This window comes from Phacochoerus africanus, chromosome 6, assembly GCF_016906955.1.
Source record: "Phacochoerus africanus isolate WHEZ1 chromosome 6, ROS_Pafr_v1, whole genome shotgun sequence".
NCBI classification, from domain to species: Eukaryota; Metazoa; Chordata; class Mammalia; order Artiodactyla; family Suidae; genus Phacochoerus; species Phacochoerus africanus.
In genome coordinates, this window is record NC_062549.1 from 35,827,937 (window position 1) to 36,116,294 (window position 288,358).

Here is a 288,358-nt window from a genome sequence, read left to right on the forward strand (position 1 = left end):
TTTACATATTATATCTGATATTATTATCTCCATTTTGTAGGTAAAGAAACAGGATCAGAAGGTGAGAGTGGTTGCACGTATATTTATAACCTAATCTCTATTCACTACGCCATGCTGCCTCTCAGAGTTGTGATACCATCAAATTAATATGTAAACCAAGTTAATTCATTTTCAACAATGTAACCAATTGCTGGCTTCCATATCTTTCTTGTCAGATGTGGTTCAACTTTTGCTGGAATATTTCCAATGATGGGAAGCATCATCTCTTTGAGTGAGCACATTTCACTGCCAAACAGCTTGATGCCTACAGAATTCTCCTTTATTGAGTGAAATGTGCTTTAATGGTTGATGTAGAGGAATTGCCCTGATTTGGTAAGTATTTCAACTCCTTTCTCAAGGTTTGACTTGTACTTTTGGGTTCACATCATAGTTCTCAGAGTGCTTGGTGGACTCTGGCCTCGAACCTACTATTGGTCTTCAATCTCCTGCACTGCAACAAAAAGCAAAATGGAAGTTTCCATTACCCTCCATCCCTCTCTAGCGCCACTACCCTACTGGATTGTTGCACTTACTGCCGTTCCTACGAGAGGCATGCCGTGAGACCATCTGTTGCAAGACAGGGAGGCTTTTCAAAGTTAGAGGAAGGCATGATTACCTTTGAGAAGGGTGAGAAAAAGTACTAGGAGGAATTATTCACTAAAATGCTGACATGCTGGCTTGAAAAACTTAAGTCCCTCACTTTCGATTAGCAATATGATCATCAACATACCATGTTCACTTTAATTCACTGTTTTTTTTTTTTTTTTGGTTATTCTGTTATATACCCTTCTTTAAACAACTTAATACTATACATGGAAATCCAAATATAGACACAAAATTAATTAGAGAAGTTGTTCTCTCTTTTTTTTAATGAGGAATGATTTTGTTTTCCTAAAGACCTAATACTCTTTGAAACTGGGAGAACCACCTCAGAATTCACTTAAAGGTAAGTTCCCTCAAAATATTTATTCAGTGGGTTTGTTCATTTATCTTTGTACGGCCACATCCATGGCATATGGAGGTTCCCAGGCTAGGGGTTGAATTGGAGCTGTTCCCACCAGCCTACACCACAGCCACAGCAACATGGGATCTGAGCCACATCTGAGACCTACACCATAGCTTGTGGCAAGACCAGATCTTTAACCCACCAAGGCCAGCTATTGAACCCACATCCTCATGGATACTAGTCGGGTTCTTAACCCATTGAGCCACAACAGGAACTCCTACTCAGTATTTTTTTAAACATATACCTAATAAGACAAAAAAATTAAAATATTGAAAAGACAATATATAAATGGCAAGTAAGCACATGAAAAAATGCTCAGTATCATTAGTCATGAGGTTTTAAAACCACAATGAGATAGTACTACACACCCACAAGAGTGGCTATAATCAAAGAGGCTGACAGTACTAAGTGATTCCAAGGATGCAGAACAACTGGGACTTTCACACATTGTTTATGGGAATACAAAACAGTACAACCACTTTAGAAAGCAATTTGGTAGCTTCTCATAAAATTAAACATACACCTACCATCTGATGCCTCAGCCCCACTCCTAGATATTTGTTACCCAAGAGAAATGAAGGCAGATGTCCACATAAAACCTGGCATGTCAGTGTTCACAGACGCTTTCTTCATAACAGCTCAAAGGAAAAAAAAATGTCCAACAACTGGTGAATAGATAAAGAGACTGTGATATATCCATGTAATGGAATACTATTCAGTAATAAGGAAGAATGAACTAAATAGACCCCCACAAATTTGCCCATCTGATTTTTGGCAAAGTTGCAAAAGCAATTCAGTAGAGGAAGAATACCTTTCAAAAAAAGAAAAAATGATGCCAGAGCAATTGGACATTTATAGGCAAAAAAGAAAAATGAACCTCAAACCAGGGTCATAGATTCCATGACAAGTATAAAAATAGACAACAGGAGTTCCCATCGTGGCGCAATGGTTAACGAATCCGACTAGGAACCATGAGGTTGCAGGTTCGATCCCTGCCTTTGCGCAGTGGGTTAAGGACCTGGCGTTGCCTTGAGCTGTGGTGTAGGTCGCAGATGTCGCTTGGATCTGGCGTTGCTGTGGCTCTGGTGTAGGCCGGCAGCTACAGCTCCGATTTGAATCGACCCCTAGCCTGGGAACCTTCATATGCCGCAGGAGCGGCCCTACGAAAAAAAAAAAAAAAAAAAAGACAACAATTTTAGGACTCTTTATACCACCATTGGTTAAGATTAGATTTAACTGCAAATGACAGACATTCCAAATTAGCAGGGGCTTAATCTCATTAACAACAACTACATGGCAGGTTAGGGCTAGGATGGCCATTGCCGGAAGCTGTGAGAACCCCAGGCTCTTTTTGTTTGGCTGCTCCACTCTCCTTGGTATTCCTCCTCCACCCAGGTTGGCTGTCCCAGCCCTCACTAGGTCCACATTCTGGCCAACAGGAAGGGGAAGGGACAAAGCAGTGAGCACCCTTTCCCTTTCTGAACACTTCCCAGATATCTCACATCAAACATCTGCTTATATCTCTTGGCCATCACTTACTTACAAGCTTGCCTAGCCATGTGGGTGGTAAGAAATATGGTCTTTTTTCCAGGAAGCATTGTTCCCAGCTAAATAGCAGAGATTCTAAGAGGAAAGGAGGAAGGTATATTGGAGAAAACTTGTGATCATTACACAGGCCACATTTACATTTGTTTTTTCAGCAGCTCTCAATCCTCTATCTTATTAAAAATCTCAATCCTCCATCTTATTAAAAAGTCTGGACAAAAATTATAACTTTTTTGGAGTTCCTGTTGTGGCTCAGCAAGTTAAGAACCCAACTAGTATCCATGAGGATTTGGGTTCAATCCCTGACCCCCTCAGCGGGTTAAGGATCCCGTGTTGCCATGAGCTGTGGCTATGAGGCTATGGTTCCAACGCAACCACTAGCCTGAGAACCTCCGTATGCCACAGGTGCAACCCTAAAAAGACAAAAAAAAAAAGAATTTTCTATAAAAATATAAAACACCCAACATTCTTTAATTTATCATTAATTCTATAAATATAAATACTTTATTTTTCAAGAAACTGTGGTACATGCTAAATCATTAAGATAAAGACATACTCTTAGAGTTTCCGTCGTGGCATAATGATTAATGAATCTGACTAGGAACCATGAGGTTGCAGGTTCGATCCCTGCCCTTGCTCAGTGGGTTAAGGATCTGGCGTCGTCGTGTGCTGTGGTGTGGGTCGCAGACGCGGCTCAGATCTGGCGTTGCTGTGGCTGTGGTGTAGGCCGGTAGGTATGACGCCTAGCCTGGGAACCTCCATGTGCCATGGGAGCGGCTCAAGAAAAGGCCAAAAGACATACTCTTAAGGGAAAAAAATCTCTCATTATTAGTAGCAATAAGACAAACAAAAAACTTTATTATTGATCTGTAGTTTTTAAACTATGCCTAAGTTCCTGTCATGGCTCAGCAGTAATGAACCCAGATAGTATCCATTAGGACTTGGGTTTGATCCTTGGCCTCACTCGGTGGGTTAAGGACCCGGAGTTGCCGTGTAGGTCGCAGACTCGGCTTGTGTCCCGAGTTGCTGTGGCTGTGGTGTAGCAGCTGTAGCGCCAATTCAACCCTTGGCCTAGGAACCTGCATATGCCACAGGTGCAGCCCTAAAAAGACAAGAAAAAAAAAATCAGTGAATTTCATTCATTCGTGTTATTATTCATATGCAGCATTAAGAGTAATCTCTAAAAAGCTATTCTCTTCTTTAAAAAAAATCTATTTATTTATTTATTCTTCTTCGATTCAACCAGTCTTGACCAATTACCTACAAAGAGGTGGCTAATATATTTGTCTTTCCCACCAAAATGTGCCTCTAGTGTGGTCCAGAAGTATCTCTTTGTTTCCATCTTTCCATTCTGGGCTCCCCTCATTGCATCTGGTATTTAAGTAGCTACTCAGTAACATCTGTTCAAGGATGAAAGAAAGAATAAGTGCACTCTTTCTGGAACTCAGATCCATCGATGGTGTTCTGAGTTCCTCAAGACAAGGAGAGCAATCCATGATGACGTTGCGTGGTTCACTGACGTTCCAGAATCCCCTTGTTGTGCTATTTACCTGCCCTTCTAGAAAGGCCCCTGAGATGTTTCAGTGAAGAACAGTAGGATACCATACAGAGGGCCTGTCTTAGAGCATGCTCTCCATCCTCTGTCTCTGTGCAGCGACTTTGGTGCTTTCTCTGCATTTATATTCCCCTCTATTCCCAGTCAAGTACAACACCCACTTCTCCCTGACCTCTGACTCTCAACTTACTCTAATAAAACAATCAAGGCTTCTTTGTCAGTAGCTCAAGGTTAATTGTTCTTTCTGAAGCTTGACCTTCCTACTGTTTCTAATCCCTACCCTCTCAGATCTACAGACGCTGCCTGGCAGATATATTTTGACTTATTTATGCCACTTGCATGCATAAGCTATTGCTAGCTGCACTGCTGTGATAGGAAAGTCACAAAAGGAAGGTGACCTCATCTGACAAATTGCTTAGATCTTTTGGCCAGTGGTGGTTGCCAGAAACAGTTCAACATATATATCCCTTCCTTCTGCTGGTCACTTACCTATAAAATATTCCTGCAGTAGTTACTTAAATCATTTTTTAATTGACCAAGTCTGAAGCTTGCTGACTACATTAGCCTGACTGAAACATCAATGTTTAACTAATAGTGAGGCATTAACTGTACGAAAGTTAATGTCAAAAACGCGCATCTGACTTACCCAAAATAACCATATCATAGTCCTATAAAGTGGGTTTGGTTTATATTTCCTATTAAGATGTGGAAATATTGAAATATTTCAGGGATTCCTGAGGATTTGATGGCTAAGAAAGTGTGTGAACTCCTCCTGAAAATAATTTCAAGTCGAGAGCAATTGCCTTAGAGCAAGGACCAGGATAACTAGAATACAGAAATTCTGCTCTTAAGTCCAGGAAAAATTTTGTATCAGGTCCTGGGAAAACTGCCAGAAATTCACACTGCCCTTGATTCCTTTTCCAGATTCCTCTTTTGCTAAAGGGGGGATTTTTTTTTTTTTAAGTCCTCTGATATATATGAATTCTTATTGTATTTTCAACCCTTAATGAATTCCAAATGTTCCCCTTGCTTATTCTTGCATACTCGCCAGGGGCCGAAATACAGACCAGGAAGGGAGAGAGTTTTCTTCTGACCTTTTCACTCCATAATTACTTTTGAATTGTAAATGATGCACTTTTGAAACTGTGAGCTCCCAGCTGCTTTTACCTGCCTCAAACCCATTGTCAAGTGGTAGTCAAGCTCCAAGGGATAATCAGACTTTTACTCATCTTGCTTTGCACATATGAATACCTCTCATATGAAATGATTCCTGAATTCAGACATTTCTGGTGAGTATTATAAACCAGCACTTTCATTCTGTGCCACTAATCTCAATGGTGACTTCCAAAAGCTATTTAATGTTTAACACAAAATTAGTCTTTTCCTTTGCTTACAAAATATAAAAATACAATACATTAAAAGTATAATTGGGAGTTCCTGTCATGGCTCAGTGGTACGAACCTGACTAGGATCCATGAAGACTCGGGTTCTATCCCCGGCCTCACTCAGTGGGTTACAGATCTGGTGTTGCTGTGGCTGTGGTGTAAGCCAGCAGCTGTAGCTCCGATTCATCCCCTATCCTGGGAACTTCCATATGCTGTAGGTGTGGCCCCAAAAAGACCAAATATAAATATCAAGAGGATGAGAAGACAAGCCACAGACTGGGAGAAAATATTTTCAAAAGACTGAAAAAGGACAGTTATCCAGAAATATACCAAGTACCCTTAAAGCTCAACAATGAGAAAATAACTGGATTAAAAAATGGGCCGAAGACCTTAACAGCCATCTCACCAAAGAAGATATACAGATAGCAAATAAGCACATGAAAAGATGCTCCATATCATTTGTCATTGGGGAAAAGTAAAATTAAAATAACAAGATACAGTGTTCCCAAAGTGGCGCAATGGAATCAGCTGGGACACAGGTTGGATCCCCAGTCCAGCACAGTGGGTTAAGGAGACAGAGTTGCCACAGCTTCAGCTTAGGTGGTAACTGTGGCTTGGATCTGATCCCTGGCCCAGGAACTCCATATGCCATGGGGAGGCCAAAAAAGAAAAACATAACAAAACAATGAGATAACACTACCCACCTATTAAAATGGTCAAAATCCAGAACACTGACATCATCAAATGTTGACAAGGATATAGAGCAACAGGAACCATCATTCACTGCTGGTGGGAATGAAAATGGTATAGTCACTATGGAAGACATTTTGGTGGTTTACTACAAAACTAAACAGCACCTGACCATGCAATCTGACAATGGCACTCCTTGGTGTTGGAATTGAACCTTGACAATGGAGCTGAACCTATGTCCACACAAAAACCTGCACATGCATGTTTATAGCAGATTTATTCACAATTCCTAAAATTGGGAAGCAGCCAAGATGTCCTTTGGTAGGTGAATGGATGTAACACAGTTTTGTGGTACATGCACACAGTGGAATCTATTCAGTGCAAAAAAAAAAAAAAAGAAAAGAAAAGAAAAAAGAAAAGGAAAATCCCTGGAGAAAAGCTAAGAAAAGGCATGGAGGAATTGTAAATGCATATTACTAAGTGAAAGAGGCCAGTGTGAAAAAGTGCTACTGTATGACTCCAACCATATGACATTCTGTAAAAGGAAAAACTGTGGAGACAGTAAAAAGAGCAGTAGTTGCTACAGGTTGGGGGAGAAATGAATAGGTGGAACAAAGTTTTTAGGGCAGTGAAACTACCTGTGTGACACTATAATGATGGATATATGCCATCATACATTTGTCCAGACACACAGAAGGTACAACACCCAGAGTGAACCCAAAGATAAACTTGGAACTTTCATTTATAATGATTTGTAAATGTATTTTGATAAAACATACCACTCAATTTTAACAAATAAATTTTATCAGCTTTAACAAACGTTCCACAGGTAGGAGATGTTGAAAATAAGGGAAGATATGTATTAAGTGGGAGCTGAGGGTATGTGGAAGTCTCTGTACCTTTGTTTCAATTTTGCTATGACCCTAAAATAAATTAAAATATATATAATTGACTGGAGGCTTAAAGGTTAAGATGTAAAAATGGTGCCAAGCTATGATTCTTGTTACAATCTTTCCCATTTAAATATCATGAAAAGTTTTTGAAAAATAAGAGTCAACCATTTGTAAGAAGAATTTCCACTGACTACAGTTCAGAGGAGGTTAAACCAAGAAACTTTATCATGAATACTTTGTCCTCTGAGAAAGAAGAGCAAAATAGGTAGGAAGATGTTAAACCTCCATGCTTTATTCAGTCAGAATCTCCGGATCCTAGGAGAAAGTACAATAGAAGGGCCGGGGAGGCAGGGGTGGCTGGTTCCAGAAAGTGATGGATAGACCCGGAGACCAAGGAGCTGCAGATAAACAGCGCAGGGAAGCTCGCTGACAACCCACAGTATTCGAGTTTGTAGTTTTTCCATTTATCACAGCTGATTAAAGCAGAACCCCAGATAGCCTCTGGTTCTTGAGAGCATAAATTCTCCTCCTTGCGGACAGCTGGACAATGGGTCAGGGGAAGATCCTGTCATGGCAGCTGCTCAACAGGTGATAAATGTAAATGTCTGCTGGATTCCAGTGTTTGGGTAAGGGAGCACGCTCCCGTGCCCTTCTACAACTTTAGAGCTGTCTGTTTTCAGGAGGATGGTAGAAGAAGCAAAGGAAATTTCCTCTGCCAGTTGGTCAACTCTAAGACTGGAAGGAATTTCCCTCACTGACAAGTAATAGGGAAGCAATCACCACCACAACATAAGATCGCCCAAAAATTCTACAGTAAAAGGAAACAGTATAACCTGAAGACTCCAAAGAAGAGCATATAACTGAAGATGACTTACTGTAGGAAAAGAAAACGTGAGAAAATGTCTCTTCATGTACTTAACAGGATGCAAGGAGATATGATGTCTATCAGTGCCCCTTAAGTTAAAAATGTAAAGAAACTAAAAATTTCACTGTGGAATTAAAAATGCCATTGGAGACCAAAAAGAAAAAGCAAAATTGACCCTACTGATGATCAAATCAGTAATGAATAGGATGAAAAGGATTTTTTTTCCGGGAACCTTCCTCACTTCTCCATGGACAGTGCTCATAGCTCAGATTTCTTGAAAAACAATCTGCTTACCTTTTTGAGCCCTTACTTCACTGTGCTTCACTGGAACTGCATTTGGTGTTTTTCTCTGTCCCTAGACTGTGAGCGCCTCGCCTTCGGGGAGGTTCCATGATCTATGCATTTTATCCCCTCAAAGCAGCACAATCTACAACCAGTGGGCCCTCGTTAAGTGACTGATGAAGGTATGAAATGAAAGTTCACAGTTGAATTGGCTTTCTTATTGGTTTACTTTTTTTTTTAATTATCATGCAAAAAACCCAGTTTGTGAGCCAAGTATCACAGAACACAGGGCCAGCGTCTGGAATGTGGGGATAGAGTTAAAAAGAATGGACTGAAAAACAAATTAAAAAAAATAAGGCTAAAGTAGTAGACAAAGAAATGAGGATGGCCTCAAATAAGTAAAGTAGGAGTTCCTGTTGTGGCTCAGGGATAACAAACCCAACTAGGATTCATGAGGATGAAGGTTTGATCACTGGCTTCGCTCAGTGGGTTAAGGATTTGGCATTGATGTGAGCTGTGGTGTAGGTTACAGACATGGCTTGGATCTGACGTTGCTGTGGCTGTGGTGTAGGCCAGCAGCTACAGCTCTGATTCTTCCCCTAGTGTGGAAACCTCCATAAGCTGCAGGTGTGGCCCTAAAGAGCAAAAAAAGAAAAAGTAAGGTAATAAGACTATTAGATTAAGAATTAAGTGAGGAACTTCCCTAAGGTCATTTTAGAAGTCAACAGCTTAGCTCAGAATACATAAAATACCTTTATTATAAGATCAGTTTCCCTTTTCTTACTCTTTGACTTCCTTTGTCTTCCCCACCACTGCCCCACTTTCTTTCCCATTTTCTTCTTAAAAAAAAAAATCTTTACCATGCTTTGGACTTGCCAATGACATCTATAGACATTACTGTGCTAGCTGTATATGCCAGATAAAACCTCTCAGTGGCTTAAAAAAGAGAAGCTATCCCTCGATAAAGTCCAAAATGATCAGGCCCAACTTTCCCAGGCTTTCAGGGATTCAGGCTCCTTTCATTTTACGGTCTCCCCTCCTCTAAAGTCTTGGAATCCTCTCCATTTAAGTGGCAAATAGAAGTCCATTAAGGGACAGGATAGAGGTTCCATCAGAGGTTTTTATGGACCAAGGCCACAAGTGGAGCACATCCCTTCGGTCTTATGAGTTAGTTCTCCTTCACGTGGCCACACCTAGTTGCAAAGGAGACTGGGCAATGCAGTCCATCTGAGGCTCAGAGAGAAAAATGGGTTTAGTAAATAATTAGCCTGCCTCTGCCACAAACTCTTGGTTATTCCAACAGTAGTTAATTGTGATGTAGAGCACTATGTGTACCTCTCTCCCCTCTCTCTCTCTTATCCTTGGAATAATCTGATGGAATTAGATATTAGTATGTCTAATTTAGTAGCCTAAGTTCACATAGCTCTGAATGACAAACCATGATGTGTATCCCATTCTGACTCCAAAGCCCACTGCACTATGCTGCATTTCTCCACTTAAAGCATAACATCGAAGTGAGATTATAATCTGACTGAATTGTGATTAAGCTTAACGGATCACAGAACTGCCCCATCGTCACGAGTCCATCCTTTGAGATGCTTTTCCAATTAGAATGTTTGACCTACACTAATTCATCTGAATGCTTTCCCATTTTAACATATCACATAGATCTGAAGAGATCAGTGCAGTCCCTTGTATAGGAAGGAGGCAAGAATCACTATCCCAAAGCTTATGTCTCATTTATGCTAACAGACTAACAAATCTGCATTTCCAGAGTGAACATCTTTATACCTCACACTTGGCAAAGATGTTTTAAAAATATGGTTTCATTTTATCTTCACAAATCTTTGAATGGTAGAAATATTAGATACATCCATTTACAAATGAAAAATAATAGTTAATTAACTATTAGCAAGGAATGCTGCTTAAGCACAATATATATAAAATATATAATACTGTGTATAATAAGTATAATACATTCTATAATACATATAATATATAGATCATGTACATTTATATTATAGATATATGTATATCTTACATACTTTAAGATTATAATTAATTATATAATGGCTTAGATACCTTCTATTATATATTTATATCTTCATTTAATCCTTAACACCATTTAATGAATTGAATATTTTTATTACCTATAATTTATTGATGTGGATATCATGGCAAAGAAAGTTAAGCAACTTGACTGAGGCAGCAGAGTTGAGCAGTGATGAAAATAAAACAGGTCAGACTACTAGTGGAAGTCTCTAGTAATTGTCCCAAAGTTCAAGTTCATAGGTTCTATTTATTCTTTGTTTTCAATTATCCTTGCCATATATTTACTACTTCTGTTCCTCAAAATACCTATCACTTGGGCTTTCATGACATTCCCTATTCTTGCTTCTCTGAAACCTCATCACACTTTATGACCATGTTGATCTGAGTAAGACCTGATAGTGCCTGTTGTTTCACCAGAAAAGTCTTGCTATTTTAAAAAAGGACACAGAAGCGGCTCGGATCCTGTGTTGCTGTGGTCTAGGCTGGCAGCTACAGCTCTGATTTGACCCCTAGCCTGGGAAACTTCATGTGCCGTGGGTGCAGCCCTAAGAAGCAAAAAAAAAATTTTAATTAAAAAGAAAGCAAAAACCTAATTTAGCTCTTTCCTAAGGTAAATCTACAACTTATTTATGCATAGACATCCCTAAACTCCCTCTAAAACAAAGGGCATATATTCTATCTAGACATATATTTGAGATTTTAAAGACATCGATTTCCTATTAAAAACCTTTTTTTTTCAAAAATGAGCCTGTATTTTACTTTTTTATTTTTATATAATGATTTTTATTTTTTTATTATAGCTGGTTTACAGTGTTCTGTCATTTTTCTACTGTACAGCATGGTGACCCAGTTACACATACATGTATAGATTCTTTTTTCTCACATTATCATGCTCCATCATAAGTGACTAGATACAGTTTCCAGTGCTACACAGCAGGACCTCATTGCTTATCCATTCCAAAGACAATAATCTGCATCTGTTAACCCCAAGTTTCCAACCTCCATCCCACTCCCTCCCCCTCCCTCTTGGCAACCACAAAACCTATTCTCCAAGTCCGTGATTTTCTTTTCTCTGGAAAGGTTCATTTGTGCCGTATACTAGATTCCAGATATGTGATATCATATGGTATTTGTCTTTCTCTTTCTGACTTACTTCACTTAGTATGAGTCTCTAGTTCCATCCAGGTTGCTGCAAATGGCATTTCTTTATGGCTGAGTAGTATTCCATTGTGTATATATACCACATCTTCCTAATCCAATCATCTGTTGATGGACATTTAGGTTGTTTCCATGTCTTGGCTATTGTGAATAGTGCCACAATGAACATGTGGGTGCATGTGTCTAAAAAAAGACTTTTTTAAACTTAATATCAGCTGTCAAATTTCTGGTGCCTAGCACAAAACTGGAGACAAAATTTTTTTTTGAAAGTGAGCTTCTGAAATATTAGTCATTTTAAGTGAGTCACTCCCTAGAACTTGCTTGAGAGTCAAAGAAAGGTGACTTTAATATCCCAGAAATAAAAACCTGATCAATTTGTTCATCTATTCAGCCTACTATGAATCTGTTCTGATGGGGAAAATAAAAACACTGAAATTGAACTGGTCACTAGAAAACTCTCTTCCTGATTTACACTTTACTATCTAAATGCCAGCTGGAGCTTCAGGCAAAAGTGTAGAATGGTCTTGTGGCACAGACATTGTATCCACCATGTAAAATAGACCTTGGAAGAGTGACTGCTACTGACAAATTCAATCTTCTGAGGAAACTGAGGCTGAACTCTTGGGCAGCTCTTTAGTCGGCTGTGCCTAATGCAGGGCCCTATAGTAGGTGCTCAATAAAGAGAGGTTGGACAAATCAATGAGGTCCTGATGGAGTTCACACAAGGGCAGTAGGAAGAGTTCTGTGTTCTCTATCTGTAAACTCCAGGTAACTTTCGCAACTGGTTTTGCAGGTCATCTAGGCACTAATCTTTTCTAAGCTCTAACACGTTTAAAGGAAGAAGGATCAGAGACATTTCTGTCTGTGAAACTGACTTCTGACTGTGAAACCATCTCCTTGAACTTCCTCAACTCGACTGGGTGGAGACCCTACCATTTTAGGTTGGCACGTTAATGCAGCACCTGCAATTTCCGCCCTTCTCTTTCTACTCTTCCTGGCTCCCGGTTTCTGCTCCTCGCCCTGCCTGCGGGCCCATTGCCACCGCCAGCTGGGCCAGTCGGGAGCTCTGGGAATCACCGCATCCCTCACACCTTGCTTCAGAAGCAAATAGGTAATGATTATTGTATTTTAAACCACCGCACCCTGAGGTCTTCAAGTGAAAGCGTTATTTGGACAGAAAAATCTAACTTATGAGAAACCAGGCAATATGGTCAAACCTCTTTGCTTCCCTTCCTGTTAAGACCTCCGTGGGTACCTCAAAGCCTTCATCTAAGGAAGCTGTCTTTTCCCCTCGAGGGGTGTAAGCTTTCTGAAAGCCTCCTTTCCAGGCCTCACCTCCCGCCGGCTCCGCCCGCCCCACCTCACCCCCAACTCCGCGCCCACCCATTGTCCCCTCGCAGCTGTCACTGCGCGCCGATCCCCAGCTCCGGATTGGAAAACCATCCCGTCGCTCAGCCCACACTCTGGGGCCGGACGCCTCACTCTCTTCCGAGCCTTAAAAGGCCTCCAGCCGTTTTCTCTAAGCCATCAGGTAAAGTCGCGGCGGCGGAAGGGAGGAAGGGAGGGGCCGCGCGCCCCGGTCTGCCCCGCCCAAGGGAGGGGGAGCGGCGGGCTGAAAGGGGTGCGCCACACCACTCCTCCCCGACCCCCTGACCGCACCCTCCCACCCCCCAAGTTCAGATCATAATGCCCGCGCAGCAGAGCTGCACTCGTAACCCAGCCCCCAGATGGCCCTGGGGGCAGTTATCATCGCGAAGCTCGGAGGGCTGGGCGGGCCGGGCGCCTTGGGGTGGGGGGGTAGGGGGAAATGTGAAAGGTCCCGGATGTTGCTGAACCGGAGCCCCTTCTAGAGGGAGTAACTGGCGCAGGCGCAGCAGGGCCGCACGAAAACCCAAGGTGGGGGTGGGGAGAAATTGCCTTCTGGCTAGTTCAGAGGAGTGAGCCGGAGGGGGTTGCGGGGGATCTGAGGGGAAGGAAAGGTGGGAGGGGGTAGCGGTGGCCAGGAGGGGAGGAAAAAAAAAAAACAAAAAAACCTTCCTGCCTAGGCGCACTCGGGACAAGAGTAAAGAAGTTGGAAACCTAGCAGCCTGGGGGGAAGTGCTGGAGCGGAGAGGACGCGCGCTCCTCAGCTCGCCCTCTGGCGCGGGCGGGCAGGTCGCGCGCGCTGGGGAGCGGCGGTTGCTCCGGGCCCCCAGAGCTGTGGGCACCAATCAACGGTTGCCATAGCAGCGTTTGACGTCATCGTGCGTGTGGTGCCCCTGCTGCCGGGGCTGGTGATTGGAGGAAACCCCGTGTCTGCGGAGCGGCTGTAGCCTGTGAGCAGCGAGATCTAGGGACAGAGTCTCAGCCTCGCCGCTGCCGCCCAGAGACTGCTGAGCCCCGGTCCGTCCGCCGCCACCCACTCCGGACACAGGTAAGGGATCCGGCTGCCGCCGCCTCGCCCCGCTCCTTCCTGTCCCAGGCCAGCCTTGGGAAAGCGCGGGGGACGTACCGCTCCACATCCCCTCGACCCGTTCGCCCGGCGGGAGCGGCGCTGGGGCTGAGGCGGAGTCTCTTCAGGCGGAGACGGGCGGCGGCTTCTCTTCCGCTGGATTCGGGCGGGCGGCTCGCGGCTGCCTCGGGCTACTTGCTTCCGGATCGATGCCTCGGCCCGGACGAACGCCCGACCGGTCCTGTCCCCGGGGGTGGGAAGAACGCCCACACGCCGGATCCCCGGGGACCCGCCCGGCCGCGGGCTCCCGGGAGTGGCCGAGGCAGCGCCGGCCGCGATCGGTCCCCCCTCGCGCCCCCGAAGCTCCCTCCTCCGCGCCGCCCCGCTGCCCGCTTCCGCCCCAGAGAATGACTCGGCGGCTGCGGGCATCGCTGTGGCGCAGGTGAGGCCGCCCCCTCCCCGCCGCCCTCCCCCCTCTCCCCTCCCCCTGCCTCTCCCGCCAGCTCCTCGGCGCAGCCTCCGCGCCCCGCGCTGCGGCGGCGGCACCCAGCCCTCCCCCACCCGAGTCGGGGCGCGGCGGGAGGGCGGCCCAGGCACCGATCCTCGGAGGCCCGGAAGCGCCCGCCAGGTAGACTCTGGCGAGTGGTGTCCCGGGTGGGGCTCGCCTACGACCTAGAGCCGAATTTCCTGGGTTCCGCTGGGGGAGAACCTGAATGTTCCTGGCGGGGTGGGGGATGGGGATGGCTTTCTCTCGCTGGGCGGAGAAGGGGCTCGGAGCCCAGGTAGGGGTAGGGATGAGGATGGGGCAGACGGTGGGCCGCGCGTCTAGCTCGCCTTCCGCGGGGGCTAGAACACCCCTGCTTGCGTGTGTAGCCGCGGACCCCACTCTGCAGGGCGGGTGAGCCGAAGCGTAACAGCCGGCGGTGGCCCGGCTCGCCTGGGTGTGGCTCGCCCCCTCCCCCACCTGCTGCAGCTGTCGGGTCCCCTGCAGATTAAATGAGCCCCCGCGGTGTCCGGTGGCGGGCGGACGGACGCCGGTGGGAGAGTGGGGTGTGTCCGCGGCCGGCCCGTCGTGGTTCCGCTTCTGCGGGCGGTGCTGGCGTCCGTGCCCCCGGCGCGGGCGGGTAGCTCCCCCTCCCCGGCTCGGGCGGGGGCGCGCGGCTCCTCCCTCCGGCTCTGGTGGGGGAATTAACACTCGGCAGTAGGTTGGGCTCCTTGACACAGATCCGCCATGACAAAGAGGGAGACTCGGGGACTGAGCGGAGGCACCAGCTTGGGCGGAGCCAAGGAGGGGGTTGCGGATGGCGCGGACAGAAGGGTTTGCACCTTAAAGTCACAGTCGGCCGGATTTTGTTTCACTCATCTCGACGGCTTACGTCCGTTAAGGGTTAAATGGGTGCGGCGAGTCATTGGAGCACTGGTTATTCTATGAGAAACCTAATCCACTTCCCCTTGTACCCGAGGGGGTGAGGAGAGAAACCTTTGTACTGGTTTTAGATAGTTTTCATTAGAAGGAGCATTAGCCTGAGAGCATTTTTTAGGTCCTAGGGGACGCATTAGTAATTTCGAGAAGGGAGGGGGTTGGAGGGTTATGCGATCACAATTTTGGTTTTCACACTGAAGCAGTATATACTTCCCATTCAAGCTAGCTAAGTACTTGTTTAAATACGTGGGGACCTGTTCGGATTTGTGGGGTGTTTCCCCCCCCCCCCCAAGTATTGTGGCATTTCCCTGGGAAGGTAAAAGGAGTCAATTCTCGTAGTGAGTGACAGTAGCTCTTCTGTTCCACACTCAGGCTGTACATTTTTCTTTAAAATTGTGTACCCTCTGGGATCACTGTATGGTTTAGTGTCTTTTGCTGTTTTACAACTCTTCAAAAGGATATCTTAAGGAAGACTATAACGGGGGAGCTTTAAAATGAGAGAAAGAATTAGGGAGGGAAGCGTGAGTAGTAATGTATTCAATTGAATTCTGACTGCTAGAAACAGTGCAGTAATTCAGCATTTAAACTGAACAAGGACATCAAAAACACGGGTCATACTGGAAGCACTTACTATGCATAATTTAGAGCTCACAGATAGTAAGAATTGAAGTTCCGGGACTCATGGAGATATGTATATATATATATATATATATATATATATATATATATCCTTTTTTTTTTTAAGACTGTGCATATGAGAAGGTACAGGTAAATGAACACTTAGGGCCACTTTGGTCTTGATCCTTGGTGGTGGGTTAATATTGAGAATATCTTAAACAAGAAATTTGGTCATTTCTCCTAGAAAATTGGCATGCTGTGATCAGGTGACAAATTTGCAAAGATCAGTGGACTTGTGGTAGGGGTGGTAAGTTTAAATGCTCCTGATAAGAGTAGCTATTAAACTAAAAGGACATGAATTAAATTAAACTGACATGAATCGTGATTCTGCACAAGTATGACAGAAAGTAATGTTTTTGTAAGTGGTGTCTTCACTAAAGATAAGCTGCTTGATTTTGGATTACTTAGTGATAATGGAAACTGAGTGGAAATTTTGACCAATTAAGATAAAGGTTGGTTTTCAAGGCTCTTGGTCAAATGTGCTTTGACCTTATGTGAAATTAGGATCTTCTGAACAAAGATGAGGCAAAGCTGCTTTAGTTTTGCTAAAGCAAAACTGTTGTTAATGGCTATAAATGACCATCTGCATGCTGAGTATATCAATTTTTTTTCTCATTCTGAACATCCTTTTGTGAGATTGCATTAAATTCCTCATGTGAAGAATCTTCCATAGGTAATTAGGTTTGGGGTGTTAACACAGCTTATTTACAAGAGGATTAAAGTTGAGTCTGATTGTTTTAATGGAAAGGAAAAAATATCTAAATGCTACTTTTTCTCTCCTGCAGAACATCCAGTCATGGATAAAAATGAGCTGGTGCAGAAGGCCAAACTGGCCGAGCAGGCTGAGCGATATGATGACATGGCAGCCTGTATGAAGTCTGTAACTGAGCAAGGAGCTGAATTATCCAATGAGGAGAGGAATCTTCTCTCAGTTGCTTATAAAAATGTTGTAGGAGCCCGTAGGTCATCTTGGAGGGTCGTCTCAAGTATTGAGCAAAAGACGGAAGGTGCTGAGAAAAAACAGCAGATGGCTCGAGAATACCGAGAGAAAATTGAGACCGAGCTAAGAGATATCTGCAATGATGTACTGGTGAGAATCCAACCATTCAGTCTAGCATCTATAGTGAATATCAGTTATGTTACTGTCAACTTTTTCTTTGTTTGGTTTTTCTTTTCCTTTTAAAAAAGGGGTGTTCTAGATTTCCAGGTCTTCCAGAATATCTTTACTAAAAGATGTTAGAACAGTAGTGGTTAAGTTGGTATAAAATAAATGCAATGATGATTATCAATCATTTCACATAGACTGCCAGTGTATTTTTTTTCTAATGGAGAAGATAATAGTATTTCTTTTTCAGTTATGGTTAGAGTATTTGTGGTAGTTCTATGGCTGATTTTCTTAAAAGTAAAAAATACACTGCAGGAATTTTATATGTCTTGTTTTATGTAAGATGTAATGGGAGACATTGTAGCCTTCCCTGGGCTAGCCACTATAATGTTAATGTAGTGAGTCAGCCATGGTGAAAACTGGCTTAGCAGTTGCTTTTCTTCCTGCTTTTAAGTGTTGAAAGTCATCTTTGAACATTGACAACCACAATAAAAGATTATCTCAAGCTTTATTTTCCAGGTTCACTCAAGAAGTATTTTAAGTATTCAGTCCCTACTGTGTTGAATGGCTGCTTTTTTAAATACCTTAGAAAAATTGAACATTACATTTTGGCTGTTTTAACATTTTCTTAAAAATGGTAACTTTCTATTTCAGAAGAGTTTCAATCTGAGGATAAACTGGTAGAAGATCGACCATTTAGCATATAACATCCTATATATGCTAATACTTTCCCTTTTCAATGAACCAGGAGTTTTTGCACTTAAAGTGGGTTTTACTAAATGATTACCCTTATATTGTAGGACTTTAGGTTATACATTGGGTCTCAGTATGGCAGCACTCTGGTATACAGTATCCCAATTTCTCTGAAAATCCAGCTGCACTACTTATTATTTGATCGTTGTTCATGGAAGAACTGCTGTAATGAGCAGTACAGGATTATTTCTGCTGTTGTGGGTTTAGGGTTTGGTACAGTTGTAGTGGTATTCTTTTACATTAATGGAATAGCTTCAGTTCCTAAATTGAATATTTTTCTCAAATGTTAATTTTCTTTAGGCTCTCTTTTAAAGGACAGTTATCTTAACATGGCCTCACAGTCTTCATGTGGTATCTTTTGTGTGTAGTTTGGTTTTGGTTTTGATAACTAACTTGAAATCTTTACACTGATAGCTATCATTTATTTCTAACATGAAAAGGGAGTTGCATGCTTTTATTGAGGCTAAATGACATGTTGGCCTTATGGTTTGCTTAAGAATGTAATAAGAATGTTTAAAATTTGAGAATACCATGTTTTTCTGTAATTAAAAAAAAAGTGTTGGACTTTCCCCATCTTACTCTGTTTACTGGTTAATACCTGTGTACATGCTAATCAGTTTTGTTCATGCTACTGTTTTTCCCCCAGTTATTACACCTGATAGATTAAATAATTTTTACTTTGATTTCAAAGAGTTTGTTACAATTTCCCTAAGATAAATGTCAGCTTTAAGAATAAAAGAAGGTGTGGTAACAGTTACCCTCTACTAACAAGCTTATTTGTAATTCCAGGTAGGTATTTGCATGTTTTCCACACAAAAAGTATAAAAACTCCCATTGCTTTGAGGATTTTCCTAGGAAAAGACTGTAGCTGTTTTAACTTCCCTTTGGTTTCCTTATCAAGAGGGGAAAAAAAAAATACTGCATAGGATCAATGGGTGAAAAGAACTGGATTAATCTCTAAATAGTTTCTCCCTGTCGATCATGATTATTAAGGTGTTTTAATAGTGGTCCCTGGCATTGTTTTTCAGAATACCACTGGCTTCTCACAAAGTCTACATTAAATTTCCAAGTATAGATAAGTGGAAGTTTAATTCCTTTACTATGCAGAAGGCTAAGAGAATTCTAAACAAGCTTTTCCATCCAGCCTTGGTTTTCAAAAGTAAAGCTGTTAGGGATCTTCACATGGTTCATTATCTCCTAACATATAGTAGATACTCAAGGATTTGTTAAGTAAATGAGGGAAAAGGCTCCTTTTGGAAAAGAAGATAAAAGAAGTAGGTTAGCAGCACTGCTAATTTTCCAAGGCCTTTTCTGTTTCAACTTGAGAAAATTTGATATTTACAGATACTGTGATTCTTTACAAGTAGGCTTCTTTTTCCTGTCTTTTTTCAAACAGGTCATGTAGACTGGAAACATCGTGCTTAAAAATCTCCTTTCCCCTTTTTAGTAAAATGGAAGAAATAAAATATAACAAATGATATTTCTCCTAGAGAAAAAATTCTTTGAACTGACTACTTGATAATTAGTGTGCTTAATCATATCTCAATATCTTATTACATGATAAAAATATTTTTTATTACTTTTTTGATTTTGAGGAAAATAAGCAGGTAATCCCCTTTTAGAGTTAATGGTATTGGCTGGTGGCATCAGTGATAAATCTGACTTCATTGTTCTGTTGAGTACCTGTATATTATATTGGCTAAAAAAAATATTCTCTGTGTTAATGATGGGAGCTAACCTTGACAGTTCAAAGTTTTTCTGAAGTGCTCTTTAGTCCATTATTAGGTTACTGCCATTGTGGTTATGTGCATTTAGCAAGTGTTTAATTTATAACATTTACTAAGCAGAGAAAGAGCAGGGACCATGCTACTATTTTATAAAGAGTCATAGAGCATTATTGTGGAAATGGTTACTGATAAATTCTTCACAAAAGGACTTGCCTTTATGCAGAATAATTTGCATTTCTTCTTTTCCTTGCCTTGTTAATTTGAGATTGCAGTACATGAACTAATGCAGTCTGCCTTTTCTACTGCTTAGATGAGATTTCTCTTGTTAGTGAGAGAGGGACTCAACACTAGTAGTGCCTAACACCTTCTGCCTAAACCATGATAAGCCAAAAATTGGGTACTTTTGTCTTGAATGTGAAAAAATGGAAAACAAAATGAGGAAATGCATACTAGATTGAACCTAATTTGAACTCAGAGAAGAATGTAGTGGTGGAAAAAGAGCTCCGGGTTTTGAGTCAGACCAACTTTTTACCATTGAGTAGCCAAGTGGCCTAAAGAAAAACCACTCATTCCTGAGAAAACTGAGCTCAGTTAAAAGCTCAGTATTGTTGTGGAGAATGAAAATCAGGTAAAGCTCTTAGCTCCCATTTATCTCAGCTTTGGGCTTCTGTTTGAGGCACTGACTACAGTACAAACCTGCCCGTAATGATATAGAGGGCTCTTAACTAAAGAGTCCAAGGATGGGATTTAATGATCCAAGAAGCCTTAAAAATTATATATTTTTCTGGGGCCAAGGGTCCATACTGGCCAGCAGATTTTCAAAGGTTTCATTTAAAAATTTGAGAACCACTGTATAAGATTAAGAATGGCTTCTTGTCCTTACTAATTAGGACGCAAATCAGTAAAATCATGAGACTGCCATTTATAGCAGTTGACAGCAGTAGTTCCATGATTCAGTTAACTTGACTGAGTCCCACTTGATTATGCTTCTCTACCTTTTTGGGGGGGCTTGTCTACATTTTTAAGGTGTGGTTGCTGGGCACTGCCAGCTCAGAGAACTGCCGTTAAGCAGGAGCATGCTAGGAAACTAGGCAGCTTTGGGGTCCTTCCTACCCTTAATATATTAATATGTGTCTTGGCTTTTAAAAACTACTGTATATGGAATTTTAACTTGAAAATCACTAGGTAGTTCATTTATTGGAATAAGGGCTTCTCGAAAGAATTTTGCAGTGTTATGTTCAAGTACATAATTACATGTTTATGAAGTCCAAAGACCTTATGTGATATGGTAGATAGTAACTGCATTCCAGGAAGAAGTATATTGAACAGTCTTTTTGGTAATAAAATTTAGTAGTCTTTTTAGAAGAGCTTTCATGATAACCCTTTGTATTGCACATGGTGAGGGTATTTTGTACGGTTGTGAAGTCTGAGGTATATGAAGTAGAATGAAAGAAAGTAAAGGAACAAAGAATGGAAAGGCAGGTGTTTGATGCTTAATAGGAAAGGAAAGAATAACCAAAACTTGATCAAGAGCAACAGGTTAGGAGTTCCCTGATAGCCTAGCAGATTAAGAATCTGGCATTGTCACTGCTGTGTCTTGGGAATTTACACATGCAGGCGGGACTGCGCAGGGCCCGAGGGGTGGGAGGGTCAAAAAGAGCAGCAGGTTACCTACCTTGTTTTCAGCATAGCAATATTTAAGTGAGAATTGAGTCCTTCATGCCTATTCTAGGAAGAGATACTATAACTTGGAGATGTTAGTGATTAGATGAGCTATGAAGATAGTTAATAGTGAACTAAGAAGAAAATGTCACAGGATTTGAAATTGGCATTAACGTGAAAAACCAAAGTAAAATCTCAACGTGTAGGAGGAACATGTGCACTTATGAAATAATGAGCCAATTCTGATCCACTCAGGGAAGAGGAAGAGATTGTATTCAGCCCTAGCAGAGGCATTTGAATTAGAAAGGTGGGGGCAGGAGAAGATAAGCTACCTTAGGTTGTAATAGCTTACCAAAGGTAATTTTGCTTTTCATTTTCTCTTTTAAAAACACCCAACTTTATTAGTGAAGAAATCTTATTGGTAATACCTCAGTAGTGGTACAGTAGAAGATCCTAGTAAGTAAATGGAAAAGTAGTTCAAGTGTCTATTCATCCATTTTTTAAACATTAATCTTCTCTTCAAATGGTCGTGTATGTTCATTTGCCCGTTGCTGGTGCCCATTGCTAAGACCTTTTCTTTGTGCATATATCTACAGTTTGGAAATAATTTGCTAACCACCTCTGAAGTAAATGCATCCTTTGTAAAATGTGGTTAGAGTGTGTATAGTAGAGTGAGAATTTAAAAGCTTGAAGAGCATTCAGTTCAGAATTCTAGAAATGTGCAGTTTTTCTAATCTTTCAGTTTAATGATCCAAGTGATGGGTTTGTGTATGCGTGACTCTCCTTTTTTTTAATTGGCTGTGCATGTGGCACGTGGAACTTCCTATGCCGGGGATTGAACTCATGTCACATTAGTGACTGAGCACAGCAGCATCAACGCAGGATCCTTAACTTTGAGCCACCAGAAAACTTCTGTGACTCTCCTTTGAAAACTAGTCATTCTAAAGCATTCAACTTAATTTTCATAGGAGCACTTCTTTTCATACTTGTATTTCACAACACAAGTAACATTTTAATTATAGGCAGCATATTGGCATAGTTTTGAGAACAAATAATGGGATTCTTAATAAGGATAATTACTAATAGAAGCTGAAGGGGATTCCAGAGAATAGCCTTATTTAGCCTCAAGTCATGGTCTTCATTGATGTTTACCTAGGCATGAAAGGCCTAGCATCAAGCCAGTCTATCAGTTAAGTGGTATTTGGTTAATCCAGCAAATTAAGTAATGGTTCTGTAAGAGTTGTTGCATTCTAGATCATTCTATCAACGTTATGTGGGAACATTGCCTCATGTAAAAGCCTTTTCCAATAATTTTGTAAGAGACAAGACTAGAAGAGAGAGGGGTCATGAAGGGTCTACTACATGATAAAGTAAGGAATGAGGGACTTTAATGGCCATAGAAAAATTTCAAGCAAAGGAATATTTTGCCTCTTACAAGGTAGGTTGATAGACTTGCAAAAGTAGTTCTTTGTAAGAAAATAAGAGCTTTCGATTTGACCTTTTTTTTTGAATATTTTATTTCTGATAATCTGGTCCTGTTCTTTGGACTAATAACAAAATAGATTCTCAGTGCCCTCCATCATAGTGTGTTTATACATAAACCTTGGGGTTTTTTTGGAATAGGGCTTCAACCCATGAAAGGCTTTGGTTTGTTTGTTTGTTTGTTTTCCCCCATGTTTATAATACCTATTTTCATACCTGATGAGTAGTTCTACCCCATAAAGGGAGCCCAGTACAGGAAATAGTTTATATTGAATTAGATGTTATTGGACCATTTAGATTAGTTTGACCACAAGTTTTTTATTCCAAAATAGGTAATGACAAATGCATTTATATTGAAGTGTGTGTGTGTATGAGAAATTTTTTAAAAGTCAAAATTATGGGTGTTCTGATGTCACCTAAGTTAAAAACAATGTAGTCTGTTGAAATTCTAATAGGCCTTTGAATTTTTTCTCTAGAATCCTGAAGTATCCCTATTGTGATTTCATCCTGGTTCTCATACCTCTTGATGTATTATGGTTTTACATTGGGAATAAACACTGCTCTTTAGGGGATTTAGAATTGCTAGCAGTTTCAGTATGCTCCAAGCAAGAGTTCATCTTCCTTTTGAAACTTCCTGTCCTTTCTGACTACCTAGTTTCTAGCACAGTTTCTAGACTTGATCAAAATGACATCTTGGACTCAACTTTGACTTTATTTTCTGATTGCAAGTTGTTACTGCTGTGTTGCCTAGATTGTTGGTTTTCAATCCTTTACATTTATGGTGATACCCATTTGTAGGATACACTCCCATGGGTAGTACCCAGGATTATTTGCCGTTTCCATTGTACTAGTAGTAGTTCTGTCCCTTACTCTCTCGTTAAGAAGCATAATGGTAGGAAGGTGACCTAAATTTCATATGCAGAAGCTAAATTATAAACTTTTTCCTGCTGCTGGTGATGATTCACTTGGACTTGCTATCTTTACTGTTCTTTTTCCAGCTTAACTTTTTATAAAACAGTGCTTTCCTTCTGTCCATTTGCTTAATTTTTGCCAAAACACCTTATACAAAGCCTCTGGCCTCTAGTTTGGTCTTCTCACTGTCCCTGACACAGCCATTGCTAATTCCCATCTTTTTGGCCTGAGGGTTTTCTGCTTTATTACTCTGATTTATAACTTACTTTAATCTTGAGGTCCAAGTTGTCTTTGAACTTTAGAGGATTAGCTCTGTTCTTTCATTCCCCTTAAAAAAAAAAATGGTGTTTGTGGTATTTAATTTGTAAAGTACCTGAAGGAATACGATATGCTTAATATTTAGGTGGTGCAAATTTGGATTTGACTTGGGAGAAATGGCATGCTTAGACTCCACATTCTTATCAGTTCCCATTGTACTAATAAGTACATTTCTTTGCAGAGGTCCTTCTTCATTTGTTCTCTAGTGAATAAGTCCCTGTAATGATGAAAAATTTGTATCTGCAAAAAATGCTGTGCAGTAGCAGTTGTCGTTTGTCATTGATACAGCTTTGCATTTGCTGGTAAGGTATAAAGTGACATAAGAAGTAATGGTAGTATAAAATACTCTTAGAACTTGGCAGACTTCACTAATTGTTTTCTGTTGCCATTCCTTTGCAAAAGTGTGGATCTTGGGGGCAAAAATGCATGGAGGATTATAGCTGACTTATTACCAGTATGGTCCTGTTGTATGGCACTATTTATATTGGAATAGATTACTAAAAGGTTTCAGCATGTAAAACTTTTTTTGAGTTTCTTTTGACAGAATTTGGGGGGGGGGGGCATCTTTTTAAGGCAGCACTCGAAGCATCTGGAAGTTCCCAGGCTAGGGGTCGAATTGCAGCTGTAGCTGCTAGCCTACACCACAGTCACAATGCCGGATCTGAACCATGGCCACCCCAGATCCTTAACTGACTTAGCTAGGCCAGAGTTCGAATCAGCATCCTCATGGATACTTGATAAAGAACATATTATCTTGCTTGAAAGATAAAGAACATCTTTTAAGCAAGTTTTGGGATCCAGTTACCCATGAGCCACCACAGGAATTCCCTGACAGAATTTATTGTGACCTTTCTTCCCTTCTCCAAATAAAAATACGTTTACAACAGTATTAGCCATAGGTTGGATGGCAAAGTAAGAACGTTGACAGTCAGTGAGATGTTAATCTGTAGAGATAAGTAGACTTTGTCCAGTGGGTTGACCTGTATACATGTTCATTGTTTTAAAATCTAGGAAAGATACTATTTAAATTTTTAAGTAGTACCCAATTTTGTTATATTGGAATTTCATTCATTTGAATTGCCTGGTGAGTTGGACATCATTAGAGAAGTTAGAAATGTTTTCTTTAATGGAGATTAAAGACCATCTTTCAAGCAAGTTTTGGGATCTAGGAGTTTTTTAAAATTAGCAATATTATCAAGGAACCCAGTGGTAAGTTGAATGTTTCTCATGAGTGATTAAATACAAATACTTTCCTGAGACCTACTTCTGTTGATGCAAGAGTCATGAATTATCAGGTCATAATTATTTTTGCTTCTTAAAACATACTGGAGTTCTCGTTGTGCTGCAGTGGTTAACGAATGCGACTAGAAACCATGAGGTTGCGGGTTCGACCCCTGGCCTTGCTCAGTGGGTTAAGGATCTGGCGTTGCCGTGAGCTATGGCGTAGGTTGCAGACGCAGCTCGGATCCCGTGTTGCTCTGGCTCTGGCGTAGGCCGGTGGCTACAGTGATTCGACTCCTAGCCTGGGAACCTCCATATCCCGCGGGAGCGGCCCTAGAAAAGACAAAAAGACAAACAAATAAACAAAAAAACCCAACATATATTAAACACCATTGCCCAGAGTTTCAAAGGAATACTTGGATCACATGTAATCCAAGGCCACTTGATGAAGATCCTACTCAAAACACATTACCTTTAAAATGTGATTCTGGGAAATTGACAGTTAAGGACAGTGTTTTACGTAGGCAGACTTAGATCTTGTTATACTTAGAACAAGCAGGTTCTCAATTCAGTAATTGGATGAGTATTTTACTACTCTGTTTAGAAGGTGTTTGGAAATAAGACATATCCACGCTCTTTGTTAACAGTAATGACTTTTCCAGTCTTTTGCTTCTCCTTTGGTAGTTTCCATCTAATAGAATTATCAGCAGACTGTTAATTTAATTGAATTTATAGAAATAAGACTTGAAGAACAACCTTAAGTAATTATAAAAGTAAACTAAAATGTGTGCCGGCTTACTTTAAAGGGGTGAAATAACCTGGTGCAGACTATGTAGACTTTGGGGGTTTGAATTTTTTATTCATTCTATGACTTTGGGCAAGTTACTACATCTCTATGACTCTCATTTCCACGTCTTCAAAACGAGAATGATAATAGTAACATCTGCCTCTAGGATGTTTATTGTATAGAGTTAATACATCCTCATGGTGATTTTAAATAGCAAATATACTGCTTATCTTCTTTTATGCTTCTGTATTATCACATGTGGCTTGGTTTATTTTAGATTAAGAGAAGTTTAATAAACTGCTTTAACTTTAATATTTATTGATTACCTGATATATTATACTATAAAGAGAGACATAATAAATATAAAAGGCTTCTCTGCTCTTAAAAAAAAAACTTCAACAACCTAGAAAGTACTGTGTGTCTGTCAAATCAAGAAGAGCTGGTTTTCTACCTTCTTTTTAAAAAGAGGCTGATATGAGTTCCTCTCGTGTCTCAATGGTTAAAGAACCCGACTAGCATCCATGAGAATGCGGGTTCAATCCCTGGCCTTGCTCAGTGGGTTAAGGATCTGGCATTGCTATGAGCTGTGGTTAGGTCACAGACGTGGCTTGGATCCTGGCGCAGATGACGGGGATACAGCTCCAGTTGGACCCTTAGCCTGGGAACCTCCTATGCCCAGGGTGCAGCCCTAAAAAGACAAAAAAAAAAAAAAAAGGACTGATAGGAGTTCCTTTCTGTGGCTCATTGGCTTAAGGATCTGGCATTGTCACGGTGTGGCTTGGCTTACTGTTGTGGCGTAGGTTCAATTCCTGGCCTGGGAACTTCCACCTTACGTACTGCAGGCATGGCCAAATAAATAATGTATCAGATAAAATCTGCCTGCGAGGGTATTATACATAATGTACAGTGTGCATGTGCAAGTTTAAAAAACACCTAAAACCAAAAAAAGTTTCATGATGGAAATACTGAGAAATGGGGCCTTCCTTGGTTGTGAGAAGCTTGTCTAGGTCAACACTGATGCCATCTCTGAAAGGGGGCTCTGGGGGAGGAAAGACGAAAAGTCCCCAAGAGTGTCAGACAGTTTTAGCAATTGTCAATCAATGCTCAATAAGTTCTTTTTAGTACTTTTCACCATTTTGCTTTTAATCTTTAGGAGGTACCTTGTGAATGGGGTGATTCAAAATTATTTTCAGAATTGTTATTCTCCTAGGGACGATCTAACTAGCATTAAAGATCCAGAGGCAAGCAATTTTCTGAACCTGATTTAACTTAGTTTTTTAGTCTTACTTATTGTTAGTCCTTTCTCTCAGTTGATTTTTCAAAAAGAAAAAAAAATTTTTAGAACACTCCAGGCTTTTGATCAGCCTTGAGTTTTTGTGTGATTATTATCTTTTGTTTCATTTTTGGCAAAAATCAGGGAGCCACCTACTCTGGCTTTTAACAGAAATAAAAATGAAACTTTAGGTTGGTTTTAATACCGGGGATAATAATCTTTGCTTCATCAAATTCCTTGTTGATATTTTAAAAGTTAAAAGGTGCAGATTTGCCATCTATTTCTTAATAGAAAAATGCAGGAGTTCTCATCCTGGCACAGTGGGAACGAATCTAAGAACTATGAGATTGTGGGTTTGATCCCAGGCCTCGCTCGCCGTGTGGGTTAAGGATCTGCGTTGCCGTGAGCTGTGGTGTAGGCCGCAGATGTGTCTTTGATCTGATGTGGCTGTGGCGTAAGCTGACAGCTGTAGCTCCAATTGGACCCCTAGCCTGGCAGTGTCCACATGCTGCGGGCGTGGCCCTTAAAAAAAATAAGAAAGCAAATGCTTTTAGTTAAAATCTTCTGATTCCCTCCTTGAAATTAAGCTCTGTCCTTTCATATCTATTTGACTTTGTCGTTCATAGAACACTAAAATTTTACTCTCTTATGTCAACATTGCATAAAAAGGTGAGTGCACAGAAAGTCTAAAAATCTGCAGATACTTAACAAATTAGTTCTTGAAGCTACCTAACCATTAGCATTTTTGGTGGAGAGCTTTTCTAATTGGTTGGTTGGAAGAAACTGGAAAAGTTGCAGTTGAAAGAAAGGAGATCATTCCAGCCACAAGAGGGAGTAAGAGACTGATTTCCAAACTGGTGGGTCTCTGTTGGAAAGAAAATAGCTGTTTTCTTTTTAGAATTCTGAGAGCTCTAGGAATAAGTCAAGTCTCAGTGACTCTACAGAATCAAGTGAAAGTTTTGGGAGATCCTCTCATCTCAGGGGAATTGTGCAAGACCAGAAATTTGAACTTCTGCTTTGTGCTGTAGAATTTGAATTACATTTCATATTGAGAATATTATTTAACATGACATTTTTGGGGCTTTTGAGCTTTTTAATTGAATAATGAATTAGGAGTTGAATTTTATGGGATCATTAGATTTTAGGCTTGCAGAAGCATCTATTCTAGCTTTTTCATGTTCACAGATCATGAAGCTGAAGCAAAATAAGACTTCGTCCAGTTGCTTGACCTGTATGCCTGTTTGTTTTAAAATCTAGGAAAGATCCTGTTGCATTTAATTTGCAAGGACTGCCCAAATTTTTGTTGCATTGGAGTTTCATTTATCCAAATTGTTTAATGAGTTGGACGTTAGAGGAGTTAGAAATGTTTCTTAGTGGAGATAAATGCCATTATCTCTTGTTAATTCATTAAAAGTGATGGCTTTAGTTTTAGACTATATTTTAGGGTTCTATACTTAATATAACAAGAATCGTACTTGAAGGCCTTGTGCTTCAGGTTTTTGGCACCTTTTCCTCTTAGCTATTGGCATTGTTTGTGCCTGATTGGTATGAAAACGTAACACCGACATCCAAACCTCTTTTCCTTTGCTCTGCTCATGGAAGAAGGCCATGGATGTACAGTCTGAAATAGGAATGGGTTATGGAGGCTTCATCTTTACCTTGCACATATCTGGTGAGCTCAAGTCAAAGGGGTACTATTACCCACCTATGTTTTCACATTGCAGTCCCTAGATGTCTCATTGGAGGTTGAGTCTTTTGTTTTGGTATTCTGGGACTATTTACTCTTTGCTTGATGACTTTTTAATGTATATTTATCTGAATGGAAATTAAATTTAACAATATGACCAATTGGTGGAATATTCTCTAAAACAAAGTGAGAATCTCCTGTCTACCCCCCCATATTTTTATTTATAAATCACTTGTCTTTGTACCATTTTTCTCCTAAGTACAGGTTTTACCAACCCAATAAAGAAATTTGAAAAAAGAATATGAGCACGAAGTGAAAATAAGGGTGAAGAGCAAAACTCACTAGTAATGACCACTTCATTAAAAAGGAGTTTTCTTTAAAACTTACTTTTATATAATAATTGTAATATTAAGTAACCAAAAGGGAAAATAGTCCTTTCTACATAGGGTAGTTAAACTGCCTTTCTAACCAATTACTTATTTTTTAACTTCTTATTTTGGAATAATTTCAAATTTAGTGGAAAAATAATATGAAGAATTTCCCATATATTCTGTACTTGATTCCCCTAATTTAACATGTGTAACTATAGTATAATTATCAAAATCATTAAGTTAATAAAATAATGGGTAACATAAACTAATAGCACTTATTCGCGTATTATACCACTATAATTGTCTCATGCTGGCTCAGAATTCAATCCAGGATCATAGCTTGCATTTCATTATCATGTCTTACTCTCCTTTAATCTAGATCAGTTTTTCAGTCCTTGCCTTTTACGTATGTGTATAATATATAAATATGTATATATATTTTTTTCTTTTGTTGTTGTTTTAGGGCTGCACCTGTGGCATATGGAGGTTCCCAGGCTAGGGGTTCAGTTGGAGCTGTAGCCGCTGGCCTATACCACAGCCTACCACAGCCGTAGAAACTTGGGATCTGAGCCGTGTCTGCTACCTACAGCACAGCTCACAGGCAGTGCTGGATCCTTAACCCATTGAGTGAGGCCAGGAATCGAACCCTCGTCCTCATGGATGCTAGTCTGGTTTGTTAACCGCTGAGCCACAACGGGAACTCCCAATGAATGTACTACTTTTTGAAAGGGGAAGATATTCTGGCTCTATAACTTGTAATTTTCCTTTGAAATATATTTTTATTGATTGGCTTCATGTATTCTAATTGGCAAACTAAATCACAGCACATAGCCCAATGGTTTATTTTGATTGCATAGTGGCAGGTGATTGTTCTTAGGGCTGAAATAAATATATAGAAACTTTATAATGGGTACTTGTTAATTTTTTAGAGTTTAATCTAGGGACCCATAGTCTATACATTGTCTCATTCCCATTTAAGAAAGAAAGGAAAGGACAAGTGGCCTTGAATTTGAAGAAAACCTAAGGAATTGTGGTGGGATTGGAAGTGTTCAGTGATTAGAGAAGCTTTCCTGGAATGAAATCTGTGGAAGAAAGGTTTTGAAATGAATGCTATAGTGAAACACAAGAAGCTTGAGTGCGGGGGTGGGTCATGACTTTCTTTTTGAAACTCCCATCACTGCTCTTGGTGGCAGAGTTAGTTCCAGACCTAGACCAAAATCTCGGTCTCCTGGCTTCCAAACAAAGGTACTCTGTCTTCCTGCTGTCCCTCCACCCTATCTCTGGTGAATTTTTTTGTTTTCGTCTCCCTTAGTTGCTACCTCTAGAGTCATTCCCGAGCAGCCTTGAGCTTACCCAAGGGTCCTGAAGGCATATCAGGGTGTACCCTTTGGCTGCTGTTACTGAATATGTATACTTATTTAGTACAGCACGCAAACACATGTCATTTTTATCATGTTTTGTCTTAACTGTTCGCAAGTTTGGTAAGATGATGAACTCTTGATAGTCTTTAGGATGCTAGGCTAAGACTTCCTCTAAGATTGTTCTGAGTTTTTCTCTGTTACATTTAGATGAAGCTGTTCAAATTAGTCTGTATTCTAATTCAGCCTGGGGATTTGATATTTGAGTGCCTAATATGTGCAGAACATGTGTCTTTAAGGAGCCTGTAAATTAAGAATACATATGTGAAAAGTCAAAGGTACAAAATAACATAGTTAAATTTTAAGTTATACTTAATCTGAATAACAAGTGTTATAGAGCATGGGATATAAAGTTAAAAAGTAAAAAGCTCTTCTGACCTCATCCTACAGAGGTAATCCCTAGCAGTCTTTTTTGCATACTCCCGGGAACTTGCCGTGCCCATGCAAAAAATTCTTTCCTTGAGAAATATACACAAATAGGATCATAGACAAACTATTCTGTAAGTTGACCCACACGCACACTTTGAGATATATATATATATATATATGTATGTATGTATGTATGTATATATCTTTTGCTTTATTCCATTTTGGCACATCTCATTCTTTTATCTGTGTAGTGCTATATGTATAACAGTTTATTTAGCTAGTCCATTGTTGATAGTGATAGAAATTAGGATATTTTCTTTTGTTTCTCCTTCAGTTGAAAGCTATTCAACAGACATGGGAGGTGCATAAAATGTAGGCTAAATTGAATATTTTTGAGAATTAGCTTTTAGCTTTAGGGAGAACATAACCTTATAGATAGGTATTTAGCACAGATTACTTTAAATCAGTCAACAGTTCTTAGATCTTTGGACCCCTGGACTCCTGCTAAGGGAAATCCATGAGATCACACCCATTTTCATAGCAATACCTAAGTCATGATTTGTTTTTTTCCACTCTGGACATTAGCATTGATGCAAAAGCAGTGGTGGCTAAAACCACTGGTTCCTTAACACTAATAAAGTCTGTGGCACCATACTGTACTAGTGATTGTTACATTCTTCACTACTATGTATAATGTTTTTTCTTTTTTTAGACTGACTTGACTTAATGTCTTTGAAGCTGTAAAATTATTTCATTAATAGTTCTTGTGTATGTTTTTTTCTAAGTTCTGTGAGGCACAGTAGGAAATATATCAGTTATTTCCAGGAAGAGCATCTGTGATTATTGCGAGCTGAACTAGTTGGGGCTAACCCCCGCCCCATGGAACACTCTCCTGAAGAATAGCAGACAGGGAAGCTGTGGTTATTCCTACTGGAGTATTTGGCAAACATCTGAAAATGGTCGAAATGAACTTGTCACTTTAGGGAGAGCAAATGGTATTTGTGACCAATGATAAAGTTCAAGCTTTGAAGCAAAAGGATAATTTTGGAAAACTTGTATCCCCTATGATGATAGCTTCCCCCCCTCCCCGAAGTTTTATGAGTATAAAGCAGACCAAAAAAATTTTAAACTATAAGTACGAAGCATTTGTTACTTGTTTTCTCTACAAAGTATACCTGTTTTGGAGTTTTCTGGTATCTCAGCAGGGTAAGGATCTGGTATTGTTACAGCTGTGGTGCAAGTTTGATCCATAGCCCAGGAACTTCCACATGCCATGGGTGCAGCCAAAAAAAGAGGTCCTTTTATGGCTCAGCAGGTTAAGAACCCAACTAGCATCCATGAAGATGTGGGTTTGATCCTTAACTCAGTGGGTTAAGGATGTGGCATTATCAGAAATTGTGGCATAAGTCTCTTGGATCTGGTGTGGCTGTGACATATAGGCCAGCAGCTGCACCTCCAATTCAGCCTCTAGCCTGGGAACTTCCATATGCTGCAAGTGCAGCTCTAAAAAAGAAAAAATGCCAAGAACAACAAAAAGAGACAAAGGAAAAAAGTATACCTGTTTAGAGAGAAAAAGTAAGTGCCTTGGTTGGGAGGAATATTTTAAGCATAAGAAAATTCCTTCACATGGAGAGTCCAGAATTAAGGTAGGTTTCTGGGAAGGTGGTAGGTTGATTGGTTGAGGTGTCATTTTGAAGTTAATATAGTAGAAGTTCTTTGGTAGTTTACTTGATGAGTTTAGATAGTGCTTGAATGAAAGAAAATTATTGGTTAGGGAACATGATTCAGATAATACTTTTTTATCCTCCAAGAGGATAACACTTGTTCTAAGTCTTTCAGTAGATTGACTCATTTAATCCTCAGAACAACGCTGTGTATTCTATGTAGTTTCTAACATCACTTTTTTTTTTTTTCCTCCCCTCGGTTTTTAGGGCCTCACCAACAGCCTGTGGAGGTTGCCAGGCTAGGGGTCAAATTGGAGCAGCTGCTGGCTACAGCCACAGCAATGCTGGATCCACACCACATTGTCTGCAATCTACATCAAAACTCATGGCAACACTGGATACTTAACCCACTGAGCAAGGTCAAGGATTGAACCCACTTCCTCATGGATACTAGTCTGTTTGTTAACCGCTGAGCCATGACAGGAACTCCCTGACATCTCTCTTTTACAGGTGAGAAACCTGAGGTCCAGAGAAATTTTAGAACTTTGTCAAGGTGACACAGCTCGTAAGCAGTGGACTGGGATTTGACCTTAGGTAGTAGGCACTGTTTCCAGTTTGTGTCCTTTACATGTCTGCTGTAAAAAGAATAAGTACTAACAAAATGTTTTTCCTTTATCTTTTATACTTTGATTTAATCCTGTGTTTTAAAATGGAGGATCTTTTGCACATTATTTCACCACTTTTATTAGATATACAGCTTTTTTATTCTGAACCCAAAGTATAGGTGCACTAAAGCAGATTTTTGGATGTCAATATCCCTATTTCTTTTACATCTAACTGAGCAGAACGCCTACTGTCAGGAGCTGTGATAGGTGCTTTCCTGGTCATACACTCATTTAGACCGTGTAACAGCCTTTAGAAGTAGATTTTCATCATAATCATTTATAAATATATTTTCATTTAAAAGTCATTTTATAAGATTAAATTTCATTTAATTCTTTTACAAATGAGAAAATTAAGCCTCTGAGAGAGTAGCTTGCCTCAGATCTCAGAATTAATGATGAGAGTAGAATTTAAGTTCTGCCTAATTTTAGCATATATATATATATCTGTTATACCAAGAAGTGCTTGGATGCTCAGAGATTAGGATCTTGCCACCAGCTCAGGCAGCAGTTTTGGTGTCTTAGGTGGTTTCTTGTTATTATAGATTTGATGTTTTAATCTTGGTCTTAATTTCAGGCTACAATCATACTAAAGAACAGTTAGAGAGAGGTGTCACTAAAACTAGAGATGGATTTTCAGTTATAAACCTTTCATTAGAAATATTTGACCACAGTTCTTATTTAAATGCCTATTAGTAAGGTCAGGTTGAGTCTGTCTCAAGAAGGGCAGTCAGAACTAGGTGACTTTTCAGTTTGTGCGGTTCCTTAATTTTAATATTTAATACAAAGCCAAAGTGTTGATGTTATGTAGACAATCTCTGGATCAAAGCATGTATTAGAAACTATTGTCCAGGTTCATATTAAGCCTGGGTAAATTGACAGGCTTGGAAAAATCATTACTTTACCCCATATATCTTAAGTATTTTTATAACCTAAGGGGTTAATTGTTGTACAATGATGCTATAAAGAAAGAAATATCTGTTATCTCTAGAATCTCAAGCTCCATATAATTTACCCATTGAGTAGATTAAGGTTCAGCACCCTCTCCAGAACTGTATCATGTATGCAGCTCTGTATTGTGAACCATTTACAGAAACATTTTAAATGCAGGCTTTCAGTCCCACCTAATGTTATTAGGATGACTGCTATATAAAGTTATACTATGCATTAACTCTTAATTCAGCAAATTAATTTTAGGTTTTTTTTTTTTTAATGGCCATGATTATCTTTAGAAGACAATGGCTATCACCAAAAACAATTTTTTTAAATTGCTTGAGGAAATACTGTGAATCTCTAAGTTCTGTTTCATGTTTCAGCAAGATTCGTATGTATTAACATTGTAGCGTCAGTTCAGTGCTTGAGTGTAAGATGCTAATAATTCTGTGTTTGACTTGAAAAGAATCCTTTTCCATTATGCATTACATTTAAATTGAAAGTATACTATGTTTTATGGAGAAAATTTATAATTAGTAAGTGTATCAGTAGTCAGCCTAACCTTTTTTTTTTTTCTTTTTTCTTTCCCTCCCTCCCTCCCTTCCTTCCTTTTTCTTTTTATGCTATATCTGAGGCACAGGGAAATGCCTGGGGCTAGGGGTTGAATTGAAGCTGCAGCTGTGGTTTATGCCACAGCCACAACAACACCGGGTCTCAGCTACATCTGCAACTTATGGTGTAGCTTGCAGCAACGCTGGATCCTTTTAACCCATTGGGTGAGGCCAGGGATCAAAGCTGCATCCTCACAGAGACAGTGTTGGGTCCTTTACCTGCTGAGCCACAGCAGGAACACCTAACCTTCATTTTATAAAAGAAGTTGTGACAGCTTATTTGTTTCTTTCCTTATATAATGCTGTGTCTCTCCTTTAAATTCAGATTCTCACAGTGTCCTAGAAGCTGTCATCACCTCCATTGTACTAGTATTGATGATGAATGAAATCTAGGAGCATGTATTGTACTTAGCAGAGTATTCTCTGAAGTTTTTGTAAATTTTGAAAATAGCTATTAGTTCCCTCCTTTCACTGTCTATTCTCCATTTTTTGTGTCACTGCTGTTTTCTAATAAGTGCTGCTTCCTTTTTTTCCCTTTGTTTTTATTTCCATCATGGCCTTCTCCCTACAGTTGCCTCTTTCCTCTGGCTTTTTGGAAAATTGAACTTTTTTTCTCTTCGGTCAATTTGATAAATTAACATACTTAATCACCTCTGTAGTGTTATAGTTAACGAACTCTGTATCTTCCATGTCCTAAAGTTGATTAAGACCACATCTGATTTATGAATTTCCCCCAGAAAATACCCAAATGATTTTCTCACTTCTCCTTAAAAATATCTGTAAGAAGAGAGGGACTCGCTATCTGATGAGGTGGCTTATTCTAAGTTTGGACCACTCATAAGTTTTCTCTTATTGAGCAGAAATCTACCTTTGCCTGAATTTAACTAGTCTTGTCTTTTGGAGCCATTCATGTCTTCATCTTTCAGTTTTCATGACTGTTTCAGTTTCCTCAACACTCTTGCTTACTTTTCCTGGATACTCTCCAGATTTCTCAAAGCCTGTCTTGATACATTTTTAAAGAAACAATTCACTCTTAGATTTGGTCTCATCAGCACAGTGTAGAACATTAACCTTAATTTTGACTTTTAATATCTTAGAATCGTATTCTCCTTTTTAGTAGGTGTATCACTCTCAAGGCAGAGAAAACATAGCATTAATGTTGTAGTACAGGTCTGATTGCCTAGTTGGAGTTGTACCATCACAACTTAGCTGTGGTTTTGAGCACATTACATGGATCAAATTAATCCATATAAAGTGCCTAATTTCAAGTGTCAAAAATATCATGTTTATTATTGATAATGTTTTGATTATTTTTCTCAATTGTCTATTGCTGCATAACCAATCAAAACTAAAACAGTGATTTATTCTTTTTTTGTGTCTCTGTGGCTTGCCTGGATTCTTTTGGGCAGTTTTTCACATGATGTTGGCTGTGGTCACTTACTATTATGTTCAGCTGGGGCTATTGTGACCATTCTCTCCAGCAGGATAGTTTGACTTTTTAAATGCTGACTTAGGATGCCGAGAGAGCAAAAGAAGAAGCTGCTGGTCCTCTTAAGACTTAGGCCTAGAATTGTGGAACAGCAGTCCTTTTCACCACACTCTGTTGGTTAAAGGTGGTGAACAAAGTTAGCCTGGACTCAGGAGAAAGGAAATAAATTCTACCTCTTGACCTGAGGAGTGGCATACATGGACAGGAATGGCAGGGAATTGGTGGAGGCTGCTATCCTTGGAAACAGTCTACTATAATCTTTCTCATAGTTAGCTCTTTGAACCAAATTTAATCTTTAATCCAGTCTTTCTTGCTTTTTTGTGTTTTAAATCATAATGATTCTTTATGTTATCAGAAGATTTTGTTTGTCATTTATCCCTTTCTCAACTTCTTTTATTTTTAATAGCTTTTATTGAGGTGTAATTGATGTAGAAAAAACTGCACATACATAATGAGGTACAGTGTGATGAGTTTGCCTTTTCAACTTCGTATAGTCATCATTTTACAAAAAATATTTGCCACTGTTGATAGGTGGTCCTTTTGGTCTATCATCTATCTTTAGGCCAGTAAGCAGCCTGACTACTGTTATCTCACCTTCCTGTTACCTATAGGTGCTGGTTAATAGCTTTAATGTAGTAGTAGTTTTTGTTGTTTTAATCACATTATGGCTAAATTCAGTATTTACTTGGGAGAAGAGGTGCTTATTTGCTAATTTAAAAATTCTCAGTGTGAGATAGCCCAATATAAAACTTTTTTTAGATCTACAGAGTTGAGTTGTTAAAAAAGATGAATTACAAATTCTCATAAATTTATTGACACCTTGCCTAAATAACTTCTAAGGTTCTTACATGTGTACTTTTACATCCTAAGTGATTCATCCTTAACCAGCTAACTGCACATTTGTCACCTTCATCTTTACATGTATACAGTAAAGTGGGTTAGATAAAAATCATTGGGGAGTTCCTGCTGTGACCCAGTGGGTTAAGAATCAGCTCAGATCTTTGAGGAGGTGTAGGTTTGATCCCTGGCCCTGAATAGCCCATTAAAGGATCTGGCATTGTCTCAGCTGCTGTGTAGGTCATGGCTGTGGATTAGATTCGGATCCCTGGCCTGGGAACTTGCATGTGCCGTGGGTATAGCCTATAAAAAAAAAAGTCATTGAGAAGTGAAGGATGTGATGAGGCAGTGTTATCCTTAGCATCAGTGTCTTGCTCACTGTTAAATTCTCCGTGATGAGCATAGGGACATTTAAGTATTGGAGAATAAGTTGATGTAAAAAATATGTTGAAGCAGTAAAATATGAAATAGAAAGGCCTAGGTGGAGAATTGATTTCATGGTTAGGCTTTTAGTTACTGTCACTTTCATTTGAAAATATTCTTCTATAGTTTTAAATATACATAAATGAGTCAGAGAGCAGTTCACAACTGAGTTGTATAGGGATGGAACCATCTTTAAATTTATGTATATATTTTCCTGCTATTTAATTTGAAATTATTTGTGAATTCTCGTTAATTAACCATACTTTCTTTAGGTAGATTTAATAGCCTAACCTTTATTTAGCCTAGTCAGTCAGTGGAATTTATCCTTCAAAATGTGGTGTGCCATAGTTAAACCTAGAATGACTCCAAAGCCATTTTGCTCTTCCATCTCTCATAGTCCCCGAATGAATAATGCATTGTGTATTAAGACACAAAACTTGAAAAGGCCTGGTCGTTTCTTAAGAAAAAAAAATCTTTTTACTGTCTTGGGGATAGTAAATGGAAATGCTTTCTGCTGTTGAGATAGATCCCCAAAGAGTAGCCTTAGTGTCTACCAAGTGTTTATGCCTCAAAGAGGATGATGGTGTTTAAAGGACAAAATGATGGGAAGTTTAAATTTTGCCAAGTCTTAGGTTGCAAGGCATTCCTTCTGTGGAGGCAGTGGTAGTCTTCCAGACCCAAAGGGTTCCTTTACTTCTATCTAATTAGGGTGATGTTTCACGCTAGAAGCTGATATTTTCTGCTGGAAGCTGCTTCAGAATTTAAATACATACATACATACATACCTACATACATTTTTGCAGCTGAGAGGTTTGGGTATGAAAGTGCGGGTGTGGTGTAGTAAGAATTTTGTTATCCTGACCAAAGTGCTCTTATTTCAGGCAAGTACTTTCAAATTCAGGTAATAATCACAGGAAACAGTATTTCAAGTTGACTTTGCGCACCTTCAGTCCTTTCTTTTAATGCATTACAGCCTGGTCCTACTGTCAACTTGAAATTACCCACTTCACCCCGGTATCTATAGTTGTAGAAAGCTGAGGGAAGATTGCTTAAAGCTTACTCATCCACCCACCATTTGAAAAAATAATGAGTAATTGTAACAAAAGTTAGAGTTACTATTTAAAAGTATTTTTCAGTTTGGCATATAAGTAGGTGCTATATAGACTAAACTACTGGGTAACCTCCAGAATAATAGAAACTAAGAATTAGATACCCCTTTTCCTTGTAAAAATTGAGACTTATTTGGGGCCAAGCCCAGCTGAAAATTAACTTTCACCTTGATTCCTAGAGTCTATTTAGTAGAGAAAAAAAGGATTATTTTAAAAAGAAAACCTTCACCTAATTCTACTGCTGAATATTATCTTTCTCCCCTCTTAAAAAATAAAAATCATGCCTTATTCCCTTCGTACAAAAATCAATTGTAGAATTACAATTCTTAGCATTTTAGGATTTAATTGATTTAGACTTAGAATTTTGAATAGAATAACTAATAATGTCTGGGGTAGTCTGTAAACATTTAAGTTATTAGCTGAAAATTACTTCAAGGTAGGTAACTAAAGGTTTTCTCTTTAGATCTGTAATTCTCATACTCTAACCAGTGTCCTAATTTAGTTAGAAAAAATAAAACTTCCTTTATAAACAGCTTTTTACCTGTTGTGAGATAGTACTTTAATTGTATTTTTACAAATGAAGTTACTTTTGTTCTGCCTCCTCTGTCCTGGACTCTGATAGTGTCTATTATGTTATTGGTTTCTGCTTCAGTCATATATTTCTCCACAGTCCCAAAAGGTTAATCTCTTATGTTCTTTCCATTCTAATAGCATGACTACCTTGAAAATGAAGTTTGCTACCCTGTTATATAATAATAAAATGTTATGAGCGCTCATGCTTTCATATTCATCGAAACATACAGTCTTTATCAGTATGTAAATTGATAGCGCTATGGGTGAGAGAGGGCAATTTTAAGTATTGCTGTCTAAAGCATTCTGCTTTTAAGCCACAAATTTATGAGTCTCTTGCATTCAAAAATTGTTATTATTGGCAATGACTGGGTATTAAAGTTTTAAAACTTCTGCTATAGTATGCTCTTAATAAATGCAGATTCTTTCAGTTTTTGTAAATATTTTAGTCTAAATTATGACTCTCTTTTCTTCTCAAGTCTCTTTTGGAAAAGTTCTTGATCCCCAATGCTTCACAAGCAGAGAGCAAAGTCTTCTATTTGAAAATGAAAGGAGACTACTACCGTTACTTGGCTGAGGTTGCTGCTGGTGATGATAAGAAAGGTATGCTGCCTTGACCTTTTTGCTGCAAGTTTATAAAATAACAGTTAAATGAAGAGAAGTAGTGGACTTTTTTTTTTTAAATAAAAAAGTCCTGGAGTTCCCATTGTGGCTCAGGGGTTAACGAATTCGACTAGGAACCATGAGGTTGTGGGTTTGATCCCTGGCCTTGCTCAGTGGGTTAAGGATCCGGCATTGCTGTGAGCTGTGGTGTAGATTGCAGATGCGACTCCGATCCTGCATTGCTGTGGCTCTGGCGTAGGCTGGCGGCTATAGCTTCGATTAGACCCCTAGCCTGGGAACCTCCATATGCCTCGGGAGCAGCCCTAGAAAAGGCAAAAAGACAAAAAAATGAAGTCCTGAGGCTATACAGTTAACCTTTGAGCAACATAAGTTTGAGCTACACAGGGACTTTTTTTCCCCATAAATACTATAGTACTACACAAATCAAGATTGGTTGAATCCTATATATGATGGGCCAACTTTTTTTTTTGTCTTTTTGCCTTTTCTTGGGCCGCTCCTGCGGCATATGGAGGTTCCCAGGCTAGGGGTCTAATCGGAGCTGTAGCCACCAGCCTACGCCAGAGCCACAGCAACGCAGGATCCGAGCTGCGTCTGTGACCTACACCACAGCTCACGGCAAGGCCAGATTGTTAACCCACTGAGCAAGGGCAGGGATCAAACCCCCAACCTCATGGTTCCTAGTTGGATTCGTTAACCACTGCGCCACGACAGGAACTCCCCAACTTTTAAATTATATTCAAGAGTTCCCGTCATGGCTCAGTGGTTAACAAACACAACTAGTATCCATGAGGGGGCAGGTTCAATCCCTGGCCTTGCTCGGTTGGGTTTAGGATCCGGAGTTGCTGTGACTGTGGTATAGGTCAGCAGCTAAGGCTCTGATTTGACCCCTAGCCTGGGAACCTCCATATGCCTCCGGTGTGGCCCTAAAAAAAGAGGACCCCCCCCCCCGAAAATATACTCAGATTCTCAACTGCATGTGGAGAGTCAGCACCCCTAAACTGCCTTGTTCAAGGGTCAACTGTGTATTTACTGCCTGATAATTGGTATTGTAAAATGTATGCTCACTGACAAGCCAATTTTATGTATAGGAATGTTTCCTCACAATTTGAAGAAGCAGTAGTTACAGTGTAACTGTAGGGGAGCACAAACTAATTATTAAAGATAATACTGAGATAATTACAGAGTTGTTGTCCTAACGTTGGTCATTGGCTAGTGCGTATTCCAGGAGAAGCTTATCTTTTTAAATTTATTTCAAAATTTATCATTGGACAATAAAGGTTTAGTTTGAGGAGTGAAGGTGCAGTGCAAACTTTTATCAATATGTTTTGGTGTGTTTTATCATCCAGGGATTGTGGATCAGTCACAGCAAGCATACCAAGAAGCTTTTGAAATCAGCAAAAAGGAAATGCAACCAACACATCCTATCAGATTGGGTCTGGCCCTTAACTTCTCTGTGTTCTATTATGAGATTCTGAACTCCCCAGAGAAAGCCTGCTCTCTTGCAAAGACAGTATGTATTTTTTACATGTTACATGGAAATTCAGTAATCACTAGTATTTGAACACTGAAATGTGTTTTATTTTAATCATAGGCATTTGATGAAGCCATTGCTGAACTTGATACATTAAGTGAAGAGTCATACAAAGACAGCACGCTAATAATGCAATTACTGAGAGACAACTTGACAGTAAGTACATAACAGTATCATTAATGGTTGATGTAGTTGAAGAGATTACAGGCAAACCTGTTTTACTGCACTTCACAGATGCTGTGATTTTTACAAATTGAAGGTGTGTGGCAAACCTGTGTTGAGCAAGTCTATGGGTGCCGTTTTCTCAAAAGCATTTGTTCACTTCTTGTCTCTCTAATTTTTTTTGGTAATTTATCAATAAAGTTACTTAATAAAGTATGTACCTTGTTTTTTTAAAGACAGGTGTAAGATCTACCTGTTGTTAAAACTGTGAAGAAAACCACCTTACAGAAACCAGTATTAGACTGAGGACTAAAAATGTGCCTTTTCATTAATTATATACCCATTATTAAAATTTTGGGGTTTGTTTGTTTGTTTGTTTTTCTCATTTTAGGGCTGCAGCCACGGCATGTGAAAGTTCCTGGGCTAGGGGTTGAATTGGAGCTGCTGCTGTGGGCCTACACCACAGCCACAGCAACTCGGGATACAAGCTGAATTGGAGCTATATCTGTGACCTACACCACAGCTTGCTTGCAGCAACACTGGATACTTAACCCACTGAGGGAAGCCAAGGCTCGAACCTGTGTCCCAGGGACACTGTGTTGGATTCTTAACCCACTGAACCACAATGGGAACTCCCAAAATTTTGTTTTTAAAATAATTTTTTAATTCAAGATTTTGAACTTTCAATCACATAGTTCATTTTATTTTTCATTTCAATATATTGATTCTGTTTTTTCCATGTAGTCACAGGAGAGTTTAGCTTTTAAGTGTCAAGTATCTGCCCTGTGCTGGGTAAAGAGCTAGGAACGATTATAGTCTAGTGCTACTGATTTTTGTTAGCTTGAGGGCCATTTCTCTTGGAGATTGTACATCATCGTTTTATGTATTTCACTTTTTTCCAGCTTTATTTTATCTAATCCATCACCAATTTTCTGAACCAGTTACACATTCTAGTGTTGAATGTTATCAGCAGTTTTTTGAATGGTATTGCGTACTTGTTTGTTATTAAACACTGAAATAATTTCTTAAAAGAATGAATCTTACATATATCAAATGGAAGACGCATTTTGTTAGCTAATTTTAATATTAATAATTTTTCATATTTTTCTGCTTTGAAATGATGTTGTAAAAGGTAGAACTTGAGACCTAGTCCCTTCTGAGTTGTTTTGACACCACTTTTTGAGAAAGCTTGATCTGAAATAGATATTTTCAGCTGAATTTTATCAGTATGGCATAGCATACAACAGCTGAGTAAGAAAACCAAGGTTCAGATTCTGATTCTGTCACCATTTACTATGTAATCTTCTCTGAGCTTTGGTTGTATTGTCTGTTATCATTATAGGTTGACTGGGTCATTTTATCTGTCAAGTAAAGAAATTTTGTTAAAACTGTCTACTATTTGAGTCTGGATCCAGTTGACCAGTATTAACACACAACCTTAGGAATAGAAAGATCTTTTGTCAGAATTTTCATGTTTATATGGTGAATTGAAAGATCCTTGAAAGCTCGAACTGGAAAGAGATGTTAGAAGATAATTTCATCTTGTGTACAAGACCCTCTGTTTAATAGACGCACAGACATCTGGAGGTTATTCAGCTAACTGTAGCCTTAAAAGAAGTCTCCTTTTCAGGCCAGAGATATATTTGGTTAAATAGCACTAATGGGTGATTTTGAGGGATAGAAAAACATTAATGAGTTTCCCCCCCTTCATTTTCCAGTGTATAAGCGATATAAAATTTAATGTCATCTTGAATCAGTTCTTTTATAATTACCTCTAAAAATCACTATAGAGTGGTAAGATCTGTTACCAAAAAAAAAAAAAAAAATTAGCATTTGAAACAGCTGAGATAATTTCAAAATTCAAACTTCAAAGTCATCTTTTTAACATGCTGAAAAACTGTAATAGTAATCTAAAAATTATAGACCCCATAGTCCTACAACTATGGTAAAATTCAGTTTTTACCTCTTAGAAGATTAGGCTCTGACCAACCAAAGCTAAAAATGTTGGAAAAGCGAAGTATTTTAGTTCAGACTTGATCCTGGCTCTTGAATTTCATAATGTGGGATTCTCTTTGGAGTAGGAGTCTGAAGGACTGCCAGGGGAAAGTAGTCAGCCTGAGCTCCTTGAACATGGGTTAAATTTTATGTTTCTGGTTTAGTTGCACTAAACTTAATACATCCATCTCTCATTGTGGCTTTTTGGGACAATATGATATTCTGATATCTATTGGTACTTAGTATTTTATTGTACTTCTATGATTTCTTCTACTTTAGGAATAACCACGAATTTTATATATCTGACTTTGTTATTTGATTTGAAGACAGCTCTGCTTGTATTTACTGTGCTTACAGAATGATTGGGAGGAAATAAATGTGTCATGTTGAGGTGTTTTATGTCTTGAAGCTGTTTTCAGTGCTGAGTTTTGTTTTGTTTTAAGAAAGCCTTTCAACAAAAACTGCTTACATTCTGGTACCTTGGCATATATGTTAAGGTTTTTTTCAAGCTGAAATACACTAAATTATCTTTCTTTTTCTTTCCTTTCTTTCTTTTTTTTTTTAAACTAGTTGTGGACATCGGATACCCAAGGAGATGAAGCTGAAGCAGGAGAAGGAGGGGAAAATTAACCGGCCTTCCAACTTTTGTCTGCCTCATTCTAAAATTTACACAGTAGACCATTTGTCATCCATGCTGTCCCACAAATAGTTTTTTGTTTACGATTTATGACAGGTTTATGTTACTTCTATTTGAATTTCTATATTTCCCATGTGGTTTTTATGTTTAATATTAGGGGAGTAGAGCCAGTTAACATTTAGGGAGTTATCTGTTTTCATCTTGAGGTGGCCAATATGGGGATGTGGAATTTTTATACAAGTTATAAATGTTTGGCATAGTACTTTTGGTACATTGTGGCTTCACAAGGGCCAGTGTTAAAATTGCTTCCATGTCTAAGCAAGGAAAACTGCCTACATATTGGTTTGTCCTGGTGGGGAATAAAAGGGATAATTGGTTCCAGTCACACATGTAGTCGTGGGTACTTTAAGGTTTGGAGCACTTACAAGGCGTAGTAGAAGTGGATATCCCGTGAATATTACATGTAAAATCATGTATTATCTGTGGGATACTCGGTCTCAATGTGCACACCTTTGACTACAGCTACGGAAGTGTTCCTTGTAGTGGTGACCCAATTTATTCTGGATAAGGGCAGAAACGGTTCACATTCCATTATTTGTAAAGTTACCTGCTGTTTGCTTTCATTATTTTTGCTACACTCATTTTATTTGTATTTAAATGTTGTAGGCAACCTAAGAACAAATGTACAAGTAAAGATGCAGTAAAAATGAATTGCTTGATATCCATTACTTTCATGTATATCAAGCACAGCAGTAAAACAAAAAATCCATGTATTTAACTTTTTTTAGGTTTTTTTTTTTTTTTGCTTTTGTGATTTTTTTTTTTTTTTTTGATACTTGCCTAACATGCATGTGCTGTAAAAATAGTTAACAGGGAAATAACTTGAGATGATGGCTAGCTTTGTTTAATGTCTTAAGAAATTTTCATGAACAATCCAAGCATAATTGTTAAGAACACGTGTATTAAGTTCATGTAAGTGGAATAAAAGTTTTACGAATGGACTTTTCAACTACTTTCTCTACAGCTTTTCATGTAAATTAGCCTTTGGTTCTGAAACTTCTCTAAAGGAAATTGTACATTTTTGGAAATTTATTCCTTATTCCCTCTTGGCAGCTAATGGGCTTTTACCAAGTTTGAATACAAAGTTTTATCATAACAACAAAATACTACTAATATAACTACTACTGTTCCCAACCATATCCCATACTCCCCTCTTCCCCTGGGGAAAGAAATTTTTTTTTTTTTTCCAGTGGCAGGGGGGATTGATTGAAAAAAAGTAATGTGTTCCATTTAAAATTTTGGTATATGGCATTTTCTAACTTAGGAAGCCACAATGTTCTTAGCCCATCATGACATTGGGTAGCATTAACTGTAAGTCTCGTGCTTCCAGATCACTTTTGTTGTTAAGAATTTCTTGACGCTCTTATAGCTTGCCTTCAGTTTTGATCCTTTACTCTTTCTATTTGTCAGGTGCACAGGATTACCCCTCTTCAGCCTTCTGTCTTGTCACCAACCATTTCTACTTGGTGGCCATGTACTTGGGGGAAAGGCCGCATGATCTTTCTGGCTCCACTCAGTGTCTGATGATGCCCTGCTTCCTTTGCTTGCATCCCACAAACTATTTCCCTCATCCTCTTCACTGCAGCAAATCTCTCCTTAGTTGATGAGATTGTGTTTATCTCCCTATAAACCCTGCCTACCCTGAATGGTCTGTCATTGTCTTTGCCTTTAAAATCTTCCTCTTCCTTTCTTTAAATAATGATGGGACTAAGTTATACCCAAAGCTCACCCTGCAGACCATTTCCTCAGTACCTTGCAGAAATCACCAAACAAAAAATACCATTTTAAAAGAGGTGTATTTTTTTTTTCTTTTAGAATGTAAGCTCCTCAAGAGCAGGGACAATGTTTTCTGTATGTTCTATTGTGCCTAGTACACTGTAAATGCTCAATAAATACTGATGATGGGAGGCAGTGAGTCTTGATGATAAGGGTGAGAAACTGAAATCCCAAATACGGTTTTGTTGCTTGTTTTATTATGACCTCAGTTTAAATTGGGAAATAACAGCCCTTTGGGACAGTTGTCCCAAATATTACATTCAAATAAAAGTGCAATGGAGGCCTTGGGGTCTTTCTTTCAAGGAGAAAAAGATCTATCATGCATTTGGGACAACATAATGCATCTTCACTCACGGCTCTTTTCTTTTGTTACTGATTTCTCCTGACCCCCAGGCCAAGGACACAAAATAATCATTTTACAGCTACAGAGAATTAAGCTAGGCTGAGGAGATGGGTCTTACTCAAATTATAAAAATAAAACTCTAAGGTTTGTCACATTTGCCTATTTATGTGCCTCAGTCACCGACTAAACTAGTTTGATTCTGAAATAAATTGTGATACTTCATTAATATTAGCTGTTAATGTTTCTATATAGTAGTGCCCAGTAGATAAAGATTTCAACCTGAGATTTTTTTTGCCTTGGGATTTGACTAATAAATTCTTTTATAACATTTCTTAAATTGCCCCAAAATTCAGGCTTCACGTCTGTTTTTGTCAGTGTAATAGTTCCAGGAATTGGGAGACTCCAACGATGTAATGCCTTTGGTGTGTGTGTAGTATTGGAGTTATTAAATGTATAAATCCACCTTAGAGTTGTGCCTTGATAGTGGAGTAGCAATGTGATCAGTTAAAAGGATTCATTTTGCTGCCACTCTGGCCTATGGTCCTGAATGTTCCAGTTAATAATTCTGTTCATTCTTCATGTTTATAAAGATCATCGAAATGGGGGTGAGAGGTAAAAGAATGGGATGTCACATTACAATAGTAAGTATAGGAGCTCAGTTCTTTTTCCTTGTCTTCCCTAAAAAGTCACCAAACCTGCTATAGCCCAAAGCATATTTTAAAACTAGTGAAGGCCACTTTGTAATCTGCAGTCTTAGATTATTTGTGGTCAGATCACAACTTGATTTAATAATTTGGAAACTTAAGAGAGGTTTAGAAATCTTCAGTTGACTGGATACTTATCTAAGAATTTGAGACTTCCCAGCAGTCGGAGCATCATTTAAATGGTTTATTTCTCCACTAAGAGAGAATGGCACTTGGATGCAAGTACATCATAGTCACTGTGTGGGAGTCTGCACTGTGTAAGGAACTGTAACTGGCACTGTATACTCAGAGGTAACACATTTCTTGTAGGGAAAATTCGAAAAAGTTGCTGTATGTATTTTGTCACATACCATACTCCGGAAGTTACAGTGGTGGAACTGAAATAACTATACAGTCTTAAAATGGAAGGTGATGGCTTAGACTGAGCACTTGGAAAATGAGCCAACTTGCATTTTTTCTAAATGTGAGGTTACATCTATAAGTACTTTTATCTTCTGTGTGACAAGGGTCTTGTTGGTCTGTTTTGTTTTTTTAGAAACATTACAACAGGCCTCCAAGAAAACTGATACTCTAGGATGACAAGATGGTATTCAAGAACCTATCTTGGAGTTCCCATTGTCACACAGTGGTAGTATCCATAGGGATGTGAGTTGATCCCTGGCCTGGTTCGGTGGGTTAAAGGATCTGCGTTGCCGTGAGCTTAGTGTGGGTCGCAGACACGGCTTGGAGCTGGCGTTGCTGTGGCGTGGTGTAGGCTGTCTGCCTCAGCTCTGATTTAAAAAAAAAAAAAAAAAAAGTCCTCAGAATTGGGCTCTGTTAATTAATGCTTTTGATTAAATGGGGGAACTTGTTAAAAATGCCTGTTCCCAGCACCCAGTCTTGGGCTTTTATTTCTTAGTTAAAGCCCAGGGATATGCAGAATAATTTAGTTCCCACACTGCTGATGTCTGTAAGAGGAGAGGGAATACATAATATTAGGGAAAACAAGGGTGAGCTCCCCCCAAAGCTATTTCTAAAACGACTGATTTGCAAAACAAAAATTTGTGGGTCTGCTCAGCTGATCATGTTTCCCAAACAGTTTAAACTACCTGTCACCGTAAGTTTTTCACATTAATGATCCTTGTTTAGTTTGGGAGCAAGTACCATTAGAACTTTTACTGTGTCAATCAGAGAAAGGAAATACATTATTTTATGGATTTTTAAAAGAAACACAAACCAAGACCACAAATTACCATCATTTGGTTTGTATAATTTGAAAATCTGACCATATCAGACGTTAGCGATGGTGTGGATGGAGATCACTTTTACATTGTTGATGGAAGTTTAAATTAGCACATCCCTTTGGAAAACAATTGGGCATTATCTCGTGATGTTATTTGAAGATTCACTTCCCTACTATATAATGTTCTATGTATGATAAAACTCTTTACTAAGGATGTAAATAGCAAGTACAAAATTTAGAATAGCAGTTAACTAGAGAGTCAAGGGGACAGGATAGGACTAGGAGTACAAGGTAAATAGCATTAGTGCTATTAAATGTAAGTTACTAGTGCTCCAGCTTGGGAGCAGGGTGCCGAGTTCACAAATACTCATTAGAAAGAGCCACTCAAGAACAAGGATGAGACAAAGATTGTTATTAACCTAGTTCTGGGCATTAGAAGTCACAGAAAGGAACTAAATGGACACGAAGTACAGTGGGCCAATAAATTCAAGTCTTGCTTGAATAGTAAAAAGCTTGGCACAGTTTTTAAAATATGAAAATAGAGACATTGTTGAAATTGCCAATAGAGACTTAAAACTTTCTACCCTATGCATTACACCCTAAAACTGTCCGACCATCTTTTCCGTTTAACTGCAGGAACAGGAAGCAAGAACCAGAGATGTAGTCAGAGGAACGGCTGAGTTGGGAGGGCTGTGTTAGGGAACTCGAACATGTGAAAGTGGAGGGTCTCTAAAACGAAGGAGCAGGAAACTCTTCAGGAACTTTTGGTAGCACATTCTGAGCCTATCCTTGTAGGGCATGAAGAATGTTATGTCATACCAGCCAAACCACTTGAGCAAATTCAGCCTGTCTTTCTTAACCTTTGGAGGAAACCCACTGCATTGAGTCCTAAATCACTGAGGTATCTCCTAGTACATTATGTATTGCCAAGTCTTAAATTTTTCAGCATTTTTTCTCATCTTTTGGATTCTTCAAGAGTTCTTAATTGGTTTCAGTAGGGAAAGTCTACTGACTTGATAAGAGTTTGAAGTACAGGATCTACTTGTTTATGATATGTAAACAGAACTAGGTCAAATAGAAATATGGGTTGTGGTCCTTTCTTTTTTCTCCCAGGATTTGCAAGAGTTGCCCAGAAAGTCATTTTTGGAGACCTTAGTCCACACTCGGGGGTCTTATAAGGGATCAAAGTTGAAGAGTCAAGACAATTCGAAGTGAGAGAATTTCTTTGGAGAACGATTTAAAGCGCTAGGCATTTCCCGGAGTTGCTGTCGTGGCTCAGTGGTTAACGAATCCGACTAGGAACCATGAGGTTGCGGTTCGATCCCTGGCCTGGCTCAGTGGGTTAAGGATCCGGCGTTGCCGTGAGCTGTGGTGTAGGTCGAAGACGTGGCTCAGATCCCACATTGCTGTGGCTGTGGTGTAGGCTGGCGGCTACAGCTCCGATTCGACCCCTAGCCTGGGAACCTCCATATGCCAAGGGAGCGGCCCAAGAAAACAGCAAAAATACAAATAAATAAGTAAAGTGCTAGGCATTTCCCTCCACCACCTCCATTTCCCTCTAGTGCAGTTATTCTCCCCTCTACCTGCTCAATAGAGAAGAGGAAGGGTGTACTCATAGACTCTAATGTGTGACAGAGTGAAGCTAGGCTTGTTGGAAATTCTCAAGTCAAGAGATAGTGTCTAGCTGGCTATACTAGTGGCAGAGTGAGGAGAATAACTGCACTAGAAATAGCCCGCTCTCTCGGGGTTTGTAGAGGCCAAAATGTGGACATGTTTTCCAGGAGGCCAGGATCAGGACCAGGAATTTGGCCTAAAAGTGTTGGCTGACTAGGATCCCTGAAGTAGAGTCTGAGGGACGTCTAGCAGGAGTTGGTGGAAAGAGGGGTAAGATCTAATTTGTGACTGGTTTCCAAAGAATCAATGCATGACTAAGACAGTTGAGCTCTAACATCTCATGGTCAGAGGAGAGCAAAGCTCAGTCTCCTTTCTCTCGGCTCAGTGAAAAATGACAAGAGTGAGTCTCCAAACAAAGAATTGAAGGATTAGCATACCAAGAGCTTGAGCAAAAGAGCCATCTAAAAGAAACTATTAAAAAAAAAAAGTGATGTGATTAAGAAGGTAAAAGAAAGAATAGAAACCAAAATGAAAAAATAAGACACTGAAAAAAAAAAAAGAATAGATAGTTATATAGTCTGCCAGGTAAGTAGAACTAAAACCCAGCTCAATAGACTTAGAAAACATTCCTATCTCCTATTTGATTGTTTTGTTTTCTTTTCTTTCAAGAAACCTTATTTACTTATGGTCTTTTTAGGGCCACAGCTGCTGCATATGGAGATTCCCAGGCTAGGAGTCAATCAGAGCTGTAGCCACTGGCCTACATGGCTCACAGCAAAACTGGATCCTTAACCCACTGAGCAAGGCCAGGGGTCGAACCTGTGTCCTCATGAATTATTAGTTAGATTCCTTTCAGCTGGGCCGCAACAGAAGCGCCTCTTTCAAGGAACTTTAAAGCAAAACACTAACAATGAGGAATTTTACTTTTCCCAGGAAATAAAATCTTTTCTGCCTAATGACACAAAACAGCAACTATTTTTTCCTAAGACTATTCCTTCCCTAAGACTATTCCTTCTCACATTTAACGCACTTGCCTCATGAGAAAGTGACGTGACACCTACAGGCCACAGTTTTCTATGTAGTTAGCAATCCCATGAATCACATTCCTTCTAAAGCATCATGAAGCTTACCTTGCAGGTCTGCGTTTTGGGTAATCTCTCACGTTTGTGCAGCACTTTGAAATTTAAAACCATTTTCATAAGCAGGAACTTCTCACAATCACCCTGTTAGGTTCATGGGGCTGATATCAAGTCTCCCCATTTTGGTATTCAAGAAACTACGGAGATAGTTAACTGGTGTGTCCCAAATCAGACACCTGGGTGTGCCAAGCAAGGCTGGACATGGATTCGAAGGGGGAAGAGCAGACCAGGCAAAGCGTGAAGAGAGTAGAAGGTGGAAGGCACATCTGGAGAAACCCTGGGTTTGGCGTGGAAGCAGAGGGCAAAGGGCACGGAAGGGCCATCTGGGAACAGACCCAAAAGTCATGGCGGCCATTGGATGTTCTGACAGGGAGGGTGACAAATATCCTCCAGCTTCAGAGAGGGAAGGGCCCAGTGTTCTGCGGCGTTAGGCGAGGAAGACAAAAGAATTTATTTCAGCACATTTTGTGCCATGGTTTTTCCCTACCAGGACTTGAGACGTGAGCTGATAAACACTAAGGAGGCTGAGGATGCCTGTGTGTCCAGGTTTATATGTATTGTCATAGAAAACTCCTAAGGTTAGATTATCCTTCAAGACACAAAGGAATTATCAATGCACCCCACACCGCGGGAAAAGGGGTGGGGTCGGTTGAAGCGGGGGGGGGGGGGGGGGGGGGGGGACTAGTTTGCGCCCTCTAGCATCTCAAGAATCATGCCACCAAGTGGTTCTCCACTTCTCTTGCATGTAAGCCACCATGGTGTGGCTTGATGTGATAAATGGAACTGGCCTGAATGGAAAAGCCCGGATGTGACAGAAGATATCTCTGCCTCTGCTTCTCCCCCACTCTTCTTTCTGTCACGAGAAGGGGAGGAGAGAAGGGGAGGAAGCCCTGCTTCATGAGGAAATGTCAGGAGAAAGGACTGTTGATTTCCACACTGGAGAAGGGGGGTGCTTCTACCATCACTAGTTTATTGACCAGTCCTATCTCAGGATTGGAAAAAAATGACCTAGTCCAATGACCATCTGATGTAAGAATCACTATTTATTTATTTATTCATTGATTTAGCCATTGATGAACGTTTGGTGGATTCACGGATGAATTCAGCCTCTATTGGGTAGCTGCTCTGGACCAGATAATGTGCTGGTCACTGGAGAAGCTGAAATAAAAAGCACAGGCCCCATGTCTGATCAGTATTCAAGGACAACTGTTGTTAAACAATGTAAGGTAATTTAAATAAGAGCGCACAGAGGATGGGCCCTAGGCTTCTACATGCGACATTTTTTTCCAGGTGGTCATTTGGCCTTTGCCTAGACCTTAAAGGACCTGTTACCTCCCTACCCTTGGAGGCTGTCCCCTGATTTGCAGGAAATTCCCATCTTCAGACAGTCCCTACACGCACAACTGGAAATTGACATCCCTGCAGCTTCTGTTCCATCAGTCCTGGTTCTGGGCAACAGGAAGCAAGGCGACTCCTTGTTATTTAGTCTTTGGAGCCTCGCAGGACATAACATCTGGTTGGGCTGGAGGGAGGCATACCCAGTTTGGCTTCCCCTCATTGATTTATTTCAAAAGAACATCTACAGACTAATCCCTGGTCTTCATCTAAGGCTCCAGAGACTTACCTACAGAAATCGAGATTTAGTTACAGCTCCTTAAGTGAGCAATCAGTGTGTAGTTTCCCTTTCTTCTTTGTTACACTCTGGCTCCTCATTTCCATCACAGTCTCTTGGGGATCCTCAGAAGGGAATTAACTTCCTTGCATCTTCCGTTGCTTAAGATTAGCTATAGAACTCCACGAAGCAAGAGAACCCACCCCACCCACCCAAAGGGAGCAGCTTCTTCAGGGCTGATCAAGCAGCTCCATGTCTATTACACAGTCTCTTGACAACATATACCATAGAGATGACGAGAACATGAAGGATACTCTCAGAAGTGCCAAAAAGCTTCCAAGAGCGGGCGGCTGCTTTCCCCAGAAGGTGCTACCCAAGCAGGACTTCAGAGAAGGAGGGCACGGCGATGACCAAAGGGGCCCCAGAGACCTTCAAGTTCAACCCCTTCATTTAACAGTTGAGGAAACTGGGAAACCCAGAAGAGAGATGCTTTTTTTCAAGGTCATGCAGCTGGTGTGTGGGAGGAAGAAAAGGTCCAAAGGTGAGATGAGCATTTCCTCCTGAGCCCTGGGATGTACTTTCAGGTACCCTCACCATGGCCTCTGGCTGTCTTTGTAGGGACAGCTGCCTTCCAGCTCACACATGGAGCCTGGCTGTCTTCAGCTGCCTCTATTGGTCATATGCCTTCATGTCTAAGGACAGAGTCAAAACCTGCACTGTCTAACGCAGAAGCCACTTACCACGTATGACTATAAAGAACTTGGTATGTATCTGGTCAAGGCTGAGACGTGCTAGATTTCCAAGGCTTAGCATAAAGAAAGAATGTAAAATATCTCACTGATAAGGTTTTTATCTTGATTATCGGTAGAAATGATAATATTGGGGCATACAGAATTAAAAAGCATTTATTTTAAAACAATTTTACTTTTTAATGTGACTACTAGGAAATTTAAAATAACGTATGTGGCTTGCATTCTATTTCTATTAGACAGGGCTGGTCTGAAAAATAAAAACCATGACTCCCAAACAAATGTAAAATGAATGTGAGTCAGGGATTTTTTTTTTTAAAACTCATGAATTAATGAGAGAAACCGTAAGATGTTATGACCAGTACAAAGAACATGTGAGAAGCCAAGATGTTAGGATTTAATGGTGAAATTTAACAACAAAACGTTAGGACAAAATTGCTGCGTTAGATATAAAGCCAGTTAATGTCCAAAAGGCCATCGCTTTTAAGGGTTATTTTTTCCACCCAACAAAATTATTTGCATCTCTACTGAACAAAATTCATAAATAAACAAGTAACTTCACTGAGTCTGGGAATTTTAATCAAGAGCAATCAATGATATATTCTAAGTGCATTCCACTGGACCAGTGGAATTTGAATACTTCCAAGAGAAGTATAATGCAAATCACATATGTAATTTAAAATTTTCAAGTAGCCACATTAAAAAACAGATGAAATTAATTCTAATAATATATTTTATTTAACCCAATATATACAAAATAGTATCACTTCAACAGGTAAGCAATATGAAATTGATTAATAAGCTATGTTACAATATTTTTCCATGCTGTGTCTATGAAGTCGGTGTAGATTTTCGGCTTGCAACACATCTTGGTTCTGACGGAAGCTTCCTTCTGGCCAATGGCAATTGCATTGGGCAGAGCGATTCCAGACACTCTTGTGTTGTCTTTCACCTGCTAAGGTATGAAAAGTTATCCACCTTATTATCTGCCTTGTCTCCAAGTGCTGGTCTTTTTTTCCTACAGTACCCAGAGCTTCATATGAAGGAGGAGGGCTCTGAGGATGTTTGCAATGGAAAAGTTCATGCCCTGGATCTGAGTGTGGGCTGTGGAGCCAGAGAGCTTGGGATCAAATCCTCTTGAGGTATGGTACCCATTGCATGTAGCACAGTGTCTGCACATAGGAGATGCTCCTTATGGACCTGTGGCCCCTCTGGTGAGGGGGACTCACTCAGATGTGTCATCTGTACACACAGAATGTCAGTGACTCACTCCAACCAGGGTTAAAGTATTGCTGGCTGAGAATCCGTTCTCAGAAACTTCCTATGTTCTGCTTGATCGCTCATCCAGAATTCTCTGCAGCCTCCAGTGGGGCTCAAACACTTAACTTCCTCCTTTTCCTGATCCCCAGAAAGACTGAGAAAGGGAAAAGCAGCTTCTAAACTCCCTCAGGCAGATCAAGTCCCCTAAAACCCAAGCAATAGCCAGAAGGGACATCTGTGCTGTCCACTCCACAGGCGGCCCAGAGGTGAAACTCAGCTGGGGCCCTGCCCACAGAGCCCACTCCTCTCTGGGTCTTAGAACTGTTCCTTTGGTAAAGGAGGAGGGGAGGTCACAGGCCACCAATAAGAGAGGGCCACACCCTTCGGTAAAAATGCAGATGCTCGTAATGCTTTTATAATCTAAATAAAGGCAAGCCTGATATGCAGCCATTTCTGCCATTCCAGCTCTTGACAGCCACTTCCTGTTCTGATTGGCTGGTGCTGAGGCCTCACCAGTTAAAATGTTGTTATGCAGGGAGTTCCCTGGCGGGCTAGTGATTAGGACTTGTGCTTTCATTGCTGAAACCTGGGTTCATTCCTGCTTCCAGACCCTCCGCCCCCCACCAAAAAAAATTGTTATTCAAGTAGTATTTTCAAATTACCTCTGGATGAAAATGTCCTTTACTGAAACCTCTCAAGATGCCCCTATTAAGCCAAGGTTTCACACAGGCTACTTCCTTGCCCTTTCCATCCCTCTTCTTATCTCTTCTCCATCAGATTCAACAGCATTAGCAAACAAGCCAGCCACTCTTCTGTTGCTTGCTTGCCTCCTGGAAGAGGGAGTTCCCAATACTATGCTTTCTGTCCCCCAAACATCTGACCATCAGTCTAGAGGGTTGTGTATCTGGGATTGAAGAAATGAGCTAGATGAATCAGACTGCTGTTTCTTCTAGAACTTGAACTAATTCTATACATTGTGATCAGGCAGTGATAAAAGAAACAAAAACTAAGCAGAACAAAAACCGTATTAGGAATTTATCTGGATTCTAGGCTTGGAGCCTATGGCAGCCATGTGGGGTCATTCACAAGCTGATGAACCAACAGAGAAACTCATCTACAGGGAAAAAGGCAGAGATGCACAAAGGGAAACAGAAATGAGAGCGTGAGACTGAGAGACAGGGAAGGAGGGAGGAAAGGAGGGGAGAGTGAGAGAGGAGAGGGAGAGGGGTCAAGGAGCATCTCTGTCTTCCTTACTCTTTCTGGTGTCCTGTTCCAGATCCATGATCCTGGGCTACACAGTTCATTTCCTGGCTTGGGCTCCAGGAGGTCTCTCAATCCCTAATTTGAAGATATTTCTATTCCTTGAAGTCTTCGAGACTCAGATTGAATCCCTCCTCATGCAAAGACTCCCCCTCCCAACTGTCACTACCCTGGCTGTCCCCTCTCTTGGTTCAAGACTCCTCCAAGCCAGGGGCTTGTTCTCTGTTTCTTTGGATTCTCAGCACCCAGCACAGAGCTCACTAAGTATCTGTTGCACCACATATGATTGTTGATGGAGAGAATGAATTATACCTAAGCATTTTCAATCTCCAGTAAAAATTCCTTTTCTTTGCATGGCTTTTAGAGTTTCTAAAGCATGCTCATCCCCAGGCTTCTAGCTTATGTATGACCTGATCAACCAAACTCTGTTTGTATTCTTCTATATGATAGAGTTAGAACTGGCTGCTTCAGGGGGAAGGAGGGCTTCTGGGCTGCCTCTCACGTAACAGAAGTGGGCAGTAGAGAAATTCAGGGGCTTGCCTGACATCACATAGTTGGTGACAGGACTGGGACTGCAAGTTGGTCTCCTGACCCCAAATCAGGGTATTTTCTGTCCTCACAATCTGAATCCTTGCATTGATCTCAGCTAGATGACATGGGTTGTCATGATCGCCCTAAATGCTAAGACAATCCTTAAAGAAGGCTTTTTAAGTCCCAGCTCTGAAAACCCTCACCTTGCTCCCGGGACTGACTGTGCAGTGATTCTAGGGCAAGGTTTTAAGGGACATTAGCTCTCTTGAAACTAGGGCGGCACTGCCCTCTCAAAGCAGCACTCCTCTCCTTGGTTGCTCTCCCCGGCTGTAAGCCCCCCATGAAACCTTAGTGGTCAGGTCTCTGAGCTCCATGGTGGCCCCACTCCTCTTCCCACAATTCCTCCTCAAATCACCCATCTCGTTGCCCAGGAAGTCTCAAGGATCCCCACCAACTCACCATTTCTTGGTACCACCGAGAGGGCTAAGGGAAACATGCAAACTTCCTCCTTCCCGGCTCCTATGAGCCTGTCCCCCTAAAGCATTACCACGTGGGCTGTCTAGTCCTCCAAATGTTACCCTTGATTCAATACGCTCCTGATAAGAGAACAATTCTCTACACAAGTTTAAGTGGAATCCCCGAATTCTAAATGCTCGCATTAGTGGATTCCCCCCCCCCCACATAGAAGATAGACTACTGGGAATATACCTATTAAACTGGGTACAGTCCGGTTACCGATATGATTGAAACCATTTTAGCATTTTGGAAATGCTATCAAGTTTGTCAAAGAAAACGGCTTATTCTCTTATTCTGCACAAAGTCCTCGGTGACAGGCCAGCATGTGTCATTTTTAACAAATGCAAAATATTCCTTGAAGCTCTCTCTGGGGGGCGGGGAAGCCCCCAGATTATGAGAAATACTTTTTTTATGCCCCTTCATTTTTTTTCCTGATGTGAAATTCACATAACATGATGTTAATTTATAGTGAACAATTGAGTGGCATTTACTACATTCACGATGTTGGACAAAGACCACTTCTATCTAGTTCCAAAGCATTTTCATCACCCCAAAAGGAAATAGCATATTCACTAAGCAGTTGCTTTCACTTCTTTCTCTCTCTAGCCCCTGGCAACCACCAATTTGCTTTTTGTCTCTATGGATTTCCCTCTTCTGGCTATTTCATACACATGGATTTTGGAATATGTGACTTTTTCTACCTGGCTTCTTTCACCAGGCATGGTGTTTTCAAGGTTCATCCATGCAGTAGTAGGTATCAGTACCTCACTTTTTTTTTTTTTGGCTATGCCCAGGGCGTACTAAAATTCCCAGGTCAGGGATCGCCTGTGCCAGAGCAGTGAGAACATCAGGTCCTTCACCTGCTAGGCCACCAGGGAACTCCCAGGAGTTCATTTTTCTAGCTGACTAATTTTCCATTTTATGTGTATACGGACAGTTTAAACCTCTCAGCCTGACCTCCCCTTCTGCCCTTTCCCATCTGGAGCTGTGCCATCCACCACTACTTAACTGCTTCTGGTTGACAGACTATTTCAGATCCCATCACAGCTCTGTGCCTTTGCATATACTGTTCCTTTGCCTGGAACTTCCTCCTCGTTTTTCTCCTCGGCAAACACCCATTTATCCTTCGAGTCTTAGCTCCTCTGTGAAGGCTTCCTAATGCCCCCACGTAGAACTAAGAACTCATCCCTGGAGGTTGACCCCTAGCCTGGGAACTTTCATACCCCACAGGTGTGGCCCTAAAAAGACAAAAGACTAAAAAACAAAAAACAAAAAAAACCCCTCCTCCCTGTGGATCCCCGCGGTGTCTACAGTGCTGCAGCTAGAGACTTCGCCTTCCTATCTTGGCATCTCCAGCACCCAGCCCTTAGCCAGCAATACGTGTTCCGCAAGGCAGCTGCACCCTCAACCCCAGCCCCTCTAGCCAGCCCCTGGACCAGGATCCAGATACACAGCAGGTCACGGGGCCCCAGGCCAAATGAGGCAATTCTGAAAGGCCCGCGGTATCTGGGAGCAGGTTAGAGTTCTCCAGTTCTCTTTTGCTGGGATCCCAGTTTTATATAGTCTTTTTCTATAAGGACAAAAGTCTCTGCAGAACTTTGTACATCATGCTTTGGTTCATTCCTTTCCCTTTGCCCTTGTTTCTCCTGTACTTATTTTATCTTCTTGTTTTCCTACCCCTCAGTGGACACAGGGACCATGGTGCAGGATGGGAGAAGGACAGAGGGAAGGGGCAGAAGGAGGAACAAAAATCATACATTTTGTTTGTTTGTTTTCTTGTATTCCCCCCTACGAACAAGTGCCCTGAAGCCATCAGGTGTTTTACTCAAGGGCTATAATCTTTCACGAGAATTTTCCTGATGCGGGGCAATGGTTGCATGTCACAGTTTCAGGTGGTTTAGCTATTGAGTCAGAATGAGTCGGTGTGTGTGCACGTGGAGAAGCCAGCAGGCACTGAGGAAAGAGTATCTGAGAAACTCCTAGAGGAAATCATAGGCCAAACACTCTCTGACATAAATGACAGCAACATCTTCTCAGATCCACCTATCAGAGTATTGACAATAAAAAGAAAAATAAACAAATGGGATCTAATCAAACTTCAAAGTTTCTGCACAGCAAAGGAAACCCTAAACAACACAAAAAGACAACCCACAGAATGGGAGAAAATATTTGCAAGTGAATCGACTGACAAGGGATTAATCTCCAAAATTTATAAACAACTTCTGCAGCTCTATACCAAAAAAACAAACAAGCCTATCAAAAAATGGGCTGAAGATCTAAACAGACAATTCTCCAAAGAAGACATACAGATGGCCAAGAAACACATGAAAAGATGTTCAGCATCACTCATTATTAGAGAAATGCAAATCAAAACCACGATGAGGTACCACCTTACACCAGCCAGAACGGCCATCATCCAAAAGTCTATAAACAATAAGTGCTGGAGAGGGTGTGGAGAAAAAGGAACCCTAGTACACTGTTGGTGGGATTGTAAATTGGTGCAACCACTGTGGAAAGCAGTATGGAGATTCCTCAGAAAACTAAACATAGAACTACCATTTGATCCAGCAATCCCACTCCTGGGCATCTATCCAGAGAAAACCACAACTCGCAAAGACACATGTACTCCAGTGTTCATTGCAGCACTCTTTACAATAGCCAAGACATGGAAACAACCTAAATGTCCATTGACAGAGGAGTGGATCCAGAAGATGTGGTACATATACACAATGGAATATTACTCAGCCATTAAAAAGAATGAAATACCAGCATTTTTTGCACCATGGATGGACCTAGAAACTATCATGCTAAGTGAAGTCAGCCATACAATGGGACACCAACATCAAATGCTTTCACTGATATGTGGAATCTGAAAAAAGGACAGACTGAACTTCTTTGCAGAATAGATGCTGACTCACAGACATTGAAAACTTATGGTCTCAAAAGGAGACAGTTTGGGGGGTGGGAAGATGTGCCTGGGCTGTGGGATGGAAATTCTGTGAAATCAGATTGTGATGATCATTGTACAACTATAAATGTAATAAATTCATTTGAGTAATTTAAAAAAATGGAAAAAAAAAGTATCTGAGAAACTTGCAGACAAAATTTATTCCGGGAGTTCCTGTCATGGTACAGCGGAAACGAATCTGACTAGGAACCACGAGGTTTTGGGTTTGATCCCTGGCCTCACTCAATGGGTTAAGGATCTGGTGTTGCCGTGAGCTGTGGTGTAGGTTGCAGACTCGGCTCGGATCTGGCGTTGCTGTGGCTGTGATGTAGGCTAGCAGCTGCCGCTCCGATTTGACCCCTAGCCTGGGAACCTCCATATGCTGCATGTGCAGCCCTAAAAAGCAAAAAAAAAAAAAAAAAAAAAAATTATTCCAGAAAAGCTGTTCAGCACTGATCTCCCTACCGGGGTCCCTGCTCCCTGCTAAGGGGAATACTCAGCCCTCCTACTGTTCTCATCTAGCTGGGGGCCTCGGTATGATTGTAAGGAATCCTATTCCTCGAGCTTGTCTCAGGCAGAGTGAGAAGATCAGAACTTCTGAAAAGCATTGTTTCTGTGACATCCCTTCATTCATTGATTCTTCTATTTATTCAACAAATATCAACTTATGGAGTTCTGCTGTGGCTCAGCCAGTTAAGAACCTGACATAATGTCCATGAGGTTGTGGGTTTGATCCTTCACCTTGCTCAGTGGGTTAAGTATCCAGTGTTGCCTGGAGCTGTGGTGTGGGTCGCAGACACAGCTCAGATCTGGCGTTTCTGTGGCTGTGGTGTGGGTGGGCGGCTATAGCTCCCATTTGACTGCTAGTCTGGGAACGACCCTAAAAAGACAAAACAACAACAACAAAAAACAAACAAAAAAACCCCAAACAAAACCAATATCAATTGAGAACCTTACACACCCAGGGCAGTATTCTGGGCTACAAACTTTCATAATGAATCACAGAGACTTACCCATGTGAAGAGGGCCCAGAGTCAGTGCAGAGAAAGGAAAGCCAGGTCTGTCATAAAGGCTCTGTTACAAGTTAAATTTTGTCCTTCAAAAAGGAGCTGAGGTCCTAAGCCTGTATGTGTACCTGTGAATGTGACCTTATTTGATAATAGAGACTTTTTTGGTTTTCTTTTCATTCTTTTTCTTTTTAGAGCCACACCTGCAGCATAGTTCCCAGGCTAGGGGTTCAATCGGAGCTGCAGCTCCAGGCCTCCACCACAGCCATGGTAACACCAGCTCCGAGCTACATCTGCAAACTATGCCACAGCTTTTGGCAACATTTGATCCTTAGCCTACTGAGCCAAACAGGAACTTGGAGATTTTTTTTTTCCTGCTTCTTTTTTCCCCAGCTTTACTGAAAGATACTTGACATATAACAGCGTCAGTGTAAGTCGTACAGCATGTCGATCTGATACACTTATGAATTGCAAACCGAGGAAATAGGATCTTTTCAATCCTTATTTGGACAGTTATTTGGAAACAGGCTCATCAAAGGGATAATCAAGATGTGGTCATTAGGGAGTTCCCGTCATGGCGCAGTGGTTAACGAATCCGACTAGGAACCATGAGGTTGCGGGTTCGGTCCCTGCCCTTGCTCAGTGGGTTAACGATCCGGCGTTGCCGTGACCTGTGGTGTAGGTTGCAGACGCGGATCGGATCCAGCATTGCTGTGGCTCTGGCGTAGGCCGGTGGCTACAGCTCTGATTCAACCCCTAGCCTGGGAACCTCCATATGCCGCGGGAGCGGCCCAAGAAATAGCAACAACAACAACAACAACAACAACAACAAAAAAGAGACAAAAAAAAAGATGAGGTCATTAGAGTGGGTTCTAATCCAGTACGACTGATGGCCCTACAGCAAGGAGAACTGCACACATGGAGACAGACCCCCCCCCCCCCGCCCCCGGCACTGAGGATGCCATGTGATGGTGAAGGCAGATGTTGTGATGGTGGGCCTATAAACCAAGAAACACCAAAGACTGCCAGCAAACCACCAGCAGCAAGGACGGGGAACGGGCCCCCAGCCTTCTGCAGAATCCTCAGAAGGAACCACCGTCCTGACACTTGGAGCCCCAACTGCTGGCCTCCAGGACTGAGACAATAGACCTCTGTGGTCTAAGCCGTGCAGACTATGGTACAATGTGTGAACCCTTGAATAACATGGGTTTGAACTGCGTGAGTCTACTTCTAGGTGGATTTGTTTCTTCGGTAAGTACAGTTGGTTGAATCCGTGGCTACAGAACGGCAGGTGCAGAGGCTGCTCTGGGATTTTGGTCTTGGACTCAATCGCCCTTGTACACTGAGGGTCAACTGTACTTGGTTATATCAGCTCCAGCAAACTAGTAGAGGCTTCGACTGGAGGTGGACAAGACTGAGCAGATCAGAAAGGGGATGGACAGGGAGTGCCCATCGTGGCTCAGTGGTTAATGAACCTGACAAGCATCCATGAAGATGCAGGTTCCACCCCCAGCTTAGTGAGTTAAGGATCCGGCATTGCTCTGAGCTGTGGTCTAGGTTGCAGCCATGGCTCGGGTCTGGCGTTGCTGTGGCTGTGGCGTAGGCCAGTGGCTACAGCTACGATTTGACCCCTAGCCTGGGAACCTCCATATGCCGTGGGGGCGGCCCTAAAAAGACAAAAAAAAAAAAAAAAAAAAGAAGAAGAAGAAGAAAAAAAAGAAGAAGGGATGGACGCTGCTTGGGAAATGCCCAGAGTCCTAGAGGAGCCAGCAGGGCTTCACACATTAAGAACATCACCAGGTCAGCCTGTGATTCTGGCCAAGGCCTCCTGCTGCTTCCAGACCTGGTCAGGGAGAATCATGGACCCTCTGAAATCCAGAATTTCTTCACTATCTCTGCACAGGGGCCTTGAGCATCTCTAAAGACCAGAGAGGGGCCTTCACTTTATGGGGGGCAGGATCCATTTAAACTGCTGTCAGCTTGTCTTGCAGCTGTCAGCTCGGGCCGGGGCATCATATATTTCCCATCAATAATTCAGCTGTTTCAGGAATAGAGGCTCCAGGGCTTCCCTGGGGAGCTAGCGAGCACCATTCATTATTCAGCTCCAGCCTGGCTTCCTTCCCTATTACTCTTTCTCCCTTCCTCCCTCTGCCCTTAGTTTTCATCTTCTATCCTTTCTCCAAGTCTATTCCCCATCAGCTGGCGTGGATGCCTTCCAGATCTGGTGGAGGTTCCCATATCTGTGTGCTGCTGTCTCATCCATGCAGGGACGCAAAAGTCTAAGAGCAAAGATGTAGCTCAGGAGTCTTCTAATTCCTCATCATGCTTTAAAAGGCCTTTTTTGTGTATAGGAACATTTATAAGTTTTTGTGGTTTATGGCTCTTTCCTCTCCACTCCCAAGATCCTTGTGAATTGTTCAAACAGGGCCTCTTGGCCAAGAATCTGGGGAGAAGGACCACAGTACCCCTGAGGACTCCTTTGCATGCACCCATGGCCTGGGAGCTTCTGGTTTTGTGAGCCAGCAGGGTGCCTGGCTGTGTAGTGGCCACTGGAGGATGTGAGCAGCCCCAGGCTGGCTGTTTCCCACCTGGCCCCTTGGGCAGGATATGACTTTTTTTTTTCTTTTTATGCACCCATAGTGTATGAGGTTCCCAGGCTAGGGGTCGAATCTGAGCTACAGCTGCCAGCTGGCCTACACCACAGCCACAGCCATGCCAGATCCCAGCCATGTCTGCGACCTACACCACAGCTCACAGCAATGCCGGATCCTTAACCCACTGAGCAAGGCCAGGGATCGAACCCACGTCCTCATGGATACTATTCAGGTTCGCTTCCACCAAGCCTCGATGTGAACTCCCCAGGATGAGCCTTTGTTTTGGGGGGTGGGGACCAGCACTGAAGGAACTGGCTTCACCAAAGATTTAATGAGACTCAGGGCTCATTTTACACTAGGGATTAGTGGCTGCGACAGCACCTGGGACAGCATCTGTGACAAGGCTATTGGCAGTGGCCATGGTGAGACAGCTTTCAGTGGCATCTCGGGCCAATGAAGTGGAAATGAATGGGATTTGGAGGAGTAACATGGGACACTCCATGGTCACTGCCTCCAACAGACAGTCTGATTTGAAGGCACATATGAGCTCCTAGAAGTAACTGGAGTAATTGAACAGAGACTGGGGACAAGGTCTAAGGGCTTCAGCCCAGTAGCTGGGCGCTCAGGGCCAGTGTATTTTGGTGGTTTTTGTTTTTGTTTTTGTTCTGTCTTTTGAGGGCTGCTCCCATGGCATCTGGAGGTTCCCAGGCCAGGGGTCTAATCAGAGCTGTTGCCACTGGCCTAGGCCAGAGTCACAGAAACGACAGATCCGAGCTGCATCTGTGACCTACACCACAGCTCACAGCAAACCAGGATCCTAACCCACTGAGCGAGGCCAGGGATCGAAACTGCAACTTCATGGTTCCTAGTCAGATTCGTTTCTGCTGTGCCACGACGGGAACTCCAGGGCCAGTGTATTTTGGAGACCGATGTTCATCTGCTCTTTGGAACTTGTAGCCTGTGGAAGCCTGAAACGTGTGACTTGGATCCTAAATACACAGTGACCAACAAAACAATTGACAGTCACTTTCAGATAATTATCATTCAGTGTTCTGGTGATCTGCAGCTAGGAAACAAAATGTCCCAATGTTTAATGGCTTAAAACAACCATTTTTGTTTTGCTCCTGATCTTGTAGCTCAGAAACTTGAGGAGAGGTCACTCAATAGTTTATGTCTGTTCTACCCAGCGTTGTTGGGGGCAGCTGGAGGCCCCTCTCTGGAGAGGGATTTTCACTCACATGTCTGGCCTGTCCAGTGCTCCTTGGTCTCTTTCTCCTCATGTAGCATCTCAGTCTCCAGGTCCCACGCAGGCGGCTTGACCTTCCTACAGAATGGTGGTCTCAGGCAGTGGCATTTCTTACAGTGGTGACTGGCTCCCCCAAGGCAGAATGTAGAGGATGTAGCCCAGGCCAATTAGGGGCTACGAGAACCGGCGCTGGGAGAGTTCCCTTGTAGTGCAGCGGGTTAAGGATCCAGCATGGTCACTGCTGTTGCTCAGGCTGCAGCTATGGCACTGCACTGGCCCCGAACTTCCACATGCCATGGGTGTGGCCAACAAATGAAAAATAATAAGAAATTAAAAAAAATAAAAGGAATGGCACCGGGTCTTTTCCAGCATGTTAATTTTTTTTTTTTTTTTTGGCCACACCTTGCCCTTGGCATGCGGAAGTTCCCAGGCTAGGGATCTCACCCAAACCACAGCAGTGACAATGCAGGATCCTTAACCCACTGAGCCGCCAGGGAACTCCTTCACTGTATGATATTGAGCAAAGAAAGCACGGAGTCCTTTCAGGCTAAAGGAGTGGAGAAATAGACCCCACCACTTGATGAAGGATGGCAAATTCTCATTGTGGAAGACCATGTGGAATGATACGGCCATCTTTGGAAATTCAACCTGCCACACTCAACGTTCTGTGCGAATGCGTAGTTAGAACTAACTGGTGAAAAATCAGAGTTGTCCCTATAATCTTACAAATGCTCAATACATAGGTCTCATGTCACCCAGCACATATTAATCCAACAGTCTTATTCACCTCAGATGCCTTGGAGCATGTCACCATCAGCGGTGGAAAGGATAGCCGTGATGTATTCCTTCATTGCCTTAGGGCTGTGAAAGAGAGTGTCAGAAACAAGACGTCCCCTAGACAAGGTCACTAAATAATAACTCGTGGAAAGCTTGCAATGCTTACTGAATTTACTAGTGTAGTAATTGCATTGAGTCTATGATAAGGTCAAGTTATACAAGATATATTTCCAAGTTCCTAAACAAATGAATTGACTTTAGAGGCAATATGGGGTAGGATTAGGAGCATGGGCTTTGGAGTCAGATGAAACTGCGTTCTCATCCCGGCTCTGCCACTGATTGACCATGCGACCTGAGGGGAAGAGTCTTAATCTTTCCCAGTCTCAAAGCACTTATAGTTTAAGATTGGGATCACATGTTACCATTAATCACTGCTGTGTAGCAACCTCCCCAAAATATTGACTTAGAAGAGCAATTTCTTTCTTCTTTCTTCTATGCACCTGAGGTATGCAGAAGTTCCCGGGCCAAGGATTGGAACCCATGCCACAGCAGTGATGATGCCGGATCCTTAACTTGATAGGCCACCAGGGAACTCCCAGCAATTGATTTCTTACAATTCTCTGGGTAAGGTATTCATGAAAGTCTCAGCTGGGTGGTTTCTCTGCATCATGAGGCATCAGCTGGAGTCACTCTCACGGCTGCCCTTAGCTTGCCATTTCACTCAGCGGGAAGATGCAAGAAGGCTTCACTCACACATGGGGTGCCTCAGTGTTCCTCCCAGGAGCCCCTCTCTACACACGGTCTCTCATTGTTCAGTAATCCAGCCCAAGCTTCTCTACAATGTGGATACTGGCTTCTTCTGAGTGAGAATAGAAGTTACCAGTCTTCTTAAAAATTAAAACTTAGAATTCCCTGGTGGCTCACCAGGTTAAGAATCCAGCATTGTCACTGCTGGGGCATGGGTTCGATCCCTGGCCCGGGAACTTCTACATGTCAAGGGCATAACCTCCCTCCCCCCAAAAAAGTTAGACCCAGAACCTGCAGAGTGTCCTTTCCATCTCAGTGTATTGGTCAAAGCAAGTCACATGGCAGTCCCAGGTTCCAGGGGAGGGGCAATGGCCTCCACTTCTTGATGGGCGGAGGGGTATGTGCCACAGGGAAGAGAGGACTGGGTGGCAGCTATCTTCGGAGACTGTCTACCACATCAGGGTCAAATGAGTGTGTAAAATGCATAGCACAGCATCTGGTATCCAAAGTATTTATTAATAAATAATTTTTAAGTGTGTGATAAAGATTTTGTCTCAAAATGTTTTACATCCACTTAAGAAAATTATCAGGGCGTTCCCATTATGGCTCGGCAGTAACAAACCCAACCAGTATCCATGAGGACATGGGTTCGATCCCTGGTCTCATGGTTGCTGTGAGCTGTGGTGTAGGTCACAGACTCATCTTGGATCCCATGTCGCTGTGGCTGTGGCATAGGCCAGCAGCTGCAGCTCTAATTCGACCCCTAGCCTGGGAACTTCCATATGTCACATATGCAGTCATAAGAAGAAAAAAAATAAAAATTAAAAAAAGACAGTCTATTCAATGTTTCTTTCCTCTTCCTTACATTTTCACCCCCTCCAACTGCAACCCCCAAAGCAAAACAATAACCCAATATAACACTCGTAGATACTCATAGAAAGCCCTTTCCTTGGAGTTCCTGTTGTAGCACAGCAGAAATGAACCTGGCTAGGAACCATGAGGTTGCGGGTTCGATCCCTGGCCTTGCTCAGTGGGTTAAGGATCTGGCATTGCCATGAGCTGTGGTGTAGGTCACAGCCGTGGCTCGGATCTGGCATGGTTGTGGCTGTGGCGTAGGCCAACAGCTGTAGCTCCGTTTAGACCCCTAGCCTGGCAACCTCCATATGCCATGGGTGAGGACCTAAAAAAGGACAAAAGACAGAAAAAAAAGAAAGAAAGAAAGCCCTTTCCTTTGTACTGGCTGTTACTTAGCTTCGATTTTCCTTAGGAAGGATGTCAGGTGGGATGAAAGGACATTAAGCAATTAGGACACTAAAGAGGTTATTTTGGTTTAAATTGGGCATTTTCCACTCAGTCTCCCCTTGGAGGGATTTTAACCATTCCCTATTTCCCAGGCCTGCATGACCTCGTGGGGAGAGAGCTGTGTACAACTTAAAAATATCCTCAGTGTTCTTGGGAAAGGTTGCTTAATAATTAGCCAACTACCTAAATTTCCCTTTAATCTCTGTAATTACCTTTCTGTAACTGGGAGAAGAGGGCTGGTAACCAAACAAGCCCAGCAGGTGTTAGAAGGAAGGTTAGAAGGAGAAGGGAAAATTGGCCAATGGGAGGGAGGCAGAGAGGCAGAGGCAATCAGGGGCTAAATGCAGCCCAGCCCTCGGGGGGCGGGGCCAGATGGAGGCCGGCAGGGAGCAGCGATGTTGAGAAGGAATTTTATCCTTCTACCAAAAAGTTCTCCAGAAAACCTTCCTGCCTTAGTAGTGGACCGTGCAGAAAATAATGGAGTCACTAATGGTTGACTCACCCTTAGAAAACCTACATCAGCCTGCAATTATCCTCTTATTTGTGAGCTCATTGGAATCATGGCTTCCACCTCCAGACAAGGCCTGGTCAGGTGTTGCTCCCCGTAGTGACCCCAGACGTCAGCACCGAACCCAGTTCAGAAAGCTCTTCAGTGTCCGGTAAGTCACCATGAGTCTAAAAATGTCGGTTATTGTCATTCTTGCTTATTTAAGGTAGAAAACGGTTTGGGATACATTTCTGATCTGAACGTGCATTGCTTTTGCTTTTTTTTTTTTTCAAAAATTTAGCCTTAGCTAACCAATATTCTCTGAAAGTCATGCTGTTTTATTTATTTATTTGTCTTTTCTAGGCCTGCACCCGCGGCATATGGAGGTTCCCAGGCCAGGGGTCCAATTCGAGCTGTAGCCGCCGGCCTTTGCCAGAGCCACAGCAACGCCAGATCCGAGCCTCGACTGTGCCCTACCCCACAGCTCACGGCAGTGCTGGATCCCCAACCCACTGAGCAGGGGCAGGGATCAAACCCACAACCTCTTGATTACTCGTCGGGTTCGTTAACCACTGAGCCACGACGGGAACTCCAGTCATGCTGTTTTAAATGCAGTGAAATTCCAATGCAAAAGTGCTGGCAGCTTGCAGCTTGTCCTCACTCTTCTTGCGTCTGTGATTAGCTCTTTTCTCTGGCCATTGGCCATGCCAACCAATGGCACCTGCAGACCCAACCCCAGACACAGAGGCAACAGCCTCCTATGGACTTCCTGCCAGCCTCCTGTGGTCTCTCCAAGGGCTCGGAGTCCCTGATTTCCCCGGTTCCCTGAAAGCTCTGACTTGTCCCACCATGATGGTGCTTTGGCCAAGCCCCCAGCGCCTCCTTTTGAACCCCCTTCCTCAGTTTCTCTCCCAATTGTGTAAGGTCTTATTCATATAGAAAACCTCTTATTTGGTACCCACAGTGATTCTGCTTCCCTCATTCAGTTCTGTTGTCATTATGTTAGCTGGTCTCCAGACCTGACCCCGAGGGAACCCCCCCAAAAGTCACAACTTTGTGAAGTCCCTCCCACAGTGAATCTGCCTGGCCCTGTGGCTCTCTAGAGTCAATGCAGACCACAGCAGAAGCAACAAATACCTCCTCCGGCCCTAAGACCCAAGAAGGCCTGGCGACTTCTGCTTTGGGACTTGTAGGAGTGCCCGCTCACCATGTAAGAAGTCCAGCTACCCTCCTGGGGAGACCAAGTGGAAAAGCCTGGAGAGGGAGAGACTCTGACACTGAATGAGAGAAAGGCCCCCATGTTTTAGTGGTCCTCTGAGCCCAGCCTTCCAGTCACCCTCCCCCCAAAAAGAGGATGAGAGAGGGAGCAGAAAGTGGTGCCATCTTGGATATTCTTGCCCCCACTAAGATGAGCAGGAGATCTTGAGTAAGAGCAAAAGAAAAACCAACCAGCTGAGCCCCATAATCCACAGAAGCAGGAGGAATAAGAAAATCATTGTTTTAAATCTTTTTCTATTTTACACAATTACAGACTTACAGAAGAAGATAGAAAAATAGTACCCCCCAAACCCATGTACATTTCACCCAAATAGCCCAAAGTTAACATTTCACCCCCCACCCTCCACCACTCTCAGCTGTTTGAAAGTAAGACATGATAACTCTTAGCCCCTACATAATTCAGTGTGTATCTCCCTAAAAATAAAAAAGGCTCTTATATAAACACGGTCTAATTATAACATTGGAAAATTACATTTTTATAATGCTATCATATAACCTAACAGACCTTGCTTAAATTTTGCCCATTGTGCAAAATGTCCTGTGTAGCAAGAAAATCCTGGATCGCATATTGCATTCACTTGTCAGGGCTCTCTCATCTCCTTTAACTCAGATCAGTTCCCCTGACTGTCTTTGCCATTTATGGCATTAACACCTCTGAAGAGTACTAGCCAGTTTGGTTTGTGGAATGTCCCTTCATTTGGGTTTCTGGTATTTCCTCATGATTGGATTCAGTTTATACATTTTTGGGGTAGAAATATGAGAGATTTTTTTTTTTTCAGTGAATCCTAGCAAGAGATACGCCATGTTGATTTGTCCCATTGCTGGCGAATTGCATTTGAACTTGGTTATGATGATGTCTGACAGTTTTCTTCATGTAAAGTTACTGTTTTTTTCTTTGTGATGAATGTGTGACTCTTTGAGACCGTGTAAATATCCTGTTTCTCATGACGCTTTGATCCACTAGCTTTAGTATCCGTCGATGATTCAATTGATGAATCAGTTATTACCACGATGATCGCCAAATGATGATTTTATACTTTCATCATTCCTTCTGCATTTATTTTATTCCAGTATAACAAAGAGCTCTTAAAAACAATGTGATAAAAAAATAAAATAAAAAGTGCTTCTTCAAAAAAAAAATGAAAGAGCTCTTCTCCTCCCCTTTTTATTTGTACCCATTTTACTGATTTATTTATATTTGGTTCTGTTGGTTATTACTGGTTACTTTCATGATTTATTCTGATGCTTAGATGGTCCAAGATTTGGCCTTTAGGGCCCTCTTCAACTGGCTCTACATCCTTTCATGTGTTCTATCATTCTTTGAGTATTTCTATATTTTTTTGGCACAAGGTGCTCCAGGGTCATCTTGCACTGTCCTGCCTCAGCCTTTGAAATCAACCATTTTCCTAAGGAGCGCTCATTCTTTTTAGTGGGGAAAGGTATTTAGAAACCAAGATCTGGCTGCTAGGCATGCTCACTGCTTCTGGAATGTCATTGCTTTTTGGCCTTCTTAGTGGAAAGAAGTAAGTATATATATATATATATATATATATATTCACCTGCACAAACACATATATATGAAAATTCACTTTATTTTATATCTATTTCTGTGTATTAAAAACCATTAGTTTAGGAGTTCCTGTCATAGTTCAGTGGTTAACAAATCCGACTAGGTACCATGAGGTTGTGGGTTTGATCCCTGGCCTTGCTCAGTGGGTTAAGGATCCGGCATTGCCGTGAGCTGTGGTGTAGGTCATGGATGCGGCTCAGATCCCGTGTTGCTGTGGCTGTGGTGTAGGCCGGCGGCTACAGTTCCGATTAAACCCCTAGCCTGGGAACCTCCATATGCTGTGAGTGCAGCCCTAGAAAATACAAAACAAACAAGCAAACAAACAAAAAAACCAAACCATTAGTTCAAACCATAAGTTCATACTGATACCTCCGATTCTAATCCAACACCTTAGGGCTTCATTCTAGCTGTCTCACTTTCTAAATTGATAATTTCCTTTCCCAACAGTGAAAAATCTGGGTCCTCTTACTCATGACATATTACCTTATCTTCTTAACCCAAGAATATAGAGAAAGTCATTTCAAAATTCTTAAACCACACCTGTGCAGAAAAAAAAGCAAAACAAAACTGCTAACCTGAGGTCAGTGTTTAGAGAGAATTTTTGCCTTTAGCTTCAGGGTATGTGGTTCAAATACTTTGATAAAAATTACTTGACATAGCTGTGGTTATTGCTTTAAGTCACTAAGTTTTGGAGTGGTTCGTTTTGTGAGGGATTGTAGAATGACTTTGCAAATTAGAATTTATTACAGGTCCAGTGTAAAGAAGTAATCAGGCAGAACCTAAATGACATCAAGGTGTGGAGGATGGAGTTTCATCGGACTCATGTGAAAATCTGAACCACGTAGTAATAGGCGTGCATTACCTTAGACAACTCTTGATGAGTCTGGGAAGAGTGGTACTGGCCTGGACTCGAATTACGTATCCGACAAGGGGTAGACAAGCTACCCCTCTCCTTTCTCCATCATTCCCATCTGATGGGAATCTCACTCCCCAGACACCCGCTGCTCCCCGGCTACTGGAATATCCTGCCATGGTTTCCCAGCTTTGCTTGGGAACTCCTCCCAGTCCTCCACTCATCTTCCCATGTTCTTACCTCTGAATGGCCTGTGAGTCCCTGAGAAAATAGCTGTCTAGTTCAACAAATTCACAATAGAGAGTGAGACTATTATCTAACTAGTGCTACTAGTTAGACTCAGGCCCTGGGAAAGAGTGGCAGATACTTTAGGACCAAAACTTTCTGATCCTGACCCCTGATTCCTGTCTTTTTTTTTTGCCATTTCTAGGGCCGCTCCCGTGGCATGTGGAGGTTCCCAGGCTAGGGGTCTAATCGGAGCTGTAGCCACCTGCCTATGCCAGAGCCACAGCAACCCCAGATCCGAGCCGCATCTGTGACCTACACCACAGCTCATGGCAACGCTGGATCCTTAACCCACTGAGCAAGGCCAGGGATCGAACCCGCCACCTCATGGTTCCTAGTCAGATGCGTTAACCTCTGAGCCATGACAGGAACTCCGCTGACCCATGTCTTCTTAATCTGTAGGCTAGAATTGTCTGGCTGGGGAGAGCTAGAGAAAATGTGCATAATGGATGCTGCCTTGTAAACTATTACAGATAATGTCTTTATCACTTGAATGGTTTGATGCATAAGTACATCTTTGAGTTTATGCACATACTTATTGTTACTGAAATGAGAGAGTTTATAAACAAACATTCCCGTAGATCCTGATTCAATGAAATCTTTACTCTCTACCACTTGAGTAATGCATGAAGCAATGTGTTAGCTGTAAGCACTGGTCAACAGAAACCATAACAAGACTGCTACTGGCTTTGCTGTGGTCCCCATAGGGTGGATGTCGGTGACTCTTCAAATTAGGGAGGTTGAAGAGAACTCCTTATTGATCTGCTGACTTGCTCTGGTGCATGGAACGCTTCATGTTATTGACCAACACAGGAAGGGCCCCAAAGGGGGGAAGGGTGGGCTTCAGAAACAGCCAGAAGGCTTGACTATATAAACATTATATAGTCATATGGACATTATATAGTTATATAGGTTATATAGGACATATATCCATTATATCATTATAGAGGACAGACTATATAACCATTTCTTAGAGTTTTCAGAAATTATTTAGGGACGGAGAAGCTTATAACAAGAATAGATTTTTCATCATCATCCAGATGAGGGCTTGGACTCCTTTTGAATTTTCAGAGCTGCAACCTTGGTCTGTACTCTAGGCTGGCAAGGCAGGACATAGCTCCTTATATAATGTGTGACAGGTGCGAAACGGTGCCTGCCCATCCGAGTTGGTCTCTGCAACTCATTTCCCAAGTGTCTCAAGGGCAGAGCAAGATAAGTGAGCATAATGAATTTCAATATTACAGAGTGATTTCCAGGGAGTTACATTACAAATTAATAAGCCGAGACTGATTGGGGAGGATGATTATCAAGGGCCTGGCTCATCTATCTTCTGCAGCAGAGCTTCTTAACCAGAAGTTCAAAGATACATTTCAGGGGTCCATGCTCGCCCAGACTGTAAGGGATTTTACTTATGTGTTTTTTTGTGAGGAGAGAGGTAGCTGCTGCTTTAGATTCTCAAGGGGCTCTTTGACCCCTCTCCAAGGTTAAGAATCTTGATCTATTGGGAGTTCCTGTCGTGGCGCAGTGGTTAACGAATCCAACTAGGAACCATGAGGTTTCAGGTTCCATCCCTGGCCTTACTCAGTGGGTTAAGGATCCGGTGTTGCCTTGAGCTGTGGTGTGGGTCACAGACATGGCTCAGATCTGACATGGCTGTGGCTGTGGTATAGGCTGGTGGCTACAGCTCTGATTCGACCCCTAGCCTGGGAACCTCCATATGCAGCAGGAGCAGCCCTAGAAAAGGAAAAAAGACAAAAAAAAAAAAAAAGAATCTTGATCTATTTGAACATTTCTGGGACTGGGTCTCCCAAGACAAACACTGTGGATGGCCTCCCCTGAAGGGGGCCCTCCCATTGTGTGTTCAGATTTTTGACATCCTTCCCGCCTCCAACCCAAGTCATGACCGGAAGCCAAGTACCACAAGGCTCAAAAGTGCCGTAAATACCTTGGCTCCCTTGGTAGAGTCCCTTTCCTCAAAAGAGGATTTTTTTTTTTTTGTCTTTTTGCCTTTTCTACGGCTGCACCTGCAGCATATGGAGGTTCCCAGGCTAGGGGTCGAGTTGGAGCTGTAGCCACCAGCCTACACCACAGCCACAGCAGTGCAGGATCTGAGCTGCATCTGTGACTTACACCACAGCTCACAGCAATATCAGATCCTTAACCCACTGAGCGAGGCCAGGGATTGAACTCACGTCCTCATGGATACTAGTTGCGTTCGTTAACTGCTGAGCCACGATGGAAACTCCAAAAGAGACTATTTGAATCCAAGCATGAGGGTGTGTGAGGAGCTAACTGCCCTGATTAATTTCAAAGAGGACATTAGTCCCAAATGAAATTCTTTTCAACATTCCTTACATTGGGTGGAGACAGGCTTGATAATCAATGCTCAGTTGAACAGTGAGATGTCCTCTGGAAGAACAATGAAAAATAAGAGTGTGAATTCCATAATATTTGTGACCCGCTGAGCCTATGAGCTCTGGGGAAAAACTTCCTAGGAGCAAATCTTGGCTTCACTGCATCCAGCAGTCACATCTCTGGGCCTCAGTTTTCTCCTCTGTAAAAGAGGGATGATAATGATAGCACCAGCTTTGTAGGGTTGTTTGTGAGGATTTAATGAGTTTCTATTTTGTAAAGCCCCAGAACAGTTCTCAGACTGTCAGAAAGAGCCAGTAAATGACTATTGCTCCTCTTCACAATCAATTGGATCGACTACACAGTCAAATTTATCAGGTAGTTCAGTCAGTGGATTGCCGGTATAGACTCAAATTTTGCACTGGTTTAGGATTCAATTACTGTGATACAGAAGAGTTTCTTTAAATGATAAGTAGGTTTGATTAGTTATTTCAGGAGGCATTTATGGCGGGGAGGGTGGGCTTGCTCCTTAGGGAAACTGAGCTTCAGTCCTGAGGCTGCAGATGCTGCATTTCTGCCTGCAAGCAAAGATCCAGACCACATGATGGATAAAAATAGCAATGATCCCAGAGTTCCCGTCGTGGTGCCGTGGTTAACAAATCCGACTAGGAACCATGAGGTTGCAGGTTCAATCCCTGGCCTTGCTCAGTGGGTTAAGGATCCCACGTTGCTGTGAACTGTGGTGTAGGTCGCAGATGCAGTTCAGATCCTGCGTTGCTGTGACTCTGGCATAGGCTGGCAGCTACAGCTCTGATTTGACCCCCAGCCTGGGAACCTCCATATACCGAGGGAGCGGCCTAATGACCACTTACTGAGGACTTTCTTTTTTTAATTTTTGGTCTTTTATTTACTTTTTTTTTTCCTTTTCTAGGGCTGCTTCCTGCGGCATTTAGAGGTTCCCAGGCTAGAGGTCTAGTCAGAGCTGTAGACCCTGAGGAACTCCCTGAGGACTTTCTATATTGTAAGAACACTACAGATATTATTACACTTACTTTTTAAAAAATTTTTAATTATTTATTTATTTTGTATTTTGTCTTTTCAGGGCTGCACCCGCAGCATATGGAGGTTCCCAGGCTAGGAGTCGAATCGGAGCTGTAGCCGCCAGCCTACACCACAGCCACAGCCATGTCAGATCTGAGCCATGTCTGTGACCTACACCACAGCTCACAGCAATGCCAGATCCTTAACCCACTGAGCAAGGCCAGGGATCAAACCCGCAACCTCATGGTTCCTAGTCAGATTCGTTTCTGCTGCACCAAGACAGGAACTCCTATTACACTTACTTGACACAATAATTCTAGAAGATCAGCCTGATATACCATTTCACACATGGGAAAATTGAGATTCAGAGAGGTCGAGTACTTTTTTCAAGATCACACAGCCGACCAGTGCACACATGGACTGACTCCAAAGCCCACAATCTGGCTTCTACACTTGCCTTGCTCCTGATTTTACTGTCACCACCCAATGAGATGAGAATAATTAATAAAAGGCCTCTCAATGCTCTGTTATTAACAGTGCCACTTGTTGGAAGGGGTGTGTCTGGGGAAAGGAACAGGGGATGGGATCCATTGATTTTTGTCATCTGATCACTTCTCAAATTCAGTCTGTTCTGAACTAGCCTAACTTGCCCAATCTCTGTGTTCCATGCACCTCTTTCCCAACTCCTCCTCCTTCTGTAGCCTCTGTCCTACTTACCAGCCCACTCGCTTCCCTGTCACATGGGCAGGACACCAAGGAACCTCTCGGCTCCTTTCCCCTCAGGCTCCACTTTCGGTCCCCAAGTCCTATTGTTTGAACCCTTAAAATGCTTCTCCATTCTCACCACCTATTCTTAATTTGAGTCTCCTCACTTTGCAGTCTGGTTATTTTCCCAAGTGGTCCCCCAGCCTTTAGTCTCTCCCCATTGTGGCCCTTTTCCCTCTTGTCTACAACCTTTCTAAAGACCAATGTGATTGTGTCACTCCTTTCTGTCCCTCCAGTTGCCCATCCACAGAATGAAGTCTAAACCCCTTACCATGCCTTATAGGGCCGAGGGTGAGAATTTCTGGGGTATCCACCCAGCCCATGAGTCACAGATCCCCCTTTCTTTGGGAATCGTTCCCACTCCATCCAGAGCTGGGTTTCCAGGTACCATATTTGCAAAGTGTGACCTCACCCCTCAGTGATAGTTGATTGAACCAGGGTGGTGCCATGACTGGAGCTGTACTGAGTAGAGTGCTCACACCAAGAATTGGAATTGGGGCCACAGAATTATTTTCTCCGTGTGTCTGAATCTGCGCCTTGTAAACTCTAGAGCTCTAAGGCAGGACAGGTGTTGTGTCACATAGACTGGATTGGCCAGAATTCCTGTCTGGATGGCTAGAGAAGGAAACATTCTTGTCTGCAGAGAGAAGTGGGATAAAAAATGAAGCATGAACAGGGCCTGGACTCAGCACAACCTTCTACTTCCAAGTTCTAGTCCTTCTTGGCAACCTGATGTATCCCAATCTTTGGGTTCTGAGGATTTCCTATTTACGGCAAATTCATCTTTTTAGCTCAAGTCAACTTATGTGGGTTTTTACATTCCCTCAAAGCCCCATCTAATTTGACCCCTGCACACATTTCCTACTAACTCTTGCACCTTCCTCTGTTCCTCCTGTGTGCTCATTCTTCCCCTTGGCCACAAAACCGCTCATTGCTCCCTTGCCATTTCCTACACTCTGATCACTCTGCGCCTTAGGTCATGCTGTTCCTTCTGCCTGGAATCCCCTTCCCCACCTTGTGGGTCTGGGAGATTCTAGCCCTTTAATGCATTGTTCATGTACAACTTCCCTTCTGAAACTTTTCTTTAGCCCTTCCTGTGTGGCCTCAGAGCTTTGTTCATCAGCCGATGTAGAACTTCGCCTCTGGACTCTGTTTGTTTCCATGTCTGTCTCCACCACCAGCCTGCAAGCTCCTCACTTCATTAATCCCACTGTCTGTAGCCCAATATGTAAAGCCTCTTGGATGTGTTGGCAAAGTGAAGGTTTGCAGCTTAAAATTCTCATCTAGTCATTTCAAGGATGCATATTCTATATACACATGGTTCATGGGGTTGGAGATGCCTTCAGAAGCAGCCCCGAGGTGAGATTGTCACAGAAGAGGAAAGAAAGAGGGTCTTGAGGAATCAAATCTGTACCCCCACTCATTCTGGACTTCCCCAAAGCATCTCAGAGGCTTGATCTTGGCTTCCTTTCTGGTTGGGAATTCAATGTAGCCTCAGAAGGTTAGGGTCCCGTGGCTGACCTCAGCCATCCCCCAGAACTTGGCAAAGATTGGTGTTTGACGTTGCTGTTTCCTTTCCCCCTTCCAGTACCCTCTTCTGGATACCTGATAGGCTCACACTGCCTCCTGCCTGCCCCTTCCTCCTTTTTCCTTCCCCTGCTGCTTTCCTCCCCACCCCTGGCATTCCCAATCCCCTGGACATACTACTCCAGCAGAGATCTCTTTCAGGCCCCAAATATTTGACATTTCACATTCAGAATTCATGAGCGTTTATTACATATTGTGCCAGGCACCATGTAATGAGCAACTAGAATGGGAGACTCTGGTGCCAGATTCCCTGGGCTTGAATCCTGGCTAGGAATTGGAACAATGATAAGAATAATAATGCTCTTTACTTCATGGGATTATTATAACATTTAATATATTTAGAACAGCATGAGGCACACAGGAGGTACTCGGTAAGTTATTAGTCATTGGTGAAGATAACATTTCTCCAACTTGAAAACACATGAGCATCCTAAGGAGGCTAATAATTCAGTGACCCTTCAAACCAATGTTATTAAATATCTGTTCAAATTTTATTTAGAGTAGTGGTTCTCTAACTTTGGCATGTATTAGAATCATCTGGAGGACTTTTAAAACAGACAGCCGCCTTCATTCCCAGTGTGTCCAACTCACTATGTCTTTGCTGCCTAAAGATTTGCATTATTTAAATTTTATTCATAAATTTTTAGTTATTTCATTGTGGTAAGAACATCTAACACGAGATCAGTTTATCATCATGTTGTTAGCGTGAAATCAGCCATGTTGGGAGTATTTACAATGCCGAAATTAGCAAATGATACAAACCCCAAGAGCCAAAGTGTTATGGGATTTTGATAGGGATTGCATCAGATCTTTAGACTGCTTTGGAGAGTTCTTTCATCAACGTTTTACAGTTTTTAGTGCACAAAACTTTTACCTCCTTAGTAAAATTTATTTTTTAAGTATTTTATTCTTTTTAGTGCTATTGTAATTGAGATTGTTTTCCTAATTCCCTTTTCAGATAGCTCACTGTTAGCGTATAGAAATGCAACTATTTTTATATGTTAATTTTGTATTCTGCAACTTTACTGAATTTGATTATTGATTCTGTGTGTGTGTGTGTTTAGTCTTTAGGGTTTCTACATGTAACATGTCATCTGCATAGACAATTTCCATTCCCATTTGGTTACATTTGATTTCTTTTTCTTGCCTAATTGCTCTGGCTATGACCTATAATACTATGTTGAATAGAAGTAGCAAGAGTGGCATCCTTACCTTATTCCTCATCTTAGAGCAAGTTTTCAGTTCTTCACCATTATTTCTGATGATGCACTATAGATGCAAAAATCCTCAATGAGGAATTGCCCTGGTGGCACTCTGGGCTAAGGATCTGGCATTGTCACTCCAGTGGTTCAGGTCACTACTGTGGTTTGGATTTGATCACTGGCTTGGGAACTTCTACATGCTGCAGGCGCAGCCAAAAATAAAAATAAAAAATAAAACACTGGCGTTCCCATTCTATCTCAGTGGTTAATGAACCCGACTAATATCCATGAGGACTCAGGTTCAATCTCTGGCCTCACTCAGTGGGTTAAGCTTTCAGTATTTCCATGGATTGTGGTATAGGTCACAGATGTAGCTCAGATCCCGTTTTGCTGTGGCTGTGGCGAAGACTGGCAGCTATGGCTCCCATTTGACCCCTAGACTGGGAACTTCCTTATGCTGTGGTCCTTTAAAAAAAAAAAAAGACATAAATAAATAAATAAAACAACCCCCAAATCCCCAAATCCTGAGTCTCACTCTGTGGAGATAAATGAAAGACTTTTCAGACCTTGCTCTAGCAGGAGAAACAACCACCATCATTTATGTTTGGTAGAGACTCAAAGGCAGTCAGAAGAGGTGGAAAAAAGTGAAGACTCCAAATGTGCTCTGATTGGGGTTGTTGGCATGCGGAAGCTGGAAGTGGGCTATCTAGCAGCAGGGCATCCTATGTGATTGGTTAAGGGTGCATATTTGACCTTCCTTACTGGTCCTAAGTTGGAAGCAGGGAGCAAAATCAGAGAAGCTGGCCCACAGTGATTAAGTGTTGAGTGTTTGGGTGCTTCAGAAGCTTGTAGTTTGATTTCCTGGGCTGGTTGCTGCAGAAGATGGGCCAGAGTCCTTTGTCACGTGTGGTCTGGCCATTGTCCATTTGTATGTTTATTCTCTCAGTGTGGACCAATTAAATCAGAACTGGTGGATCTAGGGGTCCGGGCTTAAATATATATATATATACTCTAAATGATTCCCATGAGAGCCGAGGTTAAGAAATGTGATTTTTTTCTTTCTTTTGGCCATTCCCTGGCATATGGAGTTCCCAGGCCAGGGATCAGACCCAAGCTGCCCTTGCAACCTATGCCAAAGCTGTGGCAATGCTGGATCCTTACCCCACTTTGCTGGGCCGCCTGTCAAACCTGCATCCCAGGGCTCCAGAGATGCCACCGATCCCATTGCGGCACAGTGGGAACACCCAGAACTATGATTTGGAAAGAGAGAGGCTGAGTACTCTGCAGGGGAAAGGTGGAGAATGTGGAGGTACAACAGAGTGGTCTTCCTCTCTCTCTTCTCCCTGGGCAATGAATCTCCTGGGTGAGGTGACCCACCCTCCAGCAAGCTGGTTAGTGATTGTCTTACACATTGAGCCACCTTTAGGGAATGGGTCCCTAACTCCAGTGCAGAAACATATCGAAAATAGGACAACTGGCAGGATTTGCCCTCTGTTTTAGCCTCGCTTATAGACTGGCTTCTACTGAAATTAGAATAAAAATCCAAACCCACCAGGACCTACAGACGCCCCTAGCAATTCTCTGGCTCATCTTCTGCCCCTGTTTCTAGTCTTCACACTTGCCCTTTCTCATCCCCAGCTCAGCCGGGTCCTTCTGCAGGGCCCGTGGTCCTTTCCATCAACCGTGCGCTTCCTCAGATCTTTCCGTGGTTTGCACATCATCATTCAGGATTCAGATGACTTTCACATTTCAGAGAAGCCTTCCCAATCCCTCTTGCTAGGACACTTCTCTCCTCTCCCAGTCCCTTTTTGCCCTGTTGATCTATTTTATTTTCTTCATAGAACTTACCTATCTTAAGTTAATCAGTTTACATGGTTATTGCCTCTTTCCCCCAATAGGTGAGAATATAACCTCCCTGAAGGCAGAGGGTTTTGTCTGTTAATAAGACACCGCTGTATTCTTAGTGCTTGAAACATAACAGGTGCTCAATAAACATTTCCTGACTGAATGAAGGGAATCAGGACTTGGCTCTCAACCCAACCCTCTGTCATTTACTAAGTGTGACTTTGTTTTGGTTTTAATTTTAATTCAAATTTTTTTTTTTTGGTCTTTTCAAGGCCGCACCCACAGCAGATGGAGGTTCCCAGGCTAGGGGTCAAATTGGAGCTACAACTGCCAGCCTATACTACAGCCACAGCAGTGCAGGATCCAAGCCATGTCTGCAACCTACACCACAGCTCATGGCAACACCAGATTCTTAACCCACTGAGCAAGGCCAGGGATCAAACCCGAAACCTCATGGTTCCTAGTCGGATTCGTTTCCACTGCACCACGGCAGGAACTCCTGTTTTTAATTTTTTTTTATTAAAATTAGTTGATTAACAATGTGCTGTCAATTTCTGCTGAACACTAAAGTGACCCAGTTATACACATACATGTATATACACTCTATCTTCTATCATATTCTATCACAAGTAATTGGATATAATTTCTTGTGCTACACGGCAGGATCTCATTGCTTATTCATTCTAAATATAAAAGTTTGGGAGTTTCCGCTGTGGCGCAGTGGTTAACGAATCCGACTAGGAACCATGAGGTTTTGGGTTCGATCCCTGGCCTTGCTCAGTGGGTTAAGGATCCGGCGTTGCTGTGAGCTGTGGTGTAGGTTGCAGACTCGGCTCGGATCTGGCATTGCTGTGGCTCTGGTGTAGGCCGGCGGCTACAGCTCCTATTAGACCCCTAGCCTGGGAACCTCCATATGCCGCAGGAGTGGCCCTAGAAAAGGCAAAAAGACAACTAACTAACTAAATAAATGGCTGAGTAATAGTCCATTGTGTATATCTACTACATTTTCTTAATCCATTCATCTGTTGATGAACATTTAGGTGTTTCCATGTCTTGGCTGTTGCGAATAGTGCTGCCATGAACATAGGGGTGCAGATGCAGCTTGGCTCTGGCATTTCTGTGGCTGTGGTGTAGGCTGGCAGCTACAGCTCCAATTTGACTCTTAGCCCAGGAACTTCTGTATACCGCAGGTGTAGCCCTAAAAAGAACAACAATCAAAAAAAGGGCCTTCACCCAACATAATGGCTCAAATGTCCAAGAGCAAGTCTAGTGAAAATGGGGATATTTTGGAAAGATTGGGACTTCCAGAGTCCTCAAATTCTGTCACTTAAGTAACTATCCTCTCTGGCAATACCTAGAGGCGGCCAATGGGCTACCTTCCAACAGAGTCTTTATCACCCATAACAAAGGTGCTGGAATTTCTTGGGGTCTTTGGGGTAAAATCTACATCAGCTGGATCAAGGGCAAAAGTTGTGACAGCCAAGGACGTTCTTCCCTCCCATCTCCTTTCATGAGGACCAGAAGGAAGCGTAGATAACCGACAACTTCCAGCTGTACACCTCTGTCCCCATCATGGCATTCATGCCAAGAGTGCACTGTCCAAGAGCTCCTCCCAGCTAATGACTGGGCTCAACAGAGATTCTGGAGCTGGGCATTCTCACCCAGTATGGGACTCTTCCAATGGGCAACTTTTGCTTGGGGACTCCTGCTTGTCTGCTAAGACTTTCTTGAGCTGCACTGCAGTCTGAGGTTATTCCAATCTGAGGCCCCTCCTTCCCACTCTCCTTGAACAAGTGTCAGACCTACAGGGTGGTTTGAAGCCTCTCCCTGTCTGCTCCCGATCCCTCCCCTTAGTTCTTTACAGGTATTTCTCTCAGTCCATCTCTGGGCCTAGCTGGTCCCACTCTAGGATCTGCTTCTCAGAAGACTTGAACTGACATAGAAGAGACAGCTCTTTATCTCTCCCTGTAGCCGTAACCTCCTAGGTTTCTCTAGGCCCTTGCAAGATATAAAATTTTAATAAGCAGCATCAATTAGGAGACACCCTGTCTCCTTGTCCTTTAATGGAGTCTGGAGCAAGCTCAGCTGATGGCGTAGATATTGTTTTCCCCATTCAGAGCTGACTGAGGTGGCCCAAGGGCCCCTGGTAGAGAAGAGTTGTAGAAATCAAAGAAATGCATACTTTGGGAAGCCCTCTCTTTTCTAGCATCCCCAGTGGACATTTGCATCATTGTTGTCAAATCCAGCTCATCCTCCAAGGAAAGAAGAGCTGGGAAGAGAGGGTTGGAAATGAAGACAAACTTGCCAAGTAAATCAGTGATAGGATGCAAGAGGAGGTCAGAGAGGAGGAAGCAGCAAGGCATTTAGGAAGATGTGCCTGGTGGACAAGATCCAGCAACAATTCCCACTCATCATCTGAAAGCATTCAGGAAGCCCCCAGTGCAGAAGGGTGGCCCAGAGTAACTGAGAGACAGGACCACAGGACTCTAGAGCAGGGGTCCAGAGAGAAGATCTTCCAGCCCCATGGATTTCCAACAAACCCCCCTGGAGTTACCTCTGACAGTTTCTGGATGTGGGGGTCCCTAATGATGTGAGTCTCATCTTCTCACTCTACAGTCAAAACACCTCCTGTGATGGTTCTCCCTCTCAGAAATAGATCTGGAAACCATAAGGTCATCTCACCCTTTCCTGTTATCTACAGAATAATGGAAGCCCAGAGAGGCTATATGATTGCCCAAGGTCACACAGCAGGTTAACAGCAAAGGTGACAGGCTTAGAACGCTGGACTCTTTTTTTTTTTGGTCTTTTCTAGCAACGTGGGATCCGAACCACATCTGCGGCCTACACCACAGCTCACGGTAATGCCAGATCGTTACCCCACTGATAGAGGCCAGGGATTGAACCCTCAACCTCATGGTTCCTAGTCAGATTCGTTAACCATTGAACCACGATGGGAATTCCAAGAACTCGGGACTCTTGACCTTGGTCCTTCCAGTTCCCTTTCTGCTTCGTGATGCTACCCCCTCAAGGAATTTACAATTTCTCTGTCAGATTGGACATAATCCAATCAAACTGAATTGGCAGACTAACCACATCGAGCGGATGTTCAGGCTGAGGTGAGCTGATGTGTCAATTTTGTGTTCATAGAAGATGAGCTCGAAGAGATTTCCTGGCTTTTCCCTCAAGGTGTCATGTATACATCTATTACTTGGACTTCCTCATGGACAGCTAAATCCATCATTTGACAAAATGTTCCACAACAGAGGCAACAAGGAGTGGTAGAAACAGGTTTGCGAGCTGGACAAGGCTTGGGTTTAGCCCTGACTTTTGCACCAGGACCTCAGGCAAATTTACACATGGCCTTTTGGCACCTCAATTCTTCATCTGTAAGGCGTGGAGAGCACCTACCTTACAGGTTGCTTTCAGGATTAGAAATGGTATAAGTCAGAGTTCCCATCATGGCTCAGTGGTTAACGAATCCGACTAGGAACTACGAGGTTCAGGGTTCGATCCCTGGCCTTGCTCAGTGGGTTAAGGATCCGGTGTTGCCATGAGCTGTGGTGTAGGTTGCAGACACGGCTCGGATCCCAAGTTGCTATGGCTCTGGTGTAGGCCGGTGGCTACAGCTCCGATTGGACCCCTAGCCTGGGAACCTCCATATGCCACAGGAGTGGTCCTAGAAAAGACAAAAACAAAAAACAAAAGAAAAGAAATGGTATAAGTGATGCAGTGAGCCATGCCCGGCACATAGTAGGTGCTCTGAACATGGTAGGGAGTATAACAGAAAGAATAGAATTCTTGCGCCTAAGGCCCTTGAGGAGTCACAATGCTGTGGGGAAAACGGTGCATGTGGCAGCGAGGAGACAACGAGCTGCTCCATGATCTCTGATGATGGTAAGGGATTCAGAGGCAGGAGAATTAATTCCCAAAGATGATTTAGAGGAGATGGGACTTGCCTTGAAACTTAAGAATTAGGGAGTGGAAGGTGCGTGAGAAGGGCATCATGATGTTAGCAGAGGGGCAGAGGAAGGAATGGGAATCAGGGCCCTGGACAGAGGCGCACTCTGGTACACGGATTGGATGGTCAACGGGAACCTGCTGTCCAGCACAGGGAACTCTACCCAATATTCTGTGATGCGCTACACGGGAAAAGAATCTGAAAAAGAACGGGTGTGTGTGTGTGTGTGTGTGTGTGTGTGTATAGTTAAATCACTTCGTTGTACAGCAGAAAAGATCGCAACATCGTAAATCAACTATACTTCAATAAAACTTAAGGGGAAAAAAAAAAAAAGAGTCTAAGCCATAGACTTCCTGGAAGTGGACTTAGAGAATAGCGGGTAAATCACCAGAGTGTTAGGAGAAGCTATAGAAACGTATGTCACCAGGTAGACTTTTACTCTTGCAAGAGGAAGGGACATTTTGTGACCCTTAAGACAGTTCTGGACATTTTTTTTTTCCTTTTTGCAGAATTGGACGTTCCCAGGCTAGGGATAGAATCAGAGCTGCAGCTACTGGCCTGCACCACAGCCACAGCAACACTGGATCCAAGCTGCATCTGCAAGCTCTGCCACAGCTTTTGGCAACGCTGCATTCTTAATCCACTGAGTGAGGCCACATCCTTAGACTGTGTTGGGATCTTAACCTGCTGAGGCACAATAGGAATTCCTGGTTAATTGTTCTGAATTCGAACTCTGGTTTAAGAGCTGAGGAAGATGTTAACCCTTGATTTTCTTGTTCTCATGTCTCTGGGTCCCTCCCCCAGTTTTTCAGAAGTGAGGAAACTGAGAACCATATGATCTAAGTGCCTTCCCCAAAGTCACCCGTCTGGGAGGTGGTGCCATTGGAATCGGAGCCCAAACCTTCTGACTCCTCCAAGTCCATGGCTCCTTCCAGTTTCACCTTCCTTTGGTCTCTCTGGGTGTCAAATGCCACGCTGGGCAGAGAGAGAAATACTTGGGGGAAAAGCAATAAACCTTGACTGCAGTTCAGATAAATTGCAAGTCCTACAACAGGATCCTTTGACCCTAAGTGCACATGGAAATCCTCCAGGGAGCTTCTTAAGAAAAAACGTTACTCCCCAGGCTCTGAAGCACCCCTTAGGGCAAAACCTCCGGGGCAGGGCCCTGGCATCCGTGTGCTTTAAGGCTCCCCAGGTGGTTCTGGGCGCCCAGGACCATGAATCATCGAGTTGGACTAACACACCTGGTCCAGCCTACGCTGGTGTTTCTCAGAAGAGCTCTTGAATGACACACCATCTGTGTGAGCCACAGGCCCTTCTGTGCTCCCCTCATCCGCAGGCACCTCCCTCACTCCCTCCCTCCCTCCCTCTCTTTCTCTGCCATATTGCCTCTCGATTTGGTCTTCATCCTTGAGCTGGTGACTAATTAATCCTCCCGGAACAATCAAAGAGGACCTAATCGTGGGTGAGCCATCTGGAGATGCTTTTTGGTTGACTTGGACTTTGGGGAGGCTGAGGGGAAGAAAGTGGGAACTGACTCATCCTTGAGATGAGACAAAAATTGCACTTATTCAAGGCAGGTTGTGGTACTTGGGGGCTGAAACTTTTCTTCCTGCTTCTCAGTCATTCCAGATGGTCCATCTTCCCTCTCCACACCCCCGTGTCCACACTGGCCGCCATATTTAGGGGGCGTGGCCTCTCTGGGCCACTCCCCTTCTAGTTCACAAAGTGTGTCTACAGAATGCTTTTTGGGGGCGGGAGAGCTAACTCAGTAGGATCCTCTTAATGTAGTTTTCTCTTCCAGAGATGGGGAGAGTGGTAGTCAGTTGATCAGAAATATTGACTGTACACTTGTTTTGTGTAAGACAGGGATGGTGTTTGAGCCCTGTCCAGATCCCCTTGCCTGGGTCAAGGCACTGACTGCTTGGCTGCCACGAGTGGTGACTGCAGATGGCTCTCAACTGTCACCCTTTCTGAAGAAGTGGACTAAGTCATTGGAGGCCTCCTCACCCAGGAAGGGGTGCCCCTCAGGATGGCTGTAGCCCATGACTGACCCAGAGCATAAGATCCCTTGCCTCAAATGGGGTGTGATTTATGCTCCTCAAAATCATGGCTAGCATCCACCTGCGTCACCTCCTTGCTGAGCATTTTTTCTTCTCTGTTGCCTGCTTGCCTTAATCCCTTACAAGTCATCCCTTAGGCCACTGCCTCCAAAAGTCACAGGCTCTGAGGTCCTTTCTCAGAATCCCTTCTAGGAAACTCAGCAGAGACAGAAAGTTCACTAGGTGACATGAGAACTGTGAAGATGTTTTGAGGGGGAGTTTGTTCATTTGTTTGACATATATATAAATTTTTTGGTTAAAATACAGTTGATTTACAGTGTTATGTCAATTTCTGTGGCATAGGGACCCAGTCATACATTTATATACATTATTTTTTTCATACTTCCTTCCATCATGTTCTATCCCAAAAGATTGGATATAGTTTCCTGTGCTGTACTACAGGATCTCATTGCTTATCCATTCTATTGTTTGTTTATTTATTTAGTCTTTTTCTGGACACACCTGTGGCATATGGAAGTACCCAGTCTAGGGGTTGAATCAGAGCTGCAGCTTCCAGCCTACACGACAACAATGCCAGATCCCAACCACACTGCAGCTCATGGTAACATCAGATCCTTAACCCACTGAGCAGGGCCAGGGATCAAACCTATGTCCTCATGGATACTAGCGGATTCTTAACCTGCTGAGCCATAGAAGGAACTCCTCTTTTTTTAATTTTTATTTTTTCACTAAAATTATTTTTTTGTATTCTAAATGTAATAGTTTGCATCTACTAACCCCAAACTCCCATTCATCCCACTCCCTCCTCTATCCCTTTCATGACCACAAGTCTGTTCTCTTTAAGTCTGTTTTTGTTTTGTAAATAGGTTCATTTGTGCCACATTTTAGATTCCACATATAAGTGATATCATATAATATTTGTCTTTCTCTTTCTGACTTACTTCATTTAGTATGAGAATCTCTAGTTGCATCCATGTGGTTGAAAATGGCATTATTTTGTTCTTTTTAATGGCTGAATAGAATTTCATTGATCTAGGTGTCATGTCTTCCTAATCCATTCATGTATCAATGGATATTTAGCTTGTTTCCATGTCTTGGCTCTTGTGAACTGTGCTGCAATGAACATAGGGGTGCATGTATATTTTTGAATGAAAGTTTTGTCTGGGTATGTGCCCAGGAGTGGGATTGTTAGATCATATGGTAGTTCTATATTCAGTTTTCTGAGGAACCTCCAATCTGTTTTCCATAGTGGTTGTACCAGTTTACACTCCCACCAACATTTGAGCCACCAGCACCTCGAGAACTCCAGAACTGGACACCAGTTTCTGCATATGCAAAGATGTTTAAGACCTGATTCTTATTTGTAAAATGCTTCTTGGTCCATTATAGAGGAACGCATTCACATGCAAAAAGTTAAAAGGAAAAGAAGTCAAAAACAATGAAAACACTTGGGGACATGTCACAAGACAATATTTAGATGAGTTTTAGCAGTAGAATGGCTTGAAGCGGGTGGCAGAGACCCATGAGAAGCATGTGGGAGGAGGAAGTAGGTTGAATAACACTGTGAAGGCAAGAAAAAACAAGGTGTAGGATGCACAGCTGTAGGGCTGGCTTCCCAAACCTCAGCGCTCAGCAGAATGACCAGCAGGGTTTGAGAAAGCATTGCTTACTGGCGCTGGCCAGTTTCTGATGCCACAGATGTGTGTTGGGGTGCAAGACTTTGCATTTCTCACAAACTCTCAAGGGATGCTGGTGCTGCTGGTCTGGACACACACTCTGAGAACCACTACCCTACTGGGATAAGGTTCAAGAAACTAAGACTTATTTCCTGGTTTGCATCCTTATACCATGGCCCTTCTGCCACCACTCAAGTAGCAGATTTCTGGGGAGAGAGTGTTGAACCTTAAAAATCAAGTTGTTGGAGTTCCCGTTATGGCTCAGTGGTTAGTGAACCCAACTAGCATCCATGAGGACATGGGTTCGATCCCTGGCCTTGCTCAGTGGGTTAAGGATCTGGTGTTGCTGTGAGCTGTGGTGTAGGTCATAGACCTGGCTTGGATCCTGTGTTGCTGTGGCCGTAATGTAGGCCAGTGGCTACAGCTCCGATTCGACCCCTGGCCTGGGAACCTCCACATGCCATGGGTGTGGTGCTAAAAGACAAAAAAAAAAAAATCAAATTGTCAGTATCTTGGCTTCTGACCTTTAAGGAGGCTTTCCTAAATCCCAGTCAGAGAAGAAATACCCTTGAAAGCTGTGACTTGTGAAGGCCAGGGCTAAGGCTCGAGAGAGAAAGGGTCTTAAGAGTTTTTTTTTTTTTTTGATCTTTTTTCTTTTTAGGGCCATGCCCATGGCATATGGAGGTTCCCAGGCTAGGGGTTGAATCTGACCGGTAGCTGCCAGCCGATGCCAGAGCCACAGCAACATGGGATCTGAGCCACATCTGCGACCCACACCATGGCAACACTGGATCCTTAACCCATTGAGCAAGGCCAAGGATTGAACCTGCAACCTCATGGTTCCTAGTCGGATTTGTCTCTGCTACACCATGACGGGAACCCCGGGTCTTAGGATTTTAAAAGCATGGCTGTAAACATCAAAAGCTAAAGTTGCCAAGACTTAGATCCTAGGGTACATACCATGAACTCTGGGTCAGCCACCAGGGCCTGCCACCTGTTTGGGTGAATAAACCTTTATTGGTTCACAGCTACACCTTTTCATCTTGAATAGGTGTGTTCCTGTTCTAATGGCAAAGTTGAGTAGTGACCACAGAGACAAAGTGTTCCACCAAACCAACAATATTTAATGCCAACAACTGCCATCATCCATAAAATAAGGAAAACAGGGGAAAGAAGGGGTTTGAGGTTGGGAGGGCAGTTCTCCCAACTCCGAGGAAGGAGATGAACATCTCACCAGTTGGTGGGAAAGTAAAAACTCATCCAGGTTGGGAGGAATTTCTCTCTGACCCCCACATGAGGATGCAAGCAAAGTTATGTTCATTTAGAGGGAAAAGCTCCATTTTCGCATTTCTGAATGGTCTATAAAATGCATGTCTGCGGGAGTTCCCATTGTGGCACAGTGGAAACAAATTGACTCGTATCCATGAGGATGCAGGTTCAATCCCTGGCCTCGTCCAATGGGTCTGGAATCCTGCATTGCCATGAGCGGTGGTGTAGGTTGAAGATGAGGCTCAGATCCCATGTGGCTGTGGCTGTGGTGTAGGCCTGAGGCTACAGATCTGATTTGACTACTAGCCTAGGAACTTCCATATGCCACAGGTATGGCCCTAAAAAAAAAAAAAGGTGCCTATATAGGGGTAATTTAGCAGGATGAGGATGCGTAGAGAGGAACAAAATGATAGGGAGGTACGTGTGGGTGGAACTTTGGAGCATTCCTCTGTGTGGAGGTTGGGGACCGAGTCTGGGTCCCGTGGTGTCCAGCCCTACAGCAGAGTGGGGCCGCTGGCTGTGAAGAGCCGTGGATCCACTGATTCCATACCTCATGCCTGTTGAACTGCTTTCAGACACTTCACCTCGTCAGAGTCTCATGTCGCCTCTGAGGGGCCACCTCCTGTCCCATCTTAGAGCGGAGGCATCAGCAGGTCTGAAGTCTCAGGGACTCGTCTTAGGATCAACTCCCAGTTTCTAAGACCCTCTTCAGGGCTCTCCCGCTGCTGCCCAAGGATGGTGACTGCCAGGCCCTCCTCCTGTCCTGGGTACCCGGGTGTGAGAGCAAAGAGCACGCACAGGAGGCTGTGGAGGCTGGTTCTGTTTGTAATAAAGGGAATACATTCATTCCCTCATTTCCTCATTCATTTTCTAGTTCCAGAGGAGATATTCCTCCTGACCTCTGAGTGGAAATGCATTTTGATTTTCTCTCTCTCTCTCTTATTTTTTTTCTTTTCAGAGCTGCACCCGCGGCATATGGAGGTTCCCAGGCTAGGGGTCTAATTGGAACTGTAGCCGCCGGCCTACACCACAGCCACAGCAATGCCAGATCCGAGCTGCGTCTGTGACCTACATCACAGCTCACAGCAACACCAGATCCTTAACCCACTGAGCGAGGCCAGGGATCGAACCCGCAACCTCATGGTTCCTAGTCGGATTTGTTTCCGCTGCACCATGGTGGGAACTCCTGATTCTCTCTTTTTTTAAAGTCCTTAAAATTGTTGATCATCCTTCATGTTTACCCAGTAAACATAAGCCTAGTAAAACAGCACAGCTGAAAAAAAGAGAAGCGTAAGTCTCTATAGTCAGGCTTAAATTTAATAGATGTAAATTTCAGTCTCATCCACTTATCTGCCAAGTGACCTGGGGCTTATCTGCCAATGACCAAGTCATTTCAACTCTCTGTACCTCAGTGTCCCCCTCTGTTAATTAGGGTAAGACCTGCCCTCGAGCCCTTGGTTGGTAGCAGGTGTGTGAAGAGAGGCAGGTAGGATTTTCTGCTGAGTGACCGGGTGTGAACTCCAGGTTGCCCGATGCTGGGCTGGCTGAGACAGGGGATCCTCCTGGGACTGTGCTCACCCCAACCACCCCACCATCCCTAACCCCCACCATGGGGTTCCTGGCCGCTATCAGCATCAGTATACATAGCCAAGAAGCCTTTCTCAGCCTGCAAGGACTGCAGAAGCCTGCTTTTTTACCTGCTCACCAGGTGCTATTCTGTCCCCACCCAGAGTCCCTACAAAAAAGCAAAGCAAAGGGGGTGGATCCCTCTCATGGTGCACAACCCATTGTTCGGCTAAGCCTGGACAGTGCCAGGCAAGGTGAGAGCCCCTTCGTGGTCCCCACCTGTCCCACACCAGGCGTTAGGATGCGTCCCACCATTCACATGGCAGCGCTTAAGGAATATGCTTTACTGGAGAACGGGGCAACTTGCAGAGGCCAGTGGAGAACCAAAGAGGCAGCTCCCGGGATTCTCCCATCAGCCACAGAGAGGCGAGCTGTGCTGCAGTTGGGTCTGTGTTGCATGAAGAGACCCCACCCCCATGGGCCTCCCTTTGTTTGGGGGTAATTGTAGGACAGTAGCTTTGTCTGTGGGAAATATCCAGACAGCTTGGGCCAGCGGTCTGGATCGAGGGAGATGATGGGGCCCAGAGAATGTGTTTCCTGGGCTAAGGAGCCACGGTAGCTCCAGGCTAGCGCTTGCTTCTCCTCTGGGCAGGACGAGCCTAGGAAGAGGAGGGAGCCCTCCCATCTGATCACTCTGCACTGAGACCACCCACGTCTTGAACCCTTGGCCCTGGACCCGAGCTGTGTTCCCAAGGAGGCAGGCTAACAACATGAAGAACAACCAAGCTCAGGGCTTCTGGAAACCTTCACGGTTCACCAAGCAGAGTTGGCTTTTAGCAGAATCCGGGGTTTCATTTGGGGATCAGATAGGATCTCTTTCCCTGAGAAGTGAGATGAATTAGAAATGCTTTATTTTAGAGTTCCCAGTATGGCTCAGCATGGTGTCTGTGAGGATGTGGGTTCGATCCCTGGTCTTGCTCAGTGGGTTGAAGATCCAGCGTTGCTGTGGCTGTAGTGTAGGCTGGCAGCTGCAGCTCTGATTTGACCCCTAGCCTGGGAACCTCAATATGCTGCAGGTGCACCCCTATAAAGAAAAGAAAAAAATTGCTTTATTTATTTATTTTTTGACTCAGTGATTGAGGGGTAAGTTTGGATGAGAGCAGGTGACTGAAAGATGGCTCACAGAAGAATCCTTATTTAGTCCTATTCTTCCTACAAAATGCAGTCACTGGGCACTGACGCCGTTGACAACTGTCCAGAAGGAGGGACGAACATTGCCAGCTGGTGAGTCAGGCGGATGGCAGGCACTGTGTTAGCGCCCACAAGGCCTGGGGTGAGCTCAGGTGAACTATTGTAGCCACTTTGGAACAAAATGACTAAACAGTAAGATCCAAGCCCTGTCTTGAAAGGGACAATTTATTCAAAAATAAACTTTCCCCAGGGAAGAAAAGAAAGGTAAGCAGCTCACATTTCCAGTGACACTGCTACATAAAACCTGTTGCAAGTGGAGGCGGTGAGGCATCGAATGGGCTGGATGGGAAGGTGGTGGGGTCCCCCTCCCCACCCCACAGCCAGGAGTATTAGACCAACTTCTCACTGCCCTGGGGTGATTTAGTGTGGTTCTGCCTAAAGGCAAGGGACTGAACAACAAAAGGGCAAGCCTATGGGGCAAACGATGATGTCTTTTGTGAGACTCTTATTTGATAAACCTTTTTTTTTTTTTTCGGTCTTTTTGTCTTTTTAGGGCTGCACCCGCAGCATAGGGAGGTTCCCAGGCTAGGGGTCCAGTTGGAGCTGTAGTTGCCGGTCATTGCCACAGCCACAGCCATGTGGGATCCGAGCCATGTCTGCGACCCACACCACAGCTCACGGCAATGCTGCATCCTTAACCCACTGAGCAAGGCCAGGGATCGAACCCATGTCCTCATGGATGCTAGTCGGGTTTGTTAACCACTGAGCCATGATGGGAACTCTATTAAGCACCAACACCCTCCTGTTAAATCCTAGGAATAACACCATAAGGTAGGTGTTGTTATGATTGGCACCATTTTACAGGTTCAAAAAACTGTGGCAGTGTCCTTCAAAAGGTGAATGGATCAGTACAGTGTGGTACAGCCAGGTGATGGGATAGGATTCAGTGCTAGAAAGAAATGAGCTGTCAAGCCACAAAAAGGCATGGAGGCCACTCAAATGCATATCACTAAGTGAAAGAAGCCAATCTGAAAAAGCCTACTGTATGTCTCCAATGATATCACATTCTGGGGAGGGCACAGCTCTGGAGACGTAACAAGTCAGAGGTTATGGAGTCGGGAAGGATGAACAGACAGAGCATAGAGGATTTTTTTGGACAGTGAGAATACTCTGTACCGCATTATTATGGTGAATCCATGTCACTGTGTGTTTATCAGCACAAAGAGCAGGAGTTCCCTTCATGGCTCAGCGGTTAACAAACCCGACTAGGATCCGTGAGGACACAGGTTCGATCCCTGGCCTCGCTCAGTGGGTTAAGGATCCAGCGTTGCCGTGAGCTGTGGTGTAGGTCACAGACACAGCTTGGATCCTGTGTGGCTGTGGCTGTGGTGTAGGCTGGCAGCTACAGCTCCGATTCGACCACTACCCTAGGAACTTCTGTATACCCCAGGTGGGGCCCTAAAAAGCAAACAAAACAAAACAAAACAAACCCCACAAAGAGTAAACTCTAATATGAACTATGGATTTGGGTTGATTAAAAGAAGCAAAATAAGGAGTTCCCATCGTGGCTCAGTGGTTAACGAATCCGACTAGGAACCATGAGGTTGCAGGTTCCATCCCTGGCCTTGCTCAGTGGGTTAAGGATCCAGCATTGCTAGTGAGCTGTGGTGTAGGTGGCAGAAGTGGCTCAGATCCTTTATTGCTTTGGCTGTGGTGTAGGCTGGCTCAGATCCCGCGTTGCTGTGGCTCTGGCTTAGGCTGGTGGCTGCAGCTCCGATTAGACCCTTAGCCTGGGAACCTCCATATGCCATGGGAGCAGCCCTAGAAAAGGCAAAAAGACAAAAGAAAAAGCAAAAAACAAAAAAGCAAAGTAAGAAGAGGGAGGGATAAATTGGGAATTGGGGGTTAACAGAGATATACTACTATGTATAAAATAAACAACAAGGACCTACTGGAGCACAAGGAATTATATTCAATATCTTGTAATAACCTATTTAGAAAATAACCTGAAAAAGACTGTGTGTGTGTATATATATATATATATTTATTGAAGTCTAGTTGTTATACAATATTATAAATTTCGGTTGTACAATATGGTAATTCACAATTTTTAAGGGCTATATCCCATTTATAGCTATTCTAAAATACATGCTATTTCTAAAATGTATGCTATATATGCATATATATACACATATATGTAAAAGACTATGTATATGTATACACATGTGCGTGTATACACACACACACACACACACACACACACTGAATTACTTTGGTGTATACCTGAAACACTACAAATCAACTAAAATGAAAAAACAAACAGAGAGTTCCCATTGTGGCTCAGTGGAAACGAACCTGACCAGTATCCATGAAGACGAGAGTTTGATTCCTGGCCCCGTTCAGTGGGTTGAGGATTCTGCATCGCTGTGAGCAGTCGTAGATGCGGCTTGGATCTGGTGGTATGAGATGTGAGAAGTGAGATGGATTAGAAATGCTTTATTTTGGAGTTCCCACTGTGGCTCAGCATGGTGTCCTTGAGGATGTGGGTTTGATCCCTGGTCTTGCTCAGGGGGTTAAGGATCCGGTGTTGCTGTGGCTGTGGTGTAGGCTGGCAGCTGCATCTTCGATTCAACCCCTAGCCTGGGAACTTCCATATGCCATGGGTGTGGCCCTAAAAAGACCAAACAAACAAACAAATATTGTACAACAAGGGGAAACTGTGTATTTTAGAATAACTTAAATGGACTATAACCCTTAAAAATTGTGAATCACTATATTGTACACATGAGATTTATATAATATCATATAACAATTAATTAGACTTCAATAAAAATGAATTAAAAAAAGAGCAAAACAAAACTGTGGCAGGTACTTACCCACCATTTGTATTCCCTGGGCCACACTTCCACCCATCTTCATGCTTCCCCGGCCTGCGGTGCCCAAGAAGTATTTATCGGATGGACAACTGCATGAGTGCCTGCTAAGAGACCCAGCTGTACTCAGTTAGCAGGCAGACATTTCTTTTATCTCTAGGAATGAATTATGATCAGTCCAAATCAGTGGTGGCAGTTTCCTTGCGCTGTGATTGGCCAAGGAGTGGGTGGGTGGCCTGGTCAGGTCAACAGGACATCAGAGCAGGACCGATGTTTAGCTGGAGGGCATTAGAATGGTGGTACTAGTTATTAAAATATTGAAATACTTCCATACCAGGAGGTAAATATTGCTCCCCTGCTCTCTTCTCCCCTCACTCCCACATCCCCTGCACCTCCCCACAATGCAGCATCTATGCGGGATCCAAGCTGTGTCTGTGACCTACAGCAATCCCAAACCCACTGAGCGAGGCCAGGGATCAAACCTGCATCCTCCTGGATGCTAGTCAGATTTGTTTCCACTGCACCACGACAGGTTGCTTCTGACATAGAAGGGGCCTCCAAGACTTTGCTCCGGGGCTAAAATCGCATTTGATCTGTTTTGATTATCTAAGGGAGGTTTCTAAGAAAAATTCCTCCCTCAGTAAAAAAGCAAAGGCTGAGTTTCCACCATGGCCCAGTGGGTTAAGAATCTGACTGCAACAGCTCAGGTGGCTGCAGAGGTGCAGGTTCCATCCCTAGCCCAGTGCAGTGGATTAAAAATCTGACGACCTATGCTGTAGTTGTGGTTTGGATTTCATCCCTGGCCCAGCAAAGTCCATATGCCATAGGTACACCCATACATTTAAAAATGTTTTTAAAAATGCAAAGGCTCTGTGGTCTCTTGCTCATATTCTTTCTTCCTGGTTTACCACATGGCACCCTGGCAGCCATCTTTTGACCAAGAGGCAACAAGACAATGAGAAGAAAAACAGCACCTGAATCCTTAATGAGCCACATTGCATTAAACCTGGAGCTGTCCTCCTTCTAGATATTGTATTACATGAGACAATTAAATATCTTTCATAGAAGACTTAAGTCATTCTGTTATTTGCAGCTACTCAGACATATCCTAAAAAATACAGACTCAGGCTCCAAGGGTTATGTAACAATCGTGTTGACACTGAGTGCTAACTATGTATCAAGCACCATAAACTATTTGTGCCCGTCATCTCCTTTGCTCTTCTCAGTAACCTTGGAAAGAGGTACCATTGTTATCTCCACTCTTCAGATGAGGAAACTGAGACTTGGGAGATTTGAAGAACTTACTCAAGGGAGTTCCCTGGTGGCCTAGAGGGTTAAGGATCCAGCTGCTCGGGTCACTGCTGTGGGCATGGGTTCGATCCCTGACCTGGGAACTTGTGCATGCTATGGGCATAGCCAAAAAAAAAAAAAGTTAACTTACCCAAGTTCATGAAACCAGCAAGTAGTGAAGCTAGAACTTGCACCGGCTTGGGCTGGACTAGAACGCATAATTGTTTCATTCTTAGCCTCGTCTTTGTATTAATCCTCTGCACAGGAAGAAGAGCTTCTGGGGAGATTGTTGGGGGAGGAAAGGATTCACGCTGGGAAGGCCACTGACCCTCCAGTGCTTCCTGGGCTTGGGGCAGCTCCTTGACCTGGACCCACATTCCAAGTCTGGCCCCTGTTGTGCAGGTTGAGAAATTCAATTGTCAGTTATTGGGCCGAGCGGGTCCCAGTTACCTGCCTCACAAAACCAAGTACGTGGATGAAAAAAAAAGAGCTGTCAAGCTGATCAGATGCAGGCAAGCATTTGCTTGTTGGCACCTGCTCTTCCGTGAGGCTTGGGGATGCAAGGACGTGGAAAACTAGATTACGGCCAGTAATAGATTACTGCTCTGCGTGGGATCTGAGGTGGTAGAGAGCCAGTGATCCTCACTGCAGCTGTTCCCAGGCTCTACAGCGCCTGCACACAGATGCAGTACTTGTTTTGTGGGCCAAGCCACCTGCTCTGCAGACACCCGCCCTGCAGACACTCACACCACTGGGCTTCCTGGCTGAATATTTCCTCCTTGGATTTGCATTTTTTTCCTGGGATGTGTGAATGCCTTCAGGCAGCTCACCGCTGGCTTCCCAGTTGGGACCAAGCCATTCTCTTTCAGGGTGATTTTGCCCAGTCTGTGTGCAGCCATTAGGATCTTCATTCATCATTAAATAATTTCTAAATCCTTGTTATTCCAATGCTCCACCTTAGGTCTACCTTTTGGTTCTACATGCCAAAAACAAACAAACAAAAAAACAAAACAAAAAAAGCACCCACCCCCTGATCATGATAGTTATTTATTTCTTCTTGTCTTTTGTTTTTTGTCTTTTGAGGGCTGCACCCACAGCATATGGAGATTCCCAGGCTAGGGGTCTAATCAGAGCTGTAACCGTCGGCCTACACCACAGCTACCGCAACTCTGGATCCAAGCCGCATGTGCAACCTACACCACAGCTCACGGCAGCGCTGGATCCTTAACCCACTGAGCAAGGCCAGGGATCAAACCCAAAACCTCATGGTTCCTAGTCGGATTCACTTCCACTGGGCCACAATGGGAACTCCTGATCATGATAGTAATTTAAAGAAATTCTGATCTTTACTGGGGTGTCTCAAGAACACTCAAGGGAATAATCCATAGCAATGTGTCTCCAAGGCCCTCTACTCCCTGGCTCTCAGCGTCCCACGCTTCCTCCACGGTCTCTGGCATCTGAAACCAGACTCCCTCAAGCCAGCACAGGTGGTTCTTTTCTTCCTCTCTCTCTGCTTCCTCCTCTGCAGCTCTTCATTCTAGAAATTGACTCAGCCACTTCACTAAGGCCTTTGCTCTTTCCGTCTCTCTCTTGGTTCGGAGTCACAAAAGCTACCCTGTTAGTGAATGGGAGAAGGTGAAAGGAGGGGATGGGAAAGCAGGAACAGGTGTTAATAGGTTTGCATCCATCAGACAACATGCTGGGCAAAATGGTATCCAAGGCAGGGTCCCAGCCTCCCTGTAACGTCCAAATTCTTGAAAGAAAGACATTGCAGGAGTTCCCATCGTGGCGCTCCTGAAACGAATCCAAGTAGGAACCATGAGGTTGTGGGTTTGATCCCTGGCCTCGCTCAGCGGGTTAAGGATCCAGCGTTGCCGTGAGCTGTGGTGTAGGTTGCAGATGCGGCTTGGATCCTGCATTGCTGTGGCTGTGGTGTAGGCCGGCAGCTGTAGCTGATTCAGCCCCTAGCCTGGGAACCTTCATATGCCGCGGGTGCAGCCCTAAAAAAACAAGACACACACACACACACACACACACACACACACACACACACACACACACAAAGAGCCATTGCAGAGGTCCTTGCAGCCCACTCCAGCTTGAGAGAGCTCTGATGGAGAGGTGGGCATATGGGTAGACACAGAGGTCCAGGTGCATACTGAGGACAGCATGGGTCTATCGGATGGGTATGTATTGGCTGTATTGCTGCACCACCATCGGGAACCATAGCTGAGGACATGGAGGCAGTGAAGTGAAAACCTCAGAGAGGAAGAGGGGCTAATTCTTGCTGTATGAGGAGAAGCCCTGGTGGGTGGAAAGTAGCCTTGCCCTTGTCAGAGAACGAGACGCAAGACTTTGCATCCCCCTTCCTGCCACGCCAACCAAGAAAGCAGACCAGGGTCGGGGAGAACCCCACTGCTGGCCATGGGGGCAATTTGGAGGAGTTACCTCCACTCTCTCTGTCCCGTGATGATGGAGGAAGGGAGAGATGTGGGCGCAGCCTTGTGGGAGGGCAGATGCCAGCTCCCAGGGGCTGGCCTGGGATGTGCATGATGCCCCATGACTTAGTCTGCCTCCTCCTCTCTCACCTCCTACCCCCACCAAGGTTTTCGCCATTACAAGCAGTGTGGCTATAAACATCCTTAGCATTAGCCTTGAGCGCGTTAGCTTCTGTGGGGTGGATTCCCAGGAGTGGAATTGCTGAGTCAAAACTTAAATTTTTTATTGCAATGGAGGTTGTCAGATTGCTTTCCAAAATGCCTGTAAGCATTCTCCGTTCCATGAACAATGAAGGAGAGTCCCTTTTCTCTGCATCACTTCCAACAAAAGTGTTCCAGCTATTTTCATTTTTCCCTGTCTGGTGGATACTAAGTTCCTTTAATTCGCCGTTCCCTGGTGAGTTTGGGCATGTTCAGATGTTCGTTGCTGTTAAGATCTGCCTTTCTCTGAGTCGTTCTCTTTTTTCCCTTTCTTTCCTTTCCTTTCCTTTCTATTTTTTGGTACTTTCTGGTCAATTATATATTATTTGTATATTAAATATAATATTATATTATTTGAATCTTACAAATATATATTTGTATATTATACATTTGTACCTATACATCTAAATTATATTATACATATATAGACATTATACATTGTACATATATTTGTCTATTATAAATATTATAAATATTTCACTCTGGGGAGTTCCTGTCATGGCACAGTGAAAATGAATCCGACGGGGAACCATGAGGTTGCGGGTTTGATCCCTGGCCTCGCTCAGTGGGTGAAGGATCTGGCGTTGCTGGGAGCTGTGGTGTAGGTTGCAGAAGCAGCTCGGATCCTGAGTTGCTATGGCTGTGGTATAGGCCGGCGGCTACAGCTCTGATTCGACCCCTAGCCTGGGAACCTCCATATGCCACAGGTGCAGCCCTAAAAAGACAAAAATAAATAAATAAAACATTTTACTCTGAAGGCTTATGTCCTTAGGCTTGAGAAAATGATTTTCTGTTATTTATTTGGTGATTTTCTGTGTTCACTGTTTTTGGAACTCAGTTATCAGCTTGAGGTCCCGCAGGCAGGCCATTGGGAAGGGAAGATGAAGGTCAAGGGGGTAGAGCCTGAGCTGGGCCTCACAGGGAGGTTGGAATGACACCAGTGCCTGTTCTTAGGGCCTCCGCCCTTGGTGGTGTGGTGTGGGTGTCTACCTTTGGTCATGGGCCAAACACACATCCGGCCCAGGAGTCAGAGCGGCTGCAGGAGGATGCAGAGGAAGCAGGCACAGTCTTGGGGCTCCTCACACCAGGAGATGAGCCTGCAGATAATTTGAGCTGCAAATTGGTGGCTGCTTCACTTCTACCCTCCAGATTTCTCGAGTCTCACTGGTGGCCAACGCCAACCAAAACACACAAGGAAAGGAATTCTGGGAAATGTAGTTCAGCCTAGTCAAGCGGGCCTATCACTAAGCCACCAAGGCTTTCTTTGAAATCTTATTCCATTCTCATACAGCACACATTATAACTGTATGCCAACTACTCTTCGAAGCATTGTATGTATTTTAACTCATTTAATTTTTATAATGCTAAGAAGTAGCTATTATTGTGAATATCCCTATTTTACAGAGGGAGAAACTGGATCAGAGAGGTTAAGTAAGCGGCCTAAAGTCACACAGCAGGTAAGAGGCAGAGCTAGGCTTTAAACTCAGAAAGTCTGACTCCACAGTTTGTCTGCTTCACCATTCCAGTGTGCAAAGGCAGTGTTGCCCCCTGGCCAAATGGATATTTAAAAGTGAAAACTGGTGAGCTGTAGAGCTTTATTGAGAGAGTTGTTTGATCAGTTGTGTCTTTTATACAACCAATGTTGTGTAACAAAACTCTTCCATTGCTTTGTTGAGTTTTTTTGGGCTAAGGAATATGTGTTCCTGTAAATAGTGGGTCAAGATTAAAACAAAATGCTCAATGAAGCTGCAGTTTACCCTCTTTCGGCTCCTCTGCTTTAACCTCACGCGTGCAGGCTCTGCCAACAGAGGGACAAGGTGGGCTCTTAGGAGGTGTGGGTGCCACCTCTAGGCTCCTCTTGTCTCCCTGCAGGTGCTAGCTTATAAATGTGATCTAAGAAAGTCTGCTTTGCTCCCAGTGCTGTTCTCATGGTACATTGGAGAGAGCACGGGGGGCCCCATGTCTAGGCACCGCCTGGTCTTCAACAGTGAACATTAGTCCTGCCTTTGCCACCAGGGAGTCACAAAAATGACAACCCACCTCCCACCCCTGTTGCCTTGGAGTAAACAGGCCATTAGGAGGGGCGCATATAGAGAGCTTCCCTTCCAGCATTTTGTAACCCCGGCCCTCCTGCTCAGAAGCCCCTCACTCATGTCTCTAGAAGCCTGGTACCCACGAGGACAAAGGTGAGTATAGGGTTGCCCAGCCCCCTGAGTCCCCTCAGTAGCCGGGGACCAGGGTCCTCCATGGGGCACACCCAGGGCCTGCCCAGCCCCGCTGGGTCCCACTGGGCTGGGGCAGACAGTGTGGGATTTAACAGAGAAGCCTTCAGCCTGGCAGTCCTCCATCGATCCCCAAGCCTGAATCCAGGGGTGGATGCTGGAATGAACATGGGGACCGCCCAGCCAGACCCTTGTCTGCTCAGCAGCTGGCCCCACAGTGGGAGAAGAAGTCAGGCTAGCTCATGACTGTGGGTCCCATGCTTCGTGATTCCCAAACTGGAGTGCACATCAGAATCCCCCCGAGGGCTTAGTCTGCCAGGCCCCTCCTCGAGAGCGACTGAGGCCTGAGAATGTGCATTTCTTAGAAGTTCCCAGCTGCTGCAGGACGATCCCTCTGCCAGGACGACTCCACTTTGAGCCCCACTGCTGTGGGGATCACCCCCTTCTCCTCTGAGGCAGGACCCCACTCCAATACTGCCTGCTCCGTTATTGCTGCCACCCCAGCCCCAGAGCAGCCTAGAGGCTGTCCTTTCCTGCCACCTCCCTCCCAGCACTGAGTTTGGCAGCATCAGCAAAAGCTGTCAGGGAGGCCCCAGGCTTCTGCTGAGCTGATGGCCTACACAAAGCATCCTCTGTGGTGCAGACTTGCTGACAAGCACCACGCAGTGTTGTGGGGATGAATCAAATCTTCCCCACATTAGATCCGTGGATTCCTGGCTCTGAAAACTGATGCACAAAGTCCCCCTGCTCCCCTAGCCATCCCACCCTGGCCACCCTCCCTCTGCAGGCAGGCAGAGTGCGGGGCCTGGAAGTGGAGCCTGGCCGGAAGGAGATGGAAGAACTGCTTCCTATGCCAGCTGATACCAAGACCCCAGGCAGTGGGGCCTCTTCTAAATGTTTATTTGTTCAACATATATTAATTAAGTTCTTCTGTCATATTATTATTTTTTTAGCTCGAATTTTATTACATTTATATTTATACAACAACCATCAAAACCCAATTTTATAGCACTTCCATCCCAAACCCCCAGCCTGTCCCCCCACCCCCCAACCTGTCTCTTTTGGAAACCATACGTTTTTCAAAGTTTATGAGTCAGTATCTGTTCTGCAAAGAGGTTCATTGTATCCTTTTTTTAGATTCCACATATAAGTGATAGCAGATGATGTTGGTGTCTCACTGTCTGACTAATTTCATTTAGCATGATGATTTCTAGGTCCATCCATGTTGCAAAAAATGCTGTTATTTCATTCCTTTTTATGGTGGAGTAATATTCCATTGTGTATATGTACCACATCTTCATTAGCCACTCCTCTGTTGATGGACATTTAGGTTGCATACATGTCCTGGCTATTGTTCACAGGGCTGCAATGAACACTGGAGTACACGTATTTGTTCAAGTCATGGTTTTCTCTGGATAGATGCCCAGGAGTGGGATTCCTGGATCAAACGGTGATTTGATTTTTAGTGTTTTGAGGAATCTCCATACTGTTTTCCATAGTGGTTGTACCAATTTACATTCCCAACAACAGTGGAAGAGGGTTCTCTTTTCTCCATACCCTCTCCAGCATTAATGGTTTGTAGACATTCTGATAATGGCCATTCTGGCTGGTATAAGGTGGTGCCTCACAGTAGTTTTGATTTGCCTTTCTCTAATAATCAGTGATGTTGAACATCTTTTCATGTGTTTTTTTGGCCATCTGTATGTCTTCTTTGGAGAATTGTCTGTTTAGATCTTCTGCCCAATTTTTGATGGGGTTGTTTGTTTTTTTGGTATTGAGCTGCAGGAGTTGTTTATGAATTTTAGAGATTAATCTCTTGTCAGTTGCCTTCATTTGCAAATATTTTATCCCATTCTGTGGGGTGTCTTTTTGTTTTGTTTAGAGTTTCCTTTGCTGTGCCGAAATTTCTAAGTTTAATTTTGTTTCATTTGTTTATTTGTATTTTTATTGTCCTCACTTTAGAAAGTGGATCTGAGAAGATGTTGCTATGGTTTATCTCAGAAAGTGTTCAGCCTATGTTTTCCTCTAAGAGTTTTATACTATCTGGTCTCATATTTAGGTCTTTAATCCATTTTGAGTTTATTTTTGTGTATGGTGTTAGGAAGTATTCTAATTTCATCCTTTTACATGGAGCTGTCCAGTTTTCCCAGCACCACTTATTGAAGGGACTGTCTTTTCTGCACTGTCTATTCTTGTCTCCTTTGTCATAGATTAGTTGACTGTAGGTGCGTGGGTTTAATTCTGGGCTTTCCATTCTGTTCCACTGATCTATATTTCTGTTTTTGTACCAGTACCATATGGTTTTCATGACTGTAGCTTTGTAGTATAGTCTGAAGCCAGGGAGCCTGATTCTTCAGCTCCATTTTTCCTTCTCAGGATGGGTTTGGCTATTCTGGGTCTTTTGTGCTTCCAAACAAACTTTAAAATATTTTGTTCTAGTTCTGTGAAAAATGTCCTTGGTAGTTTGATAGGGATTGCTTTGAATCTGTAGATTGCCTTGGGTAGTACAGTCATTTTGACAATATTGATTCTTCCAGTCCAGGAGCACAGTATGTCTTTCCATTTGTTTATGTCATCTTTGATTTCTTTCTTCAGGGTCTTATAGTTTTCAGAGTAAAGGTCTTTTGCCTCTTTAGGTAGGTTTATTCCTAGGTATTTTATTCTTTTTGAAGTGATGGTAAATGGGATTGTTCCCTTAATTTCTCTTTCTGATTTTTCTTTGTTAACATATAGAAATACAGTTGATTCCTGTATATTAATTTTGTATCCTGAAACTTTACCAAATTCATTGATGAGCTCTAGCAGTTTTCTGGTAGCATCTTTAGGATTTTCTAGGTATAGTATCATGTCATCTGAAAACAGAGATAAATTTACTTCTTCCTTTCCAATTTGGATTCCTTTTATTTCTTTTTCTTCTCTGATTGCCATGGCTAGGACTTCCAAAACTATGTTGAAGAGTAGTGGTGAGAGTGGACATCCTTGTCTTGTTCCTGATCTTAGAGGGAATTCTTTTAGCTTTTCACCATTGAGAATGATGTTAGTTGTGGGTTTGTCATATGCCTTTTTTATATTAGGTAGGTTCCCTCCATGCCCACTTTCTGGAGTGTCTTTATCAGAAGTGGATGTTTTTGTCAAAGGCTTTTTACACATCTATTGAGAGGATCATATGGTTTTTATTCTTCAGTTTGTTAATGTAGTGTGTCACACTGATTGATTTGTGGATATTGAAGAACGCTTGCATCCCTGGGATAAATCCCACTTGATCGTGATGTACAATCCTTTTAATGTATTGTTGGATGCGGTTTGCTAGTATTTTGTTGAGGATTTATGCATCTATGTTCATCAGTGATATTGGCCTGTAATTTTCTTTTTTTGTGGTACCTTTGGTTTTGGTATCAGTGTGGCCTCATAGAATGAGTTTGGGAATGTTCCTTCCTGTGCAATTTTTTTGGAACAATTTCAGAAGAATAGGTGTTACTCTTCTCTAAATGTTTGACAGAATTCTCCTGTGAAGCCATCTGGTCTTGGACTTTTGCTCATTGGAAGTTTTTTAATCACAGTTTCAATTTCAGGAGAGTTCCCATTGTGGCTCAATGGTTAAGAAACACAACTAGTATCCATGAGGATGCAGGTTCAATCCCTGGCCTTGATCAGTGGCTTAATGATCTGGCATTGCCATGAGCTGTGGTGTAGGTCACAGATGTGGCACGGATCCCATGTTGCTGTGCCTGTGGCATAGGCTGGCAGCTGTAGCTCCAGTTGGAAACCTAGCCTGGGAATCTCCATATGCCGTGGGGTGGCCCTAAAAAGCAAAGCAAAGCAAAACAAAACAAAATAAAAACAAACAAAAAAATCCAGCGCAGTTTCAATTTCACTACTTGTGATTGGTCCATTCATCCTTTCTATTTCGTCTTGGTTTAGTCTTGGAAGATATTACTTTTCTAATAATCTGTCCATTTCTTCTAGGTTGTCCATTTTATTTGCATATAGTTGCTCATAGTAGTCTCTTATGATCCTTTGTATTTATGTGATGTCCATTGTAACTTCTCCTTTTTTGTTTCTAATTTTATTGATTTGAGTCCACTTTTTTTTTTTTCTTTATGAGTCTGGCTAAGGGTTTATCAATTTCATTGATCTTTGCAAAGAATCAGCTTTTAGTTTCTTGATCTTTTCTATGGTTTTCTTCATTTCTATTTCATTTATGTCTGCTCTGATCTTTATGATTTATTTCCTCCAGCTAACTTTAGGTATTGTCTGTTCTTCACTCTCTAGTTGCTTTAGGTGTGAAGTTAGGTTGTCTATTTGAGCTTTTCCTTGTTTCCTGAGGTAGGCTTGTATTGCTATAAACTTCCCTCTTACGGCTTTTACCACATCCCATAGGTTTTGGAGTGTTGTGTCTTTGTTGTCATTTGCTTCTAGGTATTTTTTAATTTCCTCTTTGATTTCTTCAGTGAACCATTGGTTATTTAGTAGCATGTTGTTTAGTCTCCACGTGTTTGTGGTTTTTGCAGTTTTTTTTCTTATTGTTGACTTCCAGTCGTATAGTGTTGTGGTCGGAAAAGATGCTGGATGTGATTTCAATTTTCTTGCAGTTACCAAGACTTGATTTGTGGCCCAGAATGTGATCAATCCTAGAGATTGTTTCATGTGTACTTGAGAAGAATGTGTATTCTGCTGCTTTGGGATGGAATGTTCTATAAATATCTAGTGAGTCCATCTGGTCCAATTACATCATTTAAGACTGTGTTTCCTTGTTGATTTTCTGTCTAGATTGCTGTAAATGTCCATTGCTGTAAATGGGGTGTTAGATTCTCCCACTATTATTGTGTTATTGTCAATTTCTGCTTTTGAGGTTAACAGTTGCCTTATATTTTGAGGTGCTCCTATGTCAGGTGCATATATATATAATTACAATTGTTATATCTTCTTCTTGGATTGATCCTTTGATATCATGTCCTTTTTTGTTTCTTGTAATATTCTTTATTTTAAGGTCTATTTTGTCTGTTATAAGTACTGATACTCCAGCTTTCTTTTGACTTCTATTTGCATGGAATATTTTCTTCTGTCCTCTCACTTTCAATTTGTATGTGTCTGTAGAACTGAAATGAGTGTCTTAAGGACAGCAAGTATATGGGTCTTATTTTTGTATCCATTCAGCTAGTCTAGGTCTTTTGGTTGAGGCATTTAGTCCATTTACATTTAAGGTAATTATTAATATGCTGTTCTTATTGCCATTTAATGAACTATTTTGGATTTGTTTTTGTTGGTCTTTTTTCTTCCCTTCTTCTCTTGTTCTCTTGTGGTTTGATGGCTATCTTTAATGTTGTATTTGGATTGCTTTTTCTTATTTGTGTGTGTATCTATTGTAGATTTTTTTTTTTTTGGTCTTTTTGTCTTTTTGTTGTTGTTGTTGTTGCTATTTCTTGGGCCGCTCCCGCGGCATATGGAGGTTCCCAGGCTAGGGGTCTAATTGGAGCTGTAGCCACCGGCCTACGCCAGAGCCACAGCCACGTGGGATCCGAGCTGCGTCTGCAACCTACACCACAGCTCACGGCAACGCCGGATCCTTAACCCACTGAACAAGGGCAGGGACCGAACCCGCAACCTCATGGTTCCTAGTCGGATTCGTTAACCACTGCGCCACGACGGGAACTCCTATTGTAGATTTTTGGTTTGCATTTACTCTGATATTTCGATATAGGAATATATATATATATACACACACACATATACATATATACAAGATTGTTTTCAGTTGTTGGTCTCTTATTTGCAAGTGCATCTCCAGCGTCCTGCATTTATACTCTCCTCTTCTCATGATTTCTGATTTTGGTAGCATATTTGCTTGTGGATGATTTCCTACCTTTACTGTATGTATGCCTTTACTGGTGAGCCTTGTTATTTGTCTTTTTTTTTTTTTTTTGTCTTTTTAGGGTTGCACCCACGGCATATAGAAGTTCCAGGCTAGGGGTTGAATTGGAGCTGCAGCTGCCGGCCTACACCATAGCCACAGCAACATAGTATCCAAGCCATGTCTGTGACCTACACCACAGCTCATAGCAATGCTTGATCCTTAACACACTGAGAAAGGCCAGGGATTGAATCTGCATTCTCATGGATGCTAGTCAGATTTGTTTCTGCTGAGCCATGATGAGAACTACCTATTTGCCATATTTTTGCTTCTAGTTGTGGCCTTTTCCATCTAGAGAAGTTCCTTTAGTATTTGTTGTAAATACTGGTTTAGTGGTGCTGAATTCTCTTAGATTTTGCCTCTCTGTAAAGCTTTTGATTTCTCCTTAAAATCTGAATGAAAGCCTTGCTGGGTAATATTGGTTGGAGTTTTGTTTTTGTTTTTGTTTTTTCCTTTCATCACTTTAAGTATATCCTGCCACTCCCTTCTGACCTGCAGAGTTTCTGCTAAAAAATTTGCCAATAACCTTATTGGAGTTCCCTTATATATTATTTGTTTCTTTTCCCTAGCTGCTTTCACTATTTTCTCTTTGTCTTTAATTTTGGTCAGTTTGATTAATATGCATCTCAGTGTGTTCCTTGGGTTTATTTTATTTTATTTATTTATCTTTTTAGGGCTGCACCCGCAGCATATGGAGGTTCCCAGGCTAGGGGTCGAATTGGAGCTACAACTGCCAGTCGACACCACAGCCACAGCAACATGGAATCTGAGACATGTCTGCGACCTACACCACAGGTCACGACAATGCCAGATCCTTAACCCACTGAGCAAGGCCAGGGATGGAACCTGCAACCTCCTAGTTCCTGGTCACATTTGCCACAATGGGAACTCCTTCTTGGGTTTATTTTATATGGTACTCATTGTGTTTCTTGCATTTGAGTGTGATTCCTTCCCCATGTTAGGGAAGTTTTTGGCTATTATCTCTTCAAATATGTTTTCTGACCCTTTCTCTCTCTCTTCTCCTTCTGGCACCCCTATAATATGGATGTTGGTGTGTATAATGTTGTCCCAGAGGTCTCTTAGACTGTCTTCATTTTTTTCAATCTTTTTTCTCTTTTCTGTTCCACATCAGTGATTTCCATTAGTCTGTCCTCCACCTCACTTTTATTTTTTTTTAAATTAAAAAAATTTATTATTATTATAGTTGATTTACAATGTTTCATCGATTTCTGTTGTGCAACAAAGTGACCCAATTACACACATTTCCCTGTGGTACAATAGAATCCATGCCATTGCCCATCCATTCCAGATATAAGAGTTTGCATCCCCCCCAAACCCCCCAAAATGCCCATCCTTTCTACCCCCTCCCCCTTCCCCTCTGGGAACTGCAAGTCTGCTCTTCTTGGCCATGCTTTGTTTCTGTTTTTTGTTTGTTTGTTATTTTTAGATAGGATCATCTGTTCCATATTTTAGATTCCACAAATAAGTGATATCATATGGTATTTGTCTTTTTTTTTTCTGGCTTTTTTCACTTAGTATGAGAATATCTAGCTCCATCAGTGTTGCTATAAATAATATTGGTTTGTCTTTTTTTATGGCTGATTAATATTCCATTGTATATCTGTACCACATCTTCTTAATCCATTCATCTGTTGATAGACATTTAGGTTGTTGCCATGTTTTAGCTATTGTGAATAGCACTGCTATGAACATAGGGGTGCATGTATCTTTTTCAGTGAAAGTTTTGTCCAGATATATGCCCAGGAGTGGAATTCCTGGATCATATGGTAGCTCTATATTTAGTTTCCTGAGGTAACTCCATACTGTTTTCCAAAGTGGTTGTACCAGTTTACATCCCCACAGACAGTGGAGGAGGGTAATTTTTTCTCCACACCCTCTCCAGCATTTATTATTTGTTGTCTTGTTAATGATGGCCATTCTGACTGATGTGAGGTGGTACCTCTTGTAGTTTTGATTTGCATTTCTCAAATAATTAGTGAAGTTGAGCATTTTTTCATATGCCTGTTGGCCATCCATATGTCATCTTTGGAGAAATGTCTATTTAGGTCGTCTGCCCATTTTTCAATTGGGTTGTTTGTTTTTTTGTTATTAAGTTGCATGAGTTGTTTGTGTATTTTGGAGATTAGGCCTTTATTTCATCATTGGCAAAGATTTTCTCCCATTCTGTGGGCTGTTTTTTCTTTTCTTTTTTTTTAAATGGATTCCTTTGCTATGCAAAAGGTTTTGAGTATGATTGGGTCCCACTGATGTATTTGTATCTTTATTGTCATTATTCTAGGAGTTGGATCAAGCAATATGTTGCTGTAATTTATGTCAAAGAGCATTCTGCCTATGTTTTCCTCTAGGAGTTTTATAGTGTCTGGCCTTATATTTAGGTCTTTAATCCATTTTGAGTCTATTTTTGTATCTGGTGTTAGATAGTGCTCTACTTTCAATCTTTTACATGTAGCTTTCCAGTTTTCCAAGCACCATTTATTGAAGAAGCTATCTTTCTTCTACTGCATGTTCTGTCCTCCATCATCAAAAATTCATTGCTCATAGGTACTTGGGTTTATATTTGGGCTTTCTGTCCTGTTCCATTGGTCTATATTTCTGTTTCTGTGCCAGTACCATATTGTTTTGATGACTGTAGCTTTGTAGTATTGTCTAAAGTCAGGAAGCCTGATTCCTCCATTTTTGTTTTTCTTTTTCAGTATTACTTTGTCTATGTGGGGTCTCTTGTGTTTCCATACAAATTTTAAAATATTCTGTTCTAGTTCCGTGAAGAATGTCTTTGGTTATTTGAGAGGGATTGTATTGAATCTGTAGATTTTCTTGGGCAGTATAGTTATTTTGACAATATTGATTCTTCCAATCCAAGAGCATGGCATATCTTTCTATCCATTTGTGTCATCTTTGATTTCTTTCGTCAGCATTTTATAGTTTTCAGAGTATAGGTCTTTTGTCTCTTTAGGTAGGTTTATTCCTAGGTATTTTATTCATTTTCTAAGGTATCTCTGGTTTCTCATTCTGATCTTTCTAGTATGTAGGAATGAAATTGATTTCTGTGTATTAATTTTGTGGCCTGCAACTTTGGCAAATTCATTGATGAGTTCTAACAATTTTTTGGTGCTGAGTCCTCCACCTCGCTTATTTGTTCTCTTGCCTCCTGTATTCTGCTGTTGGTTGCTCCTAAAAAAAAAATTATTTCAGTTATTGTATTTTGCATTTCTGCTTGCTTAATCCTTAAATCTAGTATTTCTTTGCTCAGTGTTCCTTATAATTTATCAATCTTTGTCTCCTGTTTATTTCCCAGATCTTGAATCATCTTCACTATCATCAGTCTAAGGTCTTTTTCATGGAAGTTGATAATCTCCCAGATCACTTAGCTGTTTTTCTGGGATTTTTTTCTTGCTCCTTTATCTGAGTCATAATTCTCTACCTTTTCATTATGTATAGATTTTTGGTGTGGTCTCCTTTTTGTAGGCAATAGAGTTGTAGTTGCTCTTGCTTCTGATGCATGCCCCTCTCATGGCTGAAGTTGGTACAGGGCTTGCTGTAGTCTTCCTGATGGTAGGGAGTGGTGCCTGCTCACTGGTAGGTGGAGCTTATTCTTATCCCTCTGGTGAGTGGGACTATGTCTCTGGGTGAGATTAGAGGTGCTGTGTGCCTGGAGGGTCTTTAGGCAGTCTGTTTGCTGATGGATGGGGCTATGATCCCACCCAGATTGTCATTTGGCCTGGGGCTGCTCAGCCCTGATGAGTGGGGCCAGGTTTTTCCAAAATGGCCACCTCTAATGGAGCACACACTGATGATTATTCCCAAGACCTTTGTCTCCAATGTCCTTCCCCAGCAATGAGCCATAGTCACCCTCTGTTTTCCCAGGAGATCCTCCAAGAACTGCAGTCAGATCTGACCCAGATTCTTGTGGCATCTCTGCTTTGCGCTAGGACTCAGTTTACATGAAAGTCTGTGTGTGCCTTTCAATAATGGGGTCTTGGAGTTCCCATTGTGGCTCAGTGGTTAATGAATGCAACTAGGAACCATGAGGTTGTGGGTTCGATCCCTGGCCTTGCTCAGTGGGTTAAAGATCTGGCGTTGCCATGAGCTGTGGTGTAGGTCACAGATGCAACTCAGATCCTGAGTTGCTGTGGCATAGGCCAGTGGCTACAGCTCCAATTAGACCCCTAGCCTGGGAATCTCCATATGCCGTGGATGTGGCCCTAGAAAAGACCAAAAAAAAAAAAAAAAGAATGGGGTTTCCATTTCCCCCAGTCCCATGGAGCTCCTGCACACAGGCCCCACTGGTCTTCAATGCCAAATGCTCCGGGGGCTCCTTCTCCAGATGCCAGATCCCCAGTATGTGGACCTAATGTGGTACTCAGAACTCTCACTCCCATGTGTGAGTCTCTGTGATAATTTCCAGTCTGTGGGCTGCCCACCCGGTGGGTATGGGGTTGCTTATATCACATCATTGCCCCTTCTACCATCTTTTTTTTTTGTCTTTTGTCTTTTTTGTTGTCATTGTTGTTGTTGCTATTTCTTGGGCCGCTCCCGCAGCATATGGAGGTTCCCAGGCTAGGGGTTGAATCGGAGCTGTAGCCACTGGCCTACGCCAGAGCCACAGCCACGCGGGATCCGAGCCGCATCTGCAACCTACACCACAGCTCACGGCAAGGCCGGATCGTTAACCCACTGAGCAAGGGCAGGGACCGAACCCGCAACCTCATGGTTCCTAGTCGGATTCGTTAACCACTGCGCCAAGACGGGAACTCCCCTTCTACCATCTTGATGTGGCTTCCTCTTTGTCTTCTGGAGGAGGATATCTTTTTTGATAGTTTGCAGTCTATTTGGTGGAAGGTTGTCCAGCAGTTGGTCGTAATTTTGTTGCTTTTATGAGAGAGGTGAGCTCCAGTCCTTCTACTCTTAATCCCGTCCTCCTCTCTTTTGGTCTTAAAGAGGCTGTGTCCCAACCTAGTGTTCAGAACCAGAGACTTGGGCCAGGCTGGCACAGGGGAGTGGCTGAGGCCTGTTCAAGGATATCAGCTTTGTAGACAGTCATGGAGGCTCCAGGGCAGCCCTATTTGACTCAGTCTGCCTAATGTTTTCTTCTTCCTTATCTTTCAGGTAGGGTGACAAATTTCCTATTCTCTTTTTTCCCATCAATATGAACTTCAGGTGAAACGCAAGGTATTTGCACCTACAAAGAGCTACTAACAGCTTCTTTGGTATTTAAATCCAGATTGTCTGGTCCATGTGTCTTAATCTGGTCTGTGAACCCAAATATGGACTACAGTGTGGGATGGTCAGCAGGTTCTGAGGTATATTCATCTATAAGCTGCCCCAAAGAACATTGGAAGATTTCAGAAAGATGGTGCCTGCTAATTAAGGTTTCCACAGGAAACGCTTGCCTAAGTGAAAACACTTCAACTGTCCTTGCTCTCAGCCTCCAGCAAAAAAAAAAGGAACATTCCTCACTGGGGTTCTGTTGAGTGTTTTTGCATAGTGCCCAGCCAGCAGACAGCTACTTGATGTTCAAAGTCAGTGGAATAAATCATGGTGTTGGGCTGGCTAACAGAAGCTAGTCGTTGATTTCACTAACTTTCAAATGAATTCAAGAAGTTCAGAAAACTCCCTGTGTATGGGTCAATTCTAATCTCAAGCACCAAGTCGTGCAGGAACTTTATTAATATAAAATGCATTTCTGCTACTGATAATAAATAGTAAATATTTGTTAAAAATGATTTGAAGAGAATGCACAATTATAGCTTGCTATAGATCTCAATCTGACTTTGTGTAAATGTTACCAAATTAAGTCATATGGACCCAGCTCCAGCCCTAGCCTGGCCAGGCTCTCTGCCTTGGTGGGAGGAATGGGGATAGAGGTGTTTTTTTTCCAGTTGAGGTTCAAGTAGGTGAGTAACTGAGATTGACACAGCACAAGCTTTATTCAGTGGCCAAAGATGGAGATGTGGGAACTAAGTTCACAGATCAACTTCTTGCCCAGGTGGTGAGAGGAATTTAATTTTAAAGAGTAAAGACAAAGAGGGGAGGAATAAGGCTAATGATGGCGGGCATATGCATTGGTCTATGGGGATGGGGGGGCAGGGCTGCTTCCAAGGGAGTGGGGTGCCCTCCCTGCTGCTTTATTCTTTTTGTCCCTACTACCTGGTCTTGGCTGTGGGCAGGTGTGTCATTTGATATGCTAATGTAGTAAATTCAGTGTATAATGAGACTCAGGGTCTGTTGGAGGTCAGATTCATCGCCATCTTGGTCCCAGTTGATTCCATCTGGGTTTTTTGGTTTGTTTGTAGCTTCCTTTCTTGTCTCTACATTTATGTTAAAGCTTTATGTTAACTCCTGCTAAATGAAGGGGTTGGCAAGTTGTGAGCAAAGACACTCCTGCTACAGGTGGGGGTTGACATTTTTAGCAAAGACCTGGAGGAGCTCTGGCAACATAAACTCTATGAAAATGTGTGTATGTGCAACTTTCTGGATGAGTATTCATACTGTTTGTTGCATCACTAAAAGTGCCTTGAACAGCCCCACCAACTGGAAAAGTATAGGAACTGCTGGCTTCAATAAAGCTCACAAGTCACTCCTGACCTCTCCTTCCTGCCCAGCTGCCTCCATTCCTGGCTTTCCTGTGCGAACTTGATGAGGGACTAGATTGCAACCACATGTTTCATGAATCGCCACCAACTTCTGGATTAAAGTGAGCTGAAGAGTTGTTTTGATTTTCAAATTTTTATTGAAGTATAGTTGATTTACAATGTTGTGTTAGTTTCAGGGATTTTATGAACCAAGTGAAATAAGAAATAGGTACACAAGTTAGGCGTTTAAGAAAAGGTAGGGGATTGGCAGTATGGTGAATGTCAGTGTCATCACCAATTCCCAATGTCCTGGCCAACCTACCCACAAGCTATTTACTCAACACCTAAAACGTACTGGTAATCACGGCTAAGGTGGGCTGCTAGCTTCCTATCCCTACGCCAACTCTCTGAGGTGAGCAGCGTTATCCCCACTTTACAGATGAAGAAACTGACACTTAGAGAGTTTAGGTAACTTGTCTGAGTTATAGAAGCATTTGAACTGCAGCCACTCTCACTTTGGTCACTAGCTCTTAACCACTATTGAGCAGTTGCTAGGTACCAGGAGCTGTGCTAACGATGCTATGAGTATTAACCTATTGAGTCTTTACAACTAATCTATGAAATGAGTGCTGTTATTGTCCCCATTTACAGAAGCCCTATTTCCGGCCACAAGGTCACAGAGCTAATACATCCTGGAGCTAAGATTTACCCCACACCACCTTACTCCAGAGTTCACACCCTTAACCCTCACACTGAAATGCTAAGCTTTAAGGAGCTGCTAAAGTCAGCCTCCAAATAACCATGGGAGGGGAGGGGGATGCATTCATCAATGATGACTTCTTATCGGAGTTCCCTTCATGGCTCAGCGGTTAATGAACCCAACTAGGATCCATGAGGATGCGGGTTCAATCCCTGGCCTCACTCAGTGGGTTAAGGATCGGGTGTGGCTGTGAACTGTCGTGTAGGTCACAGACGTGGCTTGGATCCCATGTTACTCTGGCTGTGGCGTAGGCTAGCAGCTGTAGTGGGAACTTCCATATGCCATGGATGCGACCCTAAAAAAAAGAAAAAAATGATGGCTTCTTCTTATTGGAGGCATCGAGCTATTTTTTTAAGATTCAAAAACTCATCAGTGAAGAATAGCTTCATTAGTCTTCTCACACTTTCATAATCACACTTTGGTTTCAACAGATGCTCGTTGTATACCTGCTATGTAAAAGATTGGGCGTAGGGGTTGCAAAGTTGAAGAAGAGTGGTCCTCACCCGCTGGGAGTCCCTGGCTAGGCTGACCAGACGCGTCCATGTAAACCCACAGAAAGGAGACTGATGACATGGCCTGATGACATGCTAGGGAGTGTGGAGAGCCTTCTCTGGCTTTTGCTGACTGTATGGTCCCTGGTCTGAGTGTGTGGGTGGGGGCAGGTGTGAAGTGAGAGTCAGAGTTTTAAGATGTGCCTGCAGGCAGGGGAGACACGCAGGGCTGAGATACCAGTCAGCCCGCTAGCTCTTCTGCTGGTTCCAAACTGAAAGAAAAAGGAGGATTTGGTCTCCGCATCCATCTGGTCATACGCCCCAGGCAGCTCTTTGTTTCCGCTGCTCGATCTCCCTGTCCAAGCCTTCCCTGCCTAACGCAGGGACACATTTCAGGGTTGTGGGGTTCTGTGTGGTCACACAGGAACAGACCTTTCTCTCAACACTTCCAGCCTGGTGTTGGGGGCATGGAGCCCTTGAGGTCCCTGCTGCCCATTTCCCAACTGATGATTAACTGTAGCTGACAGCCCAGCATTACATAAGAGGATTATGAAACTCTCTAACAGGGAGGTAGGTGATCTGTGGGTATAAATAGACAAAAACCTCATTACTGTGCTGCTTTAAGACTCAGAGACATCTAGTGGCAGAAAATTATATCTGCGGGGCTGGCACATCCTCTCCAAATAAGTGACTTTTTAAAAGTTGTGATTTGAGGAGTTCCTGTTGTGGCTCAGTGGTTAGTAAACCCGACTAGCATCCATGAGGACATGGGTTTGATCCCTGGCAACGCTCAGTGGGTTAAGGATCCGGCATTGCCATGAGCTGTGGTGTAGGTCGCAGATGCAACTCAGATCCTGAGTTGCTGTGGCTGTGGTGTAGGCCAGCAGCTCCAGCTCCAGTTAGACTCCTAGCCTGGGAACCTCCATAAGCTGCAGGTGTAGCCCCCCCCCAAAAAAGTTGTGATTTGTGAGGGTTTTGTACATACCCAAATTGGGATACTTTGGGTTAAATTACTTTGAAAGAGAAGAAACGTTATAGGTTTTTCATTTGTAAGAGTAGCATTGTCTTTTTTAAAAATATTATTTAAGTATAGTTAATTTACAATGTTTCAGTTGTATAGCAAAGTGATTTGGTTATACATATGCATATATACACACACACATATATGTACACATGCACACATGCATATATTCTTTTTCAGATTCTTTTCCATTAGAGGTTATTACAAAATATTCAGTATATTTCCTTGTGCTATATAGTAGGTCCTTGTTGTTTATCTATTTTATATATAATAATGTGTATCTGTTAATTGCAAATTCGTAATTTGTCCCTCCTGGCCCTTTCCCTCTTGGTAACCATGTTTGTTTTCTAAGTCTGTGAGTCTGTTTCTGTTTGATAAACAAGTCCATTTGTATCAAGTTTTTAAATTCTACCTATAAGCGATATCATATATTTGTCTCTGTCTGACCTTCTTCACTTAGTATGATAATCTCTACTTCTATTCATGTTCCAACTGGCATTATTTTGTTCTTTTTTATGGCTGAGTAATATTTCACTGTCTGTATGTACCACATCTTCTTTATCCATTCATCTGTTGATCAACATTTAGGTTGATTCCAGGTCTTGGCTTCTGTATATAGTACTGCTAGCAACATTGAAGTGCATGTATCTTTTCAAATTAGGGTTTTTGCCTTTTCCAGGTATATGCCCAGGGGTAAAATGACTGGATCATTTAGTAGTCCTATTTTTAGATTTTAAGGAAATCTCCAAACTGTTCTGCATAGTGGTTGTACCAATTCACTTTCCCACCAACAGTGTAGGAGGGTTCCTTTTTCTCCACACCCTCTTCAGCATTTACTCTTTGTAGACTTTTTGATGTAGCCATTCTGATTGGTGTGAGTTGGTACCTCTTTGTAGTTTCGATATGCACTTCTCTAATAATTAGTGCCACTGAGCATCTTCAGTAATATACTTTAACTAAAAGTACCGCAAGAAGGAGTTCCTGTTGTGGCTCAGTGGGTTAAGTATCTGATGTTTGCCTCTGTGAAGATGCAGATTCAATCCCTGGCCTCTCTCAGTGGGTTAAGGATTGGCATTGCCCTAAGCTGCTGTATAGGCTGCTGAAGCAGCTCAGATCTGATGTTGCCATGTCTGTGGCATAGGCCCCAGCTGCAGCTCAGAGTTGACCCCTAGCCTGGGAACTTCCATATGCCACAGGTGTGGCCATAACAAAAAAGTACTACACAGAGTTCCCTGGTGGCTCAGTGGGTTAAGGAGCCATCATTTTCACTGTTGTGACTTGGGTCACCACTATGACATGGATCGATCCCTGGCCCTAGAATGCCTGCCTGTCTTGGGCGTGGGCAAAAAAAAAAAAAAAAAAAAGGTACCATAAGCCTACTTTAAGCCTGTTCTCACTAAATGTTAAATGCTCACAATTGTATAGAGTGTGTGAAAGAGAAAATTAGGATATAATGACTCTATTTACAGCCTCTACCTGTTACGATGCTGACCTTTAGTGATGTGAGTAGGTTTTGCACCAACTTCCTAGTTATCACTATCAAATTGGCCTTATAGATGAACATATAGATTGAGCAAATATTAAACCAAGTATTTAGGAGAATACATAATAAGAAAGCTTTCCTACAATAGGACTAGAAAATATGTTTCCCTAACTGAAAGCAAGATAGAGAGAACTGCAGGGGGAACAATTTAAAGTCCTCCAGAGGTTGGGACCCTGTAGCCTGGACCACAGGCTGGAATCTGGACCTTCGTGGCAGGTCAGAGTCATGGGTCAGGTTGCCGTGGCAGAGCCCTAGGGGAGTGGCCAGACCCAGAGAAGCAGGGGCTGTCCATATGGGGCTTAGGCAGGCTCCCAGCTTCCTACACCCCAGAATATCACAGGACTAGCAGAACGATTCCTGTGTGCCCTTGGGCAGCAGGAAGAGAAGGAAACACCGAGCCTCTTGAATTGTTTACTGAGAACAGAGGAGCAGTGGGATGTGACATCCAGCGACATCCCCCCCACCAGTGCCTTGACACCAGGAAAGCTCCCCATTCCTTAGGCATGAAAGTGGGGGGCAAGGAGGTACAGGAGCAAGTTCTATACTGAGTGACCCTCGGTGTTGCCACCCCAATGGAATGGAGATGCACAATGGAAATTAAACGGAGCTCCAGAAAGTGATCCCATGGTGGCTCAGTAGTAACAAACCTGACTAGTATCCATGAGGACATGGGTTTGATCCCTGGCCTCGCTCAGTGGATGAAGGATCTGGTGTTGCCATGAGCTGTGCCACTGCTCCTCTGTTCTCAGGTTACAGATGCGGCTTGGACCTGGCATTGCTGCGGCCAGCCACTACAGCTCTGATTTAACCCCTAGCCTGGGAACTTCCATATGCCGCAGATGCAGCCCTAATAAGACAAAAAAAAAAAAAAAAAGCAATGACAGTGTTATTTCTTTAGTTCCAGTATTTGGTTGGAGATGTATGCTACATATTTGCTACATACAGAACAAAGTGGGGCTTTTAGATAAGACTGTATATGAGATGTTTTATTATTTTTATTTTTTTGTCTTTTTAGGGCTGTATGCATGGCATATGGACATTCCCAGGCTAGAGGTTGAATCAGAGCTGAAGCTGCCTGCCTACACCACAGCCACAGCAACACCAGATCCGAGGCGCATCTGTGACCTACATCACAGCTCACAGAAACACTGGATCCTTAACCCTCTGAGCGAGGCCAGGGATCGAACCCGTGTCTTCATGGATACTCGTAGGGTTTGTTACCACTGAGCCATGGCAGGAACTCCGTAAGATGTTTTAAAGAAAACTACCCTTCTTCTTGTGAGCTTAAATACACATGCACGCACACATACACACACACACAACTTGTGTGTTGGATCCTAACTGGAAACAGATGGCACCCTCAAAATGTGTAATTTACAGGAGTTCCCCTTGTGGCTCAGCGCATAAGAACCCAAAATACTCTCCATGACGATGTGAGTTCAATCCCTGGCCTCCCTCGGTGGGTTAAGGATCCAGCATTGCTCCACGCTGTGCCATAGGTTACAGACGTGGTTCAGATCTGGTGTTGCTGTCCGATTGGACCCTTAGCCCTAGAGCTTCCATATGCCACAGGTATGGCCATAAAAAGAAAAAAAAATATGGGTATTTTGCAAAGCTATGGGAAGAATTCACAGAAACTAACAAGGGGACATGTGGTCCCCTGGGGCCAATGAACAAAGGAAAATTTACCACTAGACCTGAATGGGGTAGAGGAGGGGACACAGAGGGGACCACTGTGTGAACACAGCCTCTTGTCCTCTGCTAGAGAAGGATGCAGTCTGCAGCCTGCCGCACACCCTTGGCACTGACACCAGAAGGAGCTTGGGGAGAAAGCCCTGATCTCACACTCCACTCCCTAATCTCCCTCGGGGCACCTCCATCAGGAAACCCAACTGGAAGCCAAAAGGCAAGGAAGTCATCAGTGGCGCCCATGGGGTGTTGGCCTCCCCAGGCACAGAGCAGAAAGGAAAAGGGAGAAAGAGGAGTTGGAGTTAGCGGGGCAGATGGTAGGTATGCAGCACTGACGGCTTTGTTCCAACTCTGTCACATTAAATATCTGTTTCTATCTCACTCTCCCACCTCCGTCTCTCTCTCTCTCCCTTCCCCCCCCCAACCATGCATATTCTAGCCTTTCCTTCATTCTTATTCAAGTTATAAATCAGATTTTTTTTCTGATTATGAAAGTAATATAGAATCATTTTTTAAAAATACATGAAGGTGTAAAGAAGAAAGTAAACCTCATTGTAATTCTGCCACACAGAAATGGCCACTGTTCGTGCTTTGCTCTGTATCGTCTTATGCATCTTTTCTATATATCTCTGTGTGTGTGTGTGTGTGTGTGTGTGTGTGTGTATAGAATGGCTCTGACAATGCAAAGATATTTTACAGCCTTTCCCCCTCAATAAATTGCATAACTCTTTCCAGGTCAACATAGTTGTATGTTATCTTTTTTAATAGGTGCATGATATTTTATACTATTAATAAATAATTCATAGGTCATTTTTTCAAATTTAATTTTTTATTTTTTTGGTTCTGCGGGCCATACCTACAGCATATGGAGGTTCTCAGGCTGGGGTCAAATTGGAGCTACAGCTGCTGGCCTACACCACAGGCATGGCAACGCTGGATCTGAGCTGTGTCTGCGACTTACACCGCAGCTCATGGCAACACTGGATCTTTAACCCACTGAGCACGGCCAGGGATCAAAGTGCCACCTCATTGTTCCTAGTCAGATTCGTTTCTGCTGCGCCATGACGGGAACTCCCATAGCTCATTTTTTTGAGGGGCGTGTAGGTGGTTTCTAAATTTTTCAGTTATAAACAGTGTTGTGATAAACATCCTTGTGTGTAGGGGTCTTCCCCCAGGACAGTGGTTCTCAAAATATGTACCATGGAGCCCATGGAAATGCCTGAGGGGCTCCTGCAGGGGTGAGGTGAAGGCCAAGCATCACGACTCCAGCCCCTAACCTTCCTTCAACAATCATAGGTTTTACTTAGAATAGATTTACAAGGAGATCCTGCTGAATAGCATTGAGAACTTTGTCTAGATACTCATGTTGCAACAGAAGAAAGGGTGGGGGAAAAAATGTAATTGTAATGTATACATGTAAGGATAACCTGACCCCCTTGCTGTACAGTGGGAAAATAAAAAAAAATTATAAAAAACAAAACAAAACAAAACAAAAAAACAATCATAGGTTTTGAGTTCCCGTGGTAGCTCGATGGAAACAAATCTGACCAGCATCCATGAGGACACAGGTTCGATCCCTGGCCTCTCTCAGTGAGTTAAGAATCTGGCATTGCCGTGAACTGTGGTGTAGGTTGCAGATGCAGCTCAGATCCCATGTTGCTGTGGTGTAGGCAAGCTCCAGCTCCGATTGGACCCCTGGCCTGGGAACCTCCATATGCCGGGGATGTGGCCCTAACAAGACACACACACACACACACACACACACACACACAATCATAGGTTCACTTCGCTATGCTCTATTTGGCGAAATGAACGAGTTCCATCACTAAATGCAGCTGGAAATCCAGCGCTTTAGGATATCGTCAAGGAAAAATAGAATTGTTAGGTTAAAGAATATGCATGTTTAAAGATCTGATAGATACTGCCAAATGACTCCTTCCCTGAAAGGGCATAGCATACTTTATATTCCTACCAAAAACATGTGTGTGCATGTATTTCCCACAGCAACACTTTTCATTTATATAGATCTTAAGGCAAAAATATCATTCTTTTAATTTATATTTCTTTGATTAGTAATTGTATTACTTTTCTTACTGCTGCTGTAACAGATTCTAGCAGCTTGGTAGCTTAAAGCAACATAACTTTATTGTCTTACAGTTCTGGAAGTTAGAAGTCCAACATGGGTCTTATAGGACTGAAATCAGTGTGACAGCAGGGCTGCATTTCTTTCTCAGAGCTCTGGGGGAGACTCTGTTTCCCTGCCTTTTCCAGCTTCAAGAAACCACCTTCATTCCTTGGCTTGTGGCCCCTTCCTCCATCATTACCCCAAACTCTCTTTCTATCCTTGCATCTTCTTCTCTGCCTCTGCCTCTCCTGTCTCTCTCTTTCACTTATAAGGACACTTGTGATTACGTTGGGACCACCCAGGTCACCCAGGATAATATCCCAGCTCAGGAGTTCTCGTCGTGGCAGAGTTAGATCCCTGGGCCTGCTCAGTGGGTTAAGGATCCAGCATTGCTGTGAGCTGTGGTGTAGGTCACAGATGTGGCTTCGATCCTGCGTTGCTGTGGCCGTGGTGTAGGCCAGCAGCTGTAGCTCCAATTCTACCCCTAGCCTGGGAACCTTCATATGCCGCAGGCGAGACCCCAAAAAAAAAAAAAATTCCCATCTCAAACTTCTTAGCAAAGTCTCTTTTGCTGTGTAAGGTAACAAACATAGTCACAGGTTCTGGGGATTAGGATGTGACAGCTCTGGGGCTGCCCACGAGTCCCACCTGTCCCAGTAATGATGTAGAGCATGTTTTCATTTATTAATTGATGATTTATAGTTCTTCTTTGATAAATCATCTGTGCCCTTTGGTCATTTTGCTATTAAAATACTTGTATTTTTCTAGCTGATTTGTTAAAAAAAATCATTTTTGGAATTATAAATATGTTGCCTATTATATATGTTGCAAATATTTTTCTTCACATTTCTAGTTTTTAAACTTTCCTTAGGGTATGTATTAGTCTTCTTGGGCTGCCATAACAAAACAGAGTAGACTGGGTGCCTTAAACAGCAAAAATTTATTTTCCCTCAGTTCTGGGGGTTAAAAGTTCAAGGTGCCAGCATGGTCAATTTTTGGCAAGAGCTTTCTCCCTGGCTCACAGACAGCCACCTTCTTGCTGGGTCCCCACACAGTAGGACAAGAACAAGCTCCCTGGTGTCTCTTCTTATAAGGACACTAATCCCATCATCAGGGCCCCCCACTCTCTTGACCTCATCTAACCCTGACTACCTTCCAAAGGCCCCATTTCCCGAGGTCTCTTGTGGCATAATAGGCTAAGGATCTGACATTGTCACTGCAATGGCTTGGGTGGCTGCTGTGTTCGATCCCTGGCCTGGGAAATTTTACCTGCCATAGATGCAGCCAAAAACCAACCAACCAACCAAAGGCCCCCTTTTCAAATACCACCACATTGAGGGTTAGGACTTTGACATATGGCTTTTATGGGGACACAAACATTCAGTCTGTAACAGGTAGAATTTGAATTTTCATGTGGTCAAGTCTGTCAATCATATTCTTGATGCCTTTGGCTTTAATGATGTGTTTAGCTTAGCAAGGCCTCTCGCCAGAGATTGATAAACATGTACGTGCACTTTCTTCTTAAACTTTTATATATTTGCTTTATTTTACATTCAAATTTTAATTATTCTGGAATACAATTTGGGATAAAGTTTGAGCTTTTTTTTTTTTTTGCCACCTAAAATACTATTTTTTTTAAACCATTTTATTCTTCAAATACAGCTTCCAAACAGCCTCTAAGCATTTAACCAGAAAGGAGTCTTAGTTTTGCCATCATCTGAATATTGGCCTATTGAAGCCAGTTTTCTTCCTTCCCTTTCTCTGCTAGTTGTAGAAAACTACTTTTTGTTTTTCTGGAATATCCATTCTTTCAGTAAAAGACTGACAGCTAAAGCCAACTTTTTTTAAAAAAAGGATACATTAAGTGTCCTTAACATTTCAGGTTTGAGCAGCATTCCATGTATAGCAATTTACTATCAACTCATCTGAATGTGTATTTATAGCTTTTACATTCCTTTGAATCCCAAAGGTAGTTGATTTTCAAGACCATTGGAAAAAACCTATCCCTGGAAGAAAACTATTTAGATATTTGAACTTAAACTTGGGGGAGTTCCCATTGTGGCTCAGTGGTAATGAACCTGACTAGTATCCATGAAGACACGGGTTCCATCCCCAGCCTTGCTCAGTGGGTTAAGGATCTGTCATAGCTGTGAGCTGTGATGTAGGTCGCAGACATGGCTGGGATCTGCATTTTCTATGAGAGGTGTTTAAAATTATATACCTTTGGAGTTCCTGTCGTGGCTCAGTGGCTAATGAATCCAACTAAGAACCATGAGGTTGTGGGTTCGATCCCTGGCCTTGCTCAGTGGGTTAAAGATCAGGCATTGCCGTAAGCCGTGGTGTAGGTCACAGACGTGGCTCGGATCCCACGTTGCTGTGGCTCTGGCGTAGACTAGCCGCTATACTCCAATTAGACCCCCTAGCCTGGGAACCTCCATATGCCACGGGTGCGGCCCTAGAAAAAGGCAAAAAGACAAAAAATAATAATAAAATTATATACCTTTGTTATGAGGATTACTTTTTGGATATGATACTAGTGATTAAAAAGAAAAGCAATACAACTTAATAAAACATGGTTTATTTACCTGGAATGATAGTTCTTAAGGAAGTTGAAATTTTAGTGAATGCTTCCTGTGAAATTCCAGAAAGTTTTGAGGACTTTTCTAAGGGGTTAGAGGTTGATGGCATGAGTTTAAATTATGATACAATTGCTCTTGTTTTTTTGTTTTTTTTTGTTTTTTAACTATTCCCCCCCACCCTTTTTTTTGTGTGTGTGTGTCTTTTTGCTATTTCTTGGGCCGCTCCTGCAGCATATGGAGGTTCCCAGGCTAGGGGTCCAATTGGAGCTGTAGCCACCAGCCTACGCCAGAGCCACAGCAACGCGGGATCCGAGCCGCATCTGCAACCTACACCACAGCTCACGGCAACGCCGGATCGTTAACCCACTGAGCAAGGGCAGGGACCGAACCCGCAACCTCATGGTTCCTGGTAGGATTCGTTAACCACAGCGTCACGACGGAACTCCTGCTCTTGTTTTTAATACAATGTGTTGGACCACTATTCATGCTTAGCTACCTTTACTGTTCTGTTTTAATTAATAAATAGGATGCTGGGAAGCCAAGAGAGCAGGAAGTTAATGAATGAGAAAGTACAGCATTTGTGAGATCAACCTTGGTAGAAAGAAAGGAAATGGGAGAGAAAAGACTCGGTGGCCTCTGTGAATTGACCCCAAGGCCATTATTGGGACTCCTGCTAAGGATGCATAAACTTCCTTAAATACTAACAATGGTCTCTGCTGCCATGTCTTCCTGATCTTAGTAGTCCTGGCATTGAATGTTGCCAGATTTAGGACTAAGACTATTGCTCCCCTAAGGGAAGGAGATTTACATCCTAGGGGGAGAATTGGGGGATTGATGATAATTAAAGAAACAAAAACAACAAAATCAATTATTAATTCGAGAGAAAACAAAAAACCAAGTAAGAAAGGACAAGTTATTATAGTATACTACATGGCTCAGCTGTCAATGATATTTTTATAATCATAAAAGATAAACACTTGTACCAGTTACCAACTTATTGCCTTGGCCCCAAATTCACACTTCATTACCTAACCTGTGAAAATTGATCTGAGTCCTTTAACTTTTGTCCTTTGTAGCTGACATGATGTTAAAAGCCTTGTCAGTAGAGGGCACTGGAGGGACACTGCAGGAGGAAGGGGCTTCTCTTCCCAGTTCCAGTGTTTTCTGTTTTCCTTCTTGTTCCTCCTGTTTGGTTGACAGCAGGAGATGGGTTGGGGGAGACCTTCAGTGGCATTCACCTACATTAAGCTTCAGGAGTACCTCATAAATGATAATGAAAACACAAAGACCCAAAATCTAGGGGATGCACCTAAAGCTGTTCAAAGAGGGAAGTGTCTAGTGATACAAGCCTACTTCAGGAAACAAGAAAAATCTCAAATGAACAACCTAACTTTGTACCTAAAAGGAACTAGAAAAAGAAAAACAAAAAAACAACAAAAAACCCCCCAAATTTAGTAGAAGAAATCACAAAGGTCAGAGCAGAAATAAATGAAATAGAGGCTAAAAAACAGTAGAAAGGTCAATAAAACTAAGAGCTTATTCTTTGAAAAGGTAAACAATATTGGTAAATCTTTAGCCAGATTTATCAAAAAAAGAGGAGGGAGGACCCAAATAAATAAAATCAAAATGAAAAAGAAGATACAACTGACACACAGAAATACAAAGGATCATAAGAGATCACCACAATTATATGCCAATAAAATGGATAACCTAGAAGAGATGGACAAATTATTAGAAATGTACAATCTCCCAAGACATAATCAGGAAGAAATAGAAAATATGAACAGACTAGTTACCAGTAATAAAACTTAATCAGTAACCAAAAACTCCCAACAAACAAAAGTCCAGAACCAGATGGTTTCACAGGTGAATTCTACCAAACACTTAAAGAAGAGTTAACACCTCTTCTTATCAAACTATTCCAAAAAATTGCAGAGGAAATAATGCTTCTAAACTCATTCTATGAGGTCAGCATCACCCTGATACTAAAATTAGGCAAAGATATGACACCTCTCCCCTCCCTCAAAAAATACAGGCCCATATCACTGATGACCATAGATTGAAAAATTCTCAACAAAATATTGGCAAACTTAGCTCAATAATATAAAAAGATCATATACCAAGATCAAGTGGAATTTATCCCAGGGATACAAGGATGGTTCAATATTCTAACACATTAACAAACTGAAGGATATTAATCATATGATAATCTCAGTAAATGCAGAAAAAGCTTTTGACAAAACATCATCAATTCATGAAAATACAACAAAATGAATATACATAATAAAAAAACCATATATAACAAGCCCACAGCTAACATCATACTCAATGGTGAAAAGCTGAAAACATTTCTTCTAAGATCAGAAATAAGACAAGGATGTCTGCTCTCACTTTTATTCAACATAGTATGGGAAGTCCTAGCCACAGCAATCAGATAAGAAAAAGAAATAAAAGGAATCCTAATTGGAAAGAATAAACTGTCACTCTTTGCAGATGACATGATACTATAGATAGAGGTTCCTAAAAATGCCACCATAAGACTCCTAGAGCTCATCAATGAATTCAGCAAAGTTGCAGGATATGAAGTTAACATATGGACATCCATTTCATATCTACATATAATAAGAATTATCAGAATTTTTTTTAAAATGCCGTTTACAATTGTGTCAAAAAGAATAAAATACTTAGTAATAAATCTAACTAAGGAGGGACAAGACCTGCATTTGGAAAACTCTAAAACATCAATGCAAGAAATTGAAGGCAATACAAACAAATGGAAAGACTCGTGTTAAATGTTAAAATGACCATGCTAGTCAGGGATTCAACAGATTCAGTGCAATCCCTTTCAAAATACAAATGTCATTTTTCACAATCCTAGATCAAATAATTCTAAAATTTGTTTGGAAACATAAAGACCCTAAATAGCCAAAATAATCCTGAGAAAGAAGCATAAAGGTGAAGTTATCATTCTCCTTGATTTCCTTGCACAGCAAAGGAAACAATCAGCAAAACAAAAAGCTGCCTACTGAATGAGAGAAGATAATTGCAAATGATATACCTGATAAGGGATTAGTATTAAAATATACAAACATTCATATAACTCAACATCAATAAAATAAACAACTTGATTAAAAAATGGGCAGAAGACTTAAACAGACATTTTTCCAAAGTAGATATTCAGATGACCAGAACCACAATAAGATGTTACCACACATCTGTCAAAGGGATAACAAATAAGTGCTGGCAAGGATATGGAGAAAAAAGAATACTTGTGCACGGTTGTGGGAATGTAAATTGGTGCAGTCACTCTGGAAAACAGTATGGAGGTTCTTCCAAAAATTAAAAATAGAACTACCATGTGATCTAGCAATTCCACTCTTAGGTATTTGTTCAAAGAAAGCAAAAACTCTAATTAGAAAAGACGTATGCACTCATATGTTCATTGCAACATTATTTACAATAGCCAAGGCATGAATGCCATCTGAGTGCCCATCCAGAAATAAATGGAACAAAAATGTGCTCTAGGAGTTCCTGCTGTGGTACAGTGTTTAAGAATGCAACTGCAGCAGCTCAGGTTGCTGCAGAGGCACGGGTCCGACACCTGGCCTGGCACAGTGGATTAAAGGATCCGGTGTTGCCACAGCTGTGGCGGAGGTCACAGCCAGGGCTTGGATGCAACCACTGGCCCAGGAACTCATATGCTGTGGGTGTGGTCATACAAAATTAAAAAATAAAGAAGATATGCAATATATATGCAGTGGATAAAAGCCATAAAAAAGAAGGAAATCTTGCCACTTGTGACAAAATGCATAGAGCTAAAGGGTATTAGGCCAAATAAAATAAATTGGAGAAAGATGAATAGTGTATGGTTTCACTTATATGTGAAATCTAAAAAATGAATGAACAAATGTAACAAAACAGAAACAGAGTCACGGACACAGAGAGCAGGTGGTGGCCAGAGAGGATGAAGTTCGGAAGAGGTGCAAACTTCCAGATACGAAATATATTAGTCATGGCTATGAAATATAGAGTGTGGGGAATATAGTTAATAATTATGGACATATCTTCGTATGGTGACAGATGGCAACTTATTGTGATCTTTTTGAAATGTATAGAAATATTGAATCACCATGTTGTGTACCGGGAACTAACATAGGGTCATAAGGCAGTTAGACTTCAAAAACAAACAAACAGGAGTTCCCGTGGTGGCTCAGCAGAAATGAATCTGACTAGTATCCATGAGGACACGGGTTTGGTCCCTGGCCTTGCTCAGTGGGTTAAGGATCCAGGATTGCCATGAGTTGTGGTGTAGGTTGCAGATCTGGCGTTGCTGTGGCTGTGGTGTAGGCCAGTGGCTACAGCTCTGATTTGACACCTAGCCTGGGAACCTCCATATGCTGTGGGTGCAGCCCTAAACAGACAATCAATCGATTGATCAATCATTCAGTAAAACCAACCAAACAAACTCATAGAAAAAGAGATCAGATTTGTGGTTCTTGGGAGTGGGGAGGGGGAGGGGATTGGATGAAGGTAGTCAAAGGTGCAAACTTCTAGTTGTAAATGTACAACATGATAAATGTCACTAATACTGCTCTGCGTTGTATATTAGTCACTAAGAGAGTAAATCCTGAGAGATCTCATCACAAGGAAAATATGTTTTCTATTTTTAATTTCATATCTCTATAAGATAATTGATGTTCACTAAAACTATTGGAATGATTATTTCATGATGTATGTAACTCAAATCATTATGCTGTACACATAAATTTATTTTTTATTTTTTTAATAATGATTTTTATTTTTTCCTGGTTTACAGTGTTCTGTCAATTTTCTACTACACGGCAAGGTGACCCAGTCACACATACATGTATACATTCTTTTTTCTCACATTATCATGCTCTATCACAAGTGACCAGCCATAGTTCCCAGTGCTACATAGCAGGATCTCATTGCTTATCCATTCCAAAGGCAATAGTTTGCATCTCTTAACCCCAAATTCCCAGTCCCTCCACCTCCCTGCCTCTCCCTCTTGGCAACCACAAGTCTGTTCTCCATGTCCATGATTTTCTTTTCTGTAGAAAGGTTCATTTGTGCTATACATTAGATTCCAGATGTAAGTGATATCATATGGTATTTGTCTCTGACTTCACGTAGTATGAGAGTCTCTGGTTCCATCCATGTTGCTGTAAATGGCATGATTTTGTTCTTTTTTATGGTTGAGTAGTATTCCATTGTGTACACATACCATATCTTCTTAATCCAGTCATCTGTCGATGGACATGTAGGTTGCTTCCATGTGTTGGCTATTGTGAATAGTGCTGCAAAGAACACACAGGTGCATGTGTCTTTTTCAAAGAAAGTTTTGTCCAGATATATGCCCAAGAGCACATAAATTTATACATGCAAATTATGTCTCAGTATAATTGGCCAAAAAAAAGAGAGCAAGGAAGTCTTCCTTTGCTGTCCTCTGAGCCTTCCTGTACTGCCTCCCTAAGGATCACCCCTCAGTCAGAGAAATAGCAGCTTAAATGGATTTTCATTGTTAGTAAGTGGGTACAAATAGAAACCCCCCTTTTTTTCCCCTGTTGGCACAAATGCATTTTGTCATTCGAAATACAGCATCCTTGTTAGTGAATAGCCAAACAATAGGGAGCCGTGAATACTTGTGGTTTAGAAAGAAGTCTTAGAAACTGCATCATCTCCTGGGCAAGAAGGGGAAGGTTGGAGAGATGTTGCTCTGAATCTTTTTTTTTCTTTTCTTTTCTTTTTTTCTTTTTGTACTTCTAGGGCGGCACTGACAGGAACTCCTGAATCTTGAATTGTAGCAGAAGGGAGGCCATGTAGCACGTGTAGTTTGGTGGCGATTTTGCCACAGACAGAGGCAGGTTGTTCCTTCTGTTGAAAAGGAATGTAGCACTAGTCATTTTTACCCAAGTCTCTAATGAAATGAGAATTAAGACAAATAAATACAAAATATACACCAAACACCTAAAGCATCTACAGTGGCAGTATTCTAACACAAATATGAAGAGGAGCATGTGAGTATAATACTCTTCTTTATCCCGAGATTTCCTCCTCTCTAATAAGGGACTATAAACCCCATCATTTTTTGTGAGAATTAGTGATAATTCGTGGGTAATATCACTAGCACAGTGTCTGGCTTGTAGTAGCAATAAAAACTGGTCATCATTGGAGTTTCCCGTTGTGGCTCAGTGGAATCGAATCTGACTAGTATCCATGAGGATGCAGGTTCGATCCCTGGCCTTGCTCAGTGGGTTAAGGATCTGGCATTGCCTTGAGTTGTGGTATAGGTCGCAGATGTGGCTCGGTTCTCACACTGCTGTGGCTGTGCTGTAGGCCAGCAGCTACAGCTCCAATTCGACCCCTAGCCTGGGAACTTCCTTAGGCCGTGGGTATGGCCCTAAAAGGACAAAAAATTTTTGAAAATAATAAAAACTGGTCCTTATTGATAGTTTCAGGATTTTTATCATTGTTTTGATTATTATCATTAGTATTTAAAAAATTGTTTTATTCAAGTGTAGTTGATTTACAATGTTCAGTCAATTTCTGCTGTGTAGCAAAGTGACCCAGTCATACACGTCTACACCTTCTTTTTCTCATATTATCTTCCATCATGTTCTCTCACAAGAGATTGGCTATAGTTCCCTGTGCTACACAGTAGGACTTTATGGCTTATCCCTTCTAAATGTAATAGTTGGCATCTACTCACCTCAAACTCCCAGTCCCTCTGTCATTAGTATTTGAAAGCAGAGTCGCAACCTCAAGTGGTTTGAGACACAGCCCAGGCACATGAGTGAGGCAAGTGGGCCTGGTGGAGACTGTGGAACTGGAGCTATCACTTTCCCCCCAGAGGAGCAGCCCCATTCCGTTCCAGCCAGTCTCTGTCAGAGAAGAATGCCAGGCTCCTCACTGTTATTCTCATCCTTACTCTTTTTTTCAGGAAAAGCTGGAATTCGAGAGTTTTAAAATCAGTTTATCTCCTGATTTTAGATATTGGCGATTAAACAATTCATATCTGCGGGAAGGACTGAGCTCCTAAGCCTTGCAGGCTCTCCTTTAAAGAAACCAAAGGGGGAGTTCCTGTGGTGACTCAGTGGTTAACGAATCCAACTAGGAACCATGAGGTTTTGGGTTCAATCCCTGGCCTTGCCTAGTGGGTTAAGGATCCGACATTGCCGTGAGCTATGGTGTAGGTCGCAGATGCGGCTCGGATCCCATGTTGCTGTGGCTCTGGTGTAGGCTGGCGGCTACAGCTCCGATTCGACCCCTAGCCTGGGAACCTCCATATGCCACGGGAGTGGCCCAAGAAATGGCAAAAAGACAAAAAGACAAAAAAAAAAAAGAAAGAAACCAAAGGGTACCCCAGTTAGAGAAGCATTTGGGGATCGTGAAGGAATTGGTCTTCCTCAGCATTGCCCCCCCAGTGGTCCTCAGACACACCACACCCTGCTCCCCCTGGGAAACCAGCCACCCAGTTTTGTCATTTCCTGCAGGCGGAGGTGAAGTGGGTCACTCTGTACAAGGCTCTCGCCAGGGCTCCTCTCTGACCCTGTTGGCCCAGCATAATCAGAAAGACCTTATTTGAAGCCCTCTCCTCCCCGTTTTGGGCCTTAACCCCTGCCCCTCCCAAGAGCATGGCTAAGATAGTTATTCACACTGAAGTGTTAATGAAAGAACAGCTGCCCCCTCACAATGGGTGTCTGCCTTTTCAAAGGGAACACTCAGGAAGGAAATAGGTGGAGTTACAAGTGCAGATTTTAGGGCCTTTAGCACTTCCTCCGCCTTTCAGATCCATCACACCAAGGGGACAAAAGCCAAGCTCTGTAAGAAGCTAGCTGAGCTCCAGCCTTCTCTGGGGCTGGGTTTAAAAATCTTCAGGTATTTGTCTTTCTCTTTCTGATTTACTTCACTCAGTATGAGAGTCTCTAGGTGCATCCTTGTTGCTGAAAATGGCATTATTTTGTTCTTTTTTATGGCTGAGTAGTATTCCAGAAAGACAAATGCCATATTATATCACTCATATCTGGAATCTAATATATGGCACAAATGAACTTTTCCACAGAAAAGAAAATCATGGACTTGGAGAATAGACTTGTGGTTGCCGAGGGGGAGGGAGTGGGATGGATGGGGTGCTTGGGGTTCATAGATGCAAACTATTGCTTTTGGAATGAGTTAGCAATGAGATCCTGCTGTGTAGCACTGGGAACTATGTCTGGTCACTTATGATGAAGCATGATAAAGGGAAAGAATGTATACATGTATATGTGACTGGGTTACCATGCTGTGCAGTAGAAAATTGACAGAACACTGTAAACCAGCTATAATGGAAAAAAAAAATCATTATATGTATGTATATATAAAAAGTCTTCAGGGACCCAGGAGGGAGAAGATGCTATTAGGTCTTCCCTGCTGTTGAGCCATCGGTTGACTTTTATTCACCATCCATTGTCAAGTCAAGAAGTTCAATATCTACCAGGTATTGGTCAAAAAAACACATCAAAAAAGGACACTAATCCAGAGAAGAGAGCGACCCTCATAGGTTGTTCTAGAATGATCAATGATTATTTCTAGGTTAAAAAAAATTAGCAGCTTTTTGCTATCAGTTGATTGCCTTGGTATTCTCCATTCAGTCAAAGGATTTGCCCCTGGCTTCTAAAATCAGGCCTTGCAATTTAAGCGTGTGGTCACCAGGTGGTGGAAGTGTTCCATGCCCATGGGCCAGAGAAGCTGAGTTCACCTAGCATCAAAATCACCTTAAGACCGGGATGAGCCAGGACGTCTTTCCTTTCAGCCACATTCAACCTAGAGTTCATCGAAAGACGTTCACCCTTCTGGCAATTCCTGGCTCAAAAGGTCTAGATTGTAACCCTGAGCACTTGTGCTGAAAATGTTCACCCTTCTGTTCATCTTGGAGACAGTCAAGAGCTCCTGTAATCTAGAAAGTGTCAAACCCTCAGAACCCTCCTGTTTCCACCAGCTCAGCTTTGTCCTCAGACACTTTCTATTTTCCTTTCTCCTCTTTTTTAGGGTAGAGGTGCCCCTCCCCTCTCCCAACATTCCTGGGAAGGAATGCCTTGCTCGGGGGGCAAGCCTGGAGGCAGGCAGAGGGCTTGCAGAAACCTGTCCAGGCAGGAGAGGATGGTCCTTCCCCAGGGTGGGGATGGAGATGGGGCAGGTGCAATGTCTCCTCCGCTTTCCCTGCTGCACCTGGCAAGCTGACCAGTCCCTCCATTTGGAAGCTTTCCTCACTAGGAACCACTTTTCTTAGGCTCTCTGTCTCTTGCCCTGGTTTCTCCCTGCCCCTCCAAGTATAAGAGATTCTCATTTTTCATGAGAGAGAGTTCCCATGGAGTTGCCACAACTCCATGGAGTTCCCATGGAGTTGACCCATAGCATTTGGGAAAATACAAGCTTAGGTTTCTGTGAGTCTCCAACAGTGTCATCAACTGACCGATTTATAATCTTGTTTTATGTGTGTTTCTGTTTAATACATTGATTTATTTTACATATTGTTACTTTATATACTGATTTATACTGTATTTAATATATTGGTTAAGATTGAACTCATGGTCAACAGCACTATAATTCACACCTGAATGAAGCTCATCTCACACAGGTGTTTTCTTCACAAGGCACATCACGATCTTTCTAGATCACACTTCGGCACTACCCCTGGGGGCCATTTCAACAGTGCCACCACCAACAAAAAGTACAAAGATGTGAAAAAAGTGGCAGCAAATAGACTGTGAGAGAAAGCAGAGGCTGGTGTTGTGGGAACTCAGAGGGAAACAGAGGCATTGGGCAATGCAAATTTTTCACTGATCTGCACCATATCTTGATGTGGGGGTTACAAATGCATTTTAGCAGGTAGGCAGATTTGCAAAGACAAAATTTAGGGACCATAAGGATCAATTGTGCAAATGCATACTCAGTGGATGGCTCTCTGTGCTTTTTTTTCCTCCCAGCAAGATCTCTTCTATTCTCATATGATCGACTGTCATCTCCAGGCAGATGATGTCAAAACATGCATTTAAAGCCCCAACCTTTCTCTAGACCAGCAGTTCTCAAAGTATGGTTCCAGGATCACTGGGTTGCGGGGGAGGTGGGGAGGGGACTTTTGCCACTGCTTACCTGCGTGGTGAAGCTCGATTTTCTTCATATGCTTCATCTAAAACATTTTTTTTCTTTTTTTTTTGTCTTTTTGCCTTTTCTAGGGCCGCTCCCGTGGCGTATGGAGGCTACCAGGCGAGGGGTCCAATCGGAGCTGTGGCCACTGGCCTACGCCACAGCCACAGCAACTCGGGATCCAAGCCGCATCTGTGACCTACACCACAGCTCATGGCAACACTGGATCCTTAACCCACTGAGCAAGGCCAGGGATCAAACCCGCAACCTCATGGTTCCTAGTCAGATTCGTTAACCACTGCGCCACAACAGTGGAATTCCCAAAAACAATTTTTCGTAAATCAAATGTAGAAGCAGATCTGAGAATCCAGCTGTCTTCCATTAACCAGACATTAAAAAGATTAGCAAGAAGCAAAACAATCACTGAGGGTCTTTTGTTGTTGTTGTTGTGGGAAATACAGTAATATGATTTATGTTAATATGTAACAGGTTTGTTATTGTTCCTTCTTAACCAATTACTAAAATTTTTATATATCTTAGTTATAATTCTTTTAAAAATTTTTTAAAATTTATTTATTTTGGGTGTGCCCACGGCATGTGGAAATTCCCAAGCCAGGGACCAAACTTGAGCCACAGCAGTGACCCAAGTCACTGCAATGACCATGCCAGATCCTTAGCCTACTGAACCATAAGGGAACTCCAGTTCTAATTTCTAATACAATAAACGTTGATAGATAAAACCCACATAGTCAAAAGCTCTTTGGGTCTTAAATAATTTTTAAGAGTGTAAAAAAGTCCTGAGACGAAAAATTTGAGAACCACCACTCTAGACCGGAAATCACTTTTTGTTTGTTTGTTTTTTTGGCCACCCCACGACATGTGGAATTCAGGGGCCAGGGATCATGTTGAGTGGCAATTGCGACCTACTCTGCATCTGTGGCAACATTGGATCCTTAACTCAGCCAGGCCAGGGATCGAACCTGCGTCCCAGCATTCCTTAGACGCCACCAATCTGGTTGCACCATAGTGGGAATGCCCCAAATATCCTTCCTTCCTTCCTTCCTTCCTTCCTTCCTTCCTTCCTTCCTTCCTTCCTTCCTTCCTTCCTTCCTTTCTTTCTTTCACTGCTGTACCCATAGCATATGGAAGTTCCCAGGCTGGGGTTGAATCAGAGCTGCAGCTGCCAGCCACAGCCACAGCAATGCCAGATCCAAGCCATATCTTATGCTGCAGCTTGAGGCAATGCCGGATCCTCAACCCACTGGTCGAGGCCAGGGATAGAACCTGAATCCTCACAGACACTTTGTCAGGATCTTAACCTACTGCACCACAACAGGAACTCTTGTGATTGCTTTTCAAGAGCATTCCTGATATGCACTCTTGGATATACCATCATCACCTTAACTCAACTCGATTAATGGTCTGTTCTTCAGCCCTGCTGGCCCTCAAGCCATTCCTCCTCCTGACATCCCAGTGTCTGGCATCATCTTTCCCTCAACCATCGCTAACATTTCCCCTGGGTGTGGCCCCTGCAGTGTTTACTCAGGAAAAAACCTCAAGGATGTCTGCAGAATCTGTGTGCTCCTGTCCACCCCCGCTCCACCTGCTTCTCATCCCTGGTCTCCACCACCCTGCCTCTGCGCTACAGCTACGGCGTTCATCCTCTCCCCTTCCTTCTCCCTAAGGATTAGTTCTAAATAGCAGGACTTACGCTGTAGCCTGCTGGTGGTGGGAAACTCCTCTTGGTTTTGGTCTGGCCTGTGCTGGCCTCCCTTGTGATGCGAGGGGATTGGTTTGGGGGATGCAAAACCCCCACTGTGGTTTCTGGTCCTGACATATTGGGAGGCCCTTCCACAGCCTTTGCTTCCAGAAAGTTCCCAGTGCTAGGCAAACACACAGAGATTTCTCCTCCCCAGTAGCTAATTACTGATGACTGATAATAGTTGATTGCACTCTTACTATGGGACAGTCTCCACCCTGGAGGCTTTTTAGACTTTATCTCACTTAATTGTCATAAGAATCCTATAAGTCCTAATATCATCTCCCCTTTATAGACGGGGCTCAGAGGACAAAAATCATTTGCCTAAATTAACACCTAAGTTGCAGAGCTGGAGCTTACACCCAGATCTGTTTGAGTCTAGGGTTCAGTGCTCTTAGCCGCTCACAGTAAAACCCTTGCTCCTCTGAAAATCTTCCCTCTCTCCAGTTTGCTTAGATGACTCTTGTGTTCTGGTGCTGGTCAAGGATTCAAATTAAGTAGTGCTTAATTTGTGTGTTCTGCTGTACTGCAGCCAGGGGTTTGCTGTATCAGCCAGAGTCAAGAGGAGAACCAGACCCAGACCCTGCCCTGCAGAAGCGCACACCCAGCTGTGCCCCGTGGTTTGCTCCAACCACTTCTTTTGCTGAATGCAAGTTCATGTGCCCCACGCACAGTGAGGCCAGACGTACCAAACGTTTGGAGCAGAGAAGGGTTTGTTTCAGGGCCAAGCAAGGAGAACCAGTGTCTCATACACAGAAGACATGAACGCCTTAATGATTCCTTCCTTCCTTTCTTCCTTTCTTTCCTTTCTTTCTCTTTCTCCCTTCCTTCCTTCCTTTCTCTTTTTAAGGCCTCATATGGAAGTTGCCAGGCCAGGGGTTGAATCAGAGCGACAGCTTCTGACCTACACCTATGCCACAGCCACAGCCACACGTGATCCAAGACGCATCTGCGACCTACACCACAACTCATGGCAATGCTGGATCCTTAACCCACTGGAGCAAGGCCAGGGATCAAACCGTTTCCTCATGGATACCAGTCAGACTCATTCCCACTGTGCCACAACAGGAACCACCCCCCCACACCAATGGGTTTTTTTATTTTATTTCATTTTTTAAATTTTTTGCTTTTTAAGGCCACACCTGCTGCATATGGATATTCCCAGGCTAGGGGTGGAATCGGAGCTACAGCTGCCGGCCTACACCACAGCCACAGCAACATGGGATCTAAGCTGCATCTGCAACCTACCACGGCTCATGGCAACACTGGATCCTTAACCCACTGAGGGAGGCCAGGGATCGAACCTGCATCCTCATGGATCCTAGTCGGGCATGTTAACCACTAAGCCATGAAGGGAACTCCCAGGATGATTTTGGGGGAAAGGTTTTTATAGACAAAAATCAGGCAGAGGGTGTGACTTTCTTCTGATTGGTTGGTGGTGACGTAAGAGGGCGGTGCTCCAGGACTCTTGTGCTCAACCTGATGTTACCATTGTTACCATCCTTCACCTGTGTGGCAGCCTTAGTTCCTGCAGAAGAGCTCAAAGACTTTGTTCTTTATAGTCCTTGGGCAAGAACCAGCACCCTGCCCCAAGGCTGCACTATAGTTTCCAGACTGCTTTTTCCTTTGTTTCTGCATTCCTCCCTCCCCTGATTAGTAACCATTTGAATCTGCCCCTTGGATCCCAGAGAAGGGCTAGAGAGTGAAGCCTATCCCCTACCAACAAGAAAACAGGGGACACAGAAAGGCTTTTGTACCCAGGAGGGCTCCACAGAGTCCTGCATGGCTTCCCTTCAGGACAGCCAGGGTGGGTGCTGTCCACTATTGGAAAACAAAAGCCACCACCATTGCAGCTTAAGGCCACCATGCCTATCAGTCAGCCTGCAAAGGGCCAAGGAGAAGCACTATATTGCCTCTGATCTGAGGAGTCTCGGAGCCTTCCCCAGAGACACTGCCCTGCAGAGGGAACCTCAGGGGGCCAAAGGTACAGAGAAAGAAGTAGAGAGGGGAAGATGGAAGGAAGCAGAGGGAGGGGGAGAGGCAGCAGAGTGCTGGTTGCAGACAAAATGCCTGGTGTTCCTGAGGAAGGCGCTCCATGATGCCACCTCACAAAGACCTGCTCTGTGCTAAAAATGTCTTCCAACTGGAAGTCCTGTCTCTTGACACTTTGTGCCAACTTCACCCAAAGATCACCTATTGTCAGAGGGAGCCCAGGTGGAAAGTGAGGTGAAAGGGAGGCAGGTAGGCTGATTTCATTCTGGTTTAGCTGGTTTCTGTTTTGTTGGTTTTTTTTTTTTTTTTTAATTTCTATTGAAGTATAGTTGGTTTACAACGTTACAGGTGAACAGCAAAGTGATTCTCTCTATATATATATATTTCAGATTCTCTCCCATTATAGCTTATTATAACCTATTGAATAGTCCCCTGTGCTATACAATAGGATTTTGTTGTTTGTCTCCTTTATATATAGTAGTGTGTACCTGCTAATCCCAAATTCCTAATTTGTCCCTCCTCTACCCACCCCCCTTTCCCTTTTGGTAATCATTAGTTTGTTTTCTGTCTGTGAGTCTGTTTCTGTTTTGTAAATAAATTCAACTGTGTCATTTTTTTAGATTCTACATATAAGTGATATCATATGATATTTGTCTTTGACTTCACTTAGTATGAAAATCTCTAGGTAGCTTGCTTCTGTTTCAGTAAATGAATAGGGATAGAATTCTAACTGGTCTCTACATGGCAGTGAAATATACCCTGTCACCCACAAGTAAGAGCTGGTTTTAATACAAACGATAGATCCAGTAGTTCCTGTGGTGGCTCAGCAGGTTAAGAACCTGGCTAGTATCCATGAAGATGCAGGTTCCATCCCTCGCCTCACTCAGTGGGTTAAAGAGCCAGCGTTGCTGCAAGCTGTAGCATAGGTCACAGATGCTGCTTGGATCCTGCATTGCTATGACTGTGGCAAAGGCCGGCAGCTGTGGCTCTGATTTGATCCTAGCCTAGAATTTCCATATGCTGCAGGTGGGGCCCTAAAAACACAAACACAAACACAAACACAAAAAGCAGGAAAGTTCTACATTTTCCAAAGGGAATGGTGATCCAGGGAAGCAAAGTTACTTGGAGAGGGTTGGAGAAAGTACGCTGAAGAGACCAACAATCTGGCAGCCAAAGCTTAAGACAAAAACAAGATTCTTGCAACACCAAGCAGCCCAGAGAATCAGGAAAAGGCCTCAGCTGGGGCAGGAACGAGAGCGGCTCAGAGCTCCAGGAAGCAGGAAGTAATGGGTAGTCCTGTCCTTGAGGATGAACCTGTTTTGCCATTTGGGGTCCTTGTGTCACGTGGCCTGAGATCTAATTTCCACAGGGCAATATTCCCATTCACTCAGCTTGGCTCAAATGCTCACCTTTGATTGGGAGCCGGGCACCTGGAGGGACTACCTGCCAAGCTTGGATGGAGGTGGTGTTTGGACAGGAAAGAGACAGGAGGCTGTGCAAAGGAGGCCCAAGTGTGCCTTTGCTCACCTGGGCTTTCCCTAGAGACGTGCACGTAGGCTGTCACTGGAGTGAAGTTTTGCAGGGTTTTTTTTTTTTTTTTTTTTGCTTTTTAGGGCTACACCTGTGGCATATGGAGGTTCCCAGGCTAGGGGTCCAATTGGAGCTGTAGCCGCTGCCTATACCCCAGCCACAGCAACGCGGGATCTAAGCTGCATCTGCGACCTACATACACCACAGCTCACGGCAATGCCAGATCCTTAACCCACTGAGCAAGGCCAGGGATCGAACCCGCAACCTCATGGTTCCTAGTCGGATTCATTTCCCCTGTGCCACGATGAGAAGGCCTCACTGAAGTGAGTTTTAAAGCAACACTCGTCATAAGAGTTGAGATTGCAAATACTAGAAACAGAAGCAGGGAAAATACGGTGGGACGAAGGAAATGGGAGGCAATGTCAGAGCGTGTCCTTCAGAGACGTGTGTGAGGAGGGGGATGCTTCTCTTCCTGGCCACTGCTCTTTGGCGTTGCCATGTACGGTTTGGGAAAGATGCGCTGATTAACTGTGCCCAAAGAAGGCTCTAGTGCTAAAGGATAGATATAGAAGAAAGATAAAGGGTAAATACTGAAGAAAGAAAAGGAAAATATTTGCAAAGTCAAACTTTGAGTCAAAGCCTAAGGGCTGACATGCGTTTAAGTGTCTAAAGAAAAAAGAAATAGATTTCCTCCATCAATGTCTTCCCTCTTTATTCTTGTGCATATTTTTTAAAATACACATCTCCAGGAGTTCCTGTCATGGCGCAGTGGAAACAAATCCCACTAGGAACCATGAGGTTGCAGGTTTGATCCCTGGCCTTATGCAGTGGGTTAAGGATCCGGTGTTGCCGTGAGCTGTGGTGTAGGTCACAGATGCGGCTCAGATCTGGTGGCTACAGGTCCAATTAGACCTCTAGCCTGGGAACATCTATATACCGAGAGTGTGACCCTAAAAAGATAAAAAAAAAAATAAAGAGACCCCAACAACCCAAAAACTAAAGCTTCTAATAGAGTTAATCAGAAAGATCATACTGGAGAGCAAATGTTCAAAAAAATCATATACACACATGTACTCATGATGAACTAAAAGTCAGTAAGAGGAGTTCCCTGGTGGACTAGTGGTTAAGGATCTAGTGTTGTCACTGCTGTGGCTTGGGTCACTCCTGCAGTGAGGCTTCCATCCCCAGGCCCCAGGAACTTCCGCATGCTGCATGGGCAGCCCCCCCCCCCAAAAAAAAACCAAAAAGGCAGGAAGAAAATGAATAACAGAGATTTCACAAGAAATGAGGGAGGTGGTTATAGTGCAGGGAGAGAGGGAGGGAGAGGCACCGATAAACCTAGAAGATGGAAAGAGCTGAACTGAACAAACACCTGAAGTCAAGACCAAAGGTCTACAGAGCTGCAGAGGCAACTACATCCTTGAATAGAAGGCTGCGTGGCCTCTGCCTGACTCATCCACTCAGCAAATAGGTCCTGAGCTCCAGGCTATGCCAGATCTTGAGACATCGCCGATGACTCAAGGAAGCTCCCTTCACAAACGCCTTCCCCTCTCTTACTGAAATTCTTCCTTAAAGACCTGGGCTGTATCATGATCACGGGGCGGGGGGTGGGGGGGGTTGTTGTGGTGTTACAAATTTGTTTCCTTGTAGCTGCTTGAATTCATCCTTTGAAGAAAGAAACACAAAAATTGGAAATACTGTATCAAACTTCAGTTTTCACATCACTTTGTAGACATTTTCCAATTAAAAAAAAAAACACTTGAAGCTTACGAACTTGTTTTATTAGCAAAGGTAGAATCTGTATTTAAAAGATCGAGTCTCTAGCATAAGAAAACAGGGTTTTTTTGTTATTATTATTATTTAACATATTACTCTACCAGTTGGAAAAATATAGCAGCACATGAAGCAGGTTCAGAGTGAAGAAAGCTCTTAGGCTAGTCTTGTGGGTTGGTTTTGGAGAGAAGAAATAGGGAAAGACATTTTTTGGATTTTGTCCAAGTCAGATCCAGCTCAAACTTCAAAGAGAGAACAATATTGTGATTTGAGTTCAGTTTCAATTCAAATTAAAATATCAGTTTCCGACTTTGGGTTTAGTTCAACTCCCTACTGAGGGCTGAGAATGTCACTGAGTGAAAGAAAAGTTGCCAGAGCAATTATTTTTTCCTCATTTTGTTACCCCCTACTCCACTGTAAATTGAGCATAGCTGATGGCTTTCAGACCCACAGAGCACTGTGGAAATCCTCCAGGGCAGGAATTTCTGGGGCCCTAGGACCCATGTGGCCAGAGAGCTTTTGTGAGCTCATGACTCTGTGGAGAGGCGGGAGGGATGCTGATCTGATGCGGATGCTGGTCTGACGGGGTGACCATGGGCGAGAGGTTTAGGAAGCAGGAGGTAGGCTCTGGGGAAGCTGATACTTAGCCTCATGAAGGAAGGCAGAGCTATGCAGTGGACTCCATCCTACACCTGGAAAAAGGTCAAGACAGGCATGAAAATACCTGTTTTCTATTCTTCATCCATTCCTAGAGACCCTGGTAAAAAAAAAACCTCAGGGTCCAGAGGGAAACCAGAATAATAGGGGAAAGGTGATGATTCAGCAAAAGAGATAGTCATGAGAAATACCTGCTCTACCGGCTCTTTTCTCCTCCTGTCCTTGTCCCACATGCTCATGTGTCCGTCACAACCTTGCTGAGAGGATGGGCCTGGCGCTGCTGCCCCACCCCCACTGTTTCTGTCATCAACACCCACACCCATCCCTGTCTCGGTGGAGCCATCGTCCCTTTGCTTTCTCATGGAGACAGCCCAAACACTGGTCCAGATGACAACCACAGGAGTCCGTCTCCACCCCATCTCCACCATGAAAAAGGCAGTTTCAGAGACTGCCTGGGGGAGTCCTTAAGCAAATATGGTAAAGGGATTGACGGTATTGGAGTAGAGCCCACTGTTCAATCTCTGTCCTGCTAAACCTGGGTATTTGCTGCCCAGGCCCTGTTTGTGATACTTGGAGGGATAACAACAACAACAGTGCTGCTCAGACTTTGAGTTGGGAGGATGGAATGAAATGACAACAGAAAAGTGCCTGAAAAAAGCAACGATCGTTGGAGAAAAATGCAAGGCTGCTCTAAACCTCCTGGGCTTGTTACAGGCTGCCAACAGCCTAGAATTATAAATATAAATAATATATAGCCCATGGTTAGGTTTTTCAATTGTTCTATCATTTATTAACTGTTCTAATCACACCATTACGATAATCACCACCTCTAGTTGCCTTTATTAAGGCAGGCATTTTGCCCAACACTTAACACACATCATTTCAATGAATGCTCCCAAGAATCCTATGAAGTCGCTGTCCCCAGTTACAGAGAAGGAACTGAGGGGCTCAGTATTTATTTAATAGTTCATTCTTTGACTCACTGATCTACAATGTCGCCTTTATCATAAAGTGAATCGTATACACATGTCTGTTTTAACTCTACGCTGCTCCCTTGTTGTGTTCAACTATTTCTGCCTCCCTACCAAAGCCTTTCATTATGGCTTTATTTACTGCATATTTTCCTATTTGATATCACTATACTTTTTTCCCCCAAAACATCTTTTTTTAAAATAGATTTTCCCCATGTGAAGCCTATATTTTCTTTTAACATAGCTTGTTTTTACACACATTGGAACTATATACAAAAGACACAGGAGGATAAACAGTAAGTCTCTCCCCTAATTTTTTGTTTTGTCTTTTTTGTCTTCCCGAGGCATACGGAGGTTCCCAGGCTAGGGGTTGAATGGGAGCTGTAGCTGCCAGCTTACATCACAGCCACAGCAACACAGGATCTGAGCTGTGTCTGAAACCTACACCACAGTTCATGGCAATGCTTAATCCCCAACGCACTGAGCAAGGCCAGGGATCAAACCCACATCCTCATGGATACTGGTTGGATACATTACCGCTGAGCCATAACAGTAACTCCCCCTCTCCCCAAATATTATTCTATCATTCAATCCTGTCAAGAAGGAGCTGCTCTTACCAGTTAACATTTTGATTAGAATGCAATTGAGTTTAGAGATTAATGTGAGGGAAAATTGACATCTACACAGAAACAAATCTCATTCAGCATCTAGAATGTCTTGTTATTCTTTTTTTTTTTTTTTGGTCTTTTTTCTTTTCCAAGGCCAGGCCACACCCACGGCATATGGAGGTTCCCAAGCTAGGGGTCCAATCGGAGCTATAGCTGCCGGCCTAGCCAGAGCCACAGCAATGCCAGAGCCACAACAATACCAGAGCCACAGCAACGCCAGATCCCAGCCATGTTTGGGACCTACACCACAGCTCACGGCAACGCCAGATCCTTAACCCACTGAGCAAGGCCAGGGATTGAACCCGCAACCTCTTCCTTCCTAGTAGGATCTTTTTTTTTTTTTTTTTTGTCTTTTTGCTATTTCTTTGGGCCGCTCCTTTTCATTTTCAGCTCTTCCACCAGCACATTATCCCCTTTCAAAGGAGTAAACCAAGCCTAGATCAAGGTGTATTTTTTTTTCTTTTTGTCTTTTGTCTTTTTTTGTTGTTGCTATTTCTTGGGCCGCTCCCGCGGCATATGGAGGTTCCCAGGCTAGGGGTTGAATCGGAGCTGGAGCCACCGGCCTACGCCAGAGCCACAGCAACTCGGGACCCAAGCCACGTCTGCAACCTACACCACAGCTCACGGCAACGCCGGATCATTAACCCACTGAGCAAGGGCAGGAACTGAACCCGCAACCTCATGGTTCCTAGTCAGATTCATTAACCACTGCGCCACGACGGAAACTCCCCTAGTAGGATTTGTTTCCACTGTGCCACAACGGGAACTCCGTCTTGCTATTCTTTTGGTCTTTTTTTATGTTCTTCAGTAAATTTAAGATTTTAGTCATATCTTGCATGTTTCTGATAATATTTATGCCGACCTATTTTAGCAATTTGGTGTGTATGGCAATAATAAATGGAGTCCTGGTGTGTTGATTTTGTATCCTTATTAGTCTCATAATATCTCACTTGACGATCTTGCATTTTTTTATGTAGACAGTGATGTTGTTTACAAACAGTGACAGTCGAATCCTTCCTTTCAATCTTTATACTGCTTTTCTTGTACTAATTTTATTGATTTAGCAAGACTTTTCATAGGTTCCAGTGAATAGTAACAGAGGTAGAAAATCATACCATCCTTTCCCTGGCTTTGTGGGAATACTACTTTTATGCCCCTAAGTATCAGGTTTGTTGTGTGGTCCCAGTAGCTAAGTTTCCATCTATTCCATTTATCAAGAGTTTTTAAATAGCAACAGGTATTGAATTTCATGAAAAATTTTTCAACACCTCTGAGAAGATTTTCCTCCTTTATTCTATTAACATAGTGAATTATATGAATGAAGTTCCTGAAGTTGAACTACTTTTGCATCCCTAAAATTGGACAGCCTTGGTCATAATGCATCACTTAAAATTTTTTTTTATTTAGTATTTTTGCATCTTTATGTCCATAATTTAGAATAGGACCTTAATTTTGAAGACCCCTGAGTGCCAAGCTAAGGAGTCTGGATTTCCTTGCTGGGAACTGTGAAGGTTTGAGGAATATCTTTACCACTTTTGAACATCTTGTTTTTGTTTCTGTCTTTTAGGGCTGTCTTTTAGAGCATATGGAGGTTCCCAGGCTAGGGGTCGAATCGGAGCTGTAGCCGCCAGCCTATCTCACAGCCAAAGCAACTCAGGATCTGAGCTGTGTCTGTGACCTACACCACCACTCATGGCAATGCCGGATCCTTAACCCACTGAGCGAGGCCAGGGATTGAACCTGTGTCCTCATGGATGCTAGTTGGGTTCATTAACTGCTGAGCCAAGACGGGAACTCCACCTTTGAGCATCTTAGTGTGATCGGTCCAATGCTAAAAATTTATCTCTGGTTAATTGTCTGGGTCTCTGCTCTCTGTTGCTGAATGTTCCTGACTTGTCTTTTTCCAGACAGCATTGTTTATTGACTATTGTGGAGGCAGGACTGCAAAATCTTCCCTTTTCTCTTTGTATTGGAAAGGATGGATTCTACATTGACTTGTAAACATTTTAACTGGAAAGCAGTCTATTTTGGGCCACCACTGTTTCTTTCATGCTTTCATGCTACATGTTTTTGCATAAAAGTGGCTTGCCAAGAAGTATGGAGCTATGTGGATAATGCCTCTGTCCAGAAAGAAGGTGATCCCCAGAGGCCCCTTCAGTGGACTGTTACTGGAGTAGCTTGGGCAGGGTGACCACATGTGCTAGTTTTTCCAGAACTCTCCAAACTTTAAGGTATCCTGTTCCATTGTCACAGTATGTGTCATGTCCTTTGTTTTTCTAAAACTAAGGTCTAAAAACTAAGGTCCCTGTAGGCATAGGAAGACCAGCTAATATTTATCAAGTGTGCCAGGAAGCCTAGGATATGCCAAAAACTTTAAATCCTCAAAGAACCTTGGTGAGAAACAGGCCCAAGTGGAGTCCTGAAAATAACACTGCAGTAGCCATGGTGCAGAGACCTCACGATGTCTTTAAGATGATAGTAGGCAAGACAGTGGAAACAGAAGCAGATGTTCAGAGAACCTGCCTGACTCCACAGCTATTGCCTTGGGTTCCAGACTCCTGGAACTTGGGGTATTCGTTCTACTTGGGAATGGTCTTGATACTTGTGGCTGACTGCTAGATGTCCTTGTATCCAGCCTCCCCTTCTTTCCACAGTGGCAGGGTTCGTCTGAGTACATGGCTGCTCAGGCAAAGACTACATTTCCCAGTCTCCCTTGCAGCTAAGAGGCTCTGTGCCTAAGATCCTCCCAGGAGCCTGTGAGCAGAGGTTATGTTTGCTACTTACAGACCTTTCCTTTAAAAGATTTAGTTACACACGCCCGATGGTACCTTTTCTAATCCCCGGAAGTAGAAGCTAGAGACGGAAAAGAGAGCCCACAGATGACACATCTGTCCCTCACCTGTCATAAAGGCACTAAATTATGTGTCTCTTCAGGATTTGCCCAACTATAGGAGACAGGCAAGTTTGGCAGGTGGGGGACCAGGAGCCAAACATTTTACCCCCTTCCTATGTTTAGAGACGTGCCTGCTGTGTGCATGCTGGTGGGGGACAGGCTCCACTTCCCACTGAGGAGGCCCTATAGGCCTCTTATTTGCACAAGAGAGAGACCAAAGCTTAGCCCAGAGGAGCTCCTGCTAGTCAGCTCTGATGTAGGAGGCCCAGAGTCACAAGGGCAGTTCAATATCAGTTGGAGGAGGATTGCCGCTGTGGCTCAGTGGTAATGAACCCAACTAGCATCCATGAGGATGTGGTTCAATCCCTGGCCTCGCTCAGTGGGTTAAGGATCTGGTGTTGCTGTGAGCTGTGGTGTAGTCACCGACACAGCTTGGATCTGACATTGCTGTGGCTGTGGCTGCGGTGTAGGCTGGCAGCTGTAGCTCCGAACTGACCCCCTAGGAGTTTCCATATGCTGCAGGTACAGCCTAAAAAGAAAAATATATATATATCAGTTGGAGGGATGGATAATAATTGTGCAGCAGTTAAACATATATTGGTTCAAAACCCAAAGAAAGACTGAGAAATTAAGTAGCACTGTATAGCAGATATAATAAGACATAATGAAATAAGGTTCAGGGGGAAAAAAATCTAAATTATAAACACAAGGGAAAATTTTTTAATATCAACCTAACTAGATTATTATAAAACATTTTAAGAATTCCAGCAAGGCTGCTGCTTCTCAGCAAGGCTGCTGCTTCTCAGCAAGGCAGATTAAACAATGCATTTTTAACTTGAATTATAGCAAGAAAACCTAAACGTTGCTGAAAGCTCAGAGGGTAGACTCCCTGGGTTGGCACAGTGGGAAAAACCTCCAAGGAGAAATCACGGTTCAGAGGCACAAGTTGAAAAATATAAATAAATGGGAGTTCCAGTTGTGGCTCAGTGGTTAACGAATCTGACTAGGAACCAAGAGGTTTCGGGTTCAATCCCTGGCCTCGCTCAGTGGGTTGAGGATACGGCATTGCTGTGAGCTGTGGTGTGGGTCGCAGATGCGGCTCGGATCCTGTGTTGTGGCTGTGACATAGGTCGGTGGCCACAGCTCTGATTCGACCCCTAGCCTGGGAACCTCCACATGCCGTGGGAGCAGCCCTAGAAAAGGCAAAAAGACAACAACAACAACAACAAAAAAAGAAAAATATAAATGAATGAAACAAATTGACCAACCGACAAAACAGATGAAATTTTTTAAAATGGTCTTTTCAATAAATGGTGCTGGAACAACTAGACGTTCACATGCCAAAAAGTGAATCCAGACACATTCTATACCCATTACAAAAACTGGATCATAGACCTAATTGTAAAGTGATAAACTTTAGGACTCCTGGAAGAGAAAACCTAGCTGATTCTGGGTATGGTGATGTCTTTTTTAGATACAACAGCAAAGGCACAATTCATTAAGTAAATAGTTGATAAGATGGATTTCATTACAATTGAAAATGACTTTTTTGGCCACGCCCATGACATGTGGAAGTTCTCAGGCCAGGGACCAAACCCAAGCCACAGCAGTGACAATGCTGGATACTTAACCTACAGCGCCGCAAGGGAACTTCAAAAACAGAGGATTTTGGAGTTCTCATCGTGGCTCAGCAGTTAACAAACCCACCTGGGATCCATGAGGATGCAGGTTCCATCCCTGGCCTTGCTCAGTTAAGGTTAAGGACCCAGCATTGCTGTGAGCCTTGGTGTAGGTCGCAGACCTGGCTCAGATCCAGCATTGCTGAGGTTGTGGTGTAGGCCAGCAGTTGTAGTAGCTCTGATTGGACCCCTAGCCTGGGAACCTCCATATGCTGTGGACATGGCCCTAAAAAGCAAAAACAAACAAAAAAAATGAGGATTTTTAGGACAGTGAGATTATTCTGTATCCTATTATCTATTATAGTGGTGGCTACATGTCATTATACATTTGGCCAAGCTCAGAGACTGCACAACACCAAGGCGAAGTATGGACTTCTGGTGATCACGATGTGTCACCGTATGTTCTTTGGGTGTAACAGGTGTCCCACTCTGCTGGGGAATTTTGGGAAGGGGGGAGCTAGGCATGGGGATGAGGGAGGGGATATGTGGGAAATCTCTGTTCCTTCCTCTCATTTTGGCTGTGAACCTAGAACTGCTCCCAGAAAATGAACTACTTTAAAAAGGAATGCAAGAGTTCCCTTCGTGGCTCTGTGGTTAATGAACCTGACTAGTATCCATGAGGACGAGGGTTTGATCCCTGGCCTCGCTCAGTGGGTTAAGGATCTGGCATTGCCATGAGCTGTGGTGTAGGTTGGCAGCTACAGCTCCAATTTGACCCCTAGCCTGGGAACCTCCATATGCTGTAGGTGCAGCCCTAAAAAATAAAAAAATAAAATAAATTTAAAAAAAAGGAATGCGAAGGATTAAAATAACTAGGACCAAGCACTCTTAGAAAGTCCATTTAGGAATTCACGTCGTGGCTCAGAGGTTAGCGAATCCGACTAGGAACCATGAGGTTGCTGGTTCCTCAGTGGGTTAAGGATCAGGCGTTGCCATGAGCTGTGGTGTAGGTCGCAGATGTGGCTTGGATCTGGCGTTGCCGTGGCTGTGAGGTAGGGTGGCAGCTACAGCTCCAATTGGACCCCTAGCCTGGGAACCTCCATATGCCGCAGGTGCGGCCCTAAAAAGACAAAAGGAAAAAAAAAAAAAAGAGTCCATTTAGCAGAAAGGGCGGTAGAATGGGACCCAGGTGGTACATGGTCTCCAGTCCCCCAAACCCACCCGAGAGTCTTTGTAGCACTTAGCAATACCTGTGGTTTTCTTATTTATTTGTCCCCATGTTTATTCTCTGTCTCACGCCTGTGGAGACAGGGACTCTGCTTTTCCCTGTAGGAACCCAGCTCCTTAGAACCATATCTCAGGCACACAGGGCAGAAGCTCAACCTAGATTTGCAGTGTGGCTGGTCGCCTTCCCCTTTCTCTGGGACACACTAGAACCTAAGTTCTCCTCAGTCCTCTTTCAACCTCCTCACCCCTTTCCCTCCAACCTGGGGAGGCCTAACCAGGTCTGAGACGGGTAGAGGGGTGGGAAGGTGCCTGGGGTGCTCTGCGCCTGTATCATTGCCCATGGTTCTCTGGTTATCTCGTTGCCAGACTACTTCCTTTCCCCCATTGGCCCAAACTATTGAAACTGAAAAGCCATAAACGTCCCTCTGAGGGCCTGCCTTCCCAAAGCAGTTTGCTAAAGCCTGCCAGGCTGAGCGTCCTGAATGGGGCAGAACCACTTGCAGCAGTGCCAGCCAGTAAAAAGCTCATTGGAGCCACAGCTGCAAGCCACATACATATATAATTTTCGATTTTCTAGTAGCTCCATTAAAAAATTAAAAGTAAGCGTGAAGGAGTTCCGTCGTGGCTCAGTGGTTAACAAATCCAACTAGGAACCATGAGGTTGCAGGTTCGATCCCTGGCCTTGCTCAGTGGGTTAAGGATCCTGCGTTGCCATGAGCTGTGGTGTAGGTCACAGACGTGGCTTGGATCCTGAGTTGCTGTGGCTGTGGTGTAGGCTGGTGGCTACAGCTTCGATTCGACCCCTATCCTGGAACCTCCATATGCTGCAGGAGCGGCCCAAGAAATGGCAAAAAGACCAAAAAAACCCAAAAAACAAAAAACAACACATGAAATTCATTTTAATAGCATATTTTACCTAACCCAATATCTCCAACATATTATCCGGTCCATAAATGCAATCAGTATGAAAGAGTTGCTAATGAGATCGTCTCCCTCTTTCTGTGTGGGAACTCACTTATGTTCACATCCCGTCAGTTTGCACTGGCCGCACTTCAAGTGTTCAGTGGCCACATATGGCAGGTGGCTTTGCAGACCAGAGCCTCAGCATTTAAAAATGTCCCCTGTCGCCCTCACGTTGGCATCTCCAGAATCTAACGCTGGTCTGGAAGGGAAGGAGGAGAAGGGGTGGGCGGGGATGGGCGGCAGGCACCCCTGCTCCTTCTTAATCCCTAGAGGGCCTTGAAGACACTTCACCCCTGGGGGTGCCTGGTAGGCTGCTAGAGCTGTGCTGGGGAGGGGATGGGGCAGGGTTGTCGATTGACTACGAAGCTCTCAAGGGGACCGGTCCGTGGTCCCCCTTTGCCCGGGACCAAGGCGGAGGGCTCATCTCCAGGGTTCCCATGGGTCTCCCCGGTGTCTCTAGGGGTTCCAGCATTATTGCCAAACACCAACACCCTCTTGCTATTTTGTTTGTGTTCCAAAATGGTGCTTTGATGGCGTCTCCGCACCAATTGGCCTAAAGCATTAATTGCCCTATTGTGGAGCCAGGCTTTGTTTTAGACCTGCCATCAAAGGTCTCCAGGGCTTCTTACCAAGTACTTGTGAGCGTCTTCCCTCACTTTACTGGAGGGGAAGCAGCCTGAGAAGCCAGGGGCTGCCTATAAACAGCCAGTGAGTCAGGCAGGAAGCCAGCGCCCCGCCCCTCTCTTAGCGTGACTGCGGAAGGATGTGAAGTCAGCCTGGGAAGGCTTCCTGGTTGAGCAAGGTCACGGTCCACCTAAGGGAATATTTCACATGCTTGGGGCTCACCTTTTGACGGAAGACCTAAAAGGGATTACATATGGAGGGTGATGAACATGATCTAACTTTTTCTTAATAAATCATGCTGATGGCTTTGGCTAGTAATTCTTAAATTATGCTTTAACATAATAGTTTTCGTCTCTTCCCTAGCTATCACGCCTAGCTCTCACTTCTGTTATGTGAGCCCTGCTTGCATTGATCTTCCTTTTCCAAATGGTGCATGAAAGTCAGACACCATGTCTTATAGGAATGTGTGCAAACTAAGAGCCAATAAGCCCTGAAAAAATGATGATGGAAGGGCCTCCCTCCTAATAATGCTTAAGTGCTTGCTTGGGCTTTGTCACAACTGTTTTCGCTGCTCAGATTTTTTTTCCCCCCTGAATGTGATTTTTCACCTAAGGGCCTGCTTATCTACAGAAATTTGAGGAGTTCCTTGATTTGTTTGTAAACATTACTTTCCCAGCTTTTACCAAGTTCTTCTGCCTTTTATTTTATGTGGTTTTTTGGGATATTGGAGAAAATGATGCCACCTTAGGATCCAAGCTGAGGGAGCTTCCGGGAGAACACACAAAGCTGGTATTATTTGCTGTATCAAATGTTCTTATTTTTCACTAACCTCTGGGCACATTTACAAATATTCTTAAAGAAAGCATTCACAGCGTATTATCTACCAAAGGGAAAATGGAAACCAAACCTGCTTTCACTCGCACCTATCCTTTAAAAATATATTCATACAGTTTTCTTACTATGAACATGGAAAGGAATGATTGCCAGTTGGCAACAGATAAGACTGTTTTGGAATCTAGTGCCATGATTGTTTTGATGGAATTAGAGGCCCCTCTATTTTCTTATCCTTGGGAACATTTCTTTTTTGTGCCTAACTCTGCAAATCTGAAATTCCATGAGATCTTGACAATATGTCTCATTCGTGGAGTTCCTGCTGTGGTTCATGGTAACGAATCTGACTAGTATCCATGAGGACACGGGTTCCATCCCTGGCCCCACTCAGTGGGTTAAGGATCTGGCATTGCCGTGAGCTGTGGTGTAGGTTGCAGACGTGGCTCAGATCCCGAGTGCTGTGGCTGTTGTGTAGGCTGGCAGCTCCAGCTCTGATTCCACCCCTAGCTTGGGAACCTCCATATGCTGCAGGTGCAGCCCTAAAAACAAAACAAAACAAAACATCTCATTTGTGATAGAGGGAGAAATGTCACTGCTTCAAATTCTCCTTTCAGACTAGGACAGAGTGAAGAGCTTTCCCAGGAAAGAGACCAGACATGGAGCTGGTGGCAACATGGACAGCAAAAGGGCAGAAAGTTTAGCAAAACTTATCTTCATGGAAATGGGATTACATAAGAGCAAGGGAGGCAGATGACCCCACCATCCCAGTCATTCACACCTGCAAACTGAGGTAGGAGATGGGTGAGGAAAGTGATGTGACACTCTGGGACTCCCCAAGCAATGATTTGCTAAGGAACTGCCAAAAAGTATTGCAACAGATCAGAGTAGGAGGAGGCTGGATTCTGAGGACTGCAATTAAACCACAGGGAAACCTGTGTTGACCAAGAGGCCCTTCACTTCTGACTTCCTTCTCAGAGACACAGCCTCCTCTGGCCTGGGGAAACATTTGAGAGCTCGCAGCAATGCTTACTCACCAGATAAGTCAGAAAGTAGCTACCCTTTTCCAGGAAGTCCCTGACGGCAGGGGGTAAGCACAGGTGAGCAAGAAGGTGTAACCAGGCACAGCCGGCTCCATCTCTGACTCACCTTTTGACTATGTTCTTCTGGCTTCACTAAGCCTCAGTCTCTCCACCTGTCAAATGGGAGGAGGACGGGGTGGGATTGTTTGGTAAATTCCTCTGAAATCTTTGGCTGAAACGTTTTGCTTTTAAAAGGACAAGATAGGTATGAGGTCGCTATAAATAGGGTCTGGAATAGAGTCACAACGTTATATACCTGTTATATACAACAATAAATAGGGCATATGATGATCAGGGGAAAGCTTGGCAGAATTCTTTGGTAGGACACGCATTCAGGAAAAGTGGAGACTCTGCTCCAGGACCAAATAGCCCCTGCGCATGTGCTTTCAGCGAAGCCGGTCCTGCATCCTCTAGCGCTGCTTGTCAGCAGGACTTGCCTGCGGCAGCTGTAGATAAGGGCAAGTTCTGGCTGAGCTAGGAGACTGGCCCAAAAGATAATTTATACTGAAGTAGTGTGCAGGCACGTGTGCCCGTGTGTGTGCACATACAGGCGCATTCTTGCCAGATCTGAAGGTACCCTTACAAACACAAAAGGTAAGTGTAAAAATGTAGCCTAGGTCAATTCTAGGCAGTGGTGGCCAGCTAAAGGGTGAACACGGGGACTCCTGAGTCCTTAGCTGTACTAAGAGGGGAGGTACTGGACACGGGGACTGTGGCATATTCTGAAAGATGGGTCAGGGGGTCACACCAACATTAGGAAGGAGCAGGGGCAAAGGTGTTTGTGGGGGCTGGGCTCAGGCAGGCGTTCAGTAATGCTAATATCCTACTGGCCAATAAGAGATGGCTGGGGCATGGCAGGGGGTGGGTTCGGAATAAACCCCCGAAATGGGATGTGTCAATTATCACAGGATACTTTGGTAGACTTATATACAGGACTCACTGGTGTATGGTGTAGCCAGTTGTTCAGCTTTACCCAGGTAAAATGATGAGTTTTCCAGTCTACTTTCATCCGGAATATAGAACTAAGGAAGGCACTTCTTAAGAAAAGACAATTATTTTTCACTCAATGAATTTTATTATATTTATAGTTGCTCAACCATCATCACAACCCACTTTTACAACATTTCCATCCCAAACCCCGACCCAGCCCATTCCTCCCTACCCCCAACCCAACCTGTCCCCTTTGGTAACCCTAAGTTTTTCGAAGTCTGTGAGTCGGTTTCTATTCTGGAAAGAAGTTCATTATATCCTTTCTTTAGATTCCACATATAAGTGATAGCCTATGGCATTCGTGTCTCATTGTCTAACTTCCCTTAGCCTGATAATTTCTAAGTCTATCCATGTTGTGGCAAATGCCATTATTTCATTCCTTTTTATGGCATTATTTCATTCCTTTTTATGGCTGAGTAATATTCCATTGTGTACATGTACCACAGCTTCATTAGCCATTCCTCTGTCAATGGACATTTAGGTTGCTTCCATGGAAAAGACTTAATCATTGACATGAGTATAAGAAATATAGCAGAACTTGCTCTCTCCTCCCTCAAACTTCTTATTTCCTCATTATTCTTATTGATCTAGGTAAATTTATTGTTTTAGATGCCTGGTAGAGAATCGTTGTTCTGCTGATATTCAATGATTGAATGAAAAAAACAAGAAAAGCACTTAACCTTTACATACGTATACTGGGAAGCAGCCTCGTAAGGGATGTTAAGACCATGACTGAGCAGCAAAAAGGCAGGTGATGGGAGAGATTCTGCAGAGCCTTTCCTTCCTGGCCTTCTGTCTCTGCTCTTTTATTTGTGCCTCACTCCACCATTACCTAGCCTTCCAAGAGCCTCTAACCCCTTGAGAAATGGATGTCGGCGCTACTGGGAATTATCTTGGACTCTGGTGCCCAGGAAGGCCCCAAGCTAGGTTTCCCAAGTCATTCCAAGCCTGCATGGCATGATGGGAGACACTGAGGACTCAGAATCATGTAGGAATTACAGCACAATGATGGGCAGATACCCCTGTATCCCCAGTAAATCCCAGGTGAACATCCCAGACAGCCAAGTGAGGTAGTTTGGAGCTCGGGTCTTAGAATCAGGCTGCCTGGGTTTGTATCCCAGCTTCCACTCACTAGCTGAGTGTCTTGAGCAAGGTCTTAACCACTCTGAGCTTTATTAAACCCATCTGTAAGTGGGTTTAATCCTAGTGCAGATCTGTATGACCCGGCCAACCAAGAGGGCTGTTCTCTTGCTCTCTGTACATCCCGTGCTTCTCCTACACCCAGAGTCACACAGCGGACCTTCCCTCTTAATCCTAGGGCCCCAGCTAGTGATTGTTCTCCTCTTTAGATCAGAACATCTCCACTATGATAGCTTCTCAAACGGGCGGGGAGGGGTGTGCGCCTCTGCTGGTTTCCCTGGTAACCAATGAGCCAACCTGACATCACGTCCCTCTGTAAGCTGTCATCTCCCCGCCCTCTACTCCCCCGCTGCAAAGACTGCTCCCACAGTCTGCCCTGCGTCTGCCACACACGGGGGGACATCTCTCCAGGACCTTACTTCAGACGTGTGAGATTCCCCCACTCCATTAAACCACTATGTCTCTGTCACTGACTCCGGGCTCCTTCTTCGATCTTGAGGCTGAGCCAGCATAGGGCTTGCAGGCCCGTGGGGTGCAGCCCAACCCAACCTTATCAAACTGTTGTGAAGACTAAAGGGCAAAATCAATGTAAAAGCTCTTAGTGCAATGCCTGGAACATGGTAGGTCATTAACAGCTGGTAGGTTATTATATTCTATGATTTCTGCTAAATAGTCTCCTACGAATGCTTCTCAGGTGACATGGTCTGTCTCCATCACACACTTGCCTTGATTCTTTGAGCAACCATTCTTTGAGCAACCATTCTTCGAGCAACCATTTCTGGGGGTCTATGATTTGTTTAAGTCAGACATTAGGGTACAAACTGTGGGACACACATATGAATCAGACATGGATCCTGTGAGAGTGACTGAAGAGTGAGATAGAAATAGAAAGTCGAGGGAGTTCCCGTCGTGGCTCAGTGGTTAACGAATCCAACTAGGAACCAAGAGGTTTCGGGTTCGATCCCTAGCCTTACTCGGTGGGTTAGGGATCCCACGTTGCTGTGAGCTGTTGTGTAGGTTGCAGACGCGGCTCAGATCCCTGCGTTGCTGTGGCTCTGGCATAGGCCGGTGGCTACAGCTCCGACTGGACCCCTAGCCTGGGAACCACCATATGCCGTGGGAGCAGCCCAAGAAATGGCAAAAAGACAAAAAAAAAAAAAAAAAAGAACGGGGAATTCCCATCATGGCTCAGCAGAAACTAATCTGACTAGTATCCATGAGGATGCAGGTTCAATCCCTGACTTTGCTCAGTGGGTTAAGAATCTGGCATTGTCGTGAGCTGTGGTGTAGGTCTAAGATGTGGCTCAGATCTGGTGTTGCTGTTGCTGTGACGTAGGCCTGCAGCTGTAGCTGCAAATTGACCCCTAGCCTGGGAATCTCCATGTGCCACAGGTGCAGCCCTAAAAAGAAAAAAAAAGAAAAGAAATAGAAAGTGTCTTAAAAGAGCTGGTAAAGTGCAATATGGGCGCTCAGAAGAGAGAACGCAATGGCTTCCAGGTGGGGAAGAGTAGCTTCAGAGGAGCCTTGACAGCTGGGCAGCTTTTGGAAATGGGTGGAGGTAGGGGTGGGGCAGGAACATTTAGAGCAGAAGGCAAAGGAAAAGAATTCAGAGTGAGGAAGCAGAAGCTGTGCTGGGCTGAGACGATCAAAGGAAGTCAGTTGGAAGGTAGGTTGGAGCCGGTTACGGGGCACATGTACACTCTGTTTCTTATCCAGAGCATCTTTCTAAGCCCCTAAATCTGTTTCTGGTGACCAGGGTGCCTAGGCATAGGTGAGGGCATTGGGGTGGACACCTGACCCAAATACAGGTGACAGACTGGCTGGTAACTTGAGGAACAAAGTCAACCAGGCTAAGTCTCCTCTCTCAAGAACCGGAAGACAAATGGTTCTGGCTGCTACTGCTGCATCGGAAGTTACCCCAAAGTATGGCTGATGTGCTCTGCCCTGCAAGCCTGAGCAGTTGTGACACAGACTGAATGGCTCTCCAAGCCTAAAACATTTATTATCTTCGGGTTTTTAGAGAAAGGTTACCCACCTTGCTCTAGGAAGACCAGTCCAGAAGCTGCGTGTAGGCTGGACTGGCCACAAAGAGAGTGGAAGCGAGGACATGCATTGAGAGGCTGCTGTCAGGATGTAGTAGCAGGAGGTGGGGAGGGAGGGAAAAAACTTAAGGATGTGTCAGAGGTTAATCAACAGGTCGGGGAGCTCTTTGTGGACAGAGGACCCCGAGAACCTGAAGCCCGCATCTCCAAATCATTCAATATGTCCCTCACTGGTATCTAGCATCAAGGATGGTACCAGGGAAAAGCAGAAACCTGTCTTAGTATTTCCCACCAGACCCAGGGAAGGTAGACACAAATGCCTATGCAGCCAGGACCCAGGAGGCTCTGCTCTGGACTGATGTTGGCATCAGGTAATAGCTAGAAACAGAAGTGAAGAAAACAGTCCATGAAAATGAAGATAATTTCAAAATTCCTCTAATACTTTTTTTTTTTTACATTGAAGTATAGTTGATTTACAAGGTTGTGTTAGTTTTGGGTATACAGCAAACTGATTCAGCTGTATACTCATTTTCAGCTTCATTTTCATTATAGGTTATCATAAGTTTTTGAATACAGTTCCTGTGCTATACAGTAGGACCTTGTTGTTTATTTATTTTATACATAGCCATTTATATCTGGTAATCCCAAACTCCTAATTTATCCCTCGTCAACCTCTTTTCCCCTTTGGTAACCGTAAGTTTGTTTCCTATGTCTGTGAGTCAGTTTCTGTTTTGTAAATAAGTTCATTTGTACTGAGATTCTCTTCTTATATTTCTCAAATACCAAGAAAGGAGGATAGGTGGTCACTGCCCACACTGGCACCGCTGCTCCCGAGTGGCCCATAGTTCTTCTCCCAAAACATTGTAGTAGCTTGAAAGCCCTCCTTAGCCTCTCATCACCCTTCTTTCCACCTTCTCTCTGAAATCTCCATCACAAAAGCCCCACTGGGTTTGGCAAGGTGGAGAACTGGGCAGACGGGCTGAGTCTTCTTTGGTGGACTGAAGAACAGCCATGGGCTAACATGTCTTAATCTCTTTTTGAGGGACAGGGGGCTCTTTTTAGGGCTGCACCAGCAGCATTTGGAGATTCCCAGGCCAGGGGTCCAATCGGAGCAGGAGCCACTGGCCACAGCCACAGGCACGCCGGATCCAAGCCTTGTATGGAAACTACACCACAGCTCATGGCAACACCAGATCCTTAACCCACTGATCGAGGCCAGGTATCGAACCGTGTCCTCATGGATACCCGTCAGATTCATTAACTGCTGAGCCATGACAGGAACTCCTTAATCTCATCCAAATGTTTTCTCTTTTCCTTTCCCATTGCTTATTTTTTAAAAATATGCTTTATTTTTTACAGCAGTTTTAGACTCACAGCAAAACTGAGCAGAAGTTTTGGAGATTTCCCCTATATACCCTTTTGCCATACACATAACCTCCCCCATAGGCAACATCCCCACCAAAGTGACACCGTAGGCGAATGGGTAGGGGGTCCCCAGAGAAAGAGAACCAGGCATGCCTTTCTTGACCTAAGCGAAGCCATTTTGGCCGAAACCATTTTGTGATCTAAGCCTGGCCTCAATGCTTGTCCCTGAACAGGGTTCAGGAATCAGTGATCTTAAGGGAACAGGAGCCTGCAGGAACAGATGACTGTTATCAGGCCAGAGAAGTAACAATAGTAAAGATAGCAGTTGTAAGGACTCGCAGTTTTGTTTCAATGATAAAGATTAGCCTTAAGCACGCCAAGACCTCCAGATCAACTGGGCTGATGATATTGATTGACCTTTTCTGGCCCTTGTGACTTCAATTAAAGCTTGGACTCTGACAACCTTTGCCCCGGTTCTATGCTCTATTCTCCTCTGCTCAAACTCCTCCCTGAATATGCATGTACCCTTAGCTTAAAACATGCCCAGTTTTGCTGTTGGGGAGACACTGCTTTGGGAAAGATCCTAGTGTTCTCCTTACTCGCTGCAAGTAGCAAAGCCTTCCTTCTCCTGATCCTTGGCTTGGTTGTGTCTTTTGGCTCAACACCCAAGAGGCAAACCCAATTTTGGGGGTAACAGTACATTTGTTACAATTGATGAAGCTACATTATACCCATCATGATCGCCCAAAGTCCATAGCTTACATTAGGGTGTTGTATAGTCTGTGGGTTTGGACACATGCGTCTTATATATGGTATAGAATAGTTTCACTGCCCTCGAAGTCCTCTGTGCTCTTTCCACATATTCATCCCTCTCCTCCCAACCCTTGGCAACCACTGATCTTTTACTGTCCCCATGGTCTTCTTTTTCCGAAATGTCATATAGTTGGAATTATACAGTATGTAGCCCTTCACATTGGTTTCTTTCACTTAGTAATACACATTGGTGGTTCCTCCATGTCGTCTCATGTCTTGATAGCTCATCTCTTTTTAGCCTGGAATAATATTCCCTTTCCTGAAGAGACCACAGTTTATTGATCCATTCACCTACATTCAAATACATTGTTGCTAATATATTATGAATGAACTATTATCTATCATATCAATTAAAAATAAAAAAGTTTTCATTTTTCCTTCACTTATTCCTTCTCCTATGCTCTTCCTTTACATAGATCCAAGTTTATAAACTGTATGTTTCACTTTCCTTCTTGCTAAAGGAATTTCTTTAACCCTTCTTGCAAGGCAGGCCCCCTGGCAACAGACCCCTTCAATCAACTTGTGTTTGTCTGAGAAAGTATTTCTTTTTCACTTTTGAGGGTTAATTTCACAGGGTACAGAATTGCAGGTTGGTGGGTTTTGTTTTGTTTTTTTCCCTCTCAACACTTAAAACATTCTACTCCATTCTCTTCTTGTTTGCATGGTTTCTGAGAAGTCAGATATATTTTTGTCTTTGCTCCTTTATAGGTAAGTTGAAGAACTTTTTTCAGGATTGTTGTGTTTTTTTTTTTTTTTTTTTTTTGGTCTTTTTGTCTCTTTAGGGCCACACTCATAGCATATGGAGATACCCAGGCTAAGGGTTAAATCAGAGCTACGCTGCCAGCCTACTCTACAGCCACAGCAACTCGGGATCCAAGCTGCGTCTGTGACCTACACCACAGTTCACAACAACGTCAGATCCTTAACCTACTGATCAAGGCCAGGGATTGAACCCTCAACCTCATGGTTCCTAGTCAGATTCATTAGCCACTGAGCCGCGATGAGAACTCCCAGGATTGTTTTTAATCTTTGATTTTCTCTAACTTTTTCAGGATTTCCCCTCTGACTTTTTCAGAAATTTCTTATCTTTGATTTTCTGTAAAATGATATGCCTAGGTGTAGGATTTTTGCTATTTATTCTGCTTGGTATACTTGGAGCTTCTTGGATCTAGGCGATAGTACCTAACATTAATTTTGGGGGAAATCCTCAGTCATTATTTCAAATACTTCTTTCCTTCCTCTTTCTCTTTTCCTTCTGGTATTCCTATTACACATATGTTATACATTTTGTAGTTGTCCATAGATCTCAGATATTCTGTGTGTGTGTGAATTTTTTTTTCTGTTGGATTTTCAGTTTTGGAGGTTTCAATGAGGTATGATCAAGCTGAGGTAATCTTTTCTTCAGCCATGTCTATTAATAAGCCCGTCAAAGGCATTTTTTAATTGCTATTGTGCTTTTGTTTTGTTTCCTGTTATAGTTTTTTTATGATGGAAGGCAGCTATGCTCACCACTGTACCACCAATGCTACTTACAGTTTTTTAGATCACTAGCATTTCTTTTTTTAACTCTTTCTTAGAATTCCATCTCTGTGCTTACATTGCCCATCTGTTCTTGAATGCTGACTACTTTATCCATTAAAGCCCTTAGCATATTAATCATAGTTCTTTTAAATTCTCAGTCTGATAATCCCAACATCTCTGCCACAACTGAATCTGATTCTGATGCTTGCTCTGTCTCTTCAAACTGTGGGGGTGTTTTGTTTGTTTTGTTTTCATTTTTGGCTGCACCCTGACACATGGAGTTCCCGGGCCAGGGATCAGATCCAAGCTGCAGTCATGACTCAAGCCACAGCTGTGGCAATGCTAGATCCTTAACTCACTGTGCCAGGCCAGAGATCGAACCCACGTCCCAGTGCTCTCAAGATGCTGCCAATTCTATTGTGCCACAGTGAGAACTCCCAAACAGTGTTTTTATTTTTCATTGTGCCTTTTAATTTTTTCTTGATAGCCAGAACCATTGTACTGGCTAAAAGGAACTGATATAAACAGGACTTTGGTGATGTGGTGATAGGTTGTGGGAGTAGAGGAAGCATTTTATAGTCTAAGATGAGGGCTTTTAGTGAGACTGTGCCTCTGAATTGTAAACTTCACAAGTGCTTCTCAGCACTTCCTCACTTTAGGGGAGACAGATGGCTGAGGGGAGTTGAGTATTTCCTGTCTATGGGGACAGCTAGAGCCAGCTGGAGTCAGTTAGGTTCTGATAAAACCCCAGCAGGTGAGGCTCTGGTTAAGAACAAAATGCTCTGAAATATTCCAGAATGGTTTCTTTTCCCCTTCCCCTGCCAGAAGCATGAGGGGGATAGTTCTCCAGTATTCACTGTGAGAATCTGGTAGAGCTCCAGAAAGTAAAACTCACAGATGTGTGGGGGTGCCCTGATGACTGGATCCTCCTGGGGTTTTTAATTCTCAGAGCTGTCTACACTGAGCCTCCAGCACATCATGAAATACAGGTCAGGTTTCCCCTAACATGGCAGTGGCTCCCATGGAGGTTTCTGCTTTGGTAGGTTGGATTTTCTGTATTTTCCTGTCCCTCTCTCCAATATGAGAGGCAGTGATTTGCCCTGTGACCTCACTTCTATATGGATCTAGCAAGAGTTGCTCATTTTTCAGTGTGTTCAGGTTTTCACTTGTTGCTGGGATGGAGTGGTGCCTTTCAAGCTTCTTGCATGCCAGACCAGAAACCAGATGTTCCATCCATGTTTTGAAATGTAGAAAGACAGCTAATAAGTATGGAGCACCTGCTAAAATCAAGGGCTTTACCCAATCCATTGTTTCATTTTCTTCTTTCAACGATCCTATGGGGAAGGTATAATTCTCCCCATTTTACAGATGAGAAGTTGAGAGCTGGAAGAGGGCAATGACTTGCTCAGGTGTTCATGGCTCGTACACAGTCTCTCTCACTCCAAGTCCCATCTGCTTCCAACTGTGTTCTCATGCTGGAAATGAAGGAGGAATAAAGGACAGAAATAACACAAGCATCAAAAACCATTTTCCATGTTCATAAAACCAGTTCCTGCTATAATATTTATGGATAAAGGATCTTTTGTGTGATTTGACTCTAAGGAGACCTGTGTTGGTAAAGCCCCAGGGATTGAGTTCTTAGCACACTGCTTGCTAGACATAGACTGGGCATTTAGTAAATTCTTGCCCAATGAATAAATGAAGGGGTGTTGTGTGTTATGAGTTGTATGTCATTAAAGAATTCTTTCAGTGGGTCTGGCAACTCTGCTAAGTGCTTTGCATTCTTTATCTCATGTAATCCTCTTAACAACATAGGGGAGGTGTAATTATTTTTCCCATTTTTCCCACTGAGGAACCAGAGACTTAGAAAAAGTAAATAACTTGCTCAAGGTCTATGACTAATCATTGTAGAGGTGGGGGTTGGCCCAGGATGTCAGGCTGCACAGTTCATGCTCTAGACCTGGGCTTTCCTACCTCCCGAGAGGAGGGTGGGTGGGGCTTCCTCCACACACTTACCTGGGTTGACAGGCGACCCTGCTGGTGCTCCCCTAGGTGCCTCACATCCACTACACACATGGGCTCTTACCTCCCCCAGATGTTGTCTCTCACCATGCACAGCTGGAGGTGTTTTGAAGCTTCCCCTAGACGCCAGTCCATGACCCCGCAGAACCAGCTAAACTAGAGAATCAGGGAGAGGACAAGCCCAAGTCCTGCTGCCTGAATAGAATTGCAGCGTGGCCCAGGAAAGCACGGCGACAAGGAGGGTCTTGAGGTTCCTGTCTTGGAATGGACATGGTCCCTGCTCTTGTTTCTCTTTCTTACCCTATGGCATCAAAAGAATGGAGCATGGGATTAAAAGAAGGTCAAGCCGCAGAGACCTGAGTTAGGAGTCATCTGTATGATTTGCTGGCCATGTCATCCTGGGAAAGCCCCTTAACATTATGAAGACCCAGTTTCCTCCTCTATTGCACAATAATCACAGTAAGAATGACAGTTTCTATCTCGTGGAGCTGTGGTGCTAATTCAGTGAGGCCCAGCAAAGGAAGGTTCTTTGTAACTGCAAAGCAGTCTACAAATGACTCAGTTCCCAGAGCTCAGGAGTGGGGGCTTTTCTACTCTAGCCTGTACCTCTTCACGAGGGAGAAGGTAGCACCTTTCAGAAACCAAGAACATCCCAGAACCTGGTATTTGGCCTGGGTCTGTTTTTTTACCAGAGTGTTTGGAACAGTAGGTAATGAAGGAGCTATAGCTTCCTGGGCTGTTCGGGCTGTGGTCACATCAGGAAGGAGTGGGGTTGCAGCCTATCCAAGGTCCACGCGTCTTTAGGGGCCTAGAACATCTGGCCTCTCCTTTCTTTTCCTTGATGACCACAGACTCCTGTCTCTCTACTCCCTGCACAGGCCCACCTGTTCCTTTCCACCCTCAGAAGGTAAGTCTGAGCCATTTTAAGTGACATGGGGCTTTTTTCTCCTCCAGGCCACTAATAATCATGCCAAGACCCTCTGTTGGCTCTGCTCCACCCTGGGACAGTCAACCATCTGCTGGGAGCAGGCATGGGTGAGTAGAAGTTGTTTGACCCTTTAACCTGCATTCCTACCTACCCAGAAGCACAGAAACACAACATAGACACAAAGACACAAATAAACCCGCACATTAACTAGTCACTCTTCCTGGACCTCATTCTTCACAAACAATTGCTTAAATAGTATGGTGATCAGAACTTCCATATGCTGTGGGTGCAACCCTAAAAGCAAAAAAACAAAAAAGCAAACAAAACAAAAATTATGGAAGCACAAGGACTCCACATAGCCAAACAACCTTGAGGGGGAAAAAGAACAAACCTCATGGCAACACATTCCCTGATTCCATAGTCTACTACAAAGCTACAGTAATCAAAACAGTCTGGCACTGGCACAAAAACAGCCACATAGATCAATGGAACAGAATGGCAATTCAAGAAATAAACCTATGTTTATACGGACAATTACTCTACCAAAAAGGAGGCAAAAATATACTACGGGAAAAAGCATCTTCAGTAAATGGTATTGGGGGAGTTCCCTTCGTGGCTCAGCAGTTAAGGAACCCAACTAGGATCCATGAGGATATGGGTTCGATCCCTGGCCTCGTTCAGTGGTTAAGGATCTGGCATTGCCGTGAGCTGTGGTATGGGTTGTGGAAGTGGCTGTGGCCATGTTGCTGTGGCATAGGCCAGCAGCTGTAGCTCCAATTGGACCCCTAGCCTGGGAACCTCCATTTAGGCCATGGGGGCGGCCTTAAAATAGAAAAAAAAAAAAGGTATTGGGAAAACTGGAGAGCTGCATGCAAAAGAATCAAACTAGAGTACTCTCACACAAAAGTAAATTCAAGAGGGATTAAGGACTTAATATAAGACCTGAAACCTAAATACTTCTAGAAGAAAATATAGGCAGTACACTCTTTGACATCAGCCTTAGTAGTTTTTTTTGGATATGTCTCCTTAGGCAAGGGAAATAAAAGCAAAAATAAATAAATAAGACTACATCAAACTAAAAACTTTTGCACAGTAAAGGAAACTCTCAACAAAATGAAAGTGCCATGTACTGAATGGGAGAAGATATTTACAAATGATGTATCTGACAAGGGTTTCATGTTCCAAACACACAAGGAACTCATGCAACTCAATTTCAAAAAAATGTACAACCCAATTTAAGATGGACAGAAGATGTGAATAGACATTTTTCCAAAGAAGACGTACAGATGGCTAACAAGCACATTCAAAGATGCTCAATATTATTAGTCATCAGGGCAAAGCAAATCAAAAACCACAATGAGATATCACCTCAAATCTGTTCAAAATGGATATTATCAGAAAGACAATGAAAAACAAGTGCTGGTGAGAATGTGGAAAAAAGGATGTTGGTGGGAATATAAGTTGGTACAGACATTATGAAAAGAGAATGGATATTTCTCCAAAAAATTAAAAAATAGAAGTACCATATGATGTAGTAATTCTACACCTGAATATTTATCTGAAGAAAATGAAATCTTTAATTAGGATATATGCACCCTTATTTTATTTTTACTATTTACAATAGCCAAGATAGAGAAGCAACCAAAGTGGCCATCAATACATGAATGAATAAAGATCATATATATATATATTTATTTATATAGTGAAATATTACTCTTCCATTAAAAAAAAAACCTATATCTTATTTCTTTGCAACAACATGGATCGACCCAGAGGGAATTACACTAAGTAAAATAAGTCAGAGAAGGACAAATACTTTTCCTTGTGGGGAAAAGATTTCCCTTGTGGGGAAAGGCAAATGATTTCCTTTGTGGCACAATGGGTTGAGGATCTAGTGTTGTCACTATAGTGGCTCAGGTTGCTGCAAGTTCAGTCCCTGTCCTGGGAACTTTCACATGTCATGGGTGTGGTCAAAAAAAGGGAGAGAATGACAAATACTGTATGATTTTACATATATTGGAAATGTAAAAAGCAAATGGATAAACATAACAAAATAGAAATAGGGCTATAGATACAGGGAACAAACAGGTGGTTGCCAGGGAGGAGAGGAGGAGAGGGAGGAAAGAATTAGGTGAGGAGGATTAAGAGCTATAAATGTCCAGTTGCAAAATAAATGAGTCACGAATATGAAATATACAGTGTGGGGAATCAACAATTATGTAATATCTTATATGGTGACAGATTGTAACTAGATTTATCATGGTGAGCATTGTGAAATGCATAGAAATATCAAATCTCTATGTTGGGTACCAGAAAGTAACATAGTGTTATAGGTCACTTGTACGTCAAAAACATTAAGAAAAAAAAAACCCATAGAAAAAGAGATCATATTTTTGGTTATCGGAGGCAGGAATTTAGATAGGGAGCATTGGATGAAGACAGTCAAAATGTACAAACTTCCCATTATAAGAGAAATAAATGCCAAGGTTGTAATGGAGAACATGATACATATAATTAACACTGCTGTGTGTTTTATATAAAAAGAGCATATGCTGATTATAAGAGAAATGCAAATCAAAACTACCATGAGATACCACCTCACACCAGTCAGAATGGCCATCATTAATAAATCCACAAATAACAAGTGCTGGATGGGTTGTGGAGAAAAGGGAACCCTCCTGCACTGTTGGTGGGAATGGAAACTGGTACAGCCACTATGGAGAACAGTTTGGAGTTACCTTAGAAATCTATACATAGAACTTCCATATGACCCCGCAATCCCACTCTTGGGCATATATCCAGACAAAACTCTACTTAAAAGAGACACACGCACCCGCATGTTCATTGCAGCACTATTCACAATAGCCAGGACATGGAAACAACCCAAATGTCCATCAAGAGATGACTGGATTAGGAAGATGTGGTATATACACACAATGGAATACTACTCAGCCATAAAAAAGAATGACATAATGCCACTTGCAGCAACATGGATGGAACTAGAGACTCTCATACTGAGTGAAATGAGTCAGAAAGACAAAGATAAATACCATATGATATCACTTATAACTGGAATCTAATATCCAGCACAAATGAACATCTCCACAGAAAAGAAAATCATGGACTTGGAGAAGAGACTTGTGGCTGCCTGATGGGAGGGGGAGGGAGTGGGAGGGATCAGGAGCTTGGGGCTATCACATACAACTTAGAATAGATTTACAAGGAGATCCTGCTGAGTAGCATTGAGAACTATGTCTAGATACTCATATTGCAACAGAATAAAGGGTGGGGGAAGAATGTATACATGTAAGGATAACTTGATCCCCATGCTGTACAGCAGGAAAAAATTTAAATAGATAAATAAATAAAAATAAAATAAAAATTTTAAAAATTAAAAAAAATAAAAAAGAGCGTAAATCTTGTGTTCTCATCATAAGGAAAACTATAATTTTTTAATTTCCTTTATTTTGTATCTATATGAGATGATGGATGTTCATGTGTGATAATCATATGATATATATGTATATGAAATCATTGTGCTACATGCCTTGAATTTATACCGCGCTGTATGTCAACTCTATCTCAATAAAACTGGAAGAAAAAATAAGTTTAATGGAAGACTTAAATGGCTCAAGACAGTGCTGTGAATGATATGGAATTCTTCACCTTCTTCCACCGAAGCCTTGCTCCTTCAAGAAAGCTTTCTCCTAGTTCCTCTCTTAAGAGGCAAGATCAGCCAGGGACATAGCTTGGCTGATCTTGAAACATAGCTTGAAACAGAGCTTAGAGTATTAACATTCTATCAGATCTCTGGGTAATAATCAAGCTCCCTCTGGGATCTTAGTCTATAGATGCCAAACATCCTAGTGTCAAGTCAGTATTAATGATCATATTTATGATTAAAGTGTGTGTGTGTGTATACAAGCAACAGTTACAGTTGGATTCTTTTTCACCCCCCTCTGCCAACTTTCAGTGACTGTGTCTCCCATACCTTTTCAGAGCAAAACACAAATAAAAGAAAATCTCATCACCTGTTAGGTATAAGCACTTCCTTCATTTTTAGTTTTAGGTCATAATATCCCTCCTGTTACTGGGAATTTGAAGATTGTTGAGTGAACTACACATTATTAAACAAAGTAAGAATTCCAAGTTCATCTTTATCATTTGATCAGAAAGCATGTTGCATTAACAGCTGGCAAAACTCTGCACTAATACTATCCACCCTCAACACAGACACCTGGATATTAAATACTTTATTGCGGTGAGAGATAATTACTGGTTCAGGAGAATGGTCAGGAGAGGAGAATGTTTTATTAACAAACACCTCCTTTGGAACACTTTCGAAGAATACTAATATTTTTGCAACTTTAAGATTGTTATTCTGGGACCTTATCTAAGATTTATCAGCATCATAGAATTTGCCAAGGGGCAGGAATCTTGGGAGACCATTTGAAAAAGAATTTTTTTTTTCTTTTTTGGCTTTTTAGGGCTACACCAACAGCATATGGAGGTTCCCAGGCTAGAGGTCTAATCAGAGCTGTAGCTGTTGGCCTACACCACAGCCACAACAATGCCAGATCTGAGCTGTGTCCGTGACCTACACCAACAGCTCATGGCAACACCTGATCCTTAACCCACTGAGCGAGGCCAGGGATTGAATCAGCAACCTCATAGTTCCTAGTCAGATTCTGTTCTGCTGCGCCGTGACGGCCACTCCAATTTTTTAAAAAAACTTTTGACCATGCCCATGGCATGCAGAGGTTCTCGGGCTAGGGATCAAACCCACATCACAGTAGTAACCAGAGTCTCAGAGGTGACACCACCAAATCCTTAACCCACTGAACCACCAGGAAACTCCAGGGAGACCATTTTAGAATTCTGCCTACCATGCAGATTTCAGTGCCCACATACTTTTAAACCACTCACTGCCTCTCACCAAAGTTATCGGCTTTGGTTCTGAGCCTAGGCAGACAGACAAAAATGATATGCAAGTGCAATGAAAAACATGCACAAAGCAGAAAGAAAAAGTGGTCTAGTGTGCACAGGTGGTGGGGATGCTGAGGAGTTATTTAAAGAAGCGTCAAAAAGAGTTATTTGTGGGTTTCCATTGTGGGTCAGAGGGTTAGGAAACTGATAAAGTGTGAGGACGTGGTTTCCATCCCTGGCCTCACTCAATGGGTTAAGGATCTGGTGTTGCCACAAGCTGCGGAATAGGTTGCATATGCAGCTTGGATCCCGTGTTGCTGTAGCTTGTGGCAGAGGCCTGCAGCTGCAGCTCTGATTTGACCCCTAGCCTGGGAACTTCTATATGTCACAGGTGCATGAAAAGAAAAAAAAAAAAAAAAACTGTTCTTGGAAGTGGGTGGTTAGAAAAACAACCATGCCTTCTCATTTTTGTCTTCTCTGCCTGGCACAGTCTTAAGGCACGTAATAGACCCCCGTTGAATGTTTGCTTAATGACATTGTGTGTCTTCTAGGTGGAGGAAGGAAGAGCACTCTAGGTAGGGGGATTTTCATGTACAGAGAGGCCCAAAGTGTTAAAGCCATTTGCTACATACAAGGATCTGTGGGACCTATCGGATTGTCTAAACATGGAAGGCAAGAGAAGGCAAGAGAAGAGGCAGACAATGCGCCCAGAACATAGGGGGCCTTGAGGACAGTGCTGAGGAGCGAGGACTTCATTTGGTAAATGAAGAGGAAACACTTGAAGGGCTTTAAGGATGTGCTAAAAAAGAATCCGATTTGTGCTGGAGAAAGTTAGCTGCAGTGGAGAGCACAGTGTGACAGCCGGTTTGAGGTGAGGGTTAGGGTTAGGATGGATGGGTTGAGGCTGACCCAGGCTGGCAGGAATTAGTGCCTAGTGGTCTTGGATTGCAGGTGAGGGAGGAGGAGGGTCTCCAGTAAGATGTAGTAGATGCAGTGGGATGGAGAAAGGGAATGGTTCCCAGAGCTGGTCGAGAAGCATAGCTGATTGGACTTGAAGGATGATGGAGTCATGAAAGATGACCTGAGGTTAATTCTGGCTTAGGAGATGGGTAAATGACGGGACCGTCCATTGAGCTTGAAGTTGAAGAAAAGGAATAGGTTTGAGGGGGAGGAGGAGGAAGGGGTTGGCAGTGATGGAGGGAAAAAGGGCAGCTCTGGATGACAAGTGCACTTTGGGACATGTCGAGTTTGAGGTGCCTGTGGAGTATCCCAATAGAGACTCCAAGAGGAGGCTATTGAGTTCTTAGCTCTAGAGCTTTACTGGGATGGATGCATATCAGGGTCTTCAGCTCGTAGATGAGCATTCAGGTCATAGCAGTGGATAATCACAGAGGGACAGTGTATTAGAAGAAAATAGGGAAGCTTGATTAGTAAACCATGTGGAGGGAGTTCCCATGGTGGCTCAGTGGTTTAAGAATCCAACTAGCATCTATGAGGATGCAGGGGTTGTTTTTTTGTTTTTTTTTTTGTTGTTGTTGTTGTCGTTGTTTTGTCTTGTAGGGCCACACCTGCGTCATATAGAGGTTCCCAGCCTAGGGGTCTAAACAGAGCTGTAGCAGCAGGACTACACCACAGCCACAGCAACGTGGGATCTGAGCCGAGTCTGCGACCTACACCACAGCTCACAGCAACACCGGATCCATAACCCACTGACTGAGGCCAGGGATCGAACCCACCACCTCATGGTTCCTAGTTGGATTCACTTCCGCTGCACCACAATGGGAGCTCCTGATCATGATAGCCACGGGAACTCCAAGGATGCAGGTTTGATCCCCGGCCTCGCTCAGTGGGTTAAGGATCCAGTGTTGCCATGAGCTGTAATGTAGGCTGGCAGCTGCAGCTCTGATTTGACCCTTAGCCTGGGAACTTTTATATGCTGCACGTGGGCCCTAACAAGCAAAAAAGCAAAAAGAAAAGAAAACCATGTAGAGTTCTCTCGTGGCACAGTGGGTTAAGGTTTTGGCATTGTCAATGCAGCAGCTTGGGTCGCTTCTGTGGTGTGGGTTCAATCCCTGGCCCAGGAACTTCCACATGCCATGGACATGGCCAAAATAAATTTTTAAAAAATTTTTTAAAAGAAGAATCAATAAAATAAAATCATGCGTCCACAAGTCTGCAATGTCGAGGGCAGAAGACGTGAGCTGGAACCAAAGGTGAGGGAAGAGAGGCCCTGTGATCTGCAACTGCACATTTCCTGCAGAACAACAACAAAGAAATGAGGGGCTGCTTCACCATCAGAAGAGACTGTGCCCATGAAAACCTTTGATGGAATTTATTTCACTGGACTTGCGTTGTGAAAAAACACAGGGAGGGCAAGACCCACCACACCATATGTAATTTAAACACAAAACTTTTTTTTTTGTCTTTTTGCCATTTCTTGGGCCGCTCCCGTGGCATATGGAGGTTCCCAGGCTAGGGGTCTAATCGGAGCTGTAGCCCCCGGCCTACGCCAGAGCCACAGCAATGCAGGATCCGAGCCGCATCTGCAACCTACACCACAGCTCACGGCAACACTGGATCCTTAATCCACTGAGCAAGGGCAGGGACCGAACCCGCAACCTCATGGTTCCTAGTCGGATTCGTTAACCACTGCGCCACAACGGGAACTCCTAAACACAAAACTCTTAAGCAAATTGTCACAGATTTCTTTATTAGGTTAGGAAATGCTTGTCTTCACTGAGGTCCATCGCAGAAAAAAAGAACTTTGGGTTAAAATGTATTGTCTCCTTTGATCTCTGTCATTAATAGATTTGACCCAAGTATTCATCAGCCCTAAATGAAAATCAGTGGTGTTCCTGTTACTTTCCATGGTTTGTTTTCTCATAACTTGAAGAACAAAAGAGTCTCTTTCATAAGATCATCAAGGAGTAAACAGGATTTCACAAGAAGAGAGATCCTTGTGGAAAAAGAAAATGTTTAAAGGAACCAATCCGGTTTTTATTTAGTTTTTCTTTGCCCATGTCAGACTCCACCAAATAATTTGAGCAAATACTAGCAATTGCTCTGTCCCATGGAAGTCTGGACAGGCTTCAGACATAGCCAAAGAAAGACAATATACTTAAGGGAAAAAATACAAAGTTACCCAAACTTGTGTAAATTCACCACAATCTCATCTCATTATCCAGAGGGAAAGACCAGTGAGGAGAACTTGGTTGAGGCCAATCACCACTGAAACGCAGAAATTCAAGGGCCAAAAAAATCACTGTCTCTCTGCTTTTCTTTCCTGCCGCCTGGAATCTGATGTCTTGCTAAGTTGCTGGCGAGGCATGCACGTTCCTGGTGACTCAGAAGAGGCGGGAGCCTTGGCAAGGCAGCAATAACATGCACACAGAGACACACACATACACTTCTACAATGCCCTGAAACAGGTTTTGTTTGTTTGTTTGTTTTTGTTTGTTTGTTTGTTTTTAACTTCAGTTAGAATGACAAACCTTTAGTTCTAGAGCGAGACTGAGGCCGTTGACGGGAAATCATTCTATATCTCTGCTCTTGAGTTAGCAGGTGCCCACGTGACCGGGTTCGCATCAGCAGAGGGGAGGACTGACGAGCGTTCTCGAACACCAGGGCCAGTGACGTGGTGAAGAGAGACCTGATCTAAGGAAAGAGGAAGCAGCTCCAGAGAACCAGCAGCACGGGTGGAAGCAGCAGTGGGAAACCCCAGCTGCTCTGTGGAAAGCCGAGGCTGGCGCTCCGTTCATCGGAGCAGAAGTGACATCACAGAAAGCACACGAGGTTGGATAAAACAGAAGGACAAGGTATTTGCTTTGCCAGAACAGGAAAGTCACACACCCTGCCCCTCCCCTCCGCAGACGCGGCTGGAGTTTGGTTTCACTTTCCTAACCTCTTCGAGAAGGCGTTGCCATATGCGCTCTAGCCTATTAATTTATAGGAAAATTGATCTCATTCCCAGTGAAAATGAATTTGTCAGCCATCACGGGTTTCTCAGGTGAACGTGGAGCAGGGCAGGTCTGAGTACCGTCCCTTCTGCCAGGAGAACACAGGTTTGGAGTCAAGCCGAGGTTCAGACGTGCCTTGGGGTGAGCACAGTCTGTCTCAGTCCAAAGGCGGGCTCCATCACCCTCAGTGTGACCTTGGGGAGGCTCTGCATAGATGGAAACCTCAGTTTTCTCACCTGTATAATGGGACTATAATATTCTGTATCCTTTTTAGCCATGCTGAAACCCAAAAGGCTCTGAAAAACAGATTTTTTTTTTAAGCTTGCAGGTAATTCATGTGATGGCAAAACTTGAACTAATGTGAGCCATTATATAGGTTTATTTAGTCCATTAAGCCATGATTATCCATATGTTTGCTGCAGAAATATTAATATTGATGATGGATGGGTGTTACGGGGGTGTTATGAAGATTCATCTCTCATAAAAATGAACAACTCTCAGAGTTCCCATCATGGCTCAGTAGGTTAAGAACCTGACTAGTATATATCCATGAGGATGTGGGTTCGGTCCCTGGCCTCTCTCAGTGGGTAAAGGATTTGGCATTGCCGTGAGCTGTGGTGTAGGTGGCAAACACTGCTCAGATCCCGAGTTGCTGTGGCTGTGGTGTAGACTGGTAGGTGTAGCTCTGATTCAACCCCTAGCTTGGGAACTTCCCTATTGTCACGATGTGGCCATGAAAAGAAAAAATATATATAAACAACTTGGACTTCTGAAGCTTACTAAGGATCTGACCGGGATCTGGGTAAGGGACTGGGACCTGTTCCTTTGGGGTTGTCGGAAGTACTCCGGGAAATAACACGTGTCAGGTGCTTGTAACAATGCCTTGCACTTTGTAAAAGCTCAAGAAATACAAACTAGAATTTATTATTTTAAAATATTCAGATTAGGAGCCATCTGCTCCTGTTGCTGTCACTCTAGAATTCACCCAGGGGAGCCATCAAACTCTGAAGCTCTGACTCCCTGTCCACCAGCTCTGTCATTGAGGAGCCCACGCTTTTGGGGGAAAGGACCTCCCCAGAGGGCTACGCACATGTTCCTGCAGGCCCGGTGGTGTTGAGACCCCCAAGCCTGAAGCCAAGAAAGAAATGCCAAAGGCACAGTGTTTGAGGATCACAGGAAATGCAAGAAGAGCTGAACCTGGACAGAGTCCCTCTGAAAAGTGGGGACCCCTGATGAAAGGAGGCTGGACTTTGGAGCCAGAGAGACCTCAGTTCTAGTCCTGCCCTCCTAGTGATGGGAACTTCTGGGTCTCAGTTTCTTCATGAGGAAAGTGGGCCAATGGTACTTACCCGAAGGCTTCATCATGATGGAAAAGCATTTGGTACATGGAAGGGGCTCAGCAAAGGAATGGCAGACAGACACACGCACACATAATTATACTGGTGACAAGAAAACCAAGGTTACTCCCAAGTATGGTTCTGTCTTGCCCTAAATGCCTCTGCCGAGGAAGAGCCTTATGTTTCCTGCAAAAGCGAAGCTAAGAGGCCAGGCAGAGGGGCTTCTCTGTCCGTGAGGGTTCTAAGCCCGCGGTGGTGGGAGGCGAGCCCCGGTTCTTCTCTCCTGACAAGACAGTGCCCCGTGTGCCTTTGGGGACCTCTGACCCTGTAGGACAGCCTTGTACAAGGTCAGGCTGGAAACTGCCAGGTGACTTGTGGACACAGGGATGGTCAATAGGGCTTATTCATCCCTGAATGCAACTTTGGCTGGATTACCAAGTCCCGGCTTGACTCCTTATAAAGGGATTAATTATCAAGTGTACTTGGAAGAAGAGGGGGTTGTTTTCTGCCGTTCAAAGCGAATCCCTTCATAAAGGAGACCTTTCACCCAAATAATCACCTTGTCCTCCCATGCCCAAAGGACTGGCACAAGAGTAAACAGATATTCATTACGGAGGTGGCCTTGAGATTACCCCCAGCCAATGCCTCATGTCTACAGTTAGAGACTTTGACCTTGGTAATCATATTTCCTTCCAATCTGAGCCGTAGGACTTGAGAAATGTCAGGTATGAGACATGATCAACCTCCTGGCTTCCCTCAGCCCTCCTTTCCTCTTTCCTGCCCATCTTGGCTGAAGGGGAGGCTCTTCCCCCTTTCCCACCCTCTTGGATGTCATGGGTTCGGCCCCTCGTTCCAGGTGTTTCATGGCAGCATTGGAGGTACCTGCCCCCCAAGCCCAGCAGGAAGAGACTTCCTGGACCATCCTTTCAATAGTGCCCCCACGAACTCACTCTCATCTCTTCAGAGCCTTGGCTCAAGAGCCACATCAGCCATGTGGTTAGGGCACCAACAAAGCCAGGGCAGCAGAGGAAGAGATGGAGAATAGACATGAAAGTGAGAAAGGGGGATTTCTTAGACATTTGATTAATTTCTTAAAGCATCGAAGTATAAAATATTCATGGGTGTAAATAACCATCCTAGCATAAATAACTAAAGAAATGTAGAAGAGGAGTTCCCACTGTGGCACAGCAGAAATGAATCCTACTAGTATCCATGAGGATTCGGGTTTGATCTCTGGCCTTGCCCAGTGAGTTGTCGATCTGGTGTTGCCGTGAGCTGTGGCGTGGGTTGCAGATGTGGCTCAGGTCCCACGTGGATGTGGCTGTGGTGTAGGCCAGCAGCTGTAGCTCCAATTCAACCCCTAGCCTGGGTACTTGCATATGCCATGGGTGCAGCACTTAAAAGGAAAGAAAGAAAGAAAAAAAGGAAAGGAAGAAAGAGAGAAAAAAAACGTAGGAGAAAGGAGAGCTAGTCCTTACAAAAGAATTCCACTTAATAATTGCAGAAAAAATGAAGAAACTAGAAAATCACCACTAGAACACCGAGGTAATAACTGCTGCAGGCAAGAGTCTGTGATGGGTGCTAAATTTAGTAAGCAAAAGTTTGAAGAGAAACAGGATATTTGCATAGTCTTAAAGTGTTTCTCCAATCACACTTAATAATTACAAAGAGAAAAATAGCAACTTTACAGTGGAGAAATCCAGCAGACATGAGCCTACCCAAGTGATCGAGGCTCATGTCACCAGTGTTAAGACACACTGACTGTATACCCCAGGAATATTTTGCCCCAAGAATGATATTCTTGCCAAAAATGCATGATTTCATGGAGTTCCCATCGTGGCGCAATTGTTAACGAATCCGACTAGGAACCATGAGGTGGCCAGTTCGATCCCTGGCCTCATACAGTGGGTTAAGGATCCAGCATTGCCGTGAGCTGTGGTGTAGGTCACAGACGTGGCTTGGATCCCGTGTTGCTGTGGCTGTGGTGTAGACCGGTGGCTACAGCTCCGATTCAGCCCCTGGCCTGGGAACCTCCATATGCCATTGGGATCAGTCCTAGAAAAGGCAAAAAGAGAAAAAAAAATGCGTAATTTCATCTAAACCATGAGAAACCATTGAACAACCACAAGTTATCTCTAATGTATCACTGATCAGTATTCTTCCACATTGTCAAAGTCATGATAGACAAGGAAAGACAGAAGGATCGTTACAGGTTGGAGTCCCCTAGATCCGACAGCCTGGGATCCTGGATTGGAGATGGCAGCAGAGAAAGGACAGGAGTAGAAGAACTTGTGAAATCTGAACAAAGTCAGTTGTTTAGTTAATAGGACTGCAGTTGTGTTGATTTCCGAATTTTGATCATAGCACATGGTTGCACTAAACACAACATCAGGGAAACTGAATGAAGCGTGGAGGAGGACTCTCTGCACTTGGCATGTAACTCTTCTGACAGTCTTAAGTTATGTCAGAAGTTTTTTATTCTTTTCTTTTTTGGCCGCCCCGAGGCATATAAAGTTCCTGGGTCAGGGATCAGATCTTAACCACAGTAGTAACCTAAGCCACAGCTGTGGTGGATCCTTAACCCACTGTGTTAGGCCAGGGATCAAACCTGTGTCCCACTGCTCCCAAGATGCACCCCCCCCAATCCCATTGCACCACAGCAGGAACTCTGAATTTTTTTTTTTTTTTGGTCTTTTGTCTTTTTGTCTTTTCTAGGGCCACACCCGAGGCACATGGAGGTTCCCAGGCTAGGGGTTGAATCAGAGCTATAGCCACCAGCCTGTGCCAGAGCCACAGCAACACAGGTTCCAAGCCGCATGTGCAACCTACACCACAGCTCATGGGCAATGCCAGACCCTTAACCCGCTGAGCAAGGCCAGGGATCGAACCTGCAACCTCATGGTTCCTAGTTGGATTCGTTAACCACTGAGCCAAAACGGGAACTCCTGAAGTTTCTTTCTTAAAGCATAAAGTAATGGAGATTGCTGTAGGATTTCCTTGCATTGCTAAACAGTTTAGGATTAGTTCTATTGTGAATTGCATATTGGGAGGGAAGATGAGGCACTTAGAATCACTTTAGGGCTCAGGGCCTCTAAATGCTACTTTGAGCAAATTGGCTTTGTCCCCAGGAGATCACCAGGCAGCTCTATTCTTCATCTAAGCCCATTTCCCTCCCTCCTTGGAGGTCGATGGAACTTCGAAACACCTGCTACTGCACCACCATGCTCTCCTCCAGCACAGTTCTAAGGGCTTGGACCCCTGACCCCCAGGGTGTGGCCATACTTTATGGTGTCAGTAGGGCAATCCTACCAGAATAGACTATTCAACCTTAATTCCAGAGGCAGAGAATGCATGCTTAGGACAGAGTCATTTCCTTCAGGTAAGAGTAGACCCTTTTTTTGCAGACTGTAAGAATTAGATGAGGAGTTCCTGTCATGGAGCAGCAGAAATGAATCTGACTAGGGACCATGAGGTTTCGGGTTCGATCCCTGGCCTCGCTCAGTGGGTTAAGGATCCGGCGTTGCCATGAGCTGTGGTGTAGGTCAAAGACATGACTTGGATCTGGTGTTGCTGTATCTGTGGTGTAGGCTGGAGGCTACAGCTCTGATTCGACCCCTAGCCTGGAAACCCCCATATGCCATAGGTGCGGCCTCAAAAAGCAAAAAAAATAAACAAAAAAAACAAACCCACAAAAGTTAGATAAGATAATATATGCTACAGCATGAGTGGACTTTGGAAAAAGTGAGATAAGCCAGGCATAAAAGGACAAATACCGCATGATTCCACTTAGATGAAGTGCCTAAAACAGACAAATTTGTAGCAACGGGAGGTAGAATAGTGGTCATGAAGACTAGAGGTTGGGGGCTAATGAGGAGCTATTGTTTAATGGGTAGAGATTTTCTCTTGAGATGATGAAAAAGTTCTAGCCATTGTTTAACGGGTACAGAGTCTCTCTTGAGATGATGAACCGTGATAATTCACGCAACGTTATGAGTGTGCTTAATGCCACTGAAGGGGGTCAATTTTACATTTGGGTGGATCTTACCACAATTAAAAATGCTAAGAAAATGAAAAGAATGAGATGCCACGATTAAAAACTCCTATAAAGCCTCAGCCCACAGTGGACCCAGATACCATTAGTTTCCTCCTTCACTAAAATTTTAGAAAATAGAATTATTACCCAGTTGTTCCATGTGATTTTTGGCCATGGCCACCACGTAAGATTTTTATAATTAACCACATTCTCAACCTCAGCTATGGTCTGCCTGGTTTTCAACATTTCTTTTTTATTCTAAGGCAGTGTTAAGATTGAAAGATGAATTTTTTTAAAAACACGAGGCTTACATGTCCTGGAAAAGCATTTCTGTTGAGCATTGCGGGTGCAACTGAAGCGGATCACACAGTTCGCAGTGCTGTTCCGAGGAAGCCATGGCTCCAGGTGCAGCTTTACAACTATGCTTGCACATAACCCAGTCCTGTTGATGAGTTAAATCGTGTTCCTCCCCAGGTGTGCCCAGTCACCCCTAACCCTCTTCCCTGTGGCACCGCCACTGCTGCTGTCCCTCTCATCACCTCCAATCGAGGACCCCTGAGCTACCTGGGTGATCATTTCATACCTATGGCCCCAGCCTGGATTTGGCATTGCTGTGACAACTGTAGCTGAACTTGAGAATCACTCTTAGAGCTCGTATTGTCAAGACATCTACGGGTGCTGAGTGTGTGGCCAAACTCTGCTAAGATGCTGACACACGGCTGACCTTTCATCACCCTTATCACTCAACCCTTGTTTTGTGATGAGGTTCCCTGCTGTCTGATGAGACTTTATGCTTAGGCTTTTGTTAGATGAGGATGATGTGCAGTGTTCTGGCCTTGGATGCCCAGGCGAGACGCAGTCTTGCAAAACATTTCTTTTTTATGGTTTTCTGTGATGGAACATTGCGTTGTTCCACATCTTAGCTTTGGTTTTGTAATCACCGATTATATAATGAATTCTGGTTCCATGCCGGCGAAATCTGTCTGCACTGTTAAAGACACAGGAGAGAGGGGAACTGCTTTAGAAGACACAGAGATGGAGATGCCGTGTTGGTAGGACCCAGCGCCTCCTCCATCCCTGCTAATCTGAAAGATCAGTCTACAAGGGGATGGCAAGTGCCTCAGCTTATCGCCTTCACTTTTGCACAGAGTAGCAGATCCTCCTTCTGAAGTTTGCAGTTTTGTAAAACATCAGCTACCTCTAGTGGGGCTCACTCTATCTGCCTCCCTCATCTTTGAGTGCTTGAAAGTCTATGTCCTTAACTTCAAGATGTGGGTTTCCAGAGAACACACATATGTCCCAGGTACATTTCAATTGCAGATAAACAAGGAATACCTATTTTAGCATAAGTATGTCCCATGTAATACTTGGGACATACTAATGCTTAAGAAAAAGTATTCATTATTTGTCTGAAATTCAAATGCAACCAGGCAGCCTCTTATTTTTGCTTGCTAAATCTGGCAACCCTGCTCAAGATCAAACTCTTGTCATTGTCCTTTCCTCTGGGTCTGTCCTTGTGGGACTCCGATAATTCATTCTGCCAAGAAGCCTGAGACAGAATGAGGCAAAGGAAAAATCTTAATCACACTTGGCTTTTTGTTCTTATCTAGCTCTGAGTGTCACAGACATGCATTAAATTCATAAATAAATTAAAACCTTTCATTTGGACAGCTGAAGCTTAGTTCATTTTTATCCTGAAACTTTAGCAAGATTGGATTCCATTGTAGAGACGGATGGTGTAAAAAGAAAAGACTGGTCAAGGGACCTGGTCCCTCATCCCAGGCTGAGTGGCCATGGCATGGAGTGACCACGGTAGGGAGTGACCATGGTATAGCATTCTCTTTAATTTCCCTTTGGAAACTTAAAGTGTTTGATTAAACAACCCCTAAGATCCCTTCCAGGGCTAATAATTCTATAGTTCTGGTTTCAAAAGTTCTGAAACTTCCAAGGTGTATTACTGAAAAATCACAGTATTTGATTAAAAAAATTAATGCTTTTTTTAAAATTCTTAATTTCCATTATTTTATTTTTGTTTTTTGTCTTTTTTTAGGGCCACACCCACAGCATTAAAATTTTTTTTTTAACATTGGGTATTTTTTATTTATGTTTTTAATAAGTTGCTTACTGAATTTCTGAGAAGAGTACATATCTTGGAGTCCTGAGAACTCTTGCTATACTAAATGTTTTGTGCAAATTTTTTCTTTAATTAGTATCCAGGTAAAAGATTTGCCCATCAGGATACTCTAATAGAATTTTTCCACGTGTCTCTCATTCTTAAGTGGCTTTGGTAAAATCCAGCATTCTAAATCAGAGTTCCCATTGCAGCTCAGCAGTAACAAATCCAACTAGTATCCATGAGAGTACAGGTTTCAACCCTGGCCTTGCTTGGTGGGTTAAGGATCTCTGGTGTAGGTCACAGATGCAGCTCGGATCCTGCGTTGCTGTGGCTGTGGTGTAGCCTGGCAGCTGCAATTCCAATTCCACCCCTAGCCTGGGAACTTCCATATGCTGTATGTGCAGCCCTAAAAATAAAATTGATTAATTAAAGCTGTAACATGCTCACGTCATTAGTAGTTACTCTAAGGAGAGATCAATACATTCAGTCATGGGTAAAGGAAGATTCTTATGGAAACATTCTTACTCTAGATCCGAAATGAATGCTAAGGAACAAGCACTCAGGTGAGCAGAGTCCTCATTCTTTACAAGTAGATTCAATGAACGTATTGATCACTGGACCACCCCCCACACTCCTCTGACTTCAACTTCCATTTATATGGTTCCGGCTTCCAAACGCCATCTCTACATTCCATTGCTCTCCCGAGTTTCAGAACCCAATTTCTAACTCGTCGCTAGAAATCTCCACCCAAACATCCTACATGCCACTCAGACTCAGTAAATCTAAAATAAAGTGTCCATTCCCTTCACTCCACACCCTGCTCTGTTGGTCTCTTCAAACTTGATGAATGGCATTGTTACCCACCGCCAGTATTAGCACAAGCTGGAAATCGGATCATTACCTTGACCCTGAGTCAGCGGGTTACCACGTCCACTCAGTTCTACCTCCCAAATAGCTCTTTGGTTTTTTTTGTTTGTTTGTTTGTTTTTTTGTCTTTTTGACTTTTCTAGGGCTGCACCTCTGGCATATGGAGGTTCCCAGGCTAGGGGTCTAATCGGAGCTATAGCTGCTGGCCTACGCCAGAGCCACAGCAACTCGGGATCCGAGCCGCATCTGCGACCTACACCACAGCTCGCGGCAACGCTGGATCCTTAACCCATGGAGCAAGGCCAGGGATCGAACCTGAAACCTCATGGTTCCTAGTCGGATTCGTTAACTGCTACACCATGACGGGAACTCCCCAAATAGCTCTTGCATCTATGTCCATTCCAAGAACAGTGCCTTAGTTCAAGCCCTCTCACCTGGACTGCTGCAAGGAGTCCTCTTCGGAACCCTTCCTACCCATCTGCATGGAGACAGAGTGTTCTTTCTAAAATATGGCTCAGATCATCCTAAGCCCTCCTCTGCACATAGCCCTCCACTGCCTCGGGGAGAAGTGTCCACACTCTTTCACGTGGTAAATGTGACCTTTCAATTTCTGACCCCAGCTGATTACTCTCCCTTCCCCTCTCCCCTCAATATTCTTAACCCCCCACTGCCATTCCCCTGTCCATTATCTCCTCCCAGGCTTGCTTATACTGATCCTTTTACAGGAATAGCCTTCCTTCGTCTCCAGCTGCTGAATTCCTACTCCCCCTGCAAGACCTTTTTCCAGGGTCACCTTTGAGCAGGCTTCTCTGCCGAGTCCCCTTCCTCACTCTTCCACATGCCCAGGAAATGACCCCTTGTCCTACAAGCCTCAGCACAATGTTTATATCATTTCTGTCCTGCTAACTCTTTACACAACAATTCCTTATTTTTCATCTGTTTCCTCTACAGAACTAAAAACTGTTGACAGATGGGACCATGGTTTATTTGGCTTTGCATCCCTAGGACCTAGCGAAGGGCTTAGTATAAGGCAAGTGCTCCATAAACATTATTTGGGAGAGGTGGGCTTCAGGAGGGGATAGATAAATGACATTAAAAAGAGGTGGCATTTTTAAAATTAATTAATTAGCTTTTTAGGGCTGCACCCGAGGCATATGGACGTTCCCAGGCTAGGGGTCGAATCGGAGCTACAGCTGCCAGCCTATGCAACAGCCATAGCAACGCAGGATCTGAGCTGCATCTGCGACCTACACCACAACTCACGGCAACACTGGATCCTTAACCCACTGAGTGAGGGCAGGGATTGAACCCGAATCCTCATGGATACCAGTCGGATTCGTTTCTGCTGAACCAGAACGGGAATTCCCAAGAGGTAGCATTTTTAGAAAGGTATTGTGCTAAGGACTGTATCTCATTTATTTCCTGTAATAACTTTATAGAGGAAGATACGACTGTTATCTCCATTTTATAGATTAAGAAACCAAGAGTTTAAGTAACTTGCCTAAGTCCACAAATTAATAAATGGTAGAGCCTACAGATGGCTTTTGTTCCTCCAGATCTTTTCCATCCTCAACTATGTGGGGGTGTTAATGAGCAGGGAGAGGTCAAATAGCAAGAGGCTGTCGGGGGGCACTATAAAGTGGGGATATTCTGCAGATAATCTGTTTTTCAATTATTAATAATAACTGATAATAATTAAACATGATTAAATATATTTATAATACATGTTCTATATTTTATAATGTAGAAAAAATAGAAATGTTATTTATTGATAATTAACAAATAAATATTATTTATTCATGACTGATACTTATTACTAATTAAATATTATGTGAAGTCCACTTAAATTCCGGGCTTCCTGGTCTTTATTTTTACTTTTTACATATTTTATTATTATACAATATTTGTTATTAGAGAAAAATACATAAACATATTATGGTTTAAGAATAATTACGATGTGGAGTTCCCGTCGTGGCACAGTGGTTAACTAATCTGACTAGGAATCATGAGGTTGAGGGTTTGATCCCTGGCCTCACTCAGTGAGTTGAGGATCCGGTGTTACCGTGAGCTGTGGTGTAGGTTGCAGATGTGGCTTGGATCCCGCGTTGCTGTGGCTATGGTGTAGGTCAGCAGCAACAGCTCCGATCCGACCCCTAGCCTGGGAACCTCCATATGTCACGGGAGTGACCCTAGAAAAGGCAAAAAGACAAAAAAAAATGTGCACAACCTCCACTCATGGCAGGAAATAGAATTACCAGGGCCTCAGAACATTGACACTCCCCCCAGCCACCCCCCTCCCAGCCCCTTATCTCACTCCCTGAGTGTTGGAGGAATTGTCACTCTGCCTTCTGTGATAACTTCTCACAAATTTCCTTGCTTTTATTTGTTACTTTGCCACCTCAATAGAGATAAAGAGATGTACATTCCAAGTTTTCTATTGCTGCTGTAACAAACTACAACAAACTGGGTGGTGTAAGATTAGCAGAAATCTACAATGGCTCTGCAGGGCTGTGTTCTGTCTAGAGGCAGGGGGAGTCTGTATCTTGCCTTGTTCGGTTCTAGAGGCCACCTGTGTTCCTTGGTGTGGTGCCCCTTCCTCCATCTTCAAAGCCAGTGTGGCATCTTCTCTCCTCCCTGCCCTTTGCTTCTCTTCTCTCTGAGGCTCTGACTCTCCCACCTTCCTCTTAATAAGGACCCTTGTGATTGCACTGGGCTCAGCTGGATAATCCAGAATAATCTCCTTATGTCAAGATTCTTAATTTAGGAGTTCCTGTTGAGGCTCAGCAATAAACGAACCTGACTACTATCCATGAGGATGTGTGTTCAATCCCTGGCCCTGCTCAGTGTGTTAAGGATCTGGTGTTGGCACAGCTGTGGTGTAAGTTGCAGATGCAGCTCAGATTGCTGTGGCTGTGGTGTTAGCTGGTGGCTACGTCTCCAATTCGACTCCCAGCCTGGGAACTTCCATAATGCCATGGATGTGGCCCTAAAAATAAAAAAAAAAGATTCTTAATAACATTTGCAAAGTTCCTTTTGCCTTGTGAGGGAACATATTTACAGGTTCCAGGGATTGGGAAATGGACATCTTTGGGGTCACCAACCGGTTTATCACAACCTCTAAATAATTTCCTTTAGTTATGTCTGTTTTTGAACTTTATAAGGAATCATATGGTATAGTTTAAAATTACCATCTCATTTATATTTTTTGTCCAAAGTAGTATGTATTGCCTTTTTTTTTTTTTGCTTTTTAGGATCGCACCTAAAGCGTATGGAAGTTCCCAGGCTAGGGGTTGAATTGGAGTTACAGCTGCCGGCCTAAACCACAGCCACAGCAATGCGAGATCCGAGCTGCGTCTGTGACCTGCACTGCAGCTCACGGCACCTCCTGATCCCCGACCCACTGGATGAGGCCAGGGAGCAAACCCATGCCCTCATGGATACTAGTCAGGTTTGTTTCCACTACACCACAACAGGAACTCCATGTATTGCCTTTTCTTTCCTATTTGCCTTTTGGATTGTTAAAAAAAAATTTTTTTAAATTGTAGTTCTCTGGGAGTTCCTGTCATGGCTCAGTGGAAATGAATCTGACTAGTATCCATGAGGTTGCAGGTCCCATCCCTGCCCTTGCTCAGTGAGTTAAGAATTCAGCATTGCCATGAGCTATGGTATAGGTCTCAAATGCAGCTTGGATCTGGCATTGCTGTGGCTGTTGTGTAGGCCAGCAGCTACAGCTCTCATTGGATCCCTAGCCTGGGAACCTCCATATGCCATGGGTGTGGCCCTAACAAGACCAAAAAAAAAAAAAAAGGTTCTTTGGTGGCTCAGTGGGTTTAGCATCCATCTGGCATTGTCACTGCCATGACTTTGGTTACTGCTGTAGCATGAATTTGATACCTGGCCCAGGAAATTCTGCATGCTGTGAGTGTAGCCAAAAAATAATGATAATTAAATAAATAAAATAACTCTGTTCTTTTCCTTCCTCTGGTATGAAAATTATATGCTCTATTTTTTAGTGATTATTCTAGAAATCAACATGCTTCCTAAAGTCTGAAATTAATCAGTGCCTTTACCCTTCTCCCACATAATTCAAAGACCTTAAAATATTTTAATTCTATTTACTGTTCCTGACATGTTATTATTGTCAGATATTTTAGTTCTATCTTTTTATTGTTGTAAATTTTGCCCTTCAAGACATTATAGTTGTTGTTTCTAAGTTAATGTTCACTTAGATGTATCCATATATTTATCATTTTCTTTGCTTTTTCTTTTGTCTTCCATCCTAAATTTTCCTAGAGCGATCACTTTTATTTTTTTAAGGGCTGCTCCTGCAGCATGTGGAAGTTCCCTAGTTAGGGGTAGAATAGGAGCTGCAGCCACATCTTTGACCTACACTGCAGCTTGCAGCAATGCTGGATCCTTAACCCACTGAGCAAGGCCAGGGATCGAACCTGCATCCTCAGGGAGACTATGTCAGGTTCTTAACCCACTGAGCTGCAATAGAAGCTCCCACTTTTATTTTACCTAAAGGAAAGTTCTTAAATCAGAATGTGCTGGTGGCAAGTTCTCTTAGCTTTGTTCTGTCTAAAAATAACTTTATTTTTACATTATTCTTTAAAGATCCTTTTGCTAGGTGTAGAATTCTAGGTTGCCAGTTATTGAAGCTTATAAACCAGAGGTTTTTATAAGTAATCAGTATTGACAGTTTCATTCTACTGGCTTCTGCTTTCCTTTGTTACCATTGAGAATTCAGCTATTGTCTGGTTGCCACTATTTTGAAGATCATTCTTTTCTCTGGTTAAACATCTTATTTGTCTTTGGTTTGTTAAAGTTTCACAATGATTCCAGGTAAAAATTTCTTTCTACTTACGATTCTTGCATGTATAGACTAATATCTTCAATCAATTCTGAAAAATTCTTAACCATTATCTCTTCAAATATTATCTTTTTTTGTTTGTTTTTTGTTTTTACTATATCCTGAATAATTTCTTCTGATATATATTTCACTTCTCCAAATTTCTCTTCAGTTGTGTCTAAACTGCCTAAACATATCTATTGAGTTTTTATTTAGATTATTGTATTTTTTTTTGTCTTTTTGCCTTTTCTAGGGCCACTCCCATGGCATATGGAGGTTCCTAGGCTAGGGGTCTAATCAGAGCTGTAGCCACCGGCCTATGCCAGAACCACAGCAACACGGGATCCAAGCCACGTCTGCAACCTACACCACAGCTCAGGGTAACGCCGGATCCTTAACCCACTGAGCAAGGCCAGGGATTGAACCTGCAACCTTGTGGTTCCTAGTTGGATTCATTAACCACTGAGCCAAAACAGGAACTCCAGGTTATTGTATTTTTTATGTTGAGACATTCTATTTGGTGCTTTCTAAAATCTGCTAAATCACTTTTTATCATTTCCTTTTCTGTACATATATTTTCTATCTTTTTCTTTGAATTTAGTAAGTGTGATTGTGTTTATAGATCATCTAGTAATTTCAAAATCTAAAGTCTTTGGAGGTCTCTTTTTTATAGTTCTTTTTTTTTTTTTTTTTCAGGGCTGCACCTGCAGCATGTGGAGGTTCCCAGGCTAGGGATCCAGTCGGAGCTACAGCAACCAGCCTACACCACAGCCACAGCAACGCCATATCCGAGCCTCGTCTGTGACCTACACCACAGCTCACAGCAACACCAGATCCTTAACCCACTGAGTGAGGCCAGGGATCGAACCTGCAACCTCATGGCTCCTAGTTGGATTCATTTCTGCTGCGCCACGATGGGAACTCCCTAGTTCTTATTCTTGATGGCTTTTGTCCTGGCAGACTTAGCTGTTTTTGACTGTATGCTGTTTATTGTCCTTGAAATTTTATTTGGATAGATCTTTGAAGCCTAGGATGACACTAATTTTCTCCAGAGAGAACATTCATTTGCCTCTGCTGGGCACAAAGGGCCACTTTAAACTAAATTAACAACTTCAGAGGGTTTAATAGTATTATGGTTTCCTTTTCTCTTTGTTTTAATTTTTTTCATCATCAAACTGATATGAGTTTGGAAGTTGTGAAGGTACCAACTTTAAGTTATAACTTCTCAGAGCAGTTCCTACCTTTTATCATCTGACCTGCTCTGCTCATCATCAGGGTACCTTTTCCTATAATCTCCTGGGCTTGAGGGAGGAGGCACATTTACTTTTGTTTCACCTTTGCCCTGAGGGTTTTACCCATATTCATGAGGGGAGGAATCTACTCTGGGCTTTGATTCTGTCCTCCTTGTCCTGAGAAGCCTTGAGAACCAAAGTTCAAGTTTGTCTAAATTGGCAAATGTCCTTAGTTCAAAAATAGCTTTAAGGTGCCACTTAGCTTTCAGAGACTTTGTTTCCCTTTGATTTGGGGTCTTATTTTTTTTTTAATAGTATGCCAGATCTTTGATGTTTTTAAGAAGTTATAAAAATTTTTGGTTGTTTTCTAAGCTGGTGGATAGTGCAACAAGACTCTATTGAGCTTTCGTAGAATGTTGGGCACAATGCCTCCATTGTGCCTTTTCTTGACCTTTTTTTTTTTTTTTTTGACCATTTTTGGACAGATTTTTATAGTCCTGCCCACTCTACTTGCGGGGTTGTCAGATGCCATTCCTGGTTCTTATAATGAACTTGCCTTTCAAAATGCCTGTTTTCTTTCAAGTTATTCCTTCTTAGGGTTTATGGGCTAGAAAATCAGAGGATGAGGTTGCTCTGAATTGTGTATAAAATAAGAGTTAACCAACTTTCAATGAGGACTATAGATGTTGAAAAAAGTACATTAAATAAGGTGGCAACCCTCTTGCCATCTAATTGGACTATGCAGAGTCATTTTATTTACTTTTACTCTTGGATTCTTGGGTGGTTGAATTTGCTGGAAAAGTAATTTCTGGATAAAGTGTTGCAATTATAAAATAATTTAGCAGTGGTTAGAAAATAGAGTTTTGGGGGAAATCATTTTCTAGAAAATTTCACATATGCTCCTGAAAATTTTTACGCAGTTCAAATTTTTTGTTTGCGAGAAAGAGGCAGAGATGGAGAAGGTCTGGATTTACTCTAGAGCAGCCCCATTTTGTGTATATAGATACACAAAAGAGGTCAAAATGGGACAGTCAAGATTGTTAACTGATAGATAATAATCAGGGTTCAAAAGGTGCATGGAGGAGTTCCCGTCATGGCTCAGTGGTTAACAAATCCGACTAGGAACCATGAGGTTGCGGGTTCGATCTCTGGCCTTGCTCAGTGGGTTAAGGATCCAGCGTTGCCGTGAGCTGTGGTGTAGGTCGCAGATGTGGCTTGGATCCCATGTTGCTGTGGCTGTGGCATAGGCCAGCGGCTACAGCTCTGATTAGACCCCTAGCCTGGGAACCTCCATATGCCACCTAGACCCCAGAAAAGGCAAAAAGACAAAAAAAAAAAAAGTTCATGGGGAAGGGGAGGTGAATGGTGTAGGGGAAAGAAATATTCTCCAGATCATGCAGCTTTTATCTCCCTTTCAGCACAAGTGATGCCTTCCCTGGCTCCTGATGTGTATTAGGAGACATAGCCCTCAACTTACATATTGGTTTTGGATCCCACTGAAACGTGGGCCCTGCCTCTGTGGTATAGGAGAATCATTACTTGAGAGATTTCAAACTTGCCTGATCATGAGATGAGATGCTGAGTTTCAGCATCATTCTCAGTTATTGTATGGTTAGTATCATTCTAGAGTCGTCTCAAAAGCTGGAAAACCCAGATACCTACTTATTGCAAGATGCTGGCTACTCCATATCCAATGTAATTCCTTGTGTTTTCCCCTTAGTATTAATGATACAACTTGACGTTTCGAGTACTTTGCATTTGTAAGCTATTTTCTTTTCTTATTCCACAAATGGAGTTAACCACTACACTTTAGTAGGAGAAGAGGACTTAGGATTATTTTTAGAATTGGCAAGTAGTTTTCCATGCCGAGTCTGGTAGATTGGATGGAAAGCTGTGTTCTGAAGAATATTGAAACTGCTACCGAGTTCAGGAGGAAAGAGCTCTGAGATGGATTAGCAATGTCTGCTCCAGCATGAGATGGAAAGTACGGTATAACCATGGAATATTTGTTATTCCTGGTTTAAGTCAGCACATACTGAATATCGAACAGTGTGCAAAGTGTAGGCTTCTGTTCGTTTTGTATTGTTTTTGTTTTAAATAAGACGTTATTCCTTTATTTAATAAGTGGCAAACGCATGAACAAATAGTTAAAGTCTAGTGTGGAATATGCAGTCATCAAAGCATATTAAGTTCCAGAGGGTCAGAGAGGAAGAAGGAGGTTGGGCACATCAGGGAAGGGTCTAGGAGAAGGCCAGACTTAGCAATTTCAGAAGGCTGGAAGGCCTGATTCTACTCCTTCCCACCACAACCATTTTCAAATGGCAGACCGCCAGGATATGAGCAGTTTCTGGACAGATTTCCTATAGGCCTTCTAATAAATAGTCCACACAGCTCTCTTCTCTATTGTCTGCTGCCTTCATCTCATTATCAGTGAATCCTGGCTGAATGCCACAAGGATTAGGATTCCACCCCTGGGTGTCTGAAGGAGCCAAAGTAGGACAGTGGAGAGAGTGCTCCAGTGGGCTCGAGCTTATAAACCACACATGCTCATGACAGGGGTGGCCCATAACCAAGAACAATTATTATTTTTTTGGCCATTCCTGTGGCATGCAGAATTTCCTGGGCCAAGGATCGATCCCAAGCCCCAGCAGTGAAAACACCAAGTCCTTAACTGCTAGGCCACCAGGGAACTCCCAAGAACAATTATTTTATTTATTTTTATTAAAGTATAGTTGATTTGCAGTGTTGTGCCAATTTCTGCTGTACAGCATAGTCACCCAGTCTTATAAACATATACGTTCTTTTTCTCATACTTTCTTCCATCATGTTCTATCCCAAGAGATTGAATATAGTTTCCTATGCTGTACAATAGGACTTCATTTTTTTATCCATTCTAAATGTAATAGCTTGCATCTAGTAACCCCACACTCCCAGTCTATCCCATTCCATCCCCACTTCTCCTTGGCAACCACAAGTCTGTTCTTTTTGTCTGTGAGTATGTTTCTGTTTTGTAGATGGGTTCATTTGTGCCATATTTTAGATTCCACATATAAGTGATATTATATGGTATTTGTCTTTCTGACTTCACTTAATATGAGAATCTTTAGTTGGATCTGGTTGCTGCAAATGCCATTATTTCATTCTTTTTTATGGCTGAGTAGTATTCTGTTGTATAAATGTACCACATCTTTTTTTTTTTTTCTTTTTCTTTTTAGGCTACACCTGCAACATATGGAAGTTCCCAGGCTAGGGGTTGAATCAGAGCTGCAGCTGCAGGCCTACACCACAGTCACAGGAACGCAGGGATCCAAGTCACATTTGCAACCTATACCACAGCTCACAGCAATGCCAAATCCTTAACCCACTGAGTGAAGCCAGAGATCGAACCTGGATCCTCATGGATACTAGTAAGGTTGGTTACCCCTGAGCCACAATGGGAACTCTCCTACCACATCTTAATCCAATCATCTGTTGATGGACATTAAGGTTGTTTCCATGTCTTGGCTATTGTGAATAGTGCTGCTATGAACATAGGGGTGTATGTGTCTTTTTTCTTTTTTTTGTCTTTTTGTCTTTTGAGGGCCACACCCGAAGCATATGGAGGTTTCCAGGCTAGGGGTCGAATTGGAGCTTTTGCCGCCAGCCTACGCCAGAGCCACAGCAACAGTGGATCTGAGCTGCATCTGTGACCTACACCACAGCTCATGACAACGCTGCATCCTTAACCCACTGAGCGAGGCCAGGGAGCGAACCCGCAACCTCATGGTTTCTAGTCGGATTCATTTCTGCCGCGCCACGATGGGAACTCCACATGCATCTTTTTGAATTGAAGTTTTGTCCAGAGATATGCCCAGAAGTGGGATTGCCAAGAACAATTATTTTTAAAAGGCATAAGCCTTGGAGTTCCTGCTGTGGTACAGTGGATTGAGAACCTGACTGCAGCAACTTGGGTCACTGCACTGGGGCAGATTCAATCCCTGGTCAGACGCAGTAGATTAAAGGATCTGGTGTTGCCTCAGCTGTGGCCTGGCACCCCTGGTCCAGGAACTTCTGTATGCCATGGTTGTAGTCATTAAAAAAAAAAAATGGCATAAGCTTTGTGAGTAATGTCAGGAAGGTCAAAATCTAGAATAATCCAAGATTTATGAAAAATACTACACTAAAGGCTATTGATAATCTACGTTTGTACCAAAACAACCAACCAAGTAAGACTATGATCAGTTTTGGGGGAGACTTGCTAATATGTATAGTGCTAACATATATAAGAACATTAGAAGAAAAAAAATCATGATTACCAAATTACTTCCCATCATTTCCTCTATAAAAGGTGTTTCTCATAGGCGGTACATCAAACTCTCCTAGAGTGTTAGTAAAAATATATATTCCCAGGCCTCATTTCAGGGCTACTAAGACTAAACCTCTGGAAGTAGGTTAGGGGTGTGTATTTTTAACAGCTCTTCCTCCTCCAAGTGATTCAGGCGTCTCTAAAGATTTAAAACCCCTACTCTTAAGGACAGAATGACAGTGGTTTTAAGGAAATGAAGTCCAAGATAAATGAGAAGATGGTGAGAGTACCAGCTGCTTCAAATACATTTAATTCTGCAACTCCTATGAAGTACATCCAGGATAATAAAATAACTTGCAGATGTGATCATACAGACATCAACATCAGTCTTTTTTTTTTTGTCTTTTTGTCTATTTAGGGCCACACCCACAGCATATGGAGGTTCCCAGACTTGGGGTAAAATCAGAGCTGTAGCTGCCTGCCTACATCACAGCTACTGCAACTTGGGATCTGAGCTACACCACAGCTCACGGCAATACCGTGATCCTTAACCCACCGAGCAAGGCCAGGGATCGAACCTGCCATCTTAGTTGGATTCGTTAACCACTGTGCCACGACAGGAACTCCATCATCAACATCAATCTTTAAGAAATCATGAGAATGGCGTGATTACTAGAGGCCTAGAGATAGGCAAATATTGATTACCGTTACATGGCAAAAGGAGGGATTTGATAAAGTATAGAATTATCAGTTTTATATGGATTCCTAGCAAAACTTTGGAAAGGGCTAAGCCATAGTGTTCATAAGCACTTAAAAGTGGCGTGTTGATCATTAAGAGTCAGCCTGGAGTCGCCACAAATAAATCTATATGTATCTTTTTTTTTAAGCTGCATCAAACTCTTGTTAAAATAGTCATGTTGTAAATTATAACTAAAAAACTACATGTGCTAAACTGATCTCATTTTTTGGTAAGTTTGTTAGAATAGTCAAATGATGGAGTTTGTTTATGTTGTGTTTTTCTTAGGCATTTGACAAGGTGTCATGATATGTATTAAACAAGATGAAGAACTCTGAGAAAATTGATAGGACAATATTTTTTTTTGCCTTTTTTTCCCCTTGGGCCGCTCCCGAGGCATATGGAGGTTCCCAGGCTAGAGGTCCAATCGGAGCTGTAGCCACTGGCCTACACCAGAGCCACAGCAATGCCAGACCCTTAACCCAATGAGCAAGAGCAGGGATTGAACCCGCAACCTTATGGTTCCCACTTGGATTTGTTAACCACTGCGCCACGATGGGAACTCCTTGATAAGACAATATTAATATTTATTGAGAGCCTACTTTATGGTGGGAACTCTGCTAAGTCTTTTGTGAGTACTAACTTGTTTTAAAATATACCCATCCCTGGGAGTTCCCGTCATCACTCAGCAGAAACGAATCTGACTAGTATCCTTGGGACACAGGTTCAATACCTGGCCTCTCTCAGTGGGTTAAGGATCCGGTGTTGCCATGAGCTGTGCTGTAGGCTGCAGACACGGTCAGATCTGGTGTTGCAGTGGCTGTGGTGTAGGCTGGTGGCTTCAGCTCCAATTGGACCCCTAGCCTGGGAACCTCCATATGCCTCAGGTGCGGTCCTAAAAATACAAAAGAAAAAAAAAGAAAAAGACTAGATCCTTAACCCACTGTGAGAGCCCAGGGATCGAACCCAAATGCTCATGGATGCTAGTCGGGTTCGTTAACCACTGAGCCACAATAGGAACTCCAAAAACACTCATCTTAAGTGCATAAGACAAAATGCAATAACATAGGAGATTAATTAGATGTATTGATACAGTCTACTATAGATTAGTTCAAAGAGATAAGTATCCAATGACAACAAAATGACCTTATGTACTTCTTGGTCTAACTGGCTCCCTGACCCACACCCCTCCAAAGCTGAAGGTAGTATGTTTCATCTATTTTTTTTTGTCTTTTTGCCTTTTCTAGGGCCGCTCCTGCGGCATATGGAGGTTCCCAGGCTAGGGGTCGAATCGGAGCTGTAGCCACTGGCCTACGCCAGAGCCACAGCAATGCGGGATCCAAGCCTCATCTGTGACCTACACCACAGCTCATGGCAACACCAGATCCTTAACCCACTGAGCAAGGCCAGGGATCGAACCCGCAACCTCATGGTTCCTAGTTGGATTCGTTAACCACTGCACCACCAAGGGAATGCCATGTTTCATTTAATTTGATATGCCATTGATTGCAAGATGCACCAGTGGCTGAGTACCATGGAGAGAGGGGAGGGAGTACCATCAATTAAACTAGGACACAAGGCTTTCATATCACTTAGCATTTTGACTTTATAATGGTTAAAAGAACTTTTAAAACTTTACTACCTCTTTGAGGGAGATACAGTGGCTGTTGCAGCTCCTGACCCTCAGCTGTTAGTTCTTGTGCAGAAACAGGCTGGTCAGGAAGTTTTAAGGAAACTGGAAAGACACCCTTGGAGCCAGAGAGAGGCTCCAAATTCAGGTCACACAAACCAGCTACATTGGAACCCCCGCAGAAGGTGTGAGCATCTTTAACAGAGGCATAAAGAAAAAGAACCTCAAAGTGGAAGGACTACGTCTTCTACCAAGACTCGGATTATCACTACAAGAAAAATTCCTCATGCTGAAGGTTCTAGGATTTGGAATCATTTCCAGTTGAGAGTCCAGAAGTGATCATTGATTTGCATAGCTCTTCTGATATGCTTCAACAGATTACTTCTATCAATACAGTGCCAGGGAGCTCCTGCCATGGCTCAGTGGTTAACAAACCCGACTAGCATCCACTAGGACTCAGGTTCGATCCCTGGCCTCGCTCAGTGGGTTAAGGATCTGGCATTGCCCCTGAGCTGTGGTGTAGGTCACAGACATGGCTCAGATCCCGAGTGGCTATGGCTCTGGCTTATGCCAGCAGCTGCAGCTCCAATGCAACCCCTAGCCTGGGAACCTCCATATGCAGCCCATGTGACCCTAAAAGACAAAAAGACCAAAAAAAAAAAAAACCCCAAAAAACCAAAAAACAAAACAAACAAACAAACAAACAAAAAAAACAAAACAGAGCCAGGAGTATAGGTTGACATCACCATTGCTGATGTTTAAATCAGTTATTTGAGGAGTTCCCATCATGGCACAGTGGAAACAAATCCGACTAGGAACCATGAGGTTGTGGGTTCAATCCCTGGCCTCGCTCAGTGGGTTAAAGATCCAGTGTTGCTGTGAGCTGTGGTGTAGGTTGCAGATTCAGCTCAGATCTGGCGTTGCTGTGACTCTGGTGTAGGCCAGCAGCTACAGCTCCGATTAGACCCCTAGCCTGGGAGCCTCCATATGCCGTGGGTGTGGCCCTAAAAAGACAATAATAAATAAATCAATAAATCAGTTATTTTATATTAATAGATTACAAGTTGCTAAAAAAAAAAAGGTGTAATAGGAGTCCCCGTCGTGGCGCATCGGAAACAAATCCGACTAGGAACCACAAGGTTGCGGGTTTGATTCCTGGCCTTGCTCAGTGGGTTAAGGATCTGGCCTTGCTATGAGCTGTGGTGTAGGTTGCAGATGCGGCTCGGATCCCGTGTTGCTATGGCTGTGGCGTAGGCCAGCAGCTACAGCTCCAATTCAACCCCTAGCCTGGGAACCTCCATATGCTGCGAGTGCAGCCCTAAAAAAAAAAAAGGACAAAAGATAAAAAAAAATGGTTTAATAGACAGATTTTTTTTATCACATCTACTGCATAATACCAAAGGAAATTATAAGACAAATAAATAGGCTAAGGTGTTCCCCAGACTTTTCATGCAGAGCCCAATCTTGTGAAAATCATCTCACTTCAGAGTTAGGTATATATGTCCTGTTTTGCCAAACACAGTCATCCTCTGTACCACCTGAGGTGTCACTTATGCAGGATTTTTTCCCTAAGCTAATGACTCTACCTCCTACCCCCAAGTTTTAATACAGCTCCATTCTTAATCTTGTCAGAAAGGACAGACAGAAGATTCCAGAAAAAAACCCAAAATTGTATTACTTCCTGAAATCATCCTTAAATTGTTTGTGAAGTGAAAAGTTGTTGAATTGCCATTGTCCATTTGTACCATTAGAAATATAAGTCAGAAGTTCCTGTCATGGCTCAGCGGTTACCAAACTCAACTAGTATCCATGAAGATGCAGGTTCGATCCCTGGCCTTGCTCAGAGGGTTAAGGATCCAGTGTTTCCTGAGCTGTGGTGTAGGTCACAGATGCGGCTTGGATCCCACATTGCTATGGCTATGATGTAGGCCGGCAGGTTTAGCTCTGATTGGACCCCTAGCCTGGGAACTTCCATATGCTGCAGGTGTGGCCCTAAAAAGACAAAAGACAAAAAAAAAAAAAAAATTGGCACATATGCAGGCAGCCACTGCTATATAGTGTCTGTACCTGGCCAACAGCAATTATAGGATATCATTGATCAGCAGAGGCATCCTAACTTCTGAGCTGCTAAATGTGAAAAGATGTGTATCTAAGATTCAATGAAATTCAGCAATTATGCTCTACTTGCAGGCCTAACCCAATCCATACTTCAGAATCTACACTGTTCTAGGACAAGGGAGGTTCAAAAAACCCTAACATTCAAGGATTTAATAGTCACAATTCCATCTACTCTGGTGTAATGGAATCAAACCATCCATCATTTTGCTAGAAGAGTTTGAACTCTCAGCTTCCATGAGTGAGCTACTCAGCTGAGGCATCACTTTGCCTACCTGACATCTAGCAGCCCCACCTCAGTGCATCTTCCTGGTTCCTTACATCTCATGGAATGGTCAGGAGTCATCACATACTCAGCAACAAGCTTTCCTAAAATAGCAGTCAGGAAGTTGGGGACTTCCAAACAACAGAAGATGCCACGTTTATAAATATTACAGTGAAGAGTGTAACAGTTGAACTCGGGCCAACTTGAGTTCTATCCTGACAGTCACTAGATGTGTGCTCTTGGCTGAGTTTGCCTTGCTAAGCTTCAATGTCCTTATTGGTAAAATAGAGGTTACCCTAATTATTATTAAAGAAGATAATGTATATAAAATGCAGAACGCTCAGAGTTCCCATCTTGGAGCAGTGGTTAACGAATCCGACTAGGAACCATGAGGTTGCGGGTTCGATCCCTGGCCTTGCTCAGTGGGTTAAGGACCTGGTGTTGCCATGAGCTGTGGTATAGGTCGCAGACATGGCTCAGATCCCGTGTTGCTGTGGCTCTGGTGTAGGCCAGTGGCTACAGCTCCGATTGGACCCCTAGCCTGGGAACCTCCATATGCCTTGGGTGCGGCCCTAGAAAAGACAAAAGACAAAAAAAAAAAAAAAAAAGCAGAATGCCATGACTGCACAGAAAGTCAATGAACAATAAATAGTACACCAGAATGAATTTCAGATGGATCAAAAATGTAAATGTAGGGAGTTCCCGTCGTGGTGCAGCGGAAACGAATCCAACTAGGAACCACGAGGTTACGGGTTTGATTTCTGGCCTTGCTCAGTGTGTTGAGGATCTGGCGTTGCCGTGAGCTGTGGTGTAGGTTGCAGATGCGGCTCGGATCCCGAGTTTCTGTGGCTCTGGCTTAGGTCAGAGGCTACAGCTCCGATTGGACCCCTAGCCTGGGCACCTCCATGTGCTGTGGGTGCAGCCCTAAAAAGACATAAAAAAAAACTTAAATGTAAAAAGTGAAATAATAAAAATAGTTGAAAATGACATGGGAGATTATTTTTGTAGTATCAGAATAGAGACAGCTTTTTAAAAATTGAAGTATTGTTGATTTACAGTGTTATGTTAATTTCTGCTGTATAGCAAAGTGATTCAGTTATACATATATACACCTATACTTTTTTAATATTCTTTTCCCTTGTGGTTTATTGAAGATAGTTCTCTGTGCTATACAGTAGGGTCTTGTTGCTTTCCCCGCCGTGTATGATAGCTCACATTTGCTAACCCCAACCTCCCACTCCGTCCCTCTTCCCACCGCATCCCCCGCACCCACAAGCCTGTTCTCTGTGTCTGAGAGTCTATTTCTCTTTCATAGATAATGTCATATTTTAGGTTCTGCACATAAGTAATATCATATAGTATTTGTCTTTCTCTTTCTGACTCACTTAGTATGATCATCTCTAGTTGTGTATATGTTGCTGTGAATGGCACCATTTTGTTCCTTTTTATGGCCGAGAAGTATTCTATCTATTCTATATGTACATACAACACATCTTGATCCGTTCATCTGTGGATTGACACTTAGGTTGTTTCCATGTCTTGGCAATTGTGAATAGTGCTGCTGTGGAATAGGGGTGCATGCATCTTTTTGAATTATAGTTTTGTCTGGATATATGCCCAGAATAGAATTGCTGCATCATATGGTAGCTCTATCCTTAGTTTTCTGAGAAAGTTCCATACTGTTTTCCATAGTGGCTGTACCAACTTATATTCCCACCAAAAGTATAGGAGGGTTCCGAAAAGGCCTTTAGAAATGATATATGTGTTTATAAATTTTGGAGATTAATCCCTTGTCAGTAGATTATTTTGCAAATATTTTCTCCCATTCTGTGGGTTGTCTTTTCATTTTGCTTAGGGTTTCCTTTGCTGTGCAGAAACTTTTACATTTAAGTTCCATTTGTTTATTTTAGTTTTTATTGTCATTATTCTAAGAGGTGGATCTGAGAAGATGTTGCTGTTGTTTATGTTGGAGAGTGTTTGGCGTATGTTTTCCTCTAAGAGTTTTATAGCATCTGGTCTCATATCTAGGTCTTTAATCCATTTTGAGTTTATTTGTGTATGGTGTTAGGAAGTGTTCTATTTTCATTCTTTTCCATGTGGCTGTCCAATTTTCCCAGCACTACTTGTTAAACAGGGTGTCTTTTCTCCATTGTATATTCTTTTTTTAAAATTTATTTTTTATTGTTATTTCCCCCAACACACTTTTTTTCCCCCACTGTACAGCGTGGGACTCAGTTACACATACATGTGTGCCTAATTTTTTCTCCCATTGTTATGCTGCTTTGTAAGTATCTGGACATAGTTCTCAGTGCTACATAGCAGGATCTCATTGTTAATTCATTCCAAGAGCAATAGTTTGCGTGTGTTAACCTCAAGCTCCCAATCCCTCCCCCTCCCTCTCCCTCCCTGTGGGCAACCATAAGTCTATTCTCCAAGTCCATGATTTTCTTTTCTGTGGAAAGGTTCATTTGTGCTGTATATTAGATACCAGATATGAGTGATATCATATGTGTATTTGCCTTTCTCTTTCTGACTTATTTCACTCAGGATGAGAGTCTCTAGTTCCATCCGTGTTGCTGCAAATTGCACTGTTTTGTTCTTTTTATGGCTGAATAGTATTCCATTGTATATATTTACCACATTCTGTGCATTCTATCCTGTTCCACTGATCTATGCTTTTGTTTTTGTGCCAGTACCGTATGGTTTTGATGACTGTAGCATTGTAATATAGTCTGAAGTCAGGGAAACTGATTCCTCCAGCTCCATTTTTCTTTTGCAGGATGTCTTTGGCTGTTCTGGGTCTTGTGTGCTTCCAAACAAACTTTAAAATATTTTGTTCGAGTTCTGTGAAAAATGTCGTTGGTAATTTGATAGGGATTGCCTTGAATCTGTAGATTGCCTTGGGTAGTATATTCATTTTGATAATATTAACTCTTCCAATCCAAGAGCATGGTATGTCTTTCCATCTATTGGTGTCATCTTTGATTTCTTTCATCAGTGGCTTATAGTTTTCAGAGTACAGGTCTTTTGTCTCTTTAGGTAGGTTTATGCCTAGGTATTTTATTCTTTTGGATGCAATGGTAAACGGGATTGCTTACCATGAAAAGTCCATGGGAGTTCCCGTCATGGCTCAGTGGTTAACAAATTCGACTAGGAACCATGAGGTTGCGGGTTCGATCCCTGGCCCTGCTCAGTGGGTTAAGGCTCTGGCCTTGCTGTGAACTGTGGTGTGGGTCGCAGATGTGGCTCAGATCTGGCATTGCTGTGGCTCTAGCATAGGCCAGCAGCTATAGTTCTGATTAGACCCCTAGCCTGGGAACCTCTAGGTGCCTCGGGTGTGGCCCTAAAAAGGCAAAAAAAAAAAAAAAAGTCTACAAACAATAAGTGCTGGAGAGGGTGTGGAGAAAAAGGAACCCTATTACACTGTTGGTGGGAATGTAAATTGGTGTAGCCACTGTGGGAAACCGTATGACGATTCCTCAGAAAAATAAAAATAGAACTCACATTTGAGCCAGAAATCCCACTCCTGGGCATGTATCCAGGGAAAACCATGATACATGTACTCCAATGTTCATTGCAGCACTATTTACAATAGCCAAGACATGGAAGCAACCTAAATGTCAATTGACAGAGGAGTGGATAAAAAAGATGTGCTGCATATACACAATGGAATATTACTCAGTCACTAAAAGGAAAGAAATAGCAGCCTTTGCAGCAACATGGATGGACCTAGAAATTGTCATGCTAAGTGAAGTCAGCCAGACAATGAGACACCAACATCGAATGCTTTCACTGACATGTGGAATCTAAGAAATGGACACAATGAACTTCTTTGAAGAATAGATACTGACTCACAGACTTTGAAAAACTTATGGTTTCCAAATGAGACAGGTTGGGGGGTAGGGGCGTGCACTGAGGGTTTGAGATGGAAATGCTGTAAAATTTGGTTGTGATGATGGTTGTACACCTATAAATGTAATAAAATTTATTAAGTTAAAAAAAAAAAGAAATGATATGTATGAAGAAGGAAGAGGAGAAGGAGATAAAAAAGAAAAAAGCCCCAAGTGATACATTCGACTACTTAAAACATAAAATTTTTCTATGTAGAAATAAAAAATACCATAAAGTGAACAAAAAATGACAAACTAGAAAAAGTAGTTGTACCATTTAACACAAATGGTTAATTTCCCTAATATATAAATATTTTCTAGAAATCATTAAGGAAGAGACCTGTAAACTAATCGAAAGTTTTTTAATGGATGGGGAGTTGCTGTTGTTGTTTTAACTTTATTGAAGTATAGTTGCTTTACTAAGTTGTGTTAGTTTTAGGTATATAGCAAAATAATTCAGGTATACACATATCCATTCTTTTTCAGATTCTTTTCACATATATGTTATTATGAAATACTAAGTAGAGTTCCCTATGCTATATAGTAGGTCCTTGTTGGTTATCTATTTTATATATAGTAATGTGTATATATTAATCCCAAACTCCTAATTTGTCCCACTCCCCCATGTTTCCCCTTTGGTAACCATAAATTTGTTTTTTGAAATCTGTGCATCCATTTCTGTTTTGTAAATAAGTTCCTTTGTATCATTTTTATTAGATTACATATATAAGTAATATCATATGTTATTTGTCTTTCTGACTTACTTCACTTAGAATGACAATCTCTAGGTCCATCCATGTTGTGGCCAATGGCATTATTCCATTCCTTTTTATGGCTGAGTAATATTCCATTGTATATATGTACTACTTCTTCTTTATCCATTTCTCTGTCAATGGATATTTAGGTTGTTTCCATGTCTTGGCTATTGTAAATAGTGCTGCAATGAACACTGAGGTGCATGTACCTTTTCAAATCATGGTTTCCTCAGGATATCTGCCTAGGAGTGGGATTGCTGGATCATATGGAATTTCGGGTTTTTTAAGGAAACTCCATACCATTCTCCATAGTGGTTCCACCAGTTTACATTCCCACCAACAATGTAGGAGGGTTCCCTTTGCTCCACATTCTTTCCAGCATTTATTGTTTGTAGACCTTTTGATGATAGCCATTCTGATTGACATGAGGTGATACCTCATTGTAATTTTGATTTACATTTCTTGAATAATTCGTGATGTTGATCATCTTTTCATGTGCTTTTTTGGCCATCTTGCAAAGGAGTTTTAAAAGAAATATAACTTGCCGTTAAACAGAAAAAATATATATATTTAACCTCACTCATGAGAAAAGTCAAGTAGACAAGTCAAAACCACAGTAAGCTACTTGTCTTCTGCACTCTTTCTCAGATACTGTGCCTACCTCCCTGCCAGGACCTCTGTCCACGGACAAATGCAGGATCTTCTTCACGCTGCCCCTCTGCAGCTTGGACTCCCCCTCTTGCCTCTTTCTGGAACCCCCACTGGGCGTACAGAAAGGCTTCCCCTCCACTGGCCCCTGGATTTCCTCAAGCTTCCAGGTTCTGCTGCTTCTGGAGTGGCTCCCCTCAGGTGGGGACCAACCTTAAAAACATGTTTCATTTCGTTTTTATAGATGACTGGGTTCATATCCAGGGAGCCATAATCTGGAATATTCTGCACTGATCAACTCACCATAGAAGGAAAAGGTCCATTCTTGAGATAAAGGGCTGTGCCTTCAAAGGAGGGCAGCCACCAGGGTGACAAGTATTGAAACCAGGTCATTCAGGAAACAGCTGAAAGAACTGGGGTTGTTGGGGTTATGGGGAAACTATCTGAAGGAAACAGATGTCCTCTAACAGGTGGAGGGTGGTCTGTCCTAGGACAGGGGGTTAGGCTTGCTGGGTCCAGCTGCTGGAGACAGAACTCAGGATGAAGAATACAAGCCACTGGGAGAAGAGCTGATCAACTTCAGAACAATCAGAGCTTCTTAAAAGTGGAACGAGTGCCTTTTAGGGAATGATCTCTCTGTAGCTGGACATATTCAAAGAAATGGTGGGTGGCAGACTTTGAGGGAGAAATCCTTCTCAGAGACGACCCCTGACCACCCTAAGATCTCTATTCTGTCTGTCTCTCTCTGTCTCTCTGTATCTGTCTCTCTTTCACACACACACACACACACACACACACACACACACAAATTCTGTACTGACCCCCCATTCTGTGCTTTATTTTATTTTAAATTGTTAAATTAAAAAAAATTTTTGGTCTTTTTGTCTTTTCAGGGCTGCATCCGCATCATATGGAGGTTCCCAGGCTAAGGGGTCGAATCAGAGCTGTAGCTGCCGGCCTATACCGCAGCCACAGCAACACCAAGATCCAAGCCACGTCTGCGACCTACACCACAGCTCATGGCAACACCAGATCCTTAACCCACTGAGTGAGGCCAGGGATCAAACCCGAAACCTCATGGTTCCTAGTTGAATTCATTTATGCTGTACCACGACGGGAAATCCATATTTTATTTTTTTGATTTAGGGCCACACTTGTGTCACATGGAGGTTCCCAGGCTAGGGGTAAAATCAGAGCTACAGCTGCCAGCTTACACCACAGTCATAGCAATGCCAGATCCTTAACCCACCAAGCAGGGCCAGGGATTGAACCTGCATTTTCATGGATACTGGTCAGGTTTGTTTCTGCTGAGCCACAACAGAAATGCCCTATTTTATTTTTTAATTGTTTCTCCTTACTATACATCAACACCTAACATCCTATATATTCTACTTTTAAATCACATTTATTGACAGTCTCCCCAACCAGAAGGGACCCTCCTGCAGATGAAGGATTTACCTATTCTGTTTGTTGCCATATCCTCAGCACTCAGGACACACTCGGCACACAGCAGGCATTTAATGCTGAGGGCATAAATGACCAGGGGTCTTTTAGAAGGAGCCTCTCCCTGGGGTGGGTAGTGGATCTGATTATCTCTGGACACTTTCCAGCTCTAGAATCTTAGATGTTATAAGCCCTACAAAGCAGGCCCCATGTCTCCTGACACTTGGACCTCCCCTTGGCTGGATAGGAAAATTGCCGAGAAAACCATTAAGGCTGCATGTGCAAATTTCTAAATGGGTGCAGAATGCATGCAGCCAGCACAGATTGGGGGCCTGGTGCGTGGCTTCAGGGTGGTAGTGGGGGAAGGCCTCTGAGAAAGAGGGATTTGAGATGTGAGCTCCAGAGGAGGGTGTGGGTTTCAGATGGGAATCTCAGCCTTTGAACAAGTTCCTTAATATCCCCGAAGCCCTATTTCTCATTAAGACAAGCTTTACAGGATTGTTGTGGAAATGAAAGGTGAATCACCGCGCCCAGGGCCAGTCCCAGAAGTTTATTCTTCAGAAGGTGCTTGTTCCTTTTTGGGTAACGGCTGCTGTGCTCTTTAACTTGAGTTTTGACCAGGTGAGATTTTATAAATAGAGGTGTGTAAAAGGACTTGCAAAGTAGAGGGCAGGGCCCCTGCGAGGGCTTAGAAACAGAAACACAAAAATTATAACAGAGCACAGAGCTCCAAAGCAGGGCATTTAGAGACAAGCTGCCTGCGTCCCGATCCTGGCTCTCACTAACTGGGCGACCTTGGACAATTACTTGACCTCTCTGTGCATCTATAGCCTCATCTGTAAAACAGAACTAGTAGTAGAACTTATGCTCTAGATTTTTTTGAGGATTAAATGTTACCATATGTAAAGCACTTAAAACAGTGACTAGCCCATGAACTCTCTACATGCTGGCTATTAGGATAACTATGAATTATTATTATTATTATTTTTTTTTTGGTCCTTTTAGGGCCACACCCGCCATGTACGGAGGTTCCCAGGCTAGGGGTCCAATTGGAGTTGTAGCCGCCAGCCTACACCACAGACACAGCAAAGCAAGATCCGAGCCACATTTGCAACCTACACCACAGTTCATGGCAATGCTGGATCCTTAACCCACTGAGTGAGGCCAGGGATTGAACCCACCCACGTCCTCATGGATACTAGTCATGTTCGTTAACCACTGAGCTACAATGGGAACTCCAGATACTGTGAATTCTAAGGAAAGTCCACCACAGGTCCATTTGGTTAAGGGCAGGAGGGAGACCTGGACTGAAGATGGAAAGAAAGTACCTGTCAATCCAATCCCTTTCGGCTGCACTCTGCCATGTGTAGGAGGAGGCCACCGGCAGGTCAGTGGGTCAGAGCATCTTTGGAATCAGGTGGCCCTGTGTTTCAATCCCAGCTCTCCTACTTTCTAGATATAGGACCTAGGGCAGGTTCCTTGACCTTCTGAGACCTCAGTCTTATCACTTATGAAATGGGCACAATGCTATCACCCAGGGCTATAGTCAAGGTTGGGATAATGCATGAAAAGTATTTCGCACAGAGCCTGTGCTCACTGCGATGGCTTTGACTATACTTGAGGCAAAGGAGAACTCTGCCAAGAAGCGGTCCTATCAGAAGCACAGGCTGTGGTTCACAGTGGACTGGAGCAGAGGACAAGGGGACGCACCCCCTGCAAAATCAATCATTGAAGTGATAAGGACAGTGGGCCTACACTCCTTGGCCCCGGCCCTCCACCTTCAGTTCCATGAAGATGACAGTTTTAGTTTCAGTAACAAGATGAGGAGTAGTTACCATGCCTTGTATCGGTATCAATTTCCTGCTCATGATATTGTATTGTAGTAACATAAGATGTCCCTACTGAGGGAAGCTGGGTAGATGGGACATCTCTAAATTATTTCTTAAAACTGCCCCATAAATTTGTACTTCTCTCAAAATAAAGATCACTTAAAAACAGGTACCTAGGAATTCTCTGGTGGCTCAGCAGATTAAGAATCCAGCATCGTCACCGCTGTGGCATGGGTTTAATCCCTGGCCCGGGAACTTCGAGATCCCGCCCCAATTTTTTTTTTTTTTTTGTCTCTTTAGGGCTGCATCCATGGCATATGGAGGTTCCCAGGCTAGGGGTCAAATCAGAGCTGCAGCCGCTAGCCTACACCACAGCCATAGCCACTTGGGATCTGAGCCGCATCACGACCTACACCACAGCTCACGGCAACGCCAGATCCTTAACCCACTGAGGAAGGCCAAGGATTGAACCTGCTTCCTCATGGATGCTAGTTAGATTGGTTTCTGCTGAGTCATGAAGGGAACGCCCCCCCCCCCCAATTTTAATAAAAATTTAAAAAATAAAATTAAGTACTTATATTAACTCATTTTTCATGCCCCCCGTTTTATGGCCTTCTCCCTTTCCACAAGCCTTGATTATAGCCCTGTGTCCTGCATGCCTCAGCATTCACATTGACTATTGATGCTCCACCAAAAACTGGTAAGAAAAGAACAATAATATATTATAGCTGATCGTTTATGTGTCAGAATTGTTCAAAGCACCTTAAATATATTAACTCTTTTGATCTTCACAGTAACAATTAAGATTTTTTTATAACCCTTATTTCACAAATGAGAAAAATCAGGCTTTGAGAAATAAAATAACTTGTTCAAGGTCGCATAGGAGAGCCAAGTCTCCAAATTTGCTAGGCTCCAAAGCTCCTAGATCATTATTTGTAGATCTTGTAAAATCGGAGCACACAATTATTAAAAACAACATTTTAAATGATTAACCACAATAAGTTTAGTGAACATCCATCATCTCATACAGATAACAAGAGAAGAGAAAAAGAAAAGCATATTTTTCCTTGTGACAAGGACTTCATATATAACTTACAGCAGTGTTAATTATTTGATCATGTTGTATGTTACAGCCCTAGTAATTATTTATCGTGTAACTGGAAGTTTGTGACATTATTTCATGGTGTATGTAAGTCAAATCATTTTGCTCTACACCTTAAACATACACAGTGTTGTGTGTCAATTATGTCTCAATAAAAATGGAAGCCAGAACATTTTTGTAATTGAAGTATTGTTATTTACAATGTTGCATTAGTTTAAGGTGTACAGAAAGTGATTCAGATATATACATAGATATATAGATATAGTTCTCTATATATTCTTTTTCAGGTTCTTTTTTGTTTTGTTTTGTCTTTTTTTGTGTGTGTGTGCCATTTCTTGGGCTGCTCCCACGGCATATGGAAGTTCCCAGGCTAGAGGTTAAATCGTAGCTGCAGCCGCCGGCCTACACCAGAGCCACAGCAATGCAGGATCCGAGCCGCGTCTGCAACCTACACCACAGCTCATGGCAACGCTGGATCCTTAACCCACTGAGCAAGGTCAGGGATCGAACCCGCCACCTCATGGTTCATAGTCAGATTTGTTAACCACTGAGCCAAGACAGGAACTCCTCAGGTTCTTTTCCGTTATAGGTTATTGAATATAGTTCCCTGTGCTATACAGTAGATCCTTACAGTTTCTTTGTTTGAAACACAGTAGTGTGTATTTGTTAATCACAAACTCCTCATTCATCCATCCCCCCCTTCCCTTTGGTCCATAATTTGTTTTCTATGTCTGTGAGTCTGTTTCTGTTTTGTAAATAAGTTCATTTGTATCATTTGAAAAACAATTTAAATGTGTTTTTTGATAACCATTGAGTGTTCTTTATCTGTGCTCCGTGGGTTCTGTAGACAGGCCCCCAGGAACCACACCACTCCAAGGAATGGCAAACTCAATCCCTCCTCTCCATCAAGGCTTCACCCAGATGTCTCCTTGTCTGCCTGGCCTTCTCCAACCTTCATATTAAATGTTGGCCCACCCCGTATACACACCTACCCCTGCTAGATGACCAGCAATCCTGCTTTGTCAGGAACTGAGGGGACTCCCAGGATATAAGCTTTTCAGTTTTAAAGCTAGGATGGTCCCAGGAGTTCCCGTCATGGGGCAGAGGAAACGAATCCAACTAGGAACCAGGAGGTTGCGGGTTCGATCCCTGGCCTCACTCAATGGGTTGAGGATCCAGCATTGCCGTGAGCTGTGGTGTAGGTCACAGACGTGGCTCAGATCCCATGTTGCTGTGGCTCTGGTGTAGGCTGGCGGCTACAGCTCCGATTGGACCCCTAGCCTGTGGAACTTCCATATGCCGTGGGTGCAGCCCTAAAAGGAAAAAAAGACAAAAAAAAAACCCAAAAACCAAAAAACAAAAACCTAGGACAGTCCCTGGAAAACCTGGAGGTGTTGGTCGCCCCATCCTGCGGGGCATTCAACTTTACCTCCCTTCCCAGCAAGCCAGGAAAGTACCTAGAGGCACTTCTTTCCAAGGAGAAGCCTTAGCAATAAAAGGTCCTGGGACAAAACATGTAGGTAGGTCAAAGGAAGAGCGAGGAGGCCGGTGTAGCTGGAGTGGGGTGAGTGGGAGAGAGCAGGTGCGCAGTGAAGATGGAGTTGGAGGAGGGGGCAGATCATGTAGTTCCTTGCAGTCTTGGTAATGGCTTTGAATTCTACTTTGAATGAGAGTGGACACCGCTGTAGGAGTGTTTAAGTAGAGACATAGCATGACCAGGGAGTTCCCATCATAGCTCAGCAGTTAATGAACCCAACTAGTATCCATGAGGATACAGGTTCAATCCCTGGCCTCGCTCAGTGGATTAAGGATCCAGCGTTGCTGTGAGCTGTGGTGTAGGTCGCAGACATGGCTGGGATCCCGAGTTGCTGTGGCTGTGGTGTAGGCCGGCGGCTGCAGCTCCGATTCGACCCCTAGCCTAGGAACCTCTGTATCCCGCGGGTGCGGCCCTAAAAAAAAAAAAGAAGAAAAAGAAAGAAAAAATAAGTAACATGACCAGACTACACATGGAGTTCTGGGGATGAAAGCCTGATTAGTGTCCTGGATGGGAACAAACAGAAAAAAGTATATTAGTGAAAAATCTGGTGAAGCTCTAATAAAGTCTGGAGTGCGAATCAGTATGCACCAATGTTAGTTTCTTGATTTTGACAAATGCACCAGAGTAACATAGAATGTTAGCATCGAGAGTAACTGGGTAAGAGATACGTGGGAAGTCTCTTGTATTATCTCTGTGAATCTGAAATTACTTCAAAACCAAAAATTGAGAGAGGAGTTTCTGTTGTGGCCCAGCAGGTTAAGAACCCAATGTTGTCTCTGTGAGGACGCAGGTTCCATCCCTGGCCCTGCTCAGTGGATTAAGGATCTGGCATTGCCACAAGTGGCGTAGGTTGCAGAGGCAGCTCGGATCTGGTGTTGCTGTGGCTGTGTCGCAGGCCTGTAGCTGCAGCTTGATTTGACCTAGCCTGGGAACTTCCATATGCCACAGCTGTGGTCGCAAAAGAAAAAAATGTTGAGAGAGGTTGAGAGAGAGAGAAATGAGAGAAGATAGACAGGAACTAGTAAATATAGACAACTCTCTTCTCTCAAGTTAGAACCATTTGTGGATGAGTTTTGGGCTCTGTTGAAATTCCACCACTAAAACGTTCAGCTCTTTGGCAAAGACTCTTTTCACCTATTCTAAAGCAAATACTCATAAAAGATAATCCATTAATATTTATTAACCATTTATACCTTAGTATAAATTAGTTTTTCAGCTACTTTTCTGAGAGCAAGTGGGGCAAGAGGGCAGGAAGTCAGGCTTTGCTTCCTTCATAAGTTAGTTCAGAGCTAGACTCCTTGAGTGAGGTACCTCATGTGTGGTTATTTTTTTTTAATTTGTTTGTTTATTTATTTTTTAGGGCCACACCTGCAGCATATGGAGGTTCCCAGGCTAGGGATCTGATCAGAGCTACAGCTGCTGGCCTATACCATAGCTCACAGCAACACCAGATCCTTAATCCACTGAGCGAGGCCAGGGATTGAACCTGCATCCTCGTGGATGCTAGTCAGATTCGTTAACTGCTGAGCCATGACAGGAACTCCATGTGTGGTTAGCTTTAACTTTCATTCTTTGCATTACGCAAGTATAAACACCTATCATTCTTAGGCCTATTTTTTTCTTTCCTCTTTCCTTCTTCTTCTTCTTTTTTTAATAATTGCTTACAAAATTAGCAAAAATTGAGGCAGAAAGTTGTTTTCTCCCTTGGATGCAAATGCCTTTAGGAAGTTGCATTTTTACATCTGCTTTACTCGTGACAGTAACCCAAGGGTAGTCCACTACAGAAAACCATATCTGAAGCCCCCAGCTGGCATTGCCTCGCCAGAGGATGGTGGCAGGAATGGCGGTCTCTCTGAAAATTACATATTCTCCCCTTATCTCACTGTTACAGAGCCTTGAACTTTTGCGTCTCCTGTTATTAGGCTGAGAGTATTAGATTCCTTGGAGTAGGAAAGAAACCCAGAACAAGATGAGAAGATCTTATATTTAAAGAAACCATTCTTTGCATCCTTTTTTCCAAGTCACATACCATATCTGGAACTTTATAATCCATTATTTATGAATGTCTTATGAATGAAAGCAATACATATATTTAGAACTAACTTTTATAGGAGAAACTTCACAGTGTTCCAAAACAACCAGACGTTGACTTCTCAAGGATAAAATTCTGCTTAAATAACTTTTATTTCATCAAAAGTAGAAACTTTAACGTTCAGTAGCAGAGAGAAATATATGATAGCCAATTAGTAACTGTGCAATTTCTACTAAACTTTAAAATACAATTAGGTTCATTATTACACATGAAATCCTTAGCTCCAGAAAATGTGCATTATTGTTTTTTTACTAGGAAAAAAAAATCCCACTGTAGTAGCCTTTTCAAATTTTTAATGTCGTAATGGGTCCTTTTTGATCTTTGTGCACCAAAGTTCTCCTTCATTTATGAGGCCCGTCAGTGCCTTTGGGGCCAATGTATAGAAAAATGAGAACCAGTCCAAGACCTCATTAAAGAGAAACACAAAACCTTTGAAGTTGATTGGCTGTTCAGCCTAAAAACACAGTGTGAGTGGAACCCAGGATCCTTGTTTCATCTGTAATTCCAAATGCTATGATTTTACCTGGAGAGGAAAGGAAGTCTTGAGCTCGCCTTTGACAGCAATCAGAAGCCTCCCTTGGTTTGGGTGGTTGGGAAGGGCCCCTCTGGGATAGTAATGTTTAAGCTGAGTCTGAGGCCAGTGCCAAGTTCATGGGGCGTGACCTGTGTGGTCACACAGGGCCCCACACTCAGAAGGGCCTGTGCTTGGTTTAATGCTCTGCCTTTACCATCTTGAAATTCTTCATAATTTGGGAGTAAGAGACCTTGATTTTCATTTTGTGCTGGGCCCTGCCAAGTATGTAACCAGTTCTGCCTGGAAGAGAAGAGCGCTTTGTAGAATAATTGTTGAATGAATGACAAGAAGGAGCCAGCCGTGCAAAGAACCTGCAGATGGATGTACCAGGCAGAATGCTGAAGAACCAGCAAACGCTGAAACCTTAAGTGAGGAGGAGCTTGGCGCATGTAAGCTGGGCCACCATGCCTCGAATTTCCTGGGCCATCATTCACCCTGCAGCTTACTGAATACCCCTCCTGGAGTTGTACAGTGTACAACCTACACATCTGTACATGGTGGTCTTGTGTACAAGAAATAGGAAAGCCAGTGTGGATAGATCACTACAAGATAGGGGACAGCCAGTATAGACAGATTATTACAAAGGGGAAGAGAGTGGTATGATATGCGATGGGAGAGCCAGGCAGTGCCCGAATCACACAGGGCCTCACAGACTGTGGTGTTAAGCTTGGGTTTTATTCTGAGATGAGATGGATCACAGACAAGTTTTAAGCATATGAGTGACATGATCCAATTTACTTACAAAATGACTCTAGTTTTGGGGTGGAAAATGGATGGAGGGGGTCAGAGTGAAAGCAGAAAGTGATATATGAGTTGATAAGGTATGTATTTTGTTTTATTGCATTTATTTACTTATTTTTTCTTTTTAGGGCTGCACCCGTGGCATACGGAGGTTCCCAGGCTAGGGGTCAAATCCGAGCTACAGCTGTGGGCCTATACCATAGCCACAGCAAGGCCAGATCTGAGCCGTGTCTGCGACCTACACCACAGTTCATGGCATTGCTGGATCCTTAACCCACTGAGTGAGGCCAGGGATTGAACCCATGTCCTCATGGATACTAGTCAGGTTCGTTAACCACTGAGCCACAGTGGGAACGCCAATGAGGTATATATTTTAGAACCAGTAGTAGTATTACTGGTAATATTTATGCCTGGTTTCAGCGGGCAGCTCTCAACCTGGTTTGTTCTACGTCATAGGAAATCACTGCATTCTCAAGGTCATCCAATATATCAGAATTGATGGAGTCCTGCCTGACTCACCTGCTATGAGAATACGCAGCTGCATCACCCACCTGGGTTTATTCAACTTAGATGATGAAGTCACTCATATATGAAACAAGGAACCCTGGAATTCATGAACATATTTATCTTTGATTAGCAAGAGCCTCTTTCATATCAATAGGAAATGAAACCATAAGAAAAAACTACCTGAAGTACTCGAGACAGGAACTGCTGTATCATAATGACTGTGTTCCCATAGTGATCTCACAAGATATGCAAAAACCTGGGGCCACTTTGCAGTCAGCACACAACTATGGATTGATAATGAGCCTGTTGGTGGATGGTGGGAGTCTGCCTGTAGCTGGAAAATCCTTGCAGCAGGTAAAAACATTCACCAGTAACAGGATGCTGAAAGCTGCCATAGAACTCTGCTGTCTTGAAAGTACCCTGATGCACAACTGTCAAAGATTTTGAAACACAGGATAAAAAAAATAAAAATTGAACAATGTGGAGATGAGCAACTTTGTATGGTGCCAAGTTCATGATCAACCTCCAGACCAACAGGTCACCTTTGAATAGGGTCACACTAGTAGGGTTTGTCCTTGACCCAGCAAATCAAGCTGTTTGCACTTTAAAATGCATGAACGAGACTTCCTGTTGTGGCTCAGTGGGTTTCAAAGCCAACTAGTATCCATGAGGACAAGGGTTCAATCCCTGGCCTTGATCAGTGGATTAAGGATCTGCTGTAGCCATGAGCTGTGGCATAGGTTGCAGATGAGGCTCGGATCTGGTGTGGCTCTGGCTGCAGTATAGGCTGGAAGCTGCAGCTCCAATTCGCCCACTAGCCTGGAAACTTCCATATCCTGCAGGTGCGACCCTAAAAAAAATAATAATAAATTAAATTAAGATAAAATGCATAGACAGTAGGACAAGCATTGCAATGGATTTGAACTTGAGTTCTGCTTTTTAGCCACCAAGCTCCTCTTTCCAGCACTGGGCCTATAGCATGGTGGGGAAGGGTGTGACCACAACTGCTTCCCATTGCTCTGAAGCTGGGATGTGGAGCAAGGCACTCCACAAGGACAAAGGCCACATGACTGTGGAATGTTTGGGAGGAAAGGGAAGCCCATTACCTAACCTGGTATCACAATTAGACTCAGGGTAGGTCAGCACAAGCAAAAAGAGGCAGAAAGAGCCATGACAATTTTGGAAACCAGTCCTACAGATGAAAAGAGAGTCACAAACCAGAAGCCAGCTTTTACATCCTGGCTCAGTGTCAGAGAGGATGCTAAGGCCTCTGCACAGACAGTGTCAGGAAGAGAGCAACAGTGGCTCCCTCTGCACCATCTAAGGGGAAGACTAGAGCCAGAAGACATGGCTGTTTCTGACGCTGCTGCCTACGAGCTGTAGAACCTTAGGGGTGTCTCTTAAGCTGTCTGAGACACAGTTTTTCTCATGTGTCACCAAAGACCTCTTCAGAGGATTCTCCCCAGATGTCACCACTACAGCATTTGACACTGGCACCCACTCTGACCATGAAGTGCCTTCCTTCCTCCACTGACTTCTCTAATCCCTGGTCTCAGCCGCAATACCACGCTGACCACACCTCTTGCACTTCTCCTCCCATGCCACATGCTAGGCAACCCAGTTCACCCTCAAATGCCAATCACCATGGTATTTGCCAGTCTTTATCTCCAGCACCAACCTTTCTCAGGGTCCTTGGACAAGTATTTCCAAGTGCCTACAGATTTGGATATTTCCCCCTAGATATTCCTCAGGCAGCTTAAGGTCATTATGTTTCATGTCAAAGGTCATATTGTCCTCTTTTCCCTTAGAATCTCTCCTCCAGGTAACACCATCACCAGCTGCTCACCTAGAAACCCTGAGGTTTGTCACTTCTCCCTCCCCTCCCTCAGCATAGGATCAAAACAGAATCTATTTTTCAAATACATCCCTTCTCCTTCAGTACACACCCACTGTTTTAGTTCTGCCCCCTCATTTTTTTTTTTTTGGTCTGTCCTATTACAGTAGTGACAGAGGCTATTAATTTTCTGCCAGTATTCATTTCGTGATCTCTCTTGTGGTATAGAACCCCAAATGTTTTTTGTTGTTTGCTTGTTTTGTGTTTTTTTTTTCCTTTTTTGTCTATTCTAGGGCCACACCTGTGGCATATGGAGGTTCCCAGGCTAGGGGTCTAATCAGAGCTGTAGCCACCAGCCTACACCACAGCCACAGCAACACCAGATCCTTAATCTACTGAGCAAGGCCAGGGATCAAACCCATAACCTCATGGCTCTTAGATTTGTTAACCACTGAGCCACGACAGGAACTCCTAGAACCCCAAGTTTTAACTGGACACAGGCTCTCCAGGTAGAGACTACAGTTCCCAAGTTTCCTCATAACCAGATGGTCACATGACTAGGTGTCAGCCAATAGGATGTCAGAAGTGATTCATTCACCTTCTAGGCACTTTCTTTGAAACGGAAATGGTTTGCACTCTTTGTGCTTTCTTTCTACCTTTCCACAGGCTCATCCCACCGTTGCAACCATAGATGAGGAAAAAAATCTTAGGCACCTGTTCTTGGAACCACCAGAGGGCTTGCTAAAGCATTGGTGGCTGGGCCCCACCATATGCATTTTTAATAAAGTTCCCAGGTGATACTGATGCTGCTGGTCCAGGGACTACACTTTAGGGACCACTGTCTTGGCGGGGATAGGAGAGCAGCAAAGTTAAAAGGAAACTCAGTCCCCAAGTGGCCTCATGGAGCAGTGCCACTTCTGTGGCCCTTGACCACTCATTTTCTGACTGTTACATGAGAAAGAAATTCTCTTGTTCTGGTCTTATATTGAGTCTCTATGTTTAGGAAGCTTAGCTAATACCCAAATAATATGCTCTGTAGTCCATCCTTTATGATTCAACTTACATGACATTTTTTTTTTCTTATTAGGGCCGCACCTGCAGCATATGGAAGTTCCCAGGCTAGTGGTTGAATCAGAGCTGTAGCTGCCAACCTATGGCACAGGCGCAGCAACATAGGATCCAAGCCACATCTGCAACCTACACCACAGCTCATGGCAGTGCCAGATCCTTAACCCACTGAGTGAGGCCAGGGATTAAAACCACCTCCTTGTGGATGCTGGCCGGGTTCCGTCACTGATAAGCTATGATGGGAGCTCCAGGCCTTGATTTTTCTTTTCTTTTTTTGTGTGTGTGTTCTGTCTTTTTAGAGCTGCACCTGTGACATATGGAGGTTCCCAGGCTAGGGGTTGAATCAGGGCTGGAGCTGCCGTCCTACACCACAGCCACAGCAATGCGGGATCTGAGCTGCCTCTGCAACCTACACCACAGCTCAGGGCAACACCGGATCCTTAACCCACTGAGCAAGGCCAGAGATCAAACTTGCGTCCTCATGGATGCTAGTTGGGTTTGTTAACCACTGAGCCACAACGGGAACTCCCTCCAGGCCTTGATTTCTAATAACCATTTTGTACTCCCAAGTGCACCTCAGGATCTGCTTCTAGAGAACCCCATCAGTGACACTGCCTGAAGTCATGGAGCTAGTACGTGGTGAGGCTGGACTTCTGACACAAGCAGTCCACCCATAACCACATGTCCATAGCAAGTTGCAAAACCTGCTCGTGGGATAGATACAAGTTCCCCAGGGTGGCATTCAAGGCCCTTTATGATTTGATTCCAATCTTCTTTGCTCACCTTACTTCCCACACTCCCCATGATGGGCCTAGTCCATTGCCATACCAAGCATTTGCTCAAGTGGCATTTTGACAGGAATGCTCTTCCTTCTCCCAACTAGGTTCTTCCAGGTCTAGTTCAAGCAGCAGCTCATCCCCGAGGCCTCTTTAAGACCCCTGGAGAGTAAGTAACATCACAGGGTAATGACTACCGGCCAGGAGTCCAGTGGGCCTTGTTTGAATTCCAACTCGGTGACATATCTGTGTGACCTAGAGAGAATTTGCTCATGCCATCTCCTGTCTATACTGTGGGGCTCATAATAATTACCTCTCTGGGTTGTGAATGAAACAAAACCTGTAAATCACCCAGCCCAGGGCTCCTCAGACTTTAACAGACCTAGAGAGGTCCTGAATATCTAGAACACAGATTCTGCATCAGTAGGTCTGGGATGGGGCCTGAAATTCAGCATTTCTACTAAGCATACAGGAGATGCGGATGCTGGTGGTCTGCGGACCACACTTTGAGGAACGAGGCCATAGCAGGTGCCTGGCCCTTCGTAGGCCCTCACTGATGTTTGCTTCTCGCCACCCCCTGCTTTACTCCTTCCTCTTGGCGCCTCTAACATTTTGTTCCTACCGCTTGCGTAATGCTCACCACACATACTTTACTTAGTTGCTATATCTGTGTCTCCCACCAGACTGTGAGCGATTTGAGGATAGAAACTCTATCTTCCTCTCAGTATCCCCAGGACCCAGCATAGAACCAGATATATAAAAAGGAATCAATCAAAGTCTAATGAACTGAGCCTATAAAATGGAAATAAGAATATCAACTCTGCCTGTCTCAACAAGTCGTTGTAATGAGCAGAAGCGATAATTTGGGAGAGCGTGGCAATATGTATCAGTGTGGTGCAAATATAAAGTATTATTATCCTTCAGCTTCCCGCTCGGCACCAGTTCAGATTTATGCAGTTGAAGTATGTTTACTTGCGGCAGTTGCTCAGACTCTGATGATTATAAAACTCCAATTCAGCTATGGTTTAAAAATAAACCAAATTCTCTTTGGGATAATAACTGTGGTGCTCTTTGCCTATGGTGAGAAACTAATCATAATGATGTAAATGAAAAGGGCAGCTCATCCAATCAATCAATCAAGAAGTGGGCACGGAGAGCCTCTCTCCAGATGGTACTGGGCTTTCTTATCTGCCTCCTCCAAGTGATGGAGGGATTGAAGGTGGAGAGATTGAAGGTGGAGAGATTCATGCCAGGAGGGCAGGCTCAGAAGTAGCATAGATGTGAGGAGTTCCCATCATGGTGCAGCAGAAACGAATCCAACTGGGAACCATGAGGTTTTGAGTTCGATCCCTGGCCTCTCTCAGTGGGTTAAGTATCTGGCATTGTCATGAGCTGTGGTGTAGATTGCAGATGCAGCTCAGATCCGGCATTGTGACTGTGGTGTAGGCTGGCAGCTGTAGCTCCGATTGGACTCCCTAGCCTGCAAAACTTCATATGCTGCAGGTGCAGCCCTAAAAAGACAAAAAAAAAAAAATTTTTTTTCAAAATTTGTTGAATACGAATGTGTATATCATTCACAAAAATAATAATTCTGGATCTACTTGGGTGATTTTAACTTCTAAGTTTTTTCTGTAATTTTCCTAATTAATATGTATAATTTTTTCACCTGGGAATTTTTTTTTTTTTTTTTTTTTTTTTAAAGAGGAGTTCCCGTCATGGCCCAGTGGTTAACGAGTCTGACTAGGAACCATGAGGTTGCAGGTTCGATCCCTGGCCTTGCTCAGTGGGCTAAAGATCTGGTGTTGCCGTGAGCTGTGGTGTAGGTTGCAGATAAGGCTCGGATCCCGCTTTGCTGTGGCTCTGGCGTAGGCCGGTGGCTGCAGCTCCGATTCGACCCCTAGCCTGGGAACCTCCATATGCCACAGGAGCGGCCCTAGAAAAGGCAAAAAGACAAATAAATAAATAAATAAATAATAAATAAATAAATAAATAAATAAATAAATAAATAAAGGAGAGGAGTTCCCATCATGGCTCAGCAGAAACGCATCTGATTAGCATCCATAAGGATGCAGGTTTGATCCCTGGCCTTGCTCAGTGGGTTAAGGATCCATGAGCTGTGGTGTAGGTTGCAGACTCGGCTCAGATCTGCTGTAGCTGTGGTATAGGCCAGCAGCTCCGATTCAATGCCTGGCCTAGGAACCTCTATATGCTACAGGTGTGGCCCTAAAAAGACCAAAAGAATGAAATAAAGTAAATTTTTAAAAAGGAGGAAAAGTTAGGGAGTTCCGTCATGGCACAGTGGTTAAGGAATCTGACTAGGAACCATGAGGTTTCGGGTTTGATCCCTGGCCTTGCTCAGTGGGTTAAGGATCTGGCGTTGCCTTGAGCTGTGGTGTAGGTCGAAGACGTGGCTGGGATCCTGAGTTGCTGTGGCTCTGGCATAGGCCAGCGGCTACAGCTCTGATTCAACCCCTAGCCTGGGAACCACCATATGCTGGGGCAAGCGGCCCTAAAAAAGGCAAAAAGACAAAAAAAAAAAGATTAATAGTATTAACTAAGACTTATGGGCTCATGAAATTTTCAATTCCTCACTTTTTTTAATTGAAGTATAGTTGATTTACAGAGTTGTGTTAGTTTCTGATGTACAGCAGAGTGATTCGGTTATACATGTATATACATATTCTTTTTCATATGCTTTTCCATTATGATTTATTATAGGATGTTGAATATATAGTTCTCTGTGCTACACAGTAGAACCTTGTTGTTTACTTTATATATAGTGGTTTGTATCCAATTATTCCAAACTCCCCGTGGATCCTCCCCCAGCCCCTTTCCCCTTTGATAACCATGTTTGTTTTCTACATCTGTGTGTCTGCTTTTGTTTGGTAAATAAGTTCATTTGTGTCATATTTTAGATTCCACATACAAGTGATGGTATATGGTATTTTTCTATTTAATTTTAATTTTGTGTATTCTACATGAATATATATTGCTTTTCTAATCAACATTTTCAAGTTTTCTTAAGTTATATAATAGCAGTAGGAAACAAGGAAAAATTCGTGGTTGCCCAGTTCCAAATGTCAAAATGATCCCTGACTGCTTTCTCTCTTCTCTCCTGCACCTAATTTATCAGCAAGCGATGTTGACTCTGTTTCCAAAACATTATTCAGAATCTCCTCGTCGTTTCTCCTCCTTCACCTTTCTCTCCACCTTGGTCCAAGCCTATCACCTGAATTATACTGTAATAAGCTCCTGATTTCTCTGATTCTACTCTCTGCCCTGTATAATCTCTTGTCCGTATCATAGCCAAAGAGAGCTTTTGCCCCATACATAGGATCATGTCTGTCCTCTGCCTAGAACTCTCAATGGCTCCCCATTGCCCTTACAGTAAAATTCAGACGCCTTTCTTCAGCTGGAGCCCATGGCTCCAACCTCCTCTCTGCACCTCTTCCCTACCTCTGAGCCCGGCTCATTCACTCCAGCCATGTTGTTCTTCCTGTATCTCCGCTTACAAGCTCTTGCCTTTGCTGTTGCCTCTGCTTAGAATGCCCAGCTCACACATCTTCAAAGCCTGCTTGTTTCTTCTCATTCAGGTCTCAGCTGAACAGCTTGACCTCAGAGAGGCCTTGTATGACTGACTGTCTTCACCGAAAGCAGCCTGCCCATCCACTCCAGCTCATCACTCTGATGGCATCTTCATAGCACTGGATATTTTCTAACTGCTTGCATCAGCAGGAGGAGCAACCTCGTCCTTCTTATTCACCCTGTATTCCTAAAATCCTAGATCAGAGCCCAGTACATAGGACATGCCCAGTGTTTTAGAATAGAGGTTGGGGGAGGGTAACGAATGGAATTCCAAGTCTAGACGCATCAAAGGAAAGCATGATTCTGTTCTCTGGCCGGTTCTGGGAGGCCTCATGGAAAAGGCGGGTGATTCGGGAAGGTTCCCAAGTCCCACAGACTGGCCCCAACCTACCTTTTTAACCACATTTTCCAGTATGTCCAAACACTTATTTTAATTTCTTATTTGATTAAGACATGAAAACCCTTTCCCCTCATGGTATCCTTATGCTTTCTTTTTCTTACCACTAAATTCCTGCATGCCCTTTGCATCCACTTGATCTCTAGCCCAATTTCAGGAGCACGCTTATATAACAACAAAATCAGCCCCAGGACCTGGCCCTCCTTTGGGCATTAAGCCCCAGAACACCCAGGCTTCCAAAGGAGAGAGCCCTTCCTGCCCTCACCTGTCTCTCCCACTCCACCTGGGACATGCTGGTGCAGTGGGAGAGGTGTGTTGGCAGAGTGTGCTGGGGGGCTGGGGGGTTTGGTCTCTGAAGGGGAGACCAAAGGCTCTGCACACTTTGCTTTGGGTTTTGGAGCAGAGACACCCACGGGCATCTGGTGACACTCCCAGTAACTGTGCTCAAGAAGAACCAGCTCTGCAAAAGGCCTGTCTGTGGGGAGTTAGCAGACTACTTGGCATTTGCTAGGTCAGTTTATGCCTCTAGCATATGGAGGTTCCCAGGCTAGGGGTCAAATCAGAGCTGTAGCTGCTGGCCTATGCCACAGCCACAGCAACTCCAGATCCGAGCTGCTTCTGTGACCTCCACCACAGATCACGGCAACACTGGATCCTTAACCCACTGAGCGAGGCCAGGGATGGAACCCGCATCCTCATGGCTACTAGTCGGGTTCGTTACCACTGAGCCACAACGGGAACTCCTGTAGAGTTGTGCTTTTAAATGTATTTGATTCAATAAGGTATGTACATAGGTCCCGGGCAGTCCCCCAGGTCCCTCCTCCCTCCAACCAGTGTTAGCATCTGATGGATGATCATTTAATTCACAGGTTTTAGATTAGGTTACTGGTTAAGAAACAAGGACTGCCAAGATATTCTCCAGCCCTTCCCACATTTTCATCCATCACAAAGACACTCAGTAATGAATATCAGTCCCCAAATCAGGAGTCTGTTTGCTGATTTTTAATTAATTAATTTTTTTTTTGTCTTTTTGCTGTTTTTTTGGGCCATTCCTACAGCACATGGAGATTCCCAGGCTAGGGGTCAAATCAGAGCTGTAGCCACCGGCCTACACCAGAGCCACAGCAACTCGGGATCCAAGCCACCTCTGCGACCTACACCACAGCTCACAGCAACGCCAGATCCTTAACCCACTGAGCAAGGCCAGAGATCAAACCCGCAATCTCATGGTTCCTAGTTGGATTCATTAACCACTGAGCCACGATGGGAACTCCAGCTGATTTTTAATTCAATTCAAATCCTTACCAAGCTATCACCTGTCTCTTCAAGGCCCCGGGGTGGGTCTGTGCTGTTTACTGTAGTTGGACAGATTTGCAGACAAACTAGAAAATCTGGAATCTAGGACAAGCTCCACACCTAGGCAGCTAACACCCCTGTGGTGATTTCCGGGATGAAAAGATTCGCAGTCCCCCAATACCACCCACGGGGCCTCCTGTGCCAGACACAGCGCCCTCTCCTCTGCTCTAAGCGGCATGGTGCAACGTGGGGTTATACAAAGAACATGTGCTAAACAGGCCTGGATTAAGGGCCCATGTCCAATTCCTTGGGAACCGTGTTGCCTCCCCCCCCCCGCCCACCGCCGCCACCCCAAGGTTCCTTCCTCTGATTCTGTAAAATCAGAATAGATAGATCGACCTCCAAGGGTTGTTCCAAGGACGAAATGAAATGATATGTGCAAGTGGCGGATCCTGTCGTGGCTCAGCGGAAACACATCTGACTAGCATCCATAAGGATGCAGGTTCAATCCCTGGCCTTGCTCAGTGGGTTAAGGATCTGGCGTTGCCGTGAGCTGTGGTGTAGGTCACAGATGCAGCTCGGATCTGGTGTTGCTGTGTCTGTGGTGTAGGCTGGCAGCTGCAGCTCTGATTCAACCCCCTAGCCTGGGAACCTCCATATGCCACAGGTATAGCCCTAAAAAGAAAAAAAAGAAGAGAAAAGAAAAGACAAGAAATGATATGTGCAAATGGGCCCTCACCAAGTAGGCATTCCCCAGCTTGTTAAATAACTTAGGATCCACTGAAAATTCCGATGACCCTCCCCAAAAGCATCTTGTGTGACTGGCCCCATCTGACCCTATGTAGCATCCGCACCTGCTGGTCTCCAGGGATGTCTCTATCTTCCTGTTTGGAGCCAGCCCCTCTGTGGGTGACCCCCTCGCATCCCTCGTCCCGTCTCCTCTGGGAATCTGCTGCCATCATTAACTTTTTTCTTCCCTGTATCTTACGTGTCTCTGGTCCACCAGCTCTGTGTTCTCAAGGCTTTTATGCCAAAACAAAAGGCCCATCAGTGGACCTTGTGTCCTCTACTACCTTCCTACTCTCTCGCCTTCTCTTCTAACAAGTTTTTTGGGTCTTTTAATGTGAAAAGTTTTAAGAAACAAACTAACTTTCTTTAAAAAGCTTGGTTGACTGCTCAGATCCCTCTGGCTGGAACAGAACTTTCAGAACAGGCTCAAAGCTGCAGGCTAAGCAGGCCTCGCTCCTCCTTACAGAGCTGGCTTCCACCTGGATGGTAAAGGAGGAAGCCTTTGGATCCTGGCGGAGGCCTGGAGCAGGGCGAGAAGGACCAAAGAGTGATGAAGAGAAGAGGCCCGGTTCCCTCTCACTCTTCCCTGCTCTTAAGAAATTCCCAGTCATCCTATAAAATTAGATTGTGATTATCATTGTACAACTATAAATGTAATAGATTCATTGAGTAATAAACAATAAAAATAAAAATAAATTTAAAAAGAAAAAGAAAAAAAAATTCCCGGTCAAAGACTAGCCTTCCTCCAGAAGAGTCATACACACCATTTTAATTGAGTTCAAGTGATACCCCAAGGGAAGGACAGGCTAGGGCCTCCGTCCCCCCGGAGTGCAGGTGAAGTCCCAAGTCAAGTCCTCAGTTTCTCCTCCAGAACAAGCCTGGGCTTGATGGGGAACCTGATCATCCATAATATGCTGGCTCTCTAGCTCCTAGAAATTGGGGGAGGGGGCCGGGCAGGGTATGAGGAAGTCAGAGCAAGGGTAGTAACTGGGGGGAAAGGGGCTTGGGAAACCGTGCTGATTGAGGGTCAACAGTGGGTCTACGTCTCCTTCTTCCCATTTTGCACCCCTGAGAGCTGTAACCACTTCTTCAGAGCCCCTGGGGTTGCTGCTCCCACCTGAGAGGGGTCTTGTTGCCATGGGACCCTGGAATCCATCCTTCACCTGAGGAAGGGAGCAAAAGATGGAGAAGGTGAAAGCAGAGTGATGCTGGGGAGAGAGAACAGCCCTGAAGCCTCTAACAGGGCTGGCCTTGGGGCTTCTTCCTTTACTTTAGGGTTCTTGTACCCAATCACTTGGCAAGTGGGAAGGCGGAAAGGCGAGGGGGCCCCCTGAAATGACTGTGGTCTACGCCAGCATCTCAGGGTGGAGAGGCTCAGCAAGCCTTATGAATGATCCGCCCTCACTGTCTTCCCCTCCGCCCCTCCCCTTCACCTCTGCCATGCCCCTGCACCTTTCTCGGGGAGGTCAGAGGCTCCCTTTGTGCAGAATCCAGGGGATACTCTGAAGTCCTTATTTCCTGGATCTCTCTTGGGAGTTGCCACCCCTCCTCCTTGAAACTGTTCCCTTGGCAACTCTTACCTCTGCTTTTCCTCTCTGGTATCAGGACTTCTGGTCCCCTGCATGGGTTTCTTTCTCCTCTGCTGCAAACACTTGCTGCCCAGGGATTTTCTCTTGGACCGGAGTCCTTCCCTGTCTTTCCTGGGCAGCTTTGTCCAGTCTCAGACTTTGATGACCACCTCTACGTGGAGAATTCCACATCTTTACATCCAGCTCTAACTTCTCCTCTGAGCACCCAGAAGATAGGTTTGTTTTTTTTTTTTTTGGACTTTTTGTCTTTTGAGGGCATATGGAGGTTCCCAGGCTAGGGGTCCAGTTGGAGCTGTAGTCTCCAGCCTGCACCACAGCCACAGCCACAGCAACGCGAGATCCAAGCCACATCTGCGACCTACACCACAGCGCACAGCAACGGAGTGAGGCCAGGGATCGAACCCGTGTTGTCACGGATGCTAGTCAGGCTCAATAACCGCTGAGCCATGACGGGAACTCCCAGAAACTAGATATTACTGAATGCTGGATATTTCCACTTAGAGATCCCAAGGATACCTCAAAATTAACATTTTCAAAACTCATTATTTTCACCCCACTTAAGTCCTCAGTTCCTAGATTCTACAAAACAAATTCTGAGATGCACCCCCTTCTGTTCCTTAGGGGAGGAACACTGTCATCCATGTGGACACTCAAACCAGAACCCAGGTGTCCTCTTAGGCCCCCGTCTCCCTGACCCTTCCTTTTTTTTTTTTATGCTTTTATGTATTTATTTTTTACCCTTAATTACTTTATTTTTTTATTACTCAAATGCATTTATCACATCTGTAGTTGTATAATGATCATAACAATCTGATTTCACAGGATTTCCATCCCACAGCCCAAGCACATCCCCCCACCTCCAAAACTGTAGGTCCACATTCTAAATCCTGCTGGTGTTTGCTTCTGAAAATTTCTTTTCCACTGTAATAATTCAGAACTCTCTTTCTTCTGGGCTGTCATCCCGTATCTGCCTCTGGACAAGCTGCTCCTTAAACTTATATTCCAGATTTCGTATTCACATTCTCTTAGAGCAGCAGTGATAAATCAAAATTTGCCCTGTTTTTCCTCTTGCTTAAAATGCTTGGGAGTTCCCGTCATGGCTCAGCGGTTAACAGATCTGACTAGCATCCATGAGGATGCAGGTTCAACCCCTGGCCTTGCTCAGTGGGTTAAGGATCCAGAGTTGTCGTGAGCTGTGGTGTAGGTGGCAGACGTGGCTCAGATCTTGCATTGCTGTGGTTGTGGCGTAGGCCGGCAGCTACAGCTCAGATTCGACCCCTAGCCTGGGAAGCTCCCTATGCCTCAGGTGCGGCCCTAAAAAGCCAAAACAAAAACAAAAACAAAAAACAACAACAACAAAAAAACCTTGAATGACTCCCTCTTACCCATGAGACCTGAGGCTCTCCTTGATTTGACCCCTATTTATTTCTCCAGCTGCCTCCCAACTTGAACTTGTTCTGCCCACCCACCTGTCTTGACCTGCAAACTCTCAATCAGCCTCGATGATGTAACTCAGGTGTTATCATGGGCAAGAACCCCCCTCCGAACCGGCAGGTGGCTTATGGCTTCCTGTTATTTACCCTGTGACCATGTGTCCTGGAGAGCCGCTGGGAAGACTAGCGCTGTCTCCCCAGGTAGTCCCTTGGTGAATTTACCAACCCAGGGTCTGGTACTCAACCCGACAGATTCAGAAACCTGATCTCATCAGCCTTCTGACAACAGATCCATCTCTTAGTGGCAGGCTCCAATTAGCTCACTTCTTGAAAAATGTATAAAGTCAGAATATCAAAAATTAATGCTCATAAGAACTATAACTGGAAAGGATGGTCATACTTCAGGGTGAGCGACGGCTGCCTTCTTTCCCTGCAGAGAGACCTACCCATAGAGACCAGTGACAGGCCCAACAAGGGAAGGCAGACAAATCAAACCAGTCGTGGAATTGGGCTCAAGAATCTGCTGCCTCTTGTAGCTCCACATCAGGAAAGGCCTTGCCAGTAGGACTGTAATATGAGAAGTCTGTTAACCAATGTTCCCCTCCCTCGTCCTTGGCCAAAGCCTGGCTCATCACTGCCAACGTGAGTCTCTGTCATTCCCATTTTACTTCCCTGGCTGACCAGTTTCCCCAGTGCCCTGAGCTGGGTGCTTCTCTCCCTCATTAACCCTTTAGCGGACTTACTGCAGAGGCCTGTAAGGGAAGGCCGCCTTTTGGCTTTTGATGGGATCCTTTAAGTGTGGATTTCATCGTTGAAGAACTCAACCTTATTTCCAGGTTCTTCTTTTTTTTTTTTTTTTTTCTTTTTAAGGCTGCACTTGCAGCATATGGAGGTTCCCAGGCTAGGGGTCGAATCGGAGCTGTAGCCACTGGCCTATGCCAGAGCCACAGCTATGCCGGATCCGAGCCATGTCTGCAACCTACACCACAGCTCACAACAACAGCGGATCCTTAACCCACTGAGCGAGGCCAGGGGTCGAACCCACAACCTCATGGTTCCTAGTCGTTTCCTCTGTGCCACAACGGGAACTCCTATTTCCAGGTTCTTGATGGAGGCATCTCTGTGGTAGCCAAATAGGAGTGAGCAACTCTGATGTTATCTGTCAGTATCAGAAACGGAGCCAGAGCCTTGGGAGGGAGGCAGAGTGAGGGGATGGGCAGGATGGGGAGAGGTTTAAGGACTGATTGCCTTCGTCCCCCTCTCTTCCAACACAATTCCCAGCCTTTTAAAACACCTTTTAAACACTGTTTTAGAAGAAGTTGCCTCTACAGTTGCTAATCTTGTGGAGAAAAGACTGCAGAAGAAGTAACAGAACCTCAGGGGTCAGGCTTCGAGGAGGAAGGCAAAGGATAGCACTCGTTTCTGAGCTTCTATTTTGTTTTCATTTTTTTTGTCTTTTTAGGGCTGCACCCAGGGCATATGGAGGGTCCCAAGCTAGGGGTCAAATCAGAGCTGAAATTGCTGGCCCACACCACAGCTCACAGTAACCCTGGATTCTTAACCCACGGAACAAGGCCAGGGATCGAACCTGCGTCCTCATGGATGCTAGTCAGATTCGTTTCCGCTGCACCACAACGACGGGAACTCCAGTTTCTGTGCTTTCACAGCTCAACCCCATCCCATCACCTGCCTATGGCAGTGGTTCTTGAGGGCAGTCCCAGAACCAGCACCCTCAGCACCAACTGTTAGAAATGCAGATTCACAGGCCCTGGTCCTGACCTACTGAATGAGGAACTCTAAAGAGTGTGGCCCGGTTATCTGTGTTGTAACAAGCCCTCAGGGTGAGGGCAAAGAGCAGTCAAATTTGAAAACTATTGACTGGTGGCCCATGCACCCCACCCACACCCAGGCAGACCTGTTTCCTGGATGGATTCACCCTGGATGTTGAGAAATGGCTTTACCTGGGCTATCGTCAGGATTCTTGTTTGATGAATATCAGTCTTCATTCACTGAAGATGTTGAATATATATGGCTAAGGCACTAAATGAATTGCATAAACTAAATGACACGTGTTGGGATAATAAGTTTGTTTCTTCCTTAGGTCTCTGTGATTTGGTAATACCCAAAATCATCTCTTTCATACCATTTCTGTTTTCCCCAGAGGATTCCTTTCCCTTTCCCCAACTCCCTAATTAATATACAGAGCTCTCAAAAGTCCTGTGGTGCACAGCCTGTTCCTTCCTCTCTAAATTCAGTCCCTCAGCCCCACTCCTGGGCCTCTATCCAGAGAAAACCATGACTCACAAAGACACATGTACTCCGATGTTCATCGTGGCACTATTTTCAATAGCCAAAACTTGGAAATGTCCATTGACAGGGGAGTGGATCCAGAAGATGTGGTACATATACCCAATGGAATATTACTCAGCCACTAAAAGGAATGAAATACTGGCATTTTTAGCAACATGGATGGACCTAGAAATTATCATGCGAAGTGAAGTCAGCCAGACAATGAGACACCAACATCGAATGCTTTCACTGACATGGGGAATCTGAAAAAAAGGACAGAATGAACTTCTTTGCAGAACAGATGCTGACTCACAGATTTTGAAAAACTTATGGTGTCCAAAGGAGACAGTTCGGGGGGTGAGGCGATGTGCTGGGGTTGTGGGATGGAAGTCCTATGAAATTGGATTGTGATGATCATTGTACAACTATAAATGTAATAAATTCATTGAGTAATAAAAGAATTTTTTAAATAAATAAATAAATTCAGTCCCTCAGAAACATTCACTCTGTTTCAAATATCACTGCTGTGGGGCAAGAAGGCCCCAGTGCATCATGTTCAACATGGCACTGCGTGGTCACTGCTGCCCACTCCGCCCCCAGCTGTCCGCCCTCATTCCATTCCCTCTCTGTTTGGTTCCAACTCCTCCTCTTACTGACACCCCTGAGTCTCCCCTCTCTCTGTTGTATCCATTCCATTGCTGTCAACACCGCAATGGCTAACATCTCAATTCCTGGGCTGTGGTAAATTAATAAGAAGAGTTTAAAATGAGGAACCAATGGATGGGACCTCAGTTTGTTACATTTAGAAACAGACTAATAAAATGGACCCATTTCATGTAAAAGCTGAAGTACAAATTTTGATTTTAAAAGGAATACATGGTAATTTTTAAAAACCCAAGAGCCTTCCCAATAAATGTTTCAGGGCAAAAGTCTTAATGCATTTTAAAAATCTCTTCTTCTACTTCTTCTTTTTTTTTTTTAATGTTGCCATACAGAAAGTTCACAAGGAAATTTCTTTCTAGTCTTGTTTCTCCCATTGCCTTCCTCTAAATGTCCTGCATCACTTTCAACTTTGTATTTTTAAAAACTTAGTTTAGGGAGTTCCCGTCGTGGCTCAGTGGAAACGAATCTGACGAGTACCCATGAGAGCACAGGTTCGATCCCTGGCCTCGCTCAGTGGGTTATGGATCCGGCGTTGCCTTGAGTTGTGTAGGTCACAGACACAGCTCAGATCTGGTGTGGCTGTGGCTGTGGCATAGGCCAGGGGCTACAGCTCCAAGTAGACCCTCAGCCTGGGAACCTCCATATGCTGTGAGTGCGGCCTTAAAAAGACAAAAACAAAAAACAAAAAACTTCATTCCTTCTTCTTTATCCACGGTCCTCTACTCTTGGCCTCAACCAAAAGGCTTCCCTTCAGAAAGAAATAGCATATTTATTGAACCTCAATCAAATCAGCCCAATAGGCTGGAAACCTTGTAGCCAGTTTTCACTCCTTCTCCCCGCTCCCACTCGAAATCCATGACCCAGTCCCATTGAGCCTTTCTCTGCAAGTCCACTTTCCTTCCCACTTTCTCAGTCGCCGCCCCAGACTCTGACCACGTGGTCTCACACCCAGATACTGCACTAGCCTTTGGCCGGTCCCCCTGCTGCGATCCATTCTACACAGAGCTGCCAGCAAAGCCATCAAACTTGGTTTTCATCTCTTAATGTTTTATTTGCATGAACTTTTTTTTTTGTCTTTTTGCCTTTTCTAGGGCTGATCCCATGGCATATGGAGATTCCCAGGCTCAGGGTCCAATGGGAGCTTTAGCTACCGGCCTACGCCAGAGCCACAGCAACTCGGGATTCTAGCCGTGTCTGCGACTTACACCACAGCTCATGGCAACGCTGGATCCTTAACCCACTGAGCAAGGCCAGGGATCAAACCCTCAACCTCATGGTTCCTAGTTGGATTCATTAACCACTGCACCACGACAGGAACTCCTGCATGAACTTTTATCAACTCCCCAACGTCTGTCAAATAAAATCCAAGCTCCCCTTGACATCCTAGGTCTTCTGTCAACTAGGAGTATTCCTCATCTTAGCAATCTCAGCATTCATTATTTCTGGATGGAGTCCCTCGATGTCTATCAAGCTAATTTGCTGGTCTCGCTCTCCATACGACACTGTGCCCACAGGCACATCTTCGCTTGGCCCATTGCCTCTGTGTGGAAGGCCTGGATCCATCTCTCTTGCTTCTGACTCCTTAAACCTGTTTTCTTCCTCTCCTTCTAAACCCTGTTAGCATTCACCTTTTCTAGGCCTTTTGCTAGATCTTGGTTGTTTTGTTTTGTTTTGTCTTTTTTTGTCTTTCCTAGAGCTGCACCTGTCGCATATGGAGGTTCCCGGGCTGGGGGTCTAAGAGCCGTAGCCACCGGCCTACGCCAGAGCCACAACAACTCGGGATCCGAGCCACATCTGTGACCTACACCACAGCTCACAGCAACACCGGATCCTTAACCCACTGACCAAGGCCAGGGATCGAACCCGCCACCTCATGGTTCCTAGTCAGATGCGTTAACCTCTGAGCCATGATGGGAACTCCTAGATCTTCTTTAACTGTATAAAATTCACAGTCTCCTTGGCATCTGTATACATTTCCGTAATTAATTTCCATGTGCTCACATAGCTCTGTAACAATGTCTTCATGGCAGGTATATTGTTTCCTTAAAGAAAGTGTAGAAATTCTTCAGGGAAGGAATTTTACCAGCCTTGTCAACTACAAGGGTTGTGAAGAAGATCAAAAGATAGTTTATGTGAAGTACTTTGTAAACTACCAAGTTTTATTCAAATGTAGTGTGGGGTGGCTGGAAAAGACAAGGATTTAGATTGGGAAATTGGAGTCAGAAGACAAGAGTTCACTTACCAGATCCACTTTTTTTTTTTTTTTTTTACCAGTTATGTTGTTTTAAGCAAAGTTTAGTCTTCCCTGAGTTCCAATAACCTCACCGGTAAAGTGACCATAAGATACCTTACTGGGTAGAGGGGGTTGTGAAAATCAAATAATTTGACATCAATAAAAAACTTTTTACAGACTTTAAAGTACCATGTAAATGCATGTTTTTTAGTAATGATACGAGGTAAGCACATGACTAATAAGTGTTGACATAATAACCAAGACATGTGGCCTTAGTGACTCAAAAAGATTATAAGAGGAAGAGCACATACCATTATGGCATAAGCAGCATGACTTCATAGATAGCATATTACAGCAGATGCAAGTAGCTTTAGTAATTCAAACATACTGAACATCTCTGACTTAGAGAAGGCGTAAATAGGACTCCAGATAGATGGTCATGAAATAAAAAACTCATATATAAATAGAGTTTCTTTTAGAGTACTTTGCTATGTTTATTTAGTTATGTGAGACTATTTGAAAGGCATGGCACTTGACCAAATTCTCTCAAGTTCTGGGCATTCTATTTGAAATGTATTCAATATTTACTCATTTGGTGGCTTAGTGAGTTAAGAATCTAGCATTGTCAGTGCTGTGGCTCTGATTACTGCTGTGGTATGGGTTTGATCCCTGGCCTGGGAAATTTGGCATGCTGAGGGCCTGGCCCCCCCCAAAATTTACTCACTTAACTTTTTTTGTTTCAGCAAGTATTAATTGTACCCCAACTGTATACCAAGCACTATTTTAGGTTCTGGAGATACATTGGTGAAAATGATTCAAGTTCCTGTTCTCAGGGGTCTTACATTCCAACGGGAGGGAACTTGTAAACAAACAAAATCGTTGTAGATTATAAGTGCTATGAGGAAAGTAGGAATGAGGGGGCAGGATGAGGGAACACTATAGATGGCACATTGAGGAAAGACATCAAGGAGGAGGTGACGTTTAAGCTGAGGTTGCAGGATAAAGTGGAGAGCCACAAAAAGATCCCAGTAAAGAGCATGCTAGATTGAGAGAAGAGCAAGTGCAAAGGCCCTGTGGCAGGAGGAGGCCAGCTATGTTAAGGGGCCTATGTGATCAACGCCTAGAGATTAAGAAGACTGGAGCCAGACCATGCAAAGCCCAGTGGGTTTTGGTGAGGAGTTTGTCTTTTATTCTATGTGCAATGGAAAGCCATAAGCAGGGCTTACCTATCATTGATATTATAATTATACTATCACTTTAAGAGTCATAGTCAGTATTACAATATCTTGGACCACTTCACAAAGCTTAGCATGATTTGGTTCAAAGTGTAAGTTTAAGAGAAAAAGGACTAGGCATTTTTTAATTTGGGCCTCCTACTTATGGGTGGGGCATACTGGGGAGCAGCTGCCATAAGTTCTATCTGCAGTTAAACCTCCTTGTTTTGTGAAATTAGAATTCCTAACATTCCAAATGCAAGCTATCTCATCAGCAGAGAGGTCAACCTATAGGGATTTTTTTTTTTTTTTTTTGACTGCACGAGTGGCATGTGTAAGTTCCCAGGCCAGTTATTTAATTTGCACCACAAAAGTGACTCAAGCTGCTGCAGTGACAGCACTGGATCCTTAACCCACTGCACCACAAGAGAACTCCCAGAGAGCCTTTAAATAGATTCTTAAGACCATGCAGTCATAACGAAGGAAACGGCTAATGTACTACTGTGAAATATCCCTAAAATATGTTAAGAAGAAAAAGGCTCGTGTAAAACAAAGGTGCGCTATCATCCCTCATATACGCAGAGAGTATGTCTGGGATACATAAGAAACTGATAACACAGGTCACACCAATGGTGAAGAGACCTGGGTAGCTGGGAGAGAATTCTTTTTTTTTTTTTGTCTTTTTGTCTTTTTGCCATTTCTTAGGCCGCTCCCACAGCATATGGAGGTTCCAGGCTAGGGGTCTAATCGGAGCTGTAGCCACCAGCCTACACCAGAGCCACAGCAACTCGGGATCCAAGCCGCATCTGCGACCTACACCACAGCTCGCAATGCCGGATCCTTAACCCACTGAGCGAGGCCAGGGATCGAACCCGCAACCTCATGGTTCCTAGTCGGATTCGTTAACCACTGCGCCACGATGGGAACTCCATCTGGGAGAGAATTCTTACTGTATACTTTAAAAATATTTTTTAATGTTTTAAACAATATAAATGTATTACCTATTCAAAAAAAGGTTTTACTGAAGTTTAGTTGGTTTATAAGTTTCTCAAAACAAAATTTTAATCCTAAATTTTTTTCAATATAGTCCTTTCAATATCTTTTTTTTTTCCTCATGATTCCTAGTCGGAATCGTTAACCACTTGAGCCACGACGGGAACTCCCAGTCCTTTCAATATCTTAAAGGAAATGGACTATGTCCCAGAACTGATGAGAAGAAATTTGCATTGCTGAGTAAACTTCAAGTTATTCTATGTAATTAAAAGGAATTTTGGAGTTCCTCTCGTGGCTCAGAGGAAACAAATCTGACTAGCATCCATGAAGACGCAGGTTCGATCCCTGGCCCCAATCATTGGGTTAAGGATCCGGTGTGGCCGCGAGCTGTGGTGTAGGTCAGAGATATGGCTTGGATCTGTGAGTGCAGCCCTAAAAAGACCAAAAAAAAAAAAAAAAAGGAAGTTTAAAATGTAAACCTATGCTCTTCAATACAGTAGTTGTGAGCCATGTGTATTTACATTAATTTAAATAAAATTCAATTTAATATTCATTTCCTTGGTCACAGTAGTCACACTTCGAGTGCTCAGTAGTCATTAGCTGCATGTGACTAATGGCTACCACACAGGACAGCACAGATCAAGAACATTTCCACGTCATGGAAAGTTCTATCAGCCTACTATATAGACTTATGCAGAGTACCTCCCAGTTTCTGATCTAGCTCTCAACACTTAGCTGATCAATACACAGAAACTCAGGAGTACAATGATTCAAATATATTCCAGTGCTGATCTTCCAAGATGACTCACTAGAATGGTACTTTGAGGTACAATCAAAACTCCCACCATACGAGTTCCCATTGAGGCTCAGCAGTAATGGACCCAACTAGTATCCACGAAGATGTGGGTCCAGTTCCTGGCCCCGCTCATTTGCCACAAGCTGCAGTGTAGGTTGCAGACAACGTTCAGGTCTGGCATTGCTGTGGCTGTGGTGTAGGCAAGCAGCTGCAGCTCCAATTCGACCCGTAGCCTGGAAACATCCATATGCCACAGGTGTGGCCCTAAAAACAAATAAACAAACTCCCACCATAGATTTCTAAGGCCAGCAAGGATATAATTTTGTCACTCGGAAAAATCAGTTTGTGCCAGTGTAGACACTGGCAGTTATAGCCTAAGAGTTAGGAATTGTTTTTCTAAATGTAAACAGATTAAGTAAAACTAACATACTTGATATTTACTGAATTTGATATTCTGCACTGATTCAATAAATGAATCAATAGTACTAACATGATAAGGGTGAATAATGACATTCAATTCTATGAAATTTCTTTAGCACAATTTGTCGACTTTTCTCATTTTTGCAATCATTTGTGACCTCAGCTTTTCACAAATTAACACATTTTGACTGACCATAATCATCATTTTGCTTTTTTTTTTTTTTTTTTTGGTCTTTTTGCCATTTCTTGGGCCGCTCCTGCGGCATATGGAGGTTCCCAGGCTAGGGGTCTAATCGGAGCTGTAGCTGCCAGCCTACGCCAGAGCCCCAGCAATGCAGGATCCGAGCCACGTCTGCAACCTACACCACAGCTCACGGCAACGCCGGATCGTTAACCCACTGAGCAAGGGCAAGGACCGAACCCGCAACCTCATGGTTCCTAGTCGGATTCGTTAACCACTGCGCCACGACGGGAACTCCACCATTTTGCTTTTGATACTCAAATTGACAGAGGTAATGAGTGTCCCTTTAAACTGGCCTCTGTGTTCTTCTGTGCAACACCATTATTTTTGAGAGTTTTCTGCTTTCTGGATCAATAAAATGTTCCGAGACTTACCTGTACCTTCCCCAAACCAGACATGAATCAGTCTTAGACATGTTGCTTTAAGTAAAATACAGTATCACATCCCAGCATTTAAATATTAGGAGCCCAGGAGTTCCCGTTGTGGCTTGGTAGGTTAAGAACCTGATGTTGTCTCTGAGGATGCGAGTTCGTTCCCCAGCCTCACTCAGTGGGTTAAGGATCTGGTGTTGCTGTGGCTGTGGCATAGGACTCAGTTGCAGCTCCAATTTGACCCCTGGCCCAGGAATTTCCATATGCCACAGATGCAGCCATAAAAAAGAAGAAAAAGAAATTAGGAGCTCATAGCATCAGCCTCCTGATGGTGGAGTGATATTATTCCTTGGCCATTTCATTGAGCAGAGCTAGAAAAGACATGTTTTATTAAATGGCATTAATTTATATTAATCTTTCCAATCTAGTTCTCACATTAAAGTATGCCTACCTTAATGTTTTATTCTTCATCCCAATTATATTTCTTATTTAAATATAATTCAACAAAACATTCAGTTAGCACTCTAAATAAAAATGTGGGATTCTTGGAATTCCCTTGTGGCATGGCAGGTTAAGGATTTGGTGTTATCACTACAGCAGCTTGGGTTGCTGCTGGGGAATGGGTTTGATCCCTGCCCCAGGAACTTCCTCATACCATGGGCATAGCCAAAAAAAAGATGTTGGATTTTAAACAAAGTTACCATAGTTATTCATTTCTCTTATCTGATGATAAAAGCATAGAACAGTACAGAAATAGTGATACTAACAGTGAAACTATAACATTCAAATTTTTCTTTGCTTTTCTCTTAGACCGCCTCTCACTAAGACTGTCCAGATCAACCACTTTGCCACTTGATAAGCCTCCATCCTGCATGTCTGTATTATGCTTACATTGTAGGGCTTGGTCCTCTTGTCTTGGTCCATCTGAGGGCAGCAGCAGGCAGCCAACTGACCCTTCTGAGTTCTTGGATAAAGTGGCTTTCAGCTTCTCAGTTTTTCCTCTTGAGAAACTAGGATTTTGGACACAACATTGTAAATCAACTATACTGCAATTTTAAAAAAAGAACCACACCAAATAAAATTAAAAGTTAAAAGTTAAAAAATATGATGGAGTTCCCGTCATGGCACAGCGGAAACGAATCCATGAGGTTGCAGGTTTGATCCCTGGCCTCGCTCAGTGGGTTAAAGATCTGGTGTTGCCGTGAGCTGTGGTGTAGGTCTCAGATGCGTCTCAGATCTGGTGTTGCCATGGTTGTGGTATAGGTTGGCAGCTGTAGCTCCAATTCTACCCCTAGCCTGGGAACCTCGGTATGCCCCAGGTTCGGCCCTAAAAAGCAAAAAAAAAAAAAAAAAAAAGTTAAAAAAATACAAGGAGATTAAAAAAGAAAGAAACTAGGATTTTTGTTTTTCAAATGCAAATGATCAATAGTCATAAATGGCAGAGCAGCTATCTTCACCTTACTTTTAAAAATAGATTTTTAGATCAACTATAACGGAAACAAATAAAAATCATGAAATAAATAAACTTTTAAAAAGTAAAAAAAAAAGTTAAAATAGATTTTTTACATGGAAAGACATGGCCAATGGTCCAAACTGATTAATGGAAAGCCTGAAGTGATACTAACCAATTAAATGTAGGTTTAAACATTCAAACTATACCATTATAGATTTCCAGGTCAGAAACATACCTAATTTTGTCACTACAATCATTTAACGTACACATGTGAGGATGTAGGCAATTATCCATCATTTAGCATAAATATATTTTCTTGCTTAACCTGTGAATGAGCCCAGAGAAAGATTTCTAGAAGGAAGTTATTCATACCTGGTTGGTTTCCTAGAAGAAAAAACAAAGTAAACCAATGAACCGCAATTAAAGGAGCTGCCTAATCACTAATGATACAGAACCAGAATTAATTTTCTTCATTTAATCTGACAGGTAGGTCACTAATGACTCACAAGAGCAGCTGCAGTTCTCTGTCAGGGCCTAACCCAGAGGAGGCGGCATCCTCTCTAAAGCATTCCTAGTGGGCCTGGATCTAGCTCTGTGCTGACCGTCCCTGGGTGCCTCTTTGCTCCTGCCTTGAGCTGTGTGTTGTATAATCAAGCTTGCCAAATGGTGGCTGTTTTGTTTTGTTTTGTTTTGTTTTGTTTTTTGGCCTGGTTTTTTGTTTTTTGCTTTTTAGGGCTCCACCTGCGGCATATGGGAATTCCCAGGCTTGGGGTCCAATTGGAACTACAGCTGCCGGCCTACACCACAGCCACAGCAACGCGGGATCAGAGCCATGTCTGCGACCTACACCACAGCTCATGACAATGCCAGATACTTAACCCACTGAGTGAGGCCATGGATTGAACCCGTAACCTCATGGTTCCTAGTCAGATTTGTTTCCACTCTGCCACAACGGAAACTCCTGGTGACTGTTGTTAGAATAGGGAAACTCATGCTTCTCTCATGCCCCTGGTCCCAAACACCCAAAGCTGAGTTCAGTGCACCTGCTCATGTACCCAAAGTACCTTGTATTCACTCTACCACTATGCCACTCTCTGTGTTGCGTTGTGGTTGCTGGCAATCACATCTGTCACCCATTTGACTATACTTCATGCAATATTTTACCATTATAGAAGTCTCCAGAAAGTTTACCTTTTCAGCTGGGGGTTGCTATATTCCCTCTTTATTCATATCAAATCGGTCTCAATGTTAGACTTAAATTCCTCATAAAAACAGTCAACCACATAATAACCTCACTTGGAAAGTGACATCAATCTGTCTTTAAAAAAAAAAAAGCCCAGGAGTTCCCATCATGGCTCAGTGGTTAACGAATCCAGCTAGGAACCATGAAGTTGCGGGTTCAATCCCTGGCCTTGCTCAGTGGGTTAAGGATATGGCGTTGCCATGAGCTGTGGTGTAGGTCACAGACGCAGCTCGGATCTGGCCTTGCTGTGGCTCTGGTGTAGGCCGGTGGCTATGGCTCCGATTAGACCCCTAGCCTGGGAACCTCCATATGCCGTGGGTGCAGCCCTAAAAAGGACAAAAGACAAAAAAACAAAAAAACAAAAAAACAAAACAAAAAACAAAAAAACAAAAACCAGAGTTGACAAAATAAAAATGTCCACATGAAAACTGTTCCTGCATTTTTTTTTTTTGTAAAATCTCTGAGAGAATTGCCCAATCTTCTAGAAAGTAAGCTCCATGAGGGAAAAGAATTTACTGGATTTATTATTTTATATACAGAGCCTAAAGCTTATACTGTAGGGCTAAATGAATATTTGATCTGTAGTGAATGAATGAATGAATGATTTTTTTGACATGGGCTATGGCAGTAATTTATTAGATATGTCACCAAAAAGAATGAATGAATTCTATAGTTCAGTGTCCCATATATAAAGAGCTACCTAAATGAATCTTTTCTAAGATTTGTTACAGGGAAACAGTCTGTCTTCCTGAATAAACTTGTGTGCTTCTTTTCATTAGACAGTAAGAACTTATTTTCAAGTTCTTTGAATTTCTAGGAAGAGCAAAGTGGGATAATTCCAAGAATATCTTAATTGGTCTTTGTCTTTCAAATCCTCTTTTATACTGCCACCGGAATTACCTTGGAATTACCTTCCCATACACCACAAGGTCACAAGATTAGACTCTGTGCTCCTTTTTCATTCAAGCCCCAATCTATTTTTCCTAATATTCAAGCCCCGTTTTTCCTTATACTTGCCCCCGATCCTTCACTCTCTCCCTTGCCTTTACCCACCTTTGTCTGCCATGTTTCAGCCATAAGATTTTCTCCCACCCTCAACATACCTTGTTTATTTCCACCTCCACCATCTTCCTGATGTTGGTTCCTTCACCTTGCAATGCCTTTTGCTCTCATTATTCCAGGTATTGCTGCCCTTAATTCCCAAATCAGAGACCTCATCCTTTGATCTTGCACTGCCTGTGTTTGAATCAAAGTTGTTTTGGAGTTCCTGTCATGGCTCAGCGGAAACAAATCTGACTAGGATCCATGAGGACGCAGGTTCGACCCCTAGCCTCTTTCAGTGGGTTAAAGATCCAGTGCTGCCGTGAGCTGTGGTGTAGGTCGCAGATGGAGCTTGGATCTGGAGTTGCTATGGTTGTGGTGTAGGCTGGTAGCTACAGCTCCAATCTGACTCCTAGCCTGGGACCTTTCATGTGCCATGGGTGTGGCCCGAAAAAAAAAAAAAAAGAAAATTAATCAAAGTTGTTTGACTTCTTTAAGCCTTAGTTTCCTCATTGGCAATATTGTTGTTTCCTATCTGATAGGGTTGTTGTGAGGAGTCGGGTAAGTGCTCAAGAAATATCAGGTCTGAGTTTTAACAAAATTTCTTCTATTTACCTGAAAGATATTTTTGTCATTCTTTACATCTTATGTACTTAAGATATCTGTGCCTTTAGGAACCATGGTCCTAGAGTAGAATCCATTTCAAAGTTCTCGTGTTGACTCCTCCCCACGTAATCCACACCTAGAGAGATAATCCACTTTAATTGTTGTTATTGTTATTCACCTAATATTTAACATCATCTCAACAGACAACTGTTGCAATTTTCTCTCTTCCCCATTAGTTTTGGACAGTAACAATCTTATCTTTTGTATGTCTGTATATTGGATGTCTCTATAACACTTGTGCTTTCTGTGTGAATTTGGTATCTGCCAAATTAATGTGTGGTTATATTTACAGAAATAGGAGCTGCTCAATAAATGGTAACACCGTACATTATGTAATTTAGATGTACATATAGTATCTTATTCAGATCTCACGGTAACCCTATTAGGGCGATAGTAATACGCTTGTTACAGTAGTAGCCCTGTTATCATAACAAACACACTGGCTTAACACGGATGGCTATGCCATTAAAAGAGCATTTTGTAAGAAACCTAAGTAGTCTGAGATTTCTCTGGGTTTCTTATTCTCTTCCACAAGAAAGCCATTAATTATCCTTCTCTCCCAAGATTCTTTCTCGGCTTATAAGTTAATGACCCTAAGTGAGTCTCAAGATCTGTGTTTCAAGATCTGTCTTCCTGCTTGGCAGCCATTTTCTCAGAACCAACGTCATGTTACATCATCTGACACACAATGTCAGAACCAATTGCAAACTTGTTTATAAACCTCTTTGTTCTTTCGGCATAAGGAAAATATGTAATGCATAAGGGAGAAAACATAAAATATGAATGGGACTCATTATAGGAGTCCTTCTGATCACAAGCATGACACTTCACAAAAAAAATCTTTTTTCCACAGTATGTGGAAATTCTGGGGTCAGGGATTGAACCTGTGCCACCACCACTGTGACCTGAGCTACTGCAGTGACAATGCCAAATCCTTAACCCACTGCACCACAAGGGAATTCCACAATTTACAAATTTCAGTAGGTGTTATGCTCTTCACCAATCTAGCAAACCAGTGAAGCAAAGAGCTAATCTAAAAACCTATTATATACTTTAGGTCTTGTCATGGACATTGTTTAATATTTTTCAATTTCAAGGAGCTACAGAAAAGTACAGCTCTTCAGCTGAGAGAGAGCTGCTATATTTCATTATTAGTCAGTTCAAATACATTTCTCAGTATTACCTAAAGATCTCACAAGGCCAGTCAACTTTAATTTGTCATGCATTACATGAAAAACTATAAATTATTCTGGATATTTTCCAAATATATTCAGGAGATAGCCTGAAAATTATTTAGAAATCTCTAGTGAGGGTCAAGCGAACAAGTTCTCTGGAGAAATTTACATTTCATTTGCTAAGATAAAAATGGGTTAATTGAATGATGTTGATGTCATTAGACATTCTTAGGCACCCACAGTGCAATGCTACACATATAAAGACATTATTCTGTGCCACAGCTTGCAACCTAAAATTAGATATACACAGGCAAGCCAGATAAACATAGACAGCACATTTTTTAAGACCAAAAAGAAATGATGGGAGAGAAAAATGAGAGTAGTGAATCAAAACGTCAAGGGGAATTGACAAATATTCTATCTTCTGTCTTTTACGTGTAGCCTTAATTACCTCTATCAGAAATGATCCTACTGGAGTTCCCTTGTGGTGAAGTGGGTTAAGGATCCAGCATTGTCACTGCAGTGGCTTGGGTTGCTACTGTGGCACAGGTTTGATCCTCGGCTTGGGAACTTCCACATGTCTTGGGCATGGCCAAAACAAACATACAACCCCCCCCCCTGCAAATAAAAACAAAAACAAAAAGATCAAGAGGGAGGCTGTCTGACAGCCTCTAAAGGATGGCAGGACATTAATGGGATTGCCGTGCTATAGTGTCCTCAACTTGGGAGGTCCAGAAAGTCCTTTTATCCAGCATCCCAGTAAGTTTCTGACTGCCTGACTTTGGGTACTAAGTCTACCTCCTGGAGTTCCCGTTGTGGTTCAGTAGGTTATGAACCCAACTAGTACCCATGAGGATTCAGGTTCCATCCCTGGCCTTGCTCAGTGGGTTAAGGAGCCGGCATTGCCATGAGCTATGGCATAGGTCGCAGATGCAGCTCGGATCCCGGGTTGCTGTGGCTGTGGTGTAGACCAGCAGCTTCAGCTCTGAATCAACTCCTACCCTGGGAACTTCCATATCCAGCAGGTGCAGCCCTGAAAAAGCATAATAATAATAATAATGAAATATCTAAAATAGTAAAACATCTAAAGTGGAAATGAGTGCTGAGCCTGTGTGTTAGGAAATACCCCCTCCAATAGCCTGTGGAGGTCAGAGGTAGTACAGCACAGCAGACCACGTGGTCCGGATTTGAACACAGCCCTGGCTGCCCATGTGAACTTCAGGTTGAGATCTCCCTATTAACCTCCATCCTGTGTGGTCAGTCCCCAAACCTGGCTGGCTTTTTCCCTGAGGTTGGGTCAAAAAAGAAAAATCACCTCCAGTGTGTCAGGCTTCATGCTCTGTGCCAGGAATACAGATAAACAGGACCTAGGCTATCTTTTGGAGCTTAAACTTATCTTGGGAGACAGCTCAAAACCAGACCATTTTAATATGATGTAATGAATGTAGTAGCAGAGGGCTGGTGTGAGTAAAGGCCAGAGGAAGGGTACCTAGCCCCATCTGGGGGTCAGTGAAGGGTGATAAGGAAACAGGGAATAGTCTGTGAGCCTGGAAGAACCAGGAGAGTTTCAGTCCAGAAGCCAAGAGCATGGAGAGAGAGTGCCAGCTCCTGCAGATGTCAAACAAGATGGACTTAAAGAAAGCCCACTGGATTTGACAAATACAAGGGGGAATTCCTGGTGACAGGCGACAGGCAGTTAGAGGGGAGGTGGAGGTATGAGAAGTCACAGTGTAGTGGTCATGAGGAATCAAGGGAAGGCGAGAAGTGGAAATTAAAATCTCAGCTGTGAAAAGAGAGTGAATTAGAGAGGAATACATCCTTAAGGGAAAGTTTGTTTTGATTTTCTTTTTTTTTTATCAGAAAGAGAGGTTTCTAATCTGAAGGAAAGGAGCTGGTTGGAGAGAAAGAGAAAGAGGAGGAGGATGGATCGAGGGAACAGGTTCTTGATTCCAGTTCCAGATCCCACTCCTGTTTCCTTCTGAGACGGACTCTGACTCCCTGTCCTGATTCTACTTGTTTCCTCCCCTCAGGGATGGACTTTGCTTCTAGTCTCCCTGGTACAGACTCAGCTGTCCCTCCCTAAAATATGACAATGATGCCCACTGAATGTCAAGAGCCACAGCTGCCTAGAAATCCTGATGACCAGCTAGAATACTTTTGTCTACCATCCAGAGCAACCTGTTCTGTCAAGAGGCCCTGGAGGCTTGACTATTAATTGGATTTAGCAATTGGGAGGTTGCTTGTTCAAAATGGATTATAACAAATAGAAGTCTTTTGAGAGTTACTTAATCCAGGCTCTAGTGAAACTTGAGATTAAGCCCATTCTAGTGACTGAAGTTCCCAAACCCACTGTGAAGAGTGCTTGCCAAACTCTTGTCCTCTGACAAAATTTCTAGACCCCAAGAAGACTTTTTTTTTTTAACCTTTGTTATTTACAATGTTTAGTGAGGTCCACCAGAAACTGCTCCCTCATCTTTCTCTACCAGAGGAATATGTTGAAGCTCCTGGATAGATGATCTGAGTGATTATGAATGGGTTTTGGTAATTTTCACCCTTGGTGTAACCTAATTTGCAAGTTGTTGGGGGATGCTCTCCCTTCACCCTGCTTTTAATGAGTGTACCTCTTCTTTTATCCCTGTTTGGTGTTTCATATTGTCTCTGTTCAGTAATTTAAGGAAAATACTAAATAAAAGGAAATTATGTTTTCTTTGAAGTACAATAATGGCATTTCCATCATTCTTTTTAAGAAAACTAATTTAGTATCTAATAGAAAATTGTCAGAGCCAGATAAAACGCTAGGCTTGGCTGTTAATTGTACTGACTAATGCTGATATTTATATGATTACCAGAGAGTTCATTAGAAGCTTCTTGAAGACAAGTATTTGTGTCTTTCATCTGTTTTCCTTCCCTACAGATACACTTGCGAAGTATTCAATAAATATATGGACGGCTGTTAACCACAAAGTTCTAATAGATTGAATGGTGATTTATCATTAGTAGTAGATATGTCTTCCTAATGCATAGTCCTCAGTTTTGCTCTTTTGCATACTAAGGCACATAAAGCAACATATTTTCCAAAATATTATACTCTTCCTACCAGTTGGGGACAGACTAGCACTTATGGGGGATTCTGCAAGTTTACATTTTAATTAAATGAGAATAAAGTACCCAGTCCACACCTGGCAATGTATCTGGCATGCATTGAAGAATGAATTGGGCATTTAACTTGAGACCATTCCTTTAACAGTAAAATAAAATTATTACTCCTTGCTCCACCTCCCACACAATATTGCTGTAGGGAACAAATGATAGGATGTTTTTTGCAAGTGCTTTAAAATCTGTAAAGTGCATTACTACTTTAAAGTGCGATCTGTATGTTGACTTAACGTCATTCCTATTAACTAGTATTTTTTATGGCTATCAACTCATTACATTTAGCATTCCTATTAAAGCCCATAACTAACTACCAAATTGTTTTAAACATTTTTAATACTGCTTTTTGACTAGTACTAATTTTGCTTGGTTGCAGGTCTGTGCTGTCACGTATGACTGATGTTCATACTTTAAAGAAAAACATTAATTTTTCTCGAGTCCTTTTTTCTACCTCAAAGAAATTTCTGGCAGAAACGGCAAGTATCAGTGATTCCAGTCTACCACCTAAGTGAATAGTGATCACGATGCCTTAAAAAGGCAAGTGGACAAAGCCCCCAAAATAGTTCCCCAAATTAAAATCACTTTGACCAACGACAGCTCCTGCGGGCAGAACGAGGAGAGTCTAGGGCTCGGAAGCGAGAGGATCTGGAGTCTGAGGGCCCCTCCCCTCTCTCCTCCTCTATTGGAAGCACCGCGGGGCCGCCACTGGGGCCCAGGGACCGGACGGTTGGAGGTCCCCGAGCTGGCAGCCAGGACCCGCGGCCAGTTGGGGTCAGCGAGCGCTGTGGCCGTTGGGGACTTCAGCTCCCAGCAAGCACCGCTTCTGCGGTCGAGGCGCGCGGCGGCACTGCCCGCTGGGACTCGTAGTGCGGTCCGGTAGGAGAACGGAGGAGCCAGCCCTGGCTCCTTTCCCCCACGTTTGGGAAACCGGGCCTGGAAGGGATCACGCCCATCCACTCGTGCCCGGCATCCCTTGGGGGCGTGGGCGAATGGAACAGGGTTGGCTGCGGCGGGAAGAGGCCCGGGTGGCCGTGCACGTGGGGGGTAGTTAGCACCCGGGAACCCGGAAGCCCCGCGTGCCGCCCACAGCCGCGGTGACGGGTTAACGCTTCTCCGGGGTGGAGGTGGGGCGGGGGGTGTGGGAGGAGGGGCCGTCCCACCCACCTCCTCCAAGTGCAGCCCGCGAGCCGGCCCTCCCCTCCCCCACAGGCGCTACGCAGCACAGGCTCCGCCTCCCCCGGCCGCGGCGCGTGCGCAGAAGCCCCGCCCCTCCGCCCCAGCCCCACCCCCACGCCCGCAGCAGCCACCGCCGCCACCTCTCCCTTCCTCTCGGCTCTTTCCTCCTCCTTTTTTTCTTTTCCCTCCTCCTCCTCGCCCCCTTTTCTCCTCCTCCTCCGGCGCTGACGTTCGCGTAGGGCCCTAGCGTCAGACGCGCGGGGGCGGGGCGAGTGCGGCGGGGGGTATAAGTAGAGGGTGCAGGAGGCGGTGCTTCCCCTTCTCCCCGGCGGTTAGTGCTGAGAGTGCGGAGTGTGTGCTCCGGGCTCGGAACACACATTTATTATTAAAAAAATCCAAAAAAAATCTAAAAAAATCTTTTAAAAAACCCAAAAAAAATTTACAAAAAATCCGCGTCTCCCCCGCCGGAGACTTTTATTTTTTTTTCTTCCTCTTTTATAAAATAACCCGGTGAAGCAGCCGAGACCGACCCGCCCGCCCGCGGCCCCGCAGCAGCTCCAAGAAGGAACCAAGAGACCGAGGCCTTCCCGCTGCCCGGACCCGACACCGCCACCCTCTCTCCCCTGCCGGCAGCCAGCAGCCAGCAGCCAGCGGATCGACTCCGTTCTGCGGCCGTTGAGTAGTTTTCGATTCCGGTTGATTTTTGTCCCTCTGCGCTTGCCCCCGCTCCCCTCCCCCCGGCTCCGGCCCCCCGGCCCCAGCACTCGCTCTCCTCTCACGGAAAGGTCGCGGCCTGTGGCCCTGCGGGCAGCCGTGCCAAGATGAACCCCAGCGCCCCCAGCTACCCCATGGCCTCGCTCTACGTGGGGGACCTACACCCCGACGTGACCGAGGCGATGCTCTACGAGAAGTTCAGTCCGGCCGGGCCCATCCTCTCCATCCGGGTCTGCAGGGACATGATCACCCGCCGCTCCTTGGGCTACGCGTATGTGAACTTCCAGCAGCCGGCGGACGGTGAGATGCGGGCCGGGCGGGCGAGCGGCCATGAGGCTCAGGCGGTGGTGGTGGCGGCGGCGGCGGGCGGGCTAGGCCGGCGGGCCCGGGGGGAGGGAGCGGGAGGGCATGTCACCCCCACACACACAGGGCCAGTGGGGCGAGGTTCGGGCGCCGGGACCCCGGTTCCCCGTGTCCTCCGGGACCCGTGCCTCCAGTAGCCTCACGCCCCTCGCGCGCCTGGCACTTCCTCCTCTGCGACCATTTTCTCGGCCTCAGCGGCTCAAAGTTTAGGGTGATGACGCGCCGGGAGAGTGGGTGAGATTGGGCTCTTCCAAGGCGCTCCCGCCAGTAGCTGCGGGATTCTGGGGCGTCGAGCGTCGAGCCCCCTTCTCCGGCAATAGGTGGAGGCGCTCCTTCCACCCCAGGTTCTTGCCGGCGCCCCAGGACCGGGAGGAAGTGCCTTTCGGTGCTCGAAAAATACCACGTGTTGAACCCTGTAACCTCACAGGCCCGAGGCCTGTTCCTGCTACTGGCCCAGTCGCCTGGGGGAGCCACAGGGACTTAGAATAAAGTTAATTTGGGGATCTTGTGCTGGTCGTCAGGTTTCTGATTCCGGTTCTTAATAACTTGTCAGTGACTGATGGCTCTAGAAGTGTAAATTACCAGTGAGCCCAGCGTTGGGGGTTTTCCCCGAGATCAGGCACTTCTCACTATAACGTTAACAGGATGGGAGGAAGGGATATGGAAAATGACCCCTTTGAAGGCCATCGTTTTCTCAGGCAATTTAATGTAGGTCGTCTTAATTTTTTTTTTTTAATGAAATTAATTTCGCAGTACTAGTAACTTGTTCAGAATATTTTTTCCCCTCTCAAGTAGTTTCTCTGGTTTGGAGAGGTTTAACTTTTAAATGTCATCTGTTTTGACTGTAAAATGTTACTTGTGAGTGTGGTGTGGACTGGACCATAATATGCTTATGTGGCATTCAAGTAGGGGTGTCTTTATTTTTAAAAGTGGTCCAGAGTATCCCTACATGGGGAATGATTGCTCACAATGTTAACAGATACAGAGTTAGCTTGAAATTTATGGGGGGAAATGCAGGCAACCTTGTATTTTTAATTTGAAGTTAAACAGTTCAAAAAATCCAGATTTTGGCAAACAGATAAACTATGTAGCCTGATGAGTTGCCAGGATTTTTCTTTATATTTGGATTAGTTGATTTACAAAAGTCATTTTCACTTGAGTTTATGGCCCTATTTTGCCTCCTTTTTTCCCCAGGGTACTTGAATACATGTCAAGTATTACAAAATACAAGGAATTTATTTTTGTAGGAAAGATCTAAAGGGTAGAATTTGAATTTCTAATAACAGACCTAGAGTTATTTAGTGGTCAGCTTTTCACTAGGTAAAGTTGATACTGATTTTTGGGGAGGCAGACTGTTGAGTGACACTGAGCCAAAAGTTGTAAAACTGCACTGCAGGTTTCCTGCCCTTTTGCTCTGTAAGCAGTAGCTCCACATGTCACTCCTTAGCAGTTCTTCTCAACTCTGGGAGAGATTTATCACTGAATGGAAGATAAAGTAAGATCAGGGAAGATAATTTGGGGGCAGATAAACTAAAGAGTCAATGGAGAAAATCTGTACGAATTCTAGAGACCATAAAATGGAAACCTTTGAAAGTGGTTGTTCTTTCTAAACTTACATGTAAACCCCAAAAAAACAATTTTTAAAAATTTGTTGGAATTTGAAAAGTCAAACTTGGAGGTTACCATGGTTACAGTACACTGCATATTATCTATCTATACCAGTAGACTAGTACTAAAACTGCTCAACAGAAGGTAGCATTTTTTCCATCTAATGTTTATTTCATTTGTATGTGTACAAGTGATCCTCTTTAATATTTTCAGTGGTTTTTAACCCCCCGCTGCCTAATTACTGCTACATTGGTGGACTTTTAGAATAGCTTCTGAAAGTGACCAGTTTCCAATTTAACCGGAAGAGGTGACTCATTCAAAAGAAGCTCAAGCAAAGTCAGCTAAAAAAGTAGGGGAGCTGAGTAGGTGTGGTCAATTGATAATGAACTGACAGCTGGTTGTCACTATCTTCTAGAAACTGAAACTTTCATTTATAGAAAGAAGTAGCCAGAAATTTTGTCCTCTTAACTTTTCAGTTACATTGGCATGGAATTTGTGAAAATTTGTGTTTCAGGACTTCAGACAGACTGTGTTCCCTCTGTTTAGGGACTAGTCTTTTCTATTTAGAGTCTACATAAAGTTGAAGTATTTCTTTAATGGTACAGGTGCACATTATTTGAGCCTTTATAGACTCTGAAATCGTAGGGTAGATATTGAAATTTTTCTAGTACTATCCAGAAATAATTGATTAACCATTAGTTATTAAATAAATGATCTAAGATAAAATTGGTTTTATATGTAACTAAAGCATTAATAGTGAATTCTGAATACTGTAGACCTGGAATTTCAAAAATTTTGTATTTCTACAACTGGGTATGCAGCATTAGTTTTTGAAGGCCTGATTCAGATATTGCTCTGACTGGGTAAAGCCTTTCTTTTTTTTTTTTTTTTTTTTCACATGGCCACAGGAAGTTGTGCCGTGAATCACTGAAATTCCCCAATAAGTCAGAAAAATTTTTTTTTAAGAAAATGGATTAATTTTTGTATAATGTTGACAGTGATGAGCATTGAAAGTCAGTTTTGGCAAGTAATAGGGAAGATGTTAAAGTGCTTGAAAATCCCCACAAACTGCTGTGCCTGTGGGTAATCTGTCGTTGCTTGGTGGCTTTTATGTTGCTCATTAAATAAACATACTGTTTGTTAAGGAGAATCTCAATATTATGTTGACTAGGAACGAAAAGGTGCTCTTAAATTTCACGGCAATTAAAGGAAGAGATTGTTTCAGAAATATCTGTTAACATAATAAATGTAGGGTTTCTGGATTTGTCTTCTCTTTTTGTGTTAAACAATTCAAATCCAGACTGGTATGAAGTTACGGTCCAGCCATCTTGAAGTTTAAAGAAGTAGAAGACCATGTGCCCAGCCATACCCTCCACAACAGTAGTTTATATAATCTTCCGTGGGCTGTAAAAGTTTTGAAATAATATTTACTTTGAAAATGTTCTTCCTGCAGCGGAGCGTGCTTTGGACACCATGAATTTTGATGTTATAAAGGGCAAGCCAGTACGCATCATGTGGTCTCAGCGTGATCCATCACTTCGCAAAAGTGGAGTGGGCAACATATTCATTAAAAATTTGGACAAATCCATTGATAATAAAGCACTGTATGATACATTTTCAGCTTTTGGTAACATCCTTTCATGTAAGGTTAGTAAAAATGTGACAGGTAAGCATACAGACAGTGTTTTAGCTACTTCAGAGTTTATCCCTTAAAACAGCAACCATGCTCTCTGTGAATGGGTATCTCTATTTCCCAAATATCCAGGTTGGGTGGAAAAATGCTAAATCAATAGCAAGTAATGAAAAATTGGTATACATTTTTCCCTAGGTGGTTTGTGATGAAAATGGTTCCAAGGGTTATGGATTTGTGCATTTTGAGACACAAGAAGCAGCTGAAAGAGCTATTGAAAAAATGAATGGGATGCTTCTAAATGATCGAAAAGTGTAAGTATAAGTATTTAGTTAATCATACTTCAGATCTGTTTTTAATAGAGATATATGAGTAATATATTGGTGCTCCTAAAGAGATAGAACTAGAGTAAAAGCAAATAAACCACATCTTGGTGTTGTTTTTTCTCCACATTCAATATAACATACAAATAACAGTAAATTGATGCAGTTGTTTAGCATTCAGACCCAAGAGAAAGACAGGAGAAGATGGGTATGCTGGAATATAAAGCTTTTTCAAAATAAAGTCCATAGTTGAAAAACTAGAAATCTAGGCAGAAATTTAATCATAATTCCCAAGGTAGTAATTAGCCCATTTTCCATTCAAAGCTGAGGCTAAAATAATTTGCCTGTATTTAGCTGGGATGATAGATAAGCTAGGATAAAAACCTAGTGGTCTGAACTCAGAGCCATACTCCCATAATTTATTGATGGAGTTTTAAAGATTGTTTTAACACCTTTTGGTTCCATTCCTCAGATAAAGATAAACTGGAATTCAGCCAGAAGTCTTCATGATTAATCTTTTCTGAAATGAACTTGTTCTTAAAAAATCCAAACTTTAAAATAATGACATTGGTAAAACATCTGTGGGACTATTTTTGCTATAGATTGTAAAAATTGAGATTTTTGTGAAGCCAAAGAAATTACAAATCTCATTTTTTATCCTCAGTGCAAGTGGATTTTGCTTAATTATCTGAGCAGATTCATCTCTAAGGTTATTCATCTCTAAGTATCTGAGTTTATGTTGCTGTGTAAACTCATCACTCTTAAGTTGTGACTCTCATAAATCACTGCATCAGGTGGTATGACCTCAAAGTGATGAATGCTTATTGCAAAGGCTAATTTCGTAAAAATAAACATTTTTAAATGAAAGAAGTAGTCAGCATTATTAGCATTTGCAAATGAGAATATCTTTTGCCTGTCAGCATTGCTTGGGGGCAGGACGGGCATGGCTCCCACTGGTGGAGGTCTAGTTGTAGCTGCTGGCCTACACCACAGCCCACAGCAATGCCAGATTGGAGCTGTGACCTACACCATAGCTTATGGCAATGCCGGTCCTTAACCCACTGAGCAAGGCCAGAAATTGAACATGCGTTCTTATGGATACTAGTCAGATGGTTTCCGCTGAGCCACAGCAGGAACTCTCTATTGCTCTTTTGAGTATAAAATGATAAAACCCTTTTGGAAAGAAGTTTGTAGGTATAAACTTAAGATCATATATATGCCCTTTGAACTGCTATGATTTCTGCCACTCTACCCTAAGGACAAATAATAGAAAGTATCATAAAGTCAGGTCATTATTTACAAAAGTAGAAAGTTGTGCTGTCCACAGTGGGGTATTACGTTCCCATTGAGAACATTTATAAAACTAACATCATGGAGAAGCACCATCATATGGAAGGGCATGGGTGGGGATTAAGGAAATAAACTTAGGTATCTCCTATGGAAAGAAGTTGTGCTGAAGGAATGCTCTTAAACACAGAGAACAAAAAGGTATACTAAAAGTCAATCATAATTTAGGTGGGATTATGGGAGCTGGGTTTTTGTTTTTTTGTGGGTTTTTTTTTTTTTTTGCTTTTTGTGGGTTTTTTTTTTTTTTTTTGCTTTTTAGGGCTGAAACTGAGGCATGTGGAAGTTCCCAGGCTAAGGGTCGAATCAAAGCTACAGCTGCTGGCCTACACCACAGCCACAGCCAGGCAGGATCTGATCCGAATCTGTGACCTACACCACAGCTTACGGCAGTGCCAGATTCTTAACCCACTGAGGGAGGCCAGGGCTCAAACCCTCATATCCTCATGGATCTTAGTTGCATTTGAACCACTGGACCTTGAAGGGAACTCCTGGGAGCTGGTTTTTTATCTTGATGTATATGATAATGCTCTTCAATAACACTTCTGCTACTTTTGTTTTTGGGGAAACCTAAATTTTTTTTTTTTTTTGGTCTTTTTGCTATTTCTTTGGGCCGCTCCTTTGGCACATGGAGGTTCCCAGGCTAGGGGTCGAATCGGAGCTGTAGCCACTGGCCTACACCAGAGCCACAGCAACATGGGATCCGAGCCATGTCTGCGACCTATACCACAGCTCATGGCAACACCGGGTCCTTAACCCACTGAGCAAGGCCAGGGATCGAACCCGCAACCTCATGGTTCCTAGTCAGGTTCGTTAACCACTGCGCCACGACGGGAACTCCGGAAACCTAAATCTTTAAAACATTGTTGATAATGCTGCAGAGAAGTTTGCTACAATCTGTTTTATGTTAAGAGTAAAGAATTGGGTAGTTTAGGAGCTCCCATTGTGGCTCAGCAGTAACGAACCCAACTAGTATCCCTGAGGATGTGGGTTTGATCCCTGTCCTTGCTCAGTGGGTTAATAATAAGGACCTGGTGTTGCCATGTATGAGCTGTAGTATAGGTTGCAGGCATGGCCTGGATCTGGCATTGCAGTGGCACAGGCCAGCCGCTACAGCTCCAGTTCAACCCCCAGCCTGGGAACTTCCATGTGCAGCTCTAAAAAGACCAAAAAAAAAAAAAAAGGTTGGGTAGTTTAAATTTCTATTGAAATATTTCAAACAAAGTGCAAGAGCCATGGTGAAACAATAAAGAATGTTTTGCAGGTGTAATCCCACTCATTTGTATTGATGGATGTAATCTTAACTCAGGGTTAGCTAGAAGGAAGGGAAAGGAGCGTGCATGAAGAGAAAAGTGTTCTTTTTTTTGTGATTTAAGAGGCTTATTCTTAAATTTGTTGCTTTCATTTCTTCCCTTCAGGCTCTATTTCTGTTTTATAGTATATTCTTTATTAGGGATTCTGAAATTATCAGTAACCTACAGAATTAACCATCAGGCTTCATTAACCCAAATTTCATAAAATAGAATCTAATTTTATAGTTCTGACATATTTTATTAGATTCGTTGGACGATTTAAGTCTCGTAAAGAACGAGAAGCCGAACTTGGAGCTAGGGCAAAAGAGTTCACCAATGTTTACATCAAGAATTTTGGAGAAGACATGGATGATGAGCGCCTTAAGGATCTCTTTGGCAAGTTTGGTAATGTGTCTGAATTAAATTTTTATACTTAGTTCTAAGTAGTTGCTCAGTATTAGTTTTCAGTAGTACTTTATACTTGGGTACTTGAAAATATTCATAGTTAAAAAAATATTCATAGTTATTTAGATTAAGCTTCTGGTAGTCCATTATATGATGAAGTAGCATGTAAATAAAATTAAAATAAAATTAAATGTTAATAGCGTATTGGCATAGTGAGGTGTGACTGTAATTGAAATAAGTTTTAAAAGGTTTTCCTGTGTTAAATTGTACTGGGTTTATGCGCTTACAGATCCCATCTCATCAAAGGTATTGCATGTGAGACAGTCCACTTAGGTTGGAAGGTAGTCTCTTAACTAGGGGACAGGTAAGATGGCCAGTTTTAGGATATTTGGTCAGCCTCAGCATCACGTTTGAGCAGTTTGAAAGAATGACTTTCAAAGACACCCGGATTTTCTGGGGATGTCTCCTGGGATGGCCTTCTGAATCTGTGGAATCTTGGACTATTTTTTTCTTGCCTTTAATATTAACTTTCTTAAACTTTGTAATGAAGTATACCCAGCCTCCCTTGAGATAGTTGTGCAGCTGACCTTCTCAGAAGATGAACTTTAAATTGTAAGATGATTTGCTTACTTCTTTACCCTTTGCTTTTCCTTTTGTTGGACTTAGATAGGGGTCCTTGGTTGTTTTTTTTTTTTTTTTTGCATTTCAAGTCATAAAGAATTAGGAAATCTAATACTTTAATCTTGCCAGGTGGCTTGCCACATTGAACCCTCCATTTTGAGCAAAAATTTGTCAGTTTGCACAAAGGTAAATTGTGTAAGATGAGGAAAATAGTTGCATCTTACTCTGAATTTTCTTTATTGACTGGTTTTTGTATATTTCATCTGTCTGTTTCTTTTATAATTAGAAGTTGGAGATTGTTAACCACTTCCCAAATGAATAAATGCTATGTTAGTTGACTATCAATATGTAAATTTGTTGAATATTTTCTTGGCTTTTTGCATAGCCAAGATTGGAAGTAGAGCCTTAGGACAGAGGCCTATTCAAAAGAAACAACCTGTCTGTGTCCATACATCTTAAAAGTTTTTTGATCAGATGTCATTTTTAACCATTTTCCCCACCTACCTGAGATAGTGACCCACCTCAGTTAAGTCTTTTTCATGGGGGGGCAGGGGACATGTGTCTTCATAAACATGCCACCTTTTCTAGGCAATTCTGCTCTCTCCCTAAAGGTCAAACTCTGTTCTTTCTACTTCTTATTGAAAATCAAGTGGGCCAAGGCTTAAGAAATTCTTGATTAATCAAATTGTTTAAAATAATGCATCTGTTTTATACTAATGTTAAGACTAAAACATCATCTTTTACAGTTGTCTAAAACATACCTGCTTAAGTGGAAGGAGGAATGTTTCAGGGAATAGAGTATTTACTTAGTTTCTTAATAGAAATAAAACATCTTTGAAGGAAATGTTTATGCCTGTAGTGGGAGGGAGTGGTTAGAGGAGGAATAAATGTTTGGAATTCTTTTTAATCCCCATTTTTGTATTTTTTATGGCTTTGTGTATTGAAACTTGAAATGTATAAGCTAAACGTTCTATAGAATATCTTTGAATCATTAAAAAAATTTTTTTTTAGGACCTGCCTTAAGTGTGAAAGTAATGACTGACGAGAGTGGAAAATCCAAAGGTTTTGGATTTGTAAGCTTTGAAAGGCATGAAGATGCACAGAAAGTAAGAATTTAAATATACCTAATCAAACACATTGAGGATTTTCTGTATTTTTATATTCAGACACAGGGGATATAAAGTCGAGTTGCTCTTGCATTGAAATATACATGGATGCCAGTGGCTATTCTACATGTTTGAATTGCTTGCATTATATATATATTAGCTTTAAGAGTATAAATTGAGAGCTTATATTATCCTATAACCTCAAAGTTGAGGAGTTCCTATTGTGCCTGAGGGGGTTAAGAACCCTACTAGTATCCATGAGGACTTGGCTTCGCTCCCTGGCCTCACTCAGTGGGTTAAGAGATCTGGTATTGCCGTGAGCTGTGGGGTAGGTGGCAGATGAAGCTCAGATCTGGCATTGCTGTGGCTGTGGTTTAGCCCATCAGCTGCAGCTCCGATTCAACCCGTAACCTGGGAATTTGCATATGCCAAAGGTACTGTCCTAAAACATGGCCCTGGGGGGGGGGAAACTCAAATTTTAAGTTTTGTGATGGGTTCATGTTAAGCTTTTATATTCATAACAAATTTTTTAAATTAAATGGATTTATATATGCAAGTGATTAATTTTTGTGATTTCTCCAAGGCCGTGGATGAGATGAATGGAAAGGAGCTCAATGGAAAACAAATTTACGTCGGTCGAGCCCAGAAAAAAGTGGAACGGCAGACGGAACTTAAGCGCAAATTTGAACAGATGAAGCAAGATAGGATCACCAGATACCAGGTTCACTTCTAAGCTAAACAAGCAGAAATAAGACAGGGATAAGGAAACCTATTTTATGTTCATTTATTTCAGTTACTGTCAGGTAACTGGAGGGTTTGAGAAGGGAGGAGGAGAAGAAACATGGGATAAGAAAGGGATTAAGATAATGGTAAGCAGGCTTAAGAATCACTGTGGTTTGTTTTTTTAGGGTGTTAACCTTTATGTGAAAAATCTTGATGATGGTATTGATGATGAACGTCTCCGGAAAGAGTTTTCTCCGTTTGGTACAATCACTAGTGCAAAGGTAAAGCATATGATGCACTTATAAGATTTGGGAAGAAATTGTGCACATGGATATATGTATATAAATTTCTTCAAAGAGTTTTTCTTTAAATGAATGGTCAAACATTCTTTTTCTCTTCTCTAAGTAAAATCATTTTTCAGACAATTATATCTTTACTTCAAAAGCATAAATTCAGATTTGAAGTGGATGTTGTAGCCAGTGGTTTATTTTTGCAGGTAATGAGGAAGGCTGCTTTTTTTTTTTTTTTTTTTTTTTTAAAAAGGGCCGTTCCTGTGGCTTATGGAGGTTCCCAGGCTAGGGGTCCAATCAGAGCTGCAGCCACTGGCCTACACCACAGCAGCTCGGAATCTGAGCTGCATCTACAACCTATACCACAGCAGCTCGGAATCTGAGCTGCGTCTGCAACCTACACCACAGCTCATGGCAATGCCAGATCACGGCAGCCCACCGAGTGAGGCCAGGGATCAAACCCATATCCTCATGGATGTTAGTCAGGTTCATTAACCGCTGAGCCACAACGGCAACTCCAAGGAAGGCTGCATTTGATGACTGTAGGTAGTGAGTAATCATTACGTGGTATGCACCCTTCTGTACTCATTACACTAGTTTTTTACTGATTAAAGGCGGCAATTTATTAAGGAACTGTAGTTGTTAGTGGCAGGCTAATTTATATTCACAAACAGTTCATTCTGAGGAGTCAAACTTAAAGCCCCCTAACGGTAAAGGTAGAGATCATACTTGCTTTTACCTGAAATCAGAAACTAGGAAAGAACAGCAGTAAGATTTTAGTTTAAATTCTAGAATTTTGATACAGAAACCTCTGCTCTGGGTGGTTATTTGTTTTTGTTTTGTTTTCTGGTGTCCGTGGTCCAAGAATCCTTCTGTATGTAAAGTTTTATGCACATGTATTTTGGGGTGTTGGGAAGAGTATTTAAAACTTTAACTAGATTCTCAAAAGAGTATAGAAAACATTGAAAGTCAGCTTTAAAAGATTAAAACTTTATTCTGCAAACTCCATTCTCCATTGACAGAATGTTATGGGCACAGTAGGTGAATACAAAAATGCAAGTCCCTTTTAAAAAAGTCTTTGTGGATCGTATCACTATTGGCAAGGAGGTGAAAAGTTCATTAAGAATTTATTGAGAGGAGGGGGTCATTACATTAACTCGATAATGCTTGCTGAAAGAAACATTTATCAAGGCAGAAGTGTAAAAAGTAAAGTATGACCCTGCTATTCATTTTCAGTCTCCAAAAGCAGTTTGGTTGGCCTTCCCAGATAATTTTCCATGCTCATGCATTTTCGTATACATATAAACAGCTTTCAGAAAATTGGATTGTATTATAAGAATTCTGCAAAAAATTGCCATTTTACTTAATAGTAGATCTAAGTCCATATTTCAGGCTTTTTTTTTTTTTTTGGCCAAGGGATGAATATTCATTGTATAGATGGACCATAATTTATTTTACTGTACCTGTGTTAAGTTTTACACGTTAACACTGTTAGACCCACCACTCTAATAAACATAGATCTTTGCACACATCCCAGTATTTTTTTTCATTGAAGTATAATTGATTACACTGTTGATTTAGCTTCTTCTATATAGCAGTGACTTAGTTATACATATATATTCATTTTTATTATACATTTTTATATTCTTTTCCATTATGCTTTATCATAGGATATTGAATATAGTTTCCCCAATGTTACACAGTAGATCTTTGTTTATCCATTCTGTGGTTTGTATTTGCTAACCCCAAACTCCCATTCCATCTCTCCCTCACTCCCACCCTCTCCCTTGGCAACCATGAGTCTGTGAGTCTGTTTCATAGATAAGTTCATTTGTGATTCCACATGTGAGTGATATATGATAGTGTCTTTCTAATTTACTTCATCTAATAGGATTATCTCTAAGCCCATCTGTGTTGCTGCAAATGGCATTTCTTTCTTTTTTATGGCTGAGTAATATTCCATTGTGTATATGTACTATATTTTCACCTGTTCCTTTGTCATTGAACATTTAAGTTGTTTCTATGTCTTGGCTATTGTAAATAGTGCTGCAGTGAACAATGAGATGCATGTATCTTTTAGAATTATTACAAATGTCCAGATATATGCCCAGTAGTGGGATTGCTGGATCATATCACATGCCAGTTTTCTGAAGTTCTAGAATTAAAATTGGTAGTGGGTATGTGTAATTAAAATTAATACAACTGAATTGTCCAAAAAGGCTGAAGAAATTAATAGTGGTCTTGTCAATTTAGTAGGAAGTGGTTTTTGTTCTTTGGGGTTTTTTGGCGGGGTTGGGGAGGTTGTCTTTTTAGAGCCACACCACGTCATATGGAGGTTCTCAGATTAGGGGTTGAATCAGAGCTGTAGCCGCCAGTCTACATCAGAGCCACGGCAATGCAGGATCCTTAACCCACTGAGTGAGGCCACGTATCGAATCTGCATCCCGTGGATACTAGTCAGTTCGTTTCTGCTGAGCGATGATGGAAACGCCCAGGGATGGGTATATTTTAAAACAAATTAGGGAGTTCCCTTCATGGGGAAGTGGTTAATGAATCCGACTAGGAACCATGAGGTTGTGGGTTCGATCCCTGGCCTTGCTCAGTGGGTTGAGGATCTGGTGTTGCTGTGAGCTGTGGTGTAGGTCGCAGACATGGCTCGGATCCCGCGTTGCTGTGGCTTTGGCATAGGCTGGTGGCTACAGCTCCAATTAGACCTCTAGCCTGGGAATCTCCATCATATGCCACAGGAGCGGCCCTAGAAAAGGCGAAAAGACAAAAAAAAACCCAAAAACCCAAAAAAGCAAATTAGTGCTCAAAAAGGTTTAGCAGAGTTCCCACCATAATGTAGGCTCTCAATAAATGTTAATATTGTCCTATCATCAATTTTCCCCTAGCCTGGGAACTTCCATATGCAGCAGATGCAGCCTTGAAAAAAAAAAAAAGGCAAGATAAATAAAAGTATTGACTGTAGTCCTCATACTGTGAACATCACATCCCCATGACTTATTTATACCTGGGAGTTTATACCTTTTAGCCTCCTTCACCCCTTTTCACCTGCTGCCTACCTCTCTGGCAAATAAGTACTGTTTGTTTATATCCCACTGTTTAAGGTCCTTACAATTTTGAATGTGAAATTTTTATTTTATTTTGTCTTTTCTAGGGCCGCATCTAAGGCATATGGAGGTTCCCAGGCTAGGGGTCTAATCAGAGCTGTAGCCACCAGCCTACCCCAGAGCACAGCAACGCCAGATCCGAACCGATTCTGCGACCTACACCACAGCTCACGGCAACGCCAGATCCTTAACCCACTGAGCAAGGCCAGGGATCGAACCTGCAACCTCATGGTTTCTAGTCAGATTTGTTAACCACTGAGCCACGACGGGAACTCTTGAAATTTTTATTTTAAAATGTGGATATTAAAAGGTTCAAGAGTTGCCATTGTAGCTCAGCAGATTATGAACTCAACTAGTATCCAAGAGGATGTAGGTTTGACCCCTGTCCTCCCTCAGTGGGTTAAGGATCTGGCATTGCCATGAGCTGTGGTGTAGTTTGAAGATGGACTTCAGCTCTGGCATTTCTTTGGCTGTGGCGTGGCTGGGAACTTCCATGTGCTGCAGGTTCAGCCCTAAAAATGCCCCCTCCCCCCAAAAAAAATCAATTCTTCTCCTACCCCCTCCCAGGAGTGATAAAAAATCTTGTTGTCTTGAATTGCTAGAATAGTCAAAATTTTAATTGTGCGTGTTTCTAGTGGTGCTAAAATTTTGTAGGCCTTGTATATATTTAGGAATTTAGCCTTAATAGTGAAAATCTGATTGAATATCTAGAAACTTTAACAAAGTTACTGTTATCCCTCCACTCCTTTACTTACTCTTTTGCTGGTTAGGATAGTGCATGCGTGTAGTTTACCCTTCATGTTTGGGTATTAAGGGAAAAAATATGAAGAAAACAATGAAAGCCTTGACAGAATTTAGTTAAATGTGAGTCAAGGGCTATATCTAGTTGACTAAATAGTAATTGCTCTCCTTTTTGTGCCTCATCCTACCATTGCATTAATCCTGTGGTTTTTATTTTTTCTTTTAATAGGTTATGATGGAGGGTGGTCGCAGCAAAGGTTTCGGTTTTGTTTGTTTCTCCTCCCCAGAAGAAGCCACTAAAGCAGTTACAGAAATGAATGGTAGAATTGTGGCCACCAAGCCATTGTATGTAGCTTTAGCTCAGCGCAAAGAAGAGCGCCAGGCCCACCTCACTAACCAGTATATGCAGAGAATGGCAAGTGTAAGAGCTGTGCCCAACCCTGTAATCAACCCCTACCAGCCAGCACCTCCTTCAGGTTACTTCATGGCAGCTATCCCACAGGTAGGTTTTAGAAGAGACCATCTGCATGAGGTTTTCTTGTTTGGTCCTTTTAATGTTTCGTGTCCCCCTAAAAAATAAAGTCGGGATGAAAACATTAAGAGATGTGGGAGTTCCCTGGTGGGCTAAGCATGTTGTCACTGCTAGGGAGTGGGTTCAGTCTCCACCCGGGAGCTTCTACAATGTGAGTTGTGACTGGATTTAAAAAATGCTTAGTGTGAGCACCTGCTAAATATTTTGACAACCTGTAACTAGTTATTTGCTTTTTTCTTTAGCTTGATAACATTCTTGCTTTTTACAGACTCAGAACCGTGCTGCATACTATCCTCCTAGCCAAATTGCTCAACTAAGACCAAGTCCTCGCTGGACTGCTCAGGGTGCCAGACCTCATCGTAAGCTTTTTTCCTTTTAACTTAAGGTTGCAGGCTATTTGGACTATAAATACACATGGGGCAGGTTAGCTTTTAAACCCAACAGTATAAGACAGTAATTGCTATGCTGGTTTGAATTTTTTTTTTCTTTTCCTTTATGACAAGTTTGGGAATGGACCCAGCCGAATTTCATATTTGGTTAGGCAGTAGTTTTAAAAGAACCTTGTTCTATGTATGAGGACCAGGCTGTTACCTAGCCTTGTCCTGTGGACCAGTGCTCTGTTGCAGGTACACTTGGGAACTAGGTCCATGTATCATGTTCAGATATTAATAAGTACATGCCCTTGCATGAATAAAAGATTTATCTACTGATACTTTTTGATCTGATAAGTTCAGGGAAATGGCAGATAGTCAGTGACCACATTTATATTGAGTCATGTTTATCGTCTGCAAACTTAAGCTGCAAAAAAGCAGCTTGAACGCTGAGTTTTTTTCCCCAGTTAATGTGGGTTCATGTTTTTAAATACAGCATTCCAAAACATGCCCGGTGCTATCCGCCCAGCTGCTCCTAGACCACCATTTAGTACTATGAGACCAGCTTCTTCACAGGTTCCACGAGTCATGTCCACACAGCGTGTTGGTGAGTCTTAACCCTTCTTGTAAAAGTTGGTCTCCAATTTGAAATAACAAGATAAATAGCAAAATGTTTTTATTTGTTCAGCTAACACATCAACACAGACAATGGGTCCACGTCCTGCAGCTGCTGCTGCTGCAGCTACTCCTGCTGTTCGCACCGTTCCACAGTATAAATATGCTGCGGGAGTTCGCAATCCTCAACAACATCTTAATGCCCAGCCACAAGTTACCATGCAACAGGTGTGGATTTAATTTCTTTATAAAGATGACATCCTTGATGGTAGTCAGAGACATTGAAGACAACTGTATGTTCCATCAAAGTTTAAGCTATCTCGAACATTTTAATTGAGGTCCAATTGATAGTATATAAAAAATGTCTCATGCATTATACTCTAGGAACTAGACAAGCACTCAGCAGTCTATCCTGAAGTACTAATGTGCGTTGACAGTGTAGTATAGTTTTAAGAAAGGGTGAGATAGTTAGGAGACATTTTACTCCATACATAAACACACATATACTGTCTTTGATGATGCCAGAGGAAGAAAAGTCAGTATGTACCATGTGCTTATAATAGCACTTAGGTGTTAATACCTACCTTAGGCTGTTTTTCTGACTCACTCAGCTTTTCCCATTTGTGTTTAGATTACAGATTACAGTTTTTATCCAGTGATAACTATGTACTTGCCCTTACTTCTGTACTTTAAACTTAGGAATCTTCCCATTTTCTTTCTAGCCTGCTGTTCATGTACAAGGTCAGGAGCCTTTGACTGCTTCCATGTTGGCATCTGCCCCTCCTCAAGAGCAGAAGCAAATGTTGGGTAAGTACTTTAGTCCCACCTTGTCAGTTACAGAGAGACTAGAAAATAGGAAGGCATTTAGACCTCCTTTGCAACTAAGAAACAGCTAGGGATCTGAGTTGGCATGAATGATTACAGTGGCACAGTTTGTCTGCCTAACTAATTAAAACACTAGAAAGCTATTAAAATGTTGCCTTTGATGGACAGGGTAATGGTGTACTATTGCCATGGACTTCGTCAGATTTTTGGAAGAAGGATTTTAAATCAAATGAGTAAACCACCTTGATTTTCCCTGAACGCAGATTTAACACTTTAACAGTAGCATAGCTTCTTTTTTTTTTTTTTGGCAAACTGATAACTGCCAAGAATTAATTGCCTTGTGATGGATCTTAATTTGTTTTATAACAGTCTTCTCATGAAAAATATTAAAATGTTGGATTATGGGTTAGCATTTATTTGCTATATACAAAAGGTTCTCAAACTCCAGTTTTAATATGGTAGATGCCTTAAAATTTTTTTTTTTTTTTTGATTGAAGGAGTTTTTGAATGTTCTTGTTCCTAGGTGAACGGCTCTTTCCTCTAATTCAAGCCATGCACCCTACTCTTGCTGGTAAAATCACTGGCATGTTGTTGGAGATTGATAATTCAGAACTTCTTCATATGCTTGAGTCTCCAGAGTCTCTCCGTTCTAAAGTAATTTAAATTTATCATTTATCTAGCAGCTTCTTATATCACATATTCCAGGATGTTTTGTAGGAACATTTACGAATACTTTATACAAGCCACGCACAGTTCTAAGAGCTTTGTAAATATTTATTGTAAATCCTAATAATAAGCTATGATGCTGTTACCTTGTTTTATAGATGGGGAAACTGAAGCGCATAGAGAGCTTGAATAATTTGCTCAGTGCTTATTACAAAGCAGCTAGTGAATGTTAGAGCTTGGTTTCGTATAGTCGCTGTAACTCCAACATCTGTGCTGTTCTCTTAACTGTGCTTCTTTACTGGAGAAAGGGCTGTTTGCTGCTGTTTCTCAACTTTGGGGGATTTTCGGTGGGGAAGAGAGTAAGAAGTATAAGAGGTTTGTAATTCTACAACAGTGGTGGACTGGACCCCAAAAGATTTGGACATAGTTGGAATGTTTTTTGATAACAGTTCTTCCCACTTTCATCTGAGGAAAGGAGTTTGCGTTTGTTGGACATTTGTGTGTTGTCAATTTGAAATTCTCTTCTATTCAGAACAAATGTTTTCCATTTTTCAGGTTGATGAAGCTGTAGCTGTACTACAAGCTCACCAAGCTAAAGAGGCTGCCCAGAAAGCAGTTAACAGTGCCACTGGTGTTCCAACTGTTTAAAGTGAGCCTGTTTTTTTAAAATCTATTTTAACAGTTTGAACATATTTTGAAACATAGCAAAACCTCTTTTTATCATTATTCTAAATGTATGGCTAATTTTTCAAAGAGAAATAGAAATACAGAGGGATTAAAGGAAATTTTTCCTGTATGGTAATTTGTGTTAAGGGCTCTAACAGGCTTGGCACTTTGTAGAACTATTCTGAAGGACTTTCATAGCATATACATTTTCTTGGATCGCAGCAACGACAGCTGCCTTTTGGCCTCTACTGTTGTCCTTCATTACCCCCCAAGAAATGGCATGAGCTAGCAGCTATGTAGCCAGAGCCAGGGAAAAGAGGAGAAGCTCATCTGTAAAATAGGAAATACTTGGGGCTTTGTAAGCCGTGTTATATGCTGCAGTTAACTCTGCTCCACTGTCAGTGTGAGGGCAGCCACAGACTCATTCATGTGAGTCAGTGGTGTGCCTGTCTTCCCAGTAGAGCTTGACACAGTCAGCCTGCAGACTGGATTGGCCAAGGGCTTTTTAATTCACTACTGACAAGTGCCAGTATCTTCTTTTTTTTTTTTTTTAATTGCTGCTGTTATATGTCAGATATTTTTAAAAACAAACTAGTGAGCAAAGGGAAGCTGTGCAACATACTAATTTGATATATTTATTATAATGTGATTGCCTTTGTAGCTATAATTATTAGCACCTCACTTTTGTAATGATCCTTAAGTACGTTGGAATCATTAAGTTCTGTCTCAACTAATTTGATAATTATTCTTTCTTTCCCCCACATTTTATAGATTGATCAGGGACCACGAAAAGAAACTCGTGCTTCACCGAAGAAAAATAACCTAAACATCGAAAAACTTAATATTATGAAAAAAAAAACATTGCAAAATATAAAATAAATAAAAAAAAGGAAAGGAAACTTTGAACCTTATGTACCGAGCAATGGCCAGGTCTAGCAAACAATGCTAGTCCTAGATTACTTATTGATTTAAAAACAACAAAAAAAACACAAAAAAATAGTAAAATATAAAAACAAATTAATGTTTTATAGACCCTGGGAAAAAGAATTTTCAGCAAAGTACAAAAATTTAAAGCATTCCTTTCTTTAATTTTGTAATTCTTTACTGTGGAATAGCTCAGAATGTCACTTCTGTTTGAAACAACAGAATTGATAACTGAGCAAGGAAACGTAATTTGGATTATAAAATTCTTGCTTTAATAAAAATTCCTTAAACAGTGCACAGTGATGTTATGCTATTTTATTTCTCTTTGTAATTATAATAGGTGATAAACTAGAATTGGTGTTAAAAAGATAAGTTATTTTTTAAAGGTGTCTTGGTTTTTTGGAAAAGAGGGGTAAGATGGTTCCTCTAGTTCATTTTACAGATGAATTTGTTAACCTAGGAATATATTAAGACCATATTATATCAAGTGCACAAAAGTTAGGATTAGAGGGTTTTTGGTTGTTTTGTTTTTGGGTTTTTTTTTTTTTGGTTGTTTTTTTTTGCCACCCTGCAGCATATTAAGTTCCTGGGCCAGAGATCAGAGCTACAGTTGCAACCTGTATCGAAGGTGTGCCAATGCAAGATCCTTGGCTTATTGTGATGGGCTGGGGAGCCAACCTGCGTCGCAGCACTCCAGACACACCATGTGCCACAGCCAGAACTTCTCGAACTGTATTTTAAAGAGACCTTAATTTGATTGTTGATTGTGACTTAACTCAGTGTAATACCTTATCCAAAGTATTTGTGATAAATGAAGATGTAGGGCTTCCACATCTGGAGAATGGATTTAGACCAGGACTAGGGCCCAGGACATCTGTATAAAACAGTTTCCCAGGCAATTTGAATGCACTTTTGAGAAAGGTCTAGTTTTCATCTCTATTCCATTCTCTTGATACTACTCCTGGAGCTAGCTTTCTAAATTGCACATCTGACTATCTTACCACCAGGCTAGAATTACCACTAGCTCTCTAGCCCTTGGGAACAAATAAATCCAAATAAAACCTTGGCTCTGATGTTAGCCCTCCCTGCATGATGAAGCCTTACAATGCTTCTTTACCTAGAATGCTTTCCACTTTGGCTTTTTTTGAAACTCAGGCTATACACAAACCCCACCTCCAATCCCATGGCTTAAGTCAGTGTACCTAGCAGACATAATAAATGTTTTGCGTTTTGCCTGACCATAGTCCTACCCTGACTGTTGAAAAAAATCTGAGTGACCATGGGAGCTTTTCTCCAATACTTTAGAAAAGCAGGGAAATACTATTCTCAAAATACAAAATGAATAGTTCAAGCCTTGAGGTTTTAAAAGGAGCAGCTTCTAAGGTGTCTCACATTAAAGTTCTCATGGATGAAAACCATTCTAAATCAAGGGCTGCAGTTAGGGTAACTTTATGTTCGTTGGAATTCAATATTCTTGTGACAAATATAAATCATCTCTGTTTTCTGAAATCTGTTAGAGCTATTGAGGGGAACCAACAAAACTCAAGTAAATGAAGTTGCACATTTACTCACTAGACTTGTACCCTCCAAATTTTGTGGAAATAATAGTCATTCATAGACATGCATAGAGCATTGAAAATGTTGAGGCACCTGGAATGCGCACATTCCCAGCTGAGGTCAAGTCTGCCTGTTTCAGCTCATAAACGAGTGTCCTTTTCAAGGTTTGTTTAGTGCCACAACCTTGACATTCTTGTGCTGTGTGTATGCATGCACTTGTGTGTACATGAAGGCTGTGATGTGCCTTGAGGAGAAAATTCTTTTTTAGGGCCATACCTATGGCATATGGAAGCTCCCAGGATAGGGGTCAAATTGGAGCTGCAGTTGCCACCCTATGCCACAACAAAGCCAAATTTGAGCCACGTCTACAACCTACACTGCAGTTTGTGACAACAGATTCCTGAACCCACTGAGCGCGGCTAGGAATCAAACCCACATCCACATGGATGGTAGTCGGGTTCTTAACCCACAGAGCCGTGATGGGAACTCTAAGTTATTTGTGCATAAGTTACAGAGCTGTTCGCTGTGGGTTCAACGTTAATATATTAACTGAGGTGTCTAGAAAAAAACACAAAGCTATGTGTCAATTGATGAAAATGTGACAGGCTCTCAGGTACTTAACCCTTTTATTTCTCCTAGGGGCCGTGATTCAGTATTTACTCATTGCTGTGTTGGCAAAACGTCACTGCCACAGTTAACTGAGAACTGACTAGTTGTGTCTGATAAATGGATGGCTCACAATCTGTAATTGTCTAAACCCATGGCTTCATGCAGGATTTAAGATGAAGCAGGACAAAGCAGCTGACACTACTGCCATGTCTTCTATGGCATGTGTATGGCTTTTTCTGTTGGAACGTTTGAGAAAAACTAAATTGATAATATTTTCTACAGGTAGTAGATGTATAATAGCTACTTGGAAACTTTTTCTAGTCTAGGATCTTTTCTCCAGGTCAACATGCACACTGAGACTTCTGTGGATAAAATAAGGTAATAAACTTTGTTCACAATATGCTACCTTTGATTATACTTCTTTCCTATCGAAACTAATGGGTCACAAGTGAGTGACATCTTGGAGAATACTTTGAAATTTTCTTATTGTTTTGATAGAGAACCATGGTCCCTATTTGCAGTAGGTAAATGAAGAGGACCTGGATTCTTAAAATAAATGCATCCTCCCTGTAAGACCAGTTCTCCTGGGAACAAAATGAAAACCAGAAATTGGTTCAAGTTGGAAGCAGTCAGTGGAACTGGCCAGCAGTGTCCAGCTGTGATGGTCTGACGCATGCTGTTCTGGAGACCAGCTCTAGTGATGAGTTCTTGTCTTCCCTTCCTCGGCTTCACATTGACCCACTCTCTCCTATGACTATGACTTACCTTTAGTTAGATAATCTAGTTAAGAGTTTTTTAGGTTCTTTGATACATCTCAGATGTTGCTATGTCTTCTCAACCACCTAGCTGCAATTGCTTATGTCTATGCGTGGTAGGATAAGAGAGTAAATTTCAAACTGTAGGTGTTACTTACCTTTTATCTGTCTGTAGTCATGGCAAATTTGGAGGGAAAAATTGCCTTATCTACAAAGGTAGAAAAACATGCAATTTATTTACTGACTCTTACTGACAATATCCCCAGAAAACAAAACAACATTGTTTAGGCTAAGGAATATTAACCTAACGTTCTCTATAGAGAACAAGTGGGGAAATATTTTTTAGATCCTACAAAATACCTGAGAACAGTCGATAAGATATGTATGAGCAGGTGGATTTGTGATTGGTGATGGAGTTTTATTTCACTGCATCCCCAGCTCCAAGTTAAAAAAAAAAAAAATGTACTTGGAATATTTTATTCTCATTCTCAAATTGGTAAGTAAATGTGCCAGACATTCAAAGATATTTTATATTCCTCCAAATGTGAGTATTTTTCCTAAACTGTTGTCATCAAAGACATTTTGACCATTTTCTTAAGTAACAGCATAAAAAGTTCGAGTAATATAGAGTCAGATGCCCAGTTAATACTACACACATGCTTTTCAATTTTTAAACTTGTTAAATCTGAACATGTTTAAAGTTATATACATGTGTTGGTGATTATTTACAGTTATGCAATGCTAATTTGGTATTATGGAACCAAATTGTGAGTGACAAGTATTATAAAGTAAGTGAGCTCACTCCACTAAAAAGCAGCAGTTGGGCACCTGTGTAGAGCAGGGATTCTTAAGATGAGTGGGGCATTTGAGAAATCAGAATTTTTTTTAAACATTGAAAAGCTTGCTTTTGAATACTGAGCATGTACTACATGTTAACTTATTAAGTTGATGCTTTACATGCACATTTTTTATAACCACCCTATGAGATTGGTTTAATAATATATTACCGTTTTACAGATGAAGAAACTAAAGCTTCAAGAAGCTTAGTGACTTGTCCAAAGTCACATAGTAAGTGGTGGTGAAGCTGTATTTGAATCCAACCCTATCAGCTCTAGAGTTTGCTCTTAGGCACTGTGTCAACTGCCAAGAACTATGGAAAAGTTCTGTAAAATCTCAGGTACTCGGGCTACCTTCAGCCTGGGGACAGGAGATGGGATGACAGGTTTACCAAAGTGCATGACAGTAAGCCGAAACATAAAGATGCTTTAATGCTGACACATTTTACAAAGTCAGAAAACTAAGGAATGAGAAAGTCATTATTTAGAAAAATTAAAAAGGAGGTCTTTAACCAAACTGAGCTTAAAATTCTAAATCAGAATATCTTCCTTTTTTCTGAACATCTTGGACTGCCTGGGAATATGAGACATTTCCTTTAGCAGCCCTATAATCATTTTTTGAGCTTGTTCATGTTCTCATTCTAGATTCCCTTGGAATTGGTAAATGGGCTTAACCAAACTTTAATTATTGGTTTTTATAAATCCTGAAGAATTAACCTTCTGACCCTGTATTGTACTTCTGTGCCAATTAGGAAGATAGCAGCCTTTTCTACAAGTATGTTAGATAAAATGCCAATTGCTGCTAAAGAAGAAATTTCCAAAAAATTAGGTATGTTTTTAAGTAGCACATAGTGCTAGTAAGTGGCAAAGCCAAATCTAGAACTCCAGGCTCTTTGAATCCAGAGACTGAGCTATTAACTTTCGTTTTGTTTTCAGTTGATTTTTTCTTTCTCTTGCTAATCCTTTATGATGAAAAAATTCAACAGACAGGAATTCTTGTATTTTCTTTACCAACTATATTAATGGATAACAACTTTGAAAAAACATTTTTTTTTCTTTTTTTGGTCCTTTAAACTTAGCTTTCACCTGGTCTTAGAGATCATGAAGTGCTATCAGAATCATGGTGGTCTACATCATTCCTCTCTTCTCTCTCCTTTTATAACAACTAACTGGCCATCCATAACAGAATAGAAGTGCTTCTGCCCTTTACACCAAGGGACACAGCAGCCCACTTGTGAAAAAAAAAAAAAACAAAAAACAACTTCAGTAAGGGCTATGGATCCAAGGGGGTTGGTGAACCTGTACCCCCACCTCCCACCTCTTGTCATGATGGAGGGTAAAAAGCTTGGAGAGTGCAAAGCTGTGCAGATACCCATGAGAGAGAGAACTGGAGGAAATTCAGACTGCCAGAGGGGAGATTACAGCACCTCATCAGAGCAGCACAGACACACAGATGAGTGTGGATGCAGAAAAGAGGAAAGAACTTATAAGGGCAGCCCCTGTCTTTAGGAGGGCACTGCAAGGAACTGGGCTTTTGGTGATAGCAGTGGCAACCTCTATGGCAGAGGAGGTAGAGAGTGGGGACCTTGCCCATGGAGGAGGCAGATGGAAGTGGAGGTGATGAATGAATGCCCAGCAACCACAGTTATGCAGGGTTTGGCTGGAGAAACCCATTTCTCTCCAGCAGCATCTAGAGTTCTGAGGATAGGATTCCATGACTGAAGAGAGGAAAGAAAAAGGTAAGGAAGCATATAAGAATATCAGTGGGCATTAAAGAAATGCATTTCCTGGTGTCTGCTTTAAGCAGGAAGTCTACCCACAAACTTCTTGGAGTATCCCACTGAAGGATCCCCCCACCAGGCTGTGGCACCCCTATTGCTCCAAGTGCCAAACCCACCCCAACCCCACTTGAGTGCCAACTCTTTATGCACACTCCTGAATGCATCCCAAGAGGCAGCTCCAGTAGACACATGATGCTCAGGTAACCCACCAATCATATGAGAAAACCATGAAGTTGAGCTATAGAGTCACCAATCATGGTGAGAAAACCATGAACTTGAGCTATAGAGTCACAATCTGGAATACAAAACAAAGTATTCTAATAGCCAATCTGTTAAATTGTAAGGACCAAAGAGGACATAAAACCTTAGTTAAGAAGGTGGCTGCTGCTTCAAATGTGAAAGCAAGAGTGCATGCCTGCAAACACGAATAATCAAGAAAATACAGTATCACAAAAAGAAAAATAATTCTCTACCAACTGAATACAAGACACAGAGCATTGGCAGTCTAACTGAAAAAGAATTCAAAATAGTTTTTTTGTTTGTTTGTTTGTTTCCTCTTTTTGTCTTTTGTTGTTGTTGTTGCTATTTCTTGGGCCGCTCCCGCAGCATATGGAGGTTCCCAGGCTAGGGGTCTAATCAGAGCTGTAGCAGCAGGACTACACCAGAGCCACAGCAACGCGGGATCTGAGAGCCGCGTCTGCAACCTACACCACAGCTCACGGCAACGCCGGTTCGTTAACCCACTGAGCAAGGGCAGGGACCGAACCTGCAACCTCATGGTTCCTAGTCGGATTCGTCAACCACTGTGCCACGATGGGAACTCCCAAAATAGTTTTGAAGAAGAAATTAAATGAGCTACAAGAAAACTCAGATAATTCAATAAACTCAGAAAAATTAATGAACAGAAGGAGTTACTTAACCAAGGAGATTTGAATTGTAAAAAAGAAGCAAACAAGTTCTGGAGCTGAAGAATTAAATGAATAGATTAAGAATGCCAATAGAGAGCATCAGTAACAGGGCAGACCATATGGAAGAGAGAGTAGGTGACCTGGAGAACAAGAATATAGCAATAATTCAGTTAGAAGATGAGAGAATTAATATCTAAAAAAAAAGTGAAGAAATCTTATGAGAGCTATTGAATTCAATATGAAAGGCAAGAATAGTGTACTAGAGTGGAAGAAGACAGATTATTTAAAGAAAAACTGAGTACTTCCCAAACTTAGGGAAGGACTTAGACATACATACCACAGAGCTAATAGAACAGCCTATTATTTCAATGCAAAAAGACCTTCTGTAGGACATAATGAAACTGTGTGAAAAAAAATCAATGACAAAAGAATTTTTTATTTAAATTTTTTTTTTTTTTTTTTGGTTTTTAGGGCCAAAGGTATGGCATATGGAAGTTCCCAGCCTAGGGGTCAAATCAGAGCTACAGCTGCCAGCCTACACCACAACCACAGCAACATGGGATCTGAGCCACATCTGTGACCTACACCACAGCTCGTGGCAATGCCAGATCCTTAATCCACTAAAGGAGGCCAGGGATCAAACCCGCAGCCTCAAGCATACTAGTTGGAATTCCCGTTGTGGTTCAGCACTAATGAACCTGACTAGGATCGAAGAGGACTCAGGGTTTGATCCCATGTTGATGTGTCTGTGGTGTAGGCTGCAGCTCCAATTCTACCCCTAGCCTGAGAACTTCCATGTGCTGCAGGTGCATCCCTAAAAAAAGAGGGGGGGAAGGTACTAGTTGGGATTGCTTCCACTGAGCCAAAATAGGAACTCCAATGATCAAGAATCTTAGAGGCAGACAAGCAGAAAACAAAGTAATCTACAAAGGCACCCTCATTAGGCTAGCAGTGGATTTCTCAGCAAAAACTCTTCAGGACAGGAGTGAGTAGAATGATATCTTCAAAGTGTTGAAAGATTAAAAAAAAAAAAGCCAGCCAAGAATACTTAATCAGGCAAAATTATCCTTCAGACATGAAGTAAAATACTCTCCCAGAAAAACAAGCACTGAGGGAGTTCACCAACACTAGACCTGCCTCACAAAAAATGCTGAAAAGGGTTCTTCCAAGTAAAATTAAAATATGCTAATTAGAGACATGAAAACATGAAAGTATATTAATTCTCTGATAGAGATGAAAAAAATAGAATTAGAAAACTAACTCAGTGTTAGAATGGTGTATTAGCCACTATTATAGTATAGAGGTTAAAGGAAAAAAGAATTAAAAATAGCTACTATAGTTTGTTAATGAATACACAGCATAAGAGATGAATGAAAACATCAAAAACATAAAAGTAGAGGAGAAAAAGTGTGGAGCCTTTTATAGACATATGAAGTTAAGTTGTTATCAGCATAAAGTGGACTGTTTTTATCTATGAGATGTTTTAATTAAGCCTCATGGTAAACACAAAGCAAAAGATCTAGAGTAGATTCAGGAAGGAAGGGGGAGGGGAGAGACAGAGCATACCACCATGGAAAAATCACCAATTTATAAAGGTCAGCAGAAAGAGAAGAAAAAGCAATAATGGAGATACAAAACAACCAGACATATAATATGGCAGTAGTAAATCCTTATATACCAATCATCACCCTAAATGTAAATGCATTGAATCCTCCAGTCAAAAGGCCAGTGGTTGGATGAAAAACAAAACAAAAAACCCTTAATAAATATACACTGCCTAAAGGAGACTCATCTCAGCCCTAAAGAAACAGAGGCTCAAGGCAAAGGGATAGAAAAAGGTATTCCATATAAGTGGATACCAAAAGAAAATGAAGGTGATCATATTTCTATCAGACAAAATAGACTTTTTTTTTGTCTTTTTGCCATTTCTTGGGCCGCTCCTGCGGCATATGGAGGTTCCCGGGCTAGGGGTCGAATCGGAGCTGTAGCCGCCAGCCTACGCCAGAGCCACAGCAACACAGGATCCGAGCCATGTCTGCGACCTACACCACAGCTCACGGCAACACCGGAACCTTGACCCACTGAGCAAGCACAGGGATTGAACCCGCAACCTCATGGTTCCTAGTCAGATGCGTTAACCTCTGAGCCATGATGGGAACTCCAAGACAAAATAGACTTTTAAGCCAAAAATAGTAATAGAGAAGGATGGTTATTATATGGTGATAAAAAGGGACAATATAGAAAGAAGATATAAAAATATATGCACCCAACATTAGAGCACCTTAGATATATTAAGCAAATGCTAACAGACCTGAAGGGAGAAATAGATAACAGTACAATAACTGTAGGGGACTTCAGTACCCCACCATCAACAACTGATAGATCATCCACGCAATTAATAACAAGAATACATTGGAATTGGAGTTCCCATCGTGGTGCAGTGGTTAATGAATCCGACTAGGAACCATGAGGTTGCGGGTTTGCTCCCTGGCCTTGCTCAGTGGGTTAAGGATCCGGCATTGCCCTGAGCTGTGGTGTAGCTCACAGACTTGGCTCAGATCCTGGGTTGCTGTGGCTCTGGTGTAGGCCGGTGGCTACAGCTCCAATTGGACCCCTAGCCTATGAATCTCCATATGCCTCGGGAACGGCCCTAGAAAAGGCAAAAAGACAGGAAAAAAAAAAAGAATACATTGGAATCGAACCATACTTTAAACCAAATTGACTTAATAGACACAGGACATTTCATCCAATAGCAGCAGAATACACTTTCTTAAGTGTTCATAGAACATTCTCCAAGCTAGATCATATATTAGGCCACAAAACAAGTCTTAATAAATTTAAAAAGATTGCAACATCTATCTTTTGTGACAACAGTAAACTAAAAATCAACAAGAGGAAAGCTGGAAAAATCAACATGTGGAAACTGAACTTATTTCTGAATAATCAGTAAGTCAAAGAAGAAATTGAAAAGTAATTTAAAAATTATCTTGAAACAAATGAAAATGAAAACACAAAATATCAAATCCTATGTTGCAACAGTTCTGAGAGGAAGGTTTAAAGCAATTAAATGCATATATTAAGAAATTAGAAAGCTCTCCAATAAACAACCTAACTTGACAACTCAAGGAACAACTTTAAAAGAACTCAAGGAACAACTTTAAAAGAATTAAGCCCAAAGTAAACAGAAATAAGTAATAAAAATCAGAGTGGAAATAAGTGAAATGGAGACAGAAAAATAATACAAAGGATAAACAAGGCTAAGTGCTAGTTTTTAAAAAGATAAACCAAATTCACAAATTTTTAGTTACACTAAGAAAATGAGAAAAGACTCAAAACTAGAAATGAAAGAGGAGATATTACAACTGATTGCTACAGAAATACACAGGATCATAAGAGACACAATAAATGCCAACAAATTAGACAACCTAGAAGAAATGAATACATTTCTAGAAACACACAACCTACCAAGACTGAATCAGGAAGAAGTAGAAAATCTGAATAATGAGTAAAGAAATTAAATCAATAATCAAAACCTCCCAATGCAGAAAAACCCAGAACCAGACAGCTTCACTGGAAAATTCTACCAAACATTTAAAGAATTAATGCCAATCTTTTTTGAACTCTTCCAAAATATTAAAGAGGAGGGAATACTTCTAAACTCATTCTACAAGGTCAACATTACTCTGACATCAAAGTCAGATAAGGACACTACGGGAAAACCATAGGTCAACATCCTTGATAAATACAGAGGCAAAATTCTCAGTAAAATATTTAGCAAACTGAATTCAAGAACATATTAAAAAGGATTATACAACATGAGCAAGTAGGATTTATCACTGAGATCAAGAATGGTTCAACATGTGCAAAACAATACTACAACAATAATACAAAATTGAAAGTATGATGGATAGGGAATTCCTGCTGTGGCTCAGCAGAAACAAATCTGACTAGTATCTATGAGGACGCACAGGTTCAATCTCTGGTCTCAGTCAGTGACTTAAAGATTCAGCATTGCCATGAGCTGTGGTGTAGTTTGAATACTGCTCAATCTGGCATTGGTGTGGCTATGGCGTAGGCTGGTGGCCACAGTTCTGATTTGACCTCTAGCCTGGGAACCTCCGTATGCCACAGGTGTAGCCCTAAAAAAAAAAAAAAAAAAAAAAAAATTGATGATGCATAAAAATCACATGTTCATCCCAACAGATACAGAAAAAATACTGTTTAATTTTTTAAATTACTTAATGAATTTTATTACATTTATAAGTGTACAACAATTGTCACAACCAAGTTGTACAGTATTTCCAACCCAAACCCTCAGTGCATCCCCCCACCTCCCAACCTGTCTCATTCGGAAACCATAAGTTTTTCAAAGTCTATGAGTCACTATCTGTTCTGCAAAGAAGTTCATTGTGTCCTTTTTTTAGATTCCACATGTAAGTGATAGCATTTGACGTTGGTGTCTCCTTGTCTGACTGACTTCATTTACCATGATAATTTCTAGGTCTACCATGTTGCCACAAATGCCATTATTTCTTTCTTTTTTTTTTTTAAATGGCTGAGTCATATTCCATTGTGTATATGTACCACATCTTCTGGATCCACTCCTCTGTCGATGGACATTTAGGTTGTTTCCATGTCTTGGGTATTGCATACAGCGCTGCAATGAACACTAGAGTACATGTGTCTTTGCGAGTCATGGTTTTCTCTGGATAGACGCCCAGGAGTGGGATGGCTGGATCAAATGGGAGTTCTATTTTTAGTTTTCTGAGGAATCTCCATACTTTCAGAAAAAATACTTGAGAAAATAAAACATCTTTTCAAGATAAAAATCCTATGACCCAGCAACTCCACCCCTGGGTATATACCTCAAAGAATCAAAAACAGGATATTAAAAAAATGTATGCATGCTCATGTTTATTATAGCCTTATTCACAATCATCAAGATATGGAAACAACCTAAGTGTCCATCAACAGATGAACTGATAGAGAAAATGTGGTCTATGCATAATGGAATATTATTCAGCCTTCAAAAATAGAAAAGAAAATCTTGCCACGTGCAACAACACGGATGGGCCTCATTGTGTTACATGAGACAAGTCAGACAGAGAAAGATAAACACTGCATAACTTCACTTACATGTGGAATCTACAAAAGCCAAAACACACTGGGTTCCGGTTCAAGATGGCAATATATAGCAAGATCCTAAATTCACTTCTCCCATAGATACACCAAATCTATAGTTACCTATGCAACAATTTCCTCTGGAAAAAAAAAAATCCCTCAAACTAGGCTGAGCAACTCCTACACATCATGAGGTAAAAACACACGAGGAAGTGGCTAGTAGAGGTTGAGACACAGTCTTGCCATCAACTTGACCCCTGGTACCCTGGTGCAGAGAACCCTGAATTGGGAGGAAACTCAAATTTTGGAGTGTTTTGTTTTGTTTTTTTTTTACAACCACATCTGCGGCCTATGGAAGTTCCCGGGCTAGGGGGGTCAAACTGGAGATGCAGCTGAGGCCTAGGCCACAGCCACGGCAACACTGGATCTGAGCAGCATCTGCAACATACATCGCAGCTTGCGGCAATGCCAGATCCTTCACCCATGGAGGGAGGCCAGGTATTGAACCCACATTCTCACAGAGACAACATCTCATCCTTAATCTACTAAGCCACAAAAGGAACTCCAAAATTTGGAGTTCTCGAAGAGTCAAGAGTTTGAACCTCATATTGAACACCCCGGCTTTTAAGACCTGCACTTTATAGACAGTTTCCCAAACACCTAGCTTTGAAAACCACTGGGGCTTATGTCCGTGGTAACTACAAGGGTATATGGAACTGAGAAATGGCTCTTAAAGGTCTCAGCACAGGGGCACTGAGGTTACCTATCCCAGAGACCAGCACAGAGGCACTGAGACTTCCTGTGATAAAGGTTTATTTGCTTGCATTAAGACACGGATCTATAGGGAAGGCATCTACTTTAACACACACCTAGGGGCCTGCTGGAGTACTCTGGCCATAGTCACTGGTGGGTGCCATCTTTGCCCTCTCTGCCTCACATCAGCTTGCTGGTATCTCTGGGAAAGGGGTTTGTACCCTCCTCCAACCTTCTGATGTTTGTGGCTGCCACCAGGAAGACCTTTAGGATCAGCTGGCTTTGGGGGCTTACACTGGCAGGTCCCATGGCATGTAACCCATGGAGAAAGTATTCTTAACTGGCTACCACCCCAGGACACAAGCAACAGATTAAGATGCCCGTTTTTACTGTGAAAGAAGCCTATTAGCTTAGGGCTATAGCTGTGGCCTGAAGGGCATGCTTCTCATTAAACACACACACACACACACGGGGACCCTGTCACCCTCTCCAGAGACATCAAGTGTGGGCACTATCTTCGTGCTTTCCTTCTGCCATGGTCCAGAGTACCAGTATCTCTTGGAGAGGAGCTTTGAACACATATCTGGTGCCTTGGTTTTGGTGGCTACTGTCCAGGGAGGCCATTTGATTGCCTAGCTGCAAGGGGCTTGTGTTCCTGGGTCCCATGGGACTGTAACAAACGGAAAGAAAATTCTTGGCTGGCTACCAGGGTGCTGTGCAAACAGATGGAGATTCACCCCCACACTTGCTGTGAAAGAGGTCCATCTGCTTATTCTGGAGCTTCAACCTGAGGGGCAGGCTTCTGATTGGACACACATCAAGGAGCTAATCAGGCTCCAGGGATTAGCTGGACACCATTTTCCACGCTCTCTTTCCCTTGCTCCTGGTCACCACCTGAAAGGGACTGGTACAAAGGGAACTCGAAAATTTGTTGCTCCAAAGTCTGTTGCTTCAATTTTTGTGGCTCCCCCCCCCCCCCCCCCAGAGAACATCTCAAGATCACCCGGATCTGAGCATAATAAGGTCAGCAGAAGTTATGCTTGCAGTCCCACAGGGCTGTATCTATTTACATCCTGTAAAAGTGGCTGCCTGAGGGTCTAGCTTTCGACCTGAATCGACATCCGGAGTGAGATCTTTCCCTTTGGAATACTGACAGGTCTTTACATATCCTCAACTACTGGGAGCCTCGAAACATATGCTGCTGGGACAATCACAAAGGTTTGAGAGACAATCAAAAGATAGGACAAGGTGGAATGATAAAGTTCATCTTCCTGCCCAAGACCACTCCAGGACAGGGGGCAGTGGTTGTTTTATCTAATACAGAGAAGCTAGCATATAGTGTCAAGGAAAATGAGCAAGAAAAAATGAACAAACAGAGGAATATGTTCTAAAAGAAAGAACAAGATAAAACCTCAGGAAAATTCATTAATGAAATGAGGAAAAGTTATTTATCTCATAAAGCATTCAAGATAATGGTCATAGGAGTTCCCACAGTGGCTGAGTGGTTAACGAACCCAACTAGCATCCGTGAGATTGCGGGTTTGATCCCTGGCCTCGCTCAGTGGGTTCAGGATCTGGCATTGCCGTGAGCTGTGGTGTAGGTCGCAGATGCGGCTTGGATCCTGCGTTGCTATGGCTGTGGTGTAGGCCGGCAGCTGTAGCTCCAATTCGACCCCTAGCCTAGGAACCTCCATATGCTGCGGGTGCAGCCCTAAAAAGACAAAAAAAAAAAAAAGATAATGGTCATAACGGTGCTCACCAAAGTCTGGAGAAGAACGAGTGAACACAATGAGAATATCAACAAAGAGAAAGAAAATATAGGATGGTACTTAAATAACAGTCATGTGGCTGAAGCATATAATAACCAGATTGAAAAATACATTAGAGGAGTTCAACAGCAGACTAGATAAAGAAGAATCAATTAAATCCAAGATAGGAAGGTACAGCTTATCCAATCAGAGCAGAAAAAAGAAAAGACAAGAAAAAAAAGTTGGAGTTCCCATCATGGCACAGCGGAAATGAATCTGACTAGGAACCATGAGGTTGCGGGTTCGATCCCTGGCCTTGCTCAGTGGATTAAGGATCCAGTGTTGCCGTGAGCTGTGGTGTAGGTCACAGATTCAGCTCAGGTCCTGTGTTACTGTGGCTGTGGTGTAGGCCGGCAGCTGTAGCTCCGATTCGACCCCTAGCCTGGGAACCTCCATATGCCATGAGTGCGGCCCTAAAAAAGGCAAAAAAAGAAAAGAAAAAAAGAAAAGAAAAAGTTAAGATAGCTTAAGGGACATATGGGACAACATCCAAAAGACCAACATTCACATTATAGGGGAATCAGAAAAAGCAGAGAGAGGGAGTCCTCTGGTGGCCTAGTGGTTAAGGATGTGACATTTTCGCTGCTGTGGCATAGGTTTGATACCTGGCCCCAGAACTTATGCATGCCATTAGTTCAGGGAAAAAAAGAAAGAAAAAATAAAAGAAAGGAGAGAGATAAGGGGGGCAGAAAATTAATTAAAAAAAAAATGGATGAAAACTTGCCACACCTGGAGGAGGAAACAGAAATCCAGATTGAGGAAGCCCAGAGAATTCCAAAAAAATGAACCCAAGGGAATAACACCAAGACACATTATAATTAAGTATCAAAGTTAAACAAGGAAAAGGTCTTAAAAGCAGCAAGAGAAAAGCATTTGTTATATTCGAGGGAATCCCAAGACCATCCGTAGATCTTTCAACAAAAACTGCAGATCAGAAGGAAGTAGCACAGTATATTCAAGTGTTGAAAGAAAAAAACACCTACCAATAAAACTCTACTAGGCAGAGTTGTCACTCAGAATTAAAGAAGAGGTAAAGATTTCTCCAGAAAAGCAAAAGAGGACATGTTGCAGCTGATACCATAGAACTGTAAAGAATTATGAAACTACAATGAACAATTCTATACACCAACAGCTTAGATAACCTGGAAGAAATTGAGAAGTTACTGGAGACATACAACTTAGCAAGACCAAACGAAGAAATAGGAAATCTGAACAGACTGATTGCTAGTAAGGAGAATGAACCAGTAATCAAAACTCTCTTAACAAACACAAGTCCAGGACTTAACACATGGCTTAACTGGAGAATTATACCAAACATTAAAAGAAGATTAACACTGACCCTTCTCAAGCTTTTCCAAAACCAAAAGAAAGAATATTCTGAAACTCATTTTACAAAGCCAGCATTACACTGATGCCAAAATAAGACAAGAATACCACAAGAAAAAAATTAACGGCCAAGATCCTTGATGAATATAGAAGCAATAATCTTCAACAAAATATGAGCAAACTAACTTCAACAATACATTGAAAGGATCATACACCATGATCAGGTGGGCTTTATTCCAGGTATGCAAGGGTCACCCAACATACACAGAGCCAAGATGGTATAACACATTAACATATGAAGGATAAAAAAATATGATCATTGCAGTATATACAGAAAAGCATTTGACAAAATTCAACATCTATTTATGATAAAAACTCTCAACAAAGTGGGCATAAAGGAAGCATACCTCAACATAATAAAGGCCATATGTCACAAGCCCACGGCTAACATCATACTTAACAGAGAAAAGCAGAAAGCTTTCCTTTTAAGGTCTGGAACAAGACAAGGATGCCCACGCTCCCCACTTTTGTTCAATGTAGTATTGAAGTTCTAGCCACAGCAACGGAGCAAGAAGAAGAAATAAAAGCACCCAAATTGGAAAGGAAGAAGTAAAAGTGTCAATATTTGCAGATGCTATTATATTTAGAAAGCCTCAAAGATAACACACACACACACACAAACTGTTGGAACTAATACAAAGGTCTCCACACTAATAATGAACTATGAGAAAGAAATGAAGAAAATAATCCTATTTACAACTGCATCAAGAAGAATAAAATAAATAGGAATAAATTTAACTGAGGAGAGACACCTGTATACCGAACACTATAAAACATTAAGGAAAGAAATTGAAGAAGACACAAACAAATGGAAAGGTATTCCAGGTTCATGGATTGTTAAAATGTCTATACTACACAAAGAAATCCACAGGTTCAATGCAATCCCTATAATTTTTTGTTTGTTTGTCTTTTGCCTTTTCTAGGGCCGCTCCCACGGCATTAGACCCAAGCTAGGGGTCTAATCGGAGCTGCAGTTGCCAGCCTACAACACAGCCACAGCAACACGGGATGCAAGCTGCATCTGCAACCTACATCACAGCTCACGGCAACGCCGGATCCTTAACCCACTGAGTAAGGCCAGGGATCGAACCCGCAACCTCATGGTTCCTAGTCGGATTCATTAACCACTGAGCCGTGACGGGAACACCCCTATAAAAATTTTAGTAACATTTTTCACCGAAATAGAAAAACAATTCAAGAATTTGTGTGAAACTATAGACACAAACAAACAAAATCCACCAAATTGCCAAAACAATACTGAGAAAGAACAAAGCTGAAGGCACCATGTGGTCTGATTTCAAACTGTATCACAAAGGTCTATACTCAAAACAGAGTGTGTGTGTTTTTAGGTAAAAACCAGAGCTCAACAGAGCAGAACTGAGAGGCCAGAAACAAACCCACACATATATGGCCAATTAATTTAAAACTAAGGAGCAAAGTATATACAGTGGGGGAAAGGATAGTTCCTTCAATAAATAGTGTTGGGAAAAGTGGACATGCAAAAATAAAACTGTACCACTTATCTTACACCATACTCCCTAATTAACTCAAAAGGGATTAAAGACTTAAATTATAAGACCAAAACCATGCAACTAGAGGAAAACAGGTGTAAAGCTCCTTGACTTTGGTCTTGCTTCTGCACAGCAAACAAAGCAATTAAAACGAAGCGGTAGCCTATAGAGTGGGGAAAAAAATTTGCAAATCATATTATCTGATGAGGGGTTAACACAAAAATATACGAAGAACGCACACAACTCAATAGCAACAACAAACAATTCAATTAATTATTGGGCAGAGGATCTCAAAGACATTTTTCCAAAGCAGACATACACATGGCAATGGGTACTCGAAAAGGTGCTTAACTTCACTAATTATCAGGGAAATGCAACTCAAAACCACAGTGAGGTATAACCTCTCTCCTGTTAGAATGGCTATTATCAAAAAGACAAGAAGTAGCAAGTGTCCGTGAGGATGTGGAGCAAAGGGAAACTCGCGTACTGTTAGTGGCTGCATCAATTTCCACTCCCACCAGGAAAACAGTATAAAATTTCTTCAATAAATTAAAAACAGAACTACCATATGATCCAGCAGTTCCACTTCTAGGTATTTATCCAAAAGAAATGAAAATGCTAACTTAAAAAAGCGATACCCTCGTATTCACTGCAGCATTATTTACGGTAGCCAAGATACAGATGATGGATAAAGAAAACGTAGTAGAGTCACCCCTCAGTATCTGAGGGGAATTATTTCCTGTAGCCCCCACAGGTACCAAAAGCCCCCGCGTTCAAGCCCATTATATAAAATGGCAAAGTATTTGCCTATAAGCTATGCACATCCTCCTGTGTACTTTAAAAGTCACCTCTAAATTACTTACAATATAATACAATATACATGTTATATACATAGTTGTCAGTATGCAGCAAATTCAAATTTTGCTTTTTTACACTTTCTGGAATTAAAACATATGTTTGTATTTTCTGTCATGGTTGGTTGAATCCATGGACACAGAATCTGCAGATATGGAGGGCTGGCTATGTCTCTGGATACAATGGAATATTATGCAGCCATAAAAGTGAAGCAAATCTTGCCATGCGCAGCCATGCAGATGGACCTTGAGGGCATTATACCAAGTGAAATAAGTCAGACCAAGGCAAATACCATAGGATGTCACCTTATATGTGGAATCTACAAAACTAAAAACAAAGAAACCCCTGAGCTCAAAGATACTGAGAACCTGTGGTGGGTGCCAGACATGGGTGTGGAGTGTGTGAAATGGATGAAAGGGATCAAAAGGTACAAATTATACCAATTATAAAAATAAACTCTGGGAATGTAATATACAGCAGGGTGACTATTGTTGCTAATACGGTACTGAACATTTGAACATTGCTAAGAGAGTAGATCTTATAAGTTCTCACTACAAAAAAAATTCTAAGTATGTGTGGTGATGGATGTTATCTAGACTTAGTGTGATCATTCTGAAATAAATACAAGTATCAAATGATTGTGCTTCATCTGAAACTAATATACTGTTACATGCCAATTATACATCAATATGAACTTAAATTGGCATATATGTAAGTTCCAAGGCCAGAGGTTCAGTCAGAGCTGCAGGCGAGGCTTATGCCACAGCCACAGCAACACAGGATCCGAGATGCATCTGCGGCCTACACCAGAGCTCACGGCAATGCCAGATCCTTAACCCACTGGGTGGGCCCAGGGATCGAACCTGCATCTTCATGGATACTAGTCAGATTCGTTTCCGCTGTGCCAAAACAGGAACTCCCTAAATTGGCTTTTTATTTTTTTTGTCTTTTTGCTATTTCTTTAGGCCGCTCCCGTGGCACATGGAGGTTCCCAGGCTAGGGGTCGAATCGGAGCTGTAGCCACCGGCCTACGCCAAGGCCACAGCCGAGTCTGCAACCTACACCACAGCTCACGGCAACGCCGGATCGTTAACCCACTGAGCAAGGGCAGGGACCGAACCCACAACCTCATGGTTCCTAGTCGGATTCTTTAACCACTTCGCCACGACGGGAACTCCTAAATTGGCTTTTTAAAAAGCAATCTTGCATGGAGTAACATGGTGGTTACTAGGGGATGAGGGTTGGGGGAATAGGACAGCTATTGTTTAAGGGGAAAACCTTGAACAAATAGTAAATAGGTCCTAGAGATCTAATGTACAGTTTAGCACATACAGACAACAAAAAATGCATTACAATCGCAAACCTTAGTAACAGACTGGAAGTTAATGTTTCCAACCACTAAAAAGAAATGACAATTATGTAACATAATAGAGGTGCTAATTATCACTACAGTGCAAGTGTAATATACAAATTATTTGTATATTGTGTATTAAAACAATGTACACCTTAAATTTACACGTTATATGCCAAATAAAATTCAGCTAGGAAAATTATAGATGAGCAATACATATATTTTGTTGCATTTGAGTATAAATATAGATGCCATCCTGGCTCTCCACATGAAGAAACAAACCAGTGGCCTTGTGGAGAGATAGTGTATCATGTGTGAGTGTAGCTAAAAGATTTTTTAACTCCCTGTAAAAAAGGTATCGTTGGTATATTTCCTTCTAATCATGTCTTAGATATGTGGCAATTGGGGAGCATTACCCCATGCCCTGCCTGAAAGTTTTTTTGTTGTTTTTACTACAACCAGGTTTTATTTTTACATAAATCCTATCTTGTTTTGGTTGCTTCCATGGCATATGGAAATTCCCAGGCCAGGGATCGAACCCATGCCACAGCTGCAAATCAAGCCACTGTAGTTACAATGCTACATCCTTAACCTGCTGTACCCAAAGAGAGCTCCTGAATTCTATTATTGTTATTATTATTATTATTATTTTGGCTTTTTTAGGGCTGCATCCGTGGCATATGAAGATTCCCAAGCTAGGGGTTGAATAGGAGCTGCAACTGCTGGCCTACACCACAGCCACAGCAATGTGGGATCCGAGCCACGTCTGCGACCTACGACACAGCTCATGGCAATGCCAGATCCTTAACCCACTGAGACCAGGGATCAAACCCACATCCTCATGGATACTAGTTGGATTTGTTTCCTCTGCACCATGAGGGAAACTCCTGAATTCTATTTTTTAAATTGAGATAATTATATTCAGTTGGGTACAAAAATCTAGGATACAGCTTTGTGATTTTTAGCCAAAGTTTATAATTACAGCTCACGGCCATGCCAGAGCCTTAACCCCCTGAGCAAGGCCAGGGATCAATTGCTAGGAAAATCCACGTGCAGGTTTGTGTGTGATCAAAAGTTCACAACTCATTCGCGTAAATACCAATGAGCATGACTGCTGAATCGTGTGCTAAGAGTATATTTAATTTTGTGAAAGATTACTAAACCCTCCCAAAGTGACCACACCATTTTGCGTCCCCACCAACACTGTGTAAGAGTTCCTGTTGTTCCACAGCCTCGCCAGCATTTGGTGGTGTTGGTGCTCTGCATTCCAGCCATTCTACTCAGTGTGTAGCGGCATTTCGTTTGACTTTCTGTTTCCCTTTTTTTTTTTTTTTTTTGCCATTTCTTGGGCCGCACCCAAGGCATATGGAGCTTCCCAGGCTAGGGGTCGAATCGGAGCTGTAGCCACCGGCCTATGCCAGAGCCACAGCAACTCAGGATCCAAGCCACATCTGGGACCTGCACTACAGCTCACGGAAATGCCAGATCCTTAGCCCACTGAGCAAGGGCAGGGATCGAACCCGCAACCTCATGGTTCCTAGTCAGATTCGTTAATCACTGCGCCACGACGGGAACTCCTGACTTTCCATTTCCTTGATGACGTATGTGAAGCATCTTTTCATATGCCCATATGCCATCTGTATCTCTCCTTTGGTTAAGTGCCTGTTAAGATATTTGTCCATTTTACAATCAGACTGTTTTCTTGTTATTGAGATTTAAGAGTTCTTTGTATATTTTGGTAACAGTCCTTTATCAGGTATGTTTTTGCAAATATTTTCTCCTGTTGTGTGGCTTGTCTTATTCTCTGCACAGTGTCTTTCACAGAGCAGACTTTTTAATTTTAATGAAGTCCTGCTTATCAGTTGTTTTTCATTGAATGTGTCCTTGGCATTATATCTAAAAATGCACCCTCATACCCTAAGTCATCTAGATTTTTCTCCTGTTATCTCTTTTGTTATTATCTAAAAGTTTTATGGTTTTGCCTTGTACATTTAGGTCTATGATCTAGTTTTAGTTAATTTTTGTGAAGGGGGTTAAATTCTGTCTAGATTCTCCTCTTCCCCCTCCCCCTCCTGCTTCTTTCTCTTCTCCTTCCATGCAAAAGTCCAGTTGTTCCAGCATGTATTTGTTGAAGAAATTATTTTTGCTTCATTGTATTACCTTTGCCTCTTTGTCAAAGATCAGTTGACTAGATTTCTGGGAGTCTATTTCCGGGTACTCTATTCTATTGCATTGATTTATGTGTCTTTTATTTGAACAATACCACACTATCTTGATTAAAGTCTTAAAACCAGGAAGCATAAGACTTTCAACTCTGATTTTCCTTCAGTGTGGAGTTGACTATTCTGGGTCCTTTTACCTAACCATGTATCTGCACAATCGTTTTGTTGATATCCACAAAGTTTACTCATTGGGAATTTGATTGGGATTTCATAGAATCTATAAATCGAGAAGAACAGACACATTGACAATATTGACAATATCTTCCTATCCATTAGCATCAAATTTCCATTTATTTAGTTCTTCTTTGATGTAGTTCAGAGTTATATAGTTTTCCTCATATATATTTTGTACATACTTTGTCAGATTTATACCTAAATATTTTTGTGTTCTAAGGTAAGTGGTATGGTATTCTTAATTTCAAATTCTGGAGTTTCCATCATGGCTCAGTGGTTAATGAATCCGACTAGGAACCATGAGGTTGCGGGTTCGATCCCTGGCCCTGCTCAGTGGGTTAAGGATCCGGTGTTGCCGTGAGCTGTGGGGTAGGTAGCAGACGCGGCTCGGGTCCCACATTGCTGCGGCTCTGGCATAGGTCGGTGGCTACAGCTCTATTCGACATCTAGCCTGGGAACCTCCATATGCCACAGGTGCAGCCCTAGAAAAGACAAAAAGACAAAAAAAAATTCAAACTCCACTTGTTAATTATTGGTATATAGGAAAGCAATTGGTTTTTATATGTTAAGCCTTGTACCTTCAACCTTGCTATAATTGCTTGTTAGTTACAGGAGTTTATTGGTTTTTTCCCTACGTAGACAATCATATCATCTGCAACCAAAGACAGCTCTATGTGTTCATTTTCAATCTGTAGGTATTTCTTTGATTTCTTTTTCTTGCTTTTTTGTATTAGCAAGAAATTCCAGTATAATGTTGAAAAAGAGCAGTGGGATATTGTTTTCTAGTATCTAGTGGGAAAGCTTTGAGAGGCTCCCCAGTAAGTATGATTTCAACTGTAGGGTTTTGTAAATAATCTTTATTAAGTGAACAAGGTCCCCTCTATTCCTAGTTTGCCTTTTATCTTGAATGAGTAATTGATTCTGTTAAATGTTTTTGCTGCATCTAATGATGTGATCATGTGGATTTTTCTTCTTTGGCCTGTGGATGTGATGGATTACATTAATTGAGTTTTTAAGGCTAGCCTTTAACTCCTAAGTATTAATCATCTATAGTCAATTATCCTATTCTGCTTCACTTTTATCTTTCCCTTCTCCTTTCATTTTTGTCATTTTGACCTTTAAAATTTTTATTTTGGAAATTTGCACATAGAGGCTATAAAAGTAGAGGAAATATTACAATAAATCCAATGTTCCCATCACCCACTGAACAGTTATTAATACTTGGTCAATTTTGCTTCATCTATATCCCCACAATCCACATACCCTCAGATTATTTTGAAGAAAACTTCAAACATTATCACTGTATCTCCAGTTATTATCTCCAATTATTATAGAAGATATCTATTAAAAAAAAAAGAGAAAGACTTTTTCTGGTTGTTTTGTTTGTTTGGCTTTTTAGGGCTGCACCTGCAGCATATGGAGATTCCCAGGCTAGGGATGGAATCAGAGGTACAGCTGCAGGCCTACACCACAGCCACAGCCACCTGGGATCTGAACTGTGTCTGCAACCCACACCACAGCTCACAGCAACACCGGATCCCTAACCCACTAAACGAAGCCAGTGATCGAACCTACGTTCTCATGGATGCTAGTCAGATTCGTTTCCACTGAGCCACAATGGGAATTCCAAGAAAACACTCTTAAACACAACACCATCATTCTAGCTAAAAGAAATTAGCAGTAATTCTTTAATACCATAAGGTATGCAGTCAATGTTCATATTTCTCTGTTTCAGGATTTTTTTTTTTTTTTTTTTTTTGGTAACAGTTGTCTGTCTGAATCAGGATTTAATAAGTTCGGTTTATTTGTCTTGGTTGACACGTCTCTCAAGCCTCTCTTAATTTAAAGGTTCTTTCTACCGACCACTAGTGATATGGCTCTTTTTCCTTGCTTATTGGCCACTTGCATGCATATCTTGTTTTGTGAAATGTATGTTAAAGTCTTTTGCTAAAGTTTAAAAAATTAGGCTTTTACCTCATTATTGAGATGTACAATTCCTTATACATTCTGAATACAAGCTTCTGGGTGGGGGGAGGGTGTCTGCCCTCTTTTTTTTTTTTTTTTTTTTGGTTTTTAGGGCTGCTTCTGTAGCATATGGAAGTTCCCTGGCCAGGAGTTGAATTGGAGTTGCAGCAGCTGGCCTATGCCTGTGCCATAGCCACGTAGGATCCAAGCCGTGTCTGTGACCTACACCACAGCTCATGCCAACACTGGATACTTAACCCACTGAGGGGGGCCAGGGATCGAACCCACATCCTCATGGATACTAGTTGGGTTTGTATATAAGTATATATTTATATAATTTATAAAGTATATAATATATAAATATATATTTATATATTAGTAACATTAATTTCAAGTGTACAACAATGATTCAATATTGGTATATACTGCAAATTGATCACAATAAGCCTAGTTAATATCCATCACCACATGTAGCTATAATGTTTCTTGTGGTGAGAACTTTTAAGATCAACTTGCTTAACGATTTAGAAAACCTAGAATCAAGGGTGTCGTTAGCTACAGTGACCATGCTGTAGATTACATCCCCCATTATTTTACAACTGGAAGCTTGTACTTTTTTTTTTTTTGTCTTATTGCCTTTTCTAGGGCTGCTTCCTGCGGCACATGGAGGTTCCCATGCTAGGGGTCCAATCGGAGCTGTAGCCTCCAGCCTACACCAAAGCCACAGCAATGTAGGATCCAAGCCACGTCTGCAACCTATACCACAGCTCAGGGCAACGCCGGATCCTTAACCCACTGAGCAAGGCCAGGGATCGAACCCGCAACCTTGTGGTTCCCAGTCGGATTCGTTAACCACTGAGCCACGACGGGAACTCCTGGAAGTTTGTACTTTTTGATCCTTCTCACTCATTTGACCCATGGCATGTTTTCAGACAGTGTCTGTATTGCTTTTTCCTTTCACTTAGTCTACATATAATAGCTTCTCCTAAAAGCCGATTCAGAATGAAATGGAAAGTCCAAGCCCTTTATAACTGGGTGTATGTGGGGGAGAGGTTGGATATGGGGAAATACAAAGTCAATCTCAGAAGGGTCTATTGCATCCTAAAAGAATGACTTTTATGTTTTCGGGCAAGAGTTTCACTTTTTTTTTTCTTTTCGTCAAGAGTTTTTGACACGGCCAAATCCAAACAATTATGTTCATAATCAAGCCTCCATCAAACTATGCCTTGCCACAGAGTAGCTGGATGAAATGACCTGCTATGCTATGGAGCATACTCTTTTTAAAACCAAATTTAAAATTCTATTTTGAAAGAACCCCAAGTCACAGAAAAGTTGGACATACCAAGAATTTTTTCTAAACCACTTGCGATTAAGTTGCCAACCTAATGTCCTTGACCTTGACTACGTTAGTGCTCGTGTTCTGTCAACAAGGACATTTTCCTACAGAACCATAAGACCACCATCTGTGTTAGTGATACATTACTACCCTCTAAATTCTCAGACCCCAAGTTTCTCCAGGGGGTTCAATAACATCCTTTACAGCAAAAGGGTTTAGTTGAAAAGCACATGTTACATTTGGTGGTCATGCCTTTTTGTCTCCTTCAAATGTTCAGTCTGCGCTTCCCATTCCCATTCCTGAGCGGCGACAAGAGAGACCAGTTTTTCTGTAACGATTCGCATCTGTTTCCTCACTGTGAGATGGAGAGTTTCTATGTTTTTGAAGGGAATGTCACAGAGTTGATGTTGCTTTCTTAGTACATCCTGTCAGGTGGACTACAATTTCCATTTGTCCCATGACTGATGATGTTCATTTTTTTTTTTGCCTTTTTGTCTTTTTGCCTTTTTTAGGGACGCTCCCACGGCATATGGAGGTTCCCAGGCTACGGGTCTAATTGGAGCTGTAGCCGCTGGCCTACGCCACAGCCACAGCAACTCGGGATCCGAGCCTCGTCTGCAAACTACACCACAGCTCACGGCAACACCGGATCCTTAACCCATTGAGCAAGGCCAGGGATCGAACTTGCAACCTCGTGGTTCCTAGTTGGATTCCTTAACCACTGCACCACAATGGGAACTCTTTTTTTTTTTTGCTGGGGGGGAGGAGGATGTTCATTTTGAACACTTAGGTCTGTACCTGACGCCTAGTTGCTATTTTTTTCCTTTGTAATTAATACCTGTTTCATTAGGAATATTTTGAAACTATGTACATACCCAGTTTCTGGTCAAATATTCGTTTATTCATTGATTTCTTTCTTTTTTCTTTTTAGGGCTGCACCCAAAGCATGTGGAAGTTCCCAGGCTAGGGGCTGAATCAGAGCTATAGCCACTGGCCTACACCACAGCTCAAGGCAACACTGGATCCTTAAACCACTGAGCGAGACCAGGGATTGAACCGGCATCTTCATGGATACTAGTCAGGTTCGTTACTGCTGAGCCACGATGGGATTTATTTATA

General features: G+C 42.7%; 2 protein-coding genes and 1 long non-coding RNA gene across 4 annotated transcripts; all 3 read left to right on the top strand.

Annotated features, from left to right (window-relative positions):
- Positions 1–13,753: 13,753 nt before the first annotated feature.
- Positions 13,754–46,665, top strand: YWHAZ (tyrosine 3-monooxygenase/tryptophan 5-monooxygenase activation protein zeta). 2 transcript variants are annotated; one of them, XM_047783510.1, is made up of 6 exons: positions 13,754–13,883; positions 16,788–17,092; positions 39,865–39,988; positions 41,356–41,519; positions 41,601–41,696; positions 44,268–46,665. In XM_047783510.1, exons 2-6 carry the CDS (start codon positions 16,799–16,801, stop codon positions 44,325–44,327), a joined length of 738 nt encoding a protein of 245 aa, XP_047639466.1. In that variant the 5' UTR covers positions 13,754–13,883; positions 16,788–16,798; the 3' UTR covers positions 44,328–46,665. The 2 variants fall into 2 exon arrangements, with proteins under 2 accessions (XP_047639466.1, XP_047639467.1); XM_047783511.1 differs by lacking the exon at positions 13,754–13,883 and adding an exon at positions 14,219–14,343.
- Positions 46,666–68,117: 21,452 nt separating this feature from the next.
- LOC125129135 (uncharacterized) lies at positions 68,118–212,077 on the top strand. Its single transcript, XR_007135420.1, has 4 exons — positions 68,118–68,399; positions 164,104–164,184; positions 172,562–172,818; positions 211,495–212,077. It is a non-coding gene; the product is annotated as an uncharacterized LOC125129135 (long non-coding RNA).
- A 31,676-nt stretch (positions 212,078–243,753) lies between these two features.
- PABPC1 (poly(A) binding protein cytoplasmic 1) lies at positions 243,754–262,606 on the top strand. The gene is made up of 15 exons (XM_047783512.1): positions 243,754–244,453; positions 247,578–247,771; positions 247,953–248,068; positions 250,979–251,118; positions 252,751–252,845; positions 253,429–253,566; positions 253,754–253,849; positions 257,942–258,214; positions 258,513–258,603; positions 259,112–259,222; positions 259,304–259,458; positions 259,953–260,037; positions 260,579–260,709; positions 261,277–261,370; positions 262,159–262,606. Exons 1-14 carry the CDS (start codon positions 244,261–244,263, stop codon positions 261,367–261,369), a joined length of 1,911 nt encoding a protein of 636 aa, XP_047639468.1. The 5' UTR covers positions 243,754–244,260; the 3' UTR covers position 261,370; positions 262,159–262,606.
- Positions 262,607–288,358: the final 25,752 nt, after the last annotated feature.

Excerpts from the sequence above, each read along its gene's own strand:
- YWHAZ (XM_047783510.1), top strand. The coding sequence starts at position 16,799 with ATGGATAAAAATGAGCTGGTGCAGAAGGCCAAACTGGCCGAGCAGGCT. Across the intron at positions 17,093-39,864 it reads ATATCTGCAATGATGTACTG|TCTCTTTTGGAAAAGTTCTT; the intron begins GTGAGAATCCAA and ends TTTCTTCTCAAG. Across the intron at positions 39,989-41,355 it reads TGCTGGTGATGATAAGAAAG|GGATTGTGGATCAGTCACAG; the intron begins GTATGCTGCCTT and ends TTTATCATCCAG.
- PABPC1 (XM_047783512.1), top strand. The coding sequence starts at position 244,261 with ATGAACCCCAGCGCCCCCAGCTACCCCATGGCCTCGCTCTACGTGGGG. Across the intron at positions 251,119-252,750 it reads GGATCTCTTTGGCAAGTTTG|GACCTGCCTTAAGTGTGAAA; the intron begins GTAATGTGTCTG and ends ATTTTTTTTTAG. Across the intron at positions 258,604-259,111 it reads TCAGGGTGCCAGACCTCATC|CATTCCAAAACATGCCCGGT; the intron begins GTAAGCTTTTTT and ends TTTTAAATACAG.